The 216,647-nt window shown below is 40.8% G+C and overlaps 8 protein-coding genes across 12 annotated transcripts; 6 read left to right on the plus strand and 2 right to left on the minus strand.

Annotated features, from left to right (window-relative positions):
* The first annotated feature begins 2,118 nt into the window (after positions 1–2,118).
* Positions 2,119–50,269, plus strand: ccdc88c (coiled-coil domain containing 88C). 4 transcript variants are annotated; one of them, XM_065966187.1, is made up of 32 exons: positions 2,125–2,436; positions 2,513–2,728; positions 4,585–4,697; positions 8,518–8,626; positions 20,733–20,802; positions 22,857–22,915; positions 23,872–23,955; positions 25,096–25,239; positions 25,509–25,735; positions 26,144–26,225; positions 26,597–26,755; positions 27,211–27,357; positions 27,587–27,731; positions 27,828–28,009; positions 28,986–29,123; positions 29,211–29,495; positions 29,588–30,385; positions 30,664–30,791; positions 30,912–31,053; positions 31,462–31,614; positions 32,139–32,300; positions 32,389–32,666; positions 33,056–33,199; positions 34,032–34,218; positions 34,333–34,478; positions 34,718–34,807; positions 34,891–35,195; positions 39,985–40,074; positions 40,432–40,530; positions 40,617–40,754; positions 40,867–41,105; positions 44,447–50,269. In XM_065966187.1, exons 2-32 carry the CDS (start codon positions 2,669–2,671, stop codon positions 45,197–45,199), a joined length of 5,856 nt encoding a protein of 1,951 aa, XP_065822259.1. In that variant the 5' UTR covers positions 2,125–2,436; positions 2,513–2,668; the 3' UTR covers positions 45,200–50,269. The 4 variants fall into 4 exon arrangements, with proteins under 4 accessions (XP_065822261.1, XP_065822260.1, XP_065822259.1 ...); XM_065966188.1 differs by having other exon boundaries at positions 2,124–2,728; positions 30,915–31,053; XM_065966186.1 differs by having other exon boundaries at positions 2,125–2,728.
* A 3,005-nt stretch (positions 50,270–53,274) lies between these two features.
* LOC109989497 (ovarian cancer G-protein coupled receptor 1) lies at positions 53,275–70,606 on the plus strand. Its single transcript, XM_020641275.3, has 8 exons — positions 53,275–53,331; positions 55,144–55,278; positions 66,340–66,623; positions 67,222–67,371; positions 67,990–68,123; positions 68,238–68,460; positions 69,261–69,441; positions 69,524–70,606. Exons 3-8 carry the CDS (start codon positions 66,528–66,530, stop codon positions 69,994–69,996), a joined length of 1,257 nt encoding a protein of 418 aa, XP_020496931.1. The 5' UTR covers positions 53,275–53,331; positions 55,144–55,278; positions 66,340–66,527; the 3' UTR covers positions 69,997–70,606.
* Positions 70,607–74,063: 3,457 nt separating this feature from the next.
* On the minus strand, positions 74,064–83,349 carry dglucy (D-glutamate cyclase). 2 transcript variants are annotated; one of them, XM_065966600.1, is made up of 15 exons: positions 83,197–83,349; positions 82,055–82,137; positions 79,949–80,102; positions 79,447–79,533; positions 79,028–79,181; positions 78,212–78,362; positions 78,006–78,128; positions 77,666–77,908; positions 77,302–77,419; positions 77,065–77,207; positions 76,820–76,919; positions 75,987–76,135; positions 75,645–75,764; positions 75,123–75,277; positions 74,064–74,864 (listed from the first exon to the last, which is right to left on the minus strand). In XM_065966600.1, the coding sequence occupies exons 2-15, from the start codon at positions 82,128–82,130 to the stop codon at positions 74,703–74,705; spliced, it is 1,935 nt and encodes a 644-aa protein (XP_065822672.1). In that variant the 5' UTR covers positions 82,131–82,137; positions 83,197–83,349; the 3' UTR covers positions 74,064–74,702. The 2 variants fall into 2 exon arrangements, with proteins under 2 accessions (XP_065822672.1, XP_020496942.3); XM_020641286.3 differs by lacking the exons at positions 82,055–82,137; positions 83,197–83,349 and adding an exon at positions 80,390–80,645.
* Positions 83,350–84,601: 1,252 nt separating this feature from the next.
* apoba (apolipoprotein Ba) lies at positions 84,602–111,071 on the plus strand. The gene is made up of 29 exons (XM_020641278.3): positions 84,602–84,701; positions 86,368–86,409; positions 86,995–87,107; positions 87,223–87,368; positions 88,559–88,706; positions 89,032–89,184; positions 91,400–91,524; positions 91,615–91,691; positions 92,423–92,876; positions 93,285–93,429; positions 93,520–93,666; positions 93,771–93,982; positions 95,145–95,337; positions 95,430–95,600; positions 95,687–95,890; positions 95,985–96,158; positions 96,256–96,461; positions 96,557–96,739; positions 96,933–97,063; positions 97,390–97,600; positions 97,708–97,880; positions 98,324–98,499; positions 99,180–99,301; positions 99,420–99,793; positions 100,555–108,099; positions 108,205–108,316; positions 109,023–109,055; positions 109,352–109,538; positions 109,641–111,071. The coding sequence occupies exons 1-29, from the start codon at positions 84,644–84,646 to the stop codon at positions 110,823–110,825; spliced, it is 13,200 nt and encodes a 4,399-aa protein (XP_020496934.2). The 5' UTR covers positions 84,602–84,643; the 3' UTR covers positions 110,826–111,071.
* Positions 111,072–112,663: 1,592 nt separating this feature from the next.
* ldah (lipid droplet associated hydrolase) lies at positions 112,664–117,640 on the plus strand. Its single transcript, XM_020641269.3, has 7 exons — positions 112,664–112,773; positions 113,392–113,538; positions 114,090–114,224; positions 114,320–114,489; positions 114,787–115,027; positions 115,950–116,032; positions 116,148–117,640. The coding sequence occupies exons 2-7, from the start codon at positions 113,400–113,402 to the stop codon at positions 116,334–116,336; spliced, it is 957 nt and encodes a 318-aa protein (XP_020496925.2). The 5' UTR covers positions 112,664–112,773; positions 113,392–113,399; the 3' UTR covers positions 116,337–117,640.
* A 65-nt stretch (positions 117,641–117,705) lies between these two features.
* Positions 117,706–121,239, minus strand: alkbh1 (alkB homolog 1, histone H2A dioxygenase). The gene is made up of 6 exons (XM_020641268.3): positions 121,069–121,239; positions 120,512–120,620; positions 120,170–120,332; positions 119,911–119,998; positions 119,541–119,734; positions 117,706–118,637 (listed from the first exon to the last, which is right to left on the minus strand). Exons 1-6 carry the CDS (start codon positions 121,204–121,206, stop codon positions 118,184–118,186), a joined length of 1,146 nt encoding a protein of 381 aa, XP_020496924.2. The 5' UTR covers positions 121,207–121,239; the 3' UTR covers positions 117,706–118,183.
* A 1,150-nt stretch (positions 121,240–122,389) lies between these two features.
* slirp (SRA stem-loop interacting RNA binding protein) lies at positions 122,390–125,283 on the plus strand. The gene is made up of 4 exons (XM_020641267.3): positions 122,390–122,520; positions 122,943–123,001; positions 123,466–123,573; positions 124,768–125,283. The coding sequence occupies exons 1-4, from the start codon at positions 122,454–122,456 to the stop codon at positions 124,834–124,836; spliced, it is 303 nt and encodes a 100-aa protein (XP_020496923.1). The 5' UTR covers positions 122,390–122,453; the 3' UTR covers positions 124,837–125,283.
* A 1,159-nt stretch (positions 125,284–126,442) lies between these two features.
* adck1 (aarF domain containing kinase 1) lies at positions 126,443–195,761 on the plus strand. Its single transcript, XM_020641250.3, has 11 exons — positions 126,443–126,502; positions 128,410–128,549; positions 128,738–128,821; positions 147,461–147,664; positions 159,656–159,814; positions 160,656–160,814; positions 164,401–164,517; positions 176,151–176,300; positions 177,869–178,066; positions 187,105–187,298; positions 190,847–195,761. The coding sequence occupies exons 2-11, from the start codon at positions 128,418–128,420 to the stop codon at positions 191,004–191,006; spliced, it is 1,557 nt and encodes a 518-aa protein (XP_020496906.2). The 5' UTR covers positions 126,443–126,502; positions 128,410–128,417; the 3' UTR covers positions 191,007–195,761.
* The last annotated feature ends 20,886 nt before the right edge of the window (positions 195,762–216,647 follow it).

Consider the following 216,647-nt stretch of genomic DNA (forward strand, 5'->3'; position numbering starts at 1 on the left):
ATAAAGAACTGAATAAAAGGAGGAAACTATCATTCATCTAAAAAGAAGAAACACACGAGGTAAGGTTCAAATGTTAAAATTCAAGATGAGAAAATAAGACAATAATAATATAGGAAAATAACTCTGCGACCCACTTTTGGGTCCAGACCCACCAGTTGAGAACCCCTGGTTTAGTCCATATTATTACTACAATAAATTCATATTGATGATGCCAAAGAGACAGACACTGAAAATAATGAGTTTGACTTAAAACTTAAAATATTTAAACATATTACTACTTTTGTTTTTTTTGCATTTTGAGAATAAAATCAAAATGTTCAGAATAAAGTCAAATACTTTTTCTTGATCTACATTTATTTGTGTATACATCAGACATTTAGAAAAACTGACTTGTAAAAAGCCTTTTTATAAATAGTTTTACTTACAAATGTAGAAACCTTTTTAAAGAATGTATTTAAAAAAATGGTAAAACACTGTACAGTAAGTTACAGTAAAATGATCCAGTAAAGATGCTGGAGATTCTTGTAATAACCATTCAAATTCGACACTAATTAATTAACAATATAATACTCTTTATATAACTTCAGTTTATGGCTCATTGTTGTGACATGTATCACTTTAAAAACTTTTAACAGAAGCTTCTACAAACGTGATCTGGTCATAGGTGTAGTAACAGGGAAAGGCCACAAGATGTCACTGCTCTTTAAATAATTTGTGCCACGTCTAATCTTCAAATTAGAAATAAAATGAATTGCCATGAAGTATCCTCCTTTAGATTATTCTTCAACAAAATAACTTCTATTTGCACAAACACTTTGTTTTGGATGAGGAGGAAACAGAAAAACGTAGTTTATCTTTTATTTAAACTCTTGGTTTGACTGTACGTTTGGTCTGCTTCGCTTCTCGACATAAAGCTGTTTCCTGTTTCATCCATTGACTGTAAATCTATTGTTTAATCATGCAGAATCTAAGTTAAAATCTGGACGTGTGCAGAGTCTTCTAAAGAAACAGATTTATGAATGAAATCAGCATCAAAATACTTAAAACATCTTCATTAATTAGATTTTGTATCATTAAATCGCTGAGTGTTTGATGGACGCTGTTCTGTGTCAGTTGCTGCTGTTTTGCATTTGGCCTTTGTGCTCTTTGATCTGAGCTGATCTTTGGTTTCCTTTTCGACCTGTTTGAAGAGCAGTCAGAGAGTCTCAAGGCGAAACAAGAGGACTACCCGTAACCCGTGTGTGCGTTGGTTTAAAGGAAAGTTCACTAATGAATCTAACTATTCTGCTCAAATCAGCTCAAAGAGAGGACATTGTGAAGTCTGCTAAAAGACAAAAAATGGTAAGAAGAATAACAAGCCATACAAATATGTTAGGCAGCATTTAATCACTGTGTGAATGTCAGAAGGTAGGAGACAGCTGCTTTTTTTAGAATCAGAATAAAAACAAAAGCTCAAGAGGGTTAATTTTATCCTTAAAAGTTTTAAAGCTCATTGCAGTAAAGGCACAACTTGATGCCTTACAGTTAATTTGCAAGACTATGTAAGTTTATATCTCATAATCTGCATTATTTTCATATTAGTGTCTCTCAAATATGTTTTACTTCTTGTATTTGTACAGTTATTCATGCATAATATGTGAATCTAGTCCCGATATTAATTGTCCATCATATAAACAATATTTGTCCTTTATTATTTGTATCTTGTGCTACATTTAATAATTTCAAATATCAAGAAGGTGGTCTTCACTTTTAATATCTGTAAGTAGGCGAGGAAAAGTAAACACAGGAAAAAGAAAACATCAGGCTCATAAAACCAATCGTCATTATATTATTTTGATTATTTAATCCTAGGTTCATTTTATAAATAATAACATTTCACTAATTACAAAAAAAAAAAAGAAAGTTTTCGACGTTAATTCCCGTCTATGGAGGTTTAATCTTGTTCCATATAGACTCTTTGGTCAGTTCAATGTGTTGGCTGGTGACGTCAGACTCAGAGGAAACGTCCTGCCGTTCTGCACTGTAATTGGTCAATTTATCGCAAGGGGGCGGGATCTCCGCTTGTAGCAGAAGCGGATTGGTCAGCTCTCCTGTCTGTGACGCCGCGATGCCTCTGACGGTTTCACCGACAGGTTGATGGAGAGAGGGAGAGCTGGAAGGTATTGAGGCGTGCTGGGGATGTAGCAAACAACGGAAACAACTATTTTTTAAGATTCTTGCTTCCCTCTCTGATGTTTTTTTAAACTTTTTTTTCCTACTTGGAGTACATTACACTTTGGATTTTACGGCGGCTTCTGCGCTTTACGCTCCGAGTCTTGTATCCTTGGTAACGCGAACAACTGTCCTGCGAAGTTTGGATCAAGTGTTTTTCCTTCAGCCGGATAAATAAACTGGATATTAAGGCGCTTTCTTAGGGGAGGGGACCCCCGTGTGCAGGTGGGCGTCAGCTGGACTATTTCGATTAGTTTTTATTCATTAAAAAGTGTTTTCTAAACCTAAACTTTGTGTTTAGGGAAACGGGACAACGCGGGACAATAGTGGTGTGGGAGAGAGCTCCTGCAGGAGGAGGAGGGGGGGGGGGCTTTTGTTCTGTCCAGCCTGCTGTGGGGATCGATTAACCGGTGGATCGATGATTTGTTGGTGATCTGTAAGCGGGATCGGAACAACCATGGATGTGACTCTGTCCGAGTTGTTGGCCACTTTCATGGAGTCTCCGCTGGTGGTGTGGGTGAGCTGCTGACCCCTCTCTGTGTTTTAGTCTACACGTGTTACATCACTTTCACATTTAACCCCCCACCCTGACACTTCACACTGTGACATGTATGTGTCAGGAGAAATGAACGCTATCGATTAATCGATCCAGTGTGTCTCAGTGACTCTCTGATAGATTTATTTCTGTCATTCTTACAGCGGAAGTTTATTCTCCGCTTCAGTGGTTACAGCTTCTTTACCTTTTCTTTGTCATCTATCTATTGCTTTAAAATGTTGATGTACATGGTAAACCCCCCCCTCTCCCTCTCTCTCTTTCTCACACACACACTCTCACACACACACTCAGAAATGTTCATGTTTGTGGCTCTTTTGCTTTGTGTACAAAGTTAAGATGTTGTTTATAAACAGTAACTATCACCATCAACAAAAACAAAAACATCCCTGCAGCTGATTTAAAAAAAAAAAATCATACAAATAAATGGATACAACATATTTAGAGCAAAGTAGCATCTTCAAACCCACTGTATACATCCTACATCCTGATTCAATGCACACATTCATGTAAAAGACACTTTAATGATTTAAATAATATATTTTTTGTTTGTAGCTTTTTTCCTGTGTGTTGAAATGTACTTAACAACATTAAAAGTAAACCAGAGCTGCACAAAATGAAAGTTTATTCTAATTCAAATATCTCCAGAGTATTGGTGGTTTAATAATACTGAAAGCTGAATATATTCATAACAATGTACACGTCATGGACTGACCAGGGTAAGGGTTGAAAAGTCACTAAACAAATGCTTAAAACTTCTGAATAGCATTCAGCATACAGAATAAAACATACATTGTAAAATCGACTAGTAATAATTACACCCTGTGGCACCCTTCTGTTGTAGATATTAGAGTGTGTCTAGTTTAATGTTGGACTCATTCATATCTACCTGTTTACTAATAAAAGCTCTCAGCTCAGACTGTGACGAGCAGCAGAGCCGTCAGCAGCTTAATAACGTTGTGCTGCTTCCTGCTGCCCGGTCACCTCACATCCTTTTGACCCCTAGCGTTCAACGACATTTTTTCCTGCCCTTGTTAGACACACAAACACAATCACCCCAGAGGAGAAAGGCCACACAAGGCCAACTTTCACCAGACCGGTTGTTCCCCTGAATCTCATTCTGTTTCAATTCAAGTTCGATAAAATGTGTTTTTTTGTTTTTTTAAACCAGGAAGTTTTGTTAAAATATCTGAACCCGACTTTAGGGATATGTTCCGGGAAAGAAAATCAAAGAGTGGTGTTCCCCTTTGGCGAGGCCTTTAATCCCCTTTTGCCTCGGTGGTGTTGCTCCAGTGGGCAGCCGATCCGTCTGTGGCTTTACTGGGCAGCTTCCAGCTGTGTCTCTCTACATATTATGGTCACTACTCTGTGAGTAGGAGCAGGGCGTTCTCCAAAATAGAAATAATGAGACTCTGAAAACCCCCCTGAAAAAATAAAAGGTTGTTAAAGTGCTGAATATGCTGTTTTGTTTCCTTTGCATACTTGCAAAAAGATGTCTCTTAAAGAAGTGATTTATATGTAATTAATGGAGGGACAAAATCCACAGTCCTCATTCTTAGAAAGAAATAGACATTTTAGCTGAAGGTTTTTTCAAATGACTCCTTTTTTTTAGCATTAAATTAACCCTTTGTGTTACTTTATTCCTTCTGCATCTCAACAAGGAAACACTGTCCATTGAAAGTGTGAAAAAAAGATCACAACCCTGGAAGACAGCCAGTAGATTAACTGGACAGACTTATAAATCTTGATTGTGAAACACGTCTGTGAAGTTTTCTCTCATTACTTTTTGGATGTATTGAACCTCTCCTTCTTGCCTGCAGGTCGGGACGTTGGGTCCTCTGGGCTCGTGTGACAATGCCGGCTCAGAGGAGCGGGTCAACATGTTCATGGAGCTGGTGGACGGCGTCTTCCTGCACAAGATCATGACACACATGTAGGTACCACACTACAAAGGGGGAGTGAGAGTTTTATTTGCATGAGTCAGAGAAGTTCTTATGGTGTGTGTGTTTTTTAATGTGTCTGGGCTGAGTACACGAGCGGTACCTGAGTTCATCTAGAGCTTCCTGTGTGTGAGATGTCGCGACCACATCCTGACTCGCTGGTTTCAGGCTGTAAACGTCGCAGCCAGATGTGCTGCTGCTGAAGTCTGCATCAAGTCAGATAGATGAGAAGGAAGGAGGAGTGGCTATGAAGTGACTGGATCACCCAGAAGAAGAAATGAAGAAGCTGGTAGTGCACAGAGAGAATCGACAGAGGAGAGCAGAGCAGGATGTTCATTTCAGCAGGCACAATATATGAGACAAAGCAATTCAAAAGAAGTTATTTCTTGTGATGCGACCATGCTGGGAAAAGTGTGACATAACCCACGACAACTCAACAAAACTTTAAGCAACCCGACCCTTTTGTACCCAGGTGGGGGCTGCACTGTTACGATCACAAATCCGTCATAACGGGGATATGATCTTCAGATAAACACAAGTCTGAATAAATCCCAATTTCTAAGAAAAATAATCTCATTTATACAAGCAATGCTTTCCAACACAGCAGGTGTACATTTTACCTGTTGCTGCAGATATCACAAATGTCACTCAATTGAGACAGACTTAAAGGTGCTCCACTACTCAGACGGGTCGCTGGTCGGCTGTGTCCATGCAGGAATTACTACTGAGCCATACTGATTCTAGCTAAAAGGTCATGAAACCGGTTAACTTTAACCTGATGAAGGAGCCAGTGAAGTTAATCCAGACACAGCTTTTAGAGAAGGTAGCTTCCAGAAGCCATAACATGACACCATTCAGTTTTCATACCTACCTTGAGGAGTATGAAAACCTGCAGATTACACGCTGTGATTAGTCTTTTTAAATGTGATGTACTTTATTAAACCCTGAGGGGGAAATTAAAGTGTACACTCTGTTATTGAAGGACATGCTATTCACACATATAGGACCTGAAATACACACATGCACAAACAGGAACTGTGGACATGCATCAGTGGAGAGATGTCAGAGTGAGGGGGGGGGGGCTGCCTACAGGGAGCGCTCCTGAGCTTGTGAGGGTTCAGTGCCTTGCTCAAGGGCACCACGGCAGTACACAGGAAGCGATTTGGCGCTGACCGGCAACCCTATGGTGCCCAACCCAAATCCCTACAGACAGATCTACTGTCGCCCAGTTAACTCAGTTAATGTGCATACTCCAAAAATGATTCTTCTCCCAGGAAGTCAGCTCAAGGCAAACATTGGCTTCACTTTAATTCCTTACATGGCTTTAGATTTGGAATAGGTCCAGACATTTAATAAACAACATAGCATTAGAGGTGTCAACGAATGTTACCCGCAGAGAATCCAAAAGGTGCTGTTGTTGAGGACTACTTTTTGAGGAAACTATGTGCAGCACTACAAATGTTAGTGTTGCTAAGCCCAGATAAAATGTTACACATATTGTTGTTTTCCATCCTATTCACGGGATTTGTTGACAATGAAACATGTTATTATCTTGCTTATCCAGGATGCAGCATTTGGACCACAGAACAGTAAATCTGTCCTCATTGATAATAGTGACACATACTGTACCTACTAATGTGGAATGTGAACCCCGTCCCACCCAGACGACCCGCTGTCCCCAATCACACCACATGTTCACATGTCACTTATTGTCTTCTGAAACAATGACGATCGACCTATTGTTCTCCGCACCCTGAATGTAGACTGGGCTGACAGCAGGGTGGGGGGTGGGGTGGGGGGGGAGGGGGTTTGATAAGATCCTGGTTAGGGGTTTATTGGAAAGTGGGTTACAGAGGAGGAGGCCAGAAGGAGAGCAGAGAGGAGACAGTTGGTAAATCAGTCAGACTGTAAACGTATCATTGACCTCACCAAAAATAATTCTGAAGGGGGGGGTGGGGGGATATTAAAGTTTCATGTGTGCATCTTTAATTTACTGTTTCAATAATTGGCATGTTGACGAGGGAGGAATAATATCTGAACTGTACCTGCTGTTGATCATTTGCAGCTGAAACATTAGAAATGTGATCGAAAGACTGAAGAAAGCTGAAGTTGAAAAAAATGCAGTACAAAGTGTAGTTTAATTTAAAGGTAGATTTTAAAATCCTGAAGGGAGTAAAGAATTGTCAAAGTGCTGAGTTGAGTTTGATAGTTGAATCTCAGTTTTACTGCTGACAGAAATGATTGCAGCTTTTAGTGAGTAAACTTAGGAGACGTTAGCAAAGATAGTTTGTGGAAAAAGTGGAAGTTAAAGAAGCAGAACAAGTTATTCTCTGTCACTTTGACTGAAACGTAACCCTGAGAGTGTAACACTCTGCCACAGTCCAAGTTTAGGTGTTCAGTTCAGTTCAAATGGTCGTAGTGAAAGTTCACATTGTAGTCGTGTAAGTGTGTGAAAAATGTGTAAATTATAGATGTAAGTCCTAATTATAGAAGTTTCAGTTTAGAGTGACGCCTGACTGAACCACAGTACATGATGTAATTAAATCAAGCTAACTGAGTTCATCTCCATATTTTGGAGCTGGCTAAATCCTGTCACTGAGAATTCATTCATTCAACCTTTATTTATTCTTGAGTAATCATTTACAATGATGTCGAGAGCACAATTAAAACGGATTAGATGACCAAAAATCAAGACCAGAAGAATAAACCAGCAGAGCAGACAAAACCTCGACACTCATGAGTACAGAGAAATGTTATTGTGTTTGTAAAGTGACCCATGGTAACCATTGTATTACATTTAAATTGTGCAAGCAAAAATGGAAAATGAAAAGTTGTGGTATCCGATTAGTGTCAGACACGACTCAGAGATATCTGCCCTAAGAAGAAAATCTGAGATATTTTTCACACCACACCCATCTTCAACTTTTGATCAGTTTATGCTGAGATGATGGATTAAAGAAATGTTACGGATGTTTTTAGCAGTGACACCCTTAGACTAACTTCATATGGGTCCTCTGTTCGTTTTTTTCTCTTAATGTTGAACAAAAAACTCATTTCAGGATCTGTGCGTAAATATAAACTCTCAAGTGATCAGGGGAGTGGTGGCAGCAGGCTCATTCAACAATTAGCCAAGTTAAAGCTTCTGTGAGGATCATTCAGTTTCTGTGGATTGACCAGTCAACTCAATTAATAAAATGTATGTTTCACCTAGCTCCAGTCTACATTATAAGATCTAGGATTAAAATAAAATAATGTAGGTGTAAAAAGAGCAAAATGATTCAGATTTTAACATTTGGCCTTTGTGGGGGGGACCTGAGGTGTCAGAGTGCAAAGACATCTTGTTTGACTGTCAATAGACCTGAAGGCACTGAGAACAACAGGACCAGAGTGATTTATAGAGAGAGTGGTGACCTTTACAAACACAAACATGAAGGTTGTGTTGCAGTTTTAAAGTTTGTATCTTAAACTGTGAGACTCTTCAGTCTACCTGGCTTTATCCCGTCATCAATAACAAAGTCTGTTTTCTAGCCTGAACTGAGCGCTGACATCATAGTGATGTCATAGTAGGTCAGCCAGACATCGTTACCCCCCCCCCCCCCCCTCTACACCTCATTCATATGCAAATCAGTCTGGCACAGATGTGTGTGTATGTGTACATAAATCCTTCTGCAGCACAATAGTTACCCTGAAACTGGGGTGTGTGTGTTATGTGTGTGTGTGTGTGTGTGTGTGTGTGGAATGATCTTTGTCTTAAAAAGCCACAATTAATGTCAATCTGAACCGCTCTTGTTGTCTGTGTTTGTGTCTCCATAGTGACCCCAGCCCAACCAATCAGAGGCTGAACAAGAATGTGAACAATGACGTGTCACTCCGCCTCCACAACCTCACCGTTCTCACCAGACAAATCAGGATGTACTACCAGGTACACACACACACACACACACACACACACACACACACACACACACACACACACACACACACACACACACACACACACACACACACAGACGCACACATTTCATGGTCAAATTCCATCCAAGCACTAGGTGTCAACTAAGTCTTTTAGTTTCCAAACATTAAGGTCTTTATCAGGTAATGATGTTAAAGAATGCTTGCATTAATATAACTGAACCATACCACAGAGTCATTGTTTGTCTTTCTGTCTGGAGATGCTGCATCAGTCAGCATCATCAGCTGATTTGCCTTTTCCTGCAGGGTGCATGTGTGTTTTTCTTCGAGCTATCATCCTTGTTGTGAGTTTTTACTGACATGTTTATTTCAGCTTAGCTGTTATATTAAAAGGGTCAAAAGGCGAGACTTTCACAAAGCAACATATTCATATACAACCCTCGACAGAATCAGTGTGTGTGTGTGTGTGTGTGTGTGTGTGTGTGTGTGTGTGTGTGTGTGTGTGTGTGTGTCAGTCTCGGGCTGTAACTTTTTCTTTAAATATGGCAGAAATCTATCCTGTGTAAATGTGTCTCTGAGTCATGTCTGTCTACAATGAGTGAGAAGCTCGAGTCCTGCTGGCTGTGTTGTTGTCAGAGATGTGTTTACATGGACGGGACGGCCGGCTCCTCCCCTTGTGTATAAAAGCTGTTTTAGTCAAGAACTAGAGAGAAGAAGAACATACTCACTGATTATTTGGATGTTTGAATGTAGGCACAGTCAATCTGTGTCAATTTACATGCAATGTGAAGCTACGGGCTAACTAAACAGCGCTAATAATTAGCCTGCTAACACAACAACGCAGCTCGAGCCAAGGACAATTTTGTGCTTAACGGCGTTTAATTATGGTACATTCTAATTGATAACTCCTTCGTGTGAACGCGGGGAGAGGAGGGATTGGAGGTGTGTCTCTGGAGGAGAGCGGAGGCTTCAGTATGGAGGAGGTGTGGCCAAACAGCAGCTTGTTTTGGTTTCATGCTGGTGCTCAAGGGCGACATCTACTGGATCAAAAAGTCCCACATTCTTCCTTTAAGGGCCAATAACCTGCAGTGATCAACACTGGCACAAAGAATCATCATATGTTCAGAACACTGAGTCTCATGCTCATGGCACACCTAATGAGTTACTTTAATTTAACATATTCATCTTTGTTGGTGAAGACTTTTATACTTTTTCTGTGGCTGTTTGAGTCTCTTTTCAAAGGAGAGCGTGCAAAGTGATTCATGAGTGTACAGGAAAGCAGACCGCAGATATGCAGCATTCACTATATATCTATAAACCTGACCTTTAACATGTTCTTATCTTACAAGAGTCGCTCGTATACTCTCTTCTGTTCGAGCTCATTGAAGCCTTCAATTTGAACTTTATTTGTTTGATTTAAAGGTGGGTGACTTGACGAGGAAAACAGTTTTCAGAACATTTGCAAAGCAGTTTGTTTTCTTTGCCGCGTGCTCTTGTATGGAGGAAGGATGTTTTCAGTCTGGATTCACAGCAGTTATGGCACAATGGATTCTAACAGTGGTGTGTTTTCACAAGAAACTTCCTGCAGCATAATCCAGCGTCTTGGTTCAAGACTTTCCTGCATGGAAGGCATTGAAAATGTGTTTAACTTTTTAAATATCATATTCTTTTGCTGTTCAAACGTTGCTACTTGCTTCTTTACAGAAATGATCAAAGCAGGGTGTCATTAGTCCAAGCTTCCAGGCAAAAGTTGGCCCCATGTTAGTGTCTGTTTTCAGAAGATGATCATGTCCCTGACTCATTAGGATGAACGTTGGTTATCAATGAGCTGCTGGTGAGTGTCAGTGGGCCAGCACGTGTGTCGGCCCTTATCTGCAGCTTTTCTGCCCATTGAGTGTGTTGAATCAGAAACTGGGAGAAATGCTTGGATTGGTGGTTCAGTGAACCAATTTGCTGCACAAGAAAGAAATAGAAGAGATGAAAGCAAATCCCTCCTTCTTTTTCCTTCCCCCTTTCCTCAAGCAAAATAATGATGGCTGAAAATACAAGACCCATTTGCCTTTCATGGGATCTGTCATTGATTAGACGTTGCTATGTAACTGTGAATGTGAACAAATTGGTTGGCCCACTGATGGCAGTCTATATCTGAAACGCTCCACATATCTATGGATCAATCTAGAACAGGCTTTCCTAACCGTGCTGATGTTGCAGGGAATCCAAATGGGGTCGCATGAAAATTGTATTTATTTATCAGTCAAAAATATATTGTATATTAAAATATATTGAACACAGGCTACTGTGAGCCATAGTGAATGTCAAAATAAGAAACCTGCAGAGACTCTGTCTGTACTTCATTCATTGTGCAGAAATGTCCTCCCAGCTTTTCTTCCTCTGTCCACAATAGTACCCACACAAATCCTAAATTTGGTCTGTGATTTACTTGTACAACATTTTTTGTTGTCTGGGGTTTTCAGGAGTTTTGTGAAGTCAAAGTGGTGTCACAAGCCAAAAAAGGTTGAACCACTGATCTAGAAACAGACAAGGAGATGACGCTGAAGCAGGCCTTCAGCATCTTGACAAACTGTCAGTCAACTAAGCCCCGCCCCTAATCAAGTAAATGTGTTCATAACTCTTTGATTGAATCAAAATGGATGATCAGTCACCTCCCATAAAGCTCAATAAAGACATGAGCTTTGAAGACCAAACCGTAAACATGTTTATTTCTGCTGTAATAAATGTCTACTACTTGGCTTTTGGAGCCAGACTCAAGTGGACAGTTGAGGAACTGCAGTCCTTTGGCTTCATCTTACAACACAGGAGGTTGACTCTTGGCTTTTAGACCAACGGCAGTTTGTACAGTATATCTACAGTCCTGGAATAGTTATGTTTGCTTTCTCCTTTTCCACCATCATCAGGTGGCATGGAGAGTTTCTCTCTCTCATGCAGGAGCAGAACATACCTGCTAGCTGGAAGTCCACTTTAGTCTCTGCTGGTTTATGTTGAACTTCTTGGTCCATACACCCAGGTGATGTGAGGCCACACAACAGCTCATCACCACCAGTCCTGCATTCAAATCAGTTTGATGCAGTCGGGGTTTTAGAGTGTTTCATTCATTCAGCCTTCAGATATAAGAGGTTCTTCTGGGTTATCCACCAAGAGTTGTATTGAGTTGTCATATACATTACATAGTGGAGACCTCACAGCAGCCATGTTTGTCCAGTATTACCTCTGATGACACAACACACACACACACAGGATGAGTGAAAACTGTCTCCAGAGAGTGATGCATTTTTCCCACAAAAGAGGAACGTGTGTATTAAACGATGAAAAAATGTGTTGTCATCAATTATGTAATGTGACTATCATCTGAAAGCTAATCACATCCATCCCTCAGAGATTTAAATTCTCTGTGCATGCCAGGCGTGCACACAGTGAGTGTGTTTTGTGAATCAGAGATTAGGAGCTCAGATGCAGTCAATTTGGCCGAGCTGTAGTCCTCTCTCTCTCTCTCTCTCTCTCTCTCTCTCTCTCTCTTTCTTCCAAGCCCCAACTGGACTCAGTGATTGGCTTGTATTTCTGGCTCATAGTTGGTGCATATGCAGTAGTAATATAGGTGTTTGTTATCTCGAGAAAGTTAAACAGTTTGTTTAAATTGACCCTTATTAGGTCCAATCTCTTTGCGGTCTGTTTTCTCAGCTCCCCGCTCTCCTTCTACACTTACTTAGCCGGGATTTGCTGCATGCAAGGCTCATCGATGTTGAAGTGAACCACGTTTAGAAGATGGTGAAAGAAGCTAACGGAGAAGTTTTACACTTAAGTGGAAGGCAATTTGATCCATCTCATTTCCAACAACAAAGGAACATGGTGACGCTGCTTCCATGTAATGACTTGCTGCAGTCAGTGTGTATTTCATTGGCATCCGGAAATGTAGCTTTAAGAAGCTTACCACAGAAACTATAGTTTATGAAGGAGAGAATCTGACGGAGCAGAATCAATCCTGGCTGATCTTTGTTTTGTGTCATTTTTCCATTTTAACCTGTGACTGAAGTAGTTGAGTCTCAATTCACCTCTTGTTGTCTTGATCATCAAAGTGAAGAAGGGAAGAAATCTAAATGCTGTTCAATATTCGGGACATCTGCAACTAGATACAAGACAAGATTGTAGTTGAGCTTGTTACAGATTTGGTAGTTTTAAATAATTACAGATGAGTTTTATTTGTCATATTGGATGGAAAAATAACATATAGGTAAAAGTTTAGCCTCACCTACATAAAGTCAGTCTCTATATTTAGTTTGTGTCTGCACTAAGCAAAAGGAGCCTCATTTAAAACCACATTAATTATGTGCAGGTCAGTCCCAATTAATATCACATCTGCTGCTGACTGTTTGTGTACAAACTGAAGGAAGTGGGTCATTCTGGGCAGTGCGGGGTTAATCTGTCCACCATGGTTAATCTCTAACCACCCTGGCCTTGACACAAACACACACACACACGCACTTCATATTGTAACCTTAAGTCAATGAGTTATGAGTCTCAGAAAGTGACTTAGTATAGGATCAGCTGCAGGACACACACACACACACACACACACACACACACACACACACACACACACACACACACACACACACACACACACACACACACACACACACACACACACACACACACACACACACACACACACACACAGCTGTTCATATAGAACTAGGTGTTGTCTTTCTCTTCATTAGACGATGTCTCAGCAGACACAGGCAGGCCCACTGACTCCCGAGTCTCCCTACTGAGCACTAAACGTGTGTGTGTGTGTGTGTGTGTGTGTGTGTGTGTGTGTGTGTGTGTGTGTGTGTGGTTGCATGCGTGTGTGTGTGTGTGTGTGTGTGTTTGAGAGAGACGAAGGGGTGTCAGTCACCTCCCTTCTGTTCCCTCTCTGTTGCACAAAGCACAGTAACCTGATCTCACAGGCTCTGAATACTAAACCATTCAGTCTGTTCACACTCCTGCTGGTTGTAACGTCTTACTGGTCGATCTGCAAGAAGTAACTCACTTTTCAATTGAGAGAAAATTAATTAAAGACATAATGAAAAAAATCCATTCAGTTATACGATTGTTATTGTGAAAACAGAAAACATATTGATGGAGAAAAGCAATTTTAAGATTTGTCTTTTTTTTTTATGTCGTACCTTTACAAGCTCGGCGTTTTGTAAAAAGTCATTTAGATTTTTAAAAACAAGTGACATGTCGTTACATCACCATCTTCAGAATCTGTAGACTCCATTGACAAAAACACAAAAGTACCTTCTATAGCGATGAAGTCACTGGTTCATTGCTGCTTTATTTAGGTGGTAGAGGAGTTAGGGTGGTGAAGGTCGTAAACCTTTTAAAACGCATCACAGAATAATACAACACAGTAACCTGAACAAGGCAGCGATAGACCAATAGCTCCTGTGTTCCTCATGTCTGGTGGCTTTGAACAGAGCGATGTAAGGTGTCACTGATTTGAACAAAAAGGATCTTACCTCAACAAAAAGCGAGTGAATTAAGAGAATACTCACTCCTAGGAGACGTTGAAAGATGTACACTTCTGTAACTAAGTGATGTCTAATGTACAAGTTTATGAACAGAGATTAACGGCTTGTGATGGATTTGTCACATGAGAGCGTGTTTCTGTTAGGGATTGAATGTAATCTTCATTTAGTGCACCAAAATATTTCCAGATTTTCATTCTGGGTGCAAACGATGCAACATCAAGATCTTAACTGAGAACGCAGTTTGTAAATGGCGAGCGATTCAAGCAAACTCTTTTATCACCTCAAAATGAAACATACATGAGAAGAAGGAGGAATCTGTGGGGAAAACAAGTGGCTCTATTGTTGGTGTAAAACATTACCAACAGGCTTCACTGTGTCAGACAGGCAGAAACAAGCTGATAGAAAAAGTCAGGAAGGACGTCATACATTCAATAACCTCATTCTCTCTGACCACAGACTGTCTTTAATGCTCTCTCAGACGTTTGTCCAAGTGTGTTTTATTGTTGGGCAGTAACTGCCGGACTCTCTCTCTCTCTCTCCTCTCTCTCTCTCTACCCTCCTTACCCTCCGTTACTGTGGGAACTGAGGAACAAAGCCCTGAGACTTCATGGGATGTTTTGAACTTCATATCCTCTGGCCTACTTTGTACACACACACACACACACGCACGCACACACACACACACACCCTGAATGGGTGGATATTGGACGATGTGGACACTATTGAGAGTGTATGCTGGAAGGGTGAGGCTGGTCTGTGAGGTTATCAGAGTATAGGACCGACTTTTACTTTTTTTTTTTTTTACTTGAGGTTGTGTGTTGTCGCGGAGACAGAGTGCTAATGTCCGCTTTACTATCTTTTACATGTCTCGAGCTTTAAGAAACTCAAACCTACTTACCCCCTCTGAAGACAAACAATCCATAAACTAGTAATTAGGAAACAGAAAAAAAATTGAAGAGAGAAAATAAATATTTTTTGTACTTTGAGTCACTCTCACACTCGCACAAAACTCCTGAAAAACTCCTGAAGGGTTCAGTGTGAGCTGCATGTGTGAACACAAACGGCTGAATTATCACTCTGACTTGATCTGGAGTTTCCCCCCTAGTATTCTTTCTACAGAGAGTCAGAGTGAGCTGATGTGAAAACACAGCAGGATATAATCAGGAGAATTCAGCTTGAGCGTGATAGAGATCCACGCTTTACTTTTTATATCACGTCTTTCCTCAGGAGAGTCTTCAAGTTATTTTTAGTATTTGCTATTTTCATGTTACTTTTTCTCGCAGTCTTTAACTGGATAAAACAATATTCTAAATGTTTAAAAACACTGTTCAGCCAGATTTAGATTACACACACTTAATAATCTAACAAAATGTGAAAGCAGTACATGGCAAAAATATGCATTTAAATATCTGACAGACACACCGTTTTTTTCAGTTTCATCCTTAAAGCTTTGACAGGAAAATCAGCAACGTTTTCCATCACTGTTTTATCACATCAGATCTAGACTCTGTTAAAACTACCCAACATTTTCTAATTCAACCAAACTTCTATCTTCTTTTGCCCAATTCCTTTATTGATTTCATTGACGTGTTTATTGATTCTCAAGACTCAACAGCTTTTCAAACCTTTTTTAAACATTAGACTGAATCAGCTCTTCCATCAGCTCTTATTCGCTGCATCATTTTCTTGATCAACATCCTGTCAGCTTCTTTCTTTATGTATACAGAGTGATATAACTAGAAGATATTTTTGTGCGGATGTCTGCCTCTATAGCCCACTTTGACATTGATGTGATATTTGGCTTTCTAAATGTACTCGACTAATCTAAAAGTTCTGAGGTCTAAGTGGGTTTGTTTTGGATTTTAAGGCAGAGAAAAGTGGTGAGAAAGTTCTGCAGCATCAGCGTCACATTCAGATCTCTGGTTAGCTCACTGCCACCATTTTATTGATCTGGGATTAGAAATGTGAGCCCAGTGTGTTAGTGGGGCATGGATTTAGGCCTTGTGCGTGAGTGTGAGTGTAAATGGGTCATGTAGCAGGCTGTATTGATCCCTTGTCACTTTTAAGTGTTAGATCCTGCTGGTGATGTTGCTGCAGGAGAATATCTATAGATCTGAGCTATCGCTAGTTCACAGATTAACACACACACACACACACACACACACACACACACACACACACACACACACACACACACACACACACACACACACACACACACACACACACACACACACAGAGAGAAAGAGGATGCATTTTGATTAGACATTGACTTTCAACGTATTCACATAATCGTCCTATTTAACTTGTGTACACAGAGTGCTTGCAGTAATGAAATATGCAGCACATACTGTAGATTATTTTTATTTTCTGCAGCGCAGGTGCATCAGGTGACAGCAAAGTGTAACTCAATCCATCTCATTTATAATAAACAACCAGCTAGTTAGCAGTGACCTCAGACCTTCATCTTATTGTCCAAATGAACACATCACAGAGTGTGAGAGAGCATTTCTTTCTTTTCTTTCTCTTAAGCACATGTGTTGGTTTTAGATTTTAATGTTGTCAAGATCAAACAAGGAACTGTCTACTTCACACAGTATCTACTTTCAAGGACCACAAAGGTTCCTTCAGCCCTTTATCGGCTGCGTTTTCATGATCTGAAGACCTCCAAAAAGAGGGGGAAAAAATAATAATCCACTGCCGTTTGATAAAGCAAAAAAGGCTGTTAAGTCTTACAAGACTAAACATCAACAATGATGCAATAAGAAGCGACACCTCATCATTGCAGGTTTTTAGTTGTGCTTGGTTTAGTCCTTAGCAAAGATGCTTAATAGGTCTGGACTTTGTTGTGTTCCCATTTGTCCTAAGTGATCTTTTGTTTTAACATAATTTATCTGTCGGAGTGCAATAAACGATTTCTGAAGACGCTGATTTTTTTTTAAAAATTGTTGGCTGACATGAAATGCCGTAAGTAGAGCAGAGACCTTTCTGGGGTGTTAAATAAAAAATAATGTCCCAGGAACTTAATTTTGACCCCACATGTACAGAGGATCCTAGCCCAGAGTTAAAGTCCCTGTGGCTCACCACCCAAACAACCCCCCCCCCCATTCACTTTGGAGGCCCGACCTCTGCTGGATGATGTATTACATGATGCATTGACTTTCTATAGCCCGCCACAGCCTCAATAACCTTTGTGTAAACTCATTGATTGCTGGATTGTGACTGACCAGAAGTTTATTGAACTCAACATTTTGGAGATGATAAAGTTTTTAGTCTTCAAGTTAATCTCCAAAAACTTCCTGCCAAAGCTTCAAGACTGACGGTGTGTGTCAGCTGGAGTCATGCTGTGCCTTCAAGACATCTGGTAGCCTGTGCACATGTTTTATTCACCACAGTGTGTGTGTGTGTGTGTGTGTGTGTGTGTGTGTGTGTGACTGGTCTCTCATTACCTCCTGGCGTATAGCTGGTGTGTAACACTATCTGCTGGTATTTCACTGCCTGGAAGCTGTCTGTGTGCAGCCCAGTAGTATCTGTGGTGTAAGATGATAGTGCTTTTATATGGCTGGTTAGCAGATGACACTGTAGACTATAATGTTAAATAAATACAAAGACATTAAAGAAATGCAGTTTAAGTTTTAACATTTTATTATTTTGTCACTCATTTATAAGACACCATGAATTTAAAAGTACGGGATAGTTGATCTATTCGTTGTCATGGAACAGAAGAAGAAAAGGAAAACAAAAGAAACACTAATTAAACCGACTGTCTCGTCTTCTCTTCCAGCCTTTTGAGACAAATTTAGCTTAAACACATTAAACTGTGACAGACATTTCAGTTTTTGCTCATCTGGCCTCTACCTTATTTCAGGCTTTTGACGAGCTGTTTCCTGAAACAATAACTCTCTCAGTTCATTACATTGTGTACAAAGTGCAAAAGAAAATTGGACTCAGTTTCCACTTCATGCATCACATCCAAATCACTCAAGTCGTAAAGTCTTTTTTTCTCCAAGCGGCAACCTCCGGTGTTAAAGATGAAGCCAATGTGGAAGTGCAAAATCCCGCAGTTCATCGAGTGTCCACTAGAGGCTGGCTGCAGAAGCTCAGGAAGTCACATACTCACCACGTTTAAAAAAGTCTGTTTTTACATGTTTACAGCCTGGTGCAAAAAACAGTATTGGTTTGATTTATTATTGACTTCATGGGCATACACTGTACGGGCAGTGAATTTTGTTACAAGGCATCCGTTTTGATTTTATGAAACGATACGTGTTAGCCATACTTAGGCGCGTAGCTGACTTGATTGACAGGTAGGCATGATGTAACGGACATCAGGAGGCTTAAAAACCTGCCTCAGCTCCAGCTCTCAGCCTGTCGTTAGGTTGACTGAAAGTTAGACTGAGACAGGATTTCCAGCATGGCGGCTGCTGCTGATGAGCCTCCAGCGCCCCCTGCAGGAACAGATGGCTGACGTCACTCAGGCTTCATCCATTAATATTTACAGTCATGGTTTTCTCCTGGATAATTTTTTCCGACTGACCTTCAGGCATACAATTCAGCGTGATCTTCCCATACGTGTAAATGATTCTTTTCCAGAGAATAACACCACCAACACCTCACATGTATGTTTTTTATCTTTCCTTTGTGTGAGGTGTTGAGTGTGTGCAGGTGTGTGCTGGGCTTTTGAGTGTATTATTCCAGACAGCCCTTCCCTGCTGACAGTCGCTTCCCTTAGCCCAAAACACACACACACACACACACACACACACACACACACACACACACACACACACACACACACACACACACACACACACACACACACACACACACACACACACACACACATTCCCAGTTGTATATTTCCCTTCGTCTTAGCCAAGGGTCATCATCATGCCTCCTCTCATGTGTCCTTTCTCTCACCTCCATGTCTTCCTTTGTGACCTTATTCCCTCGTCATCTTTCATCACTTTAAATCAGTTTTCTTTGGCATACAATGACATGTTTTGATAAAGACCCTGCATCTCTGCCCTCCCGCCATGCTCTGAATAAAGTGATTTTATTAGTGTTAATGTGAATATAATGAATGTGTCGTATTCTCTTGGCCCGTCTGAACAATCAGGTGTGTTTTTTGGGAGGCAGCAGGAGAGGATATTCTGGTATGGAAAGTATTCCCTCCTAGCGTGCTGTTTCTTTCCTGACTCAGACACACACACACACACACACACTCTCTTTGTGTTTCCTGTTGGCTGCTCGCCTAAACACACATGCACACACACACACACACACACACACACACACACACACACACACACACACACACACACATGTCTGGGTCAGATGGTGGCTGGACTTTGATTCATTTCTACAAAATGTGTTTAGTCAAAGCTGAGAAGCTCGTGTAAAAAAACAAGACCATCTTCAGGTGCTGCAGATATTCTCAGCTCTGCTTCCACCCTCTTGTTTGTGTCATTAAACACAAGCTGCTGTTACAGGAGAGAGTACTGCTTAACATGCTCGACATATTTTGTCTACCTCTCTGCACGTTTCTCCTTTTTCTCCTTTGAGAAGTCACTGGTCAGATAAATGAGGAAAGTCCTGTGTTTGATTTTCTTTTGGAGTGTTTGTAAGTGGTATCTTTTATTTGACCGTGTTCAGACATTTAAATCTTGACTTCAATTTTTTTGTGAGCACGCATTTAGCAGGAAATATGCCCAGGCTAGAGAAGAGAGAACTGCTGCACACCACTCTTTTACTTACAATACACTCCAGTTAATCACTGTGTTGAGTTTATTGTAAGTTTAAGGACACAAAGACACAAAGCTATAAATCTTGTGATGTGCTGCAGGATTTATCAGAGATGATCTTTGTGTTTAGAATCTGTTGTTTACAAAAATCAAAGAAAGTTTTAAGTCCTTATTTAGGCAGGATTTATCAAATGCAAAAGATGTGTTGAATTGCCTTAACATATCCACTGATTTTTGGACATCACAACAGATGTTTAGGGTTCTTATTAGCCAATAAATTAGAAGAATATGACACTACAGAAATGCTGAAGGAGATCTAATATAGAAACAGTTACAATAATATATACAGCAAGGAAAATAAGTATTGAACGAGTCAACATTTTTCTCATTAAATATATTTCTGATGGGGCTATTGGCATGACATTTTCACCAGATGTCGGTAACAACCCAAGTAATCCACACATACAAAGATTTCAAAACAAATAAGTCCATAAATAAAGTTGTGTGTCACTGTAACTGCAGTGACACTGCTTGAGTTAGACCTATAAATAAAGATATAAAATACTCTTAATGAAGATGTAGATTTGTTCACATTACAGAAAGTGTTACACATATTGAACAGTCTAATAAATACAACTTTGATGGATATCAGACTCAATTAAATATAAAAGCCTTATTGTTATAATGTGTTTGCAGAATTAAATTTGTACAAACGTTGTGACATGAACCACATTGTTGATTTTCTTTTTTGGGGGGTTTGCCGATCTCCTGCAATTTCTGACTTTAGCCACGTTTATATGTTGACTTTTGTATTAAAAACTTCTTCTTCTCTCATTTACAGGAGACCTTGCAGCAGTTAATAGTCATGCCCCTACCCAACATCCTTTGCATCGCCAAGGATCCTCTTTCAGGTAAAACACTCCCACACATTATTCATCCTCTATCAGGTATTCATCTATAAATCATTGAAACATAACTAAACTAATAACCATACTGTATATGTGATAGTCCTCCTTCATCATGGCTGTGATTCATTTATGTACTTCAGTCTGTTGTTACATTTATCTCTATGTTGGAAGTTATTGCACTGAATTGTGTAAAACAAAATCACTAAAACAGTTCCCTGAAGTTATTTTAAACATTTGTCTTTTGGAGATTTTAAATGAAAGAAGCAGGAACTGCTGATGTTATTATTCATATCAGACACAGAATCAGACAAATGAAGGCTGTATTGATTCTCTGTTGTATAGTTTGGCATTTAAATATATCATCAGGTTAAATGCTGGCCTTAAGAAGAACACAACTATACATTTAACTCAACTCAACTTGAAGGGCGATTGATTTCGCAGCGAGGCATCACAGGACAGAAAAAAGAAAAAATGCATTTTCAAATCTAACACGGTGAAATGTAAGATGCACTGAATATAGCAGCATTCGATTACCAACAGTGATCCTGGACTGAGGATTAGAGTAGAATAAAGTGCTGAGTCAATGTAAAATATAAACATGTCACTGTTAAATATGAATCACTGGTAATTCAATTCAAAAGTTCACATTCCAACCCAGTCAAATACAGTCAATTCAAGTCACTGCATTTAGTACACTGCATTGTACTAAATGTAGTCTCACATGTACCCAAACACAATGCAGACACATTTGACCTCTGTGATGTTTCCTGTTTGGATAAAGGTGAAAATAGAAATGTTGATAAGAAAAAGAACTGATGTAATCTGAGCAGGTCTGCTCTCAAAAAGGTTTTTTGTAGTAAGCCATATTAGCCTCGCTGGTCAAATCTGTGCTGCCTGCTATAGGCCTATTATTGGCATGAAGACTTTATCCCCATCCTTTTGTTTTACTGGTATACTGCTGGTCCCAGTTTCAGTGACATCCTTCTTTCCCCAAGATGAGGTAGAAAAAACATGTTCAGCCATGAATGAACGATATAAATGATACTAGCTTGTTAGGATTGCTAACCCCAATATTGATGTTGGCAAATCCACATTGTAGTTCGAATAACTTCAGAAAGTCCCACAGCCAAACACCCACATGAAATGAGTTTTACAAAAGGTGTTGAAGGGACGTTTTGTGGTGTTTTGAAATGCTAATCCAGTCAGACTTCTATAGATCCGTCTCGGTCCGGCTGCTTTTTCCGCTCTAATGGGATTTCAGAGGGTCCTTTGGGTCCCTTACAACTCAACACACAATGATGGTGTCCAATCCAGAGTGATGGATGAGCATCAGAAATGCTGCAGCAGCACTTTAGCTCATGAGTCGATCTGGTCAAAAGAGAGATAGACGAGTTCTGCACTGAGACTTCCATGCAACAGATGATCACTTTATTTTCGATGCTTTGCAACAGGCTTCCTTTCCCCTTCTAAAAAGTTTCCCCATTGCCTGATAGTTGTTATTTAAATAATTTGTTCATTAGTTTTCTCACATTTATGGCGTGTTTGTGATTGTCTTGTTTCTTACTTCTGGTGGTTAAAAAGTTGGTTTGAATTTCAGAGCTTGTGAAGAATATTTAAGGTTACATTGTTAACAGATTACAGAGAAAAACTAAAAATGTAAACACATGCATACACTTAGATCCTATGGCTTTGGAATAAAAGTGCAGATTGTCTGCCTTTAAGCAGATATTTGAAAAACAAATCTGGTTTTGGAACGGAGCTTAACTCTACTTTGCCTGTCATCATTGTGTCATCATTATGACAGACGTTGTGGTGCAAAGATTTAAAGTGTCAATATCCCGTGTGTCAGTTTGGAGAAATCATCATTTTGCTTGCTCTAACTTGCCAGAAGACTGCGATTGAATTAAATAACAGCACAGTTTGCATTCAGCAGAAGAGTATTTGATGTGTGACAGAGCGTCAGACACCAGCAGACAAACATCAAAAACTTAAAGTTTGTCTTGTTCTTACTGTTCTGAAACTGTTCTACAACAATTTCTCTGCTTTTTTTTTATCAGCTAAAAGCATGGAGGAGCTGAAAAGACTTTTGTTGCTGTTACTCGGCTGTGCCGTCCAGGTAACACTCAAACATGTTCAATACACACACACACACACACACACACACAGACACACACGCCCAATCATAGAATATTTCTGTACCACGCAGTCTCTCCCAGGAAGTGTCTGTTTGGTTTGCGTGTCTGAGCAGAGCCGTTCAGCGAGCCTGCTGATAAGCTGCAGGGTGGGACTGCATGTGGGTGTGGCTGCAGGATCAAAACACACATGGAGAAACATCAATGGTTCATAAACTATTATAACCTTCAGAGTTTTGTTTCTATTTGATGAGAGTTTTTGGGGTTATTTTGACATGCTATGACAGTTTACGAGCTCTGCTTGAGGGCAATGCATCAGGTAAATATTTGTGTAAGGTAATTAAATTAAAAACAAGTTTGAGACTGAATTTTGAAATCCATTGTTACATTTACTTTAGTTTAATGCCAGGTGTACACGTTTAGAGTTAATTGGGTTACAGGGGATGAAAGAGGAGGGGCTGCTCATGTGGGAGGTTGGGGCTCAGGTGTTTTCTCTGTCTGTGTTTGTTCATTCAGCTCTTTGTTGTTTCTCTTTTCCACCCCTCCCAAAGCTCTGAACACACCGCCTTCTTTCTTATCTTTCTTTTCCCTGCGGCTGCTCTTCTCTTTCCCTCTTCTTCACTCTCCTTTTTTCCTTCTTTTGTCTCCCTCCTTCCCTCCCTACCTGTACTGGTTATACTGGTTTAAGAAAGAGTACAACCATTTGGGAGCAATCAATAAAAACACAGAGGCAGAGAGAGGAGGGTGGATAACGCAAAATGCAAATGTTGTTTCTCAAACAAAAACCAGCAGCGGTCTAATAAAAGAATATGCCAACCACCCTGTCTTCATCAAACTACATTTTGAATACTCAAACATTTTTGGAGAGTGAATGCAACACAAAGTGACTTTAAAAATGTGTTTCTTCCTTTGTGTCTCCGTGTGTCCCTCTGTGTGTCAGTGTGAGCGTAAAGAAGAGATGATCGAGAAGATCAAGCTGCTGGACATTATGACGCAAGCTGCCATCGTCTCTCACATCCAGGAGGTCAGTGCAGCACAATGCAAGAAACAAATGTGATAAATATGGACCACAAGTTTGTACATTTCTTCTGGTGGTTTCCTACCATCACTGTAATCAGCTCTGAACACGATGAATGATCTCAGATGTAAGGACATGGATAGAAATGACAAAAAAGATCTGAAATCAAAGTCTACTTGACCCCACTTTGTCTGACGCTTTTGACCATGTTCACTACTCTATATGGAGGATGTTTGCTCACTTATGGCTGAATTAGGACGGATACTGATGGGAACAGATCATTTCATGTGGATTTATAGTTATAGCTTATATGCACTCTTATTGCACTCCATATCACTATCCTTTTATTAAACGATGATATCCCACCTATCATATTTTTCTCATATCATGCAGGCCTTGTTTTATTATTCTTATTATGGCTACAGCTGCAAAATCTGTTTTTCTTTTGGCACCAGCACCATCATTTCATGACATTTTTAAAAATATTTTTGGGGCTTTCTTTACATAATTTTAGAGATAGGACAGTTAAATCGCATTAGCTTGTTTTGAATAATGTATCCCAAATGACTGTGAAACAACAAAAATAGCATCAAAAACACGAGTTCAGAGGATTTTATGGAGGAGGAGAGAAAACACATTGTTTTGGCTGATTCACATATTCAGCTGTGTTTATTAAGCCAGGGTGCAGGATTGAAGAATTCACAGCTGAGTATCGCCGAGGCTGCAGCTGCTGACACGCAATGCATCCTGGTTAATGTAGGCCCTAATGCAGGCAACTCAGTTCACTTAATTTACCATCAAAAACCGATCGGACATCCATCTCAAACGGGGCGAGAATTTCTTTGTTTACTGCAACTTCCTGTCAAGCCTCGACGTCATGCTCATCTTTTAACAACTACGCAGAATGAAACATGTCTGACATTGACTCACAGCGAAGAGCAACAGCAGCTCGGTCAACAGTAATCGATTGAAACACATTCTTTCATAAGTTTAATCTCGACTGCATTTTTTCCCTTTGAGTCATCAAGGAAAATCTCAACCTTTGATTGTCAGACATTGTCAACATCTGATTGGTTGGAACTGGTTGAAAAGGAGTTCAATGTGCAACCTTTAACATTTTATTTTCATGATAATTGTTCGTCACAGGTGACTCACAACCAGCAGAATGTTCTCGACCTATCCTGGCTGGAGGAAGGATCGGAGCTCACGCACGAAGAGCTCACACCTCTGTCCAAAACTATGGCTGAATCGCTACGGCAACTGATTGATCAGAGAGACAAAGCCAGTGAGGTACAGAGAGACTCCCACAAAAACCACTGCAAGCATGGAAGTGGTTTTGGTATTAGAAATCAGGAAAAGGTTTTATGCACTTAAAGTATGTTTAAGAAAATCTACATAAAAAATAGATAAGAGTCACAATTTCCTGCCACTTGGAATTAAATGTTTTTCATTTAGTTTAATTGTTTTATCACAATAATACGTTACTGTCAGGAAATTTGAGACATTTGAAAAGTCACTGTTCAAATTTAGTGGATCCCTAACGCACTTTTGCTTTCCAGGTGATTGTTGATCTGACCCAGGAGAGGGACTACCTGCACAGTCAGCAGCCCCAGGAAGGGTGCAGGAACCTGGGTATGAACAGCCCGGATCGTGGGCAGAGCTCTGGAGGTCTGACTAACGGTGGATCAGCTCTGATGGTCTCCGGCCTCACCAAAGAGGAGAAGCAGCATCTGTCTGTGGAGCTGGCTGACACCAAGGCCAAGCTCCGCAAATACAGACAAGAGCTGTGAGTATCTCACAACATCGTTAAAAAGGAAGTTGATATCCAGAAATTTATAGAGTGATAGAGTCGTCAGTAGAGCAGAGTTTGTATCCCAGAGTCCATAATACTTCTGTGTGTCACTAGTTAAAGTCTGAGCAGCAGCTGGTAGTCATTATGCACCAGACACGGCTTATTACGCTGTCTAGGTTTGATCTACACTATAATAACACAGACCATCCATCTATTTAGAGATTAAACAAACACTGCACTCTACACATTCTACTGATTCTTAAACAAGGATATATTAAAGACTTACAGCTTTTCATTTACAATCAACACATGTCCACATTAGCAGGGTGTGCCTCTAACTGTACAACATGATGATGGATTGAAAAATGTTACATTTAAACGGTTATGATGGTGTGTTCACAGAGAGGAGAAAACAGAGCATCTGATGGATTCAAGACATGAAGTGGAGCGTCAAGATCAGGAGCTGCAGAGACTAAAACAAGAGGTGAGGAGCCGCTCATTACCTGCAGTGTCGGGTTAAGGCCCTGAGTTTTTCCATTCATTTGGCTGACATCATTTCAGAGATCCATTTTTGAAAAGAAGCATTAAACACTTTCTTAATCCTCATGTCTCTCGTACACCCTGAGCCCCCCCGTCATCCAGTCATATCCAGTATCATGAATCCAACTTTGTAAACGTATTTATTCTTTTTTTCCCTGATCTGTGCATGAGATGAATTAGTGTCATTGTATATTATTTATTATGCATTATTTATAAAATAAAATGTCTAAAAAATGCTCAAAGGTAGTAAAAAAAAAAAAAAAAGTGCATATAAAATGATGCTAACTCTTTGGGTGTGTGTGTGGATGTGTTCAGAACCAGTCTCTGTCATGTGAGGCTCGTTCGGTCAGAGTGTACCGTGATGAGGTGGACTCTCTGAGGGAGAAAGCGTCGCGAGTGGACCGGCTGGAGACCGAACTGACCCGATGTAAAGAAAAACTCAACGACGTTCACTTCTACAAAACCAGAGTGGAGGTAAGAAATGACGGCTTCACATCCTCTCTAAATATAAATATATACACTTAGCATGTTTTGTTTTGTTTTGTTCTTTTATAGTTTGAAATTTCATATCCAAATGAGTTAATACTAACCATGTGCAGCTATAGTTAACAAACCTGGTTGACTTACAGTTATACATCTTGTTCATATGATTTATGAGCAGCATTTCTTCTAGCCATAATCTCTAATTTGCTTGTTGCTGTTATTAAATGAATTAAATTAAATTAGAATGCACAAACCTCTCAGCTGACAAAAGGGACTTGAACAAAATATGGACGGATTCGGCAGCTGGCAGTGGCAGTCCACTTACTGTGTGTGTGTGTGTGCGTGTGTGTGCGTGTGTGTGCGCGTGTGTGTGTGTGTGTGCGTGCGTGTGTGTGCGTGTGTGTGCGTGTGTGTGCGTGTGTGTGCGTGTGTGTGTGGTCCTGCAGGAGCTCCGAGAGGACAACATGACTCTGATGGAGACGAAGGTGCTGCTGGAGGAGCAGCTGACAGCCTCCAGAGGGCGCTGCGATAAACTGCACACGCTGGAGAAAGACAACTTGTTGCTGCGAGCTAAAATACACGACCTGGAAATGGTACTACACCGTGACATTATCAGATATTTATAAGATAGGCTACTTTAAAAGCTCTCGATTAACATATCCTTTAGTTATATACAATTTAGATTGTATCAAGACCCAAATATCGGAACAAAACAACTTTATGAAAAATATGTTTTTTTCCCGTTTTAGTCCTGACATGTCAGCCCTAGAATATTGCCCATTAGCAACCTCAGCCCTGAGTGTGTTCATTGATGTTTTACAGGAGAGAGACAATGAGCGCAGAAGGCTGGAGGAGCTGGTGGAGGAGAACATGCTGCTGGAGATCGGTCAGAAGCAGAGCATGAATGAGTCTGCTCATCTTGGCTGGGAGCTGGAGCAGCTGTCCAAGAACCACGACAACACAGAGAGTAAGGACCATTTATGTATTCATGAGATGTTTTGTTTAGTCCTGTTTTATTTGGTGTCCAGAGATGTTATTGTTTACATTTCTTCCTCCGCTGCAGCTCGTAAGTCGTTGGTCCATGAGCTGAATGAGTGCGTCTCCAGTCGAGTGTTGAAGCTTGAGAAGGAGAACCGGGAGCTTCAGGCTTCGATAGAGAGACTGAAAGAGGACAACCACCAACTGCAGGAGAAGCAGCTCCACACCCAGGAGCTTGACCGAGAGAACCAGAGCTTCAGCAAGAAGGTAAGAGGAGCTTTAAAGGGGAATACTGTCATTTTGAAGCCTGGGCCCCTCTTAACTGTTTTAGGTTTTAGATGACTAATTGCTCCTTTAGGTTGCACAGCAGAAAGCATAATGACTGTAATGGTTCTCCCTGTTTGAAGTTTGCACATTCAGAGTTCTTGTTTTTCTCACTAGGAGAGGAAGATGCTTTTTCTGAAACCAGAACCCGACTTTAAATCACTTTCTTTTGGACTGTCTGACTCCTTTCAATCAACCAATAATTTGACCTTACAGGATACAAGTGTTGTCTATTCCTGTCTTTTTTTAGTGTTAGTGTGTAGTACACAAATATCCTGATCCATACTAACCATTTAAACATTGAAATCATGCAAGAAGATAGACAAAATAACAGTTTAAGGCGGCAGTAGACAAGCGTCTTTTATTATTTGGGGACAGCAGTAGCTCAATCGGTAGGGACTTGGGTTAGAAATCGGAGGGTTGCCAGCTCAAGTCCAAGTGAGGACCAAAATATTGAAGTTGGTCTGGTAGTTGTGTGAGAAGCATATTTCACAATAAAAGAGTGTAAACCAGAATTTCCCCAGAATTTCCCCTCGGGATTAATAAAGTATATTTTTTTTAAAGTGTCATTAGAATCCTGTGGAGAAGAGAAAAAAGTGAAGATAGTGTTTGTTTTCAAAACAGGGATGTCACTGAAAACAGATTTCTTTCTTTGTATTTCTTGTATTTTTTATTAATGTTACTAATATTTTCAGCATATACTGCAATAAGCTTTTGATCTGCTGCTCTAAAACACCTTTGTTTCTTTATATAACATATCTTCAGAATTGTCAGTTCACTAAGTTATTGTACTGTTAACTATTTATTTATATTGTTTCTTTAGTACAGAGATGTGTGGAATCCAAATGTTCAATGTATCCTGGTATAGTGACAGTAAAGTTCATTCTGATTCTGATTTTTTTATCTTCTTTCTTGTTAGTTGGATCGTCTCCAGGGTTTGTTGGACCAGGAGAGACTGACCAATCAGGACATGGAGTCATTGGGAGAGGAAATCTTGAAGGAGAAACAGATGCTGGAGAGAGACATGCACTCTCTGAAGGCAGAGAAAGACCAGCAGGTAGTTCACAGAACCACACATAAATGTTCATTGTAAGACTAAAGAAGTGCATCCTTTGTTGACATCCTGCTCCACGTGTCCAATCAGATCTCAGAGTTGGAGAGTGAGAAGCAGCACCTCTCTGACGCGGTGGCTTCCCTTCAGGAGCGAGCTCAGTCTAACAACGTGGCGAGGGTCCGCGAGGTGGAGACGGAGAACCGCCTCCTGCACCAGAACATCACTGATACCAGCTCCCGATTGGCCAGCTTGGAAACGCAACTCAAACAGGCAAATGAGGAGTCTGAGAGGCTGAGGGAGAGAGCAGGGCGGTGTGAGGAGGTGGAGAGGGAGGCGGCGAGGCTGGAGAGGAGCAGGGACGCTCTGAACAGAGAGGTGATAAAGATGGAACATTCTCTTCAATCAGTGTATGGAAGTGTTTTTATTTAAAGAAGAAAATAAGACATGCTTCTTTATTTGTCTCGTAGGTGGCCTCCCTGCGTGCATGCAGCGAGCGGTCAGAAACTCTGGAGAAGCAGGTGTCCTCTTTAGAGCAGGAGGTGCACAGGCTGAAGCGGGAGACAGAGGAGAACCAGAAGGAGCTGCAGCGACTTGAGAAGCAAGAGGCGGAGAACGGCCTTCTGACAAAGGAGAACCTGGACCTCCGCTGCTCCCTGGAAAACGTGCGCTCCTCGTCCGCACGCCTGGCCACCTTACAGGAGGAGCACAAAGAGTCACAGAGAGAGACACAGGAGCTGCAGAGGAGGCTGGAGACGACGAGAGAGGAGGCACAAGGAGAGAAGAAGAGGGCGGAGAGGCTGGAGCTGAATGTGGCGGCTCTGAACCAGGAAAAGCATCGGTTAGAGAAGGAAGTACAGAGGAGCAAAGAGGAGAGGGAGGAGGTAGAGAGAGAGAAGCAGGAGGTGCAGGCTCGAGAAGAGGAAGTTAAAAGGGAAGTGGAAGAACTGAAGGAGGAGCGGAGGAGGAGAGAGGAAGGTGACAAAGAGAGGAAGAAGATCCAGCTGGACCTGGAGCAGTCGGAGAAGGGAAGGAAGCACTTGGAGAAGGAGAGCTGGAGGATCAGAACGCTGCTGGAGGGCAAAGAGACGGAGCTGGAGGAGAAAACCAGGAAGCTGGCTACGGTGAAGAAGGAGGGCACATCTCTGAGTAAGGAGGTGGAGAGGATGAAGGAGGTGGCGGTCAAAGCAAAGGAGTTAGAGAGGGAGAACAAAGAGCTGCAGAAACAGGCGACCATTGACAAGAGGACTCTGGCTACTCTGAGAGAGGTGAGGCGACTCATCCCATTAAAAGTCTGCAGAGACTCACCGCTGCATAGATCTTATTTCTTTTTTATGTACTTCAGTGGTAAAGTTAGCTTTTGTTTTGTGCTCATAGTCTGCTTTATCAGTTAATTAACACTTACTACTATTGGTTATTATATGCATCCTTCTAAGCCTACCGTGCATTTTGTTTTCTGAATGTGGACATAGATGTGTCAGCAGTTTCATAATTACGTGTGTGTGTCTGTGTGTGTGTGTGTGTGTGTGTGTGTGTGTGTGTGTAGGAATTGGTGTCAGAGAAGCTGAGCGTTCAGCAGCAGAGTGTCGAGTTAGAGAGACTCAACGAAGAACTGGAGAAGATCGGACTGAACAGAGAGAAACTGCTGCAGCAGGAGCACACTCTGGAGGACAGGTAGATTAGTTTTTCTAATATGATGATGACATACTCTCACATTACAAAGGCTATTTATCAGATTGAGACGTTGAACATGAATCTGGGCTGTTTGATGAATGTATCGTGTGTATATGTCAGCAGGTACAGGCTGCTGGAGTCTCGGCTGGAGGAAACTGTCCAACAGACGATGAAGATTAAAGAGGAGAAAATATCCTATCTAGAGAAGAAAGTAGAAGAAAGCAACGCACTCAACAAAACGCTACGTGCAGAACTAGCCAATGTAAGAGCACATATACTATGTGTTAGCTTTAATCTGTCTGAATTCCTTTAAAAAAATCATTCTCCAAATCTTGATATTTTGCATTTGGGCACAAATGAACAAACATTTGACCAGTTTAACCAACATGTAATGTGACCCTCTCTTCTGGTATGAGACTTTCAGTAGTGTTTCCCTCGGCACATAATGATGGACAGGAAATATGTAGAACCCTTATTTATCAAAAAAATATTTTTACATAATAGACTTGATCTTTTTGCCTCTGTACCTTTATTTAAAGTGTCAAATACATAAAGTAGGTTGACATCATTGTTTTGTAATTCAGCTGTGAACTGTTATTATTAGCTGTAGTGTATTTTAAGATACTGTGTTGTAGAGAGCGTTTCCATGTGATGAAATTTATTGTTGTAGGCTCGGCAGACTGGGTCAACTCAGCGTCAGCTACAGGAAGAAGAAGAAGAAAACCACAACTACCAGCAGCGCTCGGGAGGTGACAGAGGTCAGGGGTCAGCCACTGCTGAGCTGCTACGAATCAAAGATCATCTCATCGATGTGGAAAAGAATGTAAGATTGTCCTTTTTAAAGTCTGTAATGAAAACCATATAGCGACATGTCGTTGTACTTTCTCTCACACATTTAAATTCACATCTTATTTTATTTTCTTAAATTTTTTTCTGATAACGTACGCTACATATTCATTATATAATCAGTTTAAAAAAGAAGTTATCTGCTCAATCATTGGATGCTGGTTGTCACAAGAGGCCATTTATTTGCCTCTTATTTAGCTTTTGTGTGATTTTTATAGTCTTTGTATAATTTCCCCCTGAATGCCAACCTGCAGGCAGAAATCAGTCTGTTGATTTTTTCAGTCTTTTATTTTCTTATACTTGATACATACTGGTACCATACATGGACAAGAATTTCCTTAATATACATGTCATATTTGTTTCCATTTAATGTATTTAACATTATCTTCTTGCTCATTGGGCCTTCATTGTCACAGAAGATTCTTTATCTCCCTCATATTTATACATTTTGTGTTTTCTTTTCATGGTTTTTATTTATTTTGGTGTCACTGGTTTCTGCAGAACGCTTCCCTGCAGATGGAAAGCAGCTTGTTGAAGGAACAGCTCAAACAGATTGAGAACCAGAACACGTCTCTGAACAACCAGATGGGGGCGCTGCAACGACACACCAGCACCCTGCAGGAGCAGAATTCCTCCTTACACACTCAGACTGCAAAACTACAAGTAAAGAGCATCAGATGAGTCACATATTGTTGTCAAACTGGGATTTAGGTGGAATTGTTTTTACAATGTTTCTTCTTCTGTGTTTTAGGTGGAGAACTCCACACTCGCCTCGCAGAGTGCGTCTCTCATGGCCCAGAATGCCGTGCTGCAGGGTCAAGTCAGCGCCCTGGAGACGGAGGTGGAGTCGTGGCAGCGTCAGCGCGAGGAGGCGTGGCGAGCCAGAGAGGGCGTGCTCAGTGACCACGAACGGCTGCTGAGCGTTCACGAGAGGCAGGCGCACGAATACGAGCAGCTCATCAGTCAGCACACGACGCTGAAGACCAAACAGAGGGCGCTGGAGAACGATCACAGGACGCTACACAGCAAGTGAGCGGATAACACACAAAACCTTTTAGGAACAGTGCAGAGACACAATGTGGTGAACGATCCTTGAATGATGACGAGATCTCAGAGATTAAACTCTGAGTTACCACACAAGAAGAAAATAATCTGTGAGGAAAAAGAGTAGAGAAGAGGCTCAGTGATGTGTTTTGTTGAGTTGATTGTTGATTGTACAGAAAGAGAGTCATGATGCTTACAGAAGTTCAGACGTCACAGTCACTTTCCATTATAAGTAACCCCTTTGCTCTGTGTGTGTGTGTGTGTGTGTGTGTGTGTGTGTGTGTGTGTGTGTGTGTGTGTGTGTGTGTGTGTGTGTGTGTGTGTGTGTGTGTGTGTGTGTGTGTGTGTGTGTGTGTGTGTGTGTGTGTCGGTAGGTATTGTACTCTGCTGCAGCAGAAGGACAAATGGGAGGAGCAGGAGGGACGGGGACTGAAAGAAAAGGAGCAGCTGAACCAGGAGACCCAGAAGAATCGACTTCTACAGCAAGATAATCTGCAGCTAAAAGCAGAAGTGGACAGGTGATTAAGTTGTAACAACAGTCATTCTTACACTGACAAAATAAATGTACATTGGAAAGTTGGCAAACCTCTTTAGTTGACTAACTGGTGTTTTACAGGAGTAAAGGGTTCCTCTGTGACCCAGTGACTTCTAAGAGGGGAAATATTTAAGTTCATTTTCATTGCTGGTGCACCATTACTGACGTATTTTGAGTCGACCAGCAGCGACTGGTTTGTCCGACCTGAAGAGGAAGCCTATCACTGAGTAGGGTAGCCATCATTTCATATTCTGCTACACTCTTTTTTTTTTTTGCAAATCAGAGTTTCACAGTAGCCCCTTTCAAAGTGCTGTAACGAAGCTCAGCCGTCATCGCGTCTTTGAAAATCTATATTGATTAACCACGATGGCGTTATACTTTCATCCCAGTCTGTGTATTCACATTGTGTTTTGGTGTTGAGGAAGCACGGCACACAGGGCGCTCCACATACACACACACACACACAGTCACACATGCACAAACACACAGTGCTGCGGCTCCCCCTGCTGGCTCTGCTGAAACCGTCTCCCCTCTCTGTAACGTCTCAGTTACTACCTCCAAAGACGGCACAGAGGGGGGATCACATCGTCCCCCCATTACGCCTCCACAACATTCAGATTGAAGGTGAAACGTCACAGGGGAGTAAATATGACGGCTTGAAACGGCAGACTGAGTAGAGCTACTGTTGGCACTTAAAAATCTGTAAAGGCACAATAAAAAAAACTGGTTTAGCTACAGTATAGGCTTAGTGCAGAGAAAGGTCTGAGAGTAAGTATCTTTCCGTATTTCCTGACTTATTCTATTTCCTCCCTTAGATTGACAGGGAGCCAATCACAGCAGACAGAGCAGTGTGAGGGTCTCCAGCAGCGCATGAACGACATGAAGAGCTCATTAAGCTCCGCCCAGCTGGAAGCGAGTAGATGGATGGCACGATACGATTCGCTAAAGGAGCAACACCAGGGCCTAGATCTGACCATGACCAAACTGGACAACCACTGTGAGGTAAACAGGACACTTAACTTTACCCCGAGGCGGTGTGAAAACAGGAAACACACACAGCGGTATGACTGTAAAACTCTTCAGGGTAACTTTGTTTGTGTTCGTGTGCGTTTTTAGCTTTTGAGTCGACTGAAGGGGAACCTGGAGGAGGAGAATCACCACCTCCTGAGTCAGATCAACCTGCTGAGTCAGCAGAACCACACTCTGCTGGAGAGGAGCATGGAGAGCAAAGAGCTGTATCACCAGGAGCAGAAACTTTACATGTAACTGTTCACAACATCACAAGCAGAATAAAAACTACACAAATAAAGCAACATTGAAATGTTCAGAAATACTGGCTAAACGCATCAACATGAAGAAATTCCAAACCATTTTGTAACTTTTTGTCTTTTTGTTAAAAATATTTGAAAACAGGGCCAAAGTAAAAAACATAAACTGGAATCAACCTTGAATTAAGAAAAATCCCCAGGAAGAAACTAAATCTGTATCTTTGTCTTTTCAGAGATAAGCTGAACTCTCTGCGTCGTCAGAAAGAGAAGCTAGAAGAGAAGATCATGGATCAGTACAAGTTCTACGACCCAACACCAAAAAAGTATAAAAGACAACTTTTATCAACACCTTTGGACTATATGTGTGCAGTGCTTCAGATTTTGTAACATACATATTTGTTGTCAGGAGGAGTCAGTGGTCCGGAGCCAAAGCTTTAGCCAAACTGATTAAACCCAGAAAGGAGAGCAGCAGGGAGCGAGGGAGTGACCGAGATAAGGACGGAGCCAAAGACAGAGAGCGAGCAAAGAGCGCCCCGGACATCCCACTACCTGCCCCACCTCCCCTCCTCCCCCCTGAAACCCCTCCCCCAATCCCCAAGCGGACAGCCAGCGACACACAGGACGGCGGCAGTGCCCACAGTAACCATAACAACCACATCACTAGCCCCATCCTGGGACCCCAGAGTCCAGCGCTCACGCCCATCAGCAGAGGTAAACACAATCTCACACGCCTCACAAACACAAAAACACAACCCTGCTTAGAGAGCATTAAAGCCAAGGAAATGGTTTGTCATGTATTTATCCTCGCAGGGAGAACATTCACAGTAAGGGAAATATATTTGTTTTACACAACAGAGGACAAATAAATATCGGAGGTTCCCTTTTTATGGGTGGTGGAAGCAAAGAAATGCTGATAAAACATTATAATGGAGTAGATGTGCTTCCCACTGGCTCCTCTAGAGGGTGCTGTAGACCAACACATTTACTTTTACACTTCTGTCTTCAATCAATAAACCTCCAATGTATCTTTTCTCTGCTGTCTTTGATACAAGGACCTGCTCTGACAGTAAAAAATAAAAAGTACATAGCAGTGGTACTAAATCATGTAAAGAAGGTTTTAGTGTTTTTTTAAATTATTCATATTTCTGAGGAAGTTTTTAATGCTTAATCAAGTTGATCCGGATCTCCTTTTTCAGGAGATTTTCAGCTTTTTACAGTGAGCTTTAATTAGAGATAAAAGACAAAACTACAGGCTGGGTCAGAAATCCAACAGTTTAACTTAATAATGACTTTGCCGTCTTGTAGTAGTTTGCTGAGTGAGCACTTTTACACTTTGTATAATGGACTCATTGAATCCCACAATGCACTGTGACAAGTAACGTACAACTGATTGAGACCAACCAAGCACTATGTCACCATGCATTTTGCTGACATGCTTCAGTGTGCAGGATGTGATGTTTGACTGACTGATGGCGGATGGACAGGAGGAGCACGATCGAGCGGCAGCCTCTGAGCCGATGAGTTCACTGCATATAGTCCACAGAGAACTTTCATTGTAGGAGGTAGTGAGCAGTGCTTAAGTGTGTGAATTTGGACGCAGACATATTCTCAAATAATTGCAAAACTGATTTGTTGTAAACTTAAAAGAATTCGAAAAAGTGCATTTTTATAGTTTTATGTACGGCTCCTTTTATACTTTAGCATCGTACAATAACAGTAAACCTTCATGGATTCAGTTCAGTGTCGTTTTTTCAGAGTCAATTTTAAACACGGCTCAAATGCTTCTTTGACACAGATTAATTGATATTGTTTTATTAAACATTAGTAAAATCAACTACATTTTAGGGCTGTTTCTCAGACTTCTTTGGACACCTCACCTAAAGCTTCTGTTGTTGTCATGACGACATAAAAGGACAACAAGAAGCCCTTTCACAAAGTTTTGATTATGATCAGACGTGTTGTTATGGATATAGAGTCTGGGTTAGGTTTTAAAAAATAAATGTGAAACCCTTTCATACTTGACGTCCTGCGAAAAAAACAACAACAGTGAAAATCCAGTTTTATGTTTTTCTTGGCTCTTTTGGTTAACGGGATTTCACTGAGTGTTTGGGACAATCAGTCACAGAAGACGGGAGCGAAATGCTGGCAGGCATTTTAGAATAACTCAGAGCAATCTGAAGTGGCAGCAGGAATTCTTCCCAGAGTGCTTTGCAGTGACAGAGAACAGACCAGCATACTGGAATCAAAATAAAAACATAAACACATCTGGGTCAGAGGAAGAGATACTTGCATCCAATAATGTATGCTAAATATAGTCAGCAGAGGTATAATTTATGAGCTATATGCATCCTCTGTTTGGAGGAGTAAGAGCAGAGTTTGGTTGTTCTGATTTATGGTTGAAACTTCTGTACATAGAGGTCATGTTCTCCTCGGGAGCAGTCAGCTGTGATTTCTTATTTAAGCTTCATCAGAGGTTCTCAGCGTAAATCATACTCCATAGGATTGATTGAGTTTTGCATTTCTGATTCACGGCAAATTTCATATTAAGGTTGTTGTTTCAATTCTTTGATGCTTTTCGATACCAGGTGTTTTAAAATAAAACAATCTCCGTTATTTTCATGATCAATAGTAGTAAAACAGTTCTGAAGCTTTAATTAAACTTCAGATTTTCTGTCACATCTTCAACCAAATGCACAAGAGGATTATATCTGATAAATGAGATTAAACACTTTGAAACAGGTCTACATATCCTATTTCTGGGGGCCTCATGCACACTATCTAAATTTCACAAATACATCAGTAACATTTTATTACTGAGAGGTTTACTGTGTATTTGTGCATATAAGATAGTTTGCAGACATTTCCCTGCAATTTTGAGTTGTTTAAAATAAGATTACCTAATAGTGAGTGTCTAGAACTTCTATTTTTGTTGCCGTGGTATCGAAGCAGGTATTAACATCTTCTTTTTTTTTACTTGTATCATCTCAGTTTTTAACTGGTCTTCTTGATACAAGCTCATTAAGTATTTGGTTCAAACATTTCATACTAAGACAAACACTTTATATTAAGGTGACGCTCACTCCTCTTTGGATCTAAAACAATAGAGCTGATTTCTAATGCATGGCTAGAACTGTCTTTTATTTCATTTCAGTGTGATTTCTGTTTTGTTGTTCTAATATGAAATTACTTTTGTGCTCATGTCTGATCTCAACTCACTGTTAGTCGAGAAGGTGTTACTTTAAATAGCTTTTATAAGTATGATAAATATTTTATGTTTCTTTAGGATGCATCACCAACTTCTGACCAAACTTTACTTTGCAACAAAGCATGTTTGCTCCCTCAAAACCATTTCAAACATGTGTAATGTACTGATTTTTTGCAGTATTAAAGGTTAGAATAATATTCCCTTGACAGGTAAATGGAAACACAATTATGCTAAGCTAGTTTTACCTACATCAGAACTTTACACCAGCACTCAAACTGCGTTTAAATTCACAGTGAGTTGAGGTCAGTGATGAGTAAATGCATGGATTTAAACTGGTCTCTTCTGTTTTCTTGTTGTTTTTCTAATGGGGGTTTTCTTGCATGATATCTATCATTTCTGTCAATCACATAATTAACGATGTTTCAATTAATTAATTAATTTACTGACTCTCATTGTTTCATCATTTTCTTTACATTTCTCCATCTCTCCCTCCTTCCTCTATTCTCTCCATTTCAGCTCCTCCCAATCCAAAACGCTTCCGTTTCCTCCGCAGTAAAAGTCAAGACAAGCTCCTTTCCCCCACCTCCCCCACTTCATCTTCCACCTCCTCCTCTTCCTCCTCCCGCCCCCCCCTCTCTCTCACCAGACGTCTGCGATTCTGGTCTTCCACTGACATCACAGCTGACGTCCTCAATTGCCAGACGATGTCAGCCAATGGAGTTTTCTAAAAATCCTCATCCTCATCATCTTCTTAAATCTTACATATCAGCATCATCATCATCATCCTCACTGCCACCTCCACATAAGACTCAACAAAGTGACTCTCATACATGCACTACATTAACACTAAAGCACTATCCTCAATCATACAAACAGACATGCAGAGCAAACACACACAGATGCATGTTGCGGTTGTGAACCAGCGAGTATGACTAGTAAGTAGTGTGTGCAGAGTCGGTTGTTGTGAGTGTGTGTGCGCTCATGAACGTTTCCCATCACGCCAGGCTTGTCCGCTTATGCTCATATCACTTTAGTGTGTCTATCTGATAAAAAATGCTTTTGTGCTCTCACTTCCCAAAGTTTTTAACCTGCTGAGTGTGTTTCTGTGAAAGCTGAATTTGTTGAGTCTGTGAGTTGAGTTGCCTGAGAACAGATCTGCTGCCTGCAAAATGCTTTGCTGCAGAGATGTTTTTTATGCCGTTAATACAAACACAATATTAGTGCTAACTTTTTACCCAGCACCCCTTTTTCACTATTGTCTGTCTGTATACGTGCTAGGAAAAAAACAAAACGTTTAACCTTTATTATTAGCTTTAAAGGTCACATATTCTCCTCCTTCATCCAGTTAAAATAAGTCTCAGAGCTCCCCAAAACATGTCTGTGAAGGTTCTTGTTCTAAATCCACTCTGATCCTGTATTTGATCATGTCTATAAACCCCTCTATTTCAGCCCTGCTCAGAACAGGCTGTTTCTGCGTCTGTACCTTTAAATGTAAATGAGCTGTGTCTGGCCACTCCCCCTCTCTGGAAGGGCTTGGGTGGACATGGGCTTTCTCGCTCCATGTCCTATTGTTTACGGTGAGAAGGCAGACTCAGAGGGCAGAACAAACACCTAGCTGTGGGAGTGTCACCCACCTGGGGGAGGGGCTACTGCCCTTTGTGATGTCATGAAGGGTAAATCTTCAAATGACCTTTCTGAAAAGTGGAGCAGCATCATGAATGATGAGAGTTATTCACTATAAGGCGCATAGCTGCCCTGATTGACAGGCGGGTGCAACGGTTTGACAGGAGGCTTAAAACCCGCCTCAGCTCCAGCTCTTAGTCTGTCATGAGGTCGACTGAAAGCTAGGTTGAGACAACATTTCCAGCATGGAGACAACCATCAATGGGACTCCAAAGCCCCATGCAGTAGCAGATGAGTGACATCACTATGGCTTGGTCCATTTATATTTACAGTGTATGGTTGTCACCAATAATCGCCTGTGGTAAAAACAAAGGATTCCTGGTCACTATAATGCAGTAACTTTAAATGTACTTGTAGCCCCAGTGCAGGTGTTCACAGTCACTGAGGGATAAGGACTGCCACAGTTTTATGAGAATCAGATACATTCACTGAGTAACATCTGATATCACAGTGATTTGTAAACTCTCTGTGTCCTGAATCACTGAACACACTCCCCATGTCTTGCTTTGCTTTCATGCTCCTCTGTGTTGCTAAAATCACACCCGTTACTTCTGACCATAGTTTGGCCCCGAGGACCAGAATTTATCTAACAACTTTCTGATTGGTCTGCAGGTTTGACTGACAGGAGCCGCGGTGTCTATCGCAGCAGCACTCCAGGAGGCAGCAACGAGAGTATCAACGGAGAGGATGCACATGGACAAGGTAATAAATACAGAAAAGGTCGTTGACGTTTAGTAAACATGTTAGGTCCAGCTGCAAAACTGAGCAAGTCCATTAAGACTGAAGACACAATTATGTGTTAAAGGCAATTCTGTGATGTCATGTGAAAGCATCTGCTTTGATTGAAAGAGGATTTTCCAACAATAAATAATTTCAGTTTGAATATGTCAAACTTTTTATTAATTTAGGAGTTTGTTTAGTTTAGTTTGTTTTGAATAATGCTTTAAATTTAAGATTAAAGGAGGCACTACATGTTTAAATCAAACACTTTGTATAGTCCTGAATCCTGCTTTCCAGTCCAGTGCTGTCTAAGTAAACTCTCTGAGTTTCTGCCTTCAGGTCGTAAAGCTATGAGCTCCACTCCGAGCCACCAGTCCCCTTCACTGGGTCCACACAACAACTCCAGACTGGGACCAGTTCCCGTCCACAGACCTCGAGGTAAACCACGGCAGTGATATGAAAGATCTTTCTTCTTCAGTCAGAGACAGTGTGAGTGTTTATATGACAGTGCTGTAACATTTCAGGTCTGTTATTTGATGACGACTCTCGTCATAACGCCTCCGACTCCATGTTTGGTCACCATGTCAACCCTGGAGGTCGCCCAGGATCGGCTGACTTCAGCCGCAACACCTCGAGCTCCAACTCCCCCGTCAACTGCAGAGGTGCACACAAACTTTAACCATACATTTAAATCACTTATCAGCAGGATATTTCTGATATAATCAGCTGGTACCCTCTACAGTTAGTAAAACATAAAATTTTCCTTTTTCTTAGACACATCTGATCGTCAGCCTCGCTCGGCCAGCCTCTCTAGTGATGATGTCATGGGTCTCAGCCAATCACAGCAGACCCTGTCGCGCAGCTCCACCCTTCCATACGACCATGCGCCTCAGAGGGCCCAGCCACAGCGGGTCGCAGGGGTCAGGATGAAGAACCGCTCGTCTTCTCCTGGAAGTGAGATGGTAACGCTGGAACAGTTTCTACAAGAGAGCAACCTACAGTCTCCCCCCACGGTAATACACACAGACATTTGTTTTTATATTTTAATACACACATAAGAAGTGTGGAGGTATTCAATGTAAGATAACAAATGAGGAGGTGGTACAAAAACCCCAGGGTGGCGGTGTAGATCCAGTCAGGCATCATGATGAAGGGTGCGACTCCTCTGCAGCCAGAGGATATATTGATACTTTTCCCAAAAGTAACCTTAACAGCAAAATATGAAGTACAGTATGCATTTTATATTGGGGTGGATTTGGGACAGGTCAAAATATTAACAAACCACGAACAAATTATATTCAAGTCATTTTGAATCAGCTTTCAACATAAACCTTTTAGATCAGATTGTTAAAAAATAGCCTCAGTGTTAACACTTTAAAATAGGTGCTGGGTGAACCTGAGGAAGTTACAGACAAAATGTGTTCACAATAAAATACAGTAAAGTTATTCTCAGTTTGCCACAGAGTTTTGATTCATTTTTCATGGTATGTTCCTTCAACCTTGCAAACCTGCTGTGCACGTTCTTTAAAATAGGTATTCATAAAAGAACATCTGATCAGAAGCTCCCTCCCTCAGTAAAACGGGATCATAAGCTGATAAATGTAATCATCACAGGAGACAGATGATGATGCCGGCTGATGTTGGCCTGAAGATTGAAGTCAGCAACTTGAAAACTTTGATAATAAATGCAAGCTTTGGATGACTTTGCTTCTGCGCATCAAGTCCCTGAAATCTGAGCTTCAACAGGGAGATTCATTAAACATGAAGAAAACTCACAGTACAGTTATGATATTATAAATATATGAAATAATTGAGTTAAACAATTATACTTTATGTCCAGTGTGGAAAATGGTTTGGATCTAAAAATAGATTTTTTAAATATAAAAATTATACATGGGGACATTGTCTTCATCTGGGGGCATCTGTCTTGAGATTAACAGCACAGAGAGAACTCCTACTTTACAAATATCAGAGTAAAAATAAAAGCCAGTGGCATGTGTTTTCTAAAAGCTGTGTTTTATTCTGTACCCAAAAAAAGTGTATTGGTTTGGCTGCAGAGTCCATTTGAAGAGAGACGGCTGGTTATTATTAGATCTGAGACTGTAGATTTTCTGTTTTTTCAAGGATGACGCTGTGTGGGAAAACTTAAAGATCCAATGGAAAATTAGGAGTTATGTATTAACTCCACAAACAATCTGTCAGAAGTATTGCTCGTCATATAGTTACACATTTGAGGTTTGTCATTGGCTGGTCCAAATCCTCATACCGGCCAAAAACTGGAGCTCTGCCTGATGAAAAAAAGGGCAATTTTTAAGCTGACTTTTGTGACTCTGATACACAAACACATAGATACATTTTTTCTGGTCTACTTTTTCATACATTCACATGCACACCCAATATTGTCCAGGAGGGGTGCATGTGTCTTATGTGTGAACGCAGCAGGTAATAGTCTGAAACATTCACTGTGGGTGAGTGTGCAGGTCGATGATGTAATTAACATTGACCTATCAAAGACTGAGCTTCTTGTCATCCCAGCCAGTCCCTCAATGCAGCTACAGATCAGATCAATATCAAGCTTGGAACAGCCTCACTAATGCCCACAAAGCGTGCCTGAAACCTGGGTGTCATGATTGATGACCAGCTAACATTTAAGGTTCACGTGGCCTCGATTGCCCGGTCATGTCAAATTTCCCAGTACAACATCAGGAAGATCAGACTTTACCTGTCAGAACATGCTGCACAGCTCCTGGTTCAGACTCTTGTCATATCACCTATTGACTAGTTCAAATCCTTCATGGCCGGTCTTCCTCCATTCGTAATCAAACCTCTTCAGATGATCTAAAACACAGCAGCGTGTCTGGTATATATGTCACTCTGCTGTTCATCTCCTTACACTGGCTCCCAGTTACTGCTCGCATCAAATTTAAAACTCTGCTGCTCGCTTACAAAACAGCCACAAAAACGTCTCCTCATTACCTAAACTCTATAATCCAGGTCTACACTCCCTCCCGCCCACTACGCTCTGCCAATGAAAGGTGTCTGATCCAACCTTCACAACAGGGTCCTAAGACGCTGACTAGACTCTTCTCCTCTGTCGCCCCCCGGTGGTGGAATAAACTACCAACATCCATTGGATCTGCAGAGTCCCATTTCACCTTTAAGAAAAAGCTTAAGACCCAGCTCTTTAAGAACTCGTACACACTTAGTGATAGTGATTGGACTGATGATGATGATGAAGATGACCATGACAATATTTAAGACGAAGCAATCTCTGTGCGCTGCCTGTCAGCGGACTTAAATCAGACTTAAAGCCGTTTGTTCGCACTTTCTGACGTTGTTTCTTCCTCTTTAGATCTATACTTGTGTTGTACTAACTCTCTGATGTACGTCGCTTTCTGCAACAAAAAACAAAATCTAGATTAATTGTTGAATTGTAAATATAACAACCTTCCAAGCATCACAGTTTATCATACAGTTTGTGTGTACCGTAGTTGGAAGTTTAATAAGCTGCGTCCTCTCAGCCCAAATAGACTCATAACGACCTGTATGCTCATTTTTGTTAGTACCAGTAAGTGCTTCATAATCTGCCAGTGATACTCAAGCCAACAGAGCAGAACACACAGCTGGACCATGAAGCGATGATCAACAGAAACTCATGTACTGATCATTGTCCAAATATGAGCATACTTTTTCTGACCTCTAAATCAAACGGTTTAAAGCGGCCTCCTGACTACAAATCAGATGTTTCATTCCAGCCTGTCATCTACACATGTGTGGACTGCGCAATATCAGCGTGGGAATATCACCCCAACAGAACCAGATATCTCACGTTTTATCGATCTGTTAAGTCCGAACAACATCAAAGAAATGAATCAGCCATAATAATTCTTATCAGTGATCCTGCAGAGAAGGAGAGGCCTTCATAGCTTTCTCTAAAACAACACACATTCAAGTGTTGAACGCAGAATGATTCAGAAAGAAGGTTTAAATCAATGCAAGTGTCTCATCCCTACAGCCAAGGTTTTTGTTTCACAACATTGGACAAAATTGGTTCAATCTTTTACCGCTCTTGCTCAAAAAAAGAATCAGAAGAAGGAAATGAAAGTGCATCAATAATGTAGTGAGATGTGCAAGAAATGTCATTAGTTAACATGTTTAGACGCTTTATTTGACAGGAATGGTCACTCCCAAGTTTATTTTAACTCATCTATCTTACTCATGTGCTCTGAAACTTCAAAGTTTTTTCATTTCATGCCTTTCCAGAACCTTAAAGAGCTATATATCACTCCTCAGCCTGCTGCATTTCCTGAACTTACAAACATTATCTCAGTTTATTTTTCATTTTTCTTTCTAGGTGTCGACAGGAAGCAGGGAGGACTTGATGACTGATTATTTTGCCAGAAGTCCCGCCCCCTCTGCACCAGCCGGCAGGGACCAGGTGACTCCCACCAACTATGTCACCCCCACTGTACAGTCATCCAACCAGAGACCAGGCCAGAGCGTCAAACCCTCGCCCCGCCAGCCTGTGGGCCAATCCCCTGCCCCCAGCCAGCCTGTCACTCAGAGAACCGGCCAATCATTGAGCAGAGCTTACAGCCTGGCCACGGCTGATTTGCTGCGTTCAAATGGACCTGACAGCTTCCGTGTAAATGAAGGACAAACGGATGCAGTTGTTCGCAGACAAGGGGGAGGCGCTAACGGGAGAGAGCGGCCTCTTTCAGCCCGTCTGGCTGGTCCGACCAATCAGCACGGAGATGCAAGCTTCCTGAACCCGCCCATCCACCACTCGTCCTCTCTTAATCTGCAAACAGAGCGATACGCAGAGAGAGAGCGAGGAAGGGCTCGTGTCCCCGGAAACGCCCCCCACCATCACAGAGGAGAGGTCGCCATGGTGAGCCCCGTCAGAGCTGTGCCCGCCACACGACCCGATGACTCGAACGAGCACACGGAGGTGTCGGGGGAGGGGCGGCCAGGTGACTCCTCTCAACTTAAGAAGGAGAGTGAGGGAGAGAGGTGTGGCTCTGCCGAACGCCCGAAAAGCACCCCAGCTTCACCCGACCCAAACAACGACCCACAGACTGTGTGGTATGAGTACGGCTGTGTCTAAACACTGGAACTACAGGAGTGGTTGTGTCTAAAGACTGGAACTGAATACTTAAACTACAGTCTGCTGGGGCTGAATACTGGAACGTTGTGGGATAAATACCTGCAGAGGTCTGTAGTTAAGCATTGATCAAATACATCAACTGGAAATCTGTCTAATTCCTGGAAGAGAAAGCCGAGTTTAAAACTATCTTTGTATCTCTGTTTGTATTTTTTTGAACAAACTTTTGTAGATTGACAAGCAAAATTAATTTCATTCACCACCAGCTGATTAAAACATCTCTCCAGCTCTTTTGGCTTGCATTTTTCTAAAGCTAAAGAGCAACCAGGGATTTTATCTACAAACAAACAATCGCTCTTCAGCCACTGGATCCATGGAGTCCATTTCCTCTCGTGATTTTTTTTTATCCACAAGCCCAATCTCTCTCCTGGGGATGCAATACGGATTTGAGCTGAATCACTGGACGTCTTTTTAAGGATTTTTACTTGAGCACAACACTATAGGTGGTCTCTGAGGACGCTGGATTCATTGGCCTCTGCTAATTTATTTTCAACACTGTGATCCAGCAAGTAGCCTGAGCCCAAAGTAGGGTTGGCAATAGTGTTGCAACCACTGGAAATGGTCAGGATGTTGATATCTTTATAGAGGATGCACATTTTTAACAGAAATTGAGATGAAAGTTAATTTGTCTGATGTCTTCTTGGAATCCAAAACACTTAATGCATCATTAAGGAACATAATCCTACATTAAGGCCTAGTCTATGAGCTGGAACTCCTCGACTGCTGAGAAACACAATGTTCTGCTAATGTTTCCCCAAATGCCACCAGTTCTGCAGAACTGTACACCAGGAATCCCCTCTCACTGAGAGAGGGGTGATTGAACTGAAAGTGAAGATGACCAGAACGACCAGAGCGACTGAATGTATCAGGTTTCTCCTCCTCTTCCTCTCCCCTGTAATTAAAAACAAACACTGGAAAAGACAAAAGAGTAGGAAATGAAATGAAATGAAAAGGGGGGGATGAAAGTGAGAGAGGAAGACTTTTTGGAGAGTGAAAATAAAAGGATGCAGAGACGGAGAGAGGGAGAGACAGATATAGTGATGGGACAACAGAGAGATAAACAGGACTCCTCCCGGTTAAATTACAGTCCTTCTCCCTCCATCTTTAGATTCTGTCCCAGCATGCAACACTCTGACACTTTACTGGAAATGTTGCTTGTCCCGAGCCAACACTAGTTTCACACGCACTCGCACACATACACGTATGTATAATGACACATACAGACACAGAGGCAGTGTCCTTGAGGGGGTTGGTTGTGGCTTTCATTCAAACACACATGAAGAACTCACACCGCCGGGTGAACCGCTGCATTTTGGGAGAGTGTTCTGCTGCACGCTAAGTAAGTCAGACAAGCTGTAACACTGCACAGCAGAGACAGAGATAGTCAGGCTGAATCAAGACCCACTGTGATATGATTTATTTTAGTTTTTGCATGTTCAAAAGTTTTGGTAAAAGTTTGACATTTAATGACTGAACTGAAGTGTTTGTTTGGTTGCTTGTCCTGAGAGAACCTTTTATGCAAAAACAGTCATCCAAGTGTCTCCAGGGAAATCTCAGACTGTGGTATTTTCATACTCCAGTATATGCGTCAATACGTTTGGTAAAACAAGTGTCATTTCCACCAAAAGTACAAAGAATCTTCAGTCCCTGGATCTAGTATTTCAGGAACTTAAAGCTCCAGCTTCACCTTGTTTTCACAGTCTCAGCCCCTCAAATGCATCACCTAACACCTAACACCTTTGAAAGTACAACCCCAACGAGCAGGCGATTCTTTGGTGGGTCAAATAATGTTTCCAGAATGTAAAGGGGTAGTTTGATATTCGAGAGGGGTTTAATGAGGTGCTTATCAATAATAGGTGATCTACAGCTGAGCTAAGCTTTGTACTGTTGCAAACAGTCAGGAGAAACCCTGTACCAGTCATATTTCCAGAGAGGATTATATAAAACCAACACCAAAATAATCCAGTTCGACTCCTGCCAAAGAGCATCGCTGAACTAAACCGTCAGGAAACAGAGCGATAAACACATAAATGTATAAGATATCTCAGTGGACAACAACAGAAGATTTCCTCATCTCCCTTAAGTTCGGGTTTCAATTCCCCTCGTCTGCAGCAGTACATAGCTTACCTCGTGAGTATAAATCTCAGCTGGCTTCTCCAAGCGGGGGCCGTGCTGACTGAGGTTTGTTGTATGTTAATCACTCAATAGTTTAGTACCTCATTTAATCCCTCTCTAGACTGAATTTAACACAACTTAAAACCCTGGTTCATCTGAAGGTCTCTTGTCCCCTCAGGACATTTCTGCGGTGGAAACTTGGCTGACGCAACTCAGACTCCTGTTAGTCATGCACTTCATAAGTGTAATTATATTATCATTAAATGAATATAATAATTACACTGACAGAGGTGACACGAATATTCTGAGAGGCCTGAGGATGATTTTGTTTTCAGTGTTGTCAAAACTTGTAGAATACTGTTCGAGGAATAAATAAACACTTGGTCTCATTTTGAACCGAGAGAGGAGGAGGAGGAGGAGGAAGAGTAGCTGACTGACGTTTTGTTTGTATTGACTGATATACCTTAAGGCACTCAAATGATGATGATGAGGAGACAGATGAGACTAATTAATTTGAAGATTAATTTGAGTGGAATCCATCAGCAACCTTTCAAACAACCAGCACATGTCTATATGCAAAGAGCTAAATTATTCTACCTGTAACATTTGTACATGACGTTAGATTTTATAAACTCAGATATCAGTAGAGTTTGGAGACTCTTTGTAATATTTTCTGCTGATACCAAAAAAAAACAAAGAAGAAAGAAATCCAGATCATTTCATGTAAACTGTTAAAAACTTTGTGATCAAAAGTGTAAAAAGTTGTAGATTTTTTTTAAATACTAAAGTAGCGTTATCATGTGAGGAGATGAAGTGACATGATGTGAAACACTGTAAGTGGAGATGACCGTGGCGCTGCAGAAAGGTCGTCTATTAACCGAGGTCGGGCTGGAGTCTGTATCTTTGTAATGTCTGCACTTCTGCTATATTAGATCTTAAAGCCCTACAGGATGTGTGGTTGTGTGTCAGTCTCAGTTTGCTGATGGCACAAGAGAAAATATTGGATCAGAAGGACCAGTGAACACAGTTATGCAGACAAACACGTCTCCAACATTACACATATGGAAGTATGTTTGTGTGCTGTCCCATTTTTACCTTCATTACACAACAGTTTAAGAGATTGTGTTGTCCCGTTAGCATACCTTTTTTGTTATTTAAGGGTGAATTATTACATTTTTAAAGCCTGGGCTCTGGTTTTACATATTTTGGGGGTGAAAAAGGTACAAAAAGTTTTTGAATTGTGACTGTAAATTGCTTTAACCAGCAGAAGTTGCTAAACGGTTTCAATAGCTGCAAAAAAATCCTTAAGAGCAAAGGCTGCTGATCAAAGCGTGTCCACTAATAATCCTTGTTTTTGTCAGGCTCAGATTGTTATTTAAAGTGACACATTTACTAGAAGACACCCTACAGAGATAGGCATTAATGTTAAACAGTAAGATGTTTTTTTTAACCAGACTCCACTGACAAAAACAGAGATCTTAGCCTGTAGAACATCCAGAGATGCGGGTATACTGCTGCCTTTATCTGTTTGTGTTATTGTGTGACTTTGGTGTTTTAAATGTTAAAGGTCACATATTCTGCAAAATACACTTCACCATGTTTTTCTAACACTAATATGTGTCCCTAGTCTGTCTACAAACCCTCCAGTGGTGAGAAAATTCCATCCTCTCCCTCTTTTGCTTGCTCCACTTTTCATAAAATGTGTACTTAAACAGCCCGTTTGGAGATTTTCCCTTGATGACATCTCAAAGATCAGTAACCCCTCCCCCAGGTGGGTCACACTCCCACCTGGCCTCTCAGTCTGCCTTCTCACAGTAAACAATAGGACATGGAGCGAGAAAGCCCGAGCCACCCAAGTCCTTCCAGAGAGGGGGCGTGGTCAGACACAGCTCATTTACATTTAAAGGTACAGACACAGAAACAGCCTGTTCTGATCAGGGCTGAAATAGAGGGGTTTATAGACATGATCAAATACAGGATCAGAGTGGATTTAGAACAAGGAACTTCACAGACATGTTTTGGGGAGCTCTGAGACTTTTTTTAAAGGAGGAGAATATGTGACCTTTAAGTTTGATTCCAAAGCTGTATTTGAGAAACACAGAATAGCATAAAGAAACAAAGAATTTGAGGTAAAGGTAGACCAGCAACACCTCTGCAAGGGGAAAAAATCACATATTTTGTCAATGATGTCTGGTGATTACAATGTGACGTGTGTATAGCCGCTGTTTATGTCTCCAAAAAAATGAATTTTTATCTTTTAAAAGTATTTCTTCTCCATCAAGATCTTTTCTGTAACGTCAGACACTGAGAATAATAATCTGTCTGAGTCTGTCTGCGACAAAATATCAATTTAAATCTTCATAATGTGGTTGGGTCCATTTGGCACAAAGTTAAGGTTGCAGCCTTTTTCCATTCTGAAACTTCTTGTACTTTTTCAATACTATAAAGCCAAAATTATGTACAGATATCAGGCGTAGGTTTATAAATACTGAAAATCTTAAATAGCAGCGACACCAAACTCATCAGCAGGACTCTGGTGTCATTCACACTCAGTGCACCAACAGCCTGATCTCCTTTAATACTTAACGTCCTCTGTCAGTGGACCTCAGCATCATTGTGCACCCTACACTGAATAAACAGACGATGACAGATGTAGATAAAAAGCTGCAGGCAGTGTGATGCAGCGTCAAATGACAGAAGTGAAAGCAGAAGTGGATCTGACGTCACTGAGGTTTCCTGCTATAACTGGAAGAGCTGCTGCTGGAGTTTCACTTTATGACTGCTCTGTGTGATGTGACTACTGTTGGAAAAAAAGGCTTGTAGTGTGATTTAGTAGAAACTGAGGTGAATGTTATTACACCTTAAAGCTTTTTGTTAATAAAGATTTATAAAGTCTAATTGGTGCTTTTGTTTAAGTGTCAGCTGTAAGCATGTGTGTGATCTTAAAGTACAGGTGCTTTTTAAAGGTGCCGACCGTTGACTTCATATACATTTTTTAAGGTAATTTTCCTTTTTTTAGGATGAAATGTTGAAACAATGATTCATAAAGGGATTCTTAAAATACACCAGGACTAATGTTGATAATCTATCACAAATCATTTTTAAGAAAAGGGGACAAATGTTCAGATATTTATATATTATATATTAGGGAATATTTCCAGTTATTGTGTCTACTAAAATGTGTATTAAGAATTTGACTGCCATAGACTGTATAAAAACAAGGACGACATGACAGCTTCCTAAAAGTGAAGCCAAACATTTGGAGCTACCCCTACTGACTGGCTATAGGTCATAAACCCTGCCTACTCCATGTAAACTGATGGGACATGGGTCAACTATACTCTCTGCAATGGGAGACTCATTGCAGAGAGCTGTCTCCCCCCGCCCCCTAAGGTCAAGGCGCACACAGGTTGCCATGTGGTGGACACTGAAGCTTCAGTGTTTATCCAGCTCTGCATCGGTCTGTAAACCTTTCTGTGTTCTAACCTCTCTCCATTTTTCAAAAGCATCTCCAATATTGATCCTAGTTTGAGCACGTTTCTGCTCGTGGAGCTTATTAGAAACATGCAGAGGCTTTTTAGGTCGGGTACAATCACTTCTATCTGAACCACTTTTCTTGCCCGCTTCCATCGCTGCAACACCTGTTGACCTGATAACTGCTCTCATATCTGGCAAACCAAGGGGTGTCCAAAACGGCCGTGTGGGGGTGCCTTAAAACTGCCTACCTTCTCTGGTCCAAACAAATCCAGATCATTCAGGGGGGGGGTATAGCCTCTGCTGCTTATCATAAGAAAAATCAGCAGTTTGAAAGCTTCACTGATTGGTCTGGGAAACTGTTATTGACATATTTATCTGTCTGGTCCAGAGACAGCAGTGACCAGAGGCAATAAATCATAAATTACATTTTGATATGTTATTCATGATTTATTTCTGTCCCTATTTTTATTGTATACAAGGTCGCAACGTTTCTTAAAATTTGATTAAGATGTCCACTTTGACATTTGAATTTGTGCATAAAAGTTTAATACCACTGTGATCTCTCAAGATCTGTCCATAATAATGAAGTAATGACATCTTTTACTCAGATGCTCAATGCTCCATTTGGACAGCCTTATTTCCTGGATAAACACTTTTGTGCACGGCCATGATTTCTCTACCAATAACATGAATACTCTGCACACCTCAAAGGGAGCTTTATTACCGAGTACAAATATTTTTATATAAAGTGTTTGCTGATTTATGTCAAGAGGAAGGTTGTTTGGCACAACTGTTTTCACAGGAAGAAGGAGACCTTGACTAAAACCCCCAATTCAAAACTTTGTCCGAGAAATTTAATTTGCATCAGATCGCAGAGGAACCATTAGAAAATGCTTATTAAGCACTTTTGAAACAACATCCTGTTTGTCTGCTCGGAAAATGCCAGCTTTTGTTCAATAGTTCCTTATTCCAACAGTGAGATGAATCGTCTTATATTTCCCAGTGCACCTGAAGGCATCGTGAGCGGCACAATCTCTGCTACAGACTTTGATCTGGGCATGTGGATGACATTAACTCATTTACTGTTATGGCTCTTTTCACCTCAAATGTCATCGTTAACAAACAGACACAACACATGTAGAGGAATATTCCAGCAGAGGAGAGTGTGACCTGACTGCATGAGTTTACTCAAATCAAAGATTCATAGATGTTGTGTGTGTGTGTGTGTGATGAAGTTAAGAAATTGACGTAAGTGAAAGCTGGGAAACTACTTACACAATCACACTGAGGAGGAAAAGTTGTTGAAACAGGAAACTGATGTGTGAAAATCTGAATCACTGTCCCTCCCTCACAAAACGGCCTTGACTCCTCTGAATTAATCTGAACCTGTCTTTTCTCATAAGCTGAGGTTTGTATGCTGTTTTGATGATATAGATAGATAGATTTCAGAGTACCATTAGGGTCAATGTGTATCTGTTGTGTTGCATCACTTTAATGCTGGCACATTAACTAGAGAGGAGGCAGGTGAAGTCACCTGTTGGACCAACTCTGATTTGTTTTCATGGCCTGATGCAACATGTTGTTTTTGTTGTTGTTTGGGTGGGGTGGCTTTTGCATTTATCCAGGTAGTGGACCAGGAGAGAGTGGGGAAATTACATGCGGGAAATGAGCCGCAGGTCGGACTTGAACCTGCGCCGCCCGCTTGGATGACTATATAAACTCCTTACATTGGCCGTGACCTAACCACTAGGCCATCAGCGCCTCTACATAGCTTATTCAGAAATACAACTTCTCACATGGACTGCTTCGATTATTATGTCCTGGGACGTTCTTGATGACATGACGTGAAGCAATGTTAGAAAAGAAAAGTTGCATCTTTACGTGGACCAGATATAACCCACCCAAATGCAGTTAAACATGTAATTTCTGTTGGCGTTTCAACGTTAACATGAACAAGAAATCTTTTGTTTCTCGACACGATGATGTTATAACCTCATTAGTAGTTAAAGCGTTCAAATTAAATCTGATATGTTTAGATCTGATTTTAACGTGTTCCCAAACAAAATTCAACTTTGAAATCACAGCTAGTGCTCACTGGGAGGCATAAAGAATAAAATGTGATTAAACTCAGCAAGAGGCAAAACTGGTAGGCTATTAAACATCAGTAGGATAGGCATCTGTGTCAGCCCTGATTGAACAATCCGTACACCACTAGAAACTCTACAATCCTCACGCTTTGGGACACTATGGTTTGTACTTGAAATGATACACCATACAAATATTCACAATGTAATACAGTCAATGTGAGGGCTGCATAACATTTGGGCAGAGTGCTTTTCATTCAGGCACACATGTTGCATATGCGGTGTGTGTGTGTGTGTTTGAGGAGGAAGAGAAACCACACGCATGTTTGAACAAGAGAGAGAGAGAGGGAGAGAGACACGGCAGTCAGTGTGATGCAGACTCCAGAGCAGACAGGTCCGGTAAGAAATTAGAGTCTTTTTTTAACTAATATACATTGAAACAGCTGGTTGAACTTGAGCTCTTTCCTGTGTTTGTTTTAGCCTCTGCGGACCAATCAGGTGGCGTTTTGTTTGTACTTAATCAGTGATTTATAGTTGGGCATCTACAGCTGCAGTGACATTTCAGCAGATCCTTCCTGTTGAATGTGGATTTCTTTTTTAAAACGTCAAAGCGAGCATGTGTTTATTTAGATTACTAACATGTTGTGTACAAGCTCTCTAAAAGTCGAGTTATTCATTATTTATCTGAACTATGAAGTCGTGTCACCTGCACGTGTGCTTACAAATAAATTAAACATTTTCCATCTCTGGCTTTATTTACTGTGAGAAGCTGCAGGAGAAAAAAACCTGCAGATTCAGTGAATTTCAAATGACAGTTCTTATTTCTCTGTTTCATGGACTGTAATATTGTATCTCATGTAATATTCATACAGAGTTACAGTGTCTGGTTTTGAAGTGTTGGATACAGAGTGTAGCTCAGTTTCACCTGTTGTGGATTTCACTTTAGTATTCAGTCCAGAGAGATGATGAAAATATGATCAAAAAGTGAAAATATTTGATCCATCTAAACGCAACATAGCTCAGAGACATCACAGTAACAGATTAAATCTAAAAATGTGAAGAGAAAAGATCTGACTCAATACAATATAAGAAATACAGTAGGCTAACAGGCAAAGATGGGCATGAGAAATGAGGCTGCCAAAAACTGCATTACCGTAAGTGGCCACTTGATGCTGGATCCCAAAGTGAGTAAATCGTCATAGGGCTCCATATTAAAATGTTGAACAACAGAAATAAACATTACAGCTTGGTACGAAACAGCAATTTTCTCTTAGCTTTTTTAAATTATGAAAATGAAAAAAAATAAGACACTTGGTTGATTTGAGATGTGGATCTTGCTAGCTGTCTGTAAGGTGTCATCTTAGCTAATTCAGTCATCGAACGTCACTTGCCGCATTTGTGGTGTTGTTGCCTGGTTAGTGCGTGCACCCCAAGTACAGAGGCTATAGTCCTCCAAGCGGACGGCCCATGTTCGATTCCAGCCTGTGGCTCCTTTCCTGCATGTCATTCACCACTCTTTCTCCCTGACTTCCAACTCTATCCACTGTGCTATCTCTCCATTAAAGGCACAAAAAGCCCAAAAATAAATCTTTAAAAAAAACAAAAAACAATTAGTGACATCATGGTGGCAACTCGCCTTATTTATATAGTCTACGGTACCCAGATTTGTATGCAGGGATTTGTGCAAGTTTTATATTTGCCTGCACTGAGATTCATACTGTGTCCAGATTATGTAAGGATTGATCCAAACTCTCTTTACAAAATAAGCTTTTCGGTTCACTCATTAGACTAAAGACTGATCTTAACTCACTCAAGGATAAATGGCATTTCAGGTCAAAGTTGTGTAGACAGGTAACAGATAACACAGTTGATGGTGTATGAAATCAGGACAGAGAGTGACATGCAGGCAAAGAGCCGGGGCTGCACGCTTGTAAAATAGCCTCTGTACATGGAGCATGGTCTGACCACTAGGCCATCAGTGCCCCTGCTTGTCACATTTTAGTTACTAGTTACTCTTCCTTCTGCAAGCACACGCAATTTATTCTGAGTTCATAACACAGGAGACACGTCTCTTGGTTGCGGGCTATGAGCTGCCTCAGTCACTCACTCAAAGACTGACTGAATGAGTGACTGATTAAATTAATTGATAACCAGACTGCTTCACTAATGTTCAACACAAGCTTTCATTCCCTGTATGTGTCAAACCCATAGACTGTAACTATTAACGGACGAGGCCTGAGTGACGTCCTCCATCAGTAGGGGGCTTCGGAGGATCATCTGTGGCAGCCGCCGTGTTGGAAATCCTGTCTTGACTTTCAGACTGACAGGCTGAGAGCTGGAGCTGAGGTGGGTTTTAAGCCACTTGACAAACAGTCAATAACTAATCAGACATATATTGTGTTTTTCTACCAGGCTGTAAACATAATAATTTCTGCTTTAAAAATGTGCATTTTTGAATGGAGTGTGTTTGTGAATTCACGGCCTCTTGGGGCCAGCATCAAGCAATTTTTGAGAGCTGCACATTTTACATCCCTACTATCACCAAACGCCAAACCATCAATTCAAATCAAATGAACCATGTGGGACCAAAGATCTGTTTGAAATGTGATTTTCTCTTTTCAAGTGTAATGTTGGCGAAACAGGAAGAGTAGCATTTTGTCTGTGGGGGCCATGTGGCAGCTTACAGGTAGTATCAATGTTGTCCCTACCTGCAGCTTGCATGTAAGAAGCCTGGGTCTGTTAAAGGTGACAGTGCTGTTTTGGTTGCGGTGGCAACGGAGCCATGTGGTAGGTGAACGTGATGTAACTTATCAGTAGGATAAAGGGGCATATTTTGGGGTGAGGGGTGTCTTCATTAAACGCTTATCCTTTCATTAGAGTCATTAAAGTACCTTGTGTTTGTTTCAAATTCTGTGAGCGCTCACTCTTTCTACGCAGTGATTGGTAAGAGAATCAACTCACTGCAGGCAGGTGTGTGTGTGTGTGTGTGTGCTCTGTACTGACTCATTATCTCACCTTCAGAGGTAGTGAGAGGTTCTTCCTGTGGTTTCTCTAGTTATCTCTGTGTGTGTGTGTGTGTGTGTGTGTGTGTGTGTGTGTGTGTGTGTGTGTGTGTGTGTGTGTGTGTGTGTGTGTGTGTGTGTGTGTGTGTGTGTGTGTGTGTGTGTGTGTGTGTGTGTTGAAGTCTGTATAAACACAAACAAAGAACTCTGTGTATTTCCTTTCCATTGCCAGTGTCTTAGAGTATAATTTTGGGGTGCTGGGTGTTTTTGTTGCAACTCCAGCCTTTTGTGTTCTCTGTTAAGACCTCACTGGCAGCCTTCGGTTATTTTTATGTGTTTTCTGGCTCCCCTGGAATATACATTTCTTGAGTCAGCTGCTCGGCAGTAGTGGTTTAGTTCAGAGTTTTCGGTGCATTATTTAATTTTTGGATGCTTGTTTTTTGCTCTATACAATTTGTTTGTTTTTTCCCCCTCTCCAATCTATCCCTTGCAATTTTTCTGGTTATCCTTTTGGGATAACTTTAGGACACTCCAGAGTCCACACCTGCTCTCTCATCCCCAAAGTTTCAAAATGTAGGAAACAAACATAGAAATAGGCTTAACTTACCTCGTTAGTGTGGACCAATGGAAACATGGCATGTCGTGGTCTGGCCTATCACTTTGACATGCCTTTTTTTTTTGATCACCAGAAAATCATCCAATCACCACAAAGAAAACAAGATTTGTTATCTCTAAACTATGAGATAAATAAGTCAAAATCTAAAGAAAACAACTGTAATAACTCTTTATCTCTGGCAAATGGACTACATAAAATGTGTTGATGCATGTCTGCTTTTGGGACCATCTGTAATATCTCATACTCATTTCCCCTCAACTTGGCCTTACATGTTTGATATTTTTGGACATGTTATGATCTTAACTAGTGATGAAGTTATGGGTTAAGTTTGACTGCACAGTGTCACTTTGAAGTGGGCGACTGGCATTGATTAACAAGCCGGTTTTAGTTTTTCTGGGAAGTCATCTTTTAGCTCGCAGGTTACGACTCCATCGCCACAAAAAACAAAGGATCAGCCCGGCAGCTCTTTTAATTTAGCCTGCGTTTAGACTTCCCATCCATCACATATAGACACATTCTTCCAGGCGATCCTTCACTGACTGACTCAGTTCTAGTAAGCAGTGTTGACATAAATGGAGAAGCACTTTTGGTGTACCAGAACCCATTAGTACTCACCATTTACATCAACAGGGAAGCATTAGTGCTTACTCTTTACACTTACATCATCAGCCACGGCCACAGAGCATGAATTAAAGAAATGACAGTCTTATTAAATAAATGAAATTATATGCAGAATGGGAAATCTGTAAACAGCAAGTGCAATGAATCTGTCCTCATGTTTTGGTTTCCTGATCAACAGTCAGAGTGGAACTCCTTCAACCACTCACATAACTGTTGATCACTGTGTAATTGCTTTTGACTTGTGCTTTCAGGCACCCCTTTTTTAATCTCCTTACAGCCTTCCCTTGGGCCCAGGCCCAGACATTGGGCACCAATTGGACAGAGTGCAGTTGCTCTTTGTGTACACTAACCTCATTCAGCCATGAAAGGGCCATCTCAGCGCTCTGCAGACATGAGCAGAGAGGCAGAAAAGGCCTGTTTGTAAAGTTAGTGGCTTTATATACAGCAATCAGCTGAGGCGGAAGTGCTAAATGTGGAGACCAGCGGACTGCCAGGGGCCTCGAGGAGAGTCCAACTGGCCTCTGAATCTGTGTGAGGTGGCCTAAAAGAGGGTCTGCCGGCCCTGGCTCAGGTCCCCCAGTGTTCCTTAGTAGGTTTCATGGTCTCCAGAAGTACTCACAATTTTGGAAATGGCTCTTTAAAGGGTTTTTCTAGATACCTAGAAGTCCCCCTAAGACCTCCACAAGGGTCATACGAAAACATGAGTTATGACCTCCTGTGATGAAGCACATGGAGATTCATTAGAAAAAGCCTTAGCTATACTTCAAGGTCTTGTAATTCCAGGGGTCCTCAACATTTCCAGAGTTCTGCAAACTGTATTTTTAGATCTTTTACAATACATGTCCCATTCACTCACAAGGTCACACACTGATGACAGAAGTATTGTTATTTTTCTTCACTACCTCCTGAGTTAAGAGTGGGTGATTTGCGCCCCTGCTGCCTTCCTTGGAGGTGGCGACCGTTTCTTAGGCTCCCCCTCAACAATCAAACTATGATGATTTCCTGTTACCTGGGGGTCACCATGGTAGGCACAGAAAGTACTTGAGTTTTCTCAGATCTCTGCTGGTCCTAAAGGCTGACTTGCAGCTAGGGAGTTTGTCCATTGGGGTCCAGAGTTTCTAGAATCCCCTTGCTGCGTGGCTTTGAGAAGAGCGATGCCCCAGCTGTTTTTTTTTTTTTTTGTGGTTGAAATCGTTCAGTAGCATTTTAACACTCATAGGACACCAAGGATAAAAATCTTCAGCAAGTCCAGCAAGGGGGTCTGGATAGAGATCTAGGACATGATGAAATGTTTTTGTTCCATTAGTTGGAATGTTTGTCTTTATTGATTTCTTTCTTCAAATAAGCAGGCAAGGCAGCAGGCAATTACGAGTTAGTGGCTTGAAAGACCATTGGATACCTTCGTTAATATTCTGTGTTCGGTGGCTGCAGGTGTTTGGAGGTCTAACAATGAATTTAAATGTAACCCTATCAGAAGTTGCGGCATTATTTTGTCAATCTGTCACTCGGGTAACTACCCTATTATGACCTGAAGCTGGCCTACATACAGCTCATTTCTTATTTACAGGATGCTGGATATGGTTTCATCCTTCTTTTCACAGTGCAGGTATAATGATTTTACTTAGGATGTTTTATTTATACAAGCCACCATACATTTTGATACAGAGAAGCAGTGGAGAAACTATATCCCATCCAGTGTTTCATGTAAACGTACAAACCAAAGGAACTGATGATCAGGATGACTGAACTTTAGATTTCTTCTTACGACTCTGCTCATCCTCTCATTGTATCTTTGCATCAGGTACTTTTCATTGATCAGACATATAATGTATTTTATGAGTATAACTGACTCAAAGCTATACTCTGCTGCCTGTGGCTGTTATGTGGCGTAAGCTTATCACCCTGAGAAAAGTCTGAATTATCAAGCAGGCAGCAGCTCCTATAAGACAACTGAAATTGCAGCTGCACTTTGAATTTCCTTTATTACTAAACCTAAGGCTATATTCTGCTGTCCCAGTGCGTATTGCTTTGTAAATATTAACAATTTGTTTACCTTAAGGTTACAGTATAAACCCGCAGCACTGAAACTTCACATTTCTTTGTTAATTAAAGACAACAAAGTGGTCGAACTCGAACAGATAGAAACGTGTGATTGGATGGAGTCTCTCTTATTCAAACAAATTAGGGTTTTTTTTAGAATCATGTAGTAAAGATTTCATCCCTATCCAAATTCCTTTTCTAATTTACGAGCTAAAGTTCTTGCTTAATCTCTGCCTAAACCCTGATGCTGACTTTTGTTGTTGTCTGAACTGTCTCCACAAAAATGTAAAAGATTTACTCCATGAGATTTTGATGAATCCTTGTGTGACATTAGCCCCTTTTCCACCGGAGGAACTATCCCCAAGAAATATGGTCTTTTTGAGGAACTACATGCGTTTCCACCAGATCTACCAGGGTAGAAATGTGTTTCTGGGGTAGAAGCCTAACCCTACAAAAGACCCTACTATTGGTTATGTACTTTCTAAAGGTCCAGGGACTTTTGACAAAAGGGCATGCAGCCACTGCAGTGCTGAATGTCTCTGATTGGTCAGGCACAGTTATATCACCCACTATATTTAAAAAACTGCAGCTGAAAGCCCTTTGTCGAAAGACCCCCCTACTTTCATTTATTTAAAGATCCTGGAACCAAAAGGATTTATCAATAATAATAATAATAATAATATATATATATATATATATATATATATATATATATATATATATATAGAGTACAGTAAGCATTCAATCATCTTTTAATCAACCAATTTGATATTTTGGCTTGTAATTTGCTGCTCTAAATGAAATGAATGCATGGATTACAATGTTGACTCGGCCTGCTCCGACCTCCACCCACCTCAGCGGCAAGGAAGTGTGGACAACAGGAATGTGAGGAATATAAAGGAGAAATCCTTCCTGCGTTTTATCACATCGCCCTCTATCCCAATTTTCTTATTTAACATAACAATGAGTAAGGTCTTCACCTGATCTCTGTAAAGCATCTCGAGATAACATTTGTTATGAATTGACGCTATACAAATAAAGATTGATTGAAAGCATAAAGTAAGAATGGATTATCTTCATGTGTGGCTCCATTGGGACTGACCATCATTGTACTCATCCCAGAACACGTGTCATGTAAAACACGTGTTTCCTAATCGATATGACAGGTTGATGAACAGTGTAGTTGGAAATACGTCACCGTGCTTCATGGATGTGTAGACGATGAATCAGATCTGTTGGAGAGCACTCACAGAAGCAGAGCATGAATCAAAACATGTCCAGAGAAGCAGCTGATTTACGGCTGCTGGAACTAATGGAGATAATTTCCCCCAAGGGAAGGAAGAAAACATGCAGGAGTTAAGTTATTTCCTTTAACACACCCCGACTCCTCAGTAAGTTTTTTTGTTGTTGATGCGACAGCAGCTCTCCACATGAGAGTGGAAACAGTGTGGACGCGTGTAGTGAGAGCTACTTTTAGAAAAGGTCCTGTTTCTTTCCTGTGAGTGTGTTGTAAATCAAACATGGCTGCCAGGTGAATGAATCAGTTATCTACTGCACATTTAGAGAGACAGCAGAGACACAGACCCATAAATCCACAACAGGGAGTGACGGACAGAGGACACCTGAAGCTATGTTAGCTTGAAATGATCTTTTTTAAAGACAACTTGTTGTTTCTGGAGGTGTTGGCGAGAAGCAGAAGTAAAAATCACACTACAGACAGGAAATAAAAATATCTAAAACACTGGATTTACAAACTGTGCAGGATCCAGATCAGGGTTAAATGTTCTCCTGTTTGTTTTGAAACCTTGATAAGGATGCAGGAGATGTGTGCTCCTTCTGCAGTCTTCAGTTAATATTATGCACAGTAATAGTTTGTCATCAATGATTTTAAGGAAGTCTGGACGAGGTCCACATGATATCTCATTTGTATGACTAGCTGATACCACAGTCGTAAGACATTTTTGTGTCTTTACTCGACTCCTTGTTCCAGGAAATGAGTCGTAATTGATGCTTTGTGGGAAAACTAAAACAAACAATGATTATGTGGTTTGCTTCAAGTTCACAAGACAGTAACCAAAAAGTGATGCTTTGATGTCCACTTCCATACAAACTGGGTGTGATGTGGAAGAAAAGTATCTGAATCTCTCCCGATGCAACACCATATGTTTGAACGATAACGACATTATAAATTGGGATAACCATCATGGACGACAGTGAGGTAATGCTGATTACAGTGAGGATGATGATGATGAGGATAATGTTGAAGGCCGTGATGAAGATGTGTCAGTGTGATGAATGTCTGTCACCTGAGCGTTGCTTTTAGCGGTGTCAGGACCCTCGTAGTCTGATTTACAACCTGCTGCGGATCACAGAGCTGCTGCTGCTTTCAAGACGCCTCAGGGGAAGAAATAAACAGCATTGATCACAGGGAACATGTTTAATTATTGATCATGGTGTCTGAGGGGAGAATTAAGTCTGAAGTTATAAAGCCCAATTCACACATACTCCGTGTGCGCTGCGGTCCGTCAGCTTCCACTCTAGTCAATCATTGTGTTCACACAGGGCGCGCTGCGGTCCGTCTCCACCGACGGCACTGCGCTCTGCTCCGTTTCAAATACGCAGCGAGTCTATTTTCGCCGGAGTGCGCTGCAGGCACGCATCAAGCTCGACAGAATATGACAGCCCGGACAGGAAGTCAGACAAGGAAACGCACAGAGCATCCGGTCAATTTCAAAATAAAACACAATATACGGACTCGCGATCATATTTTTCATCACTTCATCAACATTACGTCAAAACAGACACCGAATGAACAACACTGCATCCTCAGAAAGACAAAGCAACATGTTGTTTGCATGTTTTTCTCTTTATTCCCGCGGGATCTTGTAGTTCTCCTGTGATGTGTCATGGGTGCGCTCTGCTGCACTGACGTCCCAGAAACGGATCCAGTGTGAATGGGTGCGAGCCATCCGACGGAGCAAAACCGTGGCGTTGACGGACCGTGGCATGCATGGAGTATGTGTGAATTGCGGGTTAATGTTCATTGACCAGTTGTTGTTTTTTTCTTACTACTAGAACGGGTAATTGTTCCTTTATTTTGTTGTTTCTCTCACAGAATGAGGGCTGGGTGACTCAGGGTTTTTGTTTCAGTAGATTTGAGTTAGATATATTGATTGAGTATTGCAATTAAATGATCCTACATTATTCATATAAAAAAGACTCCAGGACAGCACTTCAATAACGTGCATGTCTCTCTTTATTGTAGTAATAAAAGAGGACAATGTAAGTTATTGGAGTGCTGTCCCGGAGTATTTTCTGATAAGATCTGTTGAGGATTCAGAAACCACACACATGATTGATGGTGAGCAATGTTTTTGATGGACTGATTGGCCAATATTATTCATGAAATAGGTCTTTGAAGATCTTCAGTTATTTCTCAGTCCAACAGAGTGCTTTGGGAATTGTTGGTTTAGGCTAATTAACTGAAAGATTCAGTAAGAGGGGGGAGGTCATATGAGAAGAAATCTACAGAACAGTCATTCTGATCGTCAGCTCAAATACATTCTTGTTGTGTTGGTACATTTTTATAAATAACTTGGTCAGATATTGTTTTTACTTTCATTGACGGTTTGACAAGATGGACATTTTGATAACAGAAAAACAGTTTTGTGATCTTCACAACCTGTGAAAGCCATGACGCAAGAAGCATGATAGAGTTATTTTCCATCTCATCCTTCAAAGCCTTTTGTAAAGGAATAAACTGAAGAAGCAGAGTAGCAGAGTAGCACAAAGCTCCAGCAGCACTTGTAGTATGAAGATCAACTTTATTAACAGATTGGAACAACGCATGCATCATTCTCACCAGATCTCTTAAATTGTCTTTATCCAGAATTTGAAAATTCTACCTTGCACACACTATAACTAAAACATGCACTGAACACACAGGACTCAGTGAATTTAAGAAGTGCAGGTTAGATGATGCATTGAAACAACTGACGCACAGCTGCAGGAAAGAGGAAACCTCTCTAAGTTCACTACTGAGTCAGAGTCAACAGACGAAGATGTGCAGAGAAATTATCTATTTTCTATTAGATCAGATTTCACACCTTATGTTTAAGATAAGATGCGGGATCACATAAGATATATATTTTGCTATCCTGATTATCGACCTGGTTGAATAAGGGTTAAAGTCATGGGTTAGTGTGACTCTGAAGGAATGCACAGTTTATCCAGCTGTGCCTTAATCTGACTGGCTGTGGTTTATTTAGGAGAAACAGAATCCTACACAGAAGCACACTGTGTGAGGGGAAATGGCGACGATGCTTTTGGTTTCAGTGTGTGGTGTAAAAGTGGCTCGAAATGGTTTTTACAGTGTGTTATTACAGAGCCATTCTAAAGACGCTCAGAAGCCAAAGCAAAGAAATGTAGAGCAGTTTTTACTGAGAGGCCGCACATTCGGTCTGATCGTGTTTCACCAGAGCAGGAGGTCACAAAAAAGGGAAGCAACGCTGCACTTAGAAGCTGTTCATAAATCCAGCAGCTGACTCTCACTGACTGCTTTTAAACAAACACGACATAAAAGAAGCTCTTACAGTAAACACTCGTGTACATTAAAGCGTCCACTCTGTCCCTGTAACAGTACAGACTCAGTTTGATTAACAGGCTGGTGTTGTTTTTTCCGGTTTTGTTGCCTTTACTGCATGTAAGTTCATGTTTGAAGGCATGTTGGTCAGAGTTCATGAATGTCAAAAAATATAATGCAGCCAAATAATGAGTGCAAAAAATGGTATCAAGACAACTTTTCAGTTTATATCTCATGCTGAGATCCATACTCACAACACTGGAGGAAAGAAAGTGACCTTCAAAATACAAAGTGGTGAAGAATGAAAGCTTGTGAAGAATCACTTTTATGATAAAATGTTAAAAACTGCAGCAGAAGAGGAGGCATGGACGCATTGTAATTTAACAAATAGTTAGATGGAGAGCTCAAGATCAGAGCTTTTCTTTAACTTAAAGGAGGGAAAATGAACACGGCGATGCAGATGCAGAGAAAGTGAGCTTCTGTTTGGTGCATTATGTTAATGATGATTTATTGATGTGGGCATTTATGAATATATGATCCATAACCCTGATCTCTTGATAGACTGTAAAAACCATGGACTGTATAAAAGATTGAGGTGATCTCAGTGATGTCACCCATTGGTTTGTGAAGTGTCGTTATGAAGCACAGCGATGGCGGTCGTTTAATCTAGAAATAGAACTGATACGGAGCTGAGGCGGGCCTTAAGACTCCTGGTTAACACCTACAACACACCTGTCAGTCAACTGAACGCCACCCCTATAAATATGCTAAACTCTTAGCCTACATTTTATCAAATTGGATGAGTTATTTAAAAAAATCTTGTCCTTTACATTTTCTAGGAATAAATAAATGAGCTATTGGCATGGGTTGTATTGTTTAACAGGCTGTAAACCAAACATGTTAATTCTAGCTGTAAACATTTTGATATGGGACTTTTTGGAAAGTCCTTGGTTTTTGGAGCCAGCCTCAAGTGGACACTCGAGGAACTGTAGGTGTTTGCACTTTCTGTATTGGTTTAATTTTTCAACACTGGAAAAGTTGCCGTTTGGCAAAACCAACAAATGTTTCTGAGAAATACTTTTTTCAGTTTATAACTTAACTATGGACCATTTTGTTTAAATGGTAATATGACAAAACAGTTTGAACTAAAGGATAACTGTAGGGGACATTTCTCTGTGTACACCTGTGTCAAACTAATATCGTTATTATTCGAGGAACCACCTTTTACTCCTGAGGAACATGGCTCCCAAGTGGTCAGCACTTTCCTTGTGATTTCTTCAATAAAGCATTTTTGAAACTACATGTTGGCACGGCTTGTTTGTGCCTGCTGACTCTCTTTTCTCCAGTCTGTTATAACTTTTTGGTTGAATTTCTTCCTCTCTCACATTCAACTACGGGGCCCTTAACTTTTAAGTCTTTGCCTTCCAACTTAGTTTTTAAGCTCCTCCATTTAAGTGTGCGGGTGACACAAAACATGCAATGTCCTTTATTTGGCTCTTGTTTGTTCTGTAAATGAAGTTCCTCCAATGATGTATTTCACTGATGGATTGAAGTGTGAATTCAAAGTAACACCAGAAGTAAGTAAACAGGAAATCACATTTTAGGGGGGTGGTCTTTGTGTCAAACATTTAAATGTCTGTCATGCAGCTTATTAGTCACACAGAATGCATCTGAACCCACGTCATATACCGCTTAGGGTGTGGGAGGATTCACTAGAAATCAGATCAATTAGAGGTGACTCTTCCTGTTTTTATAATTCAGTCTGGGTGAAGAAAGTTGAAGTTTCCTGTAGATTTATTGCAGGTTTCAGCGAGAGGGAAAACATGAGAGCCGTGTTTCTGGAGGTTAAACATCTTCATTCTTCAGTCTGAAGAATAGGTCTAAAATAACGAGCGTTACTTTATGAAGCTTGTTTTCTTCACCTGAGCCAAACCAAACAGACTGAATGATGTTTATCTAAGTGGCTTCTGTTACCTTTTGGTTTTAAGAATCCTGACAGTTTCTGGTGATCTGGATTTCCTCCAGCATCGCTGACAGTTTGGTCAGAAGTTTTCAGAGGAATATCTCAACAACTATTGTTATTTGCTGACAAAGTTTCTTTTCTCCCCAAGGTGAAGTGCAAAGATATTGATAATACACCGACTTTCATATTCGTATTATTTTGTATAGTGTCTTTTTTGTCTGTTTATTTGTGTATTTATTAGGATCCCTATTAGCTGTACCCGAGAGCTCAGCTATTCTTCCTGCAGTCCATATTAGAGATACAGATGTTATCTCATCTGGAGATAGCATCCTTGAACCAGACTCATGATGATCAGACGTCTGCTGAGACTGTGTTCGGGTTGACAGGGGATGCACGGAGAGATAAAACATAAATGAATAAACTACATTTATAGTAACAGTGTGGTTAGCAGTAACTACTAAGTATGATATGTTGTGCTGCATAAAGTGAAACCACTGATCCACCAATTTAAAAGATGCTGCATTAAGTTATGTGTTGGAAAAGAAACACACCTGAAAATAATATTTTCTTGTCTTTTCCACAGCAGCCGAATTAAACTGGACTTTATCAGAGAAAAAGAATAAGATGACCTTTTCAAGCCAGCGCTGAAACCTCCAGCAAACATGAAGAAGTGTGTGTGGGCGCGTGTGTCGTTAAACTGTGTTTGTGAATATGTCTGAAAATATGGATGCATGTTAGAGGTGAAGTAGTGTGAGTGTGAGCGGGGGTGTGATGGTGTTCACCATGTCTGAGGAAGTGACAAACTGCACCATCAGTCATGAGATCCACCAGTACCTCTTCTCCTGTGTGTACATCATTGTGCTGTTGGTGAGTGTGAACAGCTTAAACATTCAGACAATCAGAGAGCTACTTACTTAGCTGAAACAATCAAGGGTTATTAGCTTTACTTAGCAACTCTGAGCGAGGAAGGGATAGAAACTTTTGTCTTAGTGAGGAGCATGCATGTAGAGAAACTCAACATGCATGTCTCAATTTGCACTGAAGAAAGTCAGAGATGGATTGAAATGTCTGCATAAATAATGTCTGTATTTTTGACCCAACTATGATTCAATAATATTCTTCTTTTAGTGTTTGCAGAACATTTCTACATTTTCTCCTCAGCTTGAGAAACTCTTCTTTCTGTTAAAAGTCCTCCTCACTACTCCTCACAGTTTTACACCTGAGGAGCTCTCTTAAAGGCGAAGAGGCTTTGAGAATAACTTCTTTACAGGGATCTAGTCCTAACTTTAGGTAAAACTATTTGTACACAAGAGGCTTTTTGAATAAAGCCCCAGATGTCTGTAAACTGCACAACTAATAATAGAAGGCTTGGTTTCAAATGTAGCTTAGTGTGACACAGGAAGTGTTTTTAAAAATCTGTCTGATGTCACAGAATCCAGATAATAAATGGTCTTCTTTGTTTAAGATTGGCGTCCCCTCCAACCTGTACTCTCTGTACCATGCTGCCGTGCAGCTGAAGCAGAAGAACGAGCTGGGAGTTTATTTAATGAACCTCACTGTGTCTGATCTGTTGTACCTGGCGTCATTACCGCTGTGGCTGCAGTACATCTTCCAGGTAAAAGAAAAACACTCCTTCACTCTTGATGAATCCCTCATACCCATCTCCTTTTAGGTGATTCTTAAATTTGGTGTCACTTCTTCTGAATAATAACTCAAAAGAATAATTTGTTTTTTAATATTGAAATGTAAAGTAAACAAACAGAAATGCAACTTAAAGGGCCAGGACAATAGTTCAGTCTTCAGTGATGTGTCAAGAAGCACAACACTCCTAGGGCTTATTGACTTGTATGTATTTATGTTTATTTGCTTTGATAACCTTCTGCTGTAACACCACAATTTCCTTCCTTCCTTCCTACCTTCCTACCTACCTACCTACCTACCTACCTACCTACCTACCTTATTATTATTGCACCATAATTAGAAATTCAATTGCAGATCTCACTTTCTTGCTTTCTTATAAGAAGTGAAATTTTCTCAATTAGGTTTTTAGTCTTTTAATTTATTTTATTTTCATTCATTATACTATGAGAGTTTTCCTATCAGCCTGTTTACCTTGTAAAACATGTTGTAATATGTGAATGTAAACCCTTGTAATGTGACAGTGTTGTATCCCTAACATGTTATGAAAGCCTTTCTTTTGATGAACCAGTCGTTGATGATGGTGTGGTTTCAGGATGATAACTGGTCTCACAGGGAGTGGTTGTGTCAGCTGTGTGGTTTCCTGCTCTACGAGAACATCTACATTAGCATCGGTTTTCTCTGCTGCATCAGTCTGGATCGCTACCTGGCCGTCGTCCATCCTTTAAGGTAAATTTGATGACATGCAAGATCACCACTTTTACCTCGAATCAAAACAGTATTTCTTAAACACTAAATACCTGTTCTTCTTCTTCTTCTTTCTTTTTTTTTTAACTCCTCCAGGTTCACGTCTCTGCGCTCCATGCGAGCAGCGTGGATCGTCAGCGCTATCATCTGGCTGAAAGAGATCGCTGTGGGTGTTGTTTTCTTCAAACATAAAGAACTGAGCCAAAACCCCGAGAACCAATCAGTGTGCTTCGAGCATTACCCCATGAAGCCGTGGGAGTATCCCATCAACTATTATCGCTTCACCGTCGGCTTCATGTTCCCGCTGGCCATCCTATCGGTGTGTAACTGTTTTTAAAATGTATCGTGATATCATTTCATTATAAAAAGCTGCATTTAATTACATATTTTTTTGATTATACATATTTTAATAATTTGTTTAATACGTCCCTTTTGACCTTTCTACCGGGTTACGTTGCTGAGGTACGTTGCTGTTGGACAATTTCTTGCTACTTAAACAAATTTGTCTTGTTTCAATTACTTTTCTGCTTATAGCAGATTACATTGAGCATGCAGCACAAAGCTTTTAAACTGTACTCAGATATTAAAGAGGACATATTATCCCCCTTTTCCACCTTTTCAAACAGTCCCGTGGTCTAAATGAAACATCTGTGCTGTGCTTTGGTCAAAATATAACATGAATCAAGCACCAGAGGAGGTTTGTGACCCTGTATAAACCAGCTCTCTCAGAACGCTCCGTTTTGGTGTGTGTGTCTCTTTAAATGCAATGAGCCCCCCCTGAGTTTTCCCAGTAGACATCACTCCTCTGTAGCGAGAATAAATATGGTGGACCTGCCCAAAATTTTTGCTCTAGACTGGGGGTGGAGTCCATGAGTGGAGATACCAGGGGAGGGGAGGGTATTTATTTTACCAGAATCCCACTGTGACATCACAAGGAGAGCAGACCACAAACAAAGGACTGGATGAGTTTATTTCACATTTTGTGGGTCGGTAGACACTCAGGTTACCCAAATATATGTTCAAAATGTTGAACAGAGTCAATGTGTTTCATAATATGTCCCCTTTAAAACCTGTCTGTTCAATTGTGCAAAAAAAATGTGCATATTTCTTCCTGCTCAGGTCAGTTACCTGTGCGTCCTGCGTGCTGTGGGTCGGAGCGCTGGGACTCAGCCAGATCAGAAGACGAGGATCAGACAGCTGGTCAGCAGCACCATCCTCATCTTCCTCGTCTGCTTCTCCCCCTACCATATCTTTTTGTTAGTGCGCACCCTGCTGGAGCGAGACTGCAACTTCATTGCAGGTATTGATTCTTTTCTTCAATATAATCCAGTCAGAAATCATTTAAATATTTCAACCATGTAGCCTGTATTTTTATCTTTCAGGAATATTTAACTACTATCACCTGTCGTTGTTGCTCACCACCTTGAACTGTGTTGCCGACCCCGCTCTTTACTGCTTCGTAAGCGAGAGTGCCCGCCGCAGCGTGTACAGAGTGATTCTCAGGCCTATTGCCAAGGTGTTATGTTGCTGCTTTCGTCGCGGCAATGCCAGCCCCAGCAACCCCACCACGGATTCCCACGAGGTCGCCACGGACGAAAACAACGGACATCCGACAGTGACGCTGCTCCAACACACCACCGCGCTAAACAACTCGAAAACAGACACTTCAGGGAAAGATAGTGTTTTAATCACGCAGACTGAAGAGAAAACTTTGAAACCTTTAATTATAGAGAACAGAGACTTTGAAAAATGTGTGGACACTGATGGGAAGCCCCGCTGTATGATTGCAATGGAGGAGCTGAGTGAAAACAAAGTGGGGGCTGAAGAAAACAACAAGATCAACGGCTTGAACTGAAAGTGGAGAACGCGAAAGGAATCAACCACAACATACCTGTCTGGATCAGGAGGATACCAGAGAGTCTGCTGTTATTGCAGTGTTGTTATAAAAAATTATCAAACAGTCTCCTGTGGTCTAAATGAAACATCTGTGCTGTGCTTTGGTCAAAATATAACATGAATCAAGCACCAGAGGAGGTTTGTGACCCTGTATAAACCAGCTCTCTCAGAACGCTCCGTTTTGGTGTGTGTGTCTCTTTAAAGGTAATGAACCCCCCCAGTAGTTTTCCCGGTAAACATCACTCCTTCGCTAGCGAGAATAAAAATGGCAGACCTGCACAAAAGTTTTGTTCTAGGCTGGGGGTGGAGATACCAGGGGAGGGGAGGGGATTTTTTTTTACCAGAATCCCACTGTGATGTCACAAGGAGAGCAAATTTGAAACGGAGCATTTTTCTCTGTGTTGTAAGACTTATGTAGACCACAAACAAAGGACTGGATGGGTTTATTTCTCATTTTTGTGGGTCAGTAGACACTCAGGTTACTCAAATATATGTTCAACAACACTGTAAAGTGGATTTTTCATTATATGTCCCCTTTAAAAACTTGATTAAAATTGTAATAAAACAGCTGCATGTGGTACCACTTTATCATCAGATAACCTTTATGAATGATCTTTGGCAAATCTGGCTCCATCAATAGTTTATTGGTCTTTTAGCCACTGCACTCCATTGACAAAAGCAGTAATGCTGGTCAACCATGGCCTTCATCAATTATTTTCTCTAAAGAGTGAACGCAGATTGATGACAGGAATGTGAGCGGCTTTAAAAGGAAGGTTATTGTGTTAATACTTTGCATGCACCTGTGCAGGTCTGCATATTTCCTATAGGAGAATATATAAAGGGTAACAATCACTATTGTTTACATAATGCATGTATGTAAACGACATTGTTACGGTCATAATGTTGTATTTTTTAAGAATCTGTAAGCACAGTATTATTATCAGTAATCATTGTGTTCATGTTTGGATGATGATACAGTTCAAAAACTGAATGTACGAAGGATGTCTTCATGATCATGACAGGTATGATGAAATGGTTGTCAGGAGTTTAACTGTTGTGCAAATACAACTTCAAAATGTTAAGATATGAACTGACATGATTTAGATATTTAACTCAGTGAGGGATATAATATTATTGTCATCTAGGGCATCTTGTCATAATGTTAAACAGACTATATGTATGTTAATGTAATATATTCACATGAAGGGACAAATGTGATAAAGAATATTTTTTATAAAACTTCAACATTTCTACAAAAAAAAGCTTGTCATTTTTTAACAGGCCGTTTGGTCAATAACGCGCTGCTGTGCAGAGTCTGTGTGTGTGTGTGTGTGTGTGACAGACTCTGTGTGACTTCATTTTGGGTTTCAGTCTAACTGCCAACAGAAGGCAGTCTTGTTGTTAACTTCTACAGAAAGAGATGCATGCAGCATTTCCAGATGATACAGACGATGATTCTGTCCTGAGCAGAAACCAGAGTTTTTCTCTGTGGTGAGAGTCTGAGCTCTTAGATTGCCTGAGTCTGCTTTATAAGTCTGTGGTTGCGGCTCTAGAGTTTACAGTCTTGGCAAACAGTCGTCGACCGTGTCATGCACGAGGTTAGGAGTTTACCTTGAGTTTAAGTACATGCTTTATATGTTCAGTATTGGATTATTAGAATCTGGACATCATTTATATATTTAATCATTTTTATGGTGTGTAACATCTTTTGGAGTTCTGGTGGTTTCACTTCATCCTTCATAAATTACCAGACGACAAACGTATGTATGCATGTATACTTTCAACCTCATAGTGTTGTGAAGTAATCTCAGTCGTTTTATTTACAACTTCATGTGGGGTTGATGTGCAGCTAAATGTAGCTGTCAGTTATTGCAGGATGAAGGGCCTAAAATGTGCAAATTTAGCAATGACGGAAACCTCCCTAAGGGGGCCCCATCTGACAGCACTCAGTCTCGTTGCCCTGCTGATCGTTGGTTAAATGGGCCCACCAATTGACTTTTGCCTAGGGCCCCAAACAGGCTCTAGAAACGCTCAGTTTAAAGCTGCAGGATCTGGTTTTGTCTCTTTACCTCAGTTGAGAGTTAAATGATGTTGCGGTTGGCAGGATATGAGTTATCAGTGTTTATTATTGTGAGGAGATTAATAATGAAAAGTTCTCAGGTGAATCGGGAGATGAAAATTAAAATCAGTGTGTGTGAAAACAAACGTGTTCTTTGTGTGTCCTCGTGTTTGTTTTCGTAACAGAAACGTTTCCTCCAGAGGCCATGTAGAAAATATGTGCGTGATCGAGTGTTTGTATGTGTGAAGAGAAGCTCTTGGAAACAGAATGTGTGTGATGGTGTAATCTCCGAGAAGTTGAAGATGTGTGTGTTGGCTCCTGCCGGCGTCCTGCAGGAAGTCATTTTAAACTCTGGTCGTGCCGGAGTCAAAGGTCAAAGTTGAAAAGGAGATGAAGGGAGATGAGGACAGCATGACGAAGCAAAAGAAGAGAGGGGGAAATGTGATGCAACTGGCCTCTGTTTTTGGGCTTTTTTATCATAATATATTTATTAGATGATCTTATTTTAATATGGACTACATATTGTAGAAATCTGAGGTGATGCATTTCCTTCTGTGACAGACTCTGAAGTTTTCACTCCAGCTTCTCTGATTCAGTGAGTCTGATGGAAACAAACTGTAAAGAGACACATTCACTGTTTGGAAGATGGTTGCTTTAAAACTGCGTCTGGGAAACAAACCTCAGCTGTTTATGTCTCCTGCCTCTCCCTCTCTGTGGCTCAGTCTCTGCCTCGGGTAAATTACAAATGTCAGAAATGTATAGTTTATAGAGAACCCCATTTAAAGTATGTTTTCTTACTACTGCAGCAAACTCTGTGAGCAGAATACCATTTGGATCAGAGTCGTTCTAAATTCAGAGGTGGTTATGCTCTGACTGCCTGACTTCTTATCGGAGCAGAAAGATGGATTTGTTTGCGGCTGGTAGAATCACACTTTAGTGTTCACCACAACATCAATGATGTTCACACATCTCAGAGCCTGTAATGCATTTCATGGTTTGTTTGACTTTCCTGTTATTGCTACCACATCCTGATATGTATTCTATTCTCATGCCTTATAACCTCAGAGTCTATGTGACATGTATGTATGGACATTTCAGAGGAGAACATCGACCATGTATACAGCTGAGACTATCGTTTCTCCAAAGTAACATGGTGGAATAAAATGTGAAGCCGATTGAGAATAAAACTGCAGATGTAAACCTTCAGCTGTAGTTCTTTTTCCAACCCAGACCGTATGATGATGACAGCACTTCAAGCACAGACATATCTTTTCCTGCTCATGAAAACCTCAGGTACATCCGACAGATTAAATCGTGTTGACATGAAAGTTGTAATTAGAGGATGTGTGGTAAAATTACAAACTGAGCCTCTTCTTGATACCAACACACAGAATCAGATTAATTGGGAAGTAGAGGTCGGATCAGGTTTTAGTATAAATGACATTCTGTGGACAGAAATCAATGAAACTCTATTAAGTTTAATTAGAGAACTTTTTAATGTGTTTGCAGAAACTAACACTGCAAAGAGGAGCTGAACAGAACTTCCTCTCAGTCTGATAAGAAAGTGTGCAAGTGGAGTTCATTTCTGGGAAACATTTTTGAAGCACAGGTTGCGACACTACCGGTCTGAAAAAAAAAAGAGAAAGACTGACAAGAAGAAAGTGAGCGTTCTCACTTTAGTAAATATCTTCCTAAAGAGTTTATGATCTCAATCTTTACTCTCAAGTCTTCTTCAATACAGCATGATGTTTATTTTGTAAACTATAGAGTCACTTAAGAGTCAAATCGATTAAGAGCGGTTGAGCTCTTGTGATTGACAGGTGGCTATTTTGCAGTGACCCCATAAATGCGTTATTCAACTTTCATTGACTGAACTTTGTGAGTAGGTCCCGCATGTTTGTGAATACAAGCAGACGTAAGTTATAGCATTATTCACAGATACTTTTAATAATGAACTCCATACCTGGTATAGTGCATGTTCTTTATTTTCTCTTTGATAACAGCTTGTTGACCTTAAGACACAGGTATGATTATTTTAATGTATCAACCTTCACACTAATCAAGGCAACAATTATCAGAGCTTAGCATCGATGCTATTAAAGTGCAGAAAAAACACACAATTCAGAAAGAAAGTGACATTTAGCAGACAGATTTCCAACTAGAAACAAAACTATTCTTTATATTAAATCACTATCTTGGCACTTACATTTGAAACAAAGCTTTGAATCGATCAGCTCAGGGTTCAACTTGAAAGCTGTGAGGTGTCCTTATATGTTTTCAGTATCCATGCTTTGAGCCCTGGTTTAATTAATGTTGGTTAAGGAGGTGGTAATATATGTGAGTCGACTGATTGGTCCTCAGTCGTCAAGGAAGTAGGCTGAAAGGTTACCAAGGCCTAAAGTGTCTAAAGTAAAACATTCTGTTTTTTCTGCTCTATTCAGAAGCCCAAAAGAAGTGAAGAAAGAAAAAAGAGAAGATGTAAATGTTTCACACAGCAGCACACTAATTGTGTGAATATACTCTCTGAGCTTGAGCTCACTAAACAAACGGGTAAGTATCATGGTTATGTCTGTTACTGCTGCAGATTAGACATGATGACAGGCTGTTCAGGTGTTTGCAGGTTTGGAGCCTCGTGTGACCTCCAGCAGTCTGGTGATGATGTCAGAGTGAGTGGGATGAAAGGTCAGACCGTCCACCTCCATGGCCAGGTTTCCAGTTTTCCCGCTTCTTATCCCAAAACTCATCAGAGTGGAAAGAATCGACTCCTCCTGAAAGAGAAAATTAGTTTTTGTAATGTCCAACACTTTCATTTTTAGCTCAGTTTTGATCTCCATTAACCCCCAAACGAAATATCTGTCTTTGGCCACTAATGAATCCCCTCTGCAACTTGGGGTTAGGACACACCTGAATATTCTTAAAGGCAGGGTTGGTCATTTTCAAAAACTCGCACCAGCAAGTTAAGAGGATTATTTTGTCATAATTAAGAGGATGCAAGAAAGGAGAAGGAATGCATTAAGGTGTGTCACCTTGTCCACAGACGGCAGGTTAGCAGTCCAGTCCTGGAGCTGGTCTTCAGGGGTCGTGAGTCCCAGTCCTTTCTTCAGGTACCTCTGATGGGAGGGGCAGGTGTGGAGCAGGTAGAGCCCACAGGCCACAGCATATCCTCCCCAGTTAGACACTCCTGCAGGAGGGAGGAAAGAGGATTGGAGTAAGAGAAGACAGAAAAATCGAAACAGACAAAGGAAGTATTTGAGTATTTAAACACTCTCTACAAAGGACAAAATGGATCCTAGTGAGAAAGACAAGCTTTCAAGAGGAGGGACTCCTAACAAGGACTTTGTGGTAGAGGGGTGTTGGTCAAGCTCATCTGTAGGGGAGAGATGTGTGAGAGTGCCAGAGTTAATTGGAGCTGGGCACACACGCACGCACGATCAAGAAATCACCCGCATAAAGATCAATGAAAAAGATTAGTATGATTAAGAGAATACATCATCATCATCGTCTGCACTGTTTACTCTGTTCAGCGCTCTGTGATTGTTAGTCCGTACCAGCGGTGATGGCGTAGTCAGCGGGAACATCACACGCTATGAGACTCCCACTGGGCATCAAGTTGGCCACCTTCTCCTTCAGTTTACCCATCCCCAACTCGTTTCCTCCGTCCCCGATTCCTACAGACACACAGAGGATTATATGTCCAAGTACAAAGAGGAATATCTATGTAGAAATCAGACAGTTTCATGTTTATTTATACCTTAATTCTATCTTTTAAATCCATGTGAAACAAGACAAGAAGTTTCATGAGCTGCATTTTGAATCCCTGAACTACCAAAGTAATACGTTACAATCAAGACGAGGAGAGAAGAGATCTGAAGGTAAGAAGTGTTTCTCACCTGAGGTGGTAATGCCTGGTATTTCCTCGGCAGCAATAAACAAGTTATCGATGGGATCCACCAGATGCTTGATGTTTATTCCTCTCATGTTGTAGTAGTTTCCGTCTGCAGCTCGTCCACTGCGCTCTATCGCTATCAGGTGGTCGTACCTGAAATTACACGTTGCAAGCAAATCACAACAGAAGTTAAAAGACACAAACATGATGCTGCAGTTTGTTTAAAACTTGATTCCATATTCACTGACTTGCACATGTCTTTGTATGGGAGGACTTTGGTTTTAACCAAAAATGGCAAAAACATCAAAATCTGAAGCTCAAATCAAAAACAATCATCAAGAGGTCCTTTTTATTTAGATCTATTTTTTGGCTTTTGTGCCTTTAATGGAGAGATAGGACAGTGGATAGAGTTGGAAATCAGGGAGAGAGTAGGAAATGACATGCAGGAATGGAGCCACAGGCTGGATTTGAACCTGGGCCGCCTGTTTGGAGAATCATAGCCTCCATACATGGGACGCACGCACTAATCACTGCACCACTGCACCACTGGGGTCCCTTTTTATAGTGTTCTTATATCTCTGTCTATCTCTGGACTTAATGTTGATTTAGGACTACCTTGGTTAAGCTTGTAAAATAATTCTGATGACTCAAACTCAACTTTAAAGCACAACATTTTCACAACTAGTTCAGCATAATCTCAAACAAATATCATATCATATAACCAGTGATGACTGAAAAAGTAAAACCTGTTGTGATACAAAATAGATTTTTATATCTGCATGAAAAGTTCCTCAATTAACGTCTCTTTACTACAAACAGATAGAACAGTCAGCTAACCTGGGCGTGTGGGGGTCTCTATTGTGACACAGGAAGCGCAGTGCAGAGTCAGGACCACTGTCTTCAAAGGTCACCAATGGGACTTCACTTTTCAGCACACCTGAGAGTAGAGTTAGAGTTATCACACCAAAGAGAGGCTTTTAAAGTTGAATACAGATATCAGGATCAATCATGAAGTATTTAATTTAACTCTTTAATTGCTGTTAACTGATTTCTATCAAGGCTCATTTGAGCTTCTCTCCCACCTTTTCTCACAGCTTCATCAATGATCGCCCGGTTCATGTCCTGCTCTCTCTTGTCCATCACCAATGTCACCTGTTTGCCTAGGGACAACAGCATTGTTGCCATGGCAATGGCTCCTGGAGGGCCATCAGTCTCGTCAGCTGGGCTTAAAGGACAAAGAATAATACAAATTTTTTTTTTACAAGATTCAGGTGTGTGAGCTGATCTAAAACTGTGCTAAAAGCATGTGTGTTAGGTACCTGTGCATGAAGTGTGTGGGGAAGCCAGTTGTTATGGCAACAGATGAAGCGTGTGAAAGAGCCAGACAGGAGCGCAGAAGTTCATCCTGGACAAATAAAGCTTTGATCCCTCGCTGACCTGAGGACACAAAGTTATAATCTCACACGCAGATTCAGATGACCTGAGATGACCTTCTGATGATGTCAAGACAAATCAGAGCACAAAACAAATCTGAACTCAGGTTCAAATGGCTCAGAGGTGGAAAATAGTTTTGGAGCAGCCACGAGCCGTGAAACAGGATGCTGATCAAACGATGCCCACTGAAGGGGCTTGTGTTTGCCAAAAGTAAAGAACATTATGAAGACACATTTTACTCATGGTTACCTGGATCCTCTCCGATAATCGTCTCCAGCTGTCTGATTTTTGCCACAGCACTCTTTGACGCCAAACTGTACATCAAGGGATTATGGGACACTAAAAAGCTGAGTGGGATCAGCTCAGGGTCTGGAGCTGAAGCTGCAGGGTCTACACCCTCACGGGCTGGAGGTTTGAGAGTAGAAGTGGAGGAGTCTGGGACATCCGTCAGGAACATACAGCCTGGAGAGTGACTGAACGCCAGAGGAGGCTCTGAAAAACACAGAGCAAGAAGTCTAAATGATGACCACTTCTTAAGAGACGATGAAGACATGTGATGCATATTGAATTAGCCAATCATATCACTCACTGCTGCTGAGTATTGCTTCTATAGCTGTAACGCCACAGGCCCAGAATACTGGGACGTCTCCGGGCTGCAGCTCAACTGCATCCCCGTAGTCTGGTGAGGACAGATCCTGCACGCCCAGAAGAGCTTCACACACAAACAATGACACGTTACACACATTGCTGAATAAAGTCCATTTTACTGTGTAGAGCATGTGTGTGTTTGTGTACCTGGGTCTCCTATGTGCACAGGAGCTCCATGTGCCAGTGGGTTAAGGTGTGTAACCTCCACTACTGTATCCAACATGGCAGCAGGAACAGGACGCATCGTGACCACTAGAGGGCAGCTGAACGCTCCTGCAGGAATACAAGGAACAGCAGTCTGCACAAATAAACACAGAAAATACACACATATACAAAAGAGTTTTTCATTTATCCCTTAAGTCTTTAGGCATTCCAATAAAAACAATTTTTCAGTGTTTATATCTGTGGTTAAAAACGGACATAAATTAGACCACAGAGCACCAGCTGGTAAGATTTTGTTCCTGGGTCTCTATCTGAGAAGATTTTCCCCAGATACATCCAGAAACTGACCACAGGAGCAGACGGCTCAAATAATAACTGGGCAAATGAATTGGTCAAATAGGGGCACTGATAGCATAGCATTTATGTTGCGTGCCCCATACACAGAGGATTAAGTCCTCATCACAGCGGCCGTGAGTTCGAATCCGACCTAGGCCCTCTGATGCATCTCTCTTCCCAACATTTCCTGTCTCTTCAAACGTCCCTTCTAATAAAGGTAGAAAGCCTTCTATCTACTGTATGTCATCTCTGGCTTTTGAGAGTTGTGGTAAGAATTTTTTGTCTTTCTCTGACATTTTAGAGACCAAAAACTGCACATTTATCGATAATATAAATAAATCTTTCAGGTAGGTCTAAAAGAAAGTGTTAATAATCTAATAGCACACGAGTGAAGTTGAAAGAAAAGACACTAAAAAAAATCAACTGGCTTCTCATAAACACCCTCTGTGTGTATCTGTAGCGTACCCTGTACATGCTGACGTTTTTACCCTGCTCCACGTTTCTAACGGGGACTCCAGCCTGCTTCAGTCGGCCTTCGAAACCAAAACTGCAGCCCTGATAGAAACACACCATGTCGGACCAGAAGCCAGGATCCACAGCCTGCTGCTCCGATCCTATCCTGAGAACACGATACAAAGAAAAGTGCAAAAAAAAAAACAGAGTCAAAGTCATGATGTTGTGAGACAGACTTAAAGCCATGGAATATAAATCACCACATCAAGACCTTCATTTAATAGCTGGTAAAAAAGTAGTTCTATATGATACCAGATTTATTTTGCATCCTATTCATTACTGCATGTATTAAACTCATGTATGATACTTTACAGTGATAGTTTGGACACTTTTCATGTGATGCTCCGTCTTTATATCGTTGGTTAAAATACCTCAACTGAATGTTGCAGCTCTGCAGATTTGGGACAGTTTTCACCATCCGGCCTTCTTCATACACACAGTACTGAGAGATATCCGTCCTATGACAAAGGAGACACACACAAAAAAGTCATTGAAAGCACAGAGACGTAAAAATGCCAGAAAAATACTTTTGAGGACGACATCGAGGATGAGGGATGAGGAAAGCACTCTCATGTTTTGTTTCCTCTTAAAACGTTAAAATAAGAAGTTTGTGAACGACCATCAAGTGTTCATGAAAAGGAGTATTTGTCTTTTTGTTAAGTCAATCTCAAAGGCCAGACATTTTGACAACATACAAATTATTTTGTTTCAGCGTTTTTGATTTTAACAGAAATTTCTAAATGACTGTAGTGCATAATTGTTGTGAAACTGGAGCGAGGGAAAATCACATTTTGTTATAGAAAGGCTGGTTCGTGCATTTGCGTGGTTGTGTGTGTGTGTGTGTGTGTGTGTGTGTGTGTGTGTGTGTTTAACCTTATGTCTGCATGTTTAGCAAGAGGCGGACAGGAAGTCTCTCCTGGTTGGCTGCGGTAAAGAAGCGGCAGGGGGGCGGGATTTTTGTGACAGAAATCTTCAAAGTCATCAGCGAGATGTTTGGGCAAGATAACGACATTAGCCTGCTGGTATCCTGAAAAAAAAACACACACACACGTCTTGAACATGAATTCATAAAATAAAGAAAGAAAAGACTTCTTACCTCAGTACAAGAGTCACTCTGAGAAGCGTCTGAACAGGAATCATTCTGAACATGAACAATGCAGCCGGTATCAATAAACATCAAATCACATGTCAATGCCATTTCTTTAAAACTTTCTCTACCAGCCTGGTTAAAAACAACAAAAACACCTTGAGGTTTCACGGTTCAAGTGAAACCTCAAGGTGTTACCTGCAGCCCTACAGGTGAACGGTTCTCACCTTCTGCTAATCCAGACGTGGTTTTGATTCTGGGATCCTCCTGTCTGATCAACAGCCTCAACTCTGCAGGACTCAGAGATTTTAAAGTGTCCGACTTCTCCATTTACAGAGCACACACTTTGTAAGCCACTCAGACTAACACTCTTTCCTCTTCTGTTCTACAGTCACGCTGGTTTCTGGTATTTAAGGAGACGTTTGTTCAGTGCAAACTGCAGAGGCTGCCTGGCTGGCTGAGCTGGTTTTAACAACCCTGCTGCAACAGGTGACACTGTGTGGGCAAGAAGCTAATATGAATATATCAATATATCAAATGCTGTGAACAACCCTTTTACTGTTTCACTACGGTTAAAGTTCATGTGAAGATGTCTTGGATTTGGTTAATCTTTGATAACCGAGAGGTTAAAAAGTTTTAAAACAGAGAGACAAAAAACATAAACCGGAGAAAAGGTGAGCTTGACACAGAGGGAATAAGAGAGGGATACATTTAAATCTGTCAATGGTTCTGCACTTTCCTGTTCTCCTATGTTGTTTCCTTATTCAATTGTATTATCTTTATTTCTTAATTTCATCTATATGGAGCCCCTCTGTGCAAAAGTGGTTATTTTGTGCATAAAAACAACTCATTCGTCACACGTTTTTCTCTGCACAGAAAAGGCGAGCTTGTGCAGTCCAAGTTTACACAACATCTGTACATATGTTATCACATTTTATATTAAAGGATGCCGAACGACAACAGTAGTTGAAAGCTGACCAGATCAGATATAATGGTGCATTCACATCCGTTTCCAAAGCTGGTTATTGTCATCATCCTTTTTCAAGTGACGAAATGCATCGGCCTATACCTGGAGGGATGCTACTGATTTGTGCTAACTTGCAAAAGCATGAAAATAAATTAAAACCTAAATATCTGAGTGTTGACCATTAAATTGGGGCTGTGCATCTGATAGCAATGTAACAGAATGAATGTTGAATGACGTACTTTATCTCATTACACATTTATCACTCAGAAAACATGACATCTTTAATGAAGTCAAACTTTTGTACTTGGTGAAGCTGCCAGTTTGTAATATTCCTGTCTTGCCTTTCTCACAAATGCTGATGTTTGTCTGTTGCCATAGAAACACAATCCACACGGTTGTTCTGCATGGTAACTGCATGTGTTTTGCACAGAACATCTTCTGTAATGCATGCCTTTATAAATAAGCATATAAAGGAAATAATCAGAGAAAATGAAGGCAGATGACAGGCTCAGTCTGCTCTCTGCTGCCACCCTGTGGCTCATGACCTGAACTGACACTACACAAGAAATCGTAGAGAGAAAAAAATGTTTAGCTACAGATTAATCTTCAGAGGGTGACGTCTACATGTTACACCAAACATAGCGTTATCAATGATTTCTCTAATGTTAAAGACCTCAAACACCTGCAGACATACCTCATGTTCTTTCATCATAAAAAAGGTACTTTGAACTCTGAGGACATGCCGCCCATACATTATTTCTTTAGTTGTTTTTTTCACCTCAGTCACTCTACTTTGTGACGGGCAGACGGGCATATAAATCCTGCACTATAGCACCCTAAAGTAAAGCCGGTACAATCCTCTTTTATAACAAACAACACACTAAAAGGGAAACAGTAACAGTATGTGTGTGTATCAGTGTTTTACCTGAGTCCATGGCAGAGTGAGAGACACTCCTGAAGTATCTGAGGGAACATCTGGCAGCTCTGAAAGCAGTCTGCATACCTCAGCTAAAGCACAGAAACACAGAGGTGGTCATTCCCTGAAATCTTTTTTTATAATTCAAGTTACATCTTAGAGAGCCTCATCAGGTTTGGTATCACAGCACGGTTTGTCAATCTGTCTGTGCAGTTAAAAACTAAACTTTGGAGTCAGAGAGTGCACAGCTGAGCCAATGGATGCATTCCTTTAAATCCATCCAAGTACAGTTTTCTTGCAATATAAATTCATTGAAAAATGAAAGAAGAAAATCTGACAAACATATGTGTGATAGACCCGTAACAGCTGATAATATGTGAGACTCAGACTGGAGTACCTGCCCTGTTATACTCCATGTTGCAAGTCAGCTTTAGTCTTTGTGGTGTTCAAATGAAACTTTAAAAAGACTGAAAGCAACTTACTGCAAAATGAGGTCCCCCTTGTTCATACACTCACACTGAGTGCAGAAATAAGTCATTTCTAATGTGTCGTTTAGACCCATTTTAAACTGCTGTGATTACAACAGAGGACACTTGAAATGTTAACACTTCAGGGTGTTTCACCTCTAGACTACGACACATTCCCTTCTTCCTCATTTCAAATGTGATTAAATGAACAAATGTGTAAGAGAAGTCTGGGGGCTAAACTCAGGTGAGTTCTCTTTAGAGTTGACAAACCTATTTGGCAGAAGAACATAAATTATTAAAAGTCATAGTAAGGGTCATTTAAAACAGGGATCCATTAAAAGTGTGAGCAAGTCTAAGAAGAGGATAAATTAATAATGAGTCAAACATGAAGTTGTTTCCTTTGAGGTGACTTTAGTCATAGAGTAAAGGAAAGTGAAACTAGACTACTGTTAGATTTATGGGAACATATTACCATTATATAGCTTACAGATGCTTTTATCATATTAAGTACGTGGTACACCACATACACTTTATGACACACATAACTAACATGAGGCTATATTAAAATATATTCCACTGTGAGACATTTTTGGCGATTTGAGTGTCGTTGTCCTTTTTGTCCTCTACCGGCATCGATAGTTTGCATACCATACGTCACATATAGACAGTACACAGTCTGCTCACCTGTACAGGTTTCTCTGACATCGAGTTAGTAAAGTTAACAGGTCAAATGTGACAAGCTAGCTTTTATTTTGTCCTCGTTCCCTGTTTTTAATGCATGAAAACAAACCACAGATCCACGTTTTCTTCTTCTTCTTCTTTTTGTTTTACGGCAGGTTGTACTACCAGCTTTCACCTCCATACCGCCACCTACCGTACCGGAGTATATTGAACAAGTCTTGTTTACATGATCTGAAACTACATTAACGCTGGTTTCTCTCAGCGTTAACTTTAAACTTTGATTTTAAAAATAAAAATGAATTCGGGACGTTGAAAAATCAACAACACCACAACTACTTTTCCTGCAATTGTTCTTCAAGACATTTTATTTAAATTATTTAAAAAACTAGTAAACATTATCTTACACTGCTATTCTTTGTAAACACTGGAAAATCTATCTTTCTGAGTCACTTCTTATTTATTTTCCCTTAAAGTAAAACAGTTTTACCAACCTGTGATGCTTTTTATGACATTGTGTTCTTCATCTTTATTGCAGACAGATTACGTTTATTCCATGTATCTACTTTCAAATGTCCTCACATCAACCAGACAAAGATTAAAGTCATTGTCTGAAGCTGTCACACTGAAATTTTTTTTTTTTTATGGGCTGGTGGTGAGAGATAAACAGTCGTGGTTTATTGGCTTCTACAAAAACATCTGCATGTCCAAACAAACAAACCGAGCTCTGTGATGAGGTCAGTGTGACAGCAGGAGACATGACTCACCTGGTTGGCTTGTTTCAGTGTGGGGATTTGTTTTTGTAAACATCACTATGAAATATTTCACATTTAGACATCACATATAAGTGTTTGTACAGCTGCTGCTGGTTTTAGACTGACTCCTGAAGACACTGTCATGTATAAGTCTTTGTGGATTTTTTACTCAGTGACTGAAGCAGTCAGTTAGTTTCAAAAAGCCACCAACATGTTTACGATCAGGGTAACGCCAAAATTCGGATCCACTGCAGCTAATGGGGACTTAAAACCAAGTTCCTCATTCATTCCTTATTTGAGCTTGAGTAGCTTTTTTTGAGGTCCTCATTTTTCATTTTCTCTGATCATTTGCATTCAGTGAACTGACTGCAGAGGCTCTTAGAATAAGAGCAGAAACTTTAAGAGATGAACACAGCAGCTAACAAAACACAAAACATATTATGTCAGTACCACAGTCTGAAAGATTGAAAATAATTGTAATCATAAAATACAGGTAACAAGAAGAAGAGCAAATACTACTATTTAGTCAGAGTTTGACCTTTGGAGTGGCCCCTCAGGCTCTCGCCGGGTTATGGAGGGACAGCACACAGGGACTTTATAAAAGATGGAGGCGGAGGTTGGAGCTGAAATAGTCAAAGACTGAGAGAGAGAGAGAGAGAGAGAGCTGAGGAACACTGAGGAAACATTTTCTTGAGCCCATGATGGGTTATAGTAAGCTGTGTCTGTTACTGCTGCTGAGCAGCTACACGCTGGCTCGTAAGTAGGAAAGCCTTTTATGAACACAGTTTGTACTAAATGCTGGAAACATTTTAACACATATATAATATTGTAAGGTAATTTGAGCCTCTTTCTTGACTTGTCAGAGAAGAAGAAGTTCAGGTGTAGTTAATGTAATTTTGTCAAAATGTTCTCTGTAAGAAAATGATTTAAAAATGGAAAAGCTTTTTCTGTTGTTGTTAATAACATGCATGTTTTTACAAATAGAAACAGCAGAGATCAGGCAGAGAAAACGCTTTATAGTCTTTTATTTTGGATGATAATTCAAAATATTATGACCTCATTTTTGATCTTAACGTCTTCCTTTACTCTTTCAAACATACATCTCTCCATCAGTGCATGTCCATAGGATCCTGTGTGTGCATGTGTGTGTGTGTTTCAGCCTCAGTGTGTGTGCAGCATGTTTAATAACAGAGGGTAAAAATGTAATTTCCCCTCACGTGATTATGTATATCTCTATCTAAATCTGTATTTAAGATTTACATGTGGTGTGAGGCCATGCATGTGTTTATTTTATTGATTATTTTATGAGTTAATGCAAAATTCTCGTGTCCACACTTTGAGCATTTAGTTTTGCTGCCCCCCCTGCACAGAACTTTCTCCAAAATGACTTGAAAACGGGGGATCTTATTTCACTTGAAGCCTTTGGCTGGATCTTAAAAGTCAAAAAACGCGAGACTATTGGACAGTGCATGACGTGTTTCTGAATTGTAATCTGTCTTCATAATCTGCACTTTAATCTGCAAACCAGTTTGCACATTGTGAATTGTTAATTACCTGGTTAAATAAAGGTTAAATAATAAATAAATAAATAAAATGTAATCACACCAGAGTGAGCTACTGTAATTTGCATCTGTCGCATCTGTCTACCTGCAGTGAATACATAACAGTGGGTACATGATCTTAAAACAAAAGAATATGTAAAACGTCCTTTCATGTGGACATTACACTTCATAACACATCACATACATTAAAAATCATAAATATGAAGATACATTATATAAAGTAGCACAATGAAAAATGTCCATCAGTATAAAAAGTAGATCAGCATGTGTTCTTTGTTCGAACGTGATTTTTATTCACCAGCCTGACTGATTATATTTCAGCTGTTGCTTCATTTGCAGTTTTGTTTGTGTTTCATATAATCCTTTGTTTCATCATTGTTACCTTGTTATCTTTCCACTGCATGTCTTTTAATACATTTCCATTCACGTTCAATCAGCAAGAAAAAGAAAAACAGCAAAGTGGGAATGAAGTTAAAAAACACAACAGAGAGACGAGACAATCAAATCCAAACCAACCGAGTCTCTTGTATATTTTTCATTCACAAAAATGTCAAATCTAGATCGTCTTAATATTTAAATCTGCAGGAGAAGTGAATATCTCTGATAAAAGTGTTCATTATTACAGGAGCTTGTTTTATGAAGAGTTGTTACTATATTTTCATTCTGGTCAAGAAGAGTCCATGAACTTTTCATCTCCGTCCTTGTTATTTGCACCGTATGTTTTCTTTATTGTAATTTTAAAATTATCTGTACATGTTTGTCTATATATTTCAAAGTTTTCAATGATTATGAATCAGGTACGTGTTGTTCCTTTGTCCTTCTTAATGGTGTCTATGATTGAATGTTTTGTTTTTTTCCAGAGGATGGCAGGGACGATAACGAACAAACTTCATGGTGTCAGAGTGAGTTTCTATCCACACATCAGTCGCACATTCACAACCTTCAAAGTCCGTCTCTAAAGATCTTAAAATCAGCTTTGAGCACTTTTTCTGATTCAGACTGAGAAATAGCACTGACAGTAAATATAGTTGTCGTATATGTTGTTGTTGTTTAGCTGATGTTAAAATTGATTTAAAAGGACAGTCACTCTGGACTTGGTGTGCTGGCTCTCTCTGAGTGTGTGTACTTAGCCTGGATGGAAGCTATGTGGTGTGTTGGTGCAAACAGACACGTTGACCTGTTTTTTTTTTGTTTTTTTTTTGTCCTGGAGATAGCAGCAGGAGCTGATAGACTCTGAGTTGCTTATGATTGAGTACAATAGCTACTGTTCAGCGTTAAGAACATTTAGCTTTCTCTGGGTGCAAAGGTTGAGATGATGTGGAGCCTTCATGGGGGTCTTAAGACTCAGCCATCCTATAGGTTCAATAAAGGATCATGACTTTGTCTTTAAAGGCTTGAAGTCATTGTATCTGCACTGACAGCTAAATAAAGCAGATAAAGATCCTAGAGAGTCTGTGTAATCATGTTGTACCTTTATTGCTTTGCAGTGGGGTCCAGATTCAAGGCCCATAGGAAGTATTTGTACCAGTACACTGCAGAGAGCAGAAACGGAGTGGTGGGCACCGCCAACCTGAGGAACGGCCCGAAAGTCTCCTGTGAGGTACTATGACTGATCGCGTCCCACTTTGCAGAGTTCACCTGATAACAGACTCTCCTTATCGGAGCTCCCTCTCTGTCTCTCTATTGATCCTCTGCCTGCCGTCACATGTCTTTAGGTTGAGATTGAAGTCCCTCAGACGTGCAGATTCATCATGCACACCCGGGACTGCGCTCTCAGCGAGGTGTCCGTCATGGATCCGCAGGGCCAGCCGGTCTACAGGCCTGCCAGCGGCTCTGACGCCTTCAAGGCCGCCATGGAAAAGTTAGTGGAAAACATATTCATGTGACTGATACACATGCAATACACTTTACTTACAGACAGAATACTTTACATGGGCGTCAATGTTCCCTTTTTTATTCTCTCAGTCAGAGCGAATTTTAAAATCATGAATTTCAACTGATGGTTCATTTCAGGCCTGCAACACAGTAGCCAAATTACTTAACCACAAGTCATATTATGTGCATGTTACTTATCATACATTTGATCGTTTCCTTTATATGTCACTTTTTAACAGACACACCTCAAACAGTTATAAGTCGTTTTGGGGCCTAAACTGGGTTTTTCTACGAAAGTGACCCCGACCTATGTTTACCTTAAGTGAAGAAATGAAGCTAAACTCTATACATGTTTACTCTCAGGTTGAGGCCCTGTAGGGCGGATCGATGAGATCCAAAGTCTACAAGTATGTATATGACAGATACTTCATTTAGTGCTAGAAACACACAGCCGGAGAAGACTGGATTCATGAAATGGTATATTATCTTAAAATGTGATGCCATATATTTTGATATAAATAAAAGATAATCAAAAGGCAGAATGAAATGAGTCACTGAGGTTATAACCTGAACCTGCAGCTCATCTCGACTCTAGAACTTCATTATTGTTGACAAGACAAAGAAGCAGAAGTGCTGCTCGATCTCTTTATTCACAAACAGGAGCTCTTCTGATGCTTAATTCATGTTAAAGGGGTGATTGCATGGGTAACAGTTAAAATGCAAGCTGCGACTGTGTTTCAGACAACAATCCAAGACACACTTTAGGATTTGTATGATGACTCAGTCGATCTTCAGGGCCTCGTAGTCAGAGTTTTTCTGTTTCGGTCCACTCTTAGGTCATCATTATAACAGCGGCGAGCTGCCAAAACAGTTTTAAAATCCACTTTAAACACTATCAAAATTAGCAACAATGTTAAAGTTACAAACTATTTAACAAAGAGGAGCATCTGACAGCTCCATCAACAGCTGGCAGTTACCAAAAACTGAGGGTTAAGAGTCAATATGGCTTTTATTCCAAACACTGTCCTCCTATTTCTGAAGTGTTATGTTCAGAGACTGTGAGATGTTAGATCTCAGCAGAGCCAGGGTATGTGGGACATTTTTTTTAAACTGAACCTAAATCATTCCGTCTTTTCAAACTGTATCCCTACGTGGTTTTGTATTTTCTTCATCCAGGAGCCCTCTGAAGTACATTGTGGATGATGCCATCGGAGTTGAACTCTTCCCTGAGACGGACGAGCCGGTCAACATCCTTAACATAAAGAGAGGAATCATTTCAGCGCTCGTGGTGCCGCTCCTGGAGGAGAGTCAGAATAAACTCATGGTGAGGAAGCAGCTTCAGTGGTTACAAGAGAACCCACAAGTTTTGATGAAATTAGTTGTGCAAAATCTTTCTGAGTTAAAAGAAGCATAAATAAGCATACTAAAAGTTCATAATGTATTTACAAAATACATTTATATATATATAACTAAAATGAGGCATTGGTCTCCAGCTTGGTGAGTACGTGCAGTATGCTCAAAAGATCATTATCAGCTGCTTGTAGTCTCTCCTGTCTTGCTTGTAGAGCTCCTAGAGTGCACACAGCCACCATATTCAAGGAGAGAACTTTGCTTTAATTTCACCTATGATTGTTTGTCGTCCCTTTCAGAGCACCGTGCATGGCCAGTGTTTGTCACACTACCACGTAAATGAGATGAGGGATATCGCCACAGATGTGAGCGTGTCCAGATCTCTGTCCAACTGCGACCAGTTCAACAGCAGGGAATCAGCCAACAGTCCTCTGGCCCTGCTACAGAAACTGGTGAGACATATGAAGCTGTGTCTCTGACTCTGACTGGTTACTGTTGCCAATTCATAAAACCAGTTTGCTTGTAGACCACGTTACACTAAATTTGCTTCTGAAGGGAACATTAGCTCTGTCCCAATTCAGGGGCTGCATCCTTGGAAGGACATAGTCTATGAAGGATACATGCTAGGAAGCATGTGTAGACCACTATGGTCGAGCTGAAATGTGGCAGTCTGATCTACTAAGGATTTCCTGCTTGCATCAGCTGCATCAGAACTAGCTAACACACCTAGCATAATGTAACTTCATTTTAAGTTAAATTCTTTTTTTTTTTTTTTACATTTGTAAGGATGCAACTGATCGTCTGTAGCCAGTGCAAAAAGAAGGCAGCTATTGTCAGCTGCATTTGATCCAATCAATCCTTCAATAAAGGAGACCTTTAAGTAGGACAGCTTTCAAATCGCCGCTGTGACGCAGTCAGTCTTTAAAAACAAGCGACAACCTTCAGAGCTGAAAAATGTTATAGTGCAGCCTTGCGAAGAGAAAAAGCTTTGTAAGAATTTGGTCTTTAGCTAATTTTGTTTCTGGTACACACTGAACATGAGGTGATTTTAAAATAATTTTTGATAACTTTTATGACATATTGGCCAAGAGTTATTTATAGATATTCTTAATTAGGGGCGTGGCTGAGTTGACTGACATGCTGGCGTGTTGAAGCTGTCTAACATGAGGCTAAAGACCCACGTCAACTCCACCTTTTTGTTATACAATCGACTGAAAGTTAGTCAGCATTTCCAGTACGGTGAAATCCATTGTTAGGCTCCAGAAACATGTAACGTCCATGTTACATAAATACGTAAAAAAGGGTGTGTCAAAGGTTGCAGCCCCTGAAATGGAACATAGCCATAGCAATGCTTTCGTCTGTTTACACAAACGTCAAACATCTGTAGACTTCAAACACAGTCATAAACTGAAGCAGAGGCTTGGACAGGACAGAAAATGTAAATGTTGAATTTTTAAGATTTACTTTATTGATCCCCGCAAGGGGAAATTTCAGCTTTTACACTCTGTAATTCATGAACACACACATAGGCTGAAATATACACACACATGCACAAACAGGATCCTATGGACATGCACTAATGGAGAGATGTCAGAGTGACGGAGCGGCCCACAGTGGGCGCTCCTGAGCTGGTGGTGGGGAGGGGGTTTTGGTGCCTTGCTCAAGGGCACCTCAGCAGTGCTTAGGAAGTGATCTGGCACCTCTCCAGCTACCAGACCAACTTCCATACTTGAGCCGCACCGGGACTTGAAGCGGCGACCCTCCGGTTCCCAACCCAAGTCCCTACAGACTGAGCTACTGCCGCCCTCCTGAACCCATAATCACCACTACATTTTTTTTTTTCTTTTTACAACTTCTGTTCCTTGTGAAGCTCCCAAAGGTTATAAAGGTCACTGCGGCGCTTTTGTTTTTTGTTCTAGTTGTGAAAAGTGAACTTTGTTCGTGACAGTTTGTTTTGGAAGCCGAACAACTGCAGAAACAAAATCACTCGGGGCAACGACCCCTCAAGCCTCCCTCTTTGAGTTATATAGGTTACCTCTCCAAATCTGTCTCAACCTTATTGTGCAAGACTTTGTTTGTTGAATTTCTATGTATGTAAAGGTCGGTTGAGCATTCTATAACTTTGTATTTATTGTATAATATTTTATATCAATCATTTACTTCTATATTTAGAATATTAGAATGCATGTTTGATGTATTTATTGTTGTTGTGTTTTTGCTCTGCAACTTGGGTTCTTTAGCATTTGAGGTGTTTTCAGTCATCATCATCATCATTACAGACTCAGAGTCTGTTAGAATATAGATAAAAGCTAACAAGTTAAAAAGACAAACATACAGACAAAACACCACCAAGGCAAATAAGTTATTTAATAATAATCTTGGATTTAACTAACTATCATCTAAGTATTTGTATCAAAGAATCAAAAGAGGATCCCAAAAGAGCCTCCAAAGTCAGCTGGTGAGAAGAAACAATTTTTTGCAAACCACTGGAGTCAAATGATTTCAAGCATGTAAATACTCATAAAGGTCTAAAATTCCCAACTTTTTGTGCTGATGTTTTAAATAATCATTCTGGAAATTAAGCCCTCTTCCGTCTAATACCACAGTGACTTAAAGGTATATTACATTTGACTGACAAACATTAACCACGTGGTGATTTTATTCCAGCATCGGCCCATCTCTAATCTGATCAGGGGCACACAAACCTGCAACTACCAGTTTGACAACAAGGGGAAGCACATCACGACAGCCACCTGCCATGAAAAACACACCTACCTGATCTTCTCTCATGAGTAAGTCCTACTGAGTGAATATTTATGTAGAAATAGTGCACATAGGAGTATCGTAACTCCTCTTGCATCACCATCTAATCTGCATTGCAGGGAGAATGGATTATCATCAATGGTGACCCAGGACCTCAGCTTCCAAAACTCCAAAAGGATCAACAACAGAGTGTTTGGTGAGTGACCATTTGATCTCTTATCTCTTAGTGCTCCTTTTTGCGGTGTATCCAGCTCTGTTGCTACCCGTCGGCCACTGTCTACCTTTTTTCAGCCAATTCCACATGTTGAATTGGTCGTAAACGATTTAAACCTATTGTCAGACATTACTCTCGATAAGAAGTATCTCTATCACGAGTGGTGAGCGACAGCTTCTCGTATCATAACAACGGTTTATATATCTGCATTCTTCTCCGTCCTCTACCTTCTCCGTCTCCCCCTTTTTGGAATGACGAAATAGATTACCGCCGCCTGCTGGCATGGAGAGTTTCTTCCTCTCACGCATGCGCAGAATGTACGTGGTGGTTGGCCGTCGGCTGAAGTCTTTGCAGTGTGTTCAAGTGCAACTTTTTGGCCAAAATGCGTTGTGAGGCAACGCCACAGTCGGGCCTTCGTCGCCACTAGTTCCCTGCCGTCTGCTTGGTGTGTCAGGGCCTTAACACTTTATCTGACACCGACCCCCCACCAGCGGTTTCATGCATCAAAAATGACTTTATAGAAATAATCAGTCTTGTAGCTGATGGTCTCTCGTGTTTTTATATGTTATAAAAAGACATCAGTATTAATTTCAGTCTTTCACATGACCAGCTGAAAACTCCTCATAGTACCTTTTAGTATATCTGCAGTGTATAGATGTATGTTCATTTATTGGGACATGTTAAATTAATGTTAAATACCTGTGTGTGCACAGATTTGAACCTTCAAAGCAAGCCACTGCACTTTGAAGACCCCGATGATAAAGCTCCACTCCAGACGAAGGACGCTGTCCTGAGCACCCTGAGGGACCTCATGGATCTTGCAGGCACAGATCAGGGTGACAAGAGGACCAGTCTCTTTCATAAGCTGGTGTCCGGCCTGCGCGTGCTGAGGAACGAGACCCTGAGCCCGATGGTCACGGAGATGATAGGTGCGTCCCCCTGGCTCACCTGGCAGGCCCTGCTCCAGTGTGGGACCCCTGAGTGCACCAGTGCCATCATGCAGGCCATCTGGGCCTTAGATGGAGTGTCGCTGGAGGTGGACGCTCTGGTCTACGGTCTGAGTCTGCAGGCTAACCCTGATGCTGCACGAGTCCAAGATATGCTCAGCATGGCTCAGTATAGGCAGAGCAGAGCTGTCATGTACGCTCTAGCCAACACGGTCAAGATGTAAGTCAACTTTTAGATGGTAAAAATCAGACTAGTTATGACACAAGCTCTTTTTGGTACAATCACACATTCAATGATTTATACTAAATATGGAAGCCCTTTTAAAGTCTGTTAATTCTGGTGTTTTTAAACCGGGGACTGAATTACTCTTAGATAGATTTGTTTTCGTTCCAGTAGGTTGCTTTAGTCAGTAGTTGCAAAAACAGGCTGTTATTTATTCTCCCACATGGACTATGTTGCAGCCAGCTGAAGTGATTAACTGATTTATGTTTAATTTATTTGTTCCCTTAGTTTTAAAATGTATTATACCAAATATGTGCAAATAAGGCCCTAATTTATAAATCCTTGAACTACCCTTTAAAGTACCAAAAAGTCCATATTTATAAAGTTTCTATCTGTGGTGCACAGGTTCCATGAAGGAGAGGTTACTCCAGTGGTCTCAGATGTGTCAAAGTTTATGGAAACCCTTTTGAACGACTGCTCCGGAGAAATCCTCGATAATGACTCTGACTTTCCCGCTGACCCTGAAGAGCTGTCCTTCCTTGTACTGAAGGTAAGCATTATGCTTCAGGCATCTCAATTACATTGTTCATGATTTAAAGATGCAATTGTCCCAAATTAATACTTTTCCTCTAATGTCTAGGTTGTTGGTGTCATGGGGCGAGCCATGCAAGATGTCAGCCCCAGCCTGATCTCCTCGATTTTGCGGTGTGCTACAAAAACAGAGACTACGTTGTCAAACCAAAAGGCAGCCTTACAGGCCTTACGGCTGATGGATATTAATGATGAGGTACATTCACTTTACTCCCCTGGGTGTTACTCTTTTTTTTTGGATGCATATTTAAGCACTTGCTCCAGCCATCCAGAGCGGTAATTTATCATCCATCACCACAGGTCAAAAGAGTTCTAGCGCAAGTGTACATGGACACTCAGAGCCCCGTTGAAAAACGAGTCGCAGCCTACCTGATTCTGATGAAGAACCCAGACCAGGACTTGGTCAGAGACGTTGTGACGAGTTTGGAGAACCTAAACGATGATCACCTGTTGAGCTTTGTGGTCTCCCACCTGAAAAACATCCACAAATCCAACAATCCACAAATGAAAGAGTGAGTCATACACCAGTAAATATATATGAGTGTACCTGTGGAGCAAATGGATCATTTACAGCTTTAGATTATTTCTGGAATTTGTGATTTCATTTTGGAAAATTATGAGAAAAACCCTGCAAATACTGCTGTATGCTAGCACCAAATTTCAGAGAGACAAGCTCCTCACTAGTTTAAAAATCTAACATCTAGGGGCTAAAGGGCAAGCAATTTTTCTCAGCAGTTGAAGGAAAAGAAAACGGGGCTAAAAGTTTTCACGTTGTAAGATAAAGAACTACAAGTGTATGCTAACGTTCTATGTTTCTGTTGAACACGGGCAAGTTCTTGCTAATTGGTTAGCCTAAACATTTGACCATGTCCAGACAGGCAAACATTTCATCTGAGGCCAAGCTATGGTTGAAAGCTGTGGCTTGAGAATGATGTACAACAATATTTGAGGTTACAAGTTTTGTTAAAGTTTAGAATCATACAAATTACTTCAATATCACTGCTTCCCTGAAGATACGCAAATAAAAATGTTATAACCCATTAGCTTCTGTAGGACAACAGCTAACGTTAGCATTCAACCTTTTATCTTACACTACCGTTTAAGCATCGTTTTGCAAGACACAACACAAACAGATCAAGTTAATTCACCAATTCTTTAAGCACACTCCTATTCATCAAATACTTCTGTTAGCTAGGACACATTAGGTATTGTCCAATGGTACTTCTTAGGTCACATGTCATTCCCCTCTCTCTCTCTCTCTCCCCGATCTCTGACTGTCCACTGTCCTATCTCTAAATAGGACATTAAAGCCCATCAATAAACCTTAAAGAAAAAAAAAACATGTCACTCACAACTCATAACCTCGAAGCTATCAGAAAGTTACCCACGATGTTGTGAATACTGTAAGAGGGGGACGTCCTCTTCTCGTGAACATGGTAAACACGACCCCATTCTGTCTCTCCAAAGTTGCCTTCTTAAGCTTTAGTTAAAGTGTGTTAAAATAAACATGCACAATTGGTTACGCAACAATGTTTCAAATACGAGGTATGAAACACTTTAACTGAAATATTTGGACTACAACAGTTAAAAAAAATGTGAGATTACGTTATTGACATGTTGTTGTTTTGTTACTGAGTCATCATTCTAAAGAAATCATTTTATTCCTAACTAAAGACTCAAGGAGTACATTGAGTTGGCCTTGCAAAAACAGACAGTACCTGATGGCTTGACACAGAACTACAAACTGGACTCTCCGCTGGGCTCAGTCCAGACTAACATCATCCTCGACAACATGAACACCTTACCAAAGGAGGTGATGCTGGAGACCACTCTGAAGGTTTTTGACTACACGTATGACATCTTTGAGGTATGTTTTTAATCCCCTTGGTGAAAAAAATGAAAGACACAAATAAGCTTTGTAAAGATTTCTAAACTTTTAAAATCCACCCCTCATTCAAGGTTGGCGTTGACGGAACTGGATTTGAACCAACAATTGAAGCCCTCTTTGGAGAAAACGGTTTCTTTCCGGACTCCATCTCAAAAGTCATGTACTGGGCTGGTGACAGAGCACAGATGCTCCGAGAAACTTTGGACAGATTGGCCCCCAACAAAGACAGAATGAAGAGACAGGTGAATCATATTTCATGTGATTATTTATGCTAACAATTTATTTTTTTCTCTGCAGGAACTGATACAGACTTGTAATATCTCTCCAGGTTCCAGATAATCTCCTGAAGGAAATCACAGCCGGTGTCCAGAAGCTTTTGCGTGACCTGAGTTCCTCTCCGACCCCTGAAGCTGTTGCCTACCTTCGGCTTCTGGGAAATGAGATCGGATATTTAAAGCCCGGCGACATGAGAAAGATGACTGAGACTCTGTTCATGTACTTCCATTTTTTTGGCAGGATACAGCCTTTCAATGTAAGATTTTTATGACCTGGAATGAACTTTGCAAGAAAACAAAAAGGTAAACATTTGGGTTATTTTTCAAACCTGTTCGTTTCCTATCCATCAGATCCTTTCTGCACTGACATCCAGCACTGAAAATGAAGTCTTTGCACACTACATCTTCATGGAAAATTCCTTCTCTCTGCCCACCGCCGCCGGCTTTCCTCTGAAGTTCTCCATGGCAGGTGTGTTCGCACCTGGTGCCAAAGGCGGCCTGACTCACTCCCGGGCTAACAGAATGGTGAATAAGCTTTACTTTATCTCAGTAAACATGTAAAATAAAACTAGAATCTCACATGTATCTGATTACAGCATTTCTGTCTTCTTTCTCCTTGTAGTCTGAATTGTCCTTCATGCCGTCAGTCGGGCTTGAATTCATCACACAAATGGGCGTGCACATTCCTGACTATGTGGAGGCGAGGCTTGATATGCACACTAATATGTATCATGAGAGTTCCCTCCATGCTAAGGTCACCACCAACAGTAACCAGATGAAACTGTCCTTCCCTGCTCCGAAGTCAAACACTCAGCTGCTCAGTTTTAGGTTGGCACCATTTGTTTCAAACCGTTTAAAACACTTTGTATCTAATTTGTTTCCAGTTAAAAAAAAACCTGTCTTCTCGCTGTTTCCCAATACAGCAACAAGGTGTTATCAGTCTCCTCTGGTCAGGCTAAAATAGTGCCCTCTCTGGTGGAGGACAGGACTGACTCGACTGACTGCCAGCCCCTGATCAGTGGTCTTAAACTCTGCACGTTAGCACGCTACTCAAATGCTACTTCCACTGACCAGGCGCCATATTACCCCCTGACTGGAGAAACCAAGTAAAAAGCTCTACATTTCATTGGCAGAACCTTTATTCATATTTTATTTGAATTAATTGAATATATAAATCTGGATTGAAATATGTTGAACTTTTAACTATCCTGATTCAGTCCTCCGTTAATTGAGCCGTGCAGATGGTTAACGGTCTTACCATGAATGAGCGATTTAATAAAACTTGTGTTCTTTTCACAGGTTTGCTGTTGAAATTCAGCCCACAGGACAAATTTCAGAGTACACTGCCACCATCACTCAAGGAACGCTCAGAGAGGGTAAAAAGGGGCGTAATAAAGTAGAATACCTGAAGCTAACCCTAAAGGCAGAAGGTACGTGAATATGTGTGTTTGTGTGCATGTAAATGTGTGTGAGCCAGTATCTCTGGGAATATATCCATACCAGAACCATTTTATGTAGTGAGTCAGAAATAAGTTTGTTTGTTGGATGTGCACTCAGTATGTCCTACGCCCCATCCTGAACTCACTGAGTTTAATCGTGTCTGGTGTGCAATGCAAGAGCGCATGAAGGCTTATAACAACATTAATTGAGCAATGGGGCACACTTTAAAGACATCACATGTTGCCTGGAAACAAGAAAATGAAAATAAAATGTAATGTAGTGAAAATCTAATGAGTAAAATCTCTTCTGTTACCAGGGGATGATTCAATGGAGGCCACTGCATCTCTGAAATACAACTACAATAAGAACACCATCACCACTGAGGTTGTCATTCCCGACTACGATGTGGAAGCCGGCATCAAGCTGGCTGTAACTGACAGTGAGGCTGAAGGAAAGATGATGCGGGGTATCACCATTGATGTCACCAACAAGAACATCCCACAGCTCAGTCTTGTTGGACGCACAAGGTACACACCGTTTATTTGATCTTTTTTTTTTCTCACAAGTAATGAATTGATAAGAATAAATCAGAGATTGAGTCCTGCCATCCTTTTCCTATTTGTTTAAATGAAAGGCTCAACATGATGAAGGACGCCATGCTGCAACTCCAGATGGTCATCCCCTCTCTGCAGGCTGATGCCTCCATCACTGCCACCCTGAAGAAGGATGAGGACATAATCATGGACTTAGAGACAGTCATCAACCTTCCTGAGACATCTTCTCAACAGAAAGCAACCCTCAAATACGGTAACTGCCAGCCATCAATCACAACTTCACCGCAGAAGACAGATTATTTTATTTGTTAAAGGACCGGGTATAATATGAAACATAAAAGCCATTTGATTTATCGTAACAGGGTTCGCTTACAGCTGGTTTTCATCAAAAGTCCCTTGACCGGTCTTACTTTAAGACATTTATGCTGGGGCTGTCAAATGATGGCATTTTTTAATTAATCGCAAAATTTCAAGATTTTTTCTAATTTTTAAACACGTTTGAAATTCCATTATTTCGCAATTAAAGAAAATGTGTTAGGCTTGCACTGTCTTAAGCTTAGAGTACATTACTTGCTGTTTGAATTCAACCTTGCTTTTATTTTGAAATAAAGTAAGGAAGTTCTGGTCTACTAGTAAATGCTGACAGCCCTAATTTATACGTATATTTTCGGGTGAATTTCGAAATTCTCTTTGCAGATCAAGACAAGTTGGAACTGGAACTGAATTCAGACCTGAGTTCAGAGATTCAGAAACTGATCCCAAATATAGAAGATCATCACAGGCAGCTGCAACAGCTCATAGATCAAATCCTGGACCAGAAAGTGGCAAAGACGGATATGAAACTGCGTCACATTGTCACCAAACTAATTGAGGTAGGGGAGAAGAGATTGGACACAGTAATGAATACTTTCTTCAAGTAACATGTGTTTTCTGTCCATTTGGTTTAAGCACATCCGCTATAAAATATGATGCTTCAAAAGCTAAAGCCATTTTTATTTGTTTAGGATCGCAGTCTTTTTAAGCTTTAAGACTCATGCTGATCAGGTTAAACACAAACCAAAAAGACTTAAGTAGATGCAGCAGTAACAACCTTGCCATTATTACACATAGATTAATTTGACCCCTGTTCAATTAGCGGGATAATACATATTAGCTCCTTTCAGAGAGCACTGAATTACCAGGTAGAGTTCAGCTTCTTTTTCTTGGTCATAGAAAAGTAAAACATTTCCAGGGAGGCAGGAGCTGAATATTGAGAATAGATGCTGAAATATACAAAATGAAGTTGCACATGTAAATGATAGCTCTTAATATCTACTAATTAGAGTGCAGTTTACACCAAATTCAGACGACACATGCACATTCGTATGTAAGGAATGTTGATTGTAGTTGATACCACAGGAACAAGCTGCATTGTACATGAGAAATGTACACACCCTTTTAAAAACCACTACAGTGAGCAGATTTTGCAATAATCATAGTACAAAACTCTCAAACCATGCATAAAAGTATTTGTATGAGGTTAAATGTGTTGTATCTATATGTCACCCTGAAGGCCGGTGATATATGGCTGGGAAAATTATCAGACCGCGTCCCCTATCTCGCAAACCTGCGAAGTAAGAGGAGCATCTCAGATCTCACCTTGCCAGCTCTGCCTGAGAAATTGTTTCTTCAGATGTAAGTGTGGGATAAGGAGTTCAACAAACATCCATGCATAACTTGTAAAGATATTTTTTGATGCAAAACTACAGATGGGTCAATACTGATGATACTTTTTTTCCCCTTACCGCCACAGTGACAGCTTGTTTCGATACCAGTTCAACAAGGATAGGATAGCCATCTCGCTTCCTCTTCCACACGGAGGCAAAAAGTCAGAAGAACTGAACATCCCAGACACTTTATCCATGCCTGCCATAAATTTACCAGAAATAGGCTTATATGTCCCTGCGAAAAACTACCCAATACCATCATTCACCATACCCCCTACTCTGGATTTCACTGTCCCTCTTCTCGGCCTGGCTGAAGCGTCAACCAAGATCAACAGCAACTTTTACAGCTGGGAGGGCTCGGTCTCTGGGGGCAACAACACTGTTGATGTACAAAACTACATTGCACAGTACAAGGCCATAGCCCAATCACCTTTCAACCTACTATCGTACAAACTCGAAGGTAAGCATCTTAAGTCACAAGTCCAATTTGTGAAAGATAATCAATAACCATGAGGGATAAGGTAAGGCTTATTGACAATGTCATAGTCCATTGCCGATGGCTTACAGTAATTAACTGTGAGAGATGTACCATTTTTTCCTTCTATTGACCAAATATGATACCTAGATGTGAATAACGGCAGATACAGTGTAAGGCTAGACTAGCAGCATAACAGGGCGGCTGTGGCTCAGTTGGTAGTGTCAGTCACCTCTCAACCGGAAGGTCTAGGGTTCAATCCCCAGCTCCTGCAGTCACATGTACAGTTACCACATGTCCAATGTGTCCTTAGGTGAATGTGTATAAATGGGATCAGTTCCTTCAGATGTTCACTTTACCTAACAACCTCTGCCATCAGTTCATGAACGGATGTTGGTTGGTAGGTGTGACCTGCGGTGTAAAACTCATAAAATATCCCAACATCATGATTTAAATTAGATATCTTCATGCCACTTTGGTAGACACCCCTCAACCCAAGTATGGGCCTTTTTATATTCCCTCAGAGAAAGTAGAAGACTGCTTATACTGTTACTTAAAGCATAAAGATGTATTTTTGTCTGAATTTAAGCTTCTATCTGAAAAGTTAAGATCGGGAGCTCACAGTTTAATTAGAGCTGTTACCATTTAAATTTGAACATAAAATATTTTCATCAGAGCCTTTTGTACATCTATGTTTTGGCTGTAACAAAAAACTGATAGTGGTGGTTTTCTCTTTCTTTTTCAAGGAACTGGGATGATGTCTGGAAAAGCTGATGAAAATTTCAAGTATCTCCTGAATAACTCCTTTAGCCATAGCCTCATTGACACAAGCTTCAGTGTCATAGAATCCGCGACAAGACTGCCAAACAAGTTTAATGCCAGAGCCAACTATAAGATTGAAGTCTCTAGTCCAGTAGGCCTGCAAGCCTCTCTCTACTACTCTGCTCAGTCCACTTCTACAGATTCAGATGAAGTTTATGGAGATGGCACATGGGATGGGTCGCTGAAAATAGGTTCGTTCGTCACCAACACCTCCTACACAAACAGTTACAACCTGCGTCCACTAGATGGAGAGGGGAGAGGAGAGTCCACACTTCACTTCAACTCGCCATTCATCCAAGTTCACAACATGATCCAAGGAGTCTACGCAAACTCTGAGTTGAATATATTGTCCAAAACCAACACCCAAGATGACATCCTCAAGCATGTCGCAGAGCTCAAGTACAAAGATTCCCAACTAACCGTTAAGTGCAACGCTGTGGCCCAAACCATGGGTAAATCACTCAATAACAAAGTTGAGCTTGGTGTGTCCAGCGTAATGGCCATCCTCAGAATTGAGTCACAGGCAGATGATGACCAAAACAGGGTATACTCACTTATAACAGGATCCCTGGGTTCAAATGGACTTGAGGTAAACTCTGAGGGTTCCCTCACTTCTGACACAGGTCGTGGATTGCACAAGGCTTCTGTCATGATTACCGGAAGTGGTTTGACCACCAGTGGAACCAACAGCATTCAGTGCAGTCCAGTTACAGTAGAGAATATCTACAATGGGGCGATAGACAACAATGGAGCAACCATGTCCTCCATGACCAAAGCTATGGCTGAGGAGAGCAAAGGAGAGCTGAACATTGAGGGTCAAATTACAGCTTCGGAAGCCTCTTTGTTTGGTGTCCTGAAGGGCCATGCTTATGATGCAACCACAAGAAACAACATGAATATTGCACTGAACCGAAGGGGGCTAACCTTTACTGGCAACTCCATGGGAAGAATGAATCAGATGAGTACAGAAAATAGCCACTCGTTGACCCTCACTCTGTGGACCCTGGCCCTTCAGTCTAAGACTGACAACTTCATCTGTGAAGATGTTTACTACAAGCAAGACACCAAGGTTGATATGAAGCTGTTTGTTATGTCCTTTGATATGACGAATGACTTGAAGTTTTATGAAGCCGGCTTGATCAATGAAGGCCACATGAGACTTGAGCCAACTAAGATGGATCTGAGTGGAAGTGTCAAGGGAGCCTATCGAGATGATAACATTAAGAACACTTATGAACTCAGCTATGACAACCTGGCAGCTACAATAAAAAACAGCCTTTCTGGAAATATAATGGATGCTCAGCTAAGTCACAACTGTGAATTTGAAATTGCCGGACTTTCCTCCACGTCGATCTGTGAAACAAGATTAAATTCTGAGCCTCTGCGTTTTGACAGCACTCTACGTACCATGGCACTGCCTTTTAGCTTTACTATCGATGCTATTGTCAACAGTGATGGTGAGATAAATCTACAAGGGAAGCACACCGGACAGCTGTACAGCAAACTTTTGGTTAAAGCTGAGCCCCTTGCTCTTGGATACTCACATGACAGCCGGGTATCAACCACACATACGCTTCCCTGGGGGTTGTCTTCCACTAATTTAGACAACAAATTTGAAGGACTTCTGACACCAAGTGACCAATTTCTTACATGGAATTTAAAATCTAAACTCAACGAGCATGCTTACAGCCAGGACATCAATGCTTACAATAATCCTGAGAAAAATGGATTTGAGTTTTCAGGAGTATTGTTAACAGACATTTTCAACAAGTTTAGCAGGGAAAGGAGATCCCCTCCAGAAAAAATCAGTATGGTGGGTTTCCTCAAGTATGACAAGAATAGTGACTGCCATATCATTGAGATCCCGTTTATTGAGAGCTTTCCTGCTGCCTTTGAGCATCTCAAGAACACACTTGTACAAGCCTTAGAATCCTTTCAACAAAACATCAATAATTTAGATATTGATCAGTTAATCTCAGACTTCAGAGCCAAGTTAGATCGGCTACCATCGCAAGTGAGTGACTTCATGCGAGAAATGGACCTGGAGAATAAAGTGAATAGAGTAAAAGCGACACTATCTTATTTGATTGATGAGTTTTCAATATCAATGGATGACTTGGAGGTTGCGATGGAAGACTTAAAAAAGAAGTTGGAAAGTACAGCGATGGACATTGTCACCAGTGTAAGAGGTCTAATCCTCAATGGCGAACATCTTGCGGAGAAGGTAAAAAATGTAGTTTCACAGATTGAAAACACACTTCAAGAATTTGATGACAAGTACAATATAAAGCAGTCACTTCTCAAAATACTTGATGCCATTGATGACATTATCAGACAGATTGATTTACAGAAGCTTTCGGAAAGCAGCGCTGAGTGGCTGAAAGAGCTTGATTCTAAATATGGGATTTTGGAGAAAATCAGAGACAAACTGTCAGAGTTTAAACAGCTCATTGAGGACTTTGACATCAACAGGTTTTTTGAAGACATAAAGAATTACCTTCTCTCAATCGATTTTGCATTGTATGCTGAGCAACTTTCCTCTAAAATCTCCTCTTCGGAGATGGCAAAAGTTTTTGATTCCATGAATGACGTTATTGTCAACTGGATTGATGAATACGAAATCCCCAACAAACTGAACACAGTGTATTCTTACTTTAGGGACTTACTTGTAAAGTACAAGCTTGATGAAAAATTTAAAGACCTCATGGATCAGATGTTGATTCTCATTGAGGGATTCAAAATTGATGAGACTGTGCAGTTAGTGGCAAATACCCTGAAGTCTATTCAATTTAAATCTGTTTATGATAAAATGATGCAACTTCTTCAAAGCTTGACAAGCCAGCTCAGATCAATTGACTTTAAGAAGAGCATTGACGACCTCAATGAAAGCATGTCTTCAATGCTTAGGTCAATGAAGGAATTTGATTACCATGCATTTGTTGATGAGACCAACGAGAAGATTGCTGACCTTACTAACTATATCAATGAGCAAATTAAAACATATGAGGTTGTTCAAAAAATTGAGGCCGTTAGGGAATTTTTCAGAGAGATCCAAAGTTCAATCTTTACATATCTGGAAGGATTGAAAAACACAAAGGTGGCTGATGTTCTAAAGAAGCTGAAAAATGTGCTTGATACCACATTTTTTAATGACGTTTATCTGAAAGTACAGGATATCCTTGAGGACATGAGACAACGCATCCTTGACATGGATATCAGAGATGAAATGTATATTTACCTTCAAAGAGCAAGTGAGTCTTACACTAATATGGTTGCCTTTATTTCTGCACAGTTAAACAAACTGATAGAAAAGATTGGAAATGTTGTTAAAGACAGCGAGATAACCAACCAGATGAAACAAGCTCTAGATACAACGCTGAGTGCACTGAAAAAAGCCGAAATTGAAGTTGCCCCTTTTACTGTACCTCTCACTGACCTTATCATTCCAGGATTTACAATAAACCTGAACAAACTCCAGCAGATAAGCATCCCAGCTCAAATTTCAGTCCCAGAGTTCACCATCCTCAACTCTTTCACAATTCCAGACTTTACCATAGACTTTGATGAAATCAAAGCAAATATGATCGCAATCATTGACAAAATCAAAGGTTTTAAGATTCAGTGGCCTGACCCTGAGGATATCTTTGGTGAGCTTAAAGTTCTTTACCTAACTGAACTACCAGACCTCACCTTTCCAGAGATAACTCTTTCAGAAATAAAATTTCCCGCCATCAACATCCCTAAATTGAATCTGAAGGACTTTGACATCACAATGCTTCCAATTCCAGACATCAAATTACCTGAAGTTCCCAGTGAAATTTGTATCCCAGTTTTCGGAAAACTCCATGGAGAATTTATGGTGACCTCCCCAATATACACTCTTGTAACCACAGGGAAGGTGGAAAACTCAACATCCATACCCGAAAACCCACAGTTCACAGCCTATATCAGTTCGTATGCCAAATCACGTATTGAGCCCTTCGAATACACATTCGAAGCCACTGCTCAGTTGGAAGCTCCCAGAATGGAGAAGTTGCAATTCACTGAACAAATGAAAGCTACACATATGGCCTTCTCTATTGATAATGAGGGATCTTTGATGCTCACTGGTTCCTCTGCTGAGGCAACTGCCAAAACTACTGCCAAAGCCACAACTGGAATATACACAGCAGACTTAGTCAACAATATGGGACTTACGTTGAACGATGGAATATCTGCAGCAATAGGTACAACTTATAACCACATGTTGGAAATTCCCTCAATTGAAACCTCAAGTCAGGCATCAATGACACAGAATATAGCAGCCACAGTGGATTCTGGCATAATTGTTGTGACCAGTGAAACGACTGGGAATGGGAAGTGGTCCATTCAGGATTACTCTGATGAAGGAACACACAAAAGTAAAATTGAGTTCAATGTAGACGTTAACACTGCCAAGTTAACTTTTGCTGAAGAAATGGACTGCAAGGCCTTGAAGTCAAAGAAAACACTAACTGCTGAGTCAGTTATTTTAAGCCATATCACCGTTGAAGCAAGATGTGAAACTGAAATCCCATCTGTCAAGAAGAGTGTTATGACTTTAAATGGAGAGGCTCATGCTGGGGATTTGAAAGTTGTACTGACAGCTTCTCATGATGCCGAATTCACTGGAAATGTGATTGGAACTATGGCTAACTCATTGACATTTATCGCACATCCTTTTGAACTTGAGCTCGATTTTAAGAATAAAGTTAACTCGAAGATTTTCTTCCCCCTTAAACTCACTGGTAAGGTAGATCTCCAGAACGATTATGGTGTCATACTTAACACTGAAAAACAGCGTACTTGTTGGTTTGCTTTGGCAAGATTCAACCAGTACAAGTACAATCACAATGTAACTGCAGAAAACAATGAAATGGACATCTTCTCACACGCATCAGCTAATGGAGAGGCCAATCTGGATTTTTTGACTGTTCCTCTCCATATCCCAGAGATAACCATACCTTATCTCGATGTGAAAACACCTGAGGTCAGAGACCTCTCACTTTGGGAACATGCTGGATTTAAAACATTGCTAACTACTCCTCAACAGTCGTTCGATATGAATCTGAAGCTTCAGTACAACAAGAACCCTGAAGTGCACAGCTTTGAATTACACCTTGAGCCGTTGTACAATGCAATCAGTGATAATGCCCACAACATCCAGGTTAAATTTGAAGACTGCAGAGACAAAGTAGTGACACTTCTAAAAGATTCATACAACCAAGCAAAGTCACAGTATATCAAGCACAAAGTCGACACCTCTAGCATGCCTCCCAGAATCTTCACTGTGCCAGGATACAAAATACCAATTTTAAATATTCAGGTATCTGCTTTCAGTGCTGAGATGCCGGCCTTTAGCTATTTTGTTCCCAAGGAGGTCAGCACACCAAGCTTCAAAATTCCAGCACTTGGTTTCTCTGTGCCATCATATACACTTGTGTTGCCATCCCTGGAGCTACCTGTTGTCCATGTTCCAGAAACTTTAAGTAATATGAAGCTTCCCACTTTCACACTACCAGACATTCAGAACAAAATTGAGATCCCAGCTTTGGGTAACATTACTTACGACTTCTCCTTCAAATCCACTGTGATTACCTTGAATGCTAATGCAGGCCTTTACAACCAGCCTGACATTGTTGGCCGATTCAGTGCTGTGTCTACATCTGTGTTTGAGATTTTGAATGGAAAAATGGATGGCACCACCAGTTTGACAAGGAAGAGAGGAATAAAATTGGCCAATACTGTGTACCTGGAGCATAACAACTTGGAAGCAAACCATGAATGTGCTGTAAGTCTCTCCAAAAGAAGCATCGAAGCTTCTGTAACCAACAATGCAAAAATCAATCTACCCTTCCTCAATCTAGAATTGAATCAGGAACTCACTGGAAATACCAAGACCAAGACAAATGTGGCGTCCAAGAAAAAATTGAAATACATGTTTAACATTCCTCTGATTGAGTCTGTTGGAAAAGGAAACCTTGACATGAACTGGGCATTGGAAGCCCTTTCTTCCTATGTGTCACTGGAGACTTCTACTAAAGGAAAGTCAGAAATAACAACAATGGACAGCTGTACCTTAGCTGGAGAAATAGAAAATGAGGCCACTTTCTACCTTAATGCCAATGGCCTTCGTTCAACTATCAGGACTGCCTTAGACTCAACCATTGACAAACTGGCTAAACAAAAGCGGAGTTCAAACAATATCTTCCAGTTTGACTTGAATGAAAACTTGGCTCTCGAAGTCTCCTTGCGACGTGTGTTTGCTAAAGTAGATTACACAAGCAACAACAAAGTTGATTTGGACTCTTTTAACACATTTGGGAAGCACATTGTTATAGGTGAACTAGATTTTGTTCCTCTAACAACGGTCAAGACAACATTGAACATTGATGCAAGTCAGCCAAGTAGTTTTGGTCATGCTGGACTCATTCAGAACATCAACCTTGCCATCAGCTCAGAGAAACAGTCTTTCACCTGGAGTGGTAAAGAACAGCTGGCATCGCTCATCCATGCTTGTGATTTAGTTGTGTCCAATGATGATTCTAAAATACGCATGGACTTGACCGGCTCAGTAGAAGGCCACCTTGCTTTTTTGAAGTCAGTTAAGCTTCCAGTGTATCAGAAGACTCTCTGGGATGTGCTCAAGTTTGATCAGTTCACAAATATGGAAGACTTACAATTCCTCAACGTGTCTTCAAGCGTTGTATACACAAAGACCATGGACGGCCAGGAGTATACAATACCAACTAAAATATTTGAAGATGGTGTCATTTTTAACATCCCTGAGATTCACATTACCATGCCTTCTTGGTTGAAAGACATTCCTAAATCCTTAAGGGAAATAGACATGCGATTTGAAAACCATGATTTCCCTGATCACCTGACTTTGCCCCCTGTTTTCTCTGTTCCAGCCTTTGATGTACCATTGACAAACTTGCATGTGGAACCTTTTACAATTGATCCAAAAAATCTTAACATCCCCAAGGTGATCACAACTACAGCCTTTGAGATCATGCTGCCTGGCTTACCAATAATGTCAGTGCCAAGCTACGATATTAACACAGAGTATGTACAAGGGAAGATGTCATTCCTTTCATTAATGGTGCCACAATATGATATCACAGTGCCCTCTTTCACATTACCCAAGTCATTAACCATTGGAGAGCACACTCTCAACTTGAATGAAATTACAACCCAGATTTCAAACTTTGAGCTCCCAACTATCGTCATTCCAGAGCAAAAAATTGAAATCCCTGAATTTGCTCTACATCTGCCTTCGGGTTTGTTTATCCCAGCTTTTGGAGCCCTCCTTGCCAATCTCAAGGTTTCCTCCCCCATTTATAATGTGTCAACAACTGCGCTTCTGGAGAAGAAGGACTCCAGCCTTCTGACTTCTCTGAATTCAGTTTGTACTTCTACAATGATCTTCTTGGAATACGATCTCTCTGGTAAGACTGGAACTCAATCTTAGTTCATTTACGTGCATTTTTATGTGAAATACTATATCTGAGATCAAAAAATACATCATTTTTCATATTCTTCTGTCTTCTCAGCCAGCGCAACTCTTGGATTTGATAATGGATTTTTCAATCTAAATGGGAAGGGCAACTTGATTCATAGCGATGTTAACGTCAACTGGCAACAATTTTTGACACAAAACCTGAGGTAAATGTTGAATATTTTGTGCTCCTGCAGTCTCTATTAGAGTAGAAATCTGGATTTATTTATTTAGTGCTGTATATAGAAATCTGGTATTCCATTAAAGGAATTTTAATCAGAAAACTCATCATGATATAAAAAAAACTTCTCAAGTTAAGTCAATAGCAGTTATTTCAATACAATTTTGATTTTAGTGGCGAAATCAAGCATGTGTATTTAAAATATTTCCAAATAGACGTTTCTGTATTTTTTATGTCTGTGTTAACGAGACCTTGAAATTATTGGATGACTGCTTTTAGAGCAACTCTAAGAAATGAGCAAGGACCCTTACTTGGAGGTGGAGGTCTGGTTGGTTTGCATAATGTCTGCCTCCCCTCCCCCTGACCTCACCACTCCCCCTGACCTCACCGACTACTACAACCGCACTCTATCCTCCTGCCTCGACCTGCTCGCACCAATTAAAACCAAAACAATATCCTTCACCCACTCTGCTCCCTGGTTCACTCCAGACCTCCATCACATGAAAACCCATGCCGAGGGGCCCCCAATGAATTTTTACAGACCCCATCAGACTCTAAAATTGCCACTGAGAGAGGTGAAAGGTCTTCAAGATCTTCAACCAGTCCAGTTGCCTGTGGACCGAGCTTTGAATTGGCTTGTGTATGTTGCTCTGCAAGATAAATTAACCTAAAATCACTTTTTGTTTTCTCAGGATGAAGCGACAAACCCCTCCAGCTGATTCAATGTAAGTTATGTTACGCAAAGGCAAAGCTCTTAAAAATGAATTGAACAGGGTGCTGATAGCCTAGTGGTTATGTTGCACACGCCATGTACAGCGGCTTTAAGTCCTCGACGCAGCCGTTATGGGTTTGAATCCAACCTCTGTCCTGTGCTGCATGTTATCACCCACTCTCTCCTCCCAACATTTCCTGTCTCTCGTCAACTGTCCTATCCAATAAAGTTAAACAAATATAAAGTCAAGTAGTCAACAAAGCCGCACCATAAATGACCTCTACTAACTACTGTTTCTCTTTCTTAAAGGGAGTCTCGTCATACTCTTAATGTTGACATCATCAGCCCAACATTTGCTGATGGGAACTTCCGCTTGACTTCCCGCAAAGACGGCATCACTGCATCGATGTCTTCACCATCAGCTGGTTTCCTTGGGTTGCATTTGCAGCGGAGATCTGCGTCACAGCTGTATGGAAAACTGTTTAGTCGCTACCTGGTAAGTGTAAGCCTTCTTTAAACCTACAGATGGATTAGCAGTATATACTGTGCAGCTTGACAATCTTTTGACTGTATTTCTCATTTCCTCTCTTATATTCAGTCTACTCCTGACAAGGATACTGATGTCTTTACTGCCAAAGCAACTCTGAAAAACTCCCTAAAGTTGATCTTCCAGACATCATGGAATTGGGACTTCCTCAATGATTTGTTTGAGGGCACCAAGGAGAGGATTCCTGCTATCACAGATGCTGTTCTTAAGTTCATAAACAAGTATCACATAGCCCACTTTGGTTTTGATCTCAGCCGTGGCGGCTTAAAGCTGAAAAACACAGTTTCCAATGGCATAGAGAGAGCCTACCACGAGGTTCCTTTATCTTTTAACACACTTCAGAACTCAATCGAAAACATTTTTGATCAAGGAAAAGACATGTACAGGAAGGCTTCCGACAGCTTGATGTCCTTAAGTATGCAAGATGCTGTGGACAGGTTGGCTCGGGATGCTAGGCAAGCCTTGAAACGCAGTGAAGAAAAGGTTTATGCCCTGATAGATGCTGTCGCACAGTTCTTAAGTGACCTGAGGTTTCCAGTACCTGGCTCTGAAGAGAAGCTCTCGGGCCTGGAGATGTTTCAACGAGCTCGACGGTCTGTTTCTAGATCCGTCGAAAGAGCAATGCAAAGATTCTCCAGCCTCATGACAAAGATTTATACGTACATCCGGGATATAGAGTTCACTATACCTGGAACTGCGGTTGTTGTTAATGGAAATGAGATCATGGATAAACTGGAGTCTTTCGGAAGATCTGTTTACAATCAGCTTAGACGTTCAGTGCGCAGAGGATTTGAATTGCTTCAAAAGACAGTTTATGATCTTCTGCAAGTGATTGCTGAGAAAGGGCAGAATTTAATCAATTACCTAAAAGATGAAAATGTGGAAATTGCCTCTGATGTTGAAGCCTTCCATGCAAAGGTTCTGCAGTCTTCAAAACAACGTATAGAGAAAGCAAAGGGATTTGTGGCTGATTATAAAGATCTAACCAAAATGAAGATTCAAGATGCTTATAATGCTTTAAATATGGAGTTTGTGAATAACGATACCGGAGAGATTATCAACATTTTGCAGTCACAGCTATACGGAGGACTTAATGGAGGTGTAGATCTGATGAGAAGTTTGTCCCAAAGCACAGCGCCGTACATCAGAGTGAGCAACAAAAAGATGGACGTGGAAATTCCTTTACCCTTCTTCTGGAAGTCTTTCAGTGAATGGCCGACACAGTCCAGGCAGTAAAGAATGCCTTTCCTGATGAAGTGTTTACCTTATGCCAGAACAAATTTATAGTCTTTGTAAAAAATCTTCTTTCTTGGATGTCAATAAAAATGAGTTTCGAGGTGTTTTAGCCTGAATGACAAGCAAGTTATTTTTAATGTGAGATTTATTTAAATTTGACAATTCACACAATTATGAGCTACCAATGTTTGCATGGAAGTTAGTTTTTTGATGATGATGTTCAATAAAACTACACTGAATAAAAAATTGTTTCACTCTGTTTGTGCCAACAATATTACAATGCATCAACACTTAATACATTCTTCATTTTACTGCCATCTACTGTTCCACTGATGGTGCCTCATTCAATGAATACCATTATACAGTATTTCTCATTTATAAATAAAAGTTAATGTCAAGCCAAAAGCAGCTGCCAGCTTCACAACATGTCCACAAAATAAATACGTCACCAAAACAATTAAATATTGTAAAATGATGTGTGTCCTAGTTACTGCTTATGTAACAGGGTCGAATATGAAGGTGTCTATTTCACTGTTTTCTTTTAAATAATTAAACAAAATTACCCGGAAATTGTCTGTTTTGTCTTGTTTTTAGTCTGCAGCCCCTTCTTCCTTTGTTTTCTTCTTCTTTGGTTATTATATCTTATTTTAAAATATTTTTATTGAGTTTTCAGCAAACTAGTACAAAGAAATAATCACACTCACAAGAAAACAGCAGGAGAGAAAAATAAGTAAACAAATAAAAGTAACAGATTAGCTTTGTTGTGCATATGCTGCAATGGTATACATATCTTACATACTTAGCATATAGAATACCCCTATGTGTCATTGCAGCAGGATGCATAAATGAAAGCAAATTGATTAATACAATCAGCAAGAAAGGGTGAAGAGAAAGAACATTTGTTTGCATAATAGTCTAAGAAGGGGTGCCAAGGTTTTTTAAATCTCTTCAATGGTCCCTGAACCGTAGTTTAAGAACTGACATAACCTTGCAAATCTAGCTAGAATGATATGGAGGGGTTGGTGATTTCCAATTAAGCAGAACAAGCCTGCGGGCTAATAATGTTGAAAATGCTATCAAATCTGACTGTCTGGATATCCCATTGTTGCTATAGGGACAACCCCAAAAGTTGCAATAACAGGGTCTTGATCAAGAGTCCGTTCACATATGTATGAAATTGTATTGAACATGTCTGAACAGAATGTGTTTAATTTTGTGAATGTCCAAAACATGTGACCTAAAGTAACAAGTAAAGTTCTTTGGTTATTATTATAAAATCGTTTTGCCCCCTTCCTTCTGACCTTTTGTACAATTCCCTGTGGGAAAGGATCTGCAACAGACTGGGAAGTTAAAATGGAGAGTTTTGTCTGTGCTTCCCTTTGCCACACAACACAACACAGAAATCCACCGGTCACTTATTAAAAAAGGTAAAGTGAGCGTGCTATGTCTGAGTGTTGGCAGTTGTACGTTTTTTTCTTTTCCACTATTAAGAAAAAAAAAGGATAATATTTTTAATCAATTTCTGTTTGACATTATAGAAAAATAATTTCTGTCAAGATCAAACTTGTCTAAAAGAAAATATGAATACAATAATTAGACCAATTTGAATAGCTCCTTAAAATATGGTTTTCTTTTAGGTTTATATATTCAAAACAAATTTTCATATGCGTGTTCCTCCATTTATTATTTTTTTATAAATTGCTGAACTCCTATTCATTATTAAATTTCATTTTCGTCACTGTTAATTGTATGTGTCCACACTCCTGACGCTAGGGGGCAGTAACGATACTGTCAGTCGGAGTCTAACCATTTTTTAGAAGAAGGAAAAAAAAGAACCAATCAGAATCGAGGAGTGGCAGAAGCAGGAAGTCCTCACACCGAGCAAACAAACAGGAGAAACAAATCAATGGGAGGCATATCATCGTAATCTTTTATCTTTTATTGAAAGGTAAGATGTTTAAGAAGGCATTGTTGTACTCAGGTAGCGTCGGAACACTATTTCATTTAATTTTCTGCTCATTCTTGCTGGATTTTAACTTGAAATCATGTTTTATTTCATGTCGTACCAAACATATGTTTTAAAATATACCACATTTAATTGGCTACACATTTTTTTTTAGATGTGCACACCTCATAAATATGACTCTGTAAATGTGTAATAACAGAAATCACTCATTCTTTTTTTTAAATCAGCAGTGAAATGGAAATAGCAGCTTTTCTTACATTATCTGTTTGACTTGTGTTACATCTGATTTAAACTGTGTGTGCTGCTGGAAACTTCAAGTTATTTTAGGATGAATTAACTGTGTCCATATTTTTCTAAATGTGGACATGATTACAACACCTGCACAGCTTGCTCTTTAACCCCTGACGAGGATGGTTGACCTTTGAACCCTGCTGATAACCTCTATCCTCTCTTAGAGCCAGCTGAAATACAGAGTTAGGTTTTAGTGACAGTATTGCAACTGGACCCTTGAAATAGATGTGTATTGCTGTAGTTACCATGTAAGGGGACACATTAATACAGTTACTAATGACGTACTTGTTGTGTTTTTTGTCCTTCCAGCTGTAGAAATGGAGAACATGGTGACAGACAGAAGAGATGAACCACAGACAGAGTTTCTCTACTGCTCTGGAGCCGTCACTGAGGTGCTCAGATTTGGCTCCCCTCAGTTACACTCCGGACACAAAGTGCTTTTTCTCATCATTCCAGGTGAGTTGGACAAATCATTTATTTTTTTACATGATTAAAGTTTGAGTTAGAGAGAAACTATTTTTCTCTACGATTTCTCAACATGTCCAGTACTTGTTGCATAAATTGACAATAAAGAACACATTATTTTAATATAGACATGAACATAATATCAACGACATTTTGCTTATGCTATGTGTCCAGTCTTGTAGAGGGGCCCTTTCTCAAAGATCTAGATTCATGGGTTAGATGATTTCATATGCATATTTTAAAGTATAACCACCTAAATCTGTTACATATTGCATTTTGCATATTCCCTCTAAATCCACCACAATCAAAGGTGTCACAAAAATTCTTACTAGCCCCCCGGAGTGGGAATCACCAGAGGCCCCACCATACCGTATTATCACAAAACTTCCTGATTCGATATTATTGCCATTTTAAACATTTTATGATATGCTGAGAATTGAGATACAATATGTTGTTTTAAATCACAAGCTTCTCTGAGGTATCTAAACATCATGCTTTATACCACTTTTCCTTGTGCTGATCTTCTGCTTCCTCCCTAACAGGTAACCCAGGTGCCGTCGGCTTCTACAGAACCTTCATGCAAACAATTCACAGTACGTTTGGATACCAGCACCCGGTGTGGGCAGTAAGCCACGCTGGACACTGTGTACCCCCAGATTCTATGGACATGATAGAAGGTATGCACACTTATTGTAACCCTAAAACACACACAGTGAAAGTTCAGAGGAGAAAGGACCAAGCAGCAAGTTTAGTTTTCTTCCTCTTCATGCAGATCCCTCCTCAGCGGCAGAGGGTGACGTGTTTGGTATCAGCGGGCAGATCGAACACAAGTTGGCTTTCCTTAGGAAACATGTCCCCAGAGAAACCAGTCTGGTGCTGGTGGGACACTCCATCGGCTGTTACATTATTCTGGAGATGATGAAGAGAGATCCTGAACTCAAGGTGAGTCACATGTTGTTCATTTTTAGGGTTACATATTACATCATCTGACCAAAGACAACAAAATATGTATCCCTCCAAATCACTAAAACCATCTCAGTGTCACACAGTAAAGAGAACGGATGCTGTTTTTTTCATTTATTAAGAGAAAAAAAATCTTAAAGCGAGCAGCCAGTCAGATACTTCAGATGAAAAAAAAACTTGTGCCATGTCAGGATTGACCTGTTGTTGTCTCTCAATCTTTTACCTCCTTTGATTGGTCTGTTTTGATTGTGTGTTCTGTAACCTTCCTGTTTACAGATTCTAAAGGCTGTCATGCTGTTTCCGACCATTGAGCGCATGGCTCAGACTCCTCAGGGGAAGGTCATGACTCCTGTGCTGTGTCAGATGCGCTATGTGGCCTACCTGCCAGTCTTCCTGCTCTCTCTGCTGCCCGACCGACTCAAAACCAGTCTGATTAAACTGGTGTTCAGTGGCATCAAATGTCTGGACCAAACTGTTGTCCAGCCTACTGTAGGTCTGCTCAGTGGAGACTGTGCAGGTGGGTTATTCTTAAACTCCTGTGATGCTTATAATGTGAAGTCTTTTTAGACTGTGTGTTAACACTATGCAGGGCTGAATCAATGTATTTAAAGCAAGAATGAGCGACTTGTGTGACGAGTCTTTGCACATCATATTTAGTGTTTTTTTTGCGACTCAGATAAATAAGTGATGTGCGTGTGTTTGTTGACTTTCTCTTTACAGCTTGATTCTTACTGCATTATAAAAAAATATGTAATTGAGTGTAGACCAAGCGGCAACCTCCGGTGTTGAAAAATGAAGCCGATGCGGAAGCACACATTCCTGCAGTTTGTCGAGTGTCCACTAGAGGCAGCCTGCAGACAGACAGGAAGTCACATACACACCCATTTTAAAAAAAGCCTGTTTTTTACAGCAGTAATTAACATGTTTACAGCATGGTATGAAAAATGAAAGATTAGCTCATGTCTCGATTGGCACACACTGTATGGGAGGGGGATTTTGATGACTTATCCGTTTAGTTTTTATGAAGTATAAGAGTTAATCACAATAAGACGCGGAGCTGATGTGACAGGCGAGTGTAACGGTTTGTCAGGAGGCTTTAAACCCGCCTCAGCTCCAGCTCTCAGCCTGTCATTAGGTTGACTGAAAGTTAGTGTGAGACAGGATTTCCAGCATGGAGATCGCCATCGATGAGACTCCAGCGCCCCCTGCAGGAACAGATTGATGCCGTGACTCATAATGTCCGTTAATATTTACAGTCTATGGTCGGCACCCAAATCAAATATGAACTGCCCGTCACACCTTTGCAATAACAGAGATGTAAAGTAGATACATGTTGGTTGAGATGAATGATAAAATGCATGTTAAAGAGGTTTGACACTTTGAGCCTTGATGTTGAGTGTCTTTAATAGCAGTGCCTGTGTTTGTGTTTCTTTCTGCAGCAAATGCTATGTACATGGGGGGCCAGGAAATGAGGAAAGTTCTGGAAAGAGACAACATAACCATCAAGAACAACCTGGGAAAGGTAAGAAAAGGACCCGTTAATGTGACTAGTGTCTGCACTTAACCACATAATCACATCAGACATAAAATCATCTTTGCTTGAATTCATGTGTTGATGTTTGTGTTCCCACTCTCAGCTGATATTTTACTACGGAGCCACAGACCACTGGTGCCCCGTTCAGTATTTTCACGACATCAAACAGGACTTTCCACACGGAGATTTCAGGCTGTGTGAAAACGGGTTCAGACACGCCTTCGTCCTGGACACTGGGAGAGAAGTTGCCAAAATGGTGGTTGAATGGATCCGTGGAGATTTAAGGACATGAATCTGAAAATATGTGATATGAACGCTGTGGAAGAGTCTCAATGTCCCGAGGCAGAGGGCGTTTTTTTATTTGCAGTGGTCAAGCAATGGAAAAGAGAAGGAGAGCTTGATGCAAAGAAAATATCAAATATAAACATACTAATATATTTTTATTGACGTGGTGTTGAGCTATTCATTTAAACTGGCCGCTGATATAAAGTGGTTTCACTTTTTAGAGAAGTGATCAGTGTTGTATTTATACATCTAAAGCACGATTGTAGCACTTATTAGTATTTTAAGTGCTAGTTTTCACTTTTGACCACTTCATTTCACATTCCTCTTTACAGTTGCGAAAAAGATGTTTGAGTTTTTGAATCTACCTGAACAATGACTTCAACAGCACCTGCAATTAAGGTTGTCAAAATGTTCGATACTTTTGGATACCATGAGTTTTAAATGCTACAATTTTAATGATCGAGCCCGTTCCGATAATATCGGTCGATGTTAGCATATCCAGTGACTATCAGTATCGGCTAATTTTTTCGCACATATGCGACGATAATACTCGATTTATTACCAGTCAAACTGCATTATCGTTGGATTACACTAGCAGTTCTCAGTCACCAGCAGAGGGCGCTATATGGATTACAATAAGCGTTATTACTCCAGAGTGACAAGCCGTGGTGCACCTACATGCAAAGTTACTTTCCTGTTGAGTGACCAGCTTGTCTTGATTCTGTAAATCTTCTCCACAAATGTTGATAACTGCTTTTGAGGGATCAACACATTTGATCTGTTTATTGAGATCTATTTATCTCTACAGATCGAACATAGATTCAAAAAGATATCGGCCGATATAAACCCCCGAATCAGACATTTTTCCTTCCCAATGTCGATAGCGGTAACAGCCCCAAGAATTTCATATCGGTCGGGCCCTACTTTAAAATACTTCAGATCTTCAGTCGTACTCTTAAACCCAAAGCTGCCTGCGGGGTTGAGATAGAGAGAAGTGGTGGTCACAGGTCGGTTCACCTGGATCATATTTGTCATGTCACTGACTAAAGTGCACAGATAAAATGCCAATGAGTTTGCTTGCAATATTTTCTTAATTTCAAACAACATCGGGTGCCTAGGACCTTTTTTTGTGTTGTTGCCATGGCATCCAGACGGGTATTGATATTGTTTGATTCTCACCTGTATCATACTGAAGTTTAAAGTTGTGGTGCTGTGAAACACATATGCCTTTTTGATTTTCAACCTATTTTCATCCACCGTGTCTGTGACACATCAGAGCTTCTTTTATCAATAAAGGAACGAGAACTCCTGGACTGACATATTTATTTCAACAAGAGCATCACAAAGGTGATAAGAACCAGTGGAAAAATACGAGACACTTTCAGGTTTGTGAAACTCTACAGCGAGCTTTGACAAAAGGTTTATTTAATGTTTGCATGACCGTTGGACATTGAAAATTAGAACTAAATGAAACTCATGACAGCGGAAATGTCACTCAGTTGAGTTTATTGCAAAATGTACCAACTCTTTAATTTGTTCTTGTGTGTGGTTAAATGTTTCTGAGGCGAAGACTGAAACGGCAGTATACAAACATTCTGCCTATAATGACCTGAAAATTGGACTTTTTTTTCCCACAGGGACAATAATGTACTATATATTTAAAATGTTTAAAGTTTTAAGAATTAATGTTTATAAACTCATTTAATTTATGCAAATAAAAGCACACTATCTGTATTTTGAAGTGATTGTAAGATTTTACAGAGAGATGAGATACACACCTGACCTCTCTCTCTCTGACCGATCACAAAGCTAACGTCCTCTCAAGCAACAACGACTGCTTTTTTTTTTTTTTTTTCATGTCTCATCAGCATCATCAGAGTCACAGCTACTCCTCCTCTTCCTCTTCCCACTGTCCTGATCCTCATGTCCTTCATGGTACCCGACTGTCTGCCCTGCTCCAGTCCTTTGTTGAGACGAGGGGGTTTCCGGGAAGCTCTGTCCTGGCCCCAGCACCTGCCTGACAGTCACATTCACCCTGGAGCTCTGGATGTACCTGCAGCACACCTTCCAGTCCTCCTCTGACACCGGCTTCACCACAGAGCCGTCCTGATTGGAGGAAGCCGGGCTGCAGCACTCCGTCTCTAGAGCCGCTTGTCCCTCAGGAGCTGGAAGGATGCGCGGGACGGCGTGGTAAAGCAGCCGGCTCTCTCCAGACATCACCATCATGTCCCCGCTGTGCATGAACATGGCTGTAGGAGGGTCCTGTCTGCGGGTTCCTCCGAGCAGGAAGATCGACGACTGCCCGAAACTGCCAGGAGAAAAAAACAAAAAAACAAGTATGGAATATTTTTCTGGCGCTAACCAAGCAATTATCACTTCATCTTTTCTGAATCTAACCGCCTGAATTGGTGCTTAAACTAAACAGCAACGACTGCATAGGTGTTTAGATCTTGACGTGTATATTAATACCTTCCTAAGCAGTGGGGGGTTTGAAATTTGAAAACATAGACATGTTTTAAATACTTTCGTTATTACATTAGAATTGCTCAAGTTCATTTTGGCCGGCAGCTGTGGATGGGTTTGTAATGGCTCATGTGTGATCCTGAGGTAAGACCAAGCTGAAGTGCAGGAGGAAGCAACAGAGTCCTCTATAAGACGCTTTAATGGGAATATTTGCTTTTATATCAATGCTACGTGTAGTTCAACAGAATTACAATATGACCTGAAGACTGGTGAAGAACATACAGACGAACAGGAAACATAATGCAGCCGTTTAATTTGTGCACTGTGCAGCAGTCACAGGATATAACCGTCACCACCCTCTCCCACTCGCTTGAGGGGAAATATCGGGACATTATCCTGCTGCGTCCTCACATCAGCTCACTCAGACTTACTGCGGAAAAAATACTAGGGGTCTGTCAGGGGAAACTCCGGTTGAACTGTGAGTGCAACAGCTCCTCCTGCAAGTGTGAACGTCCTATAAGAGCCTTTCATGGTTGGAAAAAAAAGATCCTTCCTAGACAAAAAAGGTAATCTCTGAAATGATCATTCAGTAATACAGTGGAAGAATCCAGCACCTTTAGTGGACTCATTTTGATTGAGCTAATTTGGACCTGAGGACATTATGGCTGACTCATCTAGTTGAGCAGTTCTTACAGCCGACTCTAAATATGAGAAAAAAAAAAGACTGGAGCACTCTTCCCCCTCTCACCAGAATGACAGCAGGGGGCGGCTGTGATCCAGTTCCGACTCATCCACGTGGATACCCAGAGAAGAATCCGACCTGTAGTAGTTGAGGATGCCAGCCTCTGCGTTGAACCCTGGGAACCCACAAGCAGCTGTGACATGTTCGGACAGTGAGTGGAGATCTTCAGGGAAGGGAGTGTGATGATCGGCAGAGTACGTCTGTGAAAGAAACGACCCAGGAAACATTTTGAATAAAATAAAACGATGACCTCAAAACTTTAGTGGGACTGAAAACAATGAATGTTTGTGACAGGAGATGAAACGATGTGTAAACGACAAACATAAAGATCTCTCTGTTCAGCTCTAATGAAGGCAAGGACTTTAGAGTAGCTTACCTTTGTATCCCAGTTGTAATGATAGCCCAGAGTGACCCAGCGCAGCTTTTCCAGAAGAGTCTTTGGATCTCTTTTTCCAGACGGAGAACTGTAAAGGGGGTCAAAGGAAAGTTCATTCATGACGCATCACACATACTAGCAGTTATGTCAATCTACTTTTTCTAATTCTAGCACAGAGACGGTTAACTTGTCCAGGTTTTGGATCACAAAGACCCAGTTTGAATCCTCAGAGGTGGTTAAGGAGCACATCTGTTCTGACCTGAGGCCACGCAGACTCTTCCCCCAGATGTCCTGCGTTTCAGACGGAGACATGTGCATGTCCAGGTTGCAGACGTTGGGCTTCTGAGGGTACGTCTTCAGACACCGTCTGACCCAGGACGGCTGGGAGCCCAGCAGGAACGGGTTAGAGATGAAGATGAATCCTGAACAACACAAAGGCATCCTGCTGATTGACACACTGGAATTCTGTGAGCTATCTGTTCTGTTTCAGATAAACTCTGTCACGATACCAGAGCTTTAAATGTTTACTTTAGTACTGCTTTACGTGTATGATAATAAATATTATCTATTTGAGTTTTCTGTCCATCTTTCCTGCAGGTACCTGGGAACCCCTGCAGACCGAAGGCTCTCCATTCCCTGACAGGTCGAAGCCCAACCCGTGCACCCTCCACATCACTCACTGCAGACGGGTCCAGTTTGGCTGGGACTATCTGTCAATCACACAGAAACAAACACACTAAAGGAAACATCCAATACAAGTCCTGCAAATTATCTACACAATTGCCAAAATACTAAAACGTTTGCAATATTTGTGTGCACTTCAGACAGTGCTCTTTCTACTTCATCAAGGCAGCTTTTGGATGAAATCATCAGACTGAAGATCTATATGTATATAAAACATTCCTTGTTTTCCATACTAAAGGAGATATCGTTCAAGACAACCTTAAAGGTAAATCACTTTATTATGCAGCCTGTAGACACTGAAAACCAGAAAACCAGACTGCTGTTAAATCTATGTGACCGAGTAAGAGTCATAAATGTCCCCTGGCTGTGCGCAGAAGTGTCCACACAGTTCAAAAACATCAGTCTGTCTAACTCAGCCTCAGTCATGTTCTTCTCTTTCTGTTTTTTTGTCTCTCATGGACACTTTCCCGACACCTTGTCACTGGGTAGACCTCTGGAGAAATCAATCACATCGCTGAAATCTGGCGGAGGATTTCTTCTCTTGTAGAACTTGAATATTTTTCTAAATGCATCTTCTCCACTCTCCACCATGGCAGCCGCCATCTTGGCCATGACGTAACCCGCCTGTCAACCTCTTCTTCTTCTACTGCTTCGTTTTCGTCTTCTTCTTCCTCAAATTAATTTCTGGCAGGCTGTACACTTTAGAGTATAATGCTGCCCTCCACAGTCTAGGAGTATGTACTTAATTCATATCTTATAATCAGGCCAGTAGCATCTAAAGCCGGTTCCAGGGCGCGTGTATATATATATATATATATATATATATATATATATATATATATATTTTTTTTTTTAAATCTATTTTATTTTATTTTCACAGTTTTTTAAAACTTCAATTTAATTGAATACGAAAGTATCTACCCGTTTTTATTTAAAGCACAAATGATGACCTAAAAAAAGTATAAATCATTATAAATTCTACATAAAATATGTTAACAACAATAATAATAATAATAATAATGATAATAATAATAATGATAATAATAATAATAATAATAATAATGATAATAATAATAATGATAATAATAGGTTCATTAAAAGCTCTGACGATAAACTTTTTAGTCCTGCAAATCCTCCCAAAATGTCATGGAGTACATACAGCAGAAAAAAAGATGGTCTGTTTTTTCAGTTTCAGCATCACTAAAGCTGCAGGTCTTGTGATTGATATTAAATAGTATTCTAATTCATTGGATATATCAATATTTAAAAAAAAATTAGGAATATACTTATTTAATTGAAATAGTACTGAAATTGGTCTGTTAGCTGAGGTGCCCTTGAGCAAGTCACCAAACCACTGACTGCTCAGGCGCTCTCTCATGTGCAGCCTCTCACTCTGACATCTTTCCAAAAGTTCAGGGTCCTGTTTGTACATGTGTGTGCGCTCCATCCTGTGTGTGTGTGTAGCATGACACAATGACAGTGTAAAAGTAATTTTCCCTCGTGGGAATAATGATATGATATCTTCTTCTCCTCTTAAATTGCACAATGTACTCTAGAAGTTAACATAATGTTGCACACAGGACTACGGAGTGACGTAAAGCCTTGTGTGTGTTAGCATTTGTATCAAAAGTAAAACTTTTAAGTAGCTGCATTCAATTCAGTTATAAGTCATAAAGGTTTTTTTTTATGTATAAATTAAAATAGCACAATTTAAAAAACTAGAGAATTAAGTATATAGCTAATTCCAGCAGAGGGCAGTAATGCGCGGAATGAATGAAGCTGCCCCTTTAAAGAAGTAGAAGAAGAAGAATTGTGCTTTACGGAATGACGTCATAGGTCAGACGCACAGTACACGAAACATGGCGGCGCAAACGAAGAAAGTGTTCGAGATTTTCGTGACTAAAGTACCATGGACCATATCCTTCAGTGAGTGTATTTAACATTTTATTTCATATTTCAGATTTAGACCAAGTGAAGTCTGCGTCAGTAGCCTCTAGCTTAATGTTTACACTTTATTATTCCGTCATCAATGTTTAGTGCGTTAACCTCTGCATGAGGAGACCACATGATGTGCAGGATGACATTGAAACAACAACATATTTGACTTTGATAACAAGTGAACTGTTCCCTCTCTAAAGGGAGACATCCCTGCAGATCTATTAAGTTTGTTGATACAGGTGGATCCCAGAGGTTACACAAGGCTTGTTGAATAATGCTGCATCACTGCTGGTAGCTCACATGTGTATATATATATATATATATATATACACACACACACACACACACACACACACACACACACACACACATGAACTCACAGTTTGTTGTCCTGTTTGTTTGTTTTTCAGAGGAGATGAGGGAGTACTTTGGACAGTTTGGTCAAGTTAAAAGGTGTATGATACCATTGGTAAGTTCTATCTCTGTGCATAGTTTTTGTTTAGTAGCTTACATTTAGTATTTTACACAATTGATTTATTGTGGATTGTGTATTTGTTATTAAATGATAAGAACAAGCTGTTTCCTTTTTTGTTCTACTACAAAAAATACTTTATTTCTCCCAGGGCAAATTTGTAGCCAGAAGTTACATGGATGGTACATATATCCATACATGAGTTGCCACAGAAGTGAAAAAGGAGACTGTAGTGTTTTGTAGCACGATATGTGACAGTAATTATAAATGTTATCTCAAAGTTTGATCAGACTATTAAGTACTGTTCACTGCAAACTGTTCTGTTAATGAAGAATCTGGGTCATGGTTATTGATCACAGTTTTCCATTAGCTCTATTTTCACCCACATTCAAACCATGATGTCAGTGATATATGTCCAGTGTGTGTAAAAATCAACATTGTTTTTGTGTGTGTGGCATCAGGACAGGGCAACAGGCTTCCATAAAGGTTATGGCTGGGTTGGATTCTCATCAGAAGAAGGATTAAACAATGCACTGCAGAAAGACCCCCACACTCTGGACGGAGCCAAGGTAAAAGAAACATGATCTCCGTCACCAGACAAGTTCTCATGGTTGTTGTTGGAGTATTTGTCATTACAACAAAGCAGCACATAAGACAAGGTTTCTGAAGTTTTATCAGAAACATAAAGATATAACCAGGCTCTGAATGGAGGGGTATTCTACAAAGCAAAGGTAACTTCAGGGTTAACTCTGGATTTTACAGTTTCACTCTGACGGTGGTTCACTTCTTACTGAGGTAGATTACATCTAAACTTAGGCACAACACCTCACCTGCTCTGGAGCAGGTTCTGCTCTGGGTGTAACTGTATGAAGCTCAGCCAATCAGATCTCTTGATCACAGACGTCTGTGAGCTGATAGTGAGAGGAGAGAGAGACCAAAAAACACTTTGTGCTTCTCGTATGACTTCTCATATAGAATATATTTTAATGAAAGAATGCTTTGTCCTATTTCTTCAGACTGATCAAAGCACTGGAGACGTTTTGAATTTTTAAGATTTACATTAAGCTTACTGAATGCTTTCAGTGATGTTCTTTCTAATCATTTTTACAAGCCCCATACCTTCATATAACTACGTCAGACATGCTACAAGGATTTTAAGATCTGTTGTGCACTTATGATAATAAAGTGATATAATAATCCTTTTAGAAGCACTTGCATGCAGTGGTTTTTTTCAACCAGTTCGTCCTGCATTTGCTGCTGCAGCTGTGTGATTTTAGTTTGGTTTATGTGTTTAACTTCTTGATATTACACAAAAATCATAGTTTGTTCTATGTTTGTGAAATATGACATCAGCTGGTCGTCATATGCTGCCGCCAACTCAGACCCTCTGATGTGAACACGCTCTGAGAAACTCGTGTTTTTACTAAAAATGCAACAGATAAAACGTGTATTTGTTGTCCCATTCTGATTTGCATGTCGACTATCCCCTTTCCTATTTGTCCTTTATTTCTTACACTTATAACACTTTATAACACTTTATAACAGAAGTTATAAATATTATTATGATAGTTATGAAAGTTACTCTAAAAGAGCTTCAGCAGCAGCAAACTACATACATACATTTGTGTCATGCTCAGTACCTTTATTTAAAGTGTACTTAACATAACAAAGTTTCAAAAGACATGGGTCAAAACCTGAAAAAAGCATGTGTGTATGATAACCTGAACTGATTTCATCTTTTGTTGTCGTTGTTTTTTTTTTAGCTCCAGGTCCAGAGGAACAGACGTCCGTTCACAGATCAGAAGACAAACAAAGACAGTGAATTTGACTGACTTTAAAGCAACAAATTAAAGATACTCTGTTGAAATTCTCAGACACAGAGTCTCTCAGTCTGCACCAACTGCTTGATATGTGACATGTTTCTAAATCTGTTTGGGCCCATAGGAAACTTAAGACCAAAACACAACCACTAGTATTTAATTTTCCATTCTGTATTCTCTGTTGGGCCCCTCCCTGAGAGTTTTCCTGCACATTTAGGGAGTTTGGGTCCGAGCATTTTTGTTTCTGTACTGATGGACACTATACAAATAAAATTGATTGATTGATTGATTGATCGATGGGATGAGCAGTGCTAATGGTATGTCTTTATTTATTGTCAGTGATGGCGCTGTGCTTCCTGTAACAATCCTGTCACATACTCTCAACAATACAAAGCAGATTTAAGCTTTCTTGAAAGGTCTATGAAGTGTTTGGCAATAAAAAAATGTGTTTTATTCTAATATGTGTTTTTTTGTTTGATTTGATGTAGTTTTTCATCGTAGGGTTTTTTCACTTGAATACTTCATCTCTACCTGTGGAAACCAAACTAAGAAAAACTTTTGGTAACCAGGGGGCAATAAACTCCTTCTGTCAAACAGGCACTCCAACCCAATAACACTCTGAAAATGTTCCCTCAGTTCTTGTTTCTATTTCTGACATGGTTCGCTGTTCAGGAGAATTTTATTGAAACAAATGTTTAATGCAACATTTTCTATAAGACACTCAGGTATCACTCTTTAATGATTACTCCTTATGATAGCTGAATGGTAAATATGTTTGTTTTACTCACAGGATAGGTTTGGATGTCATGGTTAAGATGAACAGATATTTCCAAGAGCTTCACTCGAGTCAAGCTGTCACTCTTCAGTTCTTTTTTTTCTCTGACCTCATATGACGTTTAATTGCATCAGCCATTTCATTTTCAGAACTCTTTAAATTAATAATGGGCAAAAATATAAGGATTATGAAAACCTTTCATACATACTCCATGTCTTTAGCAGGCTGTTTATTACTTTTATTATTTTATTTTGACAATGTATACTGTAGAACTTTAAATATTAAAATAGCTCAATTAATAAAATAAAAATAAAAAAAGGTTTACAAAGCAATCTACTGTTTTAAATCAGCAACACATGTATTCTTGTATTTTAGATCTCATGAATTATGTAGCCACTGTTTTCTTTTGATACCTTTGCATGAGTAACGCTTTCCTTTGAGGATAAGGATTGAAAAACTCTCAAGCAAGTAAACAGAATATGATATTTATTATACGCGATAATCATTTTTAACCTGTTGTTTAATTCATATTTTGTGGATTAGAAAAGATAAAAAAATTGAACTTGCCACTTACTGTCCCTTTAAGTGTCGCATGTGAATGATGTCACTGTGCGCGGTAGAGCTGTAGTTTAACATATTACTTAAACAAGGATTTTCACAGTGTATACATTGATTTATTAATGCATACACTTAGACTTTCTTTATGAACAACCTAAAATGAACCGTCTTACGTCACATTATCGTTCAAGTCTTGGGTGCAATTTCGATTCGGTGTAGTTTTTATCATTTGTGGTACTACATTGACCAGAATGCATCGCGCTCACGTGTCGTAACGTTCCTCGAGCGAAGAGGTCAAAACAAACCCGGTGATTGAAAGACAGTCAGCGCGTGTGGAGAGCACAGGTAAGACAGACACCTTTCTAACATGACGTAGTGTTTTGGTCGCTCGTGGTTTGAATGTCTGTGTGATTGTTTTGTAGTTTTTAAATAACATTACAATAACGTAGCTAGTCTTTGCGTAACACACATGCTCACTGTGACAGCGCCACATAGCCACAGACTGTACATGTTAAGCACACACCTTACACTGCTGTACTCTGTTATAACAGAGCTTTAACATCAAGACAGCTCCAAACTCAAACCTAAACCCAAACCACCCAGCAGCACTCAAATGACGTCATCTCCTCCGCTTCCTGTCCTCTTTTTGACAGGCACCCCGCTGCGTTGGGTGACAGGAAAACTTACTTTGAAATGTGTGATATATGTGAATGACTGACACAGGCTTAATAAAGTGGATGCCGAATTGAAAAGTGGGTTCGTGTGATGCCTAAAATGTGTCACATGTGAATTAAGTTCATTGAATATATCTGCACAAACAGTAAAACGTCTAATTGATACATTTTTAAAATGCAGAATGGTAAAGCAATTTGACTAAATGGGCATTTCACTAATTCCCTTTCACGTAGTCCTTTTTATATGTCATGGAGTGATATGAAGCTAAAGGTGAATGTGATAATTGCAGGATAAGTTATGTTTTGATGAGATAGATGTCAAAGCCTGCAGAAGATACTGACATATACCTGGCTAAGAGAAAGGCTGTAATAAAATCAAACAATTTGCAACACTGGTCATGACAGTTTCAGTGCTGAATGTCTGGATGTCAGAGGCACCATTATTTAGATTTTACCATATTAATCTTTCATTTTGTTTGTTTCGTGTCTTTGCTGAGATACAAAGTGATCCTTAACATGTCTTTCATACACAGCTAGTCATGAACGGTTGCCACTTTTACTAAAGTCAATGAGACATAAAAAAAAAGCTTTATATAAGTGCCTGTGTTCTGTTTTGCACCAAAACACCAGGTCAAATTGTATGTGTAATATGTGTAAATGTACTTGGCAATAAAAAAAACTATTCTGATTTTTCTGATTTTGGTCTTTAACTGCAGATAAATCATTGTTGCAGGAGAACAATCTCTACACACTGCTTTGCACCTGAACACAACATCACCACATGTCGAAAGAGAAATCAAGCTATTAAATGACTCTAGTTTTAGTGAGTCACAACTTTCCTCTAGTTCAATACTTACTGTAAAATATTTACTCACAGACATCTATTCTGACTGATTCTACTTCTTGTGGGGTCAAGTTTTGGTGCCTTTTGAGAACACTTCCAATTTTACAAAAAAGTTTGACTTGACAAGATTTGTTTTTGCTTACTCTGAAGGAGTGTGCCCTCTGCTGGTACATCTCAAGATAACACTTAATCTCACCCAGGAAGTTCTCTAGTTATACTGCAAGTGTCCTTTCCTAAATTTGCTTTGCAGCCAAGGAAACCTCTGGTGTTGAAAAATGAAGCCGATGCGGATGTGCAACATCCTGCAGTTTGTTGAGTGTTCGCTTGTGGCTGCCACCAGGAGTCACATACACACCCATTAAAAAAGCCTTTTTTTTTTTTTTTTTTTTTTTAGCAGAAATTAACATGTTTACAGCCTGGTTGTAAAATGGAAATAGGTCTGATTAACTCATGATGCGATCGGCAGACACAGTATGGAGGGGGATTTTTTTTTGATGACTCATTCGTTTAGATTTTATGAAGAATAAACATTATTCATAATCAGGTTTGTAGCTGACAAGATTGACAGGTCTGGGAAGTGTAACGGTTTGTCAAGAGGCTGAAAACCAGCCTCAGCTCCAGCTCTCAGACTGTTGTTAGGTTGACTGAAAGTTAGGGTGAGACAGCATTTCCAGCATGTAGACCTCCATACCCTCCATCATGCTGTGATGTTAACTCTCTCGTTTCTCTCACAGCACCCCTGATGGCTGGTCGACTCCTTAAAGTCTCCTCTCTGGCCACAGCAGTGTTCGCCTCCTCTGGGTTTTACTTCTACACCAAACAGCTGGACCTCAATGACCTCAGTGTGATCCGCTTCGGAAGAGCCGCGGCTACTGTGAGTACCTCTACAGGTGGTCTCACCTGGTTTTTATACACACAGACGACTCTGTTTGAACTCACTTACTGTGCAGCACCATGAGAACCTGCACAGCTAACCCCCTTTCTTTGCAGCCGATCACACCAGAACTTGTCATTTTAAACCCCTTCAGTTCTTGACATGTCACTGCCCCTTTTTGTCTGCAGACGGCGGTTATCAGCTATGACTACCTGTCTGCTTTCAAACATGTGGAGTACAACACGGAGGAGTACTGGGCACTCAAGTCAAAGGTACAGAAACACTCTAACATAGGGAACATTTGCACTGAGTCAAACTGGTTACAACTGCATTTAATGGCCACTTCATTGAAATACTTATGTGCAGGTGGAAAATGTTCAAATAGGAAGAAGCATTGGTCTTAAGATTTGTGTGGTTAGCAGTTAACTTACACATGGCAGCAGCAGTAAAATAAGGCTGCTAACTGGAAGCTCTAAACTCAAAACCAACCAGATTTACTAACAAGCTTGAACATTACTGCGAGCTGTCTTGAGGGACTTTTATGGTTCTGCTTTCCAGCACAGCTACACGTGTCGAACTAATCATTTAAGAACAGAACAAGGCTTGGTTTCAGGGACGAGGACGTCACTGCTGGCATGTGATCAGGGTTTGGCACACCACAGTGAAGTTTAAACCTCCTAAATGGTGTTCTTGAGTGCCCTGGGTAGATTTTCATGTTGTCTTGCATGATTTCAAATAGAAGCTGTGACCAATATATGTTGTTCTTTTTACAATATAAAACTTGTTCCATACTTTAGCAGTGCTTCAGAAATCAGAGTAAACATGACAACTTGAAGATGTCATCACTTTCAAGTTGATATGGAGAGGTTGTTTTGCTCATAGTTAAGACTACACAGCAGAGACAGAAGCCTCAGTAACGCCATAAAGAGACGCTTTGTGTTAGTGTTATTATGTCATATTTGGCATAGCTGCCTACTGTTCAGGAAGAAAACAAAAATGAACCATTCATGAGGCCGTAATGTTGCTCTCCAAACATTGACAATGCTGCGTTACCAGCTCTTATATATATGACAGTTAATCTCGTCCTTTCCTTGGAGGGTAAGATACTCCCTGACATTGTTGTCTCCACAGTCTTCTTCTTCTTGGAGTTAGGTCAAGTCCAACTTTGTTGTATTTCATCCACATGCAAGGTATACAGCTGAATTAAGTATTGTTTCTCACAGGCCAGGTACTCAGAAAAATAGTGCGCATAAAAAAACAAAAAAACATACATGAGACAAACAAGATTGAATAAATGGTTATGACTTTTTACTAGACCAAGAAACAAACAGAGAAAAACAGAAGACAGTGCTGGAGGTTCCTGCCTCGTCTGATAGTCTCTAAATTGTCTTAAAAGGACAAACAGAAGGTGAACGTTGAGACAAGCTCTCTCTCTCTCTCTCTCTCTCTCTCTCTCTCTCTCTGTCTTTAAAAGTAAGTAGATCACCCATTAAAGACCCCCCTGCTATCAGTATAAACAAACAAGAATTCATCCAGTTCATCAAAAAGAGGAGGATATTTATTTGAACAGAATAAAATCACAATGTTGTGAAGAAAAGATGAATTGTTCTACACCCTCCATAGTATTTTTGTACTATAAGACTGAAATATTAAAATACAGGGGTGGGGGGCTTTCACCAATTGCATGATATGGGCTAACCTGAATCCAAAGTTTGTTGTTTCAGATTTCATATGAACCTTAAGTATACATGAAAAGATGATCAGCCTGTGTCTTATTTCAGCGTGCACTTTATTCATAGTTAAATCCAGCAAAGATGCCACCAACGGATAAAGGTAATAACAGTAAATGCCATGTGATGTGCAGCGAGCGATGAGTGCTGGCGGTTGTTAAAAGGCCACAGCTCAGTCAGGCTCACTCAGGAGACGGCTGCTGAAAGGTCAGAGACCACCTACTCTGACAGAAAGTGCACCGAGAGCTCCACTGCAGCAACAGAGCTGCACTGAACCTTGAAGAGCATGGTTCAGCATGGCTGGCCTTTTGTGTGTGTGACATGCACCTACACACACACACACACACACACACCTACACACACAGACACCAGGTTCAGCCCCTCGGGCCTCGCTGGTCAAGCCTGGCTACCTCTGCTGATTAGAATTAATGCTTGCTGCTGATTTAATACAGAGCGCAGGCTCGCCTCCTCATTATTATGAAGTCATAGAGGTGAGCAGACAGCACAGTGGCTCCAAGCTTGTTTTGGGTCTTTATGCTGCTTATTGTAGTGCAAACAGAGGACAGGAAGGAGACATAACAGGAAGGACAGACACTTGAAGGAAATTGATCCAGTTCTTTAAATATGATTACGTTTAACTCGTACAGTGAGCAATACGTGGCCCACCGTAACGACCACACACAATACAGTGATAATTGATATTCTGCAAGACAATCATATACCAATGATTCATCATGATGTCTGATTAACAGAAGGATGTAATATGTCCCTTAAAAGATAAAGTGAAGGATTCATCTATTTATTTACTACAATTCAATCCGGGAATACCCTGGACTGTTTCAGGCGGTATCTGACCTGATCTGTGAGTGTGCTGTGCGGTGTACAGGGGGGCATCAGTGTTGATCTGCTGCTACCGTCTGGTCAGATGAATTTCTGACATGTCGGAAATTTTCGTCTTGCGACTGCACACATTCAACAGCCGGAGCAGATCCATGAATTACTGGGCTTTTTTCTTTTCTTCTGATTGCCCCTGCGCAAACTTTCAGACAGCTTCTGAGGGCACCATGGCAACAGCAGGCATGCCTGTTTGATGTATGAGAAATACTGGCAGGAAATAGCTGTGGACCTCCAGCTGCCAGGGGATATTTTTTATGATTTCTTGCAGTTAGCGTGTGTGCGTGTGTGCGTGTGTGTGTGTGTGTGTGTGACCGTGTTTGTATTCGAGTGCAGCGTATGACACAACTAAAACACACATAACATTCTGCTTTTTGGAAAATGTGTTTTGTAAAAATGATGTAGTAATTGTATTGTGTCTGTGCTTCACTTTGCGCTAACACAAAGTTGGAAAAAAAAGCCATACTCTGAGTATTTTCTATCAGATGAAGATGTCATGTCAGCGCCCACTGACCTACAACTGTGTGTTTGTTTCTCATCACGAGGGCCACATTTGACTGCACCCTTAATGAGCTCTTGTTTCTGCATCTCATCTTATCTCAGCCGAGCGGCTTCCAGCCTCTCGTGAAGAGTTTCACTCAAAAGCCACTTAAGCAGCCAGCCTTCCAGGCTCATCAAAGGCTGCCCTGAGTGAACCGAGGGGCCATTCACAGCCAATTAGAGTATCACACAGCGAGCATGGGAGCACTCTCAAGTCTGCCAAATGAGTGGAGGAACATGCCCTGCAATGAGAGAACAGATGGACGCCTTTTTGTCCTCTGCAGCTCACTAAGTTCTGCTGTGATTTCTCTCAACCTCAGGAACACGCCGGGGCTCAACACTACATTAAACTCCCGTGTAAACTGTAGCAGACACTTGATTACCAGAGATGTTGTATGGTTGACATTCAAACATCTTCTGTTTTTAAAAGCGAAGCTCTCCAGCTTTTCTTGTGTGTTGTCTCTCCAACCAGAGCTGCACTATGATACCACTTGTCTTTGGAAAACAGCCATATGTGACTACACTTCAGAGTGTGTTGGCTGATCGTACACAAAAACACGCAAAAATAAGGGGAACATATCAATCAGAGATGCCAAACTTGATTCCCAGAAACACAAAGTTTAGGATTCTTTATGTACTTCTGCTCCTGTGGTCTATACGCAGCCATTATCAGAAGGTCTCTTCCATCTTCTCAGCAGGTAATCTGCACTGAGTTGCTTTTCACTGTACTAAATTACCACTCAGGCTCAGGTGCAGGTACTCAGCTGTTATATGTACATGTCGTCTGGCCGAGAACAGGAGACTACATGCTGATTATGGATGCTTACTCGTTTCTAGCATAGTAATAGATGGAGAGGCAGAGAGCAGCCTCTGTTCTTACAAATCTTTTATTCAGTGTGTGGGGAAAAAATCGTTTCACATTAGAATAGATAAATAATAAGTTGTTTTTTTTCCAGTAGCCAGTTTGCAAAAAATATTCTGCTGGCATTCAGTGCACCCTTACAACCTTCCTTGGCACACAGATGCAGCAGAGGGTGTGTGTGTGGATCCTGGCTCGTCAGTTGCACTGCTAACATCAGCTAGCTATGATGTTAGCAGTGATGTATGTGACGTTTGTCTCTTATCAAGGGTAGATGGTTGAAACTTTAAAAAATGTTTTTAACAAAACAAGATTCTTAACAATGTGTCTCAATGCCCCCCTGGGTGTGGGATGCCGCCTATCAAGCTAGGCCCTCTATAAACTGAAGGTTACAACCTTATCCCGTTTGCTCTCCTGCCCCATCTATCACCTAACCTGTGACTATGGCCTGTAAAAATCAGATATTGTCTTTGGTGCACTCAAACCTGTTCTCGAGTCTGTCCACATAAAATCAGCCGACCTGAAACACAATCATGCCATGTGTAAAACTGTCCAGTACCCTGAGGCTTGATAAGCCCTTAACATTCAGAGTATGTAACACAAACTGGATCACCTGGATATACGTGAATTGCCACCTCACCAGTGCCTGAAAATATACTCTCCAACAACCAATGTAGCGACTTGAGGCATGAACCTTTTTCACTCATGCACATAACTCCTGAATATTTTTTGTGCTGCAAATGTGAATCCAAAGTGCAGCATTTTCCAACTTTATTCAGAGATTTTTTTCTGTCAGAACCCTATTAATTTCTCGCAAGAAGTCAGGGTAAGCAGATAAGTGAAGGCAGAGGGCTGGCATATGACATTTATATCCTGCGACTTTTGTGTATGTTTTAAAACTGTTTTTTTTGGGGCTTTTTTTGCCTTTTATTTTAGAGATAGGACAGTGGATAGAGTCGGAAATCAGCGAGAGAGAGGGAGTATGACATGCAGGAAAGGAGCCACAAGTCGGATTCGAACCTAGGCCGCCCACATGGAAGACTATAGCCTCTGTACATGGGGCGCTCGTGCTTACTACTACGCTACCTGCTCCCCTTGAAACTGTTTTCTACTCGCTTCTCCTTGCAGCATGTTCCTCTCCTCTAGTTTCGTTGATACTGTATATACTCTCCAATTACTTGTAACATTTAATATGAAGGAAAAAAACTGTAATCGTAGTGGCAGCCTCTGTTGCTTCGTCCGCCATCTTGAAGTGTTTTCTTTACATCATGTCTTGCTTCCTCAGATTCCAACCCCTCACATCAGTCAGGGGAATTTTCCTTCAGTGAGGGACACATGAAAGAGCAACTCAGGAAGCGTTCAGGGGCAAGCTGTCCTAAAAAAAAAATGTCTAGAAATTTCTAGGGGTGCATCATGTGTAAAAATGTCTTCATTAGATAAAGCTGTACTGTAGTTCTAGATCTCTGTCAAGCATGAGGCCCTGTTCACTTTTAAGCATCAATGAAACGTACTTCAGAGAGTTTATAAAACAGATTTAAGATCCTTAAAGTAGGTACATTTCTTCTCAAATGTAGTCTGCTTCTGACACCCCAGTGAGCAGAATATTTTGATCTCCCAGTAATTCATCTTACAACCATGCTGTGGAGATGAAGCCACTTTTACAAAGTAGTACAACCATTCAGCTCTCTGAATCTGCTGTGTGCATGGTAACGGGCAAAACCCTGTCGTCTCAAAAGGACAACATATCTCCTGCAAAGATTATTCTATTGCATCCTCTATTCTATTAAATATTACTTTCTGTTTGTTGCTATTAAATTAAAAATGATTCTCCACGTCTGTCTCACTTTCCTTCAGCCTGCTTGTTGTCTCTCCTGATGCCCTCTCCAATCCCTTGCTGATAGGTTAGATTAATAGACGAAAGAATGAGAGGAATTAAAATGCACATCAGTAGAAATCAAAACGAGACCAAAAAACACCAGAGATAGCTCCTTATCTGCGGACTGATTGTGCAGTTCGAAACAACTCTCCTCGACTCCCTGCTTTCTCTCCCCCTCTCAGGGAGTTTAGGTTTTTCTCTGCTATCAGCATCTCATTACAAGCCCTGCCAACAGATGATTGGGAAATTAAATGTAGCTTGCTTAAGTCATTTGAATAATGCATGATGAGGGCCCTGGCTGAGGCCTGTATATGCTGGGAAGACTGTCGGAGGCGTATAGGTGTCTCATTGCAGAGAGAAACATGCTGTAAAACTTTGTCAACATGCCTCTAATAAAGATGTTTTATTATCTCATAACATCTAAACAGGCTTGTTAATTCTGTCTGCCATTGGTCAAGACTTAACGTATTCCATTGTACATAAAGAAGCATTTCTTAGCTCATTTTCAGTGTTGTTCCTTTTGCAACTCTGATTATTATAATGTTGCAATTGTTAAAAAGTTTGAATCCATTTTGTTGAGAACAAACTACTCCAATAAAGATTTGGCCTTCCACACATTAGTATCTCATCACTATTATAGTCTTATAGTTTAAATCCTCGGGGGGGGAAACAACATTTTGGAGAAACTAATTTATTATGGTGAGATTTAAAAACAACAATAGAACAGACTAACTGAAATAATGAAGTCAAGTTAGAGGGTTTCCATTGGGGGAAGAAAACTTAAAGATGTAAAGTTGAATGTGCAGGAATTGTGGACGAGATGGATAAAAGATAAAACAACAAAACATTGAAGGATTGTGTCTATTGTTTAAAAGACACCATGTCCTTGCACAGTTTAATGATAGGGTAGTGATTTTAAAGTAGGTTTACGGATGCAAATGAAGCTTTTGATTGAAGGTGGCAGCATTAACACAATCTGCTCAATCCTAAAGAGCAGTGTCATCTGCATAGAAGTCAAACTTTCAGTTGCTAACCAAGGTATTGGTGTGCAGTTTGCATCATATTTGCACAAATGTTTTTCCACTTTACTTAATAAAGAGTCAGATTTGGCTTTCTGTGAGTTCTAAGCACATCTACTTCCCCCCCCCTACAAAGCTTAAAGCCCAAACCAGTCATGTTGGAACTTAATATAGGAATGGTAATCTTCAAAGTCGATCCGTTAGAGGTTTTATAAGCATCCAAGCTTGTTGGTCACTTTCAATTAGTCAAATTCAGCAGATTTATCAGAGGCCCAATTCATCAAAATATGATGCTGTTGGTACCTCTCCAATATTATTTCTTGGTCCTGTCCTCTCATGTACGGAGGATACAGTCCTAGAAGCAGGCCCGGGTCTGAACTGATGCTCATTTCTAGCGTTTCATACCCCACTCTCTCTCTGTCTGTCTGATTTCCTACTTTATCCATTGTCCTGTCAAATACAGTTGCAAGAAAAAGTATGTGAACCCTTTGGAAGTTCTAGTTTTCTGCATAAATTGGCCATAAAATGTGTTCTGATCTTCATCTAAGTCACAACAATAGACAAACACAGTCTGTAACTAATACCACACAAACAATTGTATGTTTTCATGTTTTTATTGAACACAACATGTAAACATTCACAGTGCAGGGTGGGAAAAGTATGTGAACCCTTGGATTTAATAACTGGTTGACCCTCCTTTGGCAGCAATAACCTCAACCAAATGTTTGCTGTAGTTGCAGATCAGACCTGCACAACGGTCAGGAGGAATTTTGGACCATTGCTCTTGACAAAACATTTTCAGTTCAGCAATATTCTTGGATGTCTGGTGTGAATAGCTCTCTTGAGGTCATGCCACAGCATCTCTATCGGGTTGAGGTCAGGACTCTGACCAGGCCACTTCAGAAGGTGTATTTTCTTCTGTTGAAGCCATTCTGTTGTTGATTTACTTCAGTGCTTTGGGTCGTTGTCCTGTTGCGTCACCCATCTTCTGTTGAGCTTCAATTGGTGGACTGATGGCCTTAAGTTTTCCTGCAAAATGTCTTGATAAACTTGGGAGTTCATTTTTCCGTCAATGATAGCAATCTGTCCAGGCCCTGATGCAGCAAAGCAGCCCCAAACCATGATGCCCCCTCCACCATACTTGACAGTTGGGATGAGGTTTTGATGTTGGTGTGCTGTGCCTTTTTTTTTCTCCACGCGTAGTGTTGTGTGTTCCTTCCAAACAACTCAACTTTGGTTTCATCTGTCCACAGGATGTTTTGCCAGTAGTGCTGTGGAACATCCAGGTGCTTTTTTGCAAACATGCAGCAATGTTTTTTTTAGACAGCAGTGGCTTTCTCCGTGTTGTCCTCCCATGAACTCCATTCTTGTTTAGTGTTTTACGTATCGTAGATTCGTCAACAGAGATGTTAGCCTGTGCCAGAGATTTGTGTAAGTCTTTAGCTGACACTCTAGGATTCTTCTTCACCTCATTGAGCATTCTGCACTGTGCTCTTGCAGTCGTCTTTACAGGACGGCCACCTCTAGGGAGAGTAGCAACAGGGCTGAACTTTCGCCATTTATGGACAATTTGTCTTACCGTGGACTGATGAACATCAAGGCTTTTAGAGATTCTTTTGTAACCCTTTCCAGCTTTATGCAAGTCAACAATTCTTTCGTAGGTCTTCTGAGCGCTCTTTTGTGCGAGGCATGGTTCACATCAGGCAATGCTTCTTGAGAGTAGCAAACTCAAACCTGAAGTGTGTTTTTTATAGGGCAGAGCAGCTTTAACCAACACCGCCAATCTCGTCTCATTGATTGGACTCCAGGTTGGCTGACTCCTGACTCCAATTAGCTCTTGAAGAAGTAATTAGCGTAGGGGTTCACATACTTTTTCCACCCTGCACTGTGAATGTTTACATGTTGTGTTCAACAAAAGCATGAAAACATATAATTGTTTGTGTGGTATTAGTTACAGACTGTGTTTGTCTATTGTTGAGACTTAGATGAAGATCAGAACACATTTTATGACCAATTTAATCAGAAAACTAGGAAATTCCAAAGGGTTCACATACTTTTTCTTGCAACTGTAAGTCAGTAAAAGCCATAAAAAAAGTCTTTAGTGAGTTAGATTGTGTTGAAATGTGAGACTGGGTTTTTGTTAGAAAGCTGTGAAGAAATGAAAGGTCCAAATTCAGAGTAAAGTGTATCGAGCTATTTTATGTCTGTTTTGTTTAGTGTAGCAGAGGGACTGAGCATGCTCACATAGTTTAGTTTAGTTTATTTGCACATTTTTTGAAAGAAAAATCAAACAAAAAATCAAAAAAAAATAAAACACATGTGCAGGTGAGGTAGAAACCCATGAGGGCTTATCTCAAAACCTCACCTTAAGAGATAGTGGTCCAAAGTATTCTTTAATTGGTTTCGACTTACTGAAAGTTATGCAAAACTTATTGTACCATGTGGTCGGATGGACTACACAGCATTCCCATCACACACTTTCATGTTATGCAGAATTCTGATTCCCGTTGTTGAAATACTCAGTTCAGCACTGATAATGCTCTGATTAACCTCCGTCTAACCTCCGGTATTTTGGGCAAAGGCTGTGATGGCATACAAAGAGATGGAGACTTTGATTGTGTGATTGAATTGAAAGCAGCGTCATATAAGGAGATGAGACGTGAGATGAGATACTCTACAAGTCACAAGGTTATTTTAGGGGATGGGATGAAAACAGGAGGAGGAGGAGGAGGTGGAGATGATGAAATGGTGACAGCGAGGACAAACAGATACTGATGTCTAATGATCCCCTTGCTTCCTCAGCTGCATAAGAAAAAGGCAGGAGCTCACAGCTGATGTGGGGAAGCAGCCATTTTGAAGGTTTCTTTTCACAGCTGAGATGAAAGAGTTGAACAAAACGCTGCTTCACTCTGCACATCTGCATAGTTTCATGCAAATTCTCTTCCAACATCACCCCAAAGGTTATGAAGTGTTTTTTTTTTTTTTAAAGCCATAAAAAGTGATTTAGTTTGAGGATTCACAGTTACATTAAAGCTCCACGGGGAGGGCTGCAATAGAATAGAAATAGAGTATATTGTCTTATACGATGAATTAAACATTAAGAAATGCTTCCCCCCCAAAGTGCAAGACATTCAGGCATTGGCCATAACAAAGAAAACGTGCATTTCTGCTCAGGATGTAAGATATATAGCGGCTGTCGGTATCAGCCGATACTTTCCCTGTTGATAGATTTCAGCCTATCAGTAAATTATTTTGCATTCACTGATTTAAAGTAGCTCGGTGGTTCTTAAGGTTTTTTTTTCTTTATCCACCCATGCAGGAGGAAAGAAAGATATATATTTTTTGTATGAAGTGTTGACTTAATGGGTCTGATCCAACCTTCACAACAGTCTTTAACTAGACTTGTCTCCTCTGTCGCCCCCTGGTGGTCGAACGAAGTACCAAACTCGATCTGCAGAGATCTGCATGTTGTGCTTTTCCTTTGTGCGCTGCCTGTCAGCACCTGTGTGTCCCATCAGACTTAAAGCTGTTCGTTTGCACTTACTGACATACTCTCTGATGTAAGTCGCTTTGGATAAAAGTGTCTGCTAAATGATTTGTAATCATATTTAACCCTAAACATCTTTACTAATAATATTATCTAATATTCAAATGACTTAAACTAATGTGTCCTGCCAGAAGAAGAAATGTGATTATTGTACAATGAGAAGAGAAATTTCTCTACACCATCTTTGACTGTGAGCTCCTCCATGTGTCCGTTGTCCATCACTTATACCACTCACTAATCCAGTAGATGATTTAATGCCTACTCTCAGAGACTTCCTTCACTCGTCCATGCATGTTGGTGTTAGTATACAGGTGAAACACTTGGTTCTTTTATTGCATACATTCAAGAAAACGTTTTTTGACTTGCTTAAAGTTCCTCTTCAACGTCTGGTGTCTCCTTTGTCTTAGCTGTCATTTCTGTTGTAGTGTTTCTATTGAGTATCATTTGGTTGGTAGTTGGCAGTAGTTTCAAATGTACTTACTTTGAACTTGTAGTAACCAGTGAAGTCCACCGTTGTACAGACATTTCTTTTTGGTTGGCATGCAGTTAGCTTTTCCACCAGCAGATGTCAGCGTTTACCACCTCCCTCAGTGTATGAGCACTGCTGTTCTCCCACAGGAAAAAAGGGAGGAGGGTACTCAGCGTAGATAAGTGCCCACCACCAGCACTCCTCAGGCTCCGGCTCTCTTGAGGGACGCGCTATGTAAATACCGGGGTGGGGCTAGATAACCGCTGACCTTGGCGTGCTCGTCGTGACAGCAGCTTATCAGCCAAACAAGTCTGAGGTGGGAAAATCCTTTGAGGGGAATGGAGAGGAGGGAACGTTTAACATTTGCTTCCCATCTGCCTGCTGTAGTTAGATCATGGCTGACAAGCTGATCTCCAGCAGCAGCATAAACGCTCCATTTCTCCGTCACTGCTGCTCTCTCTGAGCCACCCGGGGGCAGAGGAGTCAAACAGCAGCTGGCACGCCGCCTCAGAGCTTTAGATTTGAACATTTTTCAAGTAGCAGCCACTCAAACATGATGTGTCATAAATAAAAAACAGAGAGCGGCTTTTATTTTCTTGCCTGTAGCGTTTCTTTCAACTGCTTTTTTTGGAGCTACCAGGGGAAGCTGTGTGCATTTTAAGATAATGCAACAAGAGGAAAGATCAGTGAGGAAGTTTAATCTCTCATTGTCTATCGTTAGGTCGGCCATGAGTGGACAGTCTTTCTCTTTGAATTCCTTTCTTTAACATCTTTATCGGCTCAAACTGTGTGTCCAGAGACTGTCTGAGAAGTTGGGCTGCCGTCTGTCTCTGATCACCTGTGAAGTAATCCCATATAGAGCTGCAGTGATTTTGAATGTCAGGGCCGTTGTCTGTATACTAGTATGGACAGTGTGCCTCTTTCTCCTTTTGTTGTACAAAAGTGAAGCCAAAAGATCCCCAGCAGTGGGTACTGAAATGTCGCGCTGGTGACATAATCTGGAGCCGAGACACGCGCAGAAAGGAGCTGGCAGGTGGAAGTGATGCCATGTCCCGTATACTAACAGAGCACACATTTAACTTACCAATACAAAGTCATAGACGTCTCATGTTAAGAATGCTGGAAGGACCACCATTTGTCAACAGAGCTGTCAATCTTGATATTAGAGGTCTTTCTTGTCTTTTTTGCATCAAATAACTCACTAAAACAAACCTGCAAAGACAAATGAACACTTGGAGATAAATTAGCATGATAATAACCAACTATCATGACAAACTCAAAAAGTTATATCTAATGTGTAATTTGATTTCATAGATTGACCGTTGTCCCATTTATTAACATGGAAGGGGTGGGGTTTATGACTTATACTGCAGACAGTGAGTAAGGGGAACTGTAAGATGTTTTAGCTTCACTCACAGCAGCTGATGCTTCGTCCATCCTGATATCCAGTCTAGGATCAGGACCATAACATACAAGATAAACAAGCTGCTAACTTTAGCTTAGCATCACACAATCAAGCTTTTATGCCACACATGATGTGCCATTGTAAAAGGCGTGTTCCTTTTTTTAATGTACTGTTGCTGTAAATGTAAAGTAGCGATATTAAGTGTTGTAGTTAGAGCCTCGTGTGCTGATCCTCACTGATCCTGAGTGTCCAGCCGCCTGTGACAGAGAGTGTGTCTGCTGTTCGTCTGCCACTGAGCCACAATTACTGAAGCATCACAATAAAATGCAGAGCATGAAATTAACTGTGGCTGTCCCCCCCAACACCACCACCTCTCTTTCTCTCATCCCTTCTTCATTTTTTTCCCCCCTGACATTGACTCCCATATTTTTGCTATTCCCCTCGTATCACAGAGAGAAAAAGCAGCATCACAGGAGCACAGTGAGGGCTTACGTCTACACTCGGCTTTACCAGATAACAAACGGCTTGTATTTTTCCCACCTTGTTGTATTGCTGCTGGCCTGTGTTCAAATAAATGACATTTTTAATATGCGGAGCGGCAGAGAGGCCCGAGCGGAGCCTCGGTCTATTTAGCTTCTATACATTCTGTATCACTGCATTAAATAGTGGAGGATTTCTTGTGAATGGCTTTGCTAACTCCTCGGGCTTCACCGCTATAATACTCGCAGACGAGTCCTATTGACTACACAGGCATAAATCTGCACCCCCCCCCCCCCCCCCCCCCCCCCCCCCCCCCCTTCCTCCTCCCCTGTGACAGGCAGCTAGATGAGCCTCAGTGAGCTGAGTAACGAGCTAATCATGAGCATCCCAATAATAAATAGGCCTTGTTCATAGTCCACTAATCCCAGTCATTTAGCCCCAGTGTGGCAGCAGAAATCAATTACTCCAGCTGGTTTCCCAGTGCAGGACGCTGCTCTGTGCTGCCCAAGCTGCACACAACGCACTCCGCACCTCTGACTCCGGCTGCACAATAAGACATCATTATCTCTCTTTTTCCATGTATTTTAATTACCTAATGATTTAAGGCAAAATAGGTGCATAAACACATCAAGTCCAGTTCTGAGTATTTTCTTAGCTCCTGCTGAATGTTGTTCAGACCTAAATCTAAACACCTAAAAGTCAGTTTATTCATTAAGCTTCCTTCATGTGTGGAAATAGATAAATAGCCTGTGTTGTAAACATCACGGTCCTTGTGTTGGGATGTTTGAATAGATGTGAAAAAAATGCAGACACTAGAGGGCGTGGTCTTGCTCTTCTCTTCCTCCACTTCTTCTTTGCCGCCGTCCATCTGACACCAGTTCCCTTCCGATCTCCGCCCAACTGTTGGGTTGTAAGTTCCTGTGCCTCGTCCTGCTAACATCTTCTATATGTTTATACTCCTTCACCAACTCATGCAATCTTTCCTCAGAAAAAATAACTTTAGCAGTGCTAGCATCGCCAGCCTTCGGTCCTCCCCCCCTGCGGGTTAACATCCACATGCTTCTGCTCAATTTTACCTGGTTCATCTGGTCGACAGGACAGTTCAACGTCAGACGGCCTATACAGCTTTTTTTCTCCTAATTTTCCTGATCAAATTCCTGCCTAACCGAGCTGCTCCTACAACATGCTGACAGTGGAAAGTGCAGGAAATCAGGACAGAGACATGTGATGCCAAACGTTACCAACGTATTTGTGATATTAAGACGGTACTCAGGAGTTTGTCTGCAATTTGAAATAACTCAATATTGGGTGTCAAGCATTTGTATTTTAGTTGCCATGGTATCAGAAGGGCTTCAACACTGTTTGATTTTTACTAACTAGAATCATACTGAAGATTATAATCTGGTTTTGTGTCAACCCTAACGCACCTGGACTGTTTTGTGCAGACAAACAGTTGCAAGGAGCTAATTCTACTTTTTTCTATTATGTCATACTAAATTAATTATTCTCTGATTGAATGAAATGAATTAAATGGTGCCAACAGTAATTGAAATCAAATCAAATTGTAAGATTCTGAAAGACGGCCAGTTATCTGTATGACTGCGTCTGATGAACTTCTGGTGTTGAACTTCAGGCAAAGATGCTTCTCCGATGTGCCGACTTTGTTTCACACAAACCCTCCAAGCTGTCTGGTTACTAATAAAAAGTATCTGAAAGAAACTGCTGCAGGATAAAGAACATTTATTGTTACGCTAAAAGCATTTCAAGGTTCCTTTATTTCCGATTTCCTTAACTCCTTAAATCCTACTTTCTTTCCTTTTTCTATCACTCGCTGCCTCATTGCTTTATTAGTCTGTCTCCTGCTCTCTTCATTCTATCACACACACACACACACGCCCCTCTGGCCTTTTATTTACTGTCTCTGCTAACTGTGTGAGGAGGATGTGTGCAGGGAGAGATACCTCGAGGCGTTCAGCACCGAGCTCTCGTGTCTCAGTGTTGTACCACACATTAACCCCTGTGTCTAATGCTCTGACGGGCCTTTTCATTGGTCGTCCCGGGTGTGGAGATGGTGGGCTGTGGCCAGCGTCTGCCTATCACAGAGCTGCAGCACCTCAGGGCTGACAGCGAGCAGCATTGCCATGGTGATGTCATCGTCTCGCTGTGAGAGCCCGCCTCCGTGGGACAAAGCCGTCTGATTACTGTGAGAGGAGAGACGAGCGATGAAGAGTCGGGTGATTAGACCAGGAGAAAGACTTTGACTCTGATAAGCTCACAAACATGCCTTCAGATGATCTGCCGCTTCAAGGCCGAGGCCGGCGTTTCAAGACAAATCAGATGTTGAGAAATTCTGTGAAAAATCAGACGTAATTATTGAGACGTTTTCTGTCTTTGATGTATTTTTAAAAAACCTGTACCCAAACAACATTTTCAATGCATGCCAAAATAAAAAAGTGAAAAAGCTTTCAGACAACAAAAGAAGTGTCCTCAAAATGTCTCTGCCATAAAGCCTAAAGAAAGACCTCCTGCTGGGAGCGGGGGGATTGTTGTTTCCATAATCCGTTTTAAATGGGACTGAAAAAAGAGAAAGTGTAAGCTGGAGCCTTCTTTTTTTTATTTACAAAGAAAACTAAGGTTGTGTCTTTGTGGTCATTGTGCTCTCCTGTTGTTGATGCTTTTATTTTACCATTTCATTTTATATGTAATGATCCACTCAACTCACAATACAGCACGACACATATTCACCTTTTCTTTTAATTCTAAAGACACGAGATTGAAGTCAATTTATGATTCTGATTCTTTGACAGTCAAAATGCTAAATGTCCCTTTTCTTTATTTTCTTTATAAATAGTCAGATGTAGGACAGATCCCGTCATCAGGTCCGACATTGACGTCATTTTCATATCGGACTGTCTGCTCTGATCGACGTACGCGATCAAGTGAGATGGTTGGGCACTTTAAAGGGAGACTGTGCGAGCTGAGAATGTTTAAAGACATTTAGACTGAATTGTAAGAAGTGTCCACAAATCGTCTCCATGACGACGTGAAGACGAGATGAAACAGCTCCAGCTATGTGATGAAACGTATAATTCTTTGTTGCTGCTTCCTGTTTGTAGGTGAAGCCAACACAATGCAAATATTACAGCTTTGTGTAGCCTTACTCATGATAATAACAACAACAACAGCAACAATAACACTGATAGTTCTGATTCTAAAAACATACCTGACTCAGTATCTGTACATGAGCATCAGAGTCAGATCAGAACTGATAAAAGGTGGATCGATGCAGCTCAATAAATACGAATACTTTTCATTTTGAGGGTGATACTTATCAAACATTAATCATTTTTTATTTTAAAAAAGTGACCCTGATCATTTCTTACAAAAGACCTTTTTGAAACTTTTAGTTATTATAAATAAAATAAGATTTGAAAACAAATCTTAAATCTAATAAATACATTCATACCAGAAATAATGAAAATCTCTTTTTCTAAATAGTGTTTCTGGTAATTTCTCAACAACTGACTTAGTGTAACATAGTAAATGTTTTTATTCACAGTTTTGGAAAGTTAATTTATTACAAAAATCATGAACTCAAACCTTTAAACACCAGAGCGTGAAGTAATCTCAGGTCAAGGATGATATGAAGAGGAGGGACATGTAACAATGATATACATCAACTAGACATTATCTGTGACAACATTTTTAATATATTTAATTTAACATGTTTTAATCACCACATATCCAAATAAAGATGCTCATTTTTTTAAGCCAATCTTTCAATTTCAGGAAGAAATGTTGAATGTAAAGAACGAATAAGACGAGAGAAAAACAGTAAATGTTTCAATATATGACGATCAGAGCTGCAGTTTAACATGAGAGGGTGAAGGTCAACATTTTTCTAAAGTAATCTTTATTATAAATAAAAAAACATTTGAGTTCAGTCACAACAGAAAACAGTTAAACTGAAACTGAATGAGGCGTATATTTTTTAAAAGTTTTAATTCTTGTTCAAACAAACTCAAAGTGACTTTAATCCTCCAGATGTCATTTATTTATTTTAAAGTTCCTTTAACTAAAGATTTGAAATGTCCTAATCACACTTATTCTTACTCTGCTTCTCTGACTATTTCTTACATGAACATTTAATTACATTATATCCTATTTGTATAAATAATCCTTTAAAATAATCTTTGTTTACTTCAAACTTAATAATTTGTCATTTTTGTTTAGGAGTTCTTTAAAACAGTGAGTTTAATTGTGAGGCTTGAATCCTCAAATTAAGTTCTCTAAATAAAAACTTGCTGTACATTTTAAATAAATCACATGATTCTACTCATGTCACACATTTTTTAGTTTCTGTCTCTGTAAAATCAGACGTGAGTGTGTTGTGAACATTTCTGCATTTTGAAGCAGGAAGTCTCATCTGGTAATCTCTGGTGTCTTGTTTCTGTCATTGCTTTGTCATAACGGCCCAGATGACACTCATGTCAAACGCTCCTGTGGGAACATTACTCCAGATACTCTGCTCTGTCTGCGTGTGCGTGCGTGCGTGCGTGCGTGCGAGCGTGCGTGCGTGCGTGCGTGCGTGTGTGTGTGTGTGTGTGTGTGTGTGTGTATACGGGGGGTTACGGAGGTTAAGGGGAGCTAATTTCACGCCTTTTTATTTGTGCTGGTCTCAGGAGAGAAGCTCTCTATAAGATTATCACCTCCAGCTGGTTCAAACGGGACAGACGGGACGAGACCCCTCCATGACCCCCCCCTCTGCCCCCAACACACACACACACACACACACACACACACACACACACACACACACCATCCAGGGCCCCAAATCAGTTTAACTGTCATTTGATTGTCAACCTCTGTTTGCTCACTTTTTGAAAATACACATTTAATATTTAGTGTTTTATATAAGAATGTTTTTATACTTGTGTTCGACATTTAACATTCAACACTTGGTGTGCATTGTTTTTTGAATATTTGAACAAGACATGTAAAAAGGAAGCAACAAGAACAGAAGCAGCTAACTGGACTCGGGATGTTCATTAATCATTAATCCATTAATCCATTAATCGCTGTTAAGAATTTAACCAATTACAAATGTATGTAACGACAATCTGTTTACAATTTTACCGGCGGTCACATGTAATACCATTTTACACCAAAAGACACCTTTACAACCCCAAAAAACGACCTTTCTTACTACTAGAGGAAGACGTGGTGCTGAGAAAAGCGAGGTGAAAATGAAGCGGTCAGCGGTTTCTATAAAACGTAAACTGAGAAAAAGACGTGCATTTTGTTGCTCATTAATTATTAATGATTCATTGATAATTGATTGTTAATGTGTTCAGCTATCGCTTTAAGAAAAATTAAAGACATTTGCAACCCTAAAACTGTTGACCACCACACCTTCTGTATACAGAAAAAGATCATTTTGATGTGAGAAAAAGAAAAGCGTTCTTCAACAGCGCCACAACAACATGAAGATGATAAACTAGTATGGAGAAGCTTCTCTCGTCTCTTAACCACCTTCAAAATGGCGCTAAAGCGTGCTCCCCATTCACAGGCCTTCATCCACGGTGTCAGTACACATGATGCAGGAGAGCATCGCTTGTCTACATTCAATAACTCCTCCCATTCTTTGTGATAAATTCAGAGATCAGGGATGTTCTCATAATGAGGGTCCTGATGTGAAGCACGGCGCTACACCGGGGCTAGGGGGCCATAAGTCTATCTCGCCCCGGTTAAGCCCCCTGACGTATTTTGGTAGTTTTGTTTTCTTTTAAAATAATCTGTCAAAAAATAGCACCCCAACATATCAGTCAAGCTCGCTCTCAGCACCGGGAAGAAAAAAAAATCCTGGCGCCGTCCCTGCCTGATGTGTGTAATGCCCACATCTGGAGCCTCCATCTCTGTTTCACATCGTTTATCTCATTCCCCCTTACAGGACATATGTGGAGTGCACTCATGCTGATAGTTCAAATGATCCTCAAACTTTTTTTTTTCTTTTCTTCAGTTCAGTTCACTACTTGAGTCTTTCTTCCCCTGTTTCTGTGTTTTTAGTAACCTCTCTTTACCGTTTCCTGTAGGTGCATCGTCGGTCGGCGGAGCGTCTTCGAGACTTGTGCTGTGCAAACCGGGGGACTTTCATCAAAGTGGGCCAGCACCTGGGAGCTCTGGACTACCTGCTTCCAGAGGAGTACACGTCCACCCTGAAGGTGCTGCACAGCCGAGCTCCTCAGAGCAGCATGGAGGAGATCCAGCAGGTCATCAAGGAAGACCTCGGCAAGGAGGTGAGTCTGGTTAGGCCGCATCTCTGGCGCCATCTTTACAGACACATTGTTATTATTTATTAAATGAACACATTGTTTGCATTTGTTCATTGATGAAGTTTGGCGTAGTTTGCTAAATCACGTCATGTCTTTTGGATAAATCTGATAAAATACATTCCTTAATAAAACTGCTTGTCCTGTTCGCGGGCTGCGAGGCCTGGATCCGATCCCTGCAGGGCGAGAGGCGGGTTACATCCTGGTCTTGTCACCAGACAGTCACAGGGCAGAAAAACATTCACACTCACAGTCACTCCTACCGGCAATTTAGAGTTCACAAATAACCTAACAATGATGTCTTTGGACTGAGAGAGAGAGACAAAGTACCCAAAGGGAACGTAGCATGCACGTTGAGAACACAGAAAGACCCCCTTCTGAATGAGGACTCAAACCAGGAGCCTCCTTACTGTGAAGTGAAAGTTCTAACCACTGTGAAAAGGTGCAGCCCTGATAAATGACTGCTTTCCTAAAACATATCAAAGTACTGGAGATATTTCATCGGTTTCATCAATTATCTTGTTTCGGACATCTTAAACTTACAATCATGCAAACAAAGACCTCCTTCAGCCGTCATGTTTAATTCTGCATGTGACATATGTATGTATGGAGGACATGATAAGATGTAGATGAAGTAAGATGAAGTCCTAGCCTTCTGTTGCCAAAAGACACGATGCTTTTGCTTTCATGGGAGGTCGGTTTTGAAGGGTCAGACTTCTTCATCAACAAAAACATCATACATGACAGGAAAAGAACATCTGTTTGAATATCCAGTTGTGAAGCACATTGAATAACAGAATCATTATATATTAAGAACTTGAATTTGGGGTCTTTGGGAGTCTGCAGAGAAAACAGTAAGTGCTATCAGGGCTCAAAATGATCTGTTTAATATTCTTATCGGTAAAAATCCAAACCCTGAAGATGACACACACAAGGCCAAGACAAGACGTTACCATATGCTGTTATTGTCACAGTTTTCTTTCTGTTTCCAATCTTTGAATCATATATTTCTGTATTTCTTTGTGTTTATAGTTTGTTTCATTTAGAGTCTGATTTAACGCTATGCTCAGATTTGATTTCTCTCTCTCTCTGTCTGAAGGTGAGTGTGTACCTGTCTCTGCTTCGGTGCTTTGAAGGGAGAGCAAAGGGGAAAAAAAAAGGCTAATGAAGCAGAAGTGGATATGTCTGACATTCTGTCCTCATTACATTTCATAAGCGGGCGGTAGTCTTGATGCAGCTGTTAATGCTGCTGTTAGTGCAGAGCGCAAAGTTTGCTCTCAGACTGGTTGTTATGAAGCCTTTTAGAGCCACTGCAGGCGAGGCAATCGTTCTGTTCTTCTCAGATACAGAACATTGGTCCTCTCGCTCTATTACTATCTCCATCACCTCTGTGTGTGTGTGTGTGTGTGGGTGGGTGTGTGTGTGTGTGTGTGTGTGTGTGTGTGTGTGTGTGTGTGTGTGTGTGTGTGTGTGTGTGTAAAGGCTTTACTCTCTTCAGTGCAGCAGCAGGTCCAGGAACAGTGAACATGTTGCTCCTCACATGTAAAACATGCAGTTTAGGTCAGTAGGTCATGCATTTACATTGCATTGGTTATGCCTGAAAGCTAGAGTTGGGTGACATGCTGAAAAAAAAAAAAAACTGCAGTGCCTCGTGTGTCTACTTGAGGCTGGCTCCAAAAGAGCGCAAAGTCTCATACAGCACAAATCCCATAATAAAATGTCCATTTTGACCAACTGGCAAAATGGACATTTTATTTATTATGCAAAATCCTGCTGTTCATCGAGTGTCCACTAGAGGCTCGCTGCAGAAACACCGGAAGTCACATACACACCCATGCAAAAAAGCCGTTTTTACAGCATCAATAAACATGTTTACAGCCTGGTACAAAAAAAGAAATAGGTCTGAATAGTTATTGTAATCATGTACAGGGGTGATTTTTTTTAGAAACAGCTCTATTGTGATTTTGAAAACAATACTGTGTTATCCATTGACAGTTGCGGAGCTGACATGATTGACAGGTGGGCGCGACGTAACGGTTCGTCAATAGGCTTAAAACCCTTCAGCTCTCAGCCTGTCTTTAGGTTGACTGTAAATTAGGCTGAGACAGGATTTCCTATAAAGCGAACACCGTAGTTTGGCTTCAAACTTCCTTTCAGTAACTATGGGTGATGTCACTGAGACTACGTCCATGTTTTATACAGTCTATGGAAAAATCCATGTTGAAATAAAGACATTCAAGTTCAATTCAGGACGGAGTTGGCTGCTGTGTCATTGCCCCTGGCTGTGCCATGTCAGTGATAATGTAATTCTCTGATAGACTGTTGGGTTCAGTGTCACTCTGATTGTGCAATCACAGCGTCTGGGCTCTGATTGTTGAACGCTCAGCTGTTCTGTCTGCAAGCAGCGTCTCATACATATTATCACACCCAGCTGAAACTGAGTCAAACAGGTGCTTCATTTTTTCAACCCAGATATAAATGACTTAAGTGCTCTCTAACTTATATCTAGTGATACCTACAGTGTATATAATTACTCCTAATGTTTGAAATTCCAGCTTTGTTTAGGGTTACACTTTGAATTTACAATTTTATAAATGCAACCGACAAACATGGCCATCTCACTGGGGCCTCCAGACTAAGGATGCATCTGTCTGATGTTGCAGATATCCAAAATGCTTAAATTTTTGACTCAACTCGGCCAGTTGCTGAACCAATACTGATATATGCTCAAGTATTATTTTACAGCTTCCAACCAGAGAGCCCAATACAGAACCTCCTGTGATGGCATTAAGACTTGATTATGCCAGCAGTTATTGTGATTGCCAAGTGGCATGTGCATCAGACACGGAGCAAAGAGGATGTGGATACAAGAAACAATCCATAGACGGCAAAACTATGTGAAATAACATACATTTGTGGCTTCAACAGCGTCTTTCTAAAAACGATTTTCAACTTGAGCGCTCAGAGTGGCCTCATAAGAGAGGCGGAGCGCTCCTAAAAGAGACACTTTCTGCTGTGAACACTCTCTCGTTGAAAACAATTGAAAAAAAAAAACTGCTGGCACTCGAAAATAATAGTATATATAATAATATAATAGTAATAATAATAATAGAAAATAATGCTAGGTGGACACAGAGCCTTAGCAGCTCTAAAATGCTAAGGACAAAGTTCCAGCTTGGTGGTGTTTCATTTTTTTTTTTACCAACAACAACAACTTCTTGTTAAAAGCATCAACATCAGTATCATCTGTTTGGCTGTAAAAGGATGAACAGAAGTTTGCCCGTTGAAGACAACGAGAAAATAACAAAGTGCCTCCAGTATTTTCCAGACAGGACTTGACTAAAGCCTGAGTATTAGCTCAGACATAGAGCAACAACAAAATGAGAATATGTTGCAGCCTGAGTGTTTTATTTCCTGTTGCTGTAAAGAGTATATGATCTGCAGATTTTTCTCATGGATTTCATTTTATACCTCCTAAAACAATCGTTAACCAATGGGAATGTGATAATTGGATGAATATGAGCTGAATCACAGTAAACACAACTTGCTCCCCTCTAATTCAAATCCACTTCTGCAGAATCTTCTCTTCCATCTCATTCATTTTCATTTAAATTAAGGTGTGCATTCAGTGAGATTTCCTGCTGTATTTGTATGGCTCATCATTAGCTTTGAAAAGATGGAGATACATCCCCTCACTGTACAAAGACAGCAGCAGAGTGAATCAGCCCTCCTCTCTTTTGGAGTGTCGGGAGAAGAAGTGACTCTGATGAGCAGTGCCAGGCAGCTCTGGAGTCGGCTTCAGCATCATTTCCGTTCAGTTACTCCGGCTTCTTTTTTAATTTCATTCCCATATCTGTTGGGATATGCAAGCAGCGAGTAAGGAGACGTGTGTGGTGCCGTGCTGTTTTCAGCACCATTTGTGGCAGCATATGCAATCCCACTGTGCGTGGCTTTGGAGAGCTGTGCTTTCGCTCTGGCTCTCATTTCCCCTCCACAGTAAAACTGCTGAAAGGCCAGCTTGTGCAATATGTCGTTTCACCAAACAGAATCTGTTTCCAGACATCTGAACGTGAAGCTAAGCTGCTGCCGAGGCATAACTTAAGTCAACACAGGTTGCATCATGGGTACTTGGGGTCTTGTCAAAGGAGGATGGCTCAAAGGGAGGGATGTCTGTGGACACTTGGGTTCAGGAAGTGGCAGAAAAATCTGATAACATCATCATGAGCCAATGTGCATCAACCATGGGTCAGACTTGAGGATACTTCCTGTAGCAGTTGTTTTGTTCTAATCTGTGGGGGGGTTTGGATTAGTGATATACCAATCTGACACAGGTCAGATACCTGGGCTTTGGGTATTTGCCAAAACCGTGTACTGATCTAGTACCAGTGTTAAATTTCTAACCTGTATTCCTGACGGGGGGGACGAGTTTTGAAGTCATTATTGTGTAAGGCAACATCGGGCTAGGAACTGACTTAACTGATATCACAATCTGTCTTATATTCAGTCAACTAAATGCAATACATCACTCACCTTCTGCTGTCAAAGTGAACCATTGTTGAACTGGATTGTATGTGCAAAGACACACATGCTGTTCACTCCCCTGTGACACCATGACTTTTTTCATGTTGCTAGCATCATCTCTCAAAATATCATGCACGTTAGTCATCCGATTGAGCATTTCCTTGATGACAGTTGAAATCAAGTTGCAGGTGTGTGATAAGTGGGAGTTTAGGCTTGTAGTACTGTGCCACTTGTGTCCAACCAGTCTACTGTTAAACGTTAAAACGGGCCAACGGCAGAGCTCCAGGATCTGCGGTGAAGCTTAAACATTTACAACCGCTGATGAGTGTTCACATACATTCTTGCAGAACGATCTGAGAGCACAGCTGGGGCTAACTTAGGCTTCCGAGCCAACTAAACAATGCAGATCTGATTTGAAACCCTAAGAAGCAAACATAAACGTCCTTAAACAACCAGTGCTTGAAGAAAACTTTATGTATGTGAGTTTTGCAGGCTAAACATTAGACTCAGTTGGATAAAGGAGTTTTTCTACGGACCTAAACTACAAATAAAAAGTCAGCCATTAGTCAAATTTAATTTTGAACAACCAACTTGATTCTGCTGCTACATTCTGAGTCTGGTTCTGCCCTAAATGTATCCACCCTTACCCAAATCTTTGCACTGGCACCATCAATCATTTACAACTGGGAGGGGTTGTAGTCCCGTAGTCTAACAGCTGAAACCAGCTGGCCTCCAGCCAGGAGTATTATTTCTGAAAGGACTAATGGAACCAATGTGCCCCAGCTCTGATCTGAATAATGCCTTCCCTCTGGCCATGTTCTGTCAAGTGGTCCCAACACATTAGTGCTTGACTCCTATAAATAAGTCAAGGAAAAAATAAACGTCACTTCTTCTCGTATTTTAGCCCATTACTATTTAATTTACCCCTGAGAGGTACATGTTAACGCAGACTAGATCTGAACCATCTGATGGATTAAACCACGTCTGCTTGTCATGGATGTGTCAGATTTGAACATGCCATCAAGCAGGCTGTTTATATTTACTCTTCATACTGAAAATGAAAAGCAGTGCTTTATCATTACTATTACCCCGTGTCTTTGGGAGCCAATTGTGGACACATCAGTGATGATAAGAAACAGTCAGATTACACTCCGTGAACACAATAATGTCTGCTCAGGTAAAAGAGTCGGACTTAAACAAGGACCCATGACAATTAAACAACAAGGAGGCTTTTAATGAGATCAAAGATACTTTACAACAGCGGTCCCCAACCTTTTTTGCGCCACGGACCGGTTTAATGTTAGACAATATTTTCACGGACCGGCCTTTAAGGTGTGGCGCATAAATACACAAAATAAAATGATACGACCGGCATAAAAACTGTGGTATTTTCTAAATATAATAATAAACGTGAATCCACTGTGTACTCTTATGCAACTTTATTAGCAGCGCCCTCGTAACATCGCGCCAACAACATAACATGAGTAACATCCTCTCTGCCCCCTAACACTCTCTGGTCGCTATGGTAACGTTTAAACATGCCTTCAAATAAGACACAACACAAAAACAAATATAAAGTGTATGAAAAATACAACTCACCATATCGCTAAATCAGTGGGAGCCCTGAGCTTGTTTCTCTGCAACGAGACGGTCCCATCTAGGAGTAATGGGAGACAATGACACCCGAAGTGTGTTGCTTATGTCCAGTCTACTCCGTAATTTTGTTTTGGTTGCTGTCACTGCAGAAAATCCTGCTTCACACAAATAGGATGTCGGAAATGGCAACAGGGTTTTCAGTGCTGTTGTGGCGATCTCAGGGTATTCTGCTGTGACTTAAACTGGACCGGACTGCGTGATCTAAGAGAGAGTTGATCCAGAAGATCCTCAGCAAAGGCTCCCTTGTTACAGATCCTGAATGAACAGGAACATTCAGTAGAATTCAAGATGCTTGATCTTCTTCTTGCATAGACATGCTGGATTCCCCTGGTTTGTTGACAAATGGGTCGCAGATCCATTCCTTGGCAGTTCGTGGGTCTTTTGTGGTTGGGAAGTAGCGCTCAAACTCTTTTAAAAGCAAAGACAGGTGATCGTGCACCAGCTGGGTGAATGAAGGCTCGGGCTCAGTCTTTTTCAAAATCCCCGTGAATGTTTGAAACATGTCAAATATACCTCTGTTCACGCTCCGTCCCCACAAATCCAGTTTGGCTTTAAATGCAGCTACTTTATCTGCCAACATGACAGTTGTCATTTTCCCCTGAAGTGACCGATTGAGTTCATTGAGCAGGTTGAATATGTCGCACAAGTAAGAAACACAATAGAAACACAAAACAATACATATGTAAACAGAGAACCACTAACAACTAAATTGAGCTTTAATGATATTACACAATATCAACATAAAAACTCAACGTAAAAATGAGTAAAGAATAAGTAAGAGGTAGAAACACCATCATATTATCTGCATAACTCCATATTGCCTTAAAGCAACATTATGTCACTTTTCCACCTTAAAATAGTATTTTTAAAGTCACTTGAGGAAAACAACTTTCAACAGGAAGAATAGCGTCTCTCTCAGATCGCCTCGGTTGCCTGCTTATAGTTTTATTAAAGTTTGTTAGAGGGCTGTGGTTCGCTCACAGGAATAGTGTACGGTTTTGCCGCACTAGACAGCTAGCCCGCCTCTGTACTGTTTATAACGGCTGAAGAGACGCAGGAGGACGCTGACGGATGAAGCTAAGAAGAGAAAAACAGAAAGTGACCAAGCATGAAGCAGAGAGTACTTCTCTGGAGATATTATTCAGAGCGTTAGGCTGTATTGTTATTGGGGGCCGCAGTAGCTCCGGGTTGGGAACCGGAGGGTCGCCGGTTCAAATCCCGGTGTGGACTCTCTGCATAGTAGTGTGTAGCAGCCCCACTCTGACATCTCTTCACCAATGCAGGTCCACAGGTCCTGTTTGTGCAGGTGTGTGTCGGGGCTATGTGTGAGAGAAGAATGTCTTTCAATAACAGAGTGTAAACCAGAACTTCCCCTCAGAGATTAACCAAGTATTTCAAAATTCTAAAATATCATCGTCATTGTTGTCTCATGTTTAGCAGCTTTACCGGCTGCAGAAAGTCTTCTAACCCAAGTCATGTCTCATACCTGCATACAAATAAATGAATAAATCCATCTTACACCAACGCCGGGCTGTAGACACTAGAAGAGTCATATTTTTGCCAAATCCAGTAATATTACCGTACCTCATCAGCTGACATGGGTCTTCTTTGGTTTCTAAAACCACCACCCCTCTGATTGTCAACAAATGCACGCTGTCTGTGAGGTAGAGCCATTAATAAACATTGGCTAAAGATTAGCATTTTATATTAAAACTGGACAATTGGCCTTGTCTTAGAGGTCTAGTTTGTTCTGCATTTACAATATGTGTACACATCTTCTCCTTTCTTAACTGACCCTGAGACTTACATTAAAACACTTCTGTACGGATTGCTTTAGTTTTCCGAGTGGCAGATTTGATTTCCTCTCCTCAGTAAAGTAATCTCTTCCATTTCTTCTCCTGTGCTGTAATGATTTATGTGTCTTCTTCCAGCTGGGGCTGTGGCCGTCCGCCAGCAGCCCAAACGGCCACCTCACCGCGCTGACACAGACAGCGATGTGTTCCCCCCAACGCCGAGGCCTCGGGGGCCGTTTTATTTGTGCCATAACTCATTTCAGAGAACGTATGTCATGGCGGGTCCGCCCTCAGGGAGCGGAGCCCACGCGCATACATTAGCATGTTTATTAACTCCACAGCTGAGATTAACATGAGCAGTGACTGGGTGGTAGAAGTGTTTGTCTACAGGCAGCAGTGACAACACCACAACAGAGAACAGTGCCAACATTACAAAGAGGAGGAAGGGGTTTTTCTAACAATCCTTGGGAGTTTTCTTTTCTTTTTTTTTTAATAGTCGATGTTAAACTGCCCTGGGATTCCTCATTGCCCCCAAAAGTGGCCCACCTGAGATTTACACGTTTCTTTAACCCACGAAAGCTCTCTTTGCATGTTGGATCCCACAGGATGCTCGTCGCCGTAGTGGGAAGATACTCTAGGGTGCAGACAATTTCATTCCGTTTAACATATTTGCATAATGAGTAACTCAGCTGTTCCCACAAAGGATCCAGTGCTGCTTGCATAATTTATCAACCAATGGCATCTTCTACAGGGCTCGTGTTCAGCATCTACCTGATGGGCCAACATCATGTTCAAATTAGCCTCTTTTGATGTTTCACAAGGTACCGACAGCAGGGGAATTCTCCCATCATGGTACAGTGTGAAGTATGAATATGAAAGAAGATGTCCAGTCCCCCAAATGAGCCAAGCATGCAACTGTGATAGAAAAAAGAAAGGTGAGGCCAATACTCATGTTCTGATTTGGTCACGCCTGTACCTTTTTGGTGAACCATTCAGTCTATGGTTGAGTTGTTACAGTGGCCTTGCAAAACTGAAATGAACTGAACCTACAGAAAAAATATTAATTAATTAATTCTTCTTTTGCAAAATTGGCAAAAAATGTGAACTGTTATGTATAATCATACTTATTCTAAGTAATTCTATATCCTCAACTTTTTATTTCTAATCTCGCCAGTGTATAAGCATTCTAATCAAGCATCAACCACCGGTGTTGAAAAATGAAGCTGATGTGGAAGTGCAAAATCCTGCAGTTCGCCGAGTGTTCACTAGAGGCTCACTGCAGAAGCACAGGAAGTCACATACACACCCCATTAAAAAATCAGTTTTACAGCAGAAATTAACATGTTTACAGCCTGGTACAAAAAAATAAATAGCTCTTATTAGATCATGTCTTGATCGGCACACACTGCATGAAGGATAAGAATTATTCACTCAGGCTTCATATATTAATATTTACAGTCTATGTTTCTAAGCCTATTTGATCTTATTCAGACACACAAGCTAGTGACACATTAATTAAAATGAATGACATCAACCTAGAATAAAAGAGGTGTAATTTAAATTAGATACAGTTCTGTCTAATACCCAGGAAGACATTTTTATTTTATGCGTTAGAGCTCAAAGAAAAGATTAAATAAAAACTAAATAAGAGAATGTTAAAAATCTGAAAGAAATAAAAAGGTACACGATTTTGAGATTTCTGTTTTGTCTTTTGTCACATGGATCAAAAACGAACACTTTTTGTGATGATGGGCAGAAACTCTAAAAGCCTCCAAGGTTCAAACTGTTTGGGGTTTTGAGTGCCTCCAAAATGAAACATATGAAAATTGAACAGAGGACCTTACCTGCCACCTGACAATCCCACAGCCTCAAACCCAACACATATACGTGGCACTCTCTTTTCTCACTCAACAAAGCTTGTATGCTTGTTTTAAAAAGTGGAGATAACTGCATTAATAATATCCACATCAGTGATTGAATGTTGAGCTATGACTTGTGTCAACACCAGAGAGAACACATTATTTCTCGGCTCACTACAAGCCGTCTATTGACGAGCCCCTGAGTGTTTTGAGTGGATTTGAGCATTAAGTAGTAGTGAATTTCAATACAAAAGTACTAGATGTCATACTGTTTGCAAGGGGAAATTGAAATTCACAGAACAAAGAATTAAATATTTAATGGATTCAGTTTGGACAGCTAGGGTGCCATCATGCTTGATGCGACACGATATCTACCGCTGCTTTTTATTTGTTATTTATGAAGATTATTTTCATAAATGACGAGGTTTTGGTTGGACAAAAGTACTTTGAATATGTCACTGTTGGCTCTGGGAGATTATTATGTGAACTGTCCACAGTTTTCTTTGACAATAAATAGACTAAACAATTAATTCCTTAATTGATTTGATAACAAGTGTTTGTTTCAGCCTTACCAGCGTCTTGTCTTGGTATACTTTATGAATGATCAAAACTGAGCATCCTCTTGTATAAATCTGGTGAAAGCCTGGCACAGCGTCATTGTTGCTGAGAACAACATCAAATACATGAGCTTGATACATTAAAGAGAAGCCATGTTCTTCACTTTGCCTGCTGTGTTTTTTATTCAGTCGACAGATTTGTTTCTGTACGGCAGGACGGCCTCAGGGTAAATGTAGAAGGCTCCAAAGCACACAATATGTCTGTCCTAATGACTCCAGGTCCCTCGGGAGGCCTGTTTAACCTTCAAACCCACACACATTTATGTGTGTGTGTGCTCTGTGTGTCCACAGAGATGAGTGGAAGCTAATGAGGGACCACCTCTGCTCAGAGGGCTCCCTTGATGCTAATAGCTCCGCGCTGTGATAAGAGATTTGTGGGTGGGCAGAGTGTATCAAAGGAAACGGTGGACTTCACAGTTTGTGCATGAAATCCTGAATCTGCCTCCTTATATCCAGATAAATATTCTTCATACTCTGCACATAACATTTTCCTTCTGAGCTGTACCTGGATCCAAAGTCTTTGTCTGACTCTTTCTCTTAGTATTTACCCTGAACAAACAAGATTACAGCGGACCCTCAGCACCCCCTTTGTACCTACTAGGGCGCAGGTACAGAATTATGAGGATGAGGACTAAAAGAGACATCACACCCTTTGTACCATGCAGTATTCTGCTGCTTAATCATTAAGTTTGAACTAAAACCCCTACATGTAATCATATGATGCTTTAAAGGTCACATATTCTCCTCTTTTTAAACCAGTTTAAATAAGTCTCAGAGCTCCTAAAAACATGTGTGAAATTCCTTGTTCTAAATCCACTCTGATCCTGTATTTGATCATGTCTATAAACCCCTCTATTTCAGCCCTGCTCAGAACAGGCTGTTTCTGTGTCTGTACCTTTAAATATGTAAATGAGCTGTGTCTGACCACGCCCCCTCTCTGGAAGGGGATTTGGCTCAGGCTTTCTTGCTCCATGTCCTATTGTTTACTGTGAGAAGGCAGACTCAGAGAGCAGAACAAACACCTAGCTGTGGGAGTGTCACCCACCTGGGGGAGGGGCTACTGCCCTTTGTGATGTCATGAAGGGAACTCTCCAAATCATTGTTAATCAGTGTATAAAACTTGACTACATGTTGACTGTGCAGCGCCTCTGTCGATGTGCACATATTAAAGATGTGGTGGGACAAAATGACCATCAGCTTCAGTTTGAAAGTGAAAACATGTGAATAGATTAACAGCTTCATACTTTGTCTGAGAGGAAATGGAGAGAATGAATCACTATGCATGTACACCTTTCTTGTTAAGCCTCCTTTTTTTGTACAGTTACTAATAATAGCTCGTAAATCGAGTTGATGAGATTGATGATCACACTTCTCTACCAATTTCAGCTACACACCCCTTTCCCTCCCGACTTATTTATCATCCTCCATCCCTTGTTTACCCCCTGCTCCCTCCCACTCTCTCTCTCTCTCTCCCTCTCTCTCTCTCTCTCTCTCTCGTGCTCTTTCCCTCAGCTGTCAGAGTTATTTGTCTCCTTTGAGGAGCAGCCTCAGGGTGCAGCCTCCTTAGCTCAGGTCCACAAGGCAGTGTTGCATGATGGGAGGACCGTGGCTGTCAAGGTCCAACACCCTAAAGTCCAGAGACAGAGCTCCAAGGACATCATGGTGATCGAGGTGAGTCTGAGTCTGTTAAACGATGGATTAAGTTAAAGGTGTCAGAGTTTTCTGGTTGTTCTGAATAACTGGCCTTCAGTATTAACCCCTGATGATGTCATTTTTGCTGTTTCCCCGTCCTTAGTTACAGTGGCCGGTGTTGAACATTAAACATATCTGTGTTCCTTGTGGAGAAACCCCGTGTCTATACTAAAGAAAAACTCAAGGAATACTAATCTCTTGACACATCCAATTTTCTACTGCAGCTGCACTTTTCTACAGAGCTCCGGAAAGAAACATAGAGGGTTAAACATTTTTAAGGTTTATCCCGTGAAACTTATGACTCTGAGAAACCTCTGTGAGATTTCAAGAAACTTTTACAAAAGCCCAAAAATTATTGAGGAACATGTCAAAATAAAATACATTAAATCTCTGCAATGTGAGATTAGTCATTGTTAACGTACCACTATGTTTGTGATCAAATGTAGCAATACAACATCTCACAAAGGTTCCTCAAGATTTGACATCATATATTTCGCCTATATAGTCTCATCATTTGTGTCTTCTGATTATTTAAAAAGATAAATAAAAATATTGAAGTTATGCCAGAAATTGTCCCAATATTACAACATCAGTTTGAAGTGAAAGTCAACTTTCTGACAATGTAAAACATGTTTCATAAAAAGCTGTTGAGCAGCAGACTTTTCCCAGTAATGAGCTTTGAGTACACAATCCCTTCAGTTCCCCTCGTCCTAATAAACACTGTCATAAAGTGTCAGGCGCTGACAGGACACCACAGTGTGCGTACAGGCCTGCTGGATTGTACATGACAGTGTGGCTGATTGTGATTTGTAATTGGAAGGTGTTACTGCGAGCGGTCCATTGGCTCTTCCCCGACTTCGCCTTCATGTGGTTGGTGGAGGAGGCCAAGAAGAACATGCCACTGGAGCTCGACTTCCTCAACGAGGGGCACAACGCCGAGCGGGTGGCCAAAATGCTGGGACACTTCCCCTTCCTCAAGGTACACACAGTTATACACACTTTAAATTGTGATGTCATGTAAAATGTCATTAAGACACAGTGTGAGGATTTCGAAAATATTAAAACTCCATGCATTGAAAATAGCACAAAGACAACATCAGGTGTTGAAACTTAGATGTTCCATTGTTTGTTGATGTAGCATTTTCAGTTGTTCAACAGTTCAGGGTGTCCTTTGCCGTATGCTACGCTTCATTGCTTCACCATGCTGTTGTAGTACATGGTTTCGCATTGTCTTGCTGACATAAGCAATACCTTCTCTGAAAAAGTCACTGTCCATTTGTCAGCATTTGTTGCTCCAAAACCATTAATCCTGTATTGGCTTACAAGAAACAGCTGGTAAGGTTGATCTACCATAAATCCCCTAACATCTGGAATAAGGTCCCAAATTATATCAGGATAACCCCCCCATCCCCCCTTTTGGTTTTTCTGTGTGTTGCTGCTAAGTCTGATTGTTGGTTGTGTATTATGTCTGATGTAATCTTTGTTTGTATGTGCTGCTGAACAGGAACCTGCTGTAAACCAGTTTGAACTGAGTCAGGCCCATTTTAACTTTTGTAATGTTCCTTTTAATTATTTCCTGTTTACTAAATACATGAAATGAACAACCTGTTTATATGGTTAAACAATAATGGAGCCTTTATTAAAACGTGCAGGATACCCATGCACCCCAATACCATCACAGTCATCTATTTGAACTGGGCGCTGATAACCAGCCCGATGGTCCCTCTCCACTTTAGCCAGGAGGACGGGATGCTCATTATTTCCCAGAAGAATTCCAGATTTTGACTAGCTGACCTCAGGACAGTTTTGGCCCCGAAAAGGTGCAGCGTTTAAAAAATCAAGTTGGGGTGCTGCTGGCGTAGTGGTTAGTGCGTGCGCCCCATGTGCGGAGGCTGTGGTCCTCCAGGCGGGCAGCCCGGGTTCGATTCCGACTTGTGGCTCCTTCCCTGCTCTATTTCTCCCTGGTTACTGACTCTGTCCACTCTCCTGTCTCTAAATAAAGACAGAAAATAAACCTTTAAAAATATGACCCTGTTGGGTGAACACACACACACACACACTCACACACACACACACACACACTCTCACACTCACACACACACAGGTAAACATTGAGCTATAATGAGTCCGTCTCGTTTAAAGGCCCTGATTCGTTAATGGAGGTCAAATGTAGTTTTCTTTGTGTCACAGTTTCTTCTCTTCTGCCTGTTGTCTTTTCCAACAGAGGAGGGTTAGCAGAACTCTGCTAATCACTTTTCTAATACGAGACAGTTTAAATTTACCTCAATTATCAGTTCATTTCTTGGTTTCCTTTTTCTTAATTTGTCTGTGTGAAAACTTCTTTTAGCTCCTGGGAGTGTGAGTTCGACTTCTCTCTCCAGCAGTCTGTCTTTGTTCCCTGTTCGGTCCCCGAGAGATTCAACTTCTCCCGTTTTGTCCTCTTTTCTCTCATTTGCTTCTTTTTATTCTGTATTCTTTTTTAATTGTAGAAGTTGTCCTGAGATGAAGACCTCAAACTTTTCCTTCCAGTAAAAGGTTTGACTGAAAGTTCTGCTCAGTACCTGATGAGAAATATTTAAATCTATATCAAGTTTGGTTTCTATTAAATCTTTGTTAGGATTCAATTAATTTATAGATGACATTTCAGCTGTTAAAACCTGTTCTGTGGCTGCTGGCTAAAGTGTTTTACTTAACCTATTAGTCATGTTGAGCCCAATAAATGTAGTAAACAGCGGCCAGGTTTAAAAATAATTGGATCAGCCGTTTAGTCATGAGCTTATTTGGTATTATTTCAAAGAGCAACAGATTCCTCAGAGGCCATGCTCCATCCTTAATGAACGTGTTTACTAAAAGGCCCTGTGGAAATCAGATCAGTCATATATTTGAACAAGCTTTGATAAATCAAGATTATCTTAATATCTGTGTTTTCTCAAAGTGATTCAAGTGTCACGCTCGTGGCTTCATCTCCCTCACATTCAAACACAATGGACGCTCGTCAACAACAGTGACGCCACCGGAGAGGACAAAATACTGAGCTAAAAATGGAAATGCCTTTGTTATGTAAAGAAAGGGAAAACTTGAATGCGTGATAATCCGGATGCCATCACACACACACACACACACACACACACACACACACACACACACACACACACACACACACACACACACACACACACACACACACACACACACTTACATAATCTGAGAGTTGTGGGTAAAAACTAATCAGAGTCCCAGAGAGGGGAGGATTGTTTGAAGCCTGCTTTAACTTCAGAGAGATGAGGGGAGAGGACTCAGGTTATCTGACGGGCTCTGATTTTAAAGTACCGTCGGTATCCTTTCATTTTTTTAATCAGTCAGAATTTAGTTTTAGACTTTTGGACGTCTCTGGTTTGATTGCTAATGAGTCACTAAGATTTAATGGAGCCTGTGCTGCTGCGTTTCCTTCAATCAAAGCAAATGTGATCTGTACAGTATGAACTCTCCTTTAAGATTGTTTGAGGTCAGGCTTCATTAGATGTTATCTGATGTCCTAATCGTTAACAATATAACAGTAAAGGGACTTGAGCTTGTGTAGCGCTTTTCTAGTCTTCTGACTACTCAAAGTGCTTTTACACCCCAGGTCACACCTACACATTCACACACTGATGGTAGAGGCTGCTGAGTAAAGAGACCATCAGAAGTGACTAATCTCATTCATACACCACTGACGAAGCAGCAGGAGAACACACCAGATATGTGTTTGCAGGAGCTGGGGATCAAACCCCTAACCTTCCGTTTGGGAGACGACCGACTCTACCACTGAGCCACAGATGCTCCCTACAGTCAGTCTTGTGTTATATCAATTCAAGGTTACATTATTTTGCATATTTGCTTTTTATTTAATTGTTCTTCAATATGTCATTCATAACAGTTTGTGTTTGATAAAGAGGGAGGAGTAGGGGCGAGGATGGCTTAGCAGTTGGGTCGTGCAACTTGTACAGAGGCTATAGTCCTCCAAGCAGGCGACCAGGGTTCGAGTCCGATCTGTGACTCCTTACCTGCATGTCATTCCCCACTCTCTCTTCCTACTGTCTATCCAAATAAAGGAAAAAAAGGCACAACCTGTAGAAAAAAAGAGGGCGTTTGATTCCCTGTGATTAAATATTTTTTACATTTAATAGTATAAAAAGGTACCAAAGCTTGGGGCGTCGGTAGCCTAGTGGTTAGTGCATGCACCCCATGTACGGAGGTTACAGTCCTCCAGGCGGGTGACCCCGGTTTGAATCGGACCTGTGGCTCCTTTCCCACATGTCATTCCCCTTTATGTTTGTCCCTAAATTCCAGCTCTACCCAATGTCCTCTCTCTAAAATAAAGTCACAAAAAATAGGCTAAAGAGAGAGAGAGAGAGCAGCGGAGGTTTTGGGTCCCTTATCTTATTATGCTTTCTTCTACTATGAACAGTATGTCAAATGTCAGTACTGTATGTGTTCAGTGGCTATTTCTGTACCTGCACTCTTTGCAGAGTATAAAGAAAAAGTGCATGCCCAGACGTAATAAACATTTAGTTTTCTGTCCACAGGTTCCCATGATCCACTGGCATCTGTCCACAAAGAGGATCCTGACCATGGAGTTTGCAGAGGGGGGTCAGGTCAACGACAGAGACTACATGAAGACACACGGCATCAATGTCAACGAGGTAACTGGCATGCAGCTTACAGACACTGAGGGTTTTATTAAGTGAGGATCCAGGTTCACTCACACACTCACCTGAGAGAACGAACAATAACAGCTCGCCTACACAGCAGCTGCTTTAGTCCTCTGTAGGGCTCTGCATGTTTCTGAGTGTAGGTCAGCTACATTTAGGAAGTGCTAAAAGCCGATTTTCAACAATGACGTCCCACATTAAGAAAACCACAAAAAGAAATAACCTTGAGATGTACACATATACACACGGCTCTGTTAAAACTTCTACTTCTGTGTGTAATAATGAAACCTTTAAGGCTACAACTATGTGCACACTTCAGAGGTGCCTTGTTCATGATTAAGGATAAAGAGCTCTACAACTATTGCCCCTCAGTGGTTTTCCTCTGCATGTATGAAAACATTTGAAGACTTAAAATTAAGTTTATTGTTCCCACAATGTAAACCCGGATGGATACAAACCATTTAGAATAATTTTTTTGAATCTTTAAGGAGGCAAAGATGAAGCCACTCCCCCCGGGTGCTTCATCTGAAATCTGAATCTTTAAGTGTCTAAAAGGGTGTAGCTGTGGCACCCAGAATTTAGAAGATTTACCGGGTTGTGTTGTGTTGTAACTCTTATAAACAATATTAATTCTGCCCCAAAGTCAATGTTTTCATCTATTGAAGCATGTCAAGCTCTCAGCACATCGCCATGCCAACGATTACTTATAGCACCACCTACTGGCAACAGGAAATGAACGCTTTGAAATCTGATGTACAGTACAGATCCTCCTCAAACGGGGTCAGAAGGCTGAAAGACCCTGACTATCACCAATTTTGAGAGTGATAGATTCCCCATGTGATGGACACTCTCCAACAGTGAACAGTTATTTATGAATACTTATAAATCAGGTGCAGGTATTGATGAGAGCTGGAACATTGTATGTTACTACTAAGACACTAAAACCTCCTTATTTTGACACAAAGGTAATTTTTTGTTACACTTATCAGCAAGTAAGAAGGTCTGTGACGCTGTATTTAAGTGCAATCAGTCACTTTTATTATAAATAAAGAAATAAAGAAATAAAGAAATAAATAAAGAAATAAATAAAGAAATAAATAAAGAAATAAAGAAATAAATAAAAGATCACTCAAAGGAATCAGTCCTCGGCACGGCAGCAGCAGAAGCAAGTCACAATTCTCTTGAAGAATTTACGGATCTGCTTCAGCCTTTTTTTAGTGCCGGAGACTCCTTCAGAATCTGGTTCTTTAGGGTTTGAGCAGGGAGGTAGTCCTCCTTCAGTCGACCTTGGGACTGCGTTATCATCATGGGAGTCTTTGATTTGAGCTCCATAAGCAGACCAGCAGGAAACTGAAGCTGCAACTTCCTTTAAGGAGACATATGTTTGTTCTCCTTCACAAGACCAGGAATCTGGAGCCTCACCGGAGGAGAGATCACTGACCTCTTCATCAGAGAGCCAGGGAGCCAAACCGTCATTACAGAAATGTCTCAGATCGGCAACAGTGGACCAGGTAGTTAAATGTTCCTTATGAGACGCTTGGTCACAGGAGTCATTGACTGTCTCTCCAGCGTTTGGAGCTCTTGATCCAGAGGTTTGATCTCTTACATTGGATCCAGTATCTTGGCAGCAGCTCATCATGATTCGAGCGTTTCTCAGACTAGATGGAGAACGACAAATGAGTTGTTAGTAAATCAGTCAATCAATAAAATAAACATAAAGTCGTGTTTTCTTGTGCTATCTACTTCAAGTACAAACATGGCAGCCACCTTGAGTGTGTAGAAATCACTTACTAGTCGCTGCTCTCCAGGTGGGTCATGGTGATAAAAGGGTGCTGCAGAGCTTCACGGGGAGTGATCCTCTCATCCGCGTCGAGATGCAGCAGACGTTTTAAGAGGTCCACAAAGACTCTCCTGTCCTTACGCTCAGTAGCGCCCCCTTCTGAGTACAACTGGATTTGGAATGAGATTATTGTAAGTTTATGTAACTCTTTAACGTCACAGAGACAGATTGTTTCTTTTCAATCAGTGTTGACAACTGCAAATAAAATACATGAAGGAATGAAACAAACGGATAAGGGCCCCAGACGGCAAATCTTGCACTAGCAGCGGCCATTTTTAAATGATCAAAGTATTTCATAAATACTTGAAATTCACTTCCAAATTTGTCCCAGAGCCCTAAAGACTTGCCTCATCAGCACATTTAGAAGTCAGGACACTTTGCGTGATTCAAGGGTTATCAACTGCAGAGAGTACTTACATTAACCAGAGCGTCCAGGCAGCTCGGCAGCTCAGTACAGCTGTTGTGCTTTTGCACTTCAGTGCCGTTAGCCGCTGTAAACTCGTCAGGAGTCTAAAGATACAAAATATATGAGAAGAGTTTAAAATGAAGTTCAATTCAAGTGATTTTCCAACTCAAACTAAGCAGAACGTGGTTACTTTACCATAATCCTCCATGTTGGACCCTCAGCAGTCGCCTCCTTCTTGAAAAAGAAACGGCTATATATGCCATCACGGAGCTGATATTCCTCCGGCAGACCCAGAACTTCAACGATGCACTTCATCTGCACACACAATATACACACACACATCATATGACAATCTGTGCAAAAAGTTTCACTTTGTCTTTGGTTAGCTTACGTTGTCTTATTTAAGTTTACATACCATCTGATAGTCGCAATCAACCGGGAAGAGATTGTCAGATAGAAAGAGGAAGGAGAGGATGCAGCCCAATCCCCAAACATCTATAGACTCGTTAAAGGGAAGGCCGAGAGAGACTTCAGGAGCCCTGAGGATGGGAAAAAAAAGACCCCAAATATGTCATTTTGTTGAAGTTACGTATGTGTGGTCAAGATGATGTTGTAAATGTTTACTTCGACTGGAAGATCCTTACTTTTATTTCAGAATAAAAATCAGGTTTGAATTCAAACAGGAAGTAAAGTTATTTTTTAGCTTTATTCAGTACAAAACTTCAAATTAAAATCTAAACAAAACCTTTTTTTAAATGTGAAATAATGACATTTTAAACATGCAATTAAAAATGCAATTAACTATGATTAAACAATTTCTAATTAGCTTTTAATCGCATACTCACAGAAGTCTTAATTTGATGTGCAATTGTTGGGAAACACAAGAACAGCATGGATATTTAAAACAAAGTGGATGAACTGATTTGCATTGCAGGATAAACATACCTGTATCCTCCTGGTTGAATCTCCTGACCTAGCTTGGCTTTGGAGGCTGGTATGGCCTCACCAAAGTCAATCAGTTTGACTTGTAGCAGCTGGTCCTGCCTGTTGACGAACATTATATTGTCCGGCTTGATATCAGTGTGCACGATACCAAGACTCTTCAGGCCATCCAGGGCGACCAACAGCTGCAGGGACAAATCAGAAGAGTTTGAGGTTGTGTAGAGTTCAGGGCTGGAGGGTTTGATCTGTAGCTGAGAAGATAACTGATTTCATATGATAATGTTTACATACCTGCTTTGCAATTGGCCGGATCGCATTCAGAGAGAGCGGTTCCCAGTTTCTGTCTTGGAGCAGGTCGTAGAGATTCCTATCCAGCATCTCAAATGCTAGACAGGTCTGTCCCATGTACTCAAACTGCTCGAAGAACTTCACCATATTGGTATTGTCTGGATTGAGGGCAGAGATGACCTTTAAGGTGGACACCTAATGAGACAAGAGGAGACACAACAACCAGTTTATAAAACTGTGAGGCCTTCTGATGGAGCAGACAGAATCTACAGTGTGTAAATACGTTATAAAAAATCAAAAGGAGTCGAATAATCTACCTCTTTCTCAGCATCCAGGATCAAACCAGAGTCCTTTTTCAGGATCTTGATGGCCACTGTCTCTTTGGTTTCAAGGTTCAGGCACTTGGCCACTTTGCCAAAGCAGCCTTCCCCGATGAACTCCAGGACGGAGTAGGCAGACGTGCTGCTGAACAGGGTTTGACCTGCCTGAATGTCAGTCACAAAGACTGGAGAGCAGGGAGACAATATATTCAAGTCAGTATGATTTGAGTCTAAGAGTATTGAATATTACACAATGTCAACACAGAGCATGAAACTGTACAGAGTTTAAAAGTATTTCTAGTTTCCAACTTTTGCCCCTAGTCTGGCTTTTGAGTGTTTACTTAAAAATAGACAACATTCAGTATAAAAACCTCTTAAGACCCCCATAAACCCCTCCTAACACTTTAAAACAACAATGTTACAACATGTTAAAATCTGTTTTGAGTCTTACCAGGTGACATTTTTACACAGGCGGTGATTTCCAAAGCTGGAAATGAACCTTGAAGTTCGAATCTTTACAGATTCACAGCACACAAACAGACAACAACGGCAATAAAACAACAACAATAATAAAACAACAATAATAAAACAACGCTTCTCTCAACAATAAATCGCTCGCTACAACTAGAATAAACTCTCTCTCAAAATATGTGTCTCTCCTCTCTCTACTCTCTCAGGGGACTGACCAAAGTCTTGCAAACTGCTTCCCTTTAAAACTCTGTCTCCTTATGACATCAAAACATTCTAGAACTTAAAGAGGTTATGAGGTCATAATGTCTGAAATTCAAACGCAGCATTTTCATAACATTCTGAAAAACATGTTTTTATTCAAACGGCCTCCTGCTGCCTTGCACCTTTATAACTACATAAAGACGGGTTACATTTTATTAATTTAATCTCTTTCTTTCATGTAATTGATTTCTAACCAAATAGTTTTTTAAATTAAACCTTGGATTTAAGAATTTTCAAAATGTCCGTGTGTTGTTTATCACACTTTTTAGGATTGAATTCTTCTTTTTAGTGACGATGATTAAAACCAGTAAAATATTAGATACTTTTATATTTTATTTCAGACCCATAGGTCCATATCATTATAAAAAAGCACTCTATATGTATATATATATATATATATATATATATGTGTGTGTGTGTATATATATACTGCGTATATACAGGACATTAACAAAGAGATATAATCACTACCTTTCACAGTTTGTCAGCAATTAAAATACAAAGAGACATTTGCACCAGTGTTTCCAGAAACCAGCGTCATCTAAGAAGTCTCACACTTTCTTTAAATATTGATCAATTATACCCCCCTTTCTGACTGCAGGAACTTTCCCTCTGAACTAGGGACCTTTTGAGGAACTATGTGCATTTCGACCACAGGAACCAGGGTCTAAATTTAGTTCTGGGTGTCAAATTCATGTGTTGTATTTCGATGATATTTACAAGAAGTAACCGTGTTTACGCCGGGTTACTCCTGAAGCAGTGTGAGTGCAGGCCAGCGGGGGTTTGGAGGGGAAGGGGGGTGATGCACAGTACAGGACATCTTTACCTGATGTGAGTGTGCCCTAAGATTCAGCTGACGATCCGCCCAAAACTGCATGTTGAACAAGGTTTCTAGACTCAGCTATTGCATCCCAATCAGCTTACTGGACAACTTCACAATCTGTTTCAGAGAATTTCTGTTCTTAACAGAGAGGTTCACAAACCATGAAACAACAGAAAAAAGATTCTCTGACTTTCTTTATCAGACACAGGACGTCCGGCAGAGCAGCAAACTCAACTGCTATTATTGACTTAGCTCATCGTTTGGAGAATAGCTGGTTTTTGGTTAAAGATTATTTTAATGTTCAGGGATATCAAGTTTGGTCACAGGAGCAAAATTATGCAAAATAAATGGATGGAAGATTGAGCTGCCACTAGTGTCAAAATAATCGACGACATGTTACAGTTTTCATCAGCAGTTCCATAATATTTGAAGTTAACTTTCACCATCACCTTCTTCATGCTCCGTTTTGTCTCTTTCACAGAAGACGTTTGGTTTCGTCACAGGAAACTCAAAAGCTTTGCAGTGGTAGGAGCAGAATACTTTGGTGTTGAAGAAAGAAAACCGCTGACTGATGATGTTTCTGTTTACCATCTGACTGACGTATCTATATGGAGTAAATCTCATATCGAGATTCTTCAACCCTACCTTATTTTTTATTTTATTTATTTTGTGTGTGTGAATAGACTCCGAAATCAGGGAGAGAGAGACAGAGTGGGGAACGACATGCGTTAAAGGAGCAACAGGTTGGACTTGAACACGGCCCTCCCGCTTCGAAGACTACAGCCTGTGTACACGGGGTGCGCAAACTAACCACTAGCCCACCGGTGCCACTTTCACCCTTCTTAAATGCTATTGACAAATACAATCAGGTGCATTCGCCCCAAGAGGTACCGTAGCAACCATTTTAGCTTTATGTTATTACTATCAAATCTTTTTTTACTTTTTATATACAGAGGCCCAAAAGATGTAAATACAATAAAAATGTCTCTGCAGTCAGACCACACTACAGGTTTGAAGTCTTTCATCGTAACTCACTGCTGTGTTTGGTGATTTACTTGAATATCACACACACAATCACACAGAGGGAGAAGACAGTGATAAATGCATGATGCATAGTATCTCGTTTATTGTGCTTTTCATGTGCAAACAAACACGTGAATCCACGCCGACACAGACAAAGACACACTGTCTGCACATTAAGCACTAATGAGTGTTATAAGGCGGCTGATGAGAGAGATAGAGGACAATAAATACACACACAGAAACTCAGGATGGATCGTATTATTAGGTGACAGCATTGCAAACTGGAATGTGTGTGTGTGTGTGTGTGTGTCAGTATGTATCTGTGTGTGTAATCACAAGATGGATGAGGGCCTAAATAGACTTTCCTCTGAACTTGGCCTCTTGACGTGAGCAGAATGGGACCACGCTTTGCTCCACTTTTCTTTGCATTCTCCCCCACGCTGCCGAGATTGAAGATGTGCCTGCATGCACTGAGCATGCTCATAAACCTCAGTGGTCGCAGTGTTTAGTACACAGGCTTTACACTGCGACACATTCTTATGAGTCGGTGTGAATATTTACAATCTTAATCCAATTGTGTTTAATGCAACAACAACAAAAAATCACAGTTCTTTTGTTTAATTGGCAGCCGCAAATTAAAATGAATATGCTTAATTAAATGAATTATCTCAGTGATAACAAAACAATCTTATTATGTAAGTCTGCCTCAATGCCATCAGGGGCTTAATGAGCCAGCAATACTGTATTTACCATGCAGAAAACAGAGCAGTACGAGTCAAGCCATAAAACTCGTCAGAGGTGATTTAACCCCAAACTGTGTATAATTATTTAACCAGACCTCGCATAGCTTATTGACTCCTCCATGTCAGGATCCAACTTTTTGGGCTTTTGTGCCTTTATTGGAGAGACAGTGGATAGAGTCGGAATTCAGGGAGAGAGAGAGAGAGAGAGAGAGAGAGTGAGGATTGACATGCGGGAAAGAACCCAAAGGTCGCTTGGAGGACTACAGCCTCCATACATGGGACACGCGCACTACCCACTGCATCACCAACTTTATTTTTTCACATTCTTCATGCTGATGACTTCAGTCTGTCTGTTGCCTGTTATTGATTGATTGATTGATTTGTCTTGCATTACAGCGGCTCCATTTGCAAACACAAAAATTAAGACAAAGATACAAACATTTGTAACAACATTAAAACACCAAACAAGTATTCAGAGGTCTTAAACGTGCTTCGATCTGGGATTCAGCTGTACATTCAATGTAAAGGATTGACTGGTGAACAAAAGAGTGACCTTATTAAAACATGGGACCCTGTGTCTCCGGTTTGATGGTCACAGTTCATATTCTGTGTTCAGAGCGTGGTTTGGATCAGAGGTGATTCTGTTAGCCTTTAACGTGTTTTTATCGTAGGCTGTGTCATAGTGTCTCTGCAATGGTCGGCCTACGATCTTTGAGCAGATGTCTAACTGTCTTTAAAGCAGTGGACAGACACATACAACATGAGGTGTTACAGTACTGTAGGACACACAGAATCAAAGAAGTAAAGAAGAATAAACTAGAATTGGTTGACTCACCTCAAAGGATCTCAGCCGGCGGAGGAAATCAATTCTTTGATTTGTCTTTGTACAGATACTGTTGGCACTTTTGTCTCCGCACAAGTTTCTGTTTTGTCCATGTGAAAGCTTTTAAAAACTCAGTTCTGGGTCATTTGTCTGTTGATGGCACAGACAAAAGTGACGGAGAGGCACCTTCGTGTAATCCAAAGTCAATTAACAGAGATTAATTGTTTTCTCTTTAAATTTTGGCAGGACTAAATGCACTCTGTCTTTATTAAGAGCCTTGTAAAAATCCCTGATGATAAAAGTACAATGTCCCGAGGTGAATGACCTCATGATGATGCGCTGACTAGGTGTCTTCAACACTTTTCTAGTGCTTTTTGTTTTATCTCTTATTTACATTCCTTATTCTATTCATATTTCTATTACCTTATTTCTACTGATATATTTTATGTGAGAGCATCCGTATCGACCAGATGTCCTCCTGTTGATCAATAAACTATTTCTGATTCTGATTCTGATCCAACTCTACAACTAAGGTAATGCATTGTGAAAGTCAGCTTTTGGATGTTAAAGACACATTTGGATAAATTGTGAAGATTCATTTGGATGTTAGAGGAACGTTACGTATCCTTGTGCAGGTTTTTGAAACGTGTTTTCTAAAAAGTTAACATCTTGACTCTCTATCCAAACCTCAACAGTTTTTAAAGGAGCAATATGTATCTCTGTCACCTAGTGTTTAAAATGGGTACTGCAGTCCAAATTCTAAACATTGTAGAGAGCTGTCTCCCCCCCTCCTCCTCTCTAGAGTGGATGCTCACACAGGTCACCATGTGGTGGACACTGAAGCTTCAGTGTTTATCCAGCTCTGCATCGGTCTGTAAACCTTTCTGTGTTCTAACCTCTCTCCATTTTTCAAAAGCATCTCCAATATTGATCCTAGTTTGAGCACGTTTCTGCTTGTGGAACTTATTAGAAACATGCTGTCATGGAGCCCATGAAGCTTTAAAGTTGTGTGTTCAAGTCGTAATCATTGTTCAGGTGTTGTGATGATTTCTTTAGGGTTGAAGACGGAGGAGTCAGGACAGTGTGATGTGGCCTCCTGCAGGTGCAGTCCTATAAGCTTATCTGGTCCCAAACTACATTAGCTCTCAGTCTGGAGCTCATTGTTGTCAGAAACAGCAGCACCAGCACTATGTGCAGCACATTGTGGTGTTTGAATGGAGCTTGATGGGGTTATAACCCTATCAAAATAATAATTTGATGACGCAGAGTAAGGACTTATTTTAAATATGTCTTCAGGATGTAATGTATTGAATCCTGTATATCAAAAAATAACATTGCAAAACATTTAGTCTTGCATATAAGTGTAATCACTCTATAATGGATGAACAGTGTGAAAAGATCACCCTCAATCCCTACAAAATATTGATACTTGTCTGTATGCAGCCCCAGTGTCTTCAGTTTAGTCTTCATTTTGTTCAAAGTTTAATTTCACCATCCTTTTTTCAATTTCTGTTGTTTCTCAATTCTCACTTGTGCCCTCCAGGAACAGACGAGGGCTCAGGATTAGGAAATTAAATGATGATGTTTGAATAAAACTGACCTCTGTTATCAGTAGATAGCCGGGTTCCAGGGTGTGAACATTTCAGCAGTACCTTCAACCAAAAAAAAACTGCCAAGTGAGTCTTTTAGTAGTCACCTTAAAGGTCACATATTCTCCTAATTTTCATCAAGTTTAAGTAAGTCTCAGAGCTCACCAAACATGCCTGTGAAGTTTCTTGTTCTAAATCCACTCTGATCCTGTATTTGATCATGTCTATAAACCCCTCTATTTCAGCCCTGCTCAGAACAGACTGTTTCTGTGTCTGTACCTTTAAATATGTAAATGAGCTGTGTCTGACCACGCCCCCTCTCTGGAAGAGCTTGGGTGGCTCAGGCTTTCTCGCTCCATGTCCTATTGTTTACGGTGGGAAGGCAGACTCAGAGGGCAGAACAAACACCTAGCTGTGGGAGTGTCACCCACCTGGGGGAGGGGTTACTGCCCTTTGTGATGTCATGAAGGGAAAATCTCCAAACGGCCTGTTTGAGCACACATTTTCAGAAAAGTGGAGCAGGGAAAAGATGGACAGGATGGACTTTTCTCATCATTGGGGAGTTTGTAGACGGACTAGAGACACATATTAGTGTTAGAAAAACATGGTGAAGTTTATTTTGCATAGTATGTGACCTTTAAACCTAAGATTATCTGATAGCAGGCTAGCTAACATGAACACAAATGTAAAAACATGAGTAAGAGACAAAAACTTCCTGTTTGATGCAATAGCAACGTCCACACACACCAATCCTGCGCTACACTGGAAATTATGACCTACAGATTAAAAAAAACACTCAGCTCAGACATTTTTTTAGCAGCAGACAAAAACGGGATGTTGCAGGTCAGTCGGTGTGTGCTGCACTTTTTCTCCAGGGACAATCTGAGGAGCTCTAATTAACCGCCATTTGTGTGTGCCCATTCTGAGATAATTTGTTGGCTCTCTGTTTTCTTTTTAAAAAGGTATTTGTGTGTGTTTGTAGGCTTGATTTTCTGTAACTGTGAGGACCAGTTTGAGTTTTGAACTATTGTGGTGAGGATATTTCTGCGCTCTGTTTGTTGGAGGGTTTTGGTCTTTACTTCGAGGTTAGTCTGGTGCAAAACGTAGCATTGCACTAAGATTATCTCCTCAGATGTGTTTGTGTGGTGTTTTTATGACTCACTATGCACCATGGTAGTGTGTAGATGTGCGTTATCGGGGGTTGAGGGGATGCACATCCAGCAGTGTAGTACAATCATGATACCATCGTACATTTAGTACAATCTCAAACCCACAAAATTGTTTTAAAATAATAAATAGCAAGTCAGATTGAATAGAGACTAAGATTACTGTAACTCACTTTTTCTTTACTGTGGTGACTCAGGGCCTAATCACGCAGAGACACATTGCTAGAAAAGCGTTGCCAGTAAAACCATTGTGTTCCTATGGTACAGCGAGCTTTCTGGGTGCTTGTCTTTACTGCTTCTCTAAATGCTGGGATGCATTTTTCTAGCTTTTGTTGGGCGCACAAAAAGTTACAAAATGTTCATGTTCTCAGCTCAAGACTCAGAGTCACCCGCTCGCCAATGTTACTTTCGGCCAAAGCAGCCAATTAAGTCAAGTGGGAGGCGGGCTTAACCGCTTACCAGACACTTACCACAGAGCTCACTGACGAGATGGTGGAAAGCTCTACGTTTGCTCAAATCAATTTTTTCCCACTTATTTTTTTACATTTGTTCACCCGAGTGCACAACCAGCCCCACTCCACAGGCGCTCCCAGCTGTTTATTCCCCAGATGCGCTCAGGCGTTCTTGGAGCGACAGCACCGAGGGCGACTGTGTGATCGGGCCCTCAGACAGCAGTTATCTGTTCCTTCTGCAGCCTTCTAAATGAAGTGATAATGCACCTTGTTAGAGCACTTTTTGCAGATTTTGTGCAACCTCACTGCCAATGCAAATTAAAGTACAATAAAATGGAGTATTCTACACATAATTTGTTTTTAATCTGATGATTTGGTTTTTATTTTAAGTTCTGTTGTGTTCTTTCCTTTCAGATTTCATTTCTTGTGAATTCTTTTAGGATTTAATAAAACACTTCTCTTTACCATTTCCAACAGATCTCAGAGAACCTGGGTAAGATGTACAGTGAAATGATCTTCGTGCACGGCTTTGTTCACTGCGACCCTCATCCGGGCAACGTGTTGGTCCGAAAATGCCCCCAGAGCCAGAAGACGGAGATTGTCCTGCTCGATCACGGCCTCTATCAGGTAAAAAAATCTCCAGGCGGCTCTAACATAAAGAAAAACATCATTTGTTTTAATATTGCAGTCCATTTTTCATGTTGCTGGCTGCGGCCTTGAGTACGCAAACAGTCAAGATGCACATAAAAAATGGATTGCCACACACACTTTCACACACACACTTTCAGGAGAGCTGCAGGGGGATAAAAGCTTTTTGATAAACAACTCATTTGATGTTGTTCTTAGCAGAGTGCAGCGGTCTCGCTTTGGATTGGTACATCACTGCCTTAATCATACAGACCCTTTATGTGACCACACACACACACACACACACACACACACACACACACACACTCTCTTTGATTGTTAACACACATGTTGGTACAAACAGTCGCGGGCTGATGCACACATGTCTGACATGTTTGTTGACTGCTGGTTCCAGTATTCATGAGGAGGATTTATCCTTTCATAATGGCACCAATTTATTCTTAATGACTTCTGAGTCCTGCTGTCATTTTGGAGAATCATTTCAATCCACTCCTCATGAACACAAACATACACACACTCACACACATTCAATTACAGCTCCTGGCACCACACACTGAGTGTGTTTCATGTGCGTCAGTGGGTCATGCAAATGTCAGGAAGCATTAAGGTGAGGATTAAATGTGTCCAGTGTAAAAATCATAAAAAGAGTAAAAAGAAAATGTGTTCAAGTCTTTTACTGTCAGACTGGATTCACATTTTTAAAATTAGTTTAACAGGAAAACATTTGTAAAGCGCCAAATGTTATCCCAAGACACTTCACAAAAAGAGCAGGTCTAGACCTAATCTTTTTGTTATATTATTTACAACATGAATGCATCATGAGCACTAAGACACATTTAGCAAAGTTAGAGTGGAGAGAAAAATCGTCCTTTTAAGAAGCAGAAACCTCGAGCAGGACCAGACTCATGATGAACATCCATCTGCTGCGACTGTGTTGAGCTTGTAGAAGGAGATAACGAGACAAACAGAGAAACAACAACAACAACAAATCAAACAGATTCAAGGCGACAATGACGGTAAAAATGGTAAAAGCTTGTAAAGGAAAGTCTGATCAGTCTAATAAAAACATTCAGGACTGATCGTGTTAATCATAGCAGTTGGAGTCGAGCAGCTGTTAGATTCACTTTAACATTTTTAATAATGAGAATACATTTAAAACTGATGTTATTAGTCGTAGCATTTTGAGTCAGGCATTTCCACAGCAGGCCGTCTGCAGCAACGATCCAGAGGAAGCTACAAAATAAAAGAGCTCAGGATCTCCACGGAAGTCATATGATTAATAACTGAAATGGTACATCAGAATTTAAAGTTAGTGACATGAAGTTTCTGCAGCATGCTGTTAATCACGTTGTCTGACACCTACCCTGCAGTAGTGAGGTCGGTCATCATTGATAAGTGGATAAAAATAGTCTGTCTTTTGCGTTATGAAAGACATCGACATTCATCTACGTCTGTTTCATAACCGGATTAGAAGTCCCCACAGGACCTTAAAGGAAGATACAATCTAAACAAAAGACATATTAGGATTCTTTTCTTTCTCTCTTCAGGTCCTGCAGCCTGACTTCAGGTTGGACTACTGCAGACTGTGGCAGGCTCTGATTAAAGGAGACATGCCCGGTGTGGAGCGCTACAGCCGCAGACTGGGAGCTGGAGAGCTGTACCCGCTGTTCGCCTGCGTCCTCACCGCCCGATCCTGGACCGCCGTCAACGCTGGCATCAGTTCTGTGCCTGTCACACACTCTGAGGTATGTGCTCTCAGTTCATTCCTTTTTTTTGAAACAGGGAGAGACTGGGGAATGAGATGCAGGAAATGAGTCACAGGCCGGAATTGTACCGGGGCCGTCTGCTTGGAGGACTGCAGCCTACGTACATGGTGCGTGACCTAACCGCTAGGCCATGTTAAAGAGCTAAATCTAAACATCAAGACAATAGAAATAAGACAAACAGAAACACATTTATCCTCAAAATCTAGAGGGTGAATGTTTAACCCACGATATGAAAGTCCTGGATTAACTAAAACACACATGATCAAGTGATTCTGTCAGCAGTAGGAGAAGCAGCATGTCTATAACATGCCTGCATGGAGTTACATAATTAAACAAAATAAGTGGAAGAGTAAAAATACACTTTGGATCATTGTTATCAGAGCCTGAGTGAAGCAGGAGTCTGTGGGAGGGGAGGGGGGTTGTATTGACAGCTGCAGAGATTCAAACTGAAGTGCATCAGTTCCATCAGACACACATGAGATGAGGACTGAAACACTCTGTTGAGATGCATCCGCTGTCGACAGGGTGTTAGTGCTGGAAATCTAGTCGATGTTTCACATGTGAAACCCTCAGCGAATACTTTATGTTTTATACAATAATGCAGGTCATCTTGTTTTTGTCTTTGTTCTTTCATGATGTTCGTTTTTCCTTTACAGATGTGAAATTTGACTAAGTAAAAAAAAAAAATAGTACAATCTCAGTCCATGAGTGGGCAAATAAATAAGCAGACATTCAAACACAAACACAAGTGAAATGAATGCAAATTTAAAAAAAAAGCTACTGTACTATCAATCATTAAAATAACTAGCTACTAATGACTAGCTGGTCCAGCCTTTACAGTACATAAAGATACCCAGAAGTCTTGAATCCTGGCTTTCAGCTGGACAGAGAGACTGGGCCTCTGTATGCAGGAGACTTTAAATTGTGGAGCAGAAGACTAGTTGTAGGATCTCTTTACTGGAACCAAATGATGTGAATCTCCTGAGAACAAAGATCCTCTGTTGGACCTTATTGTAGATCAAATCCACATGGTGTCTCCGGGAAGGAGCACTGTCCACATCCTCTCCCACATGACCTCACAAGATGATCCAGGTTACTCATTTTTAGCAAAGATGGCTGGCTGCTCTTTTTTATATTCCCCGTCAAAATAACAGCCTAGAAATACAACTTCATTCTCTTCGTACTAAAACAATAGTCTCCAAAATCTCCATTATTTTTCTCTAATGTGGCTCTAATACTCTATCTCAGCAGCCAGACAGAAATATTAATAAATGCTCCAACATACTAACTAACTAAAAAAAATGAAAATCTGGTATCTGTGGCTTTAAACGTGTCACACTGTATGAATGGAAGTGGATGACTTTCCATCCTGCCTTCCTTCTGAGGTGTCTACCTTCAGGCTCCCTGTTATTGAGCATGGTTTTCAACAAGCTAAAATTAGCATGCTAGCTGCATATGGCCGAGACTTCCTCAAATCTTCTATATCCAGCTTACTTTGACAGCTTACTTACTTTTTCCAAAGTTACCTACACCACTGTTACAGCTCATCTTGCAAATATTCTCAGAGTTATCTCTCAGCTAATCGAAGGCTTAAGTTTTGACCCCATCATTGAAATCACTTAAGTTAGAGTTAATAGGTTTTTTTCTTCAAGACGGGATTGTTTTTAGAATCCACCAGCAAAAGGGAAAAAAAGAAACTGTTTTGTGTGCGTTTGTAAGTGTCCCATTAACCACAGGGGTTCCACAGTGCCATCTGTGCTGGAGAGAGTTTATTTATACCTCTCTTATGCAACATTTTTAAGCTGGCCAAAGTACTACAAAACAGTCTGCTACAGTGTGCCACCCCCTCACACATGACGGCCAGTACAAGAGTGAACTTGGCAGGGAGCAGACAGTACGAGGGGGACAGAAACCAAGAGGAGAGCAGTCAGAGAGAACGGGGGGGGGGGGGGGTGGTGTTCTCTTTAACAGCAGGCAGTGTAAACCAGACCGTGTTAGTGTCATACATGTGTCTGCACTCTGCAATTAATGACTCTAAGGAGGGTCTTCTTCCCTATTATCTGTACGGAGAGTTGAACATGCTCTTATCGTCGCTGTTTACATTCTGCCCACGCGGCACAGCCCTCTGATGTCATCCAGTCCATCACGATCTGGGAAGTGCTGACCGGGCCATATGGTGAGGGGGACAACGAGGGATTTAAACACAGCATCACAGGATGCATCGACTTCTGTGTGGACATGTTGTTTCAGGCTGCACGGCCCGGATCTTAACCTGCTACCCTCGCAATAAGCCCTGGATCACCAGGGACATCGAGACCCCCTGGAAGTTAAACAAAAAGAGATTATTCAGCCCAAAGAGAGAACAGAGCTTCAATTTAGGAGTTAGATCGAGGGGGCAAGACCTCTTACAGGAGAAACACAAAGACCCTAACGCCTTGTTTCCACTTAAGTATGTGACTGATATCAGAAGATCTGTAATATCGGGGAGATGCCAGTAGTGTCCTACACACAGAAGTGCTTTTCTTTACGGTGCATAGAAACCTGAGAGAAGCTACCTGTAGCCATGGGGGAGACAAGCTAATTTTGTCAGTTATATTTAACTTAATGTGAGGTGGACACGGAGCCTGACAAGTTCTTTTTAATCACACAAAATCGCTTTACAATCAACATAGTCAACTGAATTAGAAATGAGAAAATAATTGGAAAAGCAGGAGAAGAAGCACAAAGTTCATCCAGTGAGGGTTCCACTCAGCGTCTCTCTCCTCTCTCTCTAAACATTTGGTGAATGTGTTTTTAAGTGATAGATCATTGTCTTTTCATGTGTGATTCCTTCACTTTGTTTGCAGCTCAGTGATTTGACTTTTTGCTTCACTTCCCGTCTGCTGTTCCGTGTCCGCTGCTGATTTCCTCTCCTTCTGTCTATCTGATTGTCTTCATGGAAACTGTAAGATGGTAGAGATATGTAACCCATTTTTCAAAGCTGACATAACAGGCTGTGCATTAAGCATGAAATACATTTTCTTTCTTTACATTTTCAATTCAGACTAGATTTGTTTCACTCGTCAGTCCTTTCAAGTTCTGTTTGAATTTCCCTTTGATTTCTATTGCTTTGGTATATAACCAATCGGCGGGCGGGGGGGGGGGGGGGGGGGGGGGGACGACACAAACATCACATGAGCTGCACATTTTATACACCCTGCTGGACTTCAGGGACAGACTATGACAGGAGCTCAGAATGGTGTAGGATTGTGCTCATGAAGCTGCTTCATATTAATAATCATGTGAAATTTTGCAGCAACAACTTGAACTTTGCAGAGGTTGAGGTTGTGTAGAGGGGAAATGTCAACTGAATACCTACAGTGAATAATGTTATTCCTTGTGCAGAGTTTAGGGACCAGCTCTTCTCCTACATGTTTGGAAAAAAGAGGGTAAGGGGCCGGTTGTGTGTTGGCTGCAGGGCTGGATGATATGAGAAAAATATGCTATGGGCTAAGTCATTGTCCAATATTGCACTAATGGGGGCCTAGAGGGTAGTGCACATGCCCCATGTGCACTAACCCCGGCCTGGGTTCAAATCCAACCTTTGGCTCCTTTAGATCATGTCATTCCCCACTCTCTCTCTCTCTCTCTCTTTCTCTATTTCCATCTCTATCACTGTCCTGTTTATAAAATATAAAAGCATAAAAAGCCCGTAAAATGAAAACAAATATGTATGAAATGATTTGCGATTAAGAAAGATTGGAGCGTGACTATTGGCTTGCTAACTCAGCTTGTGTGCCTCTCAGCTGTTCTTCATATTTAGCACCCTCCTGAATCCAGAATAGATCCAGAAGCTGCTGTTTCACCACTAAATTGTCATCAATTAAACAAGCGGTAGCTGATAGCTCAGATCGATCTGACTGCATCAAAATGCTGTGAAAGCACGGCCATTAAACTCATACCTCCATGCAATGAGTAAACGTGTGCATCCTCAGAAAGCATTGCTTGTTTACATAAAATAATTGTTCTTATTTATTGTGATGAATTCAGTTTTTTTGTGATGCTTTGTGAATGCTCATATCCTGATAACACTCAAATTGCAAATTAGTTGTGCAGCCCTGGCTGGTTGCAATCTGGATCTTTGGAGCTTCCTGCTTAGAGTTGATGACGTGTTGGATGTGCAGAGATGCCCCGATGCACTAGTTGAACATCATCTCACTTCAACATGTTCAGGCTTTACTGGAGATTTGGACTCTAGAAGTCGACATCAGAGGGAAAATAACTTGTATTTCCAAAGAAGCTGCATACTCTTGGTACGTGGTTGGACTTGTGTTAATTGCCAGGTTGCATGTTATTAACTCAACCTTTTGTGTGTTCCCTTTTTATAAATTCAAAACCTTAATAGTCGAGTACTCTAGTGTGAGAATGTGTGCAGGTAAGGTGTTCTTGTTCTCCTCTGTCTGCCACTTCAGAGATGAAAGCACTCCCATCACTCCTGGCCATCGGTCTATGTCATTTACATTCCCTGCTTTTACACACACACACACACACACACACACACACACACACACACACACACACACACACACACACACACACACACAGCCATTAGGCGGACTCCGCTCTAGTGCCCTCCACTTGTCGATTGTGTAACAGTTATGAAGACACTTTGAGACCTCATCCACTCGTCTTCTCTGCCTTTTCTTTGTTGTCCTTCCTGACGTCTCTCTCGTTGTTTCCCCTCTTTCATTTTTATCCACTCTCTTATACGCGGATCATTTTTTTTAAGTTGTGCTTCCACCGCCCGATGATGCATTCCATTAGTGTTAATGCAATCACATTCAGGAAACACATGTTGAGTGCTTTTAGAGCTCTGCCTTTTCGCTACCTTTTTTTCACCATAGTGGAATATGTTATTATTTTAATGAATGTCTCTCCTCCAAATATTAAAACAAAGCAATCTGTTCAAAATGTCACCGTGTGGTTAGAGAGGTCAGGAATATATTGTTCTTTTTTTTCTGATGCACTCCTCTGTTTGTTAATCGCAACAGCACCCTTACTAACATGTTCTTCCATGTTTGCATTTTATCTTTAAAAAAAAATACATACAAGTCAACATTTGCACTGCACTTATTCCATCAGAGCATGTTTCAAAAGTAAACGTCATGAGTCATGTGATACTCACCGCGCTGCAGCTCTCGTTTCAGAGAAATAATACGGCGTTTATTCACAGTTATTCTGCAGTTCTCTGTAAACGAAGCACACAGCTTTGTCTGCTCTGAGGTCTTCAAAATAAGATCTGCACATGTTAACTAAAATAATGATCACACACAGAATAGTTTATTCTAAGGTCTGTAAATGAAACGGTCCTGTTTACTCACTGAAATATATCAGGCTGCTTAGTCAGCCACACTTGTAGTTTGAGCTCTCATGAAATAAATCAACATTTATATTCATTTTTGAAAGCAATGTATTTGTTTGTTTTAGTGTGTGTCCTTTTGGGGGGGAGGCACAGTTTTTTAAATTTACACAAGTAGGGGAGGCTTCAAAGAAAAGGGATTGAAAAAGAGGAATCACTGCTTTACAACAAACCAGATGCTAAACACATAAATTCTCCTCTTACAGATTCTACATTCATTCTAGACATTTGTGTGAAAGAGTTATGGTAAGCTTTGTTTGACCTCTGAAGTCGGATATTCTGAGTTCCTGGTCTGATACATCATCGAGAGCGCCCCCATGAAGTCTGAATTCTGACTTGGGATCTCGAGAAAACCTTCAGTAGTCCGAGTGAAAATCCAACACGGCTGCTATGTTTATTAACAGTAACGTTTAAGCTGTAACTGTTTTGTTTAATAGCAATTTAGTCCTCTTTTTGTGTAATTAAATCAAGCACACTTAAAGTATCGTGCAAGTTCTATCCATGGAGATGTTGTCATGTTATTTTCACACATAAACTATCACATGGTATGTTTTTATCTTCTGGTATCAGCTATTAAAACAAAAGTACTCGTCCATGTTGCTTGTCCGACTTGTTGCCAACTCGCATCAGGAATGTGGTAAACTCAGGTGTGACGTCATTCCCAGCTCCGAGATGGGAGATCCTGAGCTAAATGGAACGCACCATTAACCCGTTGTTGTTATAGTGCTACCATTAAAATGCTATGGTTGTGATTGTTATGAGCTGCTACATTCACCCAAGTATTCTATACTATCGTCCATATCTGCCTATTGTTTCTATGTCTGTTCACACCATGTTTTCTCCAGGCGTCGACTTTGCATGACTACAGCTATAGTTTTTTGTTTAAGTCAGAATGAGGCTGTGAGCTTAGCATTATCACATTAATACACATTTATACTTATGCTGCATCTTTTCTGTGGCATTGTAGAGTTATTTGATACGTTTTGCAAAAAGGGAGTAATGGCAAAGATAGAAATGTGACTAATGGAGAAAAAAAGCCAAATAGAGAAGTTCAAATCAAAGCCACACACTTCACCCATCAGAGTGTGAAGACGGCTTGGTGGTCAAATTGATCGTCTCAGGAAGTTACAGAAAATGATCAAGTGCAACACAGCTTCTTTATTGATTCTTAAATCTTTCAACCCCGGCACTGGTGGCCTAGTGGTTAGTTTGTGCTGCTCCATGTACAGAGGCCTGTTGTCCTTGAAGCGGGCGGCCCAGGTTCGATTCCGGCATGTGGCTCCTTTCCTGCATGTCGTTCCCCACTCTCTCTCTCTCTCTCTCTTCCTGATTTGTGACTCTTTCCACTGTCCTGTCTCCCAACTAACGCTATAAAAAGCCCAAAAATAAATCTACAAATTCAACTCTTTCAGCCCCACTTCTTGACAAAATGACACATTAATTTACCGTCCCTCTGTACACCAGTCTAAGGAAAGCAAAGTGATTTCATATTATTCAGCTTTTCTTTAGACAAATAAAATGACTGCCTTGAGTGTAGTCGCGTTTTTCTCGCTCTGCAGAGTCAGAATAGCGTCGCTAATAGCTGCTCTCACTATAGATTGTAACGTTCTCCCTCTGTGCTGCACAACATATTTCTAATGGCTGCAGGCTGCTGTACGAAATCATCCTGACGACTCTCTAATACACTCGCGGGAGAAAAGAAAAATCACCAGCACAGATTCCACCCCCCCCCCCCCCCCCCCCCCCTTCGATTGCATTCCCTTTGCCTTTTGCACGGCTTATTATCACACCACTCACAATACAATATGTCCTTATTGAAGCTTTCAGATGCAAATGAGAGCACTGTCGCTGTCTCTGTGTCCTACTGACAGCTGTGAGGCCCGCTAACCAACCTCCCATAATTGCTGCTAATTGTTATTCCCTGAGCAGGGCTCTTCAGAAAACCCAACCCCTTTTCATTTAGACTGGTGCTGCTGGGTGTTTATGAGGGGAGGATTTTGTAGTTGGTTTATGTCTTTACATGCTAAACCTGGTGTCTGGTAGTCGAATGAGTAAATAAAGAATATATGGAGAAGTGGGAGACTCGGAAGGGTTTGAAAAAAAAAAATCTGAATACCCTGCAGTTAACTTCCTGAGCAACTTTTCCACATTAGCTTGTTTTGTTTTTATAATCTCTCTCTGATACTTCACCGTGTATTTCTGTTTAAACCTAACAGACCACATTCACAATGCGTGAACAGGGTTAAAAACATACCAAACACAAAGGGGACTTCAGAAAAAAGCTAAAAGATGTTTAAAAGTACCTTGAAAAGAGTCTTTAGGGTTCCTTGAAAGACCCTCTTAAAGCTACCTAGGAACGTCCAAGTAGGGGTATCTTGAAACAAATACAAAACAGTGTCAATCAATCAGTCAGTCAATCAATAAATCATTATTTGTAAAGCGCCAATTTATAACAAGTGTTATCTCGAGGCGCTTTACAAAAGAGCAGGTGGAAAGACCTTACTCATTGTTAAGGAAAATTGGAAAGGGGGCGATGGGATTTTTTGTATTCCTTGCGTTCCTGTTGTCCACACTTCCTTGCCGCTGAGGTGGAGGTTGTGCAGTGGTTGTACCTTGAATTTTTACCTTACAGCTATATTGTATATATTAGTTCTGTTGTTCCATTATTCACCATGCACCTTAACAACTTATCATTTAGTATTTGCCTACTTGCACATAGCTCTGTATATATATATTTATTTCTCATTTACTGCACATAGTTCTGTTTACATCTGGTCACTACTGCACATAGTTCTGGTTACATCTGTTTACATCTGTTAGTCCAATCACTGTCCACTTATATCTACTCTTTTTATATTTTGTATTTTTAAGTTAAGTTTAAGCTTTAAGTTGTATTTAAATTGATACTTTATATTTAGATTAATGTTTCGTACTTGCACTGTTGTTAATTTACTGCTCTGTGTGCCTTTGAATTGCCCCCCGGGGACAAATAAAGTTTTTTGAATTGAATTGAATTGAATCAGATGCTAAACAATGCTTATAAACAGACCCTTAAGGGTACATTACTGGTACCATACCATAACCACCATACCCAGATTTGTTTGGTCCGAAAACCCCTACAGAGTACCTAGAAATAAAAACTAAATGGTACTTTTAAACACTTTGCTGAGTCTCTGTTGTGTAAGATTCAGTTTCACTGTCTTTTCGCTGACTTGTACTGGGACCCTCATTTTGAACCGAGCCCCAGCGTGTTTGTGTGTCATGAATGTAGTTTAATCAGGTGCTTGTTGTTTGCTGCAGAAGTGTTTGCTTTTTGGTCTCATGCCCACAGGAGGTGATGTGGACAGAGACGGACAGACAGAGAGCAGAGACAGAGTTTATCTGTGTCAGGATGTTGACTAGCTGTCTGTCTCACTCTCTGCCTCTCAACACCCTGTTGATCTGGACTGACAGCTCTGACAATGCTGCTGACGCACACTCACACACACACACAGGATGGACAGATTCATACTCAAATCGCTTACTCAGCCTTTCACCAGGTAACTGTTCTTACCTGTATGAGCTGTGATGACAGTAATGGTTGATGATGAGAGCTGTCCTTCTCGTCTTTCTTCTGCAGGACGTTGAGATCCGGACCAATGCGGCTCAGTATTTACCTCAGATCAGCGATCTGTTGAACAGAGTGCCCCGGCAGATGCTGCTGCTTCTGAAGACCAACGACCTGCTGAGGGGCATCGAGACCACCTTACAGACCAGGGCCTCCTCCTCCTCCTTCATCAACATGTCTCGCTGCTGTATACGCGCCATGGCCAGGTCAGAAACATTCAACTCTTTTCCCTTTGTTGAAATCGTGTTTACGTTTACTTTAGAGGTACAGTGAAAAGGTAGTGACAAGAATATAACGCAGAACAACTTAATAAATTAATGATAAATCAAGTAACTAGAACTAATACAGTTCTCCATCATTATTTAAAGGTCACATATTATGTAAAAAACACTTTACCATGTTTTTCTAACACAAATATGAGTCCCTAGTCCGTCTACAAACGCCCCAAATATGAGAAAAGTCCATCCTCTCCGTCTTTTGCCTGCTCCACTTTTCATAAAGTGTGTGCTCAAACAGGCCGTTTGGAGATTTTCCCTTCATGACATCACAAAGGGCAGTAACCCCTCCCCCAGGTGGGTGACACTCCCACAGCTAGGTGTTTGTTTTGCCCTCTGAGTCTGCCTTCTCATTGAATCAAACGGGCATGGAGGGAGAAAGCCCGAGCCACATCCCCTTCTAGAGAGGGGGCGTGGTCAGACACAGCTCATTTACATTTAAAGGTACAGACACAGAAACAGTCTGTTCTGAGCAGGGCTGAAATAGAGGGGTTTATAGACATGATCAAATACAGGATCAGAGTGGATTTAGAACAAGAAACTTAACAGACGTGTTTTAGGGAGCTCTGAGACTTATTGAAACTGGTTGAAAAGGGATGAGAAAATGTGACCTTTAATACAAACTCCTAGTCTTACCTTGAAAAACAGACAGATAGAGGATTTAAAAAAAAAAAAAAAACAAGCCAGGATGTGATGAAGAAATGAGAGATCCTTGTTGCATGATCTTAAACATTGGTGTAAAATAAATAAAAACATTAGTATTTAGAGCATCATTTATAACACTTACATAACATTTGGGTTACACAGATTTAATGGTGTCAAAGAATTGAAGATACCTCAGGAAAGGACATCACAATAAGCAAAAAAGAACAAATATTTCATATTTAGGAGTTATAGGAAATATAATTTCAATTTCCTATCAGCAGAAATGTTTCAATAGTTATGTGATGTATGTTTATTTGGCAAAATAAGGGTAAAAGCTGTCAGATTTGTTTGGAACTTTTAAATGTATATAACCAGATGAATACATTTATCATTCATTATATTTATAACTTCCCAGTGTTTAGCTCAGGATTTTCAGATCCTGGTCATCCGAAGTATTTAAGGTCTCACTAAGAAATAAATTCAAATAAATCAAAAAAATGAAAACAGACTGTGACTGACCAGTTCTGTTGCAGAGTTCAAATCGTTTCTTTTGTTCCAGGTTTACAAAATGAACTTCCTGTCTTTTAGTGAAACATCAGCGACTCTTTACAGATCTGTGAATAAAATCCTTCAGTCTCTGAGATGTTAGCACACATGGTGGAGTGTGTCAGAACTTAAGACAAACTAAGCCGACAAGTAAGTGGCTTTGGAGGAGAAATTGATATTTACGTCTGCAGGTTTGGAGAGGAGAGGTGTGTGTGTGCTGTCACATCAGTTCGCAGTTGATGATGGACACACACACACACACACACACACACACACACACACACACACACACACACACACACACACGTACAGGGTCTCTGCCTGCCACTAACAGAGCTATAGACTGTCTGAATAAGCTCATCTTATAACATATAAAAAAAGTCTAGTGCCTTGAGTAGTCATGTAATTCAGGCAGCAGGGGATCCACCTCGTCCTCCAAATCAAACCAAACATTCAGTCCTCTGAGCTGTTCAGTCTGTCTGCAGGAGAACCTTTTCTTCAGCTCACACTGAGTTCATGTGCTGGCAGCTAAAAGTATTCCCCTCTCAGGCCAGCACCTTTTTTTCCCCCTTACACAAACAGAAGCTGATGACGCGTCTGCATGTTTCTAATTGTGTTCCCGGACAGGATACACAGCCAAGTATGAAGTTAAAAAGCAGAAAGTTTTCCTATTTGCAAATTTCCCTCAGATGACCCCCTTGCATTCCCTGTGTGACTTTAACAGTTAAATAATTTGTGTTTATTTGCACTTGTTGAACAAATCTTGCAAATACTCACTCTAACTGTTAGCTTACAAAGCTGTTTGTGTCATGGTTCACAATAACATCTAGTGGAGCACGCTGCTCGGTCAATCCATTTCAATGCAGACAAAATGAATTTGTCAGAGTAAAAACTGAAAAGAGAAAGAAGCAGACACAGTAAGTGACACACGACAACCAAAAACAGACTGTGGACAGTCTGGAAATTACTTGATTTGTTTACAAATGAGCTCACTGAGACATTTAAGATACTTCGGGTCTCGTCGGGAAAAGTCAGTTTAATTTAATTTGTATCAGCAGGAGACATTAGTGCTACTTATGCAGCTGTTCCAGGTAATGTTTGGGCATTAACATGACCGCAGTGCATGTGTAATAGTGGCGTGTGTGTGTGTGTGTGTGTGTGTGTGTGTGTGTGTGTGTGTGTGTGTGTGTGTGTGTGTGTGTGTGTGTGTGTGTGTGTGTGTGTGTGTGTGTGTGTGTGTGTGTGTGTGTGTGTGTGTGTGTGTGTGTGTGTGTGTGTGTGTGTGTGTGTGTGTGTGTGTGTGTGTGTGTGTGTGTGTGTGTGTGTGTGTGTGTTCGATAGAGAGCCTGCAGCATGTTTTGGAAGTGGAGCCAGCTCCATCGATTCAGCACCACGGACAGCACCGCCACTCACTGAACCAAGAGGCTTCATTTCATTTCTCTCATTTTTCAGAGTTTTGAGGCTTGAAAATTGACACATCATGCAGTTTTCTATTGTGCCTCCCTGAGATTAAACGTTTTTTTTTTTTTTCCTCGGTGGAGCTCTAAGAAATCATAACCACATTAGTCAGTCTCGCCTGTGCTTTTGGATTTGTGACTGAAAAAGGTATTTCAGCCTGTAATAGAGATTTATCACTTTTTCGATTTTCTTAAAAATCTCGACAAGCTCATGTTTGCAGCTTGCATTCAGTGCTGACTCCATTGTTCACACATTCTGTAGCAGCTTTTCTTCCTCTGATGGATTCTGCAGAAGACACTACAAGCAGACCAATGAAGTCATTCAGGCCTGTTTGCCACTATTATTACTGCAGTTGGTATTTTTCACCATACAGCTTTGATCAGCGAGCGGTTTTGTTACCAGCTAAACCACAGCCAAGAGATATGATGAAAAATAATTTGATCTTTTCTTATATTCAGAAAGTGAAAGCTTGGTGGTGGTGGCGCAGTGGTTAGTGCGTGCGCCCAATGTACGGAGGCTTTAGTCCTCCAAGCGGGAGGCCCAGGTTCGAATCCGACCGCTGTCTCCTTCCCACATGTTATTCCCCACTCTCTCTCTCTCTCTCTGATTTTTGACTATCCACTGTTCTGTCATTACAATAAAAACAAAAAAGCCCAAAAATAAATATGCATCAAGGTCATCTGTTTACATTGAGGAGGCGGAGCTTATTGCATATACTGCAGCCAGTCAGCAGGGGAAGCTGACATGTCATCCATCTTTTTAAAGTCTGTAGTTTAACAAACGTTCTTCTTCTTCTTTGACCTTTTCCTTCTCGTCCTGCTTGCTGACAGACACAAGAGGAGTAAGGCTCGGTCCAGAAGGAGGCGCCTGCAGATCACGCTGTCCGAGTCCCTGAACTTGTGGAAACTCGCCGTGTATGAACTGTTTCTGAGGGTGAAAGGCTCCATGTTGGTCCACTGGCTCTCCGTTCTGCTGACGTTTCTGCATTGAGACACATCTGGACTTCACATCAGGACAGAAACGACACTCTGCAGCTGCTGAGGGGTCTGGAGGGTTTGTACACAACAGTGTTACACAAATAAAATACAGTATGTGCTCTTCAGTACAACCTCAACCCACACACTCACACTCATAAACCATTTGCACCTGTATAAATGACACTTCCACAACCCTCTGGATTCACACAGAGACACAAACATGCTGATGTCTGTAGAGACCTGATGTAGCCGTGGCTGTTGATCATTTTTCGACCTGTTACCTCAAGATCACAGACTTTCAGATCTGTAAACCATTTCCTTTAAGTCACTAACTAATACAAGCAGACATACAGGAGAGGAAAGAGGCCACATGTGGAAGAAACATTTGAGTTCTGAGTTCAGACACATCATCAGATTTCTCACTTGGTTTTTCTTCTTCTGCAAAAAATGTATTCTGCCAAGTTAGTATGTAATCAAAGGAAGTGGACATGCATCTAAACATTTAACATACTCTGTTTCCCTGTGGTAACGAAATAAGTTTCAGGTGTTTTCTCAAGATCTTGACTTATTTATCTCGTTTCCCCGGACATGCAGAATCAGAAAACTAACATAGAAATAGGCTTAACTTCCTCATTAGTGTGGGCAATGTCCAATGACATCCGGACAATCCTGTTATCACGGGGAAACAAGCTTTGTTATCCTGAGATAATGAGATACATTAACCTGTTATAAAAGCTAAAGAAGCTGTTTTATCCTGAGATGATGAGACAGTAAGTCAAGGTCTCCATTTAGTCCACTAAATCAAATGTCTGGATGTATGTCCCCTTAGGGCCTCCGTAGATTTCTTGCACCAAAGTGTGACTTTTTTTTAGCTTTCCTTTTTCCCTTTTAAAATAAATAAATCAGAATATTGACTTTGATTTTACGGGAACATTTTATTCATTGTTATGCACATAAACTCCTTTTTTAGGAATCGTGTTATTTTGTCAGAGTAAAAAAAATCAGAACTCAATTTGTTCACATAGCCTTCTTGTTCTGTATATAACTGTGTTTGAACTCTCAATGAACCTTAAGGCCCATTTAGTTATTAAATGATATTAAATGATAATATTGTTACTATGGATACCAAGCTTTCGTTAAATGATCAGTTTTTATTTCTCAGATTCTGAGCTTCAGAAGTCAGACGTGATGTTGAGATAACAGGGCGTCATTCACATTACCTTGTGCAACTTTTAAAACATGATTATATTCTGATGATACTTGACAGTGATGTATCGTTACACACAGACAAACCTCATTACTTTCAAACAATCACTCCAACAGTGAGGCGGCTGTGGAGATTCAAACAAGCTCATAAACAGCTGCAGAGGGAGAAAAGCAGTCGGATTAGAAGGTAACACAGAGAGATGGGTTAGTTTGTCATACACATACAAAACAAGAATCCAACCAGGAGCAGAGTGCACTGACATGCATGCTACAAGTGCAGAAGGTCACAGGAAATTCACAAAACTGCTGTGACTAAGCTCCACCTTAACACACACACACACACACACACACACACACACACATACACACACACCCCGCTGCACTCCCCCTGCTGGCTCTGCTGAAACTGTCTCTTCTCTGTAACGCCTTTGTCACTACTTCCAAAGACGGAACAGAGGAGGACCTCTTGGGACATTCAGATTGAAGGTGAAAGGTCACAGGGGGCATCACAAACAGCAGTCTGAATGGGGCTACTGTTTCAGCCTTGATGATGTTGGACTTTGGATTCATTCCTGCTCCTCAACAAAATACCTCAGGCTGAAGTTTGCATCGAGTCACAGACGTTTCTGATGACGCAGGATGCACTGAATGCTGAAATAGTTTCTTTTCATTGTTATAACTATTGTATAATGGTGCATTTTGTTTACTACTTCATTGATACTGTAAAGCCCCGTTTCCACCCAGCAGTCCAGTTTGGTTCAGTACAGTTTTGGTACGGTAAACTCTAAACTTGCTTGTGTTTCCACAGCCAACCCTTATTTGGTAAGCAGAGTGTAAGCCAGATGGAGGTCAGCTATGTAATAGTGTGACATCATAGCAGCCCAACACAGTGCAGCCCGCTATTAATTAAGTTAAACATTCAAGAAGAACGGGACACAGTAAATGAAAGGGACCCTTTAGGGACAGATCGGTACCCTTGGCACCCCAACAGAAGGGCACCAAGAAAGTAGGATGGTATGGATCCCTTACTTTGGCAGCATTCCCAACTTCCCAAAATAGGTACAGCACCAGACCAAACTGAACCGGACCGCTTGGTGGAAACAGGGCGTAACTTCAGATAAGTCAGATACTGTTCAGCCATTCCACAATCACACCAGTTGTTACTGTCAGTGTCATAAAATGTAGATTAGGGTTTTCTGGCACAACTTCACAAACTACCAAGGTGCATGGAGAGAGGAAGGCTCTAAGAGGTCAGAAAGCTTCAGCAGCACTTCTTGTAGTATGAAGATCGACTTGATTAACTTTATTAGACCGACATGTTTCGGCTTGTGGCCTTCATCAGGGTCACAAGAAATACTGAAGTCTTTTCCCTCTAATCAGAAATTGGGTTTTTCCTCCAGCTTTTTAAAGAAACCTGGCAGCTTGTTTCACTCCAGCCCCAAAAATGTAACACAACTGATGATGTGCCTCTGCTAAAAAAACTCCTAATCTTTGGTCTTTTTTCAAGTTTATTTTCTGGCTTTTAATACCTTTATTTCAGAGACAGGACAGTAGACAGAGTCAGAAATCAGGGAGAGAGAGAGAGTAGGGAATGAAATGCGGGAAAGAAGCCACTGTTCAGATTCGAACCCATGCCGCCCGTACACACTAACCACTAGGCTACTGGCACCCCTTTTCATTTTAATTAAAAAATGTTTTTTAAACGGCTTAGATTCTGGTTTATGTTCCTTTTCTCATTTTTGTCTGCATCACCTCAGTCAGTTTGCGAATGAAATACTTCCATCTCTTGGAGATGAAAAGTTTAATGTAGACAAGTTTATTTGTTTCTCACTGCCACTGTCATACCACACCCATGGTTTGATCATTATATTTCCAGTCAAATTCTTTTTGCCATCACAGCCCCTCTTTGCTCAGGACAGGTTTCTTGTTATTTGTAAGAACTGCGATGGTCGTCCATGATCTTCATCCTGTGCTCATCTCTTATGTCTGTTTATCTTTACACAGAAAGTAACTGACAGTATTTCATCACAGAGTTACAAAACTTGTCCTGTTTGCACCAGCATCTTTTTTTTATTCCCCGTGCCTTTTCTGTCTTTACACGTCATGATTGGCTGTATTTACTGCCCGTTGTTTAAATGACATCATCATGCTAACTCATGGTCTGAGTTTAAATCAGTGCTAATGTATGTTTCTTGTTGAAAGGCGGGCTGATTCACTCAGCTTTAAGAGAAGTGGTTTTTTTAAGAGTACGACACACTGGAATCAAACCCTGGTGCCCCCCCCCCCCCATTCCCCCAGTTTGTTTGACTGACCCACTGCCACCACACCCCACTAAAGAGAACCACTGCAGTCGTCTTTCTATGTAATCTGACTTTTAGTATTAAAATTGAAATAAAAAGCTTATATATTATAAAGTTATGATATTAAAGACAGGGTTGGTAATTTTTGAAAACTAGCATGATTTCTAAAGTAGCATTCCCTCAGTGCTCCGGCTGCACCCCCTCCCCTCTGTGCTCCCTCAAAAGCCACGCCCCTCACTTACATGCAGAAGCACCATTGGTCCAGAAGCTGACCTCAGCTCATGCTTTGAGTGTGGGCTTGTTCATGCATGATGTAGAGAATGAGCAGGGAGACAGGGAGGTTCGTGATTGGTTCATCAGATTGGTATCTCGTGGCAGACATTGGTCAAAGTTTTTACAGACTTACAAACTGATACAGATGATGGATTTTCTTCGTCCTTTTTCAGAGAACATCAGTTATTAATGTCTGTCAGGACCTGAAGACAATTTCAACCAAAATCTTAAAAAGTGGATCTGGAGAAAATGACCAACCCTGCCTTTAAATATAAAAAGGATCCAAAAAGAACACTTCTGAAGCATGGAGCCGCCGACCAAGAGGCTTTGACAAATTGAGAGAGTGAACAGCCCCCAACTTTCTGTTAACTTTCCCACAATGCAATACTCCCCCTTTGATCCATGAGTGACTTCCAGTGATGTGACACTGCACCTGCCAGCGTCGATGAGTAATAGAGATGGAGTAAGTTTATTCAGTGGTATTTAAGTGGAGCAGAGACGATGTTTCAGACATAACACCGGAGTCATATTCAGCCAAACAGAAAACCACACAGCTGCCCTTCATCACGACCTGTAGCTTTTTTACACTCCTCTTTCTTTTATTGCCTTTCTGAATATGAAATGTGGGAAAACAAGTGTCAAATGCATGTTGTAGAGATTAGCAATGCAACTCCACAACGCACATTCCTGAAGGTGAAGAACAGCTGAAACAAATTAGCCAACAAATCGACTTCACTCGCCTCAGAGGCCATATCTCTCTTTGTTCTGTGGTATGAGCAATATACATGCCCTTTATCCTCCAATGACAGCAGAGTCAAGTCTTTTATTTATTTGATATTGTATTTTAACGCAGGATACATCTCTGTTGGGTTATTTATTTCTTGTTGCATCAGATCCAGTGTCGTCCTGTGAGCTGGAACGAACAGGTGAACAAATAATATGTTTGGAGTTTAATCATTTCATTGTAATAAATTCAATCAAATCTGTGATTTATTGCCCCTGTGTTCCTTCTTCAAAGAGTCAAAGCCTGTTCTGATGTTATCCACAGAAATTAAACTGCTGTTATCTGATGTTTCTCACTATTTATATCCTAAGTACACACCTTCAGATACTTACTGCCATAACAGAAAAGATGAACACCTGTTTTATACTTAATAATGTACGTGTAGACGTTGGATGTAACAGAAAGAAAAGGAGTAAGAATGGATGGAAGCAGGCTGCCTTTTGAAACCTTTGAGGGAGAGGAAGGTCATAAAGGAGAAAAAAACCTGCTTTTTATAAACGTCAAAAACAGGTAAGAAGAATGTTGAAGGAGCGGAAATATATAGAAAACAATATCTGAGTTATAACATTTCTATTAATTTACTTTTTCCAAAATTATTAACTAAATTAGCCACATGCTAGCCAAGCATGTATGCAATGAAGATGCAAACTGCAATTCATTTAAGTTGGAAGTGACTAAACAGTACAAAATATGGATTTTGTCTCGGAGTTCTGAAGCCCAGTGATAGCAGTTTCCATATTAACACTCCTTTTCCCCCCTTAACTTTCAGTCAACCTTGTAACAGGTAAGGAGGTGGAGCGGAGTGGTAACCATCATCGGTTACCACTTTGAGTGTGGGCTCGTGCATGCATGGGGTAGAGCACGAGCAGGGAGACAGGGAGGCGTGTGGTTGGTCCATCAGATTGGTACCTCTTGGCAGACATTGGTGGAAGTTTTTACAGACTTACAACTACTACAGATGACAGATTTTCTTAGTTCCTTTTTCAGAGAACATCAGTTATTAATTTCTGTCAGGACCTAAAGACAATTTCAACAAAAATCTTAAAAAGTGGATCTGGAGAAAATGACCAACCCTGCCTTTAAGTGATAAAAAAAAAAGGTCATGATTAGTCATTCTGAGGGAAACATTAATGTCTGTACCAAATGTTATGTGGGTTAAGAGAAGGCAGAAATGATAGTTATAGTTTTTGAGACTAACCTCCTGGTCAAGAAGGATGGATGTGTGTGTGTGAGAGAGAGAGAGAGGCTATGTGTAGCTCACTGATAGTACCTAATTTCATGGCACTCTATCCAACAGTTGTTGAGGGGAATCGTCTGAACTCAAGTGCGGGACCAATTAACTGACACTGCCATCCTGAAACGTAGCAGCCTTTGTCTGACTGAGACGCTCCGGATCGGCTGAGGCAGAACAACAACAGTTTTGTCTTGACACATAGATACTGTAAACATGACGTGATTAAATTCCGCTTTGAATTCTTTTATTTTTTTCTGACAGAGATTCAGCCCTAACTCCTTTTCATTTCCAGCCTCACATGCTCTAATCCCTGCAGCAGCCAATCTTGCAGACACACTCACTCGTCTGGCTGCTGATAATATGCCTCTCTGTGCAGTTTGTGCAGCCGTGGTGCATAATTGCAAAAATGTCCAAGAGGAGGAAAGCACTTCTCGACCACAAGTTGAACATCCCAGCTCACATAATAGGTATTTTAACAGGATGGTGTCTGTGCTTATTTGTTATGCCCCGTCAGGTGAAATGAAATTAGTTTCAGTCTTGTTGGCACATCCTCGACATGTCAGACAAGCTGTGAAATTGTAAACGCACATTTCACTGAGCTAAAAGCATGAACTGTAGACCACCTGTTTTGTGGTTAAATAAACATTTTAAGCTTCATAAACACACAACCTGCTTCCACAGTTTTCCCAGAGAGGTATGTGTTTTCTCAGCAGAGCCGAGTGAGTGTCAGTGTGTGTGTGTGTGTCAGAGAAAGAGTGTGATGGCAGTTTAGTTTTGGTGTGTGTGTGCACCGCTGTGTGCATTTGTGAGTTTGCCACAGGAGGACCATCCATCTTTATCACACAGAGCCACCCAGGCCTGCCACGGCTAATAAGAGCAGCTCTCTCTTTCTCCGTCTCTCTCTCCTTCTTACGCTGAGAAAGAGAGAGTGAACACTTTGACAAGCTCTCTCTCTCTCTCTCTCTCTCTCTCTCTCTCTCTCCCTCTCAGTCTGTGGAAGCGGTCTGGAGGAGGATGAAAGGTCACACACTCAAATGTTAAATTATTTTCAGAAAATGTGTTTTGATAAACATTTAAAGTGCAAGCTACACTTCTTAGTGTATCCATGTTGGGCCATAAAATATAACTCCAATTTACACGGTAGAGGACACAAGTATGGAAAATAAAAATCTGAGTGTATAACCAGAATAATCACCGTTTATAGAAGTACAAACTAAAATTGAACAACAAGCAACCAGGCCATTTTGTTTAATCTTAACCAGGCCAATAATTGTATCATCATTTCTTTGCATTTGGGAGATAGAATTGACTGTATAAGGGAGACAACGAGAATTGCAATGCCTCTTAGGGCGCGGTCACACTGGCCATCCGTAACTTGCCGTACTCAAGCACGATTGGCCCTCCGCTGCACCATTCCCACGCTGACCGGCACGGCCCGTGGTCACACTGGCCAGGACTAACCGTGCCTAAGCATGATTACCTCTTGTACATAACGTTGTAATACAACACATGCACGCTTTACGTTATTATGAAGCGTGCTCAGTTTACAAACAGGCGGACGAGAGAGAGAGAGAGAGAGAGAGAGATGCGCAGTTGAGTCTGCGTCTGCACATCCATAATGAAGGCTGTCAGTGTTGTTTACCCGCGTGCTTGTGCTCGTGTATGAAGTGTACCGTGCTGAAGCACACCTCTTTGAAGTGTGCCAAAGCCAAGGAAGTGTACCGTGCCTGAGCACGGCACGGAGCGGTCACACTGGTCAAACGAACTGAACTTTAGGGTTGAAGCGTGCTTGGGCATGGTACGGATGGCCAGTTTTTGGCCGCGCCCTTAGTATTCCTTGAGTCATCACTGCACTCTAGGAGGGCATAATGTACAACATGACTTATTAAAGAAAATTCGAAACTAGTGATTGAAAGCAGGAACTCATTGTAAGATTTCTTGGGGAGGAGGATAAAGAGAAAATGAACGATGAATGCTCTTCTCTTCAACCAGTGGAGTTGGCCCCTGCTGGCCATTGGAAGAATGAGGATTTACAGGACATCTGCACTGGCTTCACCTATAAAGTTTAAAAAGTCCACTTCCTCTAAACAGTATACGTTTATAATCATACATGCACCACCACTTATGCTATTATTTCAACACTCTAGACACTCAACTTGTAGTTTCCCGGCCCAGTAGATCAACATGTTTGGAAAGTCTAAATGTTTTTCCTAAAAGAGTGTGAGTAAAACCATCTTTGAATCCCTCTTCAGGGTCCTGTTTGTGTTTCAGAGGGATGCCGGTGGTCTGCACTGCAACGTGGGCGATAGCAGTGTCACCACACATCTGTTCAGTGTGTTGAGGGTAAAAAATGAGGTGTCACGCTTGATTGGCCCACGCTGTTCACAACACAGCCCAGACCACACTGTGCCTTGATCGCCGCTGAAGTAAGTGTTTCTTTTTCTTCCCTCCATCCCTCCGTCTGTCTCTCTCCCTCCAGCATTTCTCCTTTTGATTCTCCTGACACAAAGTTCACTCACTTAAGCCTCCTGGAAAAGTCTCCTTAGTTACACTCAACTTGAATGTTTCCCTCTGTTTAAAGATCCAATATGTCCGTCACTGTGGTCCGCCTACAGCATGATAGATGTGAAGCAGTTTGTTAGATTTGAAATTTATTGTTGAATGAATCAATAAGACGCTCGCTGTCTCGTGGAGGGAGCTGGTTGGATTGATTCCAGAGCCGCATTTCACCTCACTTATGTCGTCCGCGTTTAAAAAATCAAAAGTTTGCATCAATTTTCATTATTACTTCTCCTGCAAGCGGCAGCTCCAGTGACTGTTACTTCATGAGTCTGTCTGTCTGTCTGTCTGTCTGTCTGTCTACCCACTACCTGTCTGTACCATACAACCAATCTATGATGCATGGAACTAATGCTGTTGCAAAACTATCCACACATGCCTTCAGAGATAAACAAATGTGTTCACAGATCCACAACGCATGAACAGATCAGCAATTGCATACAATTGACCAGCGAGGATCGCATTAAAAGTAAGCCACAGTGACGTAATGACTCAAATGCACTAGATCAAAGCATGACCACTAAAAGAGTTTTTGTCACTGACAGGCTCAGACTGTTTTTCTTTAAGTGAATGACACCTTTACAGAAACGATTCCTACAGAGACGGACCTTTTTGTTAGAGATTGCTGGTCAAAGCAGCAAGACTCCATTGAAGAAAACAACAATTTTACTATCCAAAATATGAGCACTGTTTGTCTCCTGCTGCCTCTATAGTGGCTAGCTTTTTGTCTTATGGTGCGTTAAACAATGAGTACGATGGCATGATTAAAATGGTGTTAGTCTTAAGGGATGTGTTTGTGGAAACACGTACAAAAGCTCAGTAGTAAATGTAAATTAACAAAAGATATGAATACAAAAAGCAGTAAGCAGCAACTATAGTCAAAACCATGAAAACATCTGAGCCTTTCTCACCTTCTTTGTCTGAATCCAACTGAGTGGGTTAAAGGACATCTAATGACCAGAAATGATAATACACCTATGAAAGGAGAGCAGCATGACAAATCAACACAGGTAAAATATACATTTAAGGCTCCAGAAGTCAAAATGATCCAGTCAATGATGCCACGCTTAGTCTGTGTTTCTGTGAGGTTAAAGTTGTTCTTGTTATTTTCAAGTTGGAGAAAAGTACAGTACAAACACATTCAGGTTGATGGTTCTCAGCGGGGTTGTGTTATAGATGGAGCGGTGATGTGTGTACAAGAGTGCCCTTTAACAACTCTCTGAAAAGGTCAAGAGGTAGAAACTTTACGGTGCATTAGGGAGAACTCCTTCCTAAAGCTTGAAGCAGCCATTGTGACACTTGTTCCATGAGCTGTTACTGGTATAAAGATTGGTGTACTTCATTGGTATGTGGTCTTAATTTGTTTCATATGTCATTCAACTCATTGTTTCAAATTCATATGAAGAGATTGAGATGTGAGCGTTAAAGAGGACATATCATCCCCCTCCTCCACCTTTTCAAACAGTCTCCTGTGGTCTAAATGAAACATCTGTGCTGTGCTTTGGTCAAAATATAACATGAATCAAGCACCAGAGGAGGTTTGTGACCCTGTATAAACCAGCTCTCTCAGAACGCTCCGTTTTGGTGTGTGTGTTTCTTTAAATGCAATGACCCCTCCCTGAGTTTTCCTGGTAGACATCACTCCTTCGCTAGCGAGACTAAAAATGGCAGACCTGTGCAAAAGTTTTGCTCTAGACTGGGGGTGGAGTTCATGGGTGGAGATACCAGGGGAGGGGAGGGTATTTGTTTTACCAGAATCCCACTGTGACATCACAAGGAGAGCACATTTGAAACTGAGCATTTTTCTCTGTGTTGTAAAACTTGTGCAGACCACAAACAAAGGACTGGATGGGTTTATTTCACATTTTGTGGGTCAGTAGACACTCAGGTTACCCAAATATATGTTCAAAAACACTAAAAGTGGATTTTTCATAATATGCCCCCTTTAAAACCATGACACAAGTAACATCTGGCAGATGTCAATGCCCTCCCTGATGTGATCTAGAGTTCGATATAATGCCATTAGCCTTCTCTGACGTCAGATGGGTGGTCTGAGCATCATCCCCTTTAACAAACTGGGTCAGGTATATGATCCAATTAATTTAAGTCAAAATCCCCTCTGGATTAGAAATGATTTTCAATCCATTTGTTGTGTGCAGTCTTTGAATTGAGGCAAATGCAACTGCTGTTTAGCTAAAGTTTAGAAAGTAGGTAGTGAAGGTGGGCTACTGTTTTGTTGCATTTTGAGGCTAGCCATAAAAATATGTGCAAGAACCCGTCCAAAATGAAGGGCATGATGATAAAGAACCAAGCCAGGAATTTTTCAAGTTGAAACATTTGCTGAAGCTTCAGTGTTTATCCAGCTCTGCATCGGTCTGTAAACCTTTCTGTGTTCTAACCTCTCTCCATTTTTCAAAAGCATCTCCAATATTGATCCTAGTTTGAGCACGTTTCTGCTCGTGGAGCTTATTAGAAACATGCAGAGGCTTTTTAGGTCGGGTACAATCACTTCTATCTGAACCACTTCTCTTGCCCGCTTCCATCGCTGCAACACCTGTTGACCTGATAACTGCTCTCATATCTGACAAACTGAGGGGTGTCCAAAATGGTGCCTTAAAACCGCCTACCTTCTCTGGTCCAAAGAAATCCAGAGCATTCAGGACCAGAATCTAAAGTTAGAAGGAGGACATACTGGCTGCTGCAATGTCCAATCAGATAATCCAGCACTTCACCTGACTGGACATTTAAAACATTCCTGACACACAGTTACCTTTTTATATGGAAAAGCATCAAAATTAGAAAATGAACAAAATTAGAAAAAAATCAAACAATTAGTGAGTATGAAACATGGACTCTGTGCCCACCTGTGACATACCAAAAGTCACAGGTGTGAACACTTGACACCCGTAGAGACTGAGATTTTATAATGAGGACAGAGGAAGTGTGTTTGATTTGATCAAGGAGTCTTTGCTGAAATGTTCCTCATGACAAGGACTGATGTTGTGTTTCTAGTGTTAACAGTTTTCTATTATAGGATCACGGATGTGCCACTTTTCTTTTTCTTATGCTCTTTTTTTGATGTTGGGTTGAGGTTTTCTTGCTGTTCTGTTTTTTTCCTGATTATATGTAAATGTTATAAAAGCAAAAACAGTTTCAAAAGGAACCACATCTCCCTTGTAAGGCAGTCCCCATTTAACACTAAATCCTTAGCAACAGTCTGATCCCAACCCATGGGCCTTTTGCTACTTGTCCTCCCCTCTCTCACTTTCCCATTCAATACCTGTCGATCTCCAGCTGTCATATCCATTAAAGACAAGTCTGGACTTGCCGGGGAATGTGTCTTTAAAGGACTGTAATTGCATTTTTTTTTTAATTATCAGGGGATAAAAGGTAGAATCCACACACCTTGGTGATGTTTCTGTTCTGGTCCAGTACCTGTCAGAGGGTTGTTTAGGTACTCATACCTCTCTACCTCGCCCGTCAAAAAGACATCCTAACGTCATGGACTTAATAAGAATTACAGTCAAAACAGCAATTGGGCAACAAGTTATGCTCTTCTTAATGTTTATTCTCCCCTGACAGTGTGTCTGTCAAAGTGCCGCGCTGCATTTCCTGTTAGTCATCACGCCTGTGGAGCCTGCTTCATCTAATTTCACAGCTGACAGTTGGCAACCATACAGGCTCACACACGGTGGCAGGGAAATGTGTGTGTGTGTGTGTGTGTGTGTGTGTGTGTGTGTGTGTGTGTGTGTGTGTGTGTGTGTGTGTGTGTGTGTGTGTGTGTGTGTGTGTGTGTGTGTGTGTGTGTGTGTGTGTGTGTGTGTGTGTGTGTGTGTGTGCGTGCGCGCTCAGAACCAATGTTAGGTACTCAGTCTCAAGTAGCCAGTAAGCCTCGTTTGAAACTGTCTGATGGTCCACCACCTCCTCTCTCCCTCCCTCCATACCTTCAAGACGTTGGGTTTGGTCGGGAGAATGTGTGGAGTTAAAGGAGCACCATCAGAAGAATATATATATATGTACAGAGAAATATGATACGATACATCAAATATAATACATTAGGATATGTTACATATCACTTTACTGTCCAATTGGGGTGATTTGTCTTGGATTGAAGTCCCTCCCACTTTTATCTTGTTCAAGAAATTAAAATGATGACAACAAATATTGGAAAAATAAACTATGTGATACCATACACGATATGATGTGATACAATACAATATGACTCAAGCTGACACGATATGATTCAATATGGAATCCTTTATTGTCCACTTGGTTGCTGTAAAAAAAATTGAGCTTAAAACTCCCTTTTATAGACTTGCTTTTATGTGATTTCTCCTTTAAAGATCTATCCCTTCCTTTTATTAATTTTATTGCTTTTAACCTTTTTATCTTTCTCTTCTTTAAATGTTTTAGCCTTTAAATGTATCCCTTCCTTTTATTAATTTTACTGCTCTTAGTCTTTTTTAACTCCTTTTATCGTTTAACTCTTCAGCTCTCTGTTTCTTTAGTCATTTAACCAATGTCCTGTTTATCCCTTCTTTTTATCTTCATTCTGTGTTTACAGCCTGTGATGTGATGTCGTCCCACTCTCCCTCAATTTTTTTTTTGTTTTCTCCTGATTGATTTTAAACTACTTTTCCTTCATTGTACTGAACTCCATACCTGCCTGTTGAATCTTTATTATTTCTGTTATTTGCATTTTTACAATTTTGCCCTCTCTGTCAATCTCTGTTCTGTTGTTGTGTTGCTGTATTTGCTCTGTCTGTCACAACACTTTGTTTTTAAAGGTGCTATATAAATAAAGTTATTATTATTATTATTTAGACCAGAACATCTCCGATTTATATACTGTCAGCCTTAATGCACCTTAAAAGATTGATTGATGTCATAATTCACCCCTGTTTACTTGTTATGAATAGAGGAATGAGCTTTAGAGGCTCAACCTGTGTATTTATTTCCATTCTGTAACCTATACTTTTTTTATTCATCTTGAATTTAATTTTAACATGGGGCCTAATGAGGATGGACTCATTAATGGAGCAAGCCACAAGTGGGCACTTTAGGAACTGCAGTTTTTGGCACATCTGAACTGACTTCATTTGTCATCCTTGTATATTGCTACTTTTGAACCGTGATTTGAATGCTTTAAATGCTTACTTTTATGTATAAAAATGCTATATTTTATGTTTAAAAGGCCGTCATGGAGTTTGCAGAGGCTTTCAACATCCATCTATCCAGCTGAAATCTGAAGGCCACACTCGCCTGTCTCTTTTTCCTTCTTTACAACAGCACTGTAGATCTCCATCAACCAGGAAGTACAAACCCTTCATCTCTGGATGTTGTTGCAGCTTTGAGAAGCATTAAATCTAAAGAGTGGCGTTATTACATGCAAGTATTGTACATTCAACACACACATCAGGCCCAGCGTGTGGCCGTCTCTCATTCCTCCATGTGAACTCTATTCGTCTCTACACGTCTGTTCTCAATCACCTCTCTGACTTTCAATAAAGATTGTTGATATTTTTGCGACGCTGGCTCTCACAGGCAATCTCTACCCCCACTGCACAATAGACTATGTTTAATCAATATGCTGAGACAGAGCTCTTTGGCACACAGGCTGATAAAAGGGGACAAAGGAAAACGATCTGCCATCGAGCCTGAAAAACTATTGTCTCGTTCTTTTTGGTCTTCCTTTCTATTTTCTCCATCTTGAGTCAATCTCAGCTGGCAGGGAGACGGGCAACATCAGAATATCTCATGTATCTCAGAAATTCTCACAAGTGGCTTTAAATTAACAAAGACAAAATAGCATGAATTTTAGAGCCTCTAAACTGACCCTGAACCAAGCCCTGCGCTCAACTTCTGACTTGTCTGATGGATGAGCTTCTCCTGGGTTTTAGCTTCAGACACAGCTGTAGCTTTCATCCACTATGGCCGCCCAGTACCTGCTCACTTGGTTCAGATCTGAATATAGCCCAATCAGATTCCACGTACCAAACTTAGTCTGCATCAATATGTTTCTTCTTTAAACATGTGGTAAGGTCAGTTTGATGGGACTATCTAGAATCTGCTTTGAGGTCAGTTTTCCTCACGTCTTAAAGCCCTGACTCGCCAAGCAGATGGTAAAGAACTAGTGGCAACAAAGGCCGCGTGTGGCGTTGCCTCACGTCTTGGCCACATACCCTTAGACTACAGCTGTCGGCCAACCACCACGTATGTCCTTTACATGTGAGAGGAAATAATTCTCCATGTCAGCAGACGGCGGTAGTCCTTTGTTCTGATACGAGAAGACCATTTTCACACCGCTGAGAATAATGAAGAATAATGTCTGATAAAAAGTTGAAAATGGCGCTGGTGTTGTCAGCTCTTGGTCTTTTAGTGGAAAAAGAAAAGAAGAGGTGGAGTCGACCAATAAGGAGAAACCACACTCATGGGTGAAAGCATGGAGACTACAGCGGCATGCTCAAGGGGCTTTACTGAGAGAGCTGGAGAGAAATGAAACCTCCAAACAGCCAATCAGAAAGATTCCTCTCACTGACAGCTTTAACATGTCGAACTGGGCAAAAAAAGGCAGATGGGGGCCGACGGAGCCAGACACACCGCAAAAACGACGAGGGCGACGACCGCTTTAAATGTACCTATTTGCTGTTGTAAGGTCTCTTTTCTCCCTTTAACACATGGGTCAGTCTAATGTACCTTTCAGCATCTGTATAATATGATCTGTTTTCCTTCTTTCCATGTGGTTTGGTCTTTTTTAAGTCTAAGTCTGTGTTCCCCCTTCTAACATGTGTTCAGGTCTGTTTAAAGCTGCCCTCAGGGTATATTTTGTGGTCTGTTTCCCTCCTGTCTAACACGTGGTAATGTCTGTTTTTAAGCACCTTAAAGCATTTCTTTTGAGGACATTTTTTCACCCTTTAACACGGGAATAGGTCTGTTTTAGAGTCCCTCAGCCTCTGCATTTTATGGTCTGGTTCCCTTCCTTATAACATTTGGTTTGCTCTGCTTTAAAGAACTCTGTAGCGGTTGTTTTAAGGTCTGTTTTCCTCCCCTCTAACACTTGATAGGGGCTGCTTTAATGTGGCGCTTCACTTGTGTTTTCTTCTTCTGCTACCTGTGGTTTTTTGTGAGACGCGCTTTGACTGTTTTAGGCAATACACACTGACCGATCCATTTCCCCCCCAGCTCCTACATCACATGCCTCCACGTCCCAATTTGCATCACAAATTCTTGATTTCTTTATAAATTAAAGTGCAACCTTTTGTATTTATAAGATAAAACAGTGACTGAGAAAAGACTGCAGCGTGTAATGTGTAAAGAAATGCTTATTCTCTGCAGGATTAGGTGTTTGTTTGACTTGAGTCTTCCCTTTGTAGTGTGTATGTGCGTGTATGTGTGTATGTGTGTTTGTGTGTGTTTCCAGGGTGACACTGTTAGTTCTGGACTTGCAGGAGTGAATTAACATTGCTGCGTAATCACTCTGCATTATGCACCAGCTCAATAACTTGACACTGCAGGTCATTGGCATGTCAAGCTGCTCCTGTCGATACGTGCTTCACCCGGCCACACATCTAAACACAAACACACCAATACTTCCTACGGGCAGCCATGACTTATACACTCTGAGGTGGAGAAGATAACACAGTGATGTGATCAATAGCACTTTGGTGGCGACCACTCCCTGTCCCCGTGCCCTGAGGATATATACTGTTAGAGGGCAGTAAAACTCTAATGGAATAGTCCTCCCTTTTCCTCTCTCTTTATTTTAACCTTATCTTTATTACCATCGCTGTCCCTCTGTGCTGTAAAATATCGGTCTCTCGAAGGGCAACTATTCTTTGCACCGAAGACGTTTCCATCCACCACAAAGATCCACCCCCAGCTCTGAGTTTATATAGGGGGCTCAGTTTGTGCCTATACAGTGTGTCAGCAGGTACATGTTAGATCATTGGAACGGGACACATGACTGGGAAGAGAAGGGGAAATAATCAATGTGAGTACATTGTAGCTACAACTGAATTGCTTTCAATTTCTTCAGAAGGTGATTTCTTGTGGCGGCAGTGGCTCAGTGGTAGAGTCGGTAGTCCCTTTACAGGAAGGTTGGGGGTTCAGTCCCCAGATCCTGCAGCTACATGTTCGCTGTGTCCTTGGACAAGACACTTAACCCCAAGTCGAGCCAACTGCTTCGTCTGGGGTGCATGACTGTGGATCATACTCGCTCTCTCTTCAGATAAGAGATCAGTACTAATCTCGATCCATACTAACCTGGTTGAAAAACCATTAACTGTCTATAAATATGGGCAACCTGTTTCCATCTCTTTACATTGTATAGAATTGAACATATTGCGCTAGTGACTTCATTTGGAGTCAAGACATGCTTACAAGCTGACCCCATCCAATAACCAAAAGGCTCTTTAACTAACTGATAAAAAGGCAAAGATCCCTCAGGTGGGTACAGTCCACTAGAACTGATTCTTGTGTCAGTTTGAAGCAACTCAACTCATCTGTCTTTCTTTGTCTTTCTCAGGTTGATTTGCTGTTCATTTGGTGCCAATGTGACATGAGAAATGTAGAATTTATCATCGTAGCAAGCATCATCATCACAAGGTCAAAAGTTTTAGCTATTAGTTATTCATGTTGAATTATTTGCTGCAATGAGAGGTTGAAGTTTTCGACAGGAAACCGGTTTTGTGATGGGGATAGGAAGAATCACGCTGGGCATATCTTTCTGATAAGACCCAAGGGTGTGGAGAGTAAGATCAATATGATCATTCACTTGGGATAATTCATTTGCTCAGCATATTTGAAGTGTCACATTGATTGCAATTAGAGCTAACATGTTGCCTGAGGATGGACGTAAAAAGCCCATGTATTGCTTAAAGATGGAGCCATACTGGTACCATGTTATTTTCCATCTACTTTGATTGTTATTATGAGAACGAGGGAAGAGAGAGAAGAAAAAGAGCAGAGAGAAGGTATCCAGAGATGCTTGGAGCAAGGAATCAGAGATTTATTTGAAAAGTAAGTCTTTTAACTAGAAGGTAAGAGCCCAACTCTCCATCCATTCAACAAAGCCCCCAACACATGAAAGCCACATCACACAATTGTGGTGACTAAACTGCTCATTGTGTCTTCTCATGCTACCTGTTCAAGGTCAAGGTCGCATATGAACACTAAAACAGAGGAACAACTAACCCTCCATACCAATAGGGGGCAGGAGTCTCAGCTCCTTTTTTAAATCTGGATGACAAAGACATCAAACAGCTCTATATTAAAGCTACTTCTAACAAAAGAATATGTCTGATAGAAATAAGCAAATGGCATTGGGGTTGCTGCTGGAAAAAAGACCAAAGGACTCGTCGTTTGCTTGCTTTTCTCAATGCATTTTTTTTTGTACACCGTTGAACCAGCCAATCAGAGGGATATGTCTCTAATTTACAACTAATTCAGCAAGTTCAATCCTCTGAAAGGGGCCAAAAAGTGCCAAACATGCAGGCTTACTTCAAAAAAAGACTTAACTGTGTAGCCAAAACATTTGGAAACCTCTCCTACTGACTGGCTGCAGTACAGGTTGAACAGTAAAGCCTCCTCCATGTTAACAGATAAACTACTATGTAAAAATACTCGTCAAATACATTCTACTCAAACATGGTCTCTGTCATTATAGTTAGTTCTTATCATGCTGGCTTATGTCTCAAGTGTTCCTTTGTCTGAGAAGTTTGGTTTTGATAAGTTATTTGATGCTACAAATAAAAGCATGATTGACAGCTCTGTTGACAAATGTTGTTCCTGCATCCCCGTGTACACCGGATTATCAGAGGAGAGGAGGAACAGTGAGATGGGAGAGTCCTGCTGTGGACTGAACCCACCTGAGAGATCTTTGTCGTCTCAGTAATTTGAATGTTCTGTTCCCCCAGCTGAGTGCAGATGGTGTTACCAACACAAGCTGGTACCAATATTTTGGCTTCAATTTTCTACAATGAAAGGAGGTGACTTCTAGTTGTCTATCTTTATATACAGTTAATGTTTTGGACCATTTTGTCTGGGTCATGGCGGCCACCCCCCTTCCGACCCGGATAGGGTATAAGGTCGCTTCTCTGTAATTTTCACATGCCCCATAATCTCTCGGCCATTTAGACGTGATTGTAGAACCTCTTTACGGTGGTCAGAGGTGTTTGTGCATGCTTTCATGTTTCTTCTGCATGTGTCAGTGTGAGTGTAATAAACTTTACTGGCTGTCAAACTGCCGTGAGGTCGCAGAAACTGGTCTGTTTATCTAAATAAAGTCTTCACTTCATCTTGAGTGCTCTCTACAGGTGTGAGGAAAGTTATAAAGCTGTATACACTGCATTGGTCCTCGAGATGCGTGCACTCTGTGTGTGGTGACGGTCATCTGTTTCTCCTTCATCTGCTGAGACAGAACATTCAATACAGTGTGTGTGGCAAACCCATTTAAACATTACCAGATATGGATTAACAGTTCTCAGTTCCATTAGAGGCCATCAATACTAGAAGTGTGAGTCAAATGTTATGTGCTGCTCTTTGGATGGCAGGATGGATCGTGTAACATGCTGTGCTTTTAGGGGTGCAATCAGCGATATTGTGGAATTCAAAGCTTTGTTGAATATTTATGTTGAGATACGGCTCTCAAGTGTTTGTTTTGAGAGGAGGGAAAAAATCTGTAACATCAAATTCACAAACTGAATGTATGTATTTAGGGCTGAATTTGTTATTGAATGCACATGGTCAGTGATTTATCCATTTTTAATTCCAGATTTGAACTATTTTTCAAATTTAAAATCAACAGTATCAAGCCTTACATCTGCAAAGAAAAGCACAGAAAAAAGAATTAAAAACAACAAACATTTGAACGAATGTGATACACACTACTTAAAATGTATTTGGATTGAAACAGGGGCCAAAGAGTGAGGCAGGGTATATTCTTGCTTTTTAACTTTGCTTTCCTTGAACACAACTGCAATTGTTCACGTACTTGTTTACGCACTGCGTGTCTTACTTGAGGATTCTGAGATCCCAGCAGAAAAAGCGACAGCAGGGCCAACATTGGTAGTTGGTATGCAAGGTGGACAGAACACACCGTCTGCACCGTCTGCACCGTCCCCACTCCGTTTGTCCAACATGACCCTCCATGGATGAAAAAGCCCAGGATCCACTCTTGTTTCCCTGCTGAGCGCTGGCTGGTGGGCCCCTGACAGAACCCTACAATCACCACTGGGGGCAGCAATTGCTCAGTATGAAGGGACTTGGGTTGGAAACGAAAGTATCGCCAGTTCGAGTGTTGGTTCAGATCAAAGTATGGAAATGGTCTGGTAGCTGCAGAGCAGTCAGCTCAGTCTGACATCTCTCCATTAATGCATGTTCATACTGTAGGTCTTGTATGTGCTTGTGTGTATTTGAGTAGCATGTCTCTCAGTAACAGAGTGTGAACTTGAATTTCCCCTTGGGGTTAATAAAGTACTTAAGAAAACAAGGGACACAGGCTCTTAACGACATGTTCGAGAATTTGAATCAATGGCTGTATAATAAGTAAGTACCCACCAGGGATTAATACATTTATTACATTAAAAATAAAAAAGAGGAAGGGAGGATTCAATTAAAAAGGGAAAAAGACAAATGTTTGTAGAAAGAGTGGAGACTTGGTTTGAAGAGATGTTCATAGAGGGGTACTCTACACTGAGACATTCTTACATAATGAAGATTCAATAAGTAGTGAAAAGAAATCAGTCGGTACTGTTGGGGAGAGGATTTGTGAAAGTGGGGTACGTTTTTGTGTTGATTTTTCTGGATTGAAAATGTCTTGATTAGAGTACAGTGCTCATCCTGCTGCAGATAATAGTCACGCTTTCAGCTCTCCTTTTTTTTTTTTAAACATATGAACTGGAGCTCCATCCTGCAGTAATTCTCAGTCCTGTCTTTTATTGTGGCAGTTTGCTTTACCACAGTCTGGTAGTATATCGAGGCATGATTTAACTGAAATAATTTCCTTCCCTCCAGTTTAGTAAATAAAAGAGCGGCTCGTCCAGCAGAGGATCGAACACACACTGCATGATAATCAGGTTGATTTCAGGCCCTTCGGACGAAAAGTAAGCAAAGTTACGACTCTTCTTGGTAAGTTATATTGTTTGCTTGTCCTTAGTTTTTTGTTAAATTGTTAAAAACTGGACATTAGAAAGAAGCCAAAGTGAAGAACTATGATGATGTCAGAGGTGCTCTGATTGGTCGATCAAATGTAGGATGTTGATTCAGAAACTATGCTGATTAGAGCTCTCAAGAACAGCCGTCGATGCTCTTTGTATCTGGTCACTTCCTGTCAGTACCTGTGGTCACTTCCTGTGAGCACCTGTGTGTCCGATCGAACTTAAAGCTGTTTGTTTGCACTTCCTGACATTGTTTCCTCCTCTCTAGATCCTTGCTTGTGTTGTACTTACTCTCTGATGTTTGTCGCTTTGGATAAAAGCCTCTGCTGAGTGAATTGTAGAATCTGTAGAATCTCACTTTGTGCTGTTTTAATACCGTGTAGACTCGGGTTTGGAAAAGTTTTAGGAGTTGGGTTCCCTTTCATACTAAGGTGACATCCCCAAAAATGACCTGACTTGGTTATTGTTGTTCATCTCATCATCATTGGTTCAAAAACAGAACAACAAAAAATGCTCTCATTGAGTTTTCTACCTTGATGAAATAATACATTTGAGATAAGCAGTGTCAGTTCAATAAATATTCATCTCTTGCCTTCAGAAAAATGTACAAATAAAATACATTTTTCATAAAAAAAATCGAGCAATCTGGATATCTTATGAGGCAGAATGCAACCTGTGAGGCAGACGAGATAGCACGCCAAAGCTTTAATAAATGATCCAGTGAATAAAGAGTGAGAAACCTGGAAGTGTCTGAGAGATAAAGGCCATCAAGGAGGAGAGGAAGTGCCACAACAAGCTTATTAGCAGGCGTATCAGCCAGGGAGATAACAGCAGACAGCACTCACTGGAAGGCTGCAGTGTACTCACAGTGACAGAGCAAATAATGAGCCAATCACAGCAGATTTCAGATATACATGATGAGGTGGAGAGATGAGTATGTGCGGTATGAGAAGAGACGGCTTTATTGGACAAGAAGCTTCCCCAGAGGCTTCATGTTTTGTAAAACAGAGTGAAGGAGGTTTAGGTGGTGCATTTTTAAAAAGCTGTCCTTATCAATCATTTTGGTATTAATAGATCAAGTGCCTTCGGGTGAATCAAACCCACAAAGAAGTACCAGGATGGAGTTTGTTGTATCATCCTGACCAGATACTGTCTGAGAAAATTAACATGGTGAACGATGCGCCTGACTTGTGTATTTCCTAAATGTATAAGCGTTAATGGAAGGGTTGGTCATTTTACCCAGAATACATGATTTGTTATATTCATTTAAATGATCTTTACAACTGGCAGCAGTCAATAAATGTGCTCTGAAAAAATGACTTTCAGTTTGATAATGTGAAGTGTTTCATACCGCTGAATGAGACATGAAGTAATGTAGTTAGTTGAAATCGGTGCTGAGGTCCTCACTTCGCTCTCTTAGGGAGCAGATCCAGCAGCGGTGCTCATTCATTTTGCTATAGCTTTCCAGAATGACCATGCCTTTAGAGTTGACCTACCATGTTGATTACCATTTTAACACTCACATATACAACGCTGGATGCCCATACTGAACGTGGGTAAAGTTTCAGATCATGAGGTAAACATATGTTGGAGTAATCCCAGGATGAGTCTACAAAAGGGCGCTTAACAGCTTGTTCTGCAAATCACACGATACTTACCTGATATGAAACGATGAATTTCCTGAGACGGCTTCAAGCCTCCACGTAGGCCGGTGAAACCTCTTTACATAGACTCTCTTTTCCCAGTCCTGGAGAGCAGCCCTCCCCTGGCAGCCCTGCAGCGTTCTGCCCTCCCAAAGCTTCCAGAGAGCTGGCCATTCAGAAGGAAGTGGGCACATGGGCAAGGGGCCTTAAAGAGACAGCAGCTGCAAATCATGCAAAGCTTCTCTACACAGTATCTCACAGACTGACCACATGAAGGGTGAAAACTGTTCAAATGTAGGATCTTTAAGTCTGCACAGGTCGGTCTGGTTCTTTTACTGTTTTTTCTTTTGACCTTTACCGGGCCGGTTTCTCGTTATATGCATAACCCGAGTGGAATTAAGAAGATCAGTGATCAAGACAGATGTGCATGAGCTCCGTGTTGAACTTGTGCAATGATACGGCTAACTTCAGATCGAATACAAAAGTAAAAAAAACAGATGGAGAACGAGCTGCAACCTCTAGTGATGAAGCTTCTGCAGAAGTGCTAAAAAGTGCAGTTCTTAGAGTTTGTCTGAGGCTGGCTGCAAAAACCAAAGAATCTTTATCAGGTTCCAGATAAAATGTTCATTTATACAGTAAAAATAAACAACCAATTAGTCTCTATCTGTATTAAATATAAAAAGCAGTTGCCATAATTACAAAGCGAGAGTAGAGGGTTCCAACTATCTTTGAGCTTGAGTCAGAATTTGTCATTATAAACATTTAAATAATGAGCTACAACAAAATGACCTTGATGTTTTTTTTTTTCCAACTAAAGCTGCTTTTAAAAATGTGTCCGAGGTTTTATTTTTATGGTATACTTATCATGATCTCTGACAGATCTCTTAAAGTAAAGGGTTCAAGTCCCTGTAGAAAATGTAAGGAGTTAAAGACTCGATGTAAAGTTGTTTGGAAAAACAACCTACAGAGTTCGAGGCCTGAGACAAACAAACAAGTTCAAATGATACGTTTCCTTACAAAAGGCATTTCTAATATTGTGTGTGTTAGAAAGCAACATTCAGAGAAAAGGACTAAGGCCTCAACAGGTGTTCACGGTTTAGAGGTGATAAAATATTCAACTTAAAGGTTGTTGGGCTCATCATTTCATATATTTAGGATTTAAATATCTTACTTTTGCTTGATGATGTTTTTAATGTTCTGTTTTTTTAACTGTGGAAATCACTTTGAGTGTCTTTTTGTTTGAACAGAACTCTATAAATGAAATAACCTTGTCTTAACAAAAATGACACACACACACAAACACACACACAAACACACACACAGCTTTTTTTCTAAATGCTTCTTTAACTATTGACTGTTTGACCGCCTTAGTGTTCTCAGTTTGAATAAATGTGTAGTCAGAATAACTCGGGTGTTTCCATTTTCATGCTGGTGATGTCATTTGGAGCCACACTGGTCTGTTCTGGTCTGTTCTATTCTTGTCTGGGCTGGTCTGGTCTGGTCTGGTCTGGTCTGTTCTGGTCTGTTCTGGTCTGTTCTATTCTTGTCTGGTCTGGTCTGGTCTGGTCTGGTCTGGTCTGTTCTGTTCTGGTCTGTTCTGGTCTGGCCTCAGTCTGTGCAATAATGATAAGCTGAGCTTTGATATCAACATCTCTTTGATGCCCATTGAACCTCTTACAGCCAGACTGAGTTACCTGCTGGTTCATAACCACTGAAGGCTTGTTAGGAAACTACAAACACATGAAAACCCAGGAGACAGTCTCTGAGGAGAAAACAAACAAACAAAATCAACAAAAAATACAGACTACCACATGATAGAACCTAATAAAAACATGACTATAAAGCCATTTTCAAACACAGTTTCTGTCTGATTGTTTATATCAACCAGCGTCCAGTTTGATTTTCTGTTGCTAAGATATTTAAATGTTTGGACATGGTGGACATGCTGAATGTCTACAAGAATCTCTGCTCTGATGTTAACAACATGAAAGATAAGCTCCAGCTTAAGTTTAAAGAAAGATGTTTTGAAAAGGTTTTCCCCTAATTGAAAACTAAGAACATACAGTATATGTGCAGATCAACTCAATGTCGTTCATCTCAAAGATCCTCAGTATCACACTTAATATCTGTTATTCTTCTTCTGACCGTCGAGGTCGGTCAGATCAGAAATATTCCAGGAGAAAACAAACTTTGTGACATGTGGAAACTGAGTCCCATTTCCTTTTACACTGTGTACAAAATATGATGACCTGAGAGAGTTATTGTTTCATGAAATGAGTCGTCAAAAACCTGAAATAAGGTGGAGGCCAGATGAGCAGAGATTGAAGTGGCTGTTTGAGTTTGATGTGTTCAAGCTAATTTTGTCTCAAAAGCCTGGAAGAGAGGGACTTTACTTTTCCTTTTCATCTTCTGCTCCATGACAATGAATCCCCTAAGAGTAGCCCAGGCTTTTATTGACTTCAGTCCATAAAATCACCCTGCCTTTATTCAGGACTGACGTCAATAAGAGACGGGCCTTTCATGATTCTCAAACAAAACTTGTGCACAGCAAAGACGGAAAAGAATATAAAATTGTAACACACCAGAAATAATATTTAGATGTGCACAAAATGAAGATATCAATAAAAAGAATAATTTATAAATCACAGATTTTCTCTGACTTTGTAAGACAGTCCATCCATATACCGACCTGCTGCACTGTGGGGGAGCGAGGCAGACACCCTTGTTATATTTTTGATCCACAAACTAATCAACACTAAATGCATCGCGGCCTCTAAATGAGACGGGCCTTTATTTGTCACAACATGCAGCAACACCAGGCCAGTGAAACCTCATATTGGAATGAGCTTTTATTTGAAGTTTTACAGTAAACCAACAATGCACTCTGATCCTGGAACGTTCAAATTCATGGGGTTATAAATGTTTGTATGTCACAATATAATACGATAAGACGTCGAATTTCACATAATGCTAAAAAATAAAATAGTTCTTGGATAAGAATTTGTGTAATAAAAAAATTCCAGTTTGAAGCTCATTGTTTTACGAGTCTGTAACTGAGAGGGGGATCAAAAAGTCGCTGAGCTGGGGGCGACTGTGGGCTAGTGGATAGCGGTTAGTGGGCGTGTACATAGGCTGTGGTACTCCAAGCAGGGGGCCAGGGTTCGAATCTGACCTGTAGCTCCTTTGCCGCATGTCGTTCCCCACTCTCTCTTTCTCCCTGATTTCTGACTCTATCCACTGTCCTACCTCTAAATAAAGGCCAACAAATTAACGTAAAAAAGAAAGTCACTGAGCACCCTAAAGAGCAGTTCTAGATGAGTTAAAAATGATTCAAAGTGACTTTGATTCAATTACACCACAGCGGGGGAAGTTTTAAATGTTTATTTATAATTTATTGTTTAATGTTTTGTTTGTTTTAGTTGTTTAATTCTTATCTGCTGTGCTTCATTTCTGAAGCTGTGTGATTTCTTTGCCATAGACTCATAGAAAAATAAATCTTA

Source organism: Labrus bergylta, chromosome 18, assembly GCF_963930695.1.
Source record: "Labrus bergylta chromosome 18, fLabBer1.1, whole genome shotgun sequence".
NCBI classification, from domain to species: domain Eukaryota; kingdom Metazoa; phylum Chordata; class Actinopteri; order Labriformes; family Labridae; genus Labrus; species Labrus bergylta.

Coding starts and splice junctions, on each gene's coding strand:
- ccdc88c (XM_065966186.1), top strand. CDS start 2,669: ATGGATGTGACTCTGTCCGAGTTGTTGGCCACTTTCATGGAGTCTCCG. Junction 30,386..30,663: donor CTCTGGCTACTCTGAGAGAG/GTGAGGCGACTC, acceptor GTGTGTGTGTAG/GAATTGGTGTCAGAGAAGCT. Junction 40,531..40,616: donor TCCCGTCCACAGACCTCGAG/GTAAACCACGGC, acceptor GTAACATTTCAG/GTCTGTTATTTGATGACGAC.
- LOC109989497 (XM_020641275.3), top strand. CDS start 66,528: ATGGTGTTCACCATGTCTGAGGAAGTGACAAACTGCACCATCAGTCAT. Junction 67,372..67,989: donor GGCTGCAGTACATCTTCCAG/GTAAAAGAAAAA, acceptor GTGTGGTTTCAG/GATGATAACTGGTCTCACAG. Junction 69,442..69,523: donor AGACTGCAACTTCATTGCAG/GTATTGATTCTT, acceptor TTTATCTTTCAG/GAATATTTAACTACTATCAC.
- dglucy (XM_020641286.3), bottom strand. CDS start 80,492: ATGGAGAAGTCGGACACTTTAAAATCTCTGAGTCCTGCAGAGTTGAGG. Junction 76,136..76,819: donor AGAGACCCCCACACGCCCAG/GTTAGCTGACTG, acceptor GTGTAATTTCAG/GTACGACCACCTGATAGCGA. Junction 75,278..75,644: donor TGACTACGCCATCACCGCTG/GTACGGACTAAC, acceptor TCCCTCCTGCAG/GAGTGTCTAACTGGGGAGGA.
- apoba (XM_020641278.3), top strand. CDS start 84,644: ATGATGGGTTATAGTAAGCTGTGTCTGTTACTGCTGCTGAGCAGCTAC. Junction 88,707..89,031: donor AGAGTCAGAATAAACTCATG/GTGAGGAAGCAG, acceptor CGTCCCTTTCAG/AGCACCGTGCATGGCCAGTG. Junction 109,539..109,640: donor AACTGTTTAGTCGCTACCTG/GTAAGTGTAAGC, acceptor TCTTATATTCAG/TCTACTCCTGACAAGGATAC.
- ldah (XM_020641269.3), top strand. CDS start 113,400: ATGGAGAACATGGTGACAGACAGAAGAGATGAACCACAGACAGAGTTT. Junction 113,539..114,089: donor GCTTTTTCTCATCATTCCAG/GTGAGTTGGACA, acceptor CCTCCCTAACAG/GTAACCCAGGTGCCGTCGGC. Junction 114,490..114,786: donor AGAGAGATCCTGAACTCAAG/GTGAGTCACATG, acceptor TCCTGTTTACAG/ATTCTAAAGGCTGTCATGCT.
- alkbh1 (XM_020641268.3), bottom strand. CDS start 121,206: ATGGCCAAGATGGCGGCTGCCATGGTGGAGAGTGGAGAAGATGCATTT. Junction 120,621..121,068: donor GAGGTCTACCCAGTGACAAG/GTGTCGGGAAAG, acceptor TGTGATTGACAG/ATAGTCCCAGCCAAACTGGA. Junction 119,999..120,169: donor AAGAGTCTGCGTGGCCTCAG/GTCAGAACAGAT, acceptor CCCCCTTTACAG/TTCTCCGTCTGGAAAAAGAG.
- slirp (XM_020641267.3), top strand. CDS start 122,454: ATGGCGGCGCAAACGAAGAAAGTGTTCGAGATTTTCGTGACTAAAGTA. Junction 122,521..122,942: donor ACCATGGACCATATCCTTCA/GTGAGTGTATTT, acceptor TTTGTTTTTCAG/AGGAGATGAGGGAGTACTTT. Junction 123,002..123,465: donor AAAGGTGTATGATACCATTG/GTAAGTTCTATC, acceptor GTGTGGCATCAG/GACAGGGCAACAGGCTTCCA.
- adck1 (XM_020641250.3), top strand. CDS start 128,418: ATGGCTGGTCGACTCCTTAAAGTCTCCTCTCTGGCCACAGCAGTGTTC. Junction 128,550..128,737: donor TCGGAAGAGCCGCGGCTACT/GTGAGTACCTCT, acceptor TTTTGTCTGCAG/ACGGCGGTTATCAGCTATGA. Junction 164,518..176,150: donor ACGGCATCAATGTCAACGAG/GTAACTGGCATG, acceptor CATTTCCAACAG/ATCTCAGAGAACCTGGGTAA.